We start from the raw sequence: 288,358 nt of genomic DNA, 5'->3' as shown, positions 1-288,358 counted from the left end.
TGGTGTAAGCCACCAACATATGCTCGTGATCCTTCACACTAATGCATTTACACTGAATACCCACAATTCCATGCGATCCCATCAGCTTGTCTATAAATTAGCCACGGATGGAGAACATAGCTTAATGTCTATCCGACATCAAAAGACAGAGCTAAATGAGATGTATTCTCCAATACATTTCATTATTCCATCTCTTTCTCGCTGGCTGAAATGAAATTGTCCTCGTCTAAATCAGATTGGGAGATTTGGATAAAGGTTGCTCAATTGCAGCAACAACCAAAGCCGTCAGAGAGAAGTAATATATCCTGATTGAAGAGCATTGTTGCGTCGGCCGCGGCGGTTTGTGACGGAAATGACATTATTCGGCTGCTCATCGTGTTTGGGATCTATGAAAGCTTATCAGCCGGCAAATATGCAAATGGGCGTCTCCAGTGAAATGGCATTGGAGCTGATTAAAATAATTCAAACAAGTACTCTTGGGAGCTGTGCCAGACAGACATTGTGAGTGACAGGGCCTGTTGCGTTCACAAAGGACAGTTCCTGAGTTCTGGTTCTTACACAGAGGTCTCACACAAAACATGAATGCGTCTGCACTTGGGATTAAAATACGGTTATTTGGGGAGCACACAAACAAAGTCTCGGTAAGTAAGTAGAATTTATTCAAGAGTAGTAGCATTGTGTAAACTCGCAAACGTGGGCAATTATGTTCATCAAAATGTTCAACAAGATGTGTTCATCTTTATTTATGAATGCAAACAGGTGAATTCGGTTGGCTTCTTTTGGGAGTAGAAGTGGTAAATGTTAATACTATCTCCCTCCAAACAAATTCCTTTTGAAAGCTCTTATCCGTGTAGTAATCACACTAAATCCAGTCATGTTTTGATGCTAAATACAGACACTAACTATGTTCTCACACAGAGTCTGTCTTGTTATGCTTTGGTTTTGATCGTTTAGTTTTCATATGCATGATTTATGGTTGGGGCGTGTGCTGAATGGATCACGAGAGGCGTGGTCAGAAGTATAAATGTGGATCTGTGTCCTTTCTGCCTGGTGACACTGTGTCCAAAATCCCACCCACGGGCACAGAGATAGAGTGATTACTTCCTCTGGGACTCAGGCTTTCTGCATGTTGCTCACTTTTACGTCACTGCTGCTTTGCAGAAAAGAAAGATAAGGATTTATAGACAGAACAAGAGAGAGAGGAGGTGGACAAATGGATGGCAAAAAAAAAAACAGATGGAAGGTCAGAAAGACATAGACAGGCAGATACATAAATGTACAGACGGATAAATGAGCACAAAGACGTTCATAGATGATGGATGAATGGAGGGACAGAAAGACATAGATGGATAGACTGACGCATAAATGGATGGATGGAGGATTGCAGACAGAAAAGCAATCAGACAGACAGACAGGGGGGATGGACAGAACGATAGATACATAATGGGTGGGTGGATGGATGCAGACAGACAGATCCAAAGATAGATAGGCAGACAGATAGATAGACAGACAGACAAGCAATCAGACAGACAGGGGGAACGGACAGAAAGACAGATACATAATGCACGGATGGGCGGGTGGATGGATGCAGACAGACAGATACAAAGAAAGACAGACACACAGACGGATGGACAGAAAGGCATGCAGGCAGACAGATACGTAATGAACAGACAGACGGATAGATTATGGAAGGATGGATGGAGGGCGGGACAGAAAGACATAGACGGACGGACAGTCAGACAGACAGACAGATAGACAGGAGGATTGAAAGAAAGACAGATAGATGCAAAATACATGGATGGATGGATGGATGGATGCAGACAGACAGGAGGGATGGACAGAAAGAAAGATAGCTACATAATGCACAGATGGATGGATAGATGGATGCAGGCAGACAGACAGACAGATAGACAGGAGGATTGACAGATACATAATGCCCGGATGGGTTAGTGGATGGATGCAGAAAGACAGATACAAAGATAGATAGGCAGACAGATAGACAGACAGACAAGCAATCAGACAGACAGGGGGAACGGACAGAAAGACAGATACATAATGCATGGATGGGCGGGTGGACGGATGCAGACAGACGGATGGATGGATGGATGGACAGAAAGATACGCAACGAACAGACAGACGGATAGATGATGGATGGATGGAGGGACAGAAAGACATAGACGGACGGACAGTCAGACAGACAGACAGATAGACAGGAGGATTGAAAGAAAGACAGATAGATACATAATGCACGGATGGATGGATGGATGGATGCAGACAGACAGGAGGGATGGACAGAAATATACATAATTCATGGATGGGTGGATGGATGGCAGATCAATACATAGATAGCCAACCAGACAGGAGGGATGGACAGATAGAAAGATAGCTACATAATGCACGGATGAGTGGATGGATGGATGGATGCAGGCAGACAAATACAAAGGCAGTAGACAAACAGACAGACAGAAAGATAGATAGATACATAATGCACGGATGGATGGATGCATGCAAACAGATACACAGATAGACAGACAGACAGACAGACAGACGGATTAAATTTATTTTTATTTATATAGCAGTTTTTTGAGACATTTGCATTGTAGACGGATAGAAAGACAGACAGACAGACAGATAGGCGGATGGACAGAATGGATGGATGGACGGACAGAAAGACATATGCAGGCAGACATACAGATAAAGAGACGACTGGACAGATTTGTAGTGCGATCGGGGGTCGCAGTGAACACTTCCTTTCTTTCTTTCTAACTGTGCTGTGTGCTATATAAGCACGCTGACTGCATGCAGTGTATTGTAGTAACTTCAATGGTTCACATGCGGTACTGAGAGCGTCAGGGAGTGACAGCAGGGACGCGGTGTGGAACGGATCATCTGCTCTGAGCAGTGCTGTGCACTCTTTGATAGTGACTGCGCCCGCGCTGTTTTCCCTCTTACTGAAGACATGGTGGAGAAAAAATAGAAAGCAAACTGTCCACTGTATCTCTTTGTTATCGAGCCACGAGTGTTTACCCTGAACATGTCACATGCACACACCGAACCTCAGGTAACCCAACACACAGCAACAGCCCTCGAGTGAGCAAATCCAAAGCTTATCTTAGTTTATTTTTTTTAGTTAAGACACAAAGACTTAATATAGTTTTAAACCAACAGACAATGGGTCCAAAAACATTTGTACTTCCGCTTCTATGTTTTTAAGGACACATGTGGCTTGAATTGGTTTAGAATTTAAGGACAATTTTGGGTGCAAACGCATTTGTCATGATTCCTGCAAGAAAATCTTCGCGAAAAGGTTGTATGCACAAATACATGCGTGCGCTCCATTAATGATGGAGATTCAGTGGCTTGAAACACTTACTGTCCTGGAATGACGGGAATGTACATGGAGAAATTTTTCCTCATTAGCTTTGCTCCAGTGCATCACAATGGATGTCATTCCACCTGGTTCAAACCACGCTTTTGATGGATGGGCTTGTGAGATAAAGAATTAGTTTTAGGGGACCTCAGAGCATTTAGGGAAAGCAAGGATAAGAAAATATCATTTATATTTTCTTGCACGGTGAGACGAGCCTGTAAATTTGACAGGCGAAGCGTGTCAACTCACCTATAATAAACGCCCACTTCAATTCACAGGTCAACTTGAAATTTGGTGGATCGAGTGAGGAAAGAGAAATTGTTGGGCTATATGAAAATTGTCGGAATATATGCTTTCGTGGGGTTGTGACACTAAAATGTTAAAAAAAGCAATTCTATCGTCAAGAGGTAGGATGTGTCAGCTAGCCGCTAATACGTTTACCTGAAATTAAATTATTCAGGAAGTGTTGTGAGCAAGAGACAGCTTTTCTAACCCGCTCTTCACCGAATATCCACAGATGCATGCTGGGAAGTTAATAGAACCTCCTTATCCTGTTTTGGATGCCTTGTCCCTTGATAAAGGGCTTTTGTAGAGGAAGCCTTGAATTCTCTGGCTGACTCTCCCACACGACAGATTAGTATGTTGATAACATGACGTCTTTCTTGCATCATATGAAAGAAACTTAAACTGTGGTGAAGTAAACGAATGCTAAAGAAATGCTGAGGTTTCATATGTGAAACCTTTTTATACCGCCTGTATTTACCACATGCTGTAGACAGATGGCCATTTTGAATTAACTAGTTGTTTTATTATAGTAAAAGTCAACTTCAAACTTTACCGTGCCAAGGTATGTGATAACCTCGGTTTTTATTAGAGTTTTCATGTGTCTTGTCATGCTGACAGTCTTTCACATTGCTGTTGGATGACTTTGTCACTCCTGAGGTTTGATATTATTGAAATTCAACAGACACTGGATTGGAATGACCACAATACTAAATATCTATATCTCAATACTACTGTATATCTAAATGCTGAAATTGTGAAATGGTCTCTTAGTTTTCCTGTGGCTGTATATTTAGATGTATTTAGTTTTTTTTTTAATAAATTATAACTATAAATATGGACATGTAAACCTGAAGAGAAACATTTTCAGTTCAAATGTATTTGTCTTGTAGCAGTTTACACAATACATTTGTTTTAACGTTTCAAAGCAAGAATACTGCCTTACACATCAGTAAGTGGTATAAATGGGACTGTTGTGAGAAAAACTTTTGAAAAAAATACAAACATTTAGAAATAAAACAGTAATAATGTTTATATGTTTTTTTGGGGGGGGACTTAACACTCTGGAGGCCCCCTCGTAAAACTCCTGATATAGGCTAACGCATTGATATTGATAGTATTATTTACCCACTAATAAGACATATATATATATTTTTAATGATGAAATGATAATGATTTTTATCTTCAATGGTAATGATAAAAATTATATTAGTAAATAATTAGATACATCATAAATATCCAAAATAAGGATATTTTGCCACCGTTGTCAGACTGTCAGTTTCTTGTATTTTCAATGCACTCTCAGTGAATGCTAGTTGAACCAACGTTCATAATGCATCAAAAGAGAACGCATTATTTTTGTGTTGACAGATATCGAGAAACAGTGAGGAAGAACATGGACGTTCTTTGTGAGATACCTCGCTAATGCAGTGCACTAGCTATAATTACAGTATGCAAGGTGGCCATTCGGGTAGCAGGCAGTGATATGGGCTGCTAATGGTAGCATGCATTCTAATGTAAAGCCCTGACTGAGTAATCAAACTCTCATTAACGCGGGAAGAAGAAAAGAAGAGGAACATTAGAGAAGATGAGCATCTGCTGAGGTGCTTTAAAGTGTCAACAACCGTGAGAGGTGGGCAAATCTATTATTTATGAAACGCCTTTGTGCTTATAAACCAGCACTAATGCTATAGAGAAATACAAGACCGGATCATGTCTACTAAACGTACGTGCTTGTACCTTTAAGGCCAAAGCGTCCCGTATGACACAGCATGTGTGTTGTATAACAGCTAAACCATTACTTTAAATTGCTTCTGAACCTGAGCTAAAAAAAAAAATCAATTATCTAGAGAACTAGGAAGTTACATTGATTCCTGTAAGGTTGACGTGAGGATGTGAGGTGCTCACACTTGTCTTCTGGAAGAGATGTTGAGCTGTGCATTAGGTGACTGCACTATCACCACCCTGCTAACCTCTAAGAGAATGACTTTCATATGGTTTTCTAATGATGCTCTGCATTGGCCATAAATCATATCTAGGTAATCATTTGAACTTCGTAATTACTGAGACACTGTGTCAGCTCCTCTGTGATTACTGCAACATTTCATAAGAGCGTCCAAGACTTCATCATTCAGAAGCATCCGATCTCATGACAAGGTCTCGGTTCAACTCTTCCAGTTAATGGCTCACACAGAGGAGACTTATATAAGACATAGTTATGACATGTCTTATATAAGATTAAATACTTAAATACTATTTAATTAACAAATATTTGTTATATACCCTTATTTATTTTCATTAAATAAACTTAAATAATAAATGTAAATATTAGGGAATTTTTTTCAATTTTTTATAAGTCCCACTGTATAGAATGTTCCATATTAAATTACAAAAAATAATTTAATTTAATTTAATTTTACCCAGATTGAAATCAAATCACATTTCATTAAAATAATGTTAAAATAATAAAAAATGTTAAAACATAAAATTAACTTCAAAGAAAAATAATACTGTTGTCTTAACTGTGTCCTAAACATCTTTTCAGCAGTTATGAATGTGTTTAAAAATCCGTGATGTAATATCAACATCAGCTGTTATTATAAATAATTGATGTCATTTTATGTATTTTTTATGTCAAGTTCAATAATTCTACTGGATTTAATACATGTACGAAATGTAAAATATGTGAGGATCTAAGATATCACTTCACATTAAACATGTCTAACAAAAGAATTCCTTGTTGGATAAACTTGTTGGTCCTGCACCAGGTTCATCCCAGCACTCAAGAATCGGCGTGTTTTCAGTGATACATTGCGGTTTGTAAACTGATCCGTGCAGGCGGCACTCTGGGAATCTCTCGGTAAAGCTCCAAACACAACACTTCATGAAAGCTCTCTTTCCCCACATACTGCTGTCAGAAGATATCACGTCAACAGCATTGTGACTGTGCTATCACTGATGGTTGAAGTAATTAACCCTGGAATTAAAACTGTCATATCAAACTGAACAACTGCCAGGCTGGGTTTGCATCACCCACCTTCCTTCTGTTTTCCTAAGTTAGTGTTGATTTAATAAAAAAACATCATTTTTTCTCATGGAAATTTGGTAAAAAATGTGGAAAATTAAACCGCCGTCAGCTCGTCAAAGAGTCTTCACGCATTGACAGAACATGTGATGGAGTATCATAAACTGTATCTTGGAAGATTATAATGGAACAATAAAATGAAACTGTAATCCTATTGTATTTTTAACAGAAATACAGATAATATTGATAAAACCTGCTGATAGTGGCAGGCTTTGATGGTATGCTTGTTGAAAACGAATACATTTTGTAGCACAAAATCTTTTTTTGTGTGTAAAATTGTGTTTATTTCCAACAGCTAATTTTGGGGTATAATCAAGTGATTTGTGTAGCTCTTTTAGGATTGCTGTAAGACACAAAGATAAATACAAAGATGTTATGTTTATTATAAGATAATTTTGAAAGGATTTTAATGGGCCTTCAAAAACAGCCATTTCTCTGTTATTTCAACAATTCAAACACGTTAATGAAATGGCTCAAGGTAGCAAAAGTTTTCACGACTTCTGAGAAGCAAATGTCCGAGTTCTACCTGATCTCACGGTCATCAGATGCGATTCAGTCTTTTTGGTGAACCAATTAGTGTCACTCAGTCAAAAAGCGCCTGCTTTTGTATGAATCCGTGGGCCTCGGTTCTTTCCCCCGCTCAGCCTCATAATGAAGCGTCTAGAAGAAGGGACCGGCTCTCTTAGCAACATCGTCTGTCATAACCACCATATGTGTGGTTTCAGCAGGGAGAAGCCAGTTATAGGTCAAGTGCTGCCGACCCGCACAAATGGCTCCCCTCCATATTGTATTATCATAGGAGCCGAAGAGGACGCGAGTTGTTTTAGCGAGACTGCTGTGCGGCCTAGTGCAATCCTGAGAGCGGGCAGAAAAGCAAATAAACAAGGTCAGGGAGTCGCAGACATTTTGCCAGATGAGATTTTTGGAAGCCAGATGTCATTTTTCGGTCTGTAACCACGGCAACTTTGAACTTTGACTAGTACGTGCTTTGACTTCACGAAATACAGAGTTTTCCTGAATAAAATTAGCTAAAGGCCGATGGAATGTGATTCATGCAACTTTTGATGTCACAGAATGAAGCCGTGAACTTATGGCAGTGGTAAGATCCCTGTGGTGACCTGGGTTGAAGTGACTTGCTCAATGGCATAATAGTGATGGCTCATGACTGCTTTTGGGTGTCAGCCCCGAGGCTTAACCTCTTAACCAAACCAGCCCAGCTTGGAGGTTTCACTGACTTCAAAAAACACTACACCATTATGGAATTAAAAACAATTTTCGATTTTTTACTAGTCATGTACTGGCAACTGTAAAGAGCAAATATTTCAACAGATAAAAGTTAAAGAATTATAGAACTCCCACGAATTGTGGAACCATGCAGAAGAATATACTTTTCAAGTGCATCATCTCAGACAAGGTCAGAACATTTCACACAAACTCAACAGCACGCTTTACTCAAACTGTTCAGACCAAGCAAGCAGAAAGTATTCAGGACGGCTGCGTCTCTCCCACAGCAGACACTCTGAAGCTCGAGCTTCATTTTCTCTCTTTCCAGCCCGAGGCCACAGCATCAAGATCGATATTGTCCATCGCACCGCGGTCCGGGCTAGGCTTCCCCTCCGCCCCCAGCGCCTGTGCCTCGCACGCTTCATCCGCCGCCTGTCACCAACTAATCTCCCGGTTTTGTTTTTCTTGGGTATGTCGAATCGCCGCGCCGTGATCTGCCAGCGTATCTCAGCCCTACGCTATTGAATCTATCAACCTTTAAAAGTTAACAAGTTGTCTAGGGAAATGCCATTTGTTACCGGTCCAATAGGAAATGTCAGTGTCTAATAAAACAGTGACGCTTGATACACACGTCAATAGTGGCAGAGCCTGTCCGATACGCGCGCTCTCCTGGGTGCCAACGCGGAGAGGAAACGAACTTAAAACGGCAAAACAGACGCTATCTGCAGGAAATGTACATTGTCAGGAAATAAATCATCCTATTAAGGAAACGCGCCGTTTCACGAACTAAGTGCGCGCGTTGGCGCGTCCCCCTACCGCGAATGGAGCCGGGTCTCTCTCGCGTGCGCGGATCTCTCACAAGTATCCATCAATGAGTGTTTCAATTTCCTGAGAAGCTCGATGGCCAATCGGCGGTCCACTGAGGCTGATGGTAATGAGCGCAATGTCTCTGTCTGTCCTGCGTATTCTCGACTCTCGCGCAACAACAATTACCACTTCAATCACATTCATTTGGGTCCCGTAATTGACTAGCATAATTTACAGCCGTGTGCTTCCCTGTTATGAGAACCTGATTGGTTTTAGCGCTATAATAGTCGCAGGGCTCGTCTGAGGATCCACGGGGACCACATATGTAGCATTACTACAGAATAAGGTGAAATAGACCAAATGTGTCACTGAGAGGAATTGTTCGAATCGATTACAGAATAAGTGTGTGGGGATCGATTTAATTCTATACCCAAGATGTTTTCTTGTGGTGTTGGGAAGCAATAAGAGTTCGCAGGGGTTAAAGAGCCCCTGAACTTTCATCTTTCATTATCGGTCAAAGTGACATGTTTCAATTGAATACAAAAGAAGATATTATTATTGTTGTAGATTTGTCGGTAACAATTACGTTACCAAGATCTTTAACTCAATGCCCACGCCTGCAATAAGTGCAGCACTCATGAAATTGGATATGAACTATCAAGCTATGCAATAACCAGAGAGATAGATTAATCTTTTTACATTTATACTTCCAAGTTAATTATTGCCGTTTTAAGAGCGTTGTTTTTATGAGAGGCATTAAAAAGTAATTACATGTTTAAAGTAGTGAGCGATAGACTATTATAAGGGTCAATGAGATTTATCTGAAGGTATTTCATCACGTTTGAGCCAATAACCATCTTCTCTCGACTGATAAACACAAGTGTTTGTGATCCCTTTGTGGTCATTTACAATATACGCAAACACCCTCCCTATGGTTGACAAAAATGTGTTTTGCTTCAACTCATTTTTGCGACATTGAAATTCACCACACACTTCAGCATGACATTGGCCATCCACCATTGAAAATCCCACATTTGTCATCGCTAGTTTGAACTACACAAAGACTGTTGGGTCTATACAGCATAAAACATACACTGTACTTTCTGTCTAGAAATGAAAAGTGTATATTTTTTGTCTTCTCCACACAACCGGCCCAATGTTACATTATAAAAAACCTGCAGAGTTTCAATTTTGTGTGCAGGACTGACCAAGTCACAACTCACTGCTGTCAGATGTAAGTGTCAGCAACCGCCACAGTCAAGACACGCTTGTCCTGGAAAGAACTGGAGAGAAAACCATAGGATGGAAAATCTGCCCTCTCACCCTGGAGAAGATTACAACAGCGTCTTATGCAAGCAGTGCGAGAACTGTTCATTGGCAGGGATTTTCCTAAAGGTGTTGAAAGTTTGATATTATCAAAGGGCTAAAAAATGCGCCTAATCTTCTTACTTATTTATTTTGAGATTTAAAGATGTTACCAAATTACCAGTGCTTATCAAAGAGGGCCTTGATTTCCCCTGAACTTTCAGTGCAATCTGAAGTCGAGGGAAAATAAATAAATAAAAGAAGTTCATCCGTGGGAATTAGTGTTCAGCTCAAGTAGTTAATTGCTTTGATTGATTTTTTTCTCCCTCTCTCTCCTCTGTTCTCCTCGTAGCCTTTCAAGGCCATTTGGGGTAGAGGTTATTTTCAAGGAAACGGGCGGGTGAAGCTCCTCTGTTTTCCCCCGTCGTAAGATCGCTGTCTTTCTGCCGAGACTTCGTCTGAAACAGATATGCTCTCCCAGCACCATTGTTCTCTTTCCAGATAACTCAGAGGTAAAACACACACACATACCGAGTTCTTTCTGTTGGCCCTTACCGTGGCTCGAGCTCAACTCTCCTTGTTACTGTTTTTGGAAGATGAATATTGATTGGGCCGCTGTTACGGCACAGTTCACTGTCTTCCTTCTCTTCGCCTTTGTGTCAAGGGGGACATGAGACTTTGGCCCCTAATAATAGCCCAGTAAGAACACCTCTCTCCTCTGGAGACACGGAGCAAGTTTTATTCGGTTCCCTCCTTCACTGGAAGAGGATCCTGGACCATTAAAGGCTTCTTTCAGCAGCTATCTTGGGATAGACGCGAGATTCAGCGTGACAAGGAAGTTCTCAAGTCATCACTTTTGGTTTATAGCTCAGCTCCTGCATATTTTTAATTTTCCGTTTTTACACTTAAAAGGACAGTTCACCCAAATATAAAAACTCGGTCATCATTTACTCACTCTGTATACATTTATTTGTTCTGCTGGAAGAATGCTTGTAACCAAACAGTTCTTGGCCACCATTGACTAGGACAAATTACAAAGTCAAAAGTGCCCCAAAATGGTTTGCTTTCCTATTTTTCAAAATATATATTTTTTGTGTTCAACAAAGAAATTTATAAAGCTATTTTTCCTACTAGTCAATGGTGGCCAACAATTGTTTGGTTACAAGCATTCTTCCAAATATACTTCTCTGTGTTTATCAGAACAAAGAAATGTATACAGATTTGGAACAACTTGAGGGTGAGCAAATGAAGACCAAAAAAAAAGAGTGACCAAATTTTTATTTTGGGTGAACTGTTCCTTTAAGAAGCCAATTAGTGTCATTGCAATAGATATCAAACCAAGTTACATACGCATGCAAACAAATTCTTTAGCATTTTTGCCAGTACTTTTTACCAATTGGTCCCCACAAGAATCTCAAGGTCACACAAGTGTAAAATAGTTCATTACTTTAGTAATGGCTATGTTGTATTAACAACCTGTTTTTCAGAAAGATTTGAAATAAATCAGAATCAGTCTTAATTTAAAACCTAACCAACTTCATTTTGGGAAATATTTTGACAATAAGGTTTACTTTACTGCCACTTAGATATTTTGAGACAGTATGAAAGTGATTGCTTAGGTTTATATATTATCTTATCTTTGTAGCAATAATCTAAGTGGCACAAAATAACAATAGTTTGACATGCCGTCATTTAACGTGCAGCAGGTTTCCTGAAGGCTATATGAAAATAATTACATAAATCATTAATAAAACAATTCAGTCTTGCCATAGTTACTGTGCATAAATTATACAGTCTTACAGCACCGGCTCTGACATTTTTCTGCTTTTTAATTTCTCTTTTTTGTGTCATTTCCTCAACCCTCTATCTCAATACCAGGTTGAATTACCAGAGACCATCAAAACTGTTCTATCACACATTCTCCATTAAAGGATTTCTCAAGACCCCCTAGATAAGCCATTCAATTTCCGTCTGTGCCTGCGAACACACAGAGAATACAATTATTTTATCTCAGTTGTCGTCTTATGACCGGATTCGTATTTCTACAGTATGAGCCCCAAACGGCCATTTACATAAGCATATAAGGAGCTTATGTGTTTGGCCACTAAAATGCAAAAATTATTTCCTTGTTATTTGCATTTTAATTGCAATACGTTAATTTTCTTATGCACCGAGTTCTAATGGTTGTTTAGTTCATGGTATACTTTTCAATTCTTATTCTGAATAAAACCTTTTACATTCATAGTGAAAACTCGCTCTTTGAAGCATATTTTACATTTTCAGCATCTTTAACGCGTCCCATCTCTCAACTCGAGTTAATGTAATTGGTGAGTTTTGCAAACGCTTTGAAGATGCTTTGTTAAAATGCCACATTAATAAAATCTCAAGCGCGCAAGTGACACATTCTAAAAAACTTTGCCAAAATTGTATGCTCAGTCTTTCTTGGAAGTGTCACTTAAGAGAAAAGCTGTTTTCTTCTAATAAAAGCCACATATGAAGCCAACCGCGTTTACACGTCAGTCAAAGTGTAAAGGGACATTAACACGCCTTTTTACTTTTCATTACGGCCGTATCTTTCTCACTGTGAGGCAAACTCAATTATCCGGCCGCATTTGGGCTCTCTGATGAATCTTCAAATTATGCTTCTTTTGCCTCTTTAATTTTTCATGCGAGCATTATATCTGGAGTTTAACCGCAAAGTACCATTTTATTGAATATATCATACAGAACTATATTTAAATCTGAAGTGGACGCTCATGAAATGGATAGTAGATCATATTTAATTGACAAATTACCTCGCTATGATTAGTTTCACCCCAGATTTGTCTTTGTAATGTGATTCCACATGCAAATGTACTGTCGACCGGCTATTTTCAGCTGGTATTATAGTTATGAGCGTTTAATTATTCACGATTTATAAAGTTAAAAGTCCAAGCCTGGGGCAAACGCGTAGTCGTTTTGCCTGAGCACTGTGAACGGTTCGGAAGTTTCGCACACGGATCTCTTCTGTTAATAGGTAAACATGCGATATGCGCAATTTATCAGCAACCACGCAGAAGTGTTTCTGACTTAAAAGCGGTCGAACTTATTACTTAGTTTGGCTTCATGTTACATTAGGCGCTTCACGACTGGATAAGTTCAGGAATGGAGTTCCGGAACGAGTAAGGAGGGAAAAGTTTTTCCTCAGGCCATTTCCTCGCACCAGCAAAATGAACTATTTAGTGACGTAAGCCGGCCTACAGTGATGTCATTTAAGCGCGTCCGTCTAACAACAACAAACAACCAAACAACAGAAGTTCGGCCAATCAGCGGTTGCTTACGTCACGGTTCATTCGTATCCTGCTGGTTAAGACCCTGCCTCGGAGAAGGAGCTAAAGTGTTCCTCCAAAAAGGTTGTCCCGAACTAAAATTCCAGCCGGTTCCTGCGGTGCGAACACAACAAAAAGCGAGTACCTCCGGCAAATATTCCCGGAACTATGAAATCGTTCCTGCGGTGTGAAAGCCCCTATTGCCATTGACTTAGAAAGAATTACCTAGTACTTCTAAGTACATGCGCTACGAGCAAGATACATTCTTAAAATGTAATTGTATTGCTGCTTGTAATTAAATGTTGTTTATCAAGAACAGAGCAAAATCGTGTCTGCCGAAGCTCTGATTGTGTTCAGATCTCTTTAATATCTCAATAATTTCTCCTAGACATCAATGAGATTAAACGGAGAGCTAAAGGAACCTTTTGTTTACGTCGATGTGCGTCTCAGATGTTTGAGAAAGAGAACCAGAAATCTCACAAATGACGAGATCTTAACAATGTCTCAAACTGAGCTCACATTTTTCAAGTCTGCAAAAGTCAATAATATTGACGATCTTAATATGAACTCTAGCATTTCTCATCAAATGTACCCGAATCTAGATTATTTTACCTCTAATCTACATTACTTTTACACCTCCATTCTCTTTATGGATTTTAACACTTTTCTCAGTTTCTATTTTTGATTTCGTCTAAGCAATTTTAGGAGACTAACACCATCATTTGATATCTAAATGAAACACATCAAATCACATGAGCTGCGAAAGAGCAACATCTGAGCAATACAATTTTCCTCTGGGTGCACGGTCCTCGTGCTCTGATGTGGGCACCCAGGCAAGATTATCCGTTTCCTCTGTCCCAGAATATCTTGATGAGAAATAGAATAAATAAAAAGAAGGTAATATTGGCAGAGCGAGGAGCCCGACGCCCCATGCAGCTGCAGGCCAGCATATTTATGAAGCCATTCTGGTGACTACTCAGCCAACAGGAGGCCCCGATAGGGACACATGGAGCACAGCTGATCTGCCCTGTTTTTCTCTCTCACACACACACAAGATAATCCTCATCTTCACCAAAAACCCACTCAACTCTGAGCTCCAGTTGGAGGCAGGACGGCCACTCCTCAATCCAATTACCATCTGATTACCCGCATCTGCTAAAGCGAAACGCTTTTCCTCATTAACTGACAGACACCTAGGGCTTCTCAACCTGTGTAAGAAAGCAGATGAACACGCTGTAACAAGCAGATCTCAAACCACCCACAGCAGGTGCTGCCATCCTTCTGTGACAGAATCAAGAGGTTTGGAGTAAACCTGCACTCATGTTAAGAGCAATGAAGGACCACAGCTATCAATAGAAGAATTTAAAGGAATTTAACAAACTGAATGAATACATTTTGTTTGAAATTTTGTTTCTTGAAATAGTCCTGTTACTGTTCTATTCAGAAATTCCTCCTGGTATGTTTAGATGTGCACGATTTGCATTCACTACGTGATACTGTGTCAATCCAGATGATAATTGTATTGCACAATTTTGCTCTTCCTAACACTCTCAAAAAAAAAAAATGGTGCTATATAGCACTAAAAGCACTCGTAATCATAGGGGAACCACTTTTAGTGCTATATAGAACCATATCTTGGTGCTTCAGTGGTTCTTTAGAGGATCTTCAGAGGTTCTTTGGGGTAACCGAGGTGCAGCACCGTTTCCATATAAAGAACCTGTTAAGGTCCTGTATGGTTCTTCAGCGGTTCTATAGCACCTCAGTCATTCCAAAGAACCGCTGAAGAAACACTGAAGCACCAAAATATGGTTCTGCATAGCACTAAAAGTGGAGGTTGGTTGGTTGTGCATGGATAGGTCTGTCAACTGGGGGGGGGTGGTAGTGCATGGTTAAATCTGTCGACGGGCGTTGCGTGCATTCGCATTTATAATACATCCGTCTGAGCGGCCAAAGAGGCCAAAAGAGATGGCCAGTCCGCCCCTGTCTGTGATGTTTCCTTATTACGGGAAGGCACACATAATGTACTTAATTGTGATATGAATGCAAGTGTCTGATAATAATCCAATAGGCATTTTTATAGTTTGTATTGCTAAAGTACATTTCTTTTTTTTACTTATTTCTATAGTGTACTCTTTTTTAGATCTCTTCTGTCTGTTTTGCAATGTATTTTGCTGCTTTGGAAACAATTTTGCAATCAATATCAAATTTAATGATTTACAGAAGATTGTAACTAACTAACTTGATAAAAACAATGCAATGTTTACCCCTTTACCCTGCAGTCAATTTGTTTTCTCTATATGATTATTGGATTCTGTCACTAAAAATAGCTTGTTATGTAAATGTCAATGCATCAATTCATTCTTGTCGCTAAATGCAAATACACTGCAATCATTTCAATCAAATCCTGTACAAATCTCATAGCATCAAAATAAAATTACTTGCAAATGTTAAACATATATTTGCAGAAAACTTCAGTAAGATCATACTACAGACATACTGTTAGGTATAATATTTGTACAAGTAATGGCAGCACATGAACAGTTGAGTTTGGTTTTGTTTTGTTTAGTTTTCTCCTATATAATGGGATTTCAAACAGTAAAAAACTATGTATACTTGTATGATGCAATATAGTGTTCGTATTCTTTGTGGGTTCGATAACTCAGACTGTCAGGCATGAAGATGATGAAGGAGAAGGAACTCCAATCTATATCGAGTTGGCTTGCAAGACAGCTAACACGAAATCAATTGTTTTCACTTGATGCTGGTGCCAAACAACCCACTTGGACCACTTGCAGGTGGGCCAAACTGAAAGAAGAGTGACACATAGCTTATGGCGTTATGCAGGTGCAAACACACACAGCAGAATAAATTATTAAGACATCTCTTCATCTTTCAGGAAACACCTGGGCCCTGATCCAAAAACAGCCAAACTCCTTCGAAGACTTGCTGACGACAACAGCATCCCCACAAAGTGCACTACCGACTCTCTGCTCTCTAGTGAATGTGTACAGACCAACAACCCATTGATCTTGAAGGAACGTGTCACCCATTTCACGCTCATTTAATCATCATGTCATTTCAGCGTATTATTTCTTCTCTTCAACACAATTTTAGGCAAAGTGCAAAAAAAATGTTGGTGATTTATATTTTATATAGTGCCATTAAAGAAAAAACTTTTTTCCAAAGCCATACCTTACATTTTTTAAGCTTAGTGGTATAAATCACCATCCACTTAGATTATACACTATAGAAAAACACAAACGAGTTTCTGCCCAACATCTTCTGTTGTGTTGTTCCAGAAAGTAAATAATACACGACTGAACGTTACTTTTTACAGTGTTAATTATTAAATGCAATTTACTCTTTTTAAATCTCTTTCTCTCTAATGTCCAAAACGACTGACCTGCAGGTCAAATAAATTGTAAGTCATTTTAAATCACGACGTAAAGTTCCACGGGTGAGTGTCTTTGGGACTGAGCCGATTTTGTAATATTAAAAGATAACTATGCAAGATCACTTACAACATTTACATAGAATATTTCATTATTTGAGCACAAAGCTCATTTGGCCTTAATTTATTATTATGTTTCACATTTGAGCGGAATTGGACTCATTAGCCGACTTGTTTTATAATCTCCTGATAAAACCAGACCTCCGACACTATTAAATATTTCACCTGTTATATCCTCTATTACAAGTGGAGTAAAAATGAGGACAGTTCACTTTTTCTTATAAAATGACTGTTCTTTTAATACACGTTCTGAGGACCATCGGAAATGAATTAAAGAGCAAAGCTATTCTTGCACACCGTTGTGGTGCTAAAAGTCACTGTTAACCCTGTCAAAACGACATTCACAAAGTTTTTAATTCTGTTAATTTATGCTATGATTATCACTTACAGGTGTAAGTGTGTGATCTGAGTGAAAGTAGCAGGAGCGGAGATTGACACGCTATGTGTAAGTGCGTGTGCGTGCGTGTGCATGGCTTAAACTCTAAACTCAAATGTTTGTAATAGAACACTAGCTTGCTACTTTCTGAAGTGCACAACGCAACAGTATGTAAACAAGTATAGTCATTGTTTTAAACAGTATGGTAATCACACAAGCATGTCCTGTTGCATGTGAAATTTTATAAATAAAAATAATTATTAATGTATAAACAAGGTATTACTGATTAAAAATAAAATAAACAATTATGAATTGTTATATACTGTATATAATATTATAGTATCAATAAATATGTAAAGGGTATAAAATTATTATATACACAGCCTAAATTAAGAGACCATTTCAAAATGATTTTCAGTTTTTCTAAATGTAGCCTATTATTTAAAGGTATATATTTAGTTAAAATGACCATTTTTGTTTCATTCTGTAAACTTCTAAAAATATTGTTTTTTCATGGCTATACAGTAAAGTACAGTAAATAAATGAACAAAATATTCAAGGTTAGATCCAAACTGCATGCTTGCAATTCTTGCAGTGAAAGATGTTAAAGTTGTACTGACTGTGTTGGTTCATGATTGACTTATGGCTGAATACACTACAAGACTTAAAATCTGAACAGATTTCTTTTAAACTAGAGATCATACACTTGCAGACTTTTTGAAAGTTTCAGATAAAAGCACACTAACTGATCAAATCTGCAGACTGGCACAGACTTTCTGCAACAAGTTCAGACTGAAAATCTGGGCAAAATCTGAGCAAAAGTCTTGTAGTGTATTTTAGCCTTTACTAAAACTTTTGTTGTTGTCATCTGACATGATTCAGGCAAGGGTCCCTGCTGTGGTTTTGTGAGAAGGAGATTTTTGTTGTTTGCTGCCCAGTGGTGAACGCACACAGGTACCTGCCAGGCCGGCTGTCCGCACCCCAGCAGAAATATTTGAGTCTGCTATGTCTTTGGAGATTAACTGTGGAAGGTCACAGCTAGCCCATGCTGATGCCACCATTTACAACACCGCTCTGAACTCATTCGCATACTGATAAGACATTTACTGTGCTTTACACTGAGGAACATCCTTTCAAATGTGGAACTCTTTCTCTAAAGCCTGTTCTTTATTTTACCAATCGATTCCTCTGTGGGAAACACAAGTAAAGGGTCAAACAGCTTATGACACTCACCGAGAACTCTCTGCATCCCGTTCTCCTCTGTAGATATGTCAGGGTCACACAGGGTCACTTCTGAGTCTCGTGAGATTACCATGAGAACCTCTGAGCGTTAACAAGAGGACCAGCTTTGTTTGCAGAAGTCTTAATGAGCATAATGGAACATCAAGATCTCTCCGCTCCCCCTTAAGTCCCATTAGTGAAGAGATACATCTCGTCCCTATTATTTCACGATTTTAACAAATGTGTTTTGCCACGTAACCGCTTAATTATACCGTACACCCTTTAGTAATATGACAACTGCTTCGATGTATGTGTTCGGCTTGTTAAATCACATTTAACACAGTCTCACCGTAGTATAAAGATGAAACGTGGCTGCGAGCTTTACAGCGTTCTGACATAAACCCTGGCTCTGATTATGTTTGCTAACCAAGCAGAAAAATGAACAAGGCCCGAGACAGTAAAAGTGTTCAACAATAACCTTGGGAATCTGCGCAAGCGAACCAGACCAAAAAGGAAAAAAACGAAACATTAGCACGCTGATTAATTTAGCCTACATTTACATATAATACCTGACACAAGCTGTCTTGACAAACCTTTGCGGTCGCAAATGTTCAGGACCGTAGCTGTGCCTGGCAAGCTGCTTCATCTCCTCCACCATATGGCACTTTGACAGTGTTTTCTCGGCTAATTAGTACCTTACACATAAGCCAGGGCAACAGACCAAATGTCAAAGCGTTCCTCCCATTCTTCCATCAATAATGCTGCCTGGAAACTTGGACAAACTCACATTTGCTTTTTACAAAGAGAGTAAACACAGAGCCTTTATCAGACGTGTCAACTGCAGAACATCTAGAAATGCATTCGGGGAGATGAAACGTGGCAAGTTCACATTCCAAAAGCTCACAGAAAGAACAACAGCGGAGTAATCCAACCTCATCTAAACATAAAATAACTGAATTGCTTCATTAGTATAAAGACGGACGTGTTGAGATACAAGGTTTCTCCGCAATGTAAACAAACTATTTGCTGATGTTTCTTTTTAAGGGGATTGTCACTGTCAGACTGAAACCGTATGTTTTTTTTTCTCCAGAATTTTCCATGAATCATCGCTTTGAGTCACCCTTCATGTTTGTTTATGGGTTTTCAAAAATTTAACCAATAAAAATGATTAAAATGAGCTAGCCAACTTTGACAATACAGTTCAATTAATGAAAACACATTCTTTCCATTTCAGTTAGACAGTGACAAAATCTGAAAAAGTTTAACACTATACTTTAAAAGATTAGTTTTTAATCTCTAAAATGACACTCTTAAGAACAAAGGTGCGCCACGATGTCGTAGAAGAACCTTTTTTGGTCTAAATGGTTCCATAAAGAACCTTTAACATCCGAAGAACATTTCTGTCTCACAAAAAGCTCTTTGCGGCGGGAAAGGGTTCTTCACAAAGTAAGAAAGAAATGGTTCTTTAAAGAACTTTGACTGAATGATTCTGTGGAACCAAAATATGGTGTGGCATCGCTGTGAAGAACCTTTGAAGCACCTTTATTTTTTAAATGTATTACAAAATCACACTGAGAAATGCACATCAACACGAGAAATGTAGCCTGATCATGGTACCAAATTTATACCATCGTTCAAAAATGTATAAACTTAACTTACCCAGTTAGGAATCTTGTTTTTCTATATTTTAGAACATTAGTTAAGTCATCACAGCTACAGAAACAAGCAAATGTAACCATGGGAATTATGTTGTGACCAAAAGATCTAAAAAAATGAATCTAAACTATGTTATATTTTTGCACATTTTGTCTAAATAGTAGAAATGTTCTCTTAGCATTTTATCAAGCAGCTTCTTGACGTCTCACCTTGAGATGCTTTTTGAACAGTATTCAAGGAATTGTCATCTCTTCTGGGCTCTTATTAATCTTATTATTCATCCGTTAAAAATATGTTTTCATAAAATTTGTTTTGTTACGGGGAAAAAAACTATTATGTTTGCACAATTATACTTTGTCTACAAACATTTCAGACATTTAAGCATACGCTTTCAAGAGAAAGGTCAAGAGAAACATTTTACACAACTGGCAGTCTAGAAGTACAAAATTTACACAGTGTACACAGAATTGTATAGCAAGAAACCGTTAATGAAACGGTCAACAGTTGAATGTGGAATCATTTTTACTGCAGACAACCAAAGGATGATTGCCGATCGTCATGACAACACTTGATGCTTGTATTGCATTTCATATTATATTTGTGTCCCTGCAAGAATCCAGATATCCAGACACAAACAGCGTGAATAACAGAGCAGTAGTTTAGTTGAGTTGAGTTGAGTTTACAATCCATTTTTAGTAATAATAAAAACGAATAATAATGGGAAAAATATGTGTTCTTGTGTTCCTGTAGCTCAAGTGGTAGAGGATTGCATTAGCAGTATATAGACTGTGGGTTGGAATGATTACATGTACTTTAAGTCACTTTGGATAACAACATCTGCCAAATGCATAAATGTAAATAACAAACCCAACACCTCACATAACGCACAGACGTTGATCCATTTCGACGAAGCAAAGCCCTCGGGTTAACCATACTGTTATCATATGAGTGACTTTGTAATATGTCCCCTAACACTTTTGCAAGGTTGTATAGAAGCAGTCAGGTGCTTGGGGCCAGACCCAGGGATGTCTGAGTCCTTTTCCCCTGCTAAGGAGGCTGACACCGGGGTCAGTGATAATGGCCGTGGCCAGATGGTCCCTGTCCACTGGGGAGAAAGGACGCAGACAGCACGCTTACACTCTCGCCATAAAGGTTGCATATTTCGCTACTATTTAATACTTATTACATGCATCATTTATCTTAATTATTTCTCGATGAAAGTTTGATGTGCTACACAAAACAAGTGACACAGGAGTAAGTAAACTTTGCCCTTGGTTGCAGATGAGAAGGTGGGAGGTAAAAGGAGGTGATAGTTCAAGTAGTTTTGATACCACGGCCATTCGGAGCCAAACATTCTCTAGTGAAATAAAAGTTTGCAATGCTCCCTTGCCTACTGTAAATGAAACTGGTCTGTAAAGCGGGTTATTAAGAAATTGTCAGGTACTGACACCTGTCAAAACAGAGCTTATTTGTATTAAGTCATCATGCACTTTTTTTGTGTGGTATTTCAAAACTTGTTTTATTTGCAAGCCACTTGAAATGCTATGTAATATTACATTGGCATATTTACATGAATAACATTCTTGTCAAACATTTGAGCTCTTCTGATTTATAGGAAAGGCTTTTAAATGAAAATTGCATGACGCTATTAAAGTCAAATAAAAAAAGTGAAATGCATAAATAATACACTGTTAGTGAGGACATATGAAAGAACTCCGTATATATGAGAAGCATCACAACCCTGTCTTGAGATATCACTGCATTTCATTATGAACGTGTTACTTGAACCTGAAACCTAGTAGGTTGGGTTGACTTAGAAGAATCGCAACTCATAAGGAAGGTGTAGGTGTATTTTTAACATCCAATATTTAAAGCTCCAAGCCAAAAAGCTGCCTCTCTATCGCCATTTCTGTTCGAAACATAAAAATGCAGATTTCTTTACATGGGCTGTCAAATGATTTTTTAGTGGATAGGGTAAGAAAATAAATGGTCAATTGTCAATCAATAAATAGGAATACAAGTGAATACAATTCTGCTGTTCTAATACACATTTACGTCACGCACAGATGCTTTTCTTCTGAAACAAGCATCCTTTTAAGTCTTTTATTGTGACGTGGGGTTGCTAATGCAGAATTATGCTCTGTAATTGATAATAAGACCCTCTCAAAGCAGGAAGGGGGGATGGCGCCGCACATCATATGTCACAGCGAGTTGACTGTTTCGCCCTTCCGTGTGGCACTTCCTACAGTGGCTGAAGGATAATTGCCAAGTGCTGCTGCTCTATCCTGCCAAGTCTGTATGGAGAGAAAGCTCAGAGATCGAGGGATAAAGCCATTACACACCTGCAAAAGGAGAAGAAAATGTAAGAGCCCAAGGGTGACTTAAGGTCATTTGTCGCAATGTGCATGATTTATCATTATTCTTGCAAAGTAAATAATATGTTTAGAAAGTGGCTTCACATTTCTAATAAACTTTGCTACTTCCGTTTACTTCAATATGAACACTTAAAAACGTGTTTCTAATTCATCATAAATATTTGGTTATATTGTAATATTGTTACAATTTGTGATCAATTTATAGGCAGTCATGAATGTTCTCTATATTACTTAACATCCAATTGGGTGATTCTCAGGAAATCTTGGTTTCAAGATGTCAAACATGATTCTAGTAGAACATCCAATTTTACCCTGTTTAAATTACACTATATAATGCACTCAGACAAATCAGGACGCGTTACGGTTAGGATAATTTCAGCAGAAGAGGTAATAAATCTATGTAAAACATTATGTTTCGTCCAAGGTTGAGAACAAAATTATCTTTATTATGATCATTTTTGTGTTACCGAATTGTATGTTTTATAATTCAAATATTTACTGCCATGACGTTTCAGTGGTGAGAATCACCCAATTATGTAATGACACCATACTCCAGGAAGTGACATCTTCTGGAAAACAGCCACACAAAATCTGTATTAGATTTATATATGTGATGATTTCTGGTATTATCTCGCTCTAAAACGTTTCATTGCAGTTAATAAAACTACAGAAACCTTGTGCAAAGCATCTGTAAATATGCATGTTTGCAGAATATTATTTCTCTAAATTGTCTCCTTATATTTGTATTTTTTCTTTACATTTTGACTCTTAAAGTGATACTGTTCACTCAAAATCATTTACTCACCCTCTTGTCATTTCAAACCTGTGTGACTTTCTTCCGCGAACACAAAAGAAAATATTTTGAAGAAAGCTGCGCAGGCATTGCATGGACACAAAACCAATGGAAGTGAATGGGCTCCAGTTAACAACATTCTTTGAAATATCTTCTTTTGTGTTCTGCGGGAGAAAGAAATTCATACAAGTTTGAAATGACAAGAGGGTGAGTAAATGATAACAGAATTTTTATTTTATATATTTTTTTTATTTTTATAAATCTTTAAATTGTATTATTGCTATATTTTTCATGCTGCTGTATTTATAAGTACCAAAAAAATCATAATTTTGAGTAAGCAATAAACTCTTCTGATTAAAAAAACATAAGACCTTTAATATACGTATTCATTTTGTGTTGACACCATGATGTAAACATATTTATCTTTCTTTTGTTAGGTTAAAGAGTTCAATGGTACTGCATAATCCCAGTTCTTTCTGGAGAAACAAACCGATTTTTTAGATCAAAGGAACTCTAAAGAACCACAGGGAGCCTCTGAAACTCAACAATGCAACATCAAGATAATACTCACATGTTAAAACCAGCGTTGGTCTGTTTCAGGATTACTCACACATTTGACTCTGCTGTGGGTGGTCCTGAAGAGAGCCCTGCACGAGCTCCTGAAGTCCAGTACCACCATCACAGTGAGAACCTCGGCTCCAGCTGGATGTCGGGCGTGAGGGGGCCAGAAAGAGAAGTTGGAGTATAAATAGCCTTTCTGTTGAAAAGCTTGACAGGCAGTGTAACACAGCGGCACCAATTCCTTCTTAAGTATGTGTCTGTGTGTCACCTCACCATTGCAACGGTGTGAGAAACGTACTGTAGATTGCCGCAGCTGTTACATCAGGCATCGTCAAAATATAAAATGATTACTGTTATTTTAACATTGAAATAGTGTATGTTGCTGTCATTTGAACGTTGAATCAAAGTCAGATGATTTGTTTTGTATCATGTTTTATTCATTTATTTGTCATTAAATTAAAATTGTAATTACATTTTGTTTTTCGTTTCATTGTTAGAAAAATAAGGAAAATACATTTTAACGTATTACCGCATGACAAACGTTTAAAGCAACACAAACTCATCAGTCTGTTGCATTGTTTCCATTGATTTATTTCATTTTTCGTTCTCCGGACAAAGTCAATATTAAACGCTTTTTTACTTAAACTGAACCAGGCTAAAGTTATATGTGGCTCGGAGCCACAGGGCATCTCTGTCCTTTGAGGTTTCTTGGGTGGAAGTGAATAAATAAATCCAGTGATTGAATCTGAAGTTCATTTGGTTGTCCGTCCATTGAGACCATCATGAGAGGAACAAATCTTTCTGAATAATAATTAGCAATAATTTTACAATACCCCGGAGGGAAAGAAAACTGTACAGCTCACAATAACACGCATTTAAAAAGTCAATTTGAATTGCAGGGATATATGATTTTTTACAAACGCTCAGAATGATGGAAAGGCTACAGTCTCATGCACAAAATGTTTTTATAGGTCACAAAAAAGTCATATAGTTGACTTTCACAAGAAATTTAGGTTAGTAAGAACATCTGTTAAACACCCCTTTGGTCCATTTAAAGAAGTTTCTTCAAATAAATTGCGTTGAACAGGAAACATAAGTAGACGCTTTTACATTTTAGCCTGCAGATATTCTGCGTATAAAAAGTGTGCTAACCTACTTTATAAGAAGATTTTTGGTACAAATCTAATGGCGTTAACTTTGACAGCTATTTCGCACAGCATTGCACTTTTTTCCTCCATCACAAATGTTAAACATGACAGATGTGGTAAATTTCAAAGCTAAAGTTCTTTATTTGTTTGAGCGGACCAACATATCAACAATTGGCTCAACGAATGGTGTGAGGGACCACCTGTTTGACACACGTTTTTTCTTTCTGTGCTAAAAGATATTGATCTTTACATCTAAAAAAAAAATATTACCAAGACTCAAACACTGTTCACAAAATGTCTTGAGCATTTGTATAATATTAGGTTACGTGGGCCATATAATTCCCAACAAAATAGCTTAATGTAGCGTAATGTTCACGTTCATGTTGCATGAAATCTCACCTTATTCAATCAACAAACAAAAGATAAGTGAATTGTTCTCAAACGAGCAAGTAAACTTTGAAGAAATTAGCATAGGTCCAAACTTTTAGTATACATTTTAAACTGAAATAGTGAATGTTCTCAAAATTACACTTTAGTATACTTGACCTGTTCTAAGTATAGCTGGCTTGTAGTTGTGTTTACTCTTTTCCTTGAGGAGCCTATCAACAACTTTCACTAGTGATTTTGATTAAAGTACCTTTCTTAAACTAAAAACATGCACACAGTAATGTTTTTTTTTTTTTGTAAAGTATGTGTTTTGAAACGACTTATACTTTATATCCTATAGTTGAACTAAGGCTAGTCCTGGCTTAAGCTAATCGCTATACGGAAACCGCTCCTTAAACTACACTTATACATTTAAATGTAGGCCAATTTAGTACACTTACTTACAAGTCCCACAATGACATTAGTACACTTACTACATGAAGTATTCTGTCCCTAAAAATGTATTATAAAATATAATACACTTATCCCTTTACTTAAGTACTGTAAACTAATAAAATTCACTTTTATTAAGTATATAGGCTACTTATTTTTTTTTAATGGCACACACTTTCCAGTGTTGACTTACCATTATCTTTCTCAAGACGATGATGGTGAGATGTTTCTTGAAAATGTCCTGCCGATCAATCCTGCAAGCCGTTACTGTTTGAAGAAAATGACTGCATGGAGCAATCTTTCATATTCAGCGTGATGTTTGTCTGCGTGCTTCGTCTACAGTACACATCTAATGCCTGGCTCAATGCTCAATCTCCTTCATCGTTTTATCTAGTTTATGAGAGAGATATGTTTAGAAGCCTAAAGTGGCTTCTGTGTGAGAGAAACGCGCTGTGATTATTTCACGGCGTGCTCAACATAATGATGTGTTTGCATCATAACTCAGCATTCCCAGACATTTCCTCCCAGCTCGCGGTACATGTTAATTTCCTCTCTCTACGAGACCCAGAGCGACAGAAAAACAAATAAATTGAGGTTGTTTCGGAGTATAGCAGGGGGAGATCTGGGACGCTTTCATTTGTCTTGGTTATTACAATACGGCGACGGTTTCGCGCCGAGCGAAGTTGCGCTAATGAGCCCGCGAGGGCCGATCTCGTTCTCGGACTGGCTGCTGGTCAGTGAAGCAGTAGCAGACGGCTGCGCTGTCACGCTCCACGAGTCATACTTTTTACGGTAGATGAGAGGGAGGTTCAGCTCCAAGCCATTTCACACCCTTTTGAAATGCGATGCACTACCTCGCTTTCACGCACCGGCTCACCGGCCTATACAACCAGTCGCTCCAGAGAATCGTATTTCTGCCTCTGGGCCCAGAGAGGAAACCAAGAAGCATTTCTGACTCTCTCGAGAACACTAGAGAGGGTTTCTGACTGGCCAGTGAGGTTACCCGACAGTCATTCTTCATTACCGACATCTTAGTAAAGAGCTTGATTTTATCGGGCCTGTCTCGCCTCGTTCTCGGTCTGATTGTAAGCACCCAAATCATCGCCGTTGGCACTTTGCAGGAAACTATTTCTTGCGTCCCTCTTTGTTTGATTGAGTGCTTAACAAAGCAACAGAAAGGCATCCCGATTCGCAATGATCTGGCATGCTCGGTCCTGCCCAGGGGCGGATTGGCCATCTGGCGTACCGGGCGTTTTCTGGCGTATGGGGCCGTAATGTAGGCGTTTGCCGCTTAGACGGACGTATTATAAATGCGAATGCAAAAGACACATATGTATGCTCCCCCCCCCCCGGTCGACAGATTCGGTGGAGGGCCTATGCGGGCCTAAAAGTGCCAGGGCCGATTTTTCTTCCCAGTCCAGCCCTGCTCCTGCTTATGTCTTGCAGGCGCATATTCACATCCCATTGCTGTTGGGTATGATCTGGTGCTGATGCTGCACACTTCATGTGAAAACTAAATGACGTCACTCGCCGTCCCAGCAGAGGCCAGATTAGCAGTCATTATGCACTCACCAGACCCCACTGTTTTTTTGTCCCGCGACTGGAGGCATGCCTACGACTCGGTCATTGCTTATTAATTGTCAAATCATGAATACTAGGTGGTCATCCACGGCTAACCGAGTTCTGAGTACTCTAAAATGTGACCATCGCCGTTTTTCTTAATAACATCACTTCTGCCCGCTGCTTAATGGCTGTTAGATATGCTGCTATGTGTGGAATATTGCTTCCCATTGTGCGAGCCGTGAGGAGATAGTGGATGGGGCATGTCATTCTCCGTTTCCCGTAGAGGTGCGTGGTATCTTTCCTTCCCTGCGGGATTCTTACAATCTCATCACTATGAGACCCGCATGACCAGAGCATGGGCTTCAATCAATCCGGCTTCCCCGTTCCCGTCGCGGGAACCAATCGGTCTCGCTCCCCACACGGTGGCCGCTCTTTTCCGCCCTACCGCCGGGGCCCGGCCATTCAGTTATGCGCAGTGGGACGGCGAGTGGAGTTATTAAATGTCCCCCAAGGGAGGAGAGCCACACGGCCCCTCTGAGAAATCATTAGATGAACTCAGAGAGCCAGTTAAAAGCCCCGCTGCTGTGGAGTGAAAGAATCAGAACTGCTGGGTTCAAAGCCTGTGGCTCGCAGCTAACCGTTTGCTAACGTGACGCGGTTCAACTCTGTTTTGAAAACAGCGGGAAATAAAAGGGGTAAGACCGTGAGGAATCACATTTTCTTTCATCTTTTCAAATGAAAGAGTTCATTGTAGTATGAAAACATGCCGTAACTTTTAGAAATGTTGTAAGCAACCGTAATAATAATAAATGATCAATGATATAAAATAATTATATTCATATCAGCTATTATTAATTACTATTATTATTATTATTGTTGTTGTTAATAAAACAATAAATACACAAATAAATAAACATATTATTAATAACAATTGCAATTTTTAATAATAACAACAACAATAATAATAATACAATGCACATCAATTTTGACAAAAACATTTTTACATTATCAGTGGACCTTATTGGATTCTAAATTAGAATAATGAAAATGGTCCAATGATATTTCATTAAATGTGGCCGTTATGAAACTCCAGTTTAAAATCTTAGCACCCTGATGAGACTACATTTGTAAAAAACAAGATTTTCTCTCCATATGAGAACCAATCAAGTAAAACATATTAAACAGCACTAATATCCAATTAAACCTAATGATGAAAAGGGCGCTCATATATTTTCATGTCATGCTTGGATAGAGCTTCTCAAACACAACGCTCGGATCGCAGGTAAGCGTCATTGAATTAGCAGATTTTTGTGAAAAGAGAGTTTACTGTTTAAGAACGTTTCCAGGACATGCAAGTTTTACATCCAATTATCTACACGCGGCGGATCCATCTGTGGGACGAAGCGTTGTGGGGTGGGAGTGCACTTATGATTTCATTAGAGAAATCTATGTCAATATAAATGGAGCCCAACTCAGAATTAGTGTGCAGGTCTTTTGAGAATTTGGCCCTGCAGTAATTAGAACGGATTTCATCATCTGAATTCATGTCCCCCGCTTCTCACCTCTGCAAAAGTTTTGACCTTGGACTATTAAAAGCTTTGCATTTAAGATGTACTGTGAGGGAGAGTCTCCACACTTGCAAACTTGGGTAACTTTCTTATGGAAGCGCAGACAGTGCACCATTTTTCTCTATCGCTCTCCTTTTCCTCTTGCATTTCATTAAACGTGAAGGGAGTAAAAGACTTTAGTTACTGTTATTTGCCGGAATGATTAAAGGTTGGGATTCACAGGCAGAGCATCCAGGTGACAACTTGATTATCCCCTTTCCGGATGCTTTTCTCAGAGTCAGAAATAAGCCCAGGGCGGGGGGTACCAGGGGGCCCCTCCTTTCTCCATCTCTCTGCCCGCAGGAGGCCCACAGACGCGGGGGCTTCAATCCTGTCCTTGGTTGTCAGCGTGGATGGCTCGAGAGCAGATCCCTATTGAACTGATGTGCGGATGTGCGCGAAAACTCCACAATGTCACCCGGGAACGGGAAACTTTGCGCTGTCAGGGCTGTGTTTGTTTTGATTTACAGCATTAGAGGAGCGGGCCAAACTTCAGCGGCGTTATTGCCGCTGTCTGGAGAGAAGCAAATCACCATGGCGACTACATCGCTTACTCTGACAGTCGTACAGCAACCTGCTGCTTTTCTGTCGAGTTTCTATTAAATTACTAAGCACTTCTTTATTTTACTTAGCTAAACTCCTTAAAATCAGTTGTAACTCTGTAAGACTGTTTTTGCTTATTTATTAAATAAAATAGCCAATGATACACAATTATGACAATAAACAGTAAAATGTAACAAAAATAAGGAGAGATTGGTCTAAAATGACTGACTTTGAATATTGTAAATAACATTACATGCAGCCTTAACATTTGCTTAACTCACTTAAAAACCTGGTGATCGTTATAGTAACTGCATTAAAATTGCGCATACACATCTATGCTCTAAGCTAAGTGCATTTTGCATTATTATTCTATATTAATGGTTTAATAATACTTGTTTTAATGTTTTTTATTTTACATTTTTGTTCATAATTTTTTCATACACCATAGCCAAAAATAAGTCTTGAGCTATTCAGTCATAGAAATACTTTATCATTATCATTTGATGTAAAAGTAACCTAACTGAATTTAATTTGGTTAACACAACAATGTTTATATTTACTAACACTTTTAACTACTATTTAACAGCACAAATAAATGTACTAAACCTTTTAAGGATTTTTTAAAAACCTTTTTTAACTGATCATAGCATTAATATTAGGCCTAGTAATGTAATATCTTCTGACCAGAACAAGATTTAAAACCATTAACTTGTTCTCAACCTAACAAAATGACATCAGCACAATGGTAACCCTCTTAAATCCATAACATAAACACAAATAAAATACCAACAGAACACAATACTAAACATTAAGAAGTCTCCCCTCCCCGTTTTTCTACATTTACTCTCTGGTCCCATGCAAAGCATGCTGGGAACTGGAACTCTTCTGCCTAATTTCAACCACTCATTCACATAGCCCCAACTCTTTAAATAAACGTTTCATGGGTACACCCCATCATGCCCTATATTAATAAAAAATAAGCCATGGTTACATTAAAACCAAGGTTTTGCCAATAGTCATCAATACACCCCCCAAAAGAACACGGTCACTACACGTTTAGTATAAAAACAATCTCACACCACCCATTTGTACACCACTGACAAGAATGTGTATTTAATTTCAAACTTTTGTTAAAAGATCTAATCAGACAAATCTGAAATAGGTTTCCTTCTGTCTATTCCATTTCACAATGATCTCTCAACATATCTGTCGATATGAGCACCCCAAGATTAAAGCTTCTGAAAAGTTTTGTTGACATTTAAACAAGAGCTTTGACGAACATTTCAGACGGGTTGCACTTTTATAAACTTTATTATTTTAAAAACTGCCATTCACAAATCAGAAATTCTTCAGTGTGCTCTTGAAAATCTTTTTTTTTCACATGTTGTGGGAGGAGGTCAGCGTATATCAGTTAAAAAAGGCAATATTTCTCCATATTGCATCATAAATAGTCAAACAACGTTGGCATGCTCTGGATGAACATATTGATTTGTGTCAACACGACCGAACGCACGTCATCTTTATGTTGAAGAAAATTTGGAGGAACGGAAAGAAATCATCGTAGACTCAATTCACAGAAGTTCTGGAGTTGGCGAGATGTGGGCGTCTGAAGTGGGAATCGTTGAAGGATGCTTGTGATGACAGCGAAAAGTAATTTTGGTTGGAGACCGAAGTGACAGGAAGGGCAGCGTGACTTTGCTAGACTTCTACACCTGTGAGACCGAGCGCAGGTATTATCAACCCCCCCACACATTCCTCCGCCTCATCTTTTCGCCAAACCCCGCATCGCATCGCCTCGTCTCCGCAGGGGAGGGGGTCCGTCACGTCAAGGACACGCCGCGGATGACATGGCAGCGAGCAGCTAATTTATATCCTTCTCTTGGACAAACATGAACACAGCTGTAGTCGTGTCACCCAGGAGTCGTAATAAATATGCAAACGCAGATTTCGAAAAGCAAGGGGTCTGTCCGGTTGCCATCTTTTTTCATCTCGGTTTACCTCCTCTGTGGTTTGTCCTCTGCTGACTTTCCGGTTTGTGGGTGGCCGTTAAAACTAGCGGACCGACCGGGTCGCGGAGCCAAATGTAGCCTATACTAGAGAAAGCGTAGAAATAATGGCCTTCATTATGGCTTACGTTCATTAATATTTCAGGGCTGTGTTGCAGTACAGTTGCAGGTTTGTAAAAATCTAAATAACAAGAGAAAACAAGCATTTTAATGGACAACAACAAACAAAACACTGTCTCTGTAAGACTCCTTACAAATTATATTTGGAAGATTTTCTCCAACAATGAAGAGAGTGCTCTTTAGAAGGCAAAAATATCAATACCGTTACCACAAATGGCCAACTAAAGACACGCATGCTGGGAGACCTTGAATGGTTTATGCGAATCCCCGTGGCCATTATCCATCTCCACTATTACGCCCCATGGTTGATGCCCTGGACCCTTTTGATGTCATGAGGCAAAAGCCAATTTAACACGCTTGGGAAGCTAATGAATTTGTTTGCAGCGTAAAACTGAATGGCGAAGGCCCGTGGACGCTAATCGGGGCAGCAGGTACGTTCGGTGGATAGCAGGGCGAACTGTAATGACTGAACTCTTCTGAGAATGCATCTTTAGAGAAGTCCTGAAAATTATTGTGGTGAGATGTATAATTATATGGCGTAAATTAGATCTGGGAGCGGCGAAATGGACTTTTTCAATTCAAATCCCCTCGTGCTCATGAGTTTGTGTATTTACAGAGACTGTGAGCGCATTAATGTGAGTTCCTGTGTAGATGGTTTTGATGTTTGACTTGCAACATCATTTTTACCAAATTTTGAAAAGGAAGTTTAAAATGAACCCTCGTGTTATTTCAAACTTGTTTGACTTTCTTTCTTTCTTCTGCAGAACGATGTTTTGAAGAATGCCGGTAACCAAATGACCTTGGCCCCCATCGACTTCCATTGTATACAAAAACAAAATTTCACAGATAAAAGAGTCATACAGGTCTGAAATAACAAGAGGGCGAGTAAATGACAGAATTTGTATATTAGGGTGAACTATCCCTTTAAATGACACAGTTAGATCTTTGGCTTGCTCCTGACACCCGAAAGAAAAGTTCCGATCTAAAGTGACTGGTGATATTCAGCGGTTTACACCAGTGAATCTGTCTTTCATAAGGACACCCTGCTGCTTGTAAACTCAGAGTTTGAGAGCTCAGCGTGAGATGGGACTGTGAAGACAGGAAAGTGATGGAAAAAATGAACTTGATTAAACGAAAATGGGGGACGCATTAAGAGCGAAGAAAGCGTAAGCTCTTTAACTCCTCTGCTTTGCATATAAATGAGAGATTACAGAGCGACTATATCTTATCAGCCGGTTGGAATACATATGCCTAATTACAATATATTCAGCAAAAGTATGCAAGTGTAATTTGCACAAAGAAGATTAGGTGCACAGAGAAAGGTCAGACCACACATCTTATATCGCTTCTGTACTGTGACTCTATGGAGAAACGCCTGTCCGCGGTGGCGTCGGGAGAATGGAGAACTTGTACTTTTGGAAATGTGTATTTTGGCCGTCACTTCTATTGGAAGTGCCTTACGGTAACCATGAGTATGAAATAATCCACATGAAACCCCTTCACCCACACATGCGATGATGGTTTTTAAAGGGATGGAGGGCACTCCAGCGCTGGAGCCTGTCACTCAATGTACGTGTCATAAAGGCTGCTGAGCTTTCAGCTTTGCCTTTATTTTGTCCCATGAGGCCCAAAGCTGAAGGACAGACCTGGGTGAGTGTACAGTACAGTTTATTACGAATGCAAAAGGTGCACAAACACATGGCTGCTTGCCCGGGCAAAGGGTCTTTACTTTGGAAGATACATATGTGCCATTCAGTGTTGGGTGTAACTAGTTACTAAGTAATTAGTTACTGTAATTTAATTACTTTCCCCTTGAAAAAGTAAAGTAAGGGATTACTCTTGTTTTTTCTGTAATTTAATTACAGTTACTTCTGATGTAATTAAACTAAATACTTTGTGTAATATGTCTGTGCAATAGTGGAATTGACATCAAAATTCCGAGTCTAACTTTAAAATCTGTGCTTTAATGTATAATTCTCACATTTGTAATACTTTGGTCAGTTAATAAGAGTACTTTATGTAGTTTAATATTATTTGATTGAATGAATTAAATAAGCCCTTTCATGTCTATCCTTAAATCACTTAACTAATCAAGGTTGATGTAGGATATAGAAAGTAATTAGTAATAAGTAACTAAATACTTTTTGGAGAGAGTAATTTGTACAGTAATCTAATTACACTATTGAAATATGTAATTAGTAACTAGTAATTAATTACTTTTTCAGAGTAACTTACCCAACACTGGTGCCATTATAGACACCTGCAAAGTAACCATAATTTGATTCATTGTAATTGAACTTTGCTGTTTTTAACGAAAACAGCTACTTCATTTATCTCTGTACTTTTAGTGTTATTCAAATGTTTACAAATCCGTTAAGGTTCATAAAAAACACTTCCGTAGGAATTAAAGGTTGTTTTGTTGAATTTTTCAATGAACGAGAAAAATGAAATGTTTCATTTTCTTTGCATTTCATTTATTTAACACGGTTAACACATTTACCTGTTAGACACTAATGTTGTGTTCTTTTCTGCATGATTTCTCAAGATTGTTATGACAACGCACACAAATCAGTAAAGAAGTGAAATATGGTGTATATCTTATATTTTCTACTTACTGCGTTTTAATGATAACAAAATGAAACAAAGAATGCACGACTACTATTATTGGTGCTAAATTTAGTTGCAATAAACAAAGGTTCCCCTGCAACGAGTTAACATTTACATTTAGTCATTTAGCAGACGCTTTTCTCCAAAGTGACTTACAGAGAGTTCAGGGAGCAAGTTGCGGTTGCATTACAGTTACAGTTGAGTTACCGTTGCATTAAGAGGCGCAGGGCTCAGTCATCATGTGTGTTGATGTGGATCAAACCCCTAACCTTCACAAAACAGGAACAATCTTTAAACAATTTAGCAGTTTTGAACATCATTTAAAGGAGAAATGTGGAAATTTTAGCGGCATCTAGTGGCGAGGTTGAAAACTGCAACCAACAGCTCACTCCACCTTTCCCCCTGCCTTTTGAAGCACCAAGGTGGCTGACACAGAACTAAGATGTCGTTACGTTTTCGCTTCTTTGCCGAAGGAGATAACGTATTTACCTGCGGTGTAGCGCATTCTAAGGTAGTAAAAACATAACGCTTCATTATGTAAGGTCTTTATACACCTCTGATGACATAGTTATGTATATTATATTGCATTTCTCTCAATAGATATTATAATACATATTACGAACACACAAAAATAAAAACGTTTAGATGCTGTGAGTGTTTCAGTGTAACCAAACATTCAAAAACGCACGCGTACACATGGGATTACAAATGAGACCACCCTTGTTAAATGTGACCCTTCACAATGTGTCTGAGAGTGAAAGAGAGATTATAATTCAATTTTACACTTGATCTCACACCAAAAATCTCTCTCGCAGAACTACGCTGGAATACAACGACATTAGCTCCTTTTCTCAAAAACTAATGTGCTGAGAAATACGACTGCCCGTGTTACACATATTAGACTTTATTGCAATCAAATGCGATAGTTATAATGAGTAATTCAGGCTGACTCACAACAATTACATCTTGACTACATGTTGTTCATCACAGTAACCAACTACTTACACATGCAATTACACTGGAATCTAATGGGTGACTGTGTAACTACTTTGTCAGTAGCTTATTGTACAAGCTTCTTTTTATAAATCCACTTGATTTTGTGGACAGTTTAATGGTAACCGTGGGGTCAGCGAGTCTGCAATTTCGCCTCTGCTGTCTTTTTTTAAAGCAAGGTTAATTTGAAACACTTTGACTTTGTTGATGCTGCACAATTTTAGTTTTTTGCAAGTGACTAAATCGGAACCCTTTATTTAAGCTGTACAGCTCTCAAATTGGGGGTCAGCAACATATAAGCTCAGAGGAGCAAACATTACATACGGATAAATGAATTTGAAACCGAAATATTTCCATGTTCTGCGTGAATATAACGGTTACATACTATTGTGTAGACACAAACAGCATAATTGCTTAAGTACCACAATACAATAAGGCAAAGCGTACACAATATTAAAAGTTACCATAAAGATCTGTCATTTTGAGTCCATTTTTCCTTTCCAGGCTGTACACTCTATTACTGTAGGTCTGTATCAAATACCAGAACTGCTTTACAGTACACATGACACAGTTTGCAGAAAGCAGATCACTAGGCACTGTGTGCGCTTTGATAATGAGAGACGGGAAAGGTGCCCGTGAGATGCGTGTCAGGATAGAGATGTATGTGCGTGACACAAACAGGCTTGTTGTGAGTAATGAGAGTGGAAGTAAACACAAATAAACGTATTAAAGGCCGGACGAGGTTTGTGCTCTTCAGTCGCACGTCTCTGACTGAGAGCCAGCGTGAATAGGAGTGAATTGTAGGTCATTTGGCCTCACTTAACTCCACAGAATTATTCACATTCTCAGAGTGTTTCCCAACAAATGGACACCTTGACTTTCAGAGTCTGTGTCGATCATCTGCAGGTCTTCACCGCGGACAGATGAGAGCTGAATTTGTAAAAAGAACGTTATGCTACTCAAAAACTGTGTTTCTGATATTTTGATATAAATACAGGATTCCATTTTCACTTATTCAGAATAAAATTTGTAATTGCATATCTGTACACTGTACAAAAATGTGAAGTCATGGCAACATATGATTTTATGTAATTATGTAATTTAAAATCAACTTGTTAAAAATTATGATTTCAATATTTTGTGTTGATGTGATATGTGATACAATACGATACGCTATATATGTGTGTATGTGTATGTGTATACGGTACGGTATATGATATGATATGATATGATATGATATATGACATGACGTGACATATGACATGATGATATACTGTATCTCGTGCACGACATATGATGCGATACATGATACGATGCAATGCGATATATGATACGATACGGCACAACATGTGATACGGTATGATGATGTATGTGATACGAAATAAGTATATGTATATGATATTATATATAATGATATTATATTATGCGATATAATACAATGAGATGATATTATTATAGGATATTATGCGATACGATATATATTTTTGAAAAGCTTTTATTCAAAGTGACGTTCACCTCATTCAAAGTACACATATGACATGACATGATATGATGCGGTGAATGTATAATATCATGTGATACGATATATGATCTATATGCTTTTATTCAAAGTGACGTTCACCTCATTCAAAGTACACATATGACATGACATGATATGATGCGGTGAATGTATAATATCATGTGATACGATATATGATCTATATGCTTTTATTCAAAGTGACCTTCACCTCATTCAAAGTATATATCTTATCAGTATGTGCTCCGACAGTTATGCTACAGGAACACTAAATTCATCTTTTATGGGTTGGGAAAACAGATAGCCCCGCCCTAAACCCATGCCATTGTTTTAGCCAGTGGCGTGGTTAAACCGTATGTCAAACTGTCTGGGAAACTCAAACCGACTCCACAAAGTTCACACATTGTTTGTTGAAATAACCTACAAATGTCTCACAACACTACAGTTATAAATCATGTTCCTGCTTTCAAAAGTCCTGGAAAGAAATCAACAGTTTTTCCCGCTCTAGCAAGTACAGTACAGTTCTCCCGCTATAAAACATTTCTCTGGCAGTGAGCAAGATATTATGTTCACCCCCCATCCAGCTTATCAACAGCAGCTGTTTATCATTAATACGGCAAAACATTTTGTTGAAAGTTAGTTAAAGTGTCAGCAAGCTCATTTTCAGAGCATTTTTCTTTGAGCGCTGAACCATGGTAGATCGGGTATTACACCTTAGACATGAGTAAACAATCTCCTGAAATCTAAAGGACACAGAAATGCATGATGTAAGTCTTATACGTTTCTGTGTACAAACACGGCACCAATGCTGCTGTATTGTGTATTTAAAAAATATATGTTTTATCAACAAACCTCAATCCTGAAAATGCATTGTTGACAGGTTGAGGTGTTACGGTTATATTTGGCACTCTACTACAACAACACTTGAAGTTTCTTGGTTTCTCTAAAGCCACATTTGGGATTACACATTGGAGATCGATTTAACAGAGATCTCATTTTGTACCAACAACCCTGTTGGAAAAACCAGCATATGCTGGTTTGGTATGTTTTGATGCTGGTTTTTTCAACAGGGAAAGAACAGCACATACTTAACAATGGTTATTTGTTTAGTTTTTGAGCAGCCATACAAGTTATTATTATTAAAGTTCTTGCGATGAATTCTTAGCAGATGACATATTTGTATCTGACCTCTATTATTAAAAGTCTTAATTCACTTTTTTTTAAGTTGCAATCAAAATCCATTTATATCGGCTTAGAAATGTGAGGACGGCACGTGTCCGGTTTCAACATACAGTACGTGACTGTATTACAGTGTGTTCTGTTGTCTTCTCTCTATGCTTTTCTTGCAAGCCGCCTCTATCGGAGACTAGCAATCAATCAAAGACATAAGAAAACCCTTATTCAAAGTGAAGTCTTTATCCGTGTTCCACAGCAAACCGGCATGCTCTGATTTTATTTTATACAAATCCACCTGTGCAATTGAATTTGTTATGTAGAAGACCTTGTTCATGTCCTTTATATAAATGGGGTTTATCAGCGTGATGCTATTAGCGCCTCTATATAATGTAGGATATCATACATATCCGCACTGATCCGCACATCAGCATGCGCTCTCATCTTTCTAACGCGACAGGAAGAATGCATTTACCTGCTAATCATGCGCAATTCATTTAGCAAACTTCTGTCCTGTAAAAGCGCTCCTTAGGAAAGGCAAATGTCACAGTTTTTACATGAATCACAGTATTTTTAAGCAAATCAGTCAGTAGACATATACGATATTTCACTTTGCGTTTGGATTGCAAATGCACAGATACTTTTTTTCTTCAAATGACAGTTTGAATAAAGGAGTTTATTCACTCTCTTTAGATGTATTATGTCCTAGCTCAAGGAAATGAAAGATTGATTAATAAAGAATGGATATTCTGATTTTATGCCACTTTGATTATGTAAACTTGAGTTGAAGAAAAACACACCAGGTTAAATTTAGACTTTCAAAACTTTTGTATTTTTTTTTAACTGTAGGGACCCTTTGTATCTACATCGTCATGGCAACTCTAAAGTTAGAAATTTAACTTTTTCCTAAATTGAACTTTAAGGTTGATTCTAAAAAAAAAGTGACATGATGCTATCAAATGTCAATCACGTTAAAAAAATGCAATCTGTTACATTTTCGGTTAAAATGAAATAAATTCTGTTATTGAGCAATTAAATCTAAAAACGATACGCTTCTTAACAGTACGCATATAACATTGAAGTTAAGATGTCAGGTACAAATGTCAGTTTGACGTTATCAACTCAGGTAAACGTTAACTAACCTGCAATTTTATGCTTTAAAGAGAGATGGCGGTAGAGAGTCAATAGTTACGGATTGCAGTTTTAGGCAAAATTATAAACAATTTCAAAACCAGAGAATAATAATATGAGACACACGCACACACACGCACACACACACACACGCACACTACATGCCCGAGGCACTTACGCAGGGAAAATAATTCGGCTCAACTTCGTTCCTCTAAAGGCATTTAACTCGTTCCTAAATCCATCTTTAAATTATCTCAAATTAGCAGAGTTTAGTCATTTCCATTTATGTTATTAAAAGAAACCAGTTTCATACTGAAAATAAGCCGATTCATTACGGCGGCTGAGACATGATTTCAATGCTAATGCCTAATATGAAGACTCGGAGGGATGCTGGGTAAACAATAAGGCTGTCTGATTATACATTGTCATCTAAGGTATCACCGCCAATCGTTGTCTATAGACTGTGACAGAATTCCAATATAATGGCAATTAAACACTGATGATGCTTGCAGTATTTACAATATTTTATTACAAAGTTGGAATAACATTCCGTGGTATTCACGAATGTAAACGTAACATGAGTCAATTGTTTGCAGCAATATACCGTAAGTAATGCCCTCGAGATTGAAAGAGAGAGAGCGGGGGGTGTTGAATCTGATCTCATTGAAAGTGAATTAATCGCACGTCATTTTGTTCACACTAAGATTCCCTGCTGGATAGCAAAAGTGAACATCAAGTAAAAGTAACAAAGACACGCGACTCTGGCCAACGACGGGTTTAAAATTAGCTCAATCAAACCAGACATCACATTACCCATCATTTTCTCTTTCATAATATACCTTACACAGCAAATAGTGTCACAAGACTCCTTTAAAACGTTTCACGCTTCCCTTGGCTAATCCATGACCATTACGTGTTCCAACATCTTCAAAAGATATTGTGCTTTAATAGATCAATCGTCAATCGATCGTCTCACAGGAAGCTTTGAAAGTCCCCGTCTAATTATTAGCGTATGAAGGCGCAAAAAGGGGTCTTTATTTCCCAGCGTCCCTTTGGTGTCTTGTCTAGAGGGATTTTAATGGAAATCTCTTATCTGCAGCGAATCTTTCAGGTGTTCAAAGGGGCCTTCCTGTTAAATAATATAATCCCTAAAGCCGCGGCAATTACCACTAATTCCATTTTAATTCAGTGGAAAGGTGAAGTGACAGGGAACATTTTATAGCTGAAAATGTAATTTTGATTTCAATTATTCCTCCGATATCTCGATGAGACGGTAAAGGTGTCTTCGCCGGAAGAAACAGTTTTAGCAACCGAAATAGGTGTTTTCACCAATACAACTGTACTCAAACTAAAAATCTCCCAAAAAGAGAAAACGTCATAGATAGCTTTCTGAAGTCGTGCTTATCTTCCTCTTGTGGCTCTTAAACGCCATATGTTTGAATTGTTTTAAACTTGACTGTGTCAGTCATGTGACATGATAGAACCAATGATGTTGGGCAGCAATGATGTCACACTTTGCACACAATATCAAATCAATTGTGCTGTCGAGTTGAAAAATGCATGCTGCTCTTATGGTGCGTTTTTGTCATTTTTAGCTCTTAAAGAAGAGATGCCGTTAGCAAGTTCTCTTCAGATCAATGAGAGACGATTCAGGAAACTAGACGTGCGCTGATGTGTAACTCAAGACTCCATTGATTTAAAAGTTAAAATATCTCTTGTATTTCTCCAATTGAATAAAAACATCACATTTTTGTTGTTCGATTTTTAAAGAATACCTTCGGTTCAATACAAATTACGCTCCATGGAAAGCATCTGTAACAATTTACAGTAATACACTTTCAATAGAAGTGGGGCAAGACATTCTGAATGGTTTGAAAGCAGAAATAGGAAGCTTATATTTTTGTCAAAGAAATTATATGAATTCTGCAAATGTGTGTTATTTGAGCTACTGGAACTGTCTAAATAATCCTTTTAGCGACTGAGCTACTGTCTGTGTGAACGGACTTCTAATACTTTTTGGGAGTTTATTCAATTTAAAAAGTTCTTTGTAATGTAATTTGTAAAAGTTGTAATACATTGTGTTCGGGTATCCTCCAGCAGATAAACTTTCAGGAAAGTGTGTAGTTTTACATTTATATCGTCGCTGTCCTTCTAAAACCTCATATGTCCAAATTCATGTATTTCAGGATTTTTTTTTTTACTTTTTAAATGATTAAATACTGTGTCGTCAAGGTTGACAGGCACTTTTTATTGGTTAGATATTTGCAAAACCCAGTGACAAACATAAAAGGTTACTAATAATAATGATTTATGGCAAAAATATGGAGATACAAGGTTTTAGAAGGACAGTAGCGATATGCATGCTTTTACTTGTATTCTTACATTGTAAGTATAGATATGGACCTTTACACTTTAGCAAATTCAGCAACGTGTTAAAAAAAAACGTTCCAATGAAACAATATTTACTCTAAATGCTCCTTTGAGAACAGAAGCCATTGAGATTTCCCTGTTCTTTGCAAAAGAAAATCTTTGAGGTGTTAAAATACACAATAGTCTTAAAGGGACAGTGACAAAAACAAACATCTGAAAAGGAAACACGGGACTTCTGTCTCTTATGTGTGAAATCAAAAAGGAAAAGAGATAAAGTAAACACAAAAGGAGAAAATAAATCTGTGATTGTAATTTGAAGGTGTTTCAGGCCATCATGGACATCACTGATCAGCTGACCTCCAGAGGTCAGAGGGGTTAACCTCTACCAGCTGCTTCCATCTTACAAATAATGGGAAGTCACTCCAAACGAATACAAGATCCATCGCATCGACCTCACATTTGCGTGATAGAGTGTCTGTCTCAAAATATCCTGTACGGTTGCTCAGCAGCATTCTGGATGTACCTGCAGAAGGTGCCCAAGCCTTCTGTCGTGACAGGCGGCCCACTTGAGTTTGAAAAGCAGACGGAGAAAAGTTTCTTTCACATGAATTCCACTTTGAACTGAAAATGGAGATGACATTTTGCACTGCATTTTGGTTTTAACACATTTGTATAACGACCCACTGTGGACTCTAACAGAGACTGTGAACAAGAGGAAAAGGTGGAAAAGAGCTAATGAGAGCAGCCATTTTAACACAAGAGCTGTTGCATGGAGCTCCGGGGCTTCGGGGATAAACCGATGCTGCTAGACTACATCAAACATTCTTTCCTGTGGAAACAAAAGAAATGTTTTACCATTTCACCTCATGCGTAAATTCTTCTCGTCACAGATTAGGCTTATATCAGTGTTCCGAATGGATTTGTGAATGACAGAGATGCTATTAGTGTAAAGATAAACCACATGGGGAAAATAATTAAACTAATCATCTCAATATATTTTCTTAGGTGTTTATTTTACTCATAATGATCAAACATTTTTGGTACGTTGACTTTTATTAAAAATCAATAGTTCACTATATTATGTGTTCCTTAATCAAGATCAAAAAAACATTTTATGGTCTATTTTTGAAGGGATAGTTCACATTTAAGTAATTTTCATGTGATTCTTTCCACACAACAATTCAGAAGAGCTGAAAGCACCAATTCTCACTCACTTTTCCTCTCTTTATCATAAACTTAGACACGATCATATTTCCCATCTATCGCAATGTGAATGTCTCGAGGTTCATCTCAGGTCCGATTGTACGTGTTGCCTGATGAACCCCGTGTGTCCTAAAAAGACAGCAAACACTGCAGGTGTTTTTACCTGGTGCGGTTAATTACCTCCCTTGACAAGATCAGACTGTTTCGCTTGTGTCTTTTCACATTCTTACACACGCTCATGCATAAAACACCATACAAGAGTCGCTTCGGCACGGTGCGAAGAAAACTAAATAAGGCTTGACATCTCTACTGAGGATTAACTGAAATATTCATAGCAGTATACACTGATCTATGGCCAGACCTTGTATTCACAAAACATTTGATCTTAACACTAAGAGCTCTCCAAAACAGCAGTAAAAGTTTTTAGTTAAGAGTTTCCACTTAAAAGCTATTCACAATGCTGCTGAGAGCAACTTTTACTAAGGAACAGAAATAAATGTTAAGCTAAGAAAAAGGGCGGGGTTGACCTCGTTGCTATGGATGATGTCAGCAAGTTTACTGACTATGACCACAGTGATTGGCTGATAGAGGATGGGTCTCTGTCAGTCATTTAATCATAGAAATATTATAGTATAGGGGTCTCAAGCTGACATATTTAAATTAAGATCTTAAAACAAAAATGTAGTCATATTCAAATAAAATGTTTTACTATTTAGTGCCGTATTCAAATTAAGATTATAAAATATACACTAAATTACTAATTCATCAAGCGAAGAGTTCATTTAGAAGAACAGATAACTCTTTTTTTTTCAAAATTCAAATTTTTATTGTGCATTCCAATTAATATTAATCAAATTGTTGTTGTTTTTTATTAAGTAACAATAACTTTAAAAAATACAGCCAACAAATACAACAAAACACAATAAACAACATGTTTTTAAAATTACTTTAAAGGAGTTATCTTGTGCAAATAAACTATATGTTCATATAAAGTAAATGTTCAGCTAAATTGTAAGCATTTTACCTGTCTTCTCATTAACAGTTAGCAGATATTAATATTCTTTATGGTTGAGCTCATTGTCAGGAAATCTTTCTAAAATGTTTAAGTTTCAAGGTAGACTGCCGGTGTTAGAGCCATTTTAGGATTGTTGTGAGTTGGTCTTAGTGACTTAGGAGTCCTCTTCACTACTCCTAACGTCTCACAGTTTTAGGAGCTAGTTTTAGCGCTAAACTGCTTTGTGAAATACTTTTAGCACAAAAAATTAGGAGTCCTAAAATTAGGACAGACACGCCCATTATTTTTAAGAGTTTCTCCTAAATCAGCAAGTTAGGAGCTACTTTTAGCCTTAAGATGTTTTGTGAATACGGGCCCAGATCATTTTCGAAGGTTTTCTCACCATGTTTTAAGGTTTTCCTCAAATGTCCTGCTTGAAAATGGAAGAGCAGTACCAACAACTTCAAAAGTGACCAGGGCCTGTATTCATGAAAAATCCTAGCGCAAAGAATTGCTCCTAGTGACAAAATTCTTAGAAATGTGGGCGTTTCCCCTTAAATTACAGAAAAGATCCTAGTAAAGAAAAAATAAATCCATAAAGCAACCCTTAAAAGAGCTCTTCAAGTAAAATGGAAATAGTCATGCATTGCAACACATTTCTTATCACCTTTCGTGTTTCGTCCATTTTCTCTGCTGCTAAAGAAACTCTTAAGTCTCTTAAAAGTCCTCCTCGCTACTCCTAAAATTTTGGACCTTAAAGGTTTATCAGATTTGTTTTATTGTTTTTGTGTGTGTTAAACTTAGATTTTCTTGTATAGCTGCTTTGATGCAATTCAAATTGTAAACGCGCTATAACATTAAATGACATTGAATTGAATGACAGTGAGTTAATAAGACACAACACATTAGATGTTTGTGACCGATCCTATTAGAGACACGCTAACATCTCCCAGACAGCGCAGAAATGCCATAGCTCCAGAAATAGAAGAAATTAACATACATTAACATATTTAGCAACTGGAGAAATGCAGCTATGCAGCAGAGATGATTTGGTTCCGTCACAACCTTCTATAGTGATCACACAAACAATTACAGCACTTACAGAAACTTATTGTGTCACTGTTCATTTTCTATCAAATACGTTGACATTAACAGCATGGTAAATAATAAAATAAAGAATATATGTGTGTGCGTGAGTATGGTAAAACAGAAAAAAATTACATGTGCAATTTCAAACTAATGACCCTATACTTAAAAGCGCTCCTTTTCCTACTTGGCCAACCAACCAATCACAGTCTTCAAAAGACATAGCAAAGGGGTCAGCCCCGCCTCCTCACTAAGATAAAAGTTTTTGTCTTTTCCTTGCTCAGAGTAACTCTCAGATTGGTCCTGAATCACTTTTAAGATAAGACTCCTACGTAGAAGTTTTTAAGCTAAATTAAGAACTTTCTTAGAGGATTCTTAGAAGCTTTAAGAATACGGGCCCAGGTGTTTAAACTAAGGCTATCACGATTTCATATTTTCACTGCGTGGTTATTGTGGCTAAATAATTTGCGAAAACGATATTAGAGTTGTATTTATCAAAACTTTTTTAAGAAATAAATGATGGCATCAGTGTTCAATTCATTTTGTTTATTTTATGTTTTGACTGTTAGTTGGTCAACACATCACACTCAAAATACAAGTGTATGAAGGCAGAGTGTTTGTATCCATTGTGACTCTAAAAATAAAATAAAATAAAAATGTTGTCATTATTTACTCACCCTCTTGTCGTTTCAAACCTGCATGACTTTATTTTTTCTGCAGAACACACACTAATATCTTTTGAAGAATGTTTTATGTTTTGTATCGCTTTAAGGCAATATTTTGAATAGGTACTGAAAAGTTTACGATATTAAGACACATGCAGTGTTGACACGTCAATGCCAGTGTATTGTAGAACCCCTACTTCAAACATGTAAACATCAACTGGATTTTATGTTAGGCCCTGATAAAATAGACAAAATTAATATAACTCGATCGTCAAATAATGCCTGTTTTTGAGCCAACATTTTGAACTCTAAGTAGGTACTCTATTTATTACCCCTGACATATTATTTAGATTAATTATTATTTGTATTGTTCATTAACATAGTAACACTTTACAATATAGTTGTATTTGTTAACATTCGTAAATGCATTAACTAACAATGAGCAATATCGTTGTTCTATTATGTTTTTTTGTACATTTTCTAGAAATGCCTTAGACTTTCAATAACTGCACAGACTTTCTAATGGCATAATTTAGCCACACATTTCTCCGTCTCTAAATCCATCTCAAGGCAAATTAATCAATTATTAAACATAGTTTCTGTCCGTGGTGCCACTGCGTCTGTAAACATGTCTTTTTTCCTCCTATTGTAAGTGTGGTTATCAGTTCTGTAAACATACGCATCCCTTACGGGCATTTGAGTAGAAATCCTGGGTTCAGGCTTGATACCATGTTAATTACGTCCATTAGTTACACTCAGATATGAATTGGTGCACTACAGTAGTGTAGATTACACAAGGTTAAGGATTTAATTTATGCCCACCATAAGGCTGGATAATCATTTCATTAAAAACGTAAAGGGATAAGTGGCTAGCTGTAAACAGGTAAAGAGGCAATTGAAAAAACGCGAATGGGAGTAAATATAGTAAATATAGGCCTAAGACACAAAAACCACTGGAATGCAGGTGTAGAGATCACAGCGCAGATAAATTTATTGTAAACGATAGCTAATTGTGAGTAAATGCACGTCGTTGATATAAATGTGTTTTTTAAGCAGGAAAACCTGGCAGCTCGCTGTAAAAGCCAGTCATTCTGCAGCACAGTCCAAACGGGTCTCCGTGCCTGATTTATCGACTCATTTACATCTGCCCGTATCATTCACAGAGGATGTTATTTAACACCAACGTCCAAAAGATGGGTGTGTTAAAAACAACACTGCGGGGCAAGGCCAAATTGATCAGCTCATTAGAGTTCTTTTGGCAGGGTCCACCCAGAGCCCGGGGCTCTTTCACAGAATTTGAATCAAACACTAGGAGTCGAATCAATGGGATGTGGATCACATCACAAATTTCTCCTTTCCTGCAATCCTTCGCCATGTTGCCCGGAGGTTTATCAGCGCTGAGATTCGGCCGAGAGGTTGGACCTTCTGAATGTGTGTAATGCATAATACAGATCGTCATCACTCAAGTGGTGATTGCATTCAACAAATAAAAATTGCAGGCGAGATTTAACATTGTCAGGTAGTTGTTAAATAGTTCAAAAAACAAAAACAATCCTTGATTGAACACATATTAAAATTTCACATTTAAATGTCAACGAAACATTTATTGTGATGTGCGTAACCAATTGTGATGCAAAATGTTTAAATATGCGAAAGGTGTTCTGGTACCTCAACTCCCTTGTGAGACAAAATATATTGGAAAATATAATGCAATATAGTAAATAATACATTTCCATATGGGAACCAAGTGCTTATATTTTGCAAAATATGAAAAACTGCAATTACTTTTATGTATTATTCTATATATTATAATATATATAAAAAAAATCTATATTTCTTTAAATATATAATGATTTAATATATTCAGAGTTAATACATACACTGTAAACCTGGATAAGTTGGCAATACTCAAAAAAAGTAAGTCAACAAAATTTGATTACTGTTAAATTAAAGTTTTTAATAAGTCTTAGTAAGTGTGACTTAAATATTTCTTTCATCCTTCTCGTGAAGTTATGTAGACAGAACTTATTTTTTAAGTACAACAAAGATGTATTTTTAAGTTAACTAAACTCAATTCTTTCAGATTCTTTTTTTTACATATTTCTAAGTCTTAATATGCATAAATCAAACACATTGACTTATGCAACTCAAAATGAGCAAGAATATACAGATCTCAGATCTGGCATTAGCACAGTCATTGCTCACTGGTGTTACAGTAACACATGTTACAGGTTACAGCCTAAGCACATGCAGCACTCTTCTGAACAATGATAACCACAAAATTGAAAAAATATGTAAAGCTTTTCTAAATAGCCAAGATAAGTGAACATTAAGTCTGTAACTGTACTTAAAAGCACATAAAATAATCCAATTTTAAAATGTACTCTCCTAATGCAGTCTGACGCAAAGCGTGCTGGGAATGGAAATCCTTCTCAACCAGTTGTGTTGAATTAACATGTTTCAATAAGTAAATTAAACAAGGAGCAACTTACTTTTTTTTAGTTTTAGTCACTTTAGTTTCAAGAACTTAAAATATTTAAGTAAGTAGAACTTTTTTATAAAATTAAGTTCACACTACTTAATCTGTTTGATTATTTTGAGCATTTGGGTTTAAAAAAGGGTTGGTAAAGCGTTGCAAAAAGGTTATGGGTTTGATACCCAAGGAACACACATACTGATAAACTTTGAATGCCAAATATATTTACTTTAAAACAATCTTCTAAAGATGACTTCATTCAAGTCAATGATTGAAACCTCATATGAAGTGAAACCTTCACTTCATACAGCGAATGGCCTTATCACAAATCTATCACATGACTTCCTATGATTTTTGGTTGTGCACTTTGGCTACCTATTATTCACTATTCTGGAGCGTGTCATCTCTTGTACGCCATGCACGTCTGTCTAGAGCAGAACTTTCTTTAAAATCTGACCGCGGGTGCAGAGCGACACGAGGGTAAGAGTAAATGATGACAGAGCTTTCATTTTTAGCTGAACCATTCCTCTGTGTTATGCCAGGCCATGGTGTGACTGCCATACAAACCAGAGAACATGTCTCCTTTTCTTGTTCCACACCCGTACCTGCTCATTATTTTCAGCCCGATTGATATAATGCACAATTTCGAGACAGGACTGCACAGCCTGGCACTTCTGTGCAGTGAGAATTTGGGAAAATTTGTCAACTTTCATTCGACCGAATCTCTGCCGGCCCCACTTTTTGCCGTTCGCCGGCCCGGCAGAGGCCTGGTGTGCATCAGAAACGCTTCTCACAAAGCCATATGAATAGCAAACGGGAACGTTTCTTTCACTTCTTGCGGTGTGACACTAATTTGCTTCCCCTTGCACTTCCAAGGCAATTAGCTTTGAAGCTTTTCAGAAGCTATTCCAGCCCAAGTCGATAGCTAGCGTGGCGAATGAGAATTTAAGCAGGTCCACTGGGGGAGGCTAGATAAACATATCAACAGACGGAAGAAAAGGCAGCGAGAGAAAGGAGTGGAGAAAAGGAGAAAATAAAGAGCAAAAGAAATATAATTACTCCAACTGCTCGCCTGTATGCTTGGCCTTCATTACCGGGCATCAGTTTCATGCTAAATTCACTTCCTAGCAATTTGCCGCCGAGCCAAAGCACAGGCACCAGACAGTGTAAACAAAAACTCTATTGACGGATTGGGCAAAGCGCCATGGCGAGAAACGTGGCGAACGAGCAGAGGGAGCCGAACGAGACTTCAGTGATGTGTTCGGTCGGCGCTAACTTGAATAGTTTTGGTCGGGCTGTGATCTGACTTCTGATTAGCGACAATGCAAACACATGTTGCAGTGGAAACTTGTCAGTTTGACATTGTTATTCGGTATGTAATGACGTTCTGTGCAGCTTGTTAAAGGCGTTACATTCGTTTGAGATTGCTGAAAAGACGTAATTATGTGTTTGTTGTTTTGAATAAAACTAAATCTTCTTTGACTACACACACCAACTTAATATGACAGCGGGGCATTAGGTTTTACTACAGACTCGAGAAAGTGAACTGTGAAAAATGGCTTTGGGATTTGACATTGCAGTCAGGAATCTTTGTTATTGCAAGGTGGATTTGAGATTGTAGTTTTTCCATAATATCATAATATAATATATACACATTAAAAATACATTCACACAAATGCGTGTTTCTCTAGCGGTGCTCTTGCATTTTGGTTTGAAACACCATGGTAAAAGTAAGCACAATAAAGCACACTAACATTTATTCATGATGAAAGCAAATTTGAACTTAAAAGTAAATTTTCGTACATTTCAGGTCACATGCGTTGTGAAAATTGGAACAATTTATTCTTTAACAATTTTTTTGTGATTTGATTTTGTATTTCAACATTTTATTTGTGAAACATCGGAAAAAAAAAACAATAATAGGCTGTCTGGCCTGACCTGGATCTAGTGTGACAACATGCCCCGGCATTGGTTAACATGTGTTTAATGATGTATGACCGAGCAACCACAGCGTAAATATTTAATAGTTTGATTGTGCCTATGAAAAAATGTACTTTCAGCACTAAACATTTTTACTGAAGTTAAGTGCAACCTTGGTCTCCACTATTACTTTGCGATTCAATTTGATATTTGGGCGTACTGGGCCAACTGTAGTTACATGTAGGGAAAAATAAATCATCAATGAAATCCCCAGTGAAATCATTTACTCAAGAAGAAAACTTAAATGACTCAATCAGTGCTCAGATTTATAAGACATTATGTAAATGCCAGCAATGAACATTCACATTTGTCAATGTTAAGCAATATACATTGCTCATCAAATGTCTTACCATAGACTGCATGTCAACAAGTGTCTCATTTATAGTAGACTTCTTTTAAAAGAAATAAAAAAAAACGACTTGACACTTTAATTAAGTTTAGAACCCAACCGAGTCTCCTGAACTATAAAAGAGCAACCGCTGAGCAATAAAAAAACGTCCTCTGGGATACTTTGATGACGAAACAACACATTAAAGATGTATTAAATGGTTAAATATTCTCACAAAAAATCAACGTTGCGTGTCAGAACAAGAAACTCCAACGAGGTAGAAAACAAGCCACAGAAATGCACATATTGAAAACATTTATTGCAGTAGCTGGATATACCTGTAGAGCAGTAACAAGGAGTAACTGTTTAAATATCTATGATGGCAAACATCCCCACAACCCACGAACATACTGCTAAAAGCAACTGACATCACTCTTGTCTTTTCATATTGTTTTTTAGAACCTTTTTTGTACTTTAAATACTGTGTGAAAAGAAAGGTGCTATACAAAATGAATGGCCTCACGTGTTACAAATCAACAGTTTGAAACGCAACGAAAGAAAGTTAAAGTAAGTCGTCGTAAAGCTATTTCGTCTCTTTAAACATGCGCTTTTGTTGTTTGAACTGGCGGCCATACCACTTTAACAAGAAGGGTTAAAAAACGGCCCAAACATTTAAAAGAACAGAACGAAAGGAAAACCTCAGTCTTTAAATTGCGCACATGCTCTTTTAGACCAAGTTCCGTGTTTTTCTTTTATCCGAGTCCGGACAGTATTTTTTTTTTTTACCTGGAATGACTGAGTACATTGGCCTGACAAACATGTATTGTGATTGGTATCCAGTAACTAGGGACTGCTGTATTTTTGTCAGCGTACAACCTCTAGATCGGTACAATACATAGTATACTGTATGTCATGAAGGCACAGACATAAAATTACACTCACTTCTCATTGCATGTTGAAAAACCGTGGGCATACAGGATATTTTATGAATAAAATAATAAAAAAAACAAAAATCAAAGTTTGCAAATACTACTCTCAATTAAAGCACATTTTCAATTAAACGTGTACAATAATGCCATATTTAAATTAGATGATGAGAATTTACAAATATATTGCTGTTGAATTGTTTCCTTTTTTTTGTTGTTGAAGGAAAAGACATCAAGCTTTCCATTTCATGTAAGTAGAAATTGAGCATTTACATCGATAATACAAAATATCTTTGAAAAAATAAGTTTGCCAGGTTCGTCGATTTCGTAAATGCAAAAAACTGGGCAATTGTGCAATGTCGTAACTGACTGACATTACCGTCCACGATTCGCTGATTCGTGATTTCTCCGTCAGAGGGGGTGTGGCTGCGTGTTTGCGTGTATCGTGTGTTTTCGTTCGTTTTTGCTTTTCAGATCCAGGCGGCAGTCCTCTGTTCCAGCAGACAAATGTAAATGACAAAAGCCCGATAAAAACAACGTCTCCTGTACGATGAATGATAAAAGACAACTGTCGTGATCACTGATCTATTCCATGTGATTATTACAAGTACATAAAATCGGTTAGTATTAAGTCCTATTTACAAACACTTCAACGATGACAGACTAAACAAATTTCCACTAACAGAGTTATTAGCACAATGCTTTCTCAAGTGTAAATTCCATTTTTCTTGGATGGTGTAGATTAATATAGTCCCAAAACAGCTCAAAAAACAACCACGTCACAATATTTGTATATATTGGTCAGCCGTAATATTGTTTTTTCAACAACTGTGATACATAGAGCACAGTTCAGTTAATCTCGAACATTTTTTGGCAGTCTCTATCCAAGACGAACTATACAGTGTTTCCTCTGAATGTAAATTTGCAGCAAACCACGGGAGTTTTAGGGCAGCTATGAACTTGCGCAAGAGCACCTCTGCGGAAGGGCCGTCGGCAAGCCGGATTGGCATAGTATACTGTCCTGCATAAGCAATAAAGTCTACGATCTACTCCATACACGAAACTATCACACCGCATTAGCATTGACCTAAGAAAAGGAGGAAAAACAAGAGAAAGGATGGAACCCAATGGACTAAAGCTCTCAAAAGTTGTTCGGGTGATCAGAAAGAGGTGAAGAACGAAAACAAACCCCATTAAAAAGCTTTTAAAGCTGCTGTTCTTTCGGACTGTCGGGGCCGGAGGCGGGCTGGTAGGATTTCAGACTGGCCAATGGGATGTCGGCCATGTGACCGCCGCTGCCAAAATGTCCCTCCGAGCTCCCGAAGGTCTTCCTGTCCCCAAACTGCTCTTGGCTTCCACGCTCGCCCTTCCAGCTGCGGGTAAGGGTGTGGCCGTTGAGCAATCTCTCTTTAGCCCATTCTTTTTGGTTGTTGAAGGAGGAAACGGGCGACTTGGGCGAAGGGTAGGAACTCAGGCTGGGTGGCATCCAGCAGTTGTCGGAGTGGCCCAGCACCAGGCACTCTTGGGTGCACATCTCCGTGGCCTCCACTAGGCCTCTTGGTCCTAGAGGTCCATCTGTGGACACAAAGAGAGACGAATTACTATGAATACAGTGTACAGAGACATAAATAACAAAAAGAAGCACGGATAGTTATGCAGATCTCGAGCCATGCAATCTCAAGCACGCCAAACTTTCGGTTGCATAAGACCCTGAGAGAAAGATAACCGTACAGAATACATTGACTTTGAATCCAATGGAATACATCACTTCCATTCCGCCCACTCCAGGACAAAAAAGAGCACTGTGGGAATCAGTGTGGTATCATCAGCTCAACAGCACTGTCAAATATAATCAAGAAGATAATGAAGACAATCCTCATGGGGTCATTTAGTATTTATAACATGCTGCTCTGTGTATTTATTTAATCGTACTTGGACAAAATAAAGACGGAATGGGAAGAATAGAACTATTCTAGTCTTGGATTTTAAAAAAACAAGCAATTGGGGCTTCATTAAAGTTTCATGCAAGGTTAAGTGTTATTCACTGCGAGCCCTCGGAAGCAAGTCGCCAGAAAACAACAGACAAAAACGGGAGAAAGAAAAATAATAAAAGTTTAGATAAACGTCAACATTTTATTACAGTGGTGTAGGACTGGGTTCTGCATGTAATTTCCATCAGTATTTATAGTGAATGCTTTAGTGACAGTGAAAGTAATATGAACTGAAAGTAATAAGCATTTGATGTGTTACTATGGACACAAAGCAGCATTGTTTTGGTAAACAACGACTAGTGTAGGATCTAGAGTGGCTGTGCCCTGTAAAACAGTACCTATATTTATTTGTATTTCTATTTTCTTTTCTTTAATAAATATAATAAAAAAGAGTAAAATTAGAAAAACTGACTTGAAATCAAAATGACGCCGATTTTTTTTTTGGACATATTTTACATGACATATATATACATATTTGACATATATAACAAAAGTTTTTTGACACATGGTATAGACCGCTTTGTAAACGTAAGCAATGTTGATCCAACGCACCAGAAGAACTTCCTGTTTCAGTTTTTCAACATTACACAAACGTTTGAACAAAATACAACCAACACAACATTTATAACAGAATCAAAATGTTAAATTAATATCTTTAAGATTTCATTATATATCTTATGAAGACCATTTAAAATAGATAAAAATGAAACCGGAATTGCTTCAGGACCATTGTTTACATCTTGGAACGTGGTCTATAAAGGTAACAGAATTTAGATTTACATTATATTAAATATAAAACGATATTTGCAAGTGGTTTCAGAACAACACAAAAATCACATTAAGCGCCTTTAAAATTGCAATCATTTTTTCATTAAAAATAAACAAACACTGGGCCATTGTTTGGATTTCCACCTGAATTTGGCATACCCAATTTCAAATGCACACCATATCCACATACAGTGGTGTAAAACACAAAATGTTGGTGTCATATTCCAGGAAACCCCTCCAAATTTCATAAAACACTGCTGAAAATGATAAACATTATTGTATGTGTTGTCCGTCCTATGAAAAAGACACAAAAATAAAGGCGCTTTTTTTTCTCGAAAGTCTGTTTTTGAAAGTGAATTACTATGAGCCTGAGGGGCCCAGGAACCTGCAGACAATTGTTCTGGATTCCAACAGGGCTCAACAAATAGAGGAAAAGAGATTTTTTTCTCTATCATGTGGTATTCAATTATTATTCTAAACCAACTCAAGTGTCCTTTTTTCGTAATTTCCGCCTGAATTTGGCATACCCAATTTTAAACAGACCCATAACCACATACAGTGGTATAAATGGAATATTTTTTGTGTAATTTCACAGTAAACCTCTCAAAATTGCATGTAACAAGCGAAACTTGGTGTTGAGTTTGCTCGTGGTGAACACAAACATGCTACTTGTGTTTTGGTCCACCTCCCCTGTTGCGCATTGCCATATCTCAGCCTCTGATTCGCCTATTTGGACAAATGAGGGGTCTACATAGAGGTCAGAGTCTTTCGTGTAATATGCATCTCATATGGATAGACAGAGGTTCAGATAGTTTACTGAATTTTTAACTGTCCAAGCTTTAATGTCACGCTGCTGACGCAGCACGTTGATGGGAGACATTGGAAGCGGATATTTAACTTTTAAAACCACGAAAAGAGGTAGGAATGGACTTATTTTGTAGAAAACAACCTAGCGAAAAATGTTATGTAGCATTTGTGGCTAAGTGTAATGGTGGGATGCAGTTATTAGCTTAGATATTCGATGGATGGGTTGTTTGTTTACAAATATCAATTTCATACATAACATAAATCGAACTGGAGATCTATATTCTGTAGAATAAGAGCTTTCATTTGATAAATAACTTGAACATGTTGGACATATTTGAGCGTTATGAAAAATGCTCATGATCATAAACATACATGATTTTATGAAATGGGGATATGATGAATTTCAGCCTAAATAAGGTTTTTTATGTACGATAAATGCCAAAATGGTGCACTTCTCCAGAAACTACAGACTCTAAGCTTTCAAATGATGATTAACAGGTTTGTAAAACAGTTGACCTGTTGGGTTTGATATAGTTTTACTTCAGTCCACGTAAAGATAAATAACAAACAGAGATGGCGATATAGATGCAAAAATTGTCAAATGTCATGTCTGGTGCAGACACGGTGTTACAGTTTGGACTTTTTCTAAACAAAAGCAACTAGTCACTGTGTAGATAAAAAAAACATGATGCATCTTTCTACTCTGATTAAAGTGTAAAAAGCAAACCCGATTCACGCCCTTGCTTTTATACCATTTCACTCGACTATGTCTTGAATTGTTATCACAGACGACTGGCTGCACGGTTCCAACTTCCCAGTACGGCTCTTTAAAGGCTTCTCACTTCCACCAGCTGTTGAGTGATAAAAAATTGGGCCTACAGTTGATTTGAAGTGAGCTTGAATTGCTAAATATAAAGTGTAATGAGATTAACTCGGCCACCTCGTCTCTTCAGAGAAGAGCGCTGCTTCAGACAGCGGTGTTCAGCGAGAGACTGAATATCCGTATGTCATTCACATCTGTAACCAAAACAATCAAATCAGACGCCTTACGAACAAAAACCCGCATTAAACGCGCCGTTGTGATCTGCGCTCGAGCGAAACGCTTTGATACCGTAACATAATAATGTTCTGGTGAAAACACTTTTTTTAACAGCGCACTGTGAATCTCGGACACACTGCATCTATTATTCATCCGTTTGGTGTAATGCAATACTGTTCGGAACAGGGGCGTTTCAATTCCAATTTAGCATCTAATTTCCACCTTAACGACTAAGATGTCTAACGTTTCCTGTGTTGAACAAAAGCTTTGAAATGGGAGGGCAGGAATCTATTGTTTTTTAAACTGTGTGAATTGTTGATATGAAAGACAGCCACATGCTGTAGCCGAACGAAGCCGATGAATAAATAAAACCGGGCGTTTGATGAAGGAACGAAAGCCAGAGCGCCATGTCGCTGCATAATTGGTGTGATGAGCCATAAACGGGCTGCCAGATCTACCGCGGGAAATGAAAGAGTCGCCAAAGCGAGCGATATTTATGGCATAGAACATTTGAGTATTATCAGCTAACATCAGCATAATCCGAACACAGCAAGATGAAACACAAATAAGACACTTTGTCCTTGTCTTGAATTTGGTTCTCTTTGCAAATTCACTCAAAGAATCCGATTCCCCAAAAATGTATATGATGTATACATGCTCTAATATACTTTGCAATAAAAACAACATGGCACTATCAAAACATTCCTCTGTATATATGTAATACACATTTTCAAAGGCTTGCTGTTTGGTGAGTCATTAATCCTTCCAAACGATTCAGTGAATCTTTCAGTGATTCATTTCAAAATAAGCGGCTCATGAGATTCATTCATTCGTGAATCAGTCCAACCCTCAAACTAATCTATTCTCAACATGGCGGCTCCATTTGTCTCTTGTCCTGAGACTAATAACATGGGCCATTTGGTGCTCCAATGTCCCATAAGCCGGCGTTACATTGGCCCTCATCCCTCATCGAGACTAAAGTTCCATCTGAGCTCCTGAACGAAAGGCCGTAATCAATATTTCCATCACTTTCGCGTGTTTGTGTGTGTGTGTGTGAACGTAATATAAATAATGCCAGGAAGTCAGATTTACCTTCATAATGCGTGAGAGGAATATGAATCAATCCTCCGACAACCAGCAAACAATAATGAATCATATACCTGCTGATATTAAGAGAATGTTGTCGCATTTCTCTCGAGACGCACATTATACTGCTGCCATTTATAGAACCCAGCCCTCTTTTAACATGAATTTAAATATTTATCCCCAGAGGGAGCGCTGTCAATGCTGTGTGTTATCATGGGAAAATAAACAGTTTGAATTAAAGAGCAGAAGCCATGTACATGTTTTTTCCCCCTGCACTTACGCTCTTATTTCACCGTGTTACCGGTCCTGAAGAGCGGTTTGATATTTTGGTGGGTTGTTGCTGTAATTTTCAGGCTCCCGCAGGTGTTCACCGTTTTTTTAATCTTCCAGATGGATTCAAAAAGCTCGAGTTGCTCCGTCTTACAGTCCTTTAATAAGAACACGTTGCCACCACTTCAGAAAGCTTGAGGAGCAGCACTCGTACCATGTGTCTCGCTACGGATGGCTGTTCTTACAACACCACCAGAGCCTCAGTCTTGTGAACCAATACACAGACCATTGGCATAAAGTTGGATCAACATTGCCGCTTTTTCTTTTTTTCTAAGCCTCAAGACATACGCATATGATGTAATCAGGATTGTATTTCATTGACCAGGTCACTATGGATTAATAAGAACATTTTCTAATCCGTTCTATCGGTTTACATTTCCAAACATTCCTGTTGCCATTGTTTGTAATAATCCAGTGAGATTTTTGTATGCACAGGGACAACAGCCGGTACTTCACATGGAGATCTGGGCTCGCCGACATCAAAAAACTGGAACATGCTGAATGCAGAAGACATGTGAGAATGTTCCCAAGACACTTGAAGAACTCTACTGTACACAGTAGAAGTACACACAACATACAGAAATGCACTTTAAGTATATCATGTTCTTCTTGAAAAACTTGAAAACACGACCGCTAAAACCTGAGCACCCTGACTCCTTGAAATTATACAAAGCCAGTGATATAAATTTCAGGTTACCCATTGGAGAAAGATGTTAATAGTTCTGTGGACAATATGCATCAGATGGTCCATGAATGATGGTGGGCTATCTAACACTGTGGCTCAGATCCTGTCTACTGCCTAGGAAGATGCCTTTGAAGTCCTTCTCAATCACTCCTCACAAGAGCACGGCATTAAGGGACTGACATGAGGAAGCATCAGGGATGATTAGAGACTGAATCACGGTGACATGAAAATGAATTTCACAAATGAGATGGGAAAGAGAGAGGGTCGAGCGAGAGGGCGTGGCCGTATGAACCTGTGGCGCATTTTCTCCAGTGTATTATGTGTGTGAAAGGTTTCAAACTGCAGTAACTTTATGGTAAATTTGAAAGGGTATCCTGATTTCTGACAGCGGACCCTTGCGCACCACAGGAAAAGGAGAACAGGATAAAAAGGAGCCAAAACATTCTTCACAGACGAAAACAATTTCACCCTCAAACTCTACAGAGGAAATTCATTTCCTGCACTTAAAAGAGCTCCTCTTTCAAGTGCTTCCTGTTCAAAAGAGCGCACGCCTGAGGTTTCTGAACGAGTCTTTCGAAAAAAGCGCAGTGTTGGATAACTGTGATAATAGTTAAACCATATTTAAGATATTTTCAAATATAAACATTCCCATATGAAAGGAAAATCACAGATGGGATCCCTTTAATATCGCAATATTTTCTCCTAGACATCAATGAGGTTAAAGGGAGAGCAAATGGAAACTTTTGCTTAAATTTTTACAAATATCGAGGTCTCAACAATTTCAGAAAATGAGCTCAGATTTGGCAAATCTGTAATCAAAAGTCAATATTATTGAAGATCTCAATATGGACTCGAACATTTCTCGTCACATTTAAACAATCCAGGTTATTTACCGCTATGTTCATTTTGCATTTTCATCAAAACAGCTCACTCCAAGACTGTAAAGAAAAAGTGCCATCGCTTCTAATAAAAGCACACCTCTTCTCGCCAGCTAGCGCAGTTTGAGGTATCATTCACGTCCGTGGCACAGAGCGTTAATGGTTTGCGTAAATCCCCAGCTCAGAGTAATATTAATAGCATCAAAATGACTGAATTTGAGTCCGCTTCAAAATAGCATAAAAGTCATTTTACATTGACCATCGCATGTGCGGTTCAGGCCGGGAAATGTTAGGTCATGGCGGTAATATCAATTCTCAGGCAGCCCCTTCAATCAATGCATTTCAAAGCTATTTTCCAGTTTCCTTTGTCTTAATGATATCATTTCAATCGCAGAGTGAGATTGATCGCGCTGAACGACCCTCTGCTCCAGCCATGTTAACTAAATTACTCTTGCTCTGTTCTCTTTCCATTTGGTTCCTTCATTTGTGATTTTCCATTCCGTTGACGGGGTTGCAACTTCCATTAACATGCAAATTGGCGCTCCATGAGACCCGTCTCAACCGGATGCCCGTATTGGCACCAGTGTCCATTGTGCATCAAACTGTGATGAGAACTTGCTGTCTTGGGTCGTGCGAAACAAAGACTAGCAAAAACTAACTTAAAGCGGTCCACCTGAGAAAGTTCATCTGGATTGTTTGGGGATAATTGTATTTTTAATGGGTTAAGGATATGGAAATCTAAATCCACCAATTCACTTTTTTCAAAAAAATATTCAAAAGTGCATTCTACAAATAAAAAATAAAAAACGTTTTGGAAATTACTTTTTTGCTGCCTTTCTTATAGCTGAATGTTCTGGCAAGGGCTCACGAGACTGTATATTTGTCATGCATACATACAGTATGCATGCAAATATTGCCGAAAATGCAAACACAAAACACAAAACACAAGCATGTTTTGACAATTTAATCATAGCAGATTCTGAAGACAGACTCAGCTTTAATAAAAATATTACAAACCTTTAAGCTGTTTGTTTTGTAACGTTAAATAACACTGGATATTTAATTAAACCATATATGTTATTATTATTATTTTTTTAATAATTTACTATATGTTAAATTCAGAAGCCTTAATATATGACATTATATCCTCCTGAGGTAAACTTAAAGCAAAGCTAATTCTGGAAAAAAGTGTCACATTTTAAAGATAATAAACACAAAATTCCATTTTTAAAAAGAAATTATAGCCATTACACCTATTTATACTCTACACAATAATTCTGACAGCAATAAGGCAGACCACAGTACAAAACAGCTTTATTGTATGATGAATAAAATCTGACTCACTGTACGGCCTAAAATTCGCTCTTTTAATGCCATTTGAAAAAAGCAATTGTTAAAAAAATCTTTCCTCTCAGCTCCATGCACGGACAAAGACTTCAAAGACTTGCACAATCAAAGATTCCTGCTTTCCTTCCATAGTTTTCCCAGTGCCGTTACTTTGACGTCAAGGTTACGGCATTCCAAGGTGAACCCAATCAGAAATGAAAGGACAGCGAACGCTCCAGCCACACTTAGATTAAAAAGGGAACGCTAAAGCGGAGCTGGATCATTAGGAAACATATTCTTTCCCGTGACCGCCCTTTCTTTTTTCTCTAAACATCATGTTTACAAATAAGCGGAGTGACTGATGCGTTCTTTCGTGAATAACGAACGGCCTCCTGCTGTAAGTCGACTCTGTCGCCCTTGTGAAAAAGTTATTGCTGTTTAGCATCTCTGGTCATTATTTCTATACACTTTCATTTACTGTCCACTAGTGGTCAGGCAATCGCATGTGTTGACTGCGGCAGAAAGCTTGCGCTGCCACTCATGGGCACACACAGGAGCCATGAGAATATCATCTCACCTGTTTATCGTTGAGTTGGACATCTCAGCAAGCAGTTTCTTTTTGTCAGAGTTGTTATAGATGAATGATAAAGAGTTAAATTTCACATTAACAAAGACACATTTTGAGAAATGTGTCAGTGGTTTTGTTTGTACAATGTAAGTCAACGGGGGCAATGATACCAACGTTCTTCGTCTTTTGTGTTCTTCAGAAGAATGTTAGGTTTGGAATGATGTGAAGGTACGAATTAACATTTCGGGTGAACTGTCAATTTAAAGAGATAAGTGTTATCACTATTCTAAGTGAATGGACTAATATCCTATATGCCGAGCCATATCTTCAGACTAAAATTTCACAGAAATCCACCAAGAAAACATCTTAAACCCGCTAATTTAAACCTAGCAACCACCCAGAAGACCTGTTGCAACATGCAAAAATACACCCTAGCAACGCTTTGTGCTAAAATCTAGTTCCACAGTACATTGTTTACAATCGTTGTGTTTGTTTTTGTGTAAACTGCTCGTTCTCTTTATCCATGATTGGCTCCGTCACAGTCCTCAGCCTCCATCGCCGTGACACCCTGTCGTCTAGGTGCTGGGTTGCGGTGATGCCTTGCCCTAGTTTGGGTAGCTTTGGTTTGCTGTATGGCCTTTCGGCTTGACCTGGAGTCGCTCTGACGACTGCACCTGTCACACCAGCATCACCATGGCACCCATCAACACGGCACATGTCACCTTGCGCGATAATCAAAGGCTGGGCTGCAGGATGCTGGAAAGAAATCAAAGTAGGTTTGTGTCTGTGTGTGTGCAGCCGGCTATATAACAGGAGCGAGAAAATGCTGTCCTATCTTTGAGAAAAAACAAGGCTTTTTATAAGACCATGTAGCTAACCAGTCTATATTTTACATACTCGTGGGTCACTGGCGTAACTCTTTATTTCGGTCGAGTCTAAAATACATGAAAAATCTTCTAAATCAAGGTCACTGTGATAAAACCAAAATGCAAAATACATTTTGACAATTGTGACAAAAATGTGCATACAGAGACCCTATGTGTGTCTCATCAAAACATTCAACATTTCGATTTTTTAAAACAGTTTTTCTTACTAGTTCACGAGTCAATTAAATATCTGCCCAGAAGTCTAAAGGTGTGGAAATGCATTTTGACTTTTATAGGATCATTTTGAAAACGTCAGTGACATTGTTGCTGCAATTGCTCGTGTTTGAAATAATTATTGCATTCTAGTAAAAGTTGGCTTAGATATCTCATCGCAGCTCCAGATGAATTATTGCATGACTAACTAACAAAAATATTTAACGCGAAAAGAATATATTATTGTGAGAATCTATTATGACATCTTTTCTTCCCTAGTTTGCATGACCTTTCTCTATTTCTGTTGTGTGAAAAAGAAAAATGAAATAGTCAAGTACAACATGAAAAAGTGTTAGAACATGAATTATGTTTTATGCTTACTTGGCAAAATCAAAAGAACACACAAAAAACACTAAACTTAAATATAACAACACATTTATAACTTCCATTTTTTTGGTTCTTGCATGTCTTGTGACTATTTATCATATTTTTTATGGCATCTGAAAACCAATTTAAAGATTTAAATATAATAGAATTTAGCTCTCTTATGGGTTTATTTTGGCCTTTGCGTGCTCAAAATATGAATAAAGAAACCTAATAAAAACATCCTGGTTGTCGCCAAAAAGTCTAATACTGTAGAGCTGTTAGCATCCATTACCATGTCCATCTCAATGGAATAGAGAAAAATAAAATAATTTTCTCCATTTAAGAGCCCTTATTTGGTCATAATACACTTCCGAATGTCTGTTGATTGGAAAATATGCTTCTTACCCTCGTAATACTATTGTTGTGAAATCTACCAATAGGGAATAAAAGCCAAAGCTAACCATCCAAATTCCATCACCCTGGTTACCACACAATGGGCCTCATTATCGAATCACAAGCAGATCGAAAATCTCTATTAAACATTTGTAAAACTAATTGTAAACTGTCACAATCCATCCAATGAAACGATTTAATAGTGTTTATGCTTTAACAAACTATTTACAAAAAAATCCCTTTGCTTGTGCGGTAATGAATTAAAAAACAGAAGTAAACACTAGAACTCGAATCACACAAGCCCAACAGATGTAACAGTTGACAGAAACTATACAGACTGTATTGAAGTGAACAGACAGCGCTCACTCTTTCGCTCAAAATAAAAATGTTCCTGCAGATCCATTGGTAGATCATTGTGAGTGATCTGAAGTGGGTTTGGTCCCTTTAAGGAAAACCTTTGAATGCACTCAAAGTTGTTTTAGATAAACGTATCTGCCAAATGCATTAATGTATGTAACACAGACACACTTTAAATCGAGCCATGCAGTGTTCAGATTGGGGTAACACACATACATACATACAAGAAAATGCATATAAGCGATATTCTGATTACCTTTTGATTACCGTTAATTGACTCTTATTGTACAGTAGTAATGGACCATCATGCATTTTCAGTTTGATTTACTGTGCTGTGGGAATGCTCTTACAGAATGCACTAATAATCAACTTGATTGAAATAAGCTACTTCATGAGGTTCAGAGGCCAGTGTTGAGACAGCTAATCGAAACTCTGGTTTGCCAAGTCACAAGAAACTCATAATTTAAAACTACAGTCAACCCACGCATCTAAAAGACAAGCTACACATAGTAAACTACTTTGATGCACAAAGTAAGACGTCAGTATGTTTTGATTTATCAAATGAAGTTATGATATAATCATATATAAATTCTAACTTCTGAATTCAATAAAATTGAGTTTTATAATTATACGTAGCATGAGTGAAAGGAGACTTTTTTCTAGATCTATACAAATACTTTACATTCAGAACGAGTGAATTGTCCCTTTAGGGAAAGACTAAATGAAAACAGCGGGTTTATTTCCCAAATCCTTCTGAACACACAAGGGCAAACCAGTGTCACCCAGCTTCCTAAAACAGCGATATAAAAAATAATTTCATTATTCTAAATGAACTAAAAGCAGAGCTTTATGTCGGGGCAGCAGGTCCACCCCCAGCTTTTGTCCGAAGACACAATCGTTGCTTCTGTCAGGACGGAAGAAACCTCGAGTGCTCACGTACCCTCTGCCTCCGTCTGCCAACCCAGCCCATTAGCAGAGCACCGGCTGGCACACGCCCATCCAGCAAGAACAAATGGTCCCTGCGATTGTGCCAACATTACGTCAGGCTCTATAAAAGTGATTCTCAGGGTGACCCCGCGAGCTTTCTCAAGGCCATTGCTATCGGAGATTGAGAGCAGTCGATAGACGTGCCTTTGAGGCAATGACAACCAGATGACACTGCTCAGAATGCAAAGGGGAGGTTGAGCTAATGCTACACGCTTACAGACACTACAGCACACACATCAAGAGGACAATGTGCCCTTATACCACTGTACTTTAATGTACAGAATAATGTAACGGCTGCGTGGTTATCACTTAACAGATTAGTTCACTAGAAAAATGTTATCTCGCTGGTTCTCGTGACGAAATAACTTGAGAACACATGGGAATCATTGGGATTTGAGGTTACCGACATGTCACCCCATTTAAATGTAAGGCATGTTTTGGTATCAATTTCATTAAATGACTCAACATATTAATTGTTTTCTTAGACAAACCAAAATAATTTGTTCATTTTTTTAAGTCAATGCATTTGTTTGGGTTACTTTTCTGATGGATATAATGTCTGCTTGAATTGAATTTAATACAATTAATATACAATAAGATATTATTATTAATTAACATTCATATAAATTAAATATGAAAAAATTGTTATAGCGTATTACTAGCCACTAGCTAGAACGATAAACAAAAACACAGACCGAAAGTCATCTTCGGGCCAGGCGCGTGCGATTCATAAAACCGTCTATAAAGTAATGGATATTTTTATTAAAAATCAGTTGACGAAAGTAAGTCATATATACAGTATCTGGGATGGCATGAGGTATAATTAACTGTATAAAATTAAGTAAATATTGTCTAAAATTAGTGATATATGCAAAGCTGAAGCAATCTGTTCTTCTGTTCGGGCACAAACCTCTCTGTGACAGCTTTATCTATCTGGAAAAAGCGGTTTGGGTGATGACGTGATGTAAGAGTTCTGCCAGAGCGCCTGTTATCAGAGTCCTGAGCACAGCATCTCTGTACGTTATACTGTACGCCAGCAGAAAGACATTACAGAGAAAAGGAGAAGCTAAAGTGTTCTGGGTTAAGCAAGGACACAAAAGAGCGTAAGGAGAAGCAAGAGGAGATGCAAAATTATAAATGTAAAATTAAGATTTACATACTATTCACATACTGTAAATGTATTGTAGTATTCAATATTTACACGTAAAAAATAATGCTGCCCTAAATTTTTTGTTCATTTTCCTAGTAATGATTTGCTTTAAAGAAGTTCACCTAAAAATGAAAATTCTGACATGTACTCACCCTCTTGTCATTTCAGACCTTAATGACTTTCTTTCTTCTGCAGAACACAAAAGAAGATATTTTGAAGAATGTTGGTAACCGATGAACAGCGGCAGCACCCATTCACCTCAATGGGTGCCACTTATCAACATTCTTCAAAATATCTTCTTTTGTGTTCTGTAGAAGTTTGAAATGACAAGAGGGTGGGTAAATGATGACGGAATTTTTATTTTTGGGTGAACTATCACTTTAACTTCAGCAGATCTGTATCTGTAAAGGGTTTATGGCTAATACATACCACAATTTTACATTAATACAACAAGAAGCTTGTATTCCCAAACACTCAAAAGTCACCTGGGAAGTATGTACTGTGAAAAAACAACAATAATACAATGTGACACACATGGATCAAATAAAGTCACTGCAGAGTGCTTATTTATAGAGAGAGAGAGAGAGAGAGAGAGAGAGAGAGAGAGAGAGAGAGAGTAAAGACTTCAAATGCTCAAGCCCAGGTAATCATTTCGAATGCATTAGTCCCTCCATCTCTACAGAAACACCATGCACCTTACAAGAAATATTTCCCTCTAAATTAAATCAAATCACTCTGGATTTTCATTTTTTTATCGTTCCAACTCAAAGACAAGCAAAGTGCTGTGAAGTCAACGCCGAAGCCCAAATGAAAGGCTCTGGATCATTTCGCAGTCGGCAAAGGTAATTATCCATCTGGCCGAGCAGGCCATTCTCATGCATGAATTGCGTATAAATAACACGCGCGTTGCATTATCGTGAAATACGTACGCCAAAGTTCGATTTCGCGTGCATAAATACGCCTATTTTTGCCTGCATATGATACGGCAATTTAGCGCGCGTGCATATTAACCAGCAATTTGTCTTATTAATCTGTCCCCTAACTCAAACCCTAAACCTAACAGTATTATTTTAATTATTACAGTGTTTCCTCTTCATGTAGGCCTACGTTTCAAAATGGCTGCTCTCCAGCGAGGTGCACGCATACATTGGCATATTTATGCACGCAAAATCGAACTTTGGCGTACGTATTTCATGATAATGCAACAGCGTGTTATTTATACACAATTCATGTGACCGGGTTGGGCCGAGACGTCCAGAGAGAAACTCTTCCTGATACGAATGATCGAAATAAACTCGCGTGAAATTTTAATACGGAGAATCTCACACGAGATGTCTAATACGCAAAGATTAGTTTACACTATTTATACTTGTAGCCATCATACATGCAAAACGAAACCAGACGGAGTCAACACAGCAGCGTGGGATCCTTTCCCTTAGAAATCAATTAAACCTTTGCTCTGCTCCGAACGGAGAGCAAACTATTTCCTCACGAGTTCATAAATCCAGGATGGTAAACATGAACCTCTGTGTTTTTGCCCTCGTGAAAGCGTATTGATGTTGTTTTTCACGCCTGTGTGAACGTCCGACTGCGTGCTGCTGCTTCATAAAAATCTGATCACGGGAGATTAGCTTAGCCGGGAAAACAAAAACAGAGCGCGACTTTTGCGTCCGATTGCGCGAGCGCGCCAACAAATGCGCCTGATAAAACAAGCTTTCTCATAAAACTCTAGGTATTGATATTTCCATAAGTAGCTCTAAAGCCCAGCGCCATTAAAAGTGATTAAGCAAGGCTTTCTCGCGCGGTGGAGGCACATACTCCCAAGACGCAGATGAAAGAAAGCCACCATAAAATGGCTTTTATGTCAAGCAATAGAGGTCTGGAGAAGGCTGCATTTCCCCCGTATGTGACCATTAGTCAAAAGCGAGAATATTACCCTTAGTACATTTCAACAAGAAATGTTCCTCCTCTTTCTCTCGGTCTCTCCGCCTCACGTATTTTGGAGTGTGACACTCCATCCTTCAGAGGAACACCTGCTGGCTGTTTCTTGTTATCAGTAGCAAATCATGATTCCTCTTCTGGCAAAAATATAAATGGGAGGGGATCTTCAGATGTTGCGAGAATAAAACAAGCCGTGTCCTGATGGAACAAGGCATCATGGCCAAAGTCAGGTTTGCGAATATTCAATTTAGCACCTTAAAGGTTTGTCTGAAGGACAGAATAGGACCATCATGAGGTCTTTGAGATCATCTAAGAATTTCCTACTCATGACATGCTTACTAGGTTTTTTTGGTCAAATTCAATATAATTAGCTGAATGTTTACTTTTTTTGCTCGAACAAGTATAAAACGTCTGTTATCACCTTTGAAAAAACACATAAAAATACTATATACTATTTAGTATAGTAAACTGCAATAAAATTCCTGGATACTGTAGTGTTTTTGAACCTCGCTATAGAGGGTTTCATCGGACACACACGCCTAGCCCTAAGTTAACTTCCGTTGTTTGTTGATCGGTCTGGCTAGTTGCTAATAATATAGCTATTTATATTTAATTCATTTTTAATATTATTGTATAATAATTGTATTAAATAAACGATTTGTGGAATTTGATTGTATATACATTTTATCCAATAAACTATTTGTTGAATGGTTCGTGTAACTTTGTTTCATTTAAGTTTAACCAAGTTACGGTTGTTTGTTGATCAGTCTGGCTAGTTGCTAATAATATCACTATTTATATTTCATTCATTTTTTATTTGATTGTATATAATTGTATTAAATAAACAATTTGTGAAATTTTATTGTGTATAAATTGAATTAAATAAACAATTTGTTGAACGGGTCGTGTCACTTCGTTTCATTTAAGTTTAGCCAAGTAACGGCTCTTCTACTGGTAACCCAAAATGTATACAATACCGTTTACTGCACTTTATCAATTTACTACAAGAATACTTCAAGAATACTATAGTAAATATGGGTTGCACTGTACAGCCCAGATAATGTTCTATTTCTTCCTCTCTTTCTGCACTCTTTTCAACTCGAAAAGTCTATATTTCCATAACGTATTTGGAAAAATGCACCAGACAATCATTTTGAAGTCTGAGATGGAAAACTGGAAAATAAGATCATCGTCTCATATCGTTGTACCTGCATGTTTCACCAGGACAACTGATTCGTATCACCCTCGTCCATCAACGCCCATATAAACGCAATTAGGCTTCTAATGCAATAATTACCCAAATGGATTATGCAAACAAGTTAGAAGCCGTGATTTTTTACGGATATCACTCATGAAGAGCTCTGCGTGACAGATGACAAGCTCAAGCCAAATGACAATGTGTATTCATCACAACGCATCAATGAGAATGATAATGGAACACTTTTAAGCGATTTTACATTTCGTCCTTTAAAATGTAAGAAAAAGGCTGATTTGAAAGATTATTCATTATTGAAAATTATTTCACATGTGGACTACGACCTTGCAACCAACACACAAAAACGGCAAAAAAAATGCTGCAGGAAGATGCTGTTTGGATGATTATATTTCGTTTCTAATCCAAATGAAATGTATACACTTGAGTGTGACTTAAATGTCTTTTAAGAACCGTATTAATAAAGAGCTATAAGCTCCCGTGACATCAGACTGTAAAAGAAAGACGTACAAAACATACATTTAGTTCATAATGTACTGAAGCCTCGTAGTCTTTGAATGCAGGTGGCCGTGCGACAGTGCGATAGTGTTGTCTCTCTAACACAGGCTGGTATCATCTGTTCGTTCTCAAGGATAAACTAATTTCAGCCGTCTCTCTGTCCTCATGTGTAATCTGCGCTCCTGGCTGGGGAGAGGACTACATTACCCCGAATACAGCTGCGCCTCGCACCGCTGACACACATATTGATGAAGTGAACAACAGGCCAACACCTGGTGCTTTATGCAGACGCCTCACTTTATAAAGCAACTTTACCTCCTGCCTTCTATGAATTAGCAAATGATCCTTTACATCTGTTTGTGCATATGCTATATCATACACGGACGTGTTCTTGAGAGGCTCCGCATGCATTTCCATATACGGACACGTTACATAAATGCGTATCGAAGCGTAGCTTGTGCGAGGTCACAGGAAAGCCATGTTGGAATGTTGGTGCAAGCAGGGACGGAGCTTCCTCCCAGACCGTCCGGACTATTTATTAAAACTGTACTGCAGTAGTACCAGTGCACCAGAACCCTGTAGTGACCGCTTGCACCTGCATATTTCTGTCCGTTTCATACACTGAAAATATTCTCAAGGAACCATTACTTACACTTTATTCTGAAACAAACTCAATTATTGGTCGTGTGCAATTCCGCAGCCTTGTACTGGCAGCAGATCTGTGCATCCGGCAGAATAACAGGAGGCTGTAACAGAGATGACTGCCTGTCCCCCTTTTGTCATTTAATTAGCCTGATTTCAGTTGCAGCTGACTGACGGATTACACTTCAAACATATGCACGCATCCAAACATACGCGTGCACGCCCACGCGTCCACGTTTGCATATTTGCCCATAAGAGATGAGACTACAAGAATGCCTGGATGTTATTATGCAAAAAAAAGAATGCATGATAGTAAATGTGCACACATCTGTGTGTGTGGAGGGGGGGCAGTCTTATCATTTCCAATTTTAATGGCCCCTAGCAACCCTCTGGCTGCTGTCAGATGCCTCCAGGGAACAGGGAACTGCATGCGTGTGTGTGTGTGTGTGTGTGCGTGTGTGTGCGTGTGTGTGCGTGTGTGTGTGTGTGTGTCAGTGGGTGCTGGAGGATAGGATTTGTGCTACAGTTGTAAGCAGCAAGTGTACTATGCACCAGAACAACTAGGCCTAAGTGTCGATGACAGTGTGTGGTTGAGTTACAGGTGAGGTTAGTATACTACATGCTGCATACTCGACAAACGCTTAATCCCAAACATTAACTCGGTCTGTACAGCATTTAATGAGATCCAATTAGTGTGTTGTGTTGAGGAGACGAGTGCTATTACTTGATAACTATGATCCAGAATAAGGACTATGGCTGCACGAATAGAAGAAAAACGCAATATACGATAATTTGCTAAATAATATGATATACAGTATGAGATGCGGTTTAAGCATGTAAAATAAATTGAAACTATATTTAAATCTGAAATTGATATAACCAATTCACATTATGTTTTACGTTGTTTCTGATTACTGATCCTTACAGAAAAGACACACGAAATTCACATGTGCAAAAAAACACGTGTGATCACATGTGAAATGTGTGTTTTTGGAACATTTTGGTGTGAATTCCATGTGAATTCCCACGTGAAACCCATGGGATAACATGTAAAAACCCATGGGATAACATATGCGACATGTCTCCACATGTGATCACATGTTCTTCACGTCACCACATGTTGCACATGTCATCCCATGGGTTTTTACATGTTATCCCATGGGTTTCACGTGGGAATTCACATGGAATTCACACCAAAATGTTCCAAAAACACACATTTCACATGTGATCACACGTGTTTTTTTGCACATGTTAAACACATGTTGTATACATGTGATCACATGCTAAAAACATGTAAAAAACATGTGAAATTCATGTGTCTTTTCTGTAAGGGATACACATCAGGCACAGTCTGTCTGTTGTCTGCATCAACCTTAAACTTAGACTATAACTTTAGATGTATTTTTATTATTCAGTTATAGCAAAGCATTGCCATAGCATGATCTTTGGCACGCAAACCTCTTTCCTCTGTTTATAAGCAATTTTGATTATTCTGGTTAGAATTTACAAGAATTGTGGTTATTATTTTTACTGCCATTATTCAGACACACCAATACACAACACAACACATACGGTGAACGGAGATACAGTAGTTGCGTTACTGGGTACTGTTTTAATTAGAGATGCACTATTTTTGATGTCCGATTGAACCGATTATTGATATCTGCCGATACCATTTCTGAAGATTAAATGAATATTTCCTAGCGTTGATGTTAATGTTAATTTTATCAATTCATATAATGACTATTAATATAAAGCATCAAACTAGTGATGTTTCTTTACTTTTTATATATACATATACACAGCACAAAATCATTGCATTTTTCATTTACTGTCCTCTTTTGATATATCAATTGATCTTTTTTTAAACTATTGGCCGATAGTGTGAAAAATAGCTTTAATCAACCGATTCCGATTTTTTGGCCGATATATCGGTGCAGCTCTAGTTGAAATATATTTGTGCCAAATGCAAAACACCTTTTTTTGGACATATTTCATGGTTATTCAGTGCCGTGATGATGTCATGCCTCTGCAGCTGGATGTGCGTGTACGACACAAGCACATGCACACTTTGGTTGGAGCTGAACAGATGTAATTCAAGTATTTACATGCTTATTTATTATGATTGAAATAAGCACACAAAACATATCTTATGCTACAATTTTGATTGGAATCACACATCAATCTATTGTGTTTGCATGAGGTAACCGCAATTATAGCTTACATCTAATTATAATCACAACAATCACATCTGCCTGTAAACAGTCGCATTGTCAAAAAAGTCCTACTTACAGGGACCCAGCAAGATATTACCAAATGTAACAAAACAAACTACCCAACCGACTAAACTAAAAAACAGGGTAAAGCTTAGGAAATCGCATTGCTTTACAGTATCAGTGAGGTAAAAAATAGCCTGACCATCCTCTGTTTCCACTTGCTTATCACTAACACTTAGCACTGTTGCCCGAGAAAGCTTTAAAAACCCAGAAACCTGCTATTTAACCACAGTCCATTCGTTTCAGCAGACAGGTTACATTCAGAGAATGAGATAGCGAGGAAAGAAGCTGAGAGGAAAAGAGAGAGATGCGTTTTTTCTCCGGGTTGATCATTAACCGCAGCCTGGAGAAATTTGGTAATAAAACCCTATCTGGTTATTTCAGCGGTGTAATTACCGAGAGCGCTCAATCTTACCTTACACCCCCATACACTCCATAACGTTTGCAATTTCAGCCTGCAATGTACCTGCACACAGTACATCATTTAATCCACATTACCTGCGGGAAGCAATATTTAACAGTCTTTAATAACCGCTATGAAGGATACAGCAGAGTTGATACTTCACCTCAATCTACTGATCGCGGTAACAAGGCAGGACAGAGGCAGTTTAAGGAAAGACGTTTGTTTAAAGTACTGTATAAAAGAGTGAGAAAGTCTTCCCTCTCATGTCGCTCTAACCCTGTATGTCGTAATCTGTCTTCAAGCTCTGACATCCTCCACGCATTTTCAGTCAAAAATGGCACGTCGATGCCTGGTCTGTTTGACGCGAACACCGCTGGTTCTCAGATGTGAAAACTGGAGGTATTCATATTTTTGTGAACTATTTTTGATAACACAGATGGATTATCGTTACCAACTTCCTTCCTACACCATGGCGTTACGGCTGACGTTGCGTGCGCACACACGTAAGCAAATTGCATCTACTTTAGATACTATGCAGATCTGCATTACCTTGAAATTTACAATTCAGATGCATTGAAAGGTCAGGGATTAACATGTCTTCTTTGTCCAAGGCTATTTCTTGCTCGTTCTGACTGACTTTAAGAGTATTCTGTCTTATTACATCACAAATTATTGCTACCATGTGTGGAAAAGAGTGATTTTGGGTTGATTAAATGTTCAACAGTTTTATAGACTGTCAGCTAATTCATGTCTTTACAATAAGTGTAGAAGTGGTAAAAAAAATACATTCAGACTAGAATCGCTGTCGTGGGCGCATTACTGCTTTCTACGTTGATTCTTGAGCACAAGTCACATTACGCAATAGCTTGAAACCTGCATTATTTTGTGAGAAGCCTGTTCAGAAGTTTTCCATGCCCAAACTACAATTAATGGACATCGCAAAACACCACTGAATTGTGTAACATCTACTTGTGACAAAGTACAAAGTTTTGTTAAGATGGCTGCCAGCGGTGAGCTTGTCTTTCTGTAGATGTTCAATACACCAACCGAGTGAATTCTTTCCCACAACCATATTCGCTGCACAGAAAGCCTAATTTTGAATGAAACTTACAGAAAAGCATTTTGTTCTGTTCAAGGACAAAATAACAATGTGCAATTTTTCTCATTGCAGAAACTCTGAAGCAGAAAACTGTTTGTATGAAACATTGCCCTCCATCTCCAGGCAATAGACGCTATGAATTTATGCATCACAACCCACAAATTATGCACCAGTATGGTAATATCACAGACCTTTTTATTTGAGTAAAAACAAGACTTGTTTCTATAACAGGATTATGCAGAAGGACCTATTTGACTATTTTTCAATTTACTGTTCTTTATTTTCTTCATTATAAATCATGTTAAGATTAACTTTTTAAATACTGTCTTCATGGTGGAGAGTTGGCACTCTATAATTGTTGTAAATACAAGAATTCCAAAATTAGCCCCTTTCCAGAAATGAAAATTCTTTCATTGTTTACTCTCTCATTCCAATGCCACCAGAACACAAAAGAAGATATTCTGAAGAATGTTGGTAACCAAACAACACTGGACCTCCATTTTATGGACCCAAAACCACTCAAAATATCATCTTTTGTACTCCACAGGTTTTAAACTACATGCATGTCAATATATGTCGACAGAACATAAACTTTCCTTTTTTTGAGTCATTACTGTAAATGGGCCATTACGTCGAAACAAAACGCAAGTTAAATATTGTTTCAAGTATCTGAAATGGAAAATGACACCACAAAGATGGTGCCGCATATACTGTACATTATTTGCTGAATGCTGGGAATGTTGTCAATCTTTGAACTGGACAAAAGATCGCTGCATGGTCATTGTGGGTGTCATGTTCTTTGCCACAGAGATGTCGGCTTGTTGGGGAGACCAATGTGTCTTAGCTTAGAGACAAGTCGAGCGTTTAATCGCCTGTGATGGATCTGGCTGATGATCTGTATGCTGCACAAGCATCTTTTGGAATGGCGCTGCAGGGAGATGGTTTAGCTGTACCCAAAATACGCTTTTATTGTTATTTAACCTTTTTATCTTAAGAAACAATTCTCGTGTCAAGGTTTGATGATTCCTGCGTAGTCGCAAATAACCCGGCTCTCATTTGGACGTGATGGAATTACGCGTTAAGAACTAATGTGTTGTTTTGAAGAAAGCAAAATCAATCTTCTCCAGGGGCGAGTCTTCCACGAAATGAGATGAACGGGGGGTGCAAATGTGAGCATTCCTTAATCTCAGGCTGATAAGAGTTTATGAGATGACCTCACAGCTATGATTTATAGATTATCAGGAACTGCAATTACAGCAGGAGCCCGGCTTTTAAATTCCCAGCCCAGGGAATTAACGCTCGTCTAATATGTAGGTGAGCAAAACTTGGCAAGGACAGAGCGTTTGGAATGTGGTGTCGGCTCAAGGAGCCGAGATACTTTTAATGAAACAGCATTGAAACTAATGTAGAAAACAGTCCCCGATAGGATGCTAAGGGAGCGTCTCATATTCATGGAAATTTCAAGTTTCAATCGGATTGGACTTTGACAAGCACAGTGGCACCTTTGTGCGAATGACCCGAATTAAGAAACGGCATTACAATCAAGTCTGAAGTGTCCTATTAAGAGTTTATTCATGTTATTCAGACAACAGTTTTTGTCCTAATGGGTGCATGTTTTTTGAAAAAAAGAATACAGTGTGGACCAGGCCTTTCAGCAATGATCAAATATGAAACACAATGTGAAGCAAAACCAATCTCTTGTGGACATCGACCCCTAAAGGCCCATCATTGAAGCTCATATAACCCCAACACCAAAGCAAAAATGTGTTTTTATTAACTGTAATAATATTACACTGGATCTCAGCATTTTGCATAATCATTATTTTAAGACAGATTTATTACTTTTAAAGGTCCAGTGTATGTAATTTAGCGGCATCTAGCGGTGAGGTTGCGAATTGCAACCGACAGCTCAATCCACCCACTTTTTTTCCGAAGGAGATAACGTATTTACGAAGCGTGTTCTGTAGAGCAGTTTGCCCGTACTCTAGAACCAACATGGAGAATTCCATGCAAGGCGACCCGCGGTGTATGTAGATAGAAATAGCTCATTCTAAAGTAATTAAAACGTAACGCTTCATTATGTAAGGTCTGTATACACCTCTGAAGAAATAGCTATGTATATTATATTGCATTTCTGTCAATAGATCCTGAAAAAATTGTACGCACAGCACCTTTAAATGAGAGACCAAACAATAATGCAGGGGAAACAGATTCACCAAATAGCATTTCTCTTTAATGACATATCATAGCATGTTTATAGATTATAACCTTAAATCTTAAGAAAGACCAATGAGAGAATTTACATATGAAATTCATAAGTCATAATTACCTTCCCGTAGGTTTAACGAAGAAACTACATTTTACACAGTAGCCTGTAGACTTGGCCCACACATACTGATCATGTTAACATACTGCGCACACTATGCGTGTTAAAAGAGCCCTTCTCTGGTCACGCAGATACATAATCTGCTCAGCTAAACCCTATTATTCCACAGCGTTAATCTATTGTGCACCGGCACACCTGACAGCACAGGCGAATGCGAGAGGAAAACAAGAGAAACAAGTGATGGAATATTATCGCTGTGTTGTTTATTTGGTTAAATATTATTAGGCTCAGCTTGTCTTTGCAGCGTTGATTTCCATTGCGAGCGGCAACCGTGTATGGAGACACGGCGAACGTTCGCCGCAGAACGCGCTTTTCAGCATCTGCTCGATTCACCCGGCAACACTCGCTCGTAGCTCAGATCTTTTAATTAAGACGTTCTCTCGAACTAATGCTGTTAGAAACTTCAACATGCAGGTACCTGACAAATTGAGAGAGCTGAGATCTTTTAATGATGGAGGACAAGCTCAACCAAACACAATCTTACTGAATTTCCCCTATTTATTAGTATCATAAATGTACATATTGTTATATTTTAAACTACATAGAGACAGGGAGTGAAATACTGGTTGACGGGCTACAGAAAAGCATGTGTCATGCACATGCTCTCCAAAAATATGCCAATGGCCAAAACATAAAAAACGAAATAACCGGCAAAAGGTGGTGTTTTATCCAATCTGACCTTCGACCCCCTGTTCTAGACTGAACTGTAATCATTTTCGTTTATTCACAAGAACCATTAGAAAGTGTGATACAAATCTATGTCACGCTATTAGTGCCCAGGGACAGCGGGTCATTGGAATATTCAAAACCGATGCCAGGAGAATGCTCTCGGTGAATGCGCTCAAAGGGCTTGAGGTTCTTTCAGACACACGGTGTTGGGTTTTTATTTGATGGCCGGGTAAAAGCATGGCCCGGTCTGTAAGCGTTCTTGTCAGATGCCCACCCATGAGTGCGAGTCCACGGATCCAAAGCGCCGCAGTCTATTTCGGTGTCAGCACGATGCCGAGGATATGGCGGAGAGAAGCAAACGCGGTACAGCGAGTTGAATTGCAAGAACAGCTCTTTGAAATCGTCCTCGATAATCCCTGTCAGCGCAGCGTTGAACGTGCAAACAACCTGCTATCCTCCATCTCAGCACGCCGAGAGCAAAGAGAGAAGTCTGCTTCCATCATTGTCACACTTTGTCAAACCGTTTCCCAACACGCCATTCTTCTCACCTCCTTTCATTTGGCTCTTCGTGGGAAATTATACATGTTGTCAGCATGGCTTGATACATCCACAATTATCCTAAGTGAACTTACAGTTGTCATGTTCCTGTCATAAGTTAGAGATGTCATTGCTTTAGTGGGACCCTGGTGCGATTAAAGATCTGCAGCGAGCGCAAACATGAAACATTCCTTCGGATCTAAATGTAAATGAACTGTTTTGCTTCACGACTAAAATGGTTGCGCACCGAGCTGCAAAAACTAGCTTAAATCGGTGTAAAGGGGGTTTTAACATGTCAGACTGGTCCAGTTTAATGGTTTAAAGAACTAAATCGGCAAAAACCGGTTAGAAAAATCTATGGAGTCTATGCTGGTCTTGTTATGGGGGTCCCTTTCCTATTTATCAAAAATGGTTATAAAGAAAAATATATTATGCCTTCAAATCAATACAACTCCTGTTCAAAATAAGATTCTTATCACATACCAAATCACAGACACGAAATCACAAATATATCCAATGCTAACAGGTCATCTTATTGGCTGAGCTTGTACTTTTGCTTTGGGATTTAAAGCTTTGTCCTGTATTTTGAGCGGGTCCACATAAAAACATACTTCAAGTACCTTCAGTCTCCTTAAAGAAAGGATCTCGACAGCATACAAAACTGACCCAAGGCTGCTCGGGGACTGCTAATAAGAGCTGAAATGCTCACGGGGCATTTGTTGTTTTTTTCTTACGAACGATATCAGTGAAAACACAAGACCAGCTGTCGTAAGTAGATAAACAACCAATCAACACCAGCAACTCCGGCCTGATTCCCCCCATATTATTTCTTAATCAATGTCGATCTGGAGGGAAATAATGGAGAGGAAAAAGCGAGCGGGGGAGGAAACCTGTGATTAGCGATTGTTAACCTTCAGGTGACTTTAATGTCAACATGAAACCGCATCCGGTTATGTGGCGTGTAGTTGAATAAAAAAGGTTATATAATAAAATAATTATTGAATTAATATATAGTAAAGTTATAGTTCTTTTTACAATAACAAAATATTTTAGCTATTGGAATGAATTTTGTTTAGAAAAAATAGGCATGTTATACCAAAATAATCGGGTGGTTAGAGGGGAGTGGTTAACAATAAGAGGCATTGGTGACATCATCATCTCAAAATGTGTTTGAGACACAGGTATAACAATAATCATTAATAGAAATGAAATAGAAACAAAACATTACTAAAATAATAAGAAATATAAAAAATGCTGTCCGAGTCGACAGCCATGTGGGCAAGTGCTCCGACACGTCGGTTGCGCTCCGGGCGACCCATTTTCATATCCTGGCTGGTGGTACTTCCGCGATCCCGCCCCCTTCTTTCTACCACTTAGCTTCCTGTCCTCTCTCATACTGTACTTTCTAAATAAAGGCAAAAAACGCCAAAAATAAGTCTTAAAAAATGAAATATAAAAAATGCTAGTTACAAAGTCTATACTTCACGATGAGTTATAGCAGAATGATTACTATTGCTAAAGCCATAGTTTTACAACAAAGTTACTTTAGGAAAACTATGGTTAATTTGTGGTAATCATAGTTTTACTACAGTAACCATGTTTCTTTTTTGTATGGTTATTTTTTGTAAGAGATAAAATGAGAAACTGGAATTACAGTGTGCCATAAAATAAACTTGTACTGCATAATTAAATAAATAAATAAATGATTTCTTTTAACTATTTATTTGCATATCAATATGCAGCATATGGCACTTTTAGCATTAGCTAAGTAGAATCTACCTTGCTGTCCATCTATACACACAAAACAAATAAGTGCAACACACAAACAAACCCATTTAAGCACATTTAATTCCATTATCTATTTTGCCAGACCCTCTAACAGTTGAGACTCTTCGCGAAGTTGCCCGTTTCTTTCTTGTCTCCGGCATACCTGCTCCTGTTGATAGTGGCTGAAGTAGTGACAGAGAGAGATTATAAAATAAGAGAACCAACATTCTTGCTCTTCAGTATGAGCTCCTAGTTTGAGCCAAAATGGCTGTTGTGCGCCATATCAAACTTTGCAAACTTGGACGAAAGTCTCAAACCGATAAGAACTTAAACTGGTGTCACTAATGTGAGAACAAACTCCTCAGTAAAGTATTTCTTATGTAAACATTTCTCAGAGCTAGCTTTTTTTATAGGTAAGGGGACGCATACAAAGCGACAATTATAGCTTGGTTAATTTGATTCTGGACAAATTTTCTGAGAAATGTTCCAGTTTATATTGATTTAATTGACCTTGGAATGCAAATTTGAGCATCTTGGCCAAGATTAGTGCAGTTTGATGTGAGCGCTCTTGTGAAAATCTATTAATGGGATCTAAGGTGTAAGACTTTAGTAGTTGCTTTTAATCCCATTACTGTATGGGAGAAACAATAGAGAATATCCAGACATCTCAGTTGAGTTTGCTTCCCAATTGAATGCGACAAAGCAAATATGTAAAAATGATTTTATGAACGATTTACGGGGAAATTGTCTCTGCTCTTCTTTCATGAATAAGGCCCATTGAGAATTAAATATTCAGAGCATCGTTTTTAAAAAGTCATTAGGCATTAGAAGACTTCAACAATTCATCAGATAGAGACACAGAGAGAGAGAGAGATTTACACAACAACAAGGCAGAGCAAAAAAAAGAGGAGGGGTGTGAAAGAGGCTTGATACTGTTGTTTAACTCAAGGTTACACAATGTTAACAAGTTTCGTCAGAGTAGCAACATGGTCTCCCGTGGCAACCAAAGAACAGTGATAACAGGGCCAATGGTTTTACAGATGACAGCAGCATAAGAGCAACTGGACCAGCCGGCTCCTGAGGGGCTGAATCTCTCTCTCTCCCTCTCTCTCTCTCTGTTTCTTCTGTCTCTTTCTTGCTCACTCATTCACTCCATCTCTGTCTGTCTCTCTCTTACAGTCGTCTTACTCTCTCACACTATAACTCCACACAAAAACACTGATTCTTTGTTAATGAAATGAATACACTTTTACCTTGCTTATAGTAGCTACAGTATATCGGCTAAACAGACATAAAGGCATTTCCATAGGGAAGAAAATATTCACAAATTAGATTTATTTTATATCACAGTTGTTTCTCCCAGACAGGAACGAGATTGCATAGGAAAAAAAATAAAGTCTCCAGGTTCTTATATTGTTTTCCTCATATCTCACAAGCAGTTTCTTCAACAACATTCTTTTAAATAAAGTGCTAAAAGGGGTTTTCACAACCATGCCATAAGAATAAGCATTTTTGGTTTTCAAAAGAACCAAAAATAATTTCTCTAACTTTTTATAATCTGTAGAACTCTTTTACTACAAAAGGAACCTTCTGTGCAAGAATACCATACTGTGGAGGTTCTTTATGGAACTTCACAGCCATTATGTTTTACAAGTTAATATCTGAAACATTGTTATACGCAGCAGAGTTTAAATAAGGCTAAGAAAATAAAACGGTTACTGCAGATGAATGTCCCAAATCTCAAGATGAACCCAAACATTTCTCAATAAACTTTCCCCAAACCAAATGATCTGCTATTCACCTTCACTGCATAGTTCTACAGTTTATACTCTGTACATCAACAATTGCCCAATTCGTGTCTACTGTTATTTCTCCTAAGAAATATTTTATATGTAGCTTTGTCAACCTATCTACCATAGTCTAACCCTGTCACAGTCTTCAGAATATCTAAATACACACCGGAGCAACAAACAGAATCGACAGATCCACTGAAGAAAAAACATGAACAAAACCTGAAACTGTAAGACAAAAGTGCATGACACATACCTGCCATATATTTCTGGGGCATGTTTCATGCCTGAATAAAGAAACTTCACATCTAACCGTTAAGGGATGCAGACCTGCACACACATCTCCCTTCACCCTCCAATCAGCTCTCAGAATGGCCGTACGCTCCTGCACAGGGGCGCCTGTCCATGGGGACGTCTCCTGACGTGGTTTGATTGGTAGGTACAACCTGTCTTTGCGTCTACATCAGCCCATCTCTCATCAGATTGTCAGGTGTGCTGACGTTGCTACCGTAAGCACAAAGCACAGATGATCTCTAGTCCAACAACCACCACCTCAACCGTATCAAATCCACACGTTTCTGTAGCTCAGTTGGAGCATTGCGTTAGTAGCATAATGCTCATGGGACTGAAGGAAACACAAATGCTGATAAAATGTGTACATTGTAATGCACTGTAAGTTGTTTTGGATAAAGTTGTTGTCAACAACCAATGAAATGTATAATCTATAAAAAAAATAATAAATGCATCACACATCACACTGAAATTTAAAAAACAAATTATTTAAAGTTGCAAAAAAAGATCATTATTAAATTTCACAATCAAAGTAATTTCAGAGGACTCAGGTACCACCACCCAAAATGCAATGCCGAAAAAAAACGGGTCAGAGTAGAAAAAGAAACTGATCTGGACTGCATAAAACAGTCTGAGAATCTAGAATATGAAGAACAAATTAAGAAAAATGAGTCCACCGCAAGTGCTATATTGTGTCTCAACACAGCCAGTCCGTAAAAGAAAAAAAACACAATTGTTCTCTGATGGAGAGAAACAAAGACAAATACCCCATAGCAAATCCTCAGAGACAAGAACATCAAAACATATCCCACCTCCCCTCTTCTGCCTGCCAGCTGTACAATAAATCAGTCTATTCTGTTTCTCCTTTGTGTTTCAGAGCACTGCCGGAAAACCATGACACATGGATGAAGCTGAGCCCTTCGACTCGAAGGGAGCAGGGCTAAAAACAATGAGTTTTACACACAAACGCGTGCACACGCTCGCTCAGAAAACATCAAGCTCACCCGACCTTTCATCCGGCGGGAAATAGCCACGGGAGAACAAGCCGCAATGTTCATTTTAGACATATGTTATAGGACGGGGGGCTGTGTACGTGGGTGTTGAGGTTATCTGGACCTCCTTGGAGAAAATAAAGCAGATCCAGTCAGAGGCAGCCGCAAATGACTGACATCCCACTCATCTGGACGGGGAGAAATGTGTGCGTTACCTGTGCCGCCCGCTGGCTTCGGCTGTGCTGTGAATGCGTATACTGCAGAATGAATGTGTATGTGGTTTGGTTTGTAGATCTACGGGTATCAGGGCAGGGTGATATATACTGTAGTATGTTGAATATTCACAATATAGCCAGTTTTGCTGGTGGATGATAATAAATCAAGTTCCATTGTGAATTTCCAATGCACTTTTTATTTGGCCAATAAGATTCCTTAAAGTGATAGGTCACGCGAAAATGAAAATTCTGTCATTATTTACTCGCCCTCTTGTCATTACAAACCTTTACGACTTACATTCTTCCTCAGAACACAAAAGAAGATATTCTGAAGAAAGTTAGTAACCGAACAGCATTGGACCCCATTCACTTCTATAGTATTTCATGGAAACAAAACCAATGCAAGTGAAGGGGGCCAGTTAATACCAATTAAATTTTTTGGGTGAACTAGCCCTTTAAGTTTCCTAAAGGGTCCAGTTGACTTCATCTTGAATTTAAGCATCTCAAAGTTTGTTTTTCTTTTGAAAAAAAAAACACCCCATTAAGTCATTTAAAGCAAATACTCCCATAAATATTAAGACATATTTATAAATGTGAGAAATTTCCAGAAAAATACTGGGACATGTTTGGTTATATTATATCGTCCAGGCCTTGGTACCCAGATTGTGGTCGCCCTCTCTATAAAGTCTAACAAGCACTTTGATTTGATTTGTATGTTGTTTCCTCCCCATTTCGTCCAAGCAGTGTCAAAACAAATGAGAAATCCACCTCAACACTGAGAATTTTAGAGAATCAGAGATCCTCCAGAAACTAGATTTCCTCCTTTCTTTAACCCGACTATAAACGGCTTGCATTTTAATCCTTTTAATTACGGATTCCTGCTACAATTACCTCAAATTGAATTACTGCACAAACCTCAGAAGAATACATTACGGAAATCAAGAGAATGAATCTTCAGTTAAACGGGGAACAACTCGGCTAAAGCCTCCCTGTTTCGATCTGTCCGCCTGCATGTAGCGGTCCAGTCGCAATTGGAGCTGAAATATTTAGACGGCCTAAGAGCTTGTACTTTGGAGTCTCTGTAGCCAAAGAGGACCACACACACTTCCACTTATCCTCTAAAATCCCACTCTTCCACAGGGGGTGACAGATTCGACTTGCCCAGCAGGCATGTGACACGTTAAATAATGGGGGGTAAAATCACAAAGGGGCCCAAGGAGGTACCGAGAGGCACTCCCCTCGCAAAAGGCCACGATTGAGTATGGGGAGCGAAGGGAAACTCTCCAGTGCGCGTCAGCAGCTGGCTGCCAAGGTCAAAATGGCAGCCCACTTCCTCTGCCGCATTTCCCATGTTCTCTGGAGACAATCCATCGAGCCGTGGAGACAGTGAGAGTCTTGTGTTAATCTCCTCAAACCGCCACTGACCTATCTCTCTCCCTCCCCATCTTAGCTGCTCCACGCCTCACTAAATGATGTGCATTTTAACATGAAAAATGAAGTAATTACTTGACGTATCAAAGTGGTTAATTGCTTTGCTGGATATGGGTCAGTCGCCTAAAGGGATGAGGTTGGGGGTAAATTTAAAGGGAAGACAGACAGAAAGAGACAGATTTCTATGAGAGAGAGAGAGCAGAGTGCAGATGTCAGGGGACAAAGTGGCATTATGACAGGATTAGACTGGGTCTCTAAATTGCCCGCGCCTCTGGATGTGACACGCACACTCTTTACGAGAACATCCTTAAAACTCACAAACATCATTTCACAGTTTTTGCTAAGATGGCCCAAATAAAATATGTGCCTGTAACTCAAAGTCAAAACTGACAAATGCTCTACAAGGAATATTGATGCGCAGAATTATAAACTCTCCCATTTATACAATTCTGTATTAACAATTTGTAGGTTTGGGTATTTTGAATGTCAAAAAAAACCCGATTTGCCATTTATCTTGGCTTCACAAAATCAAAAGAAAATCTCCTGACGGGCACTGTATCATGGCAACGGCATCGCTGGTAGAGAAAAAGCAGTACAGTAACAGGACAAAACAGAGGCCATGATCTGGCTGTTCACGGTACATATGAAATATCGGTTCAAAACACGCTTGTAATTAGCAGTGAATGGTGGAGCATTAACTAGAGCTGGTGCTTTGACACCACTAATTGTGTTTGTTTAAAGACCTGCTCTCTCAAGGTCCCTGGGAAATTCATTAGAAGAAGAAGACAACCTCTGTATCCTCAACGAGTGTCAAGGGTTTGTAAAAAGAACTCAAAAGTCTAAAGAAAATAAAGCTGGACTAGTTAATTAGAAAAGCCCGGTGCGATTCTCCATTTCATCTAATGTTCAGCATCACAACAGCTTGGAGGTTAAATTGCAATTGTAATCATCGTATACACCTTCTTGAGTCACAGCGCCAGCTCTCATATTCGCACATGATTTCACAAAACCTGAAGCCTTGCGTGCGATGACTGACAGGTCATTGATCTCTCCTCTCGTCAAGCGTTCCCGGAGACAAAAAGGCACGGAAAAGCTTTTCTTTGGCGATGACAGATATTCTCTCCGATGGAGTCGCTAAATACCCAGTGGAGGTGATGTCGGGGAAAATATCAAGTGGCTTTTTAATTCAGTGAGAGAAATGTTAAACAGGACGTGTCGCGGATGGACAATCAAATCTGACACGTCTAAGGCCCTGGACGTAAACAACGGCAAGCACAAATTCCAACCTGACAGATGATGCGAGACGCCTTCCATCACAGGAAACACGAATATACGTATTCTGTTAAAATGTCTACAAAGCAAATGAAAGCATTTTGATGTCCAGAAAGGACAACTATTTAAAACAGTTTGAGAGAGAAAGAGCAAAAACGTGCCAAACACAGATGACTCAGTCTTTCAGTCAGAGATTATGTCCAACTTGAAATAAAGCAAGACCATAACTATTTTTTTAAGTAATGTTTAAATAAAGAAAGAACCAATTTAAATTGGTCAGTACTGACTGGCTGTTAATATTGTGACGTGCATATGCACAGCGGAATGTGAATTCATTTCAATAAATTGTATTTAAATAAAAATCATAAATTATATTTCGCAAATAGTTAGGCCCAACAATGTCAGGGTTTGCTCTGGATCTCCTGTTGCAAAAACAAAATTCTGTACGAAACACACAATATACTATACACAAGTCATAATAATACATTACATAGCTAGAACATTTTCATTCAATATGTGATTTTCACTTTGAAAGAGATTAAATGAATGTAGAAAAAAGTCTTCTTACCTGTTCACGGTGTCATACAGGATAACGGCACATGTAAAAGAAGATAAGAGACGTATTAATCTCACCGTGTTTTACCTCAGGCACAATATCACAACACCTTGTTCTTTTTAACCTCAATCAGAAACAGCTCAGGCATATCATTCCTGTCACTTTCTACTGTCCGTGATATTAAGAACAGGTATTAGTTGACGTGTATTCAACGGATTCAGCGACACCCATCAAACGTTTCGTATGAGCTTCCACCTCAACCCCTGACATTAGCACGTGCTAAACATATTCCCGGAGCCTGCTGCTAGGCTAGAGCAATAATTAGGTGTGGCGCTCATCCGTAGCTGAAGGGCGTAAATTAATTTGTCTGTTTGTGTCGGGTAAACACGGCTACATCTGCATGCTGAGTGTTATGACAGACACTGCATACACGCCTTTGAGAACTAGCACCAACACATATCAAGCATGCTAGTTCATGAACTAGAAAACTAATCAGGGTTTTAGTCAAAGTTAAGTAAGCTTTTGTGGCAGATTGATTGTCATTTGTAGTCTAACCTATGATGGTTTGGGTACTGTGGTTGCTATTGTGAGACCACGGTAAATTTGTGGTTTACCTTGTTTTTACTACAAATTAAACCAAAAAACTATAGTTACCACAGTTAACCTATGATTCATTTTTATTAGGGTGTAACACAACTGACTAGTTTAACTTATGCTGTTGTCAGAATAAGAAATGCATTATAAATGTCACCAGGAACATGCAAAGATGTAAAGATGTACAGTTCTGGCATCTCAGATAAGATGATAAAATGATGGCATTTTAACATGAATTCATTTTTTGTGTTCAGCCAATAGAGGAAAGTCATACTGTACATATAATTTATTTACATTTTCACATTCAAACGGATGTGAATAATAGTACGAGTTATTTCATGCATGATTTATAGACCACGTCACAACATGTAAACACTGGTCCAAAAGCACTTTCTTTTCATTTTCATTAATTTTATTTTAAAATATCACAAATAATTCAATTCTAAATATATTTGTTTAACATTTTGATTCGGTTGTAAATGTGCTGTTAGTTGTATTTCGTTCAAATGTTTGTTTAGTGTTAAAAAAACTGAAACAGGAAGTTCTTACTGTTTTAATTAGATTGATGAAAAAGTATAGTCTCAAGGTATTTTGGGATGTCTTGGAGAAAGTTGGTTGGTCTCATGTATTAAGTTGTTAAGATGTTGACAAAGCTTGGGGGTGTTCCATGGACTCATTCGGTAAGGTTTTAGACAAGGTAGCACCTATTAAGAAACTAAGTAAGAGTTAAGAAAAGATCTGAACCGTGGATCACAGATGAAATGCTCCAGCTGCTTAAATTAAGGGACGATAGCTTTAAGAAGTTTAAGAATGATATGGATCCTATTACTGTAGTTTTGAGCATTGTAAACAAAGGAGAAATAAGGTTAGGGATAGGTCATTGAAGCAAGGAGGATTTTTTTTAAAGATAAGATAAGAGAAAATGGACAGGAGCCTTAAAAACTTTGGGGAGTGTTAAAGAATTTGGGTTATACGGATGTGGTAAATGGGAATTCTTCAAAAATCTACCTGAAGTTGGAAGGAAGCTTAATTTCTCATCCAAAGGAGGTCGCTGATAGTTTTAATAGTTATTTTATATCTTTGGCTGATAACTTACGTAAGCAAATCCCAGGAAGCCCTAATATTTATAAAGAGAAGGTGATTCAGTCATTTTATGGACAAATTGCTGTAGTTCATGAATCTTTCAAATTGAGCCCAGTTACTGAAATTGAGGTCTACAATTGTCTTACTGAATTGAAAATAAATAAGGCTCCCGGGATTGATAATATTCCAGCTAAATTCTTTAAGGATTAAGCGATGGTGATAGCCCCTTATGTATCACATATATTAAATCTATCCATTGAACAAGGGAAATTACCAATTCATTTTAAAAGTGCTTGAGTTATCCCATTACATAAAAAGGGTTGCAAATCAGATAAGGTTAATTATAGGCCTGTTTCTATGTTATGTGGGTTGTCCAAGATCAAGGAAAAGTTGTATATAACCAGATTGAAAATTATATTTCTAAAAACAGTATTTTGTATGATTTGCAGTCAGGTTTTAGGACTTCACACTCCACCGAGACCTGTATATTACATTTGACTGATAGTATAAGGAAAGCTGTTGATAGTGGGAAATTTTGTGGTATGGTTATGTTGGATCTCCAGAAAGCATTGTATACTATAGATCACAAAATTGTATTCTACAAACTAAAGGCAATAGGGTTTGATGAGAAATCTCTTAAGTGGGTTCAGTCTTATCTTGTAGATAGAAAGCAGTTAGTGGATATTAAAGGTGAAATGTCTGATTCTCTACCAATTACTCGCGGTGTTCCTCAAGGGAGCATTTTAGGCCCCTTGTTTTTTTCTTTTATACATTAATGATTTAAAGGTTGCATGCTCAGAGGAACTTTTTCTCTACACCGATGATGCAGCAATTTTGGTAGCTCATCGGGATAAAGTGGTAGTAGAGAAGATAATTTCCTTGCAGTTAAAAGGGATTTCAAATTGGTTTTTAGAATAGAAGTTATTTTACATTTAGGTAAAACTGAAGCTGTTCTTTTTGCTTCAAGAATGAAATTAACCAAGCAGGATTCTAGTTTTTCAGTCAAAATTAATGATGTGGTTATAGAGTCAAAAAGCGTAGTAAATCATTTGGGTTGCCTAATAGATAGTAAATTAACTGGTGACTATATGGCTAGCAAAATGCTTGCAAAAATATGTGGTGGGATAAAGTTTTTAGCAAGGCAAGCTGAATTATTAGATGTTTATTCTTTAAAATTGCTGGCAAATGCCTTGATTCAACCTCATTTTGATCATGCAACAGTTTTTTTGGTACAGTAGCTGTTCCTGGAGTATAAAGAATAAATTACAAACTGCGCAAAACAAATGTTAAAACCGCATCCTCATGTACATTTGCATTGTGACTGTTTTAAGGAGCTGGGTTGGTTGCCTGTGGAAAAAAAATAATGCTTTTTAAAAAATTGGGTATGACTCGTAAAATGTTTAATAATGTTGTTCCAAGATATTAAGTGAATTACTATCATATGGTGAGAAATCAACATTTTTATGATACTAGGTGTAGGGATTTTAACATTTGTCCTTGTGAGTTCAGAAGCTTGGTGGGTAAAACTATGTTTTTATATACTAGTGCAATAGCATGGAATAAGTTGCCGACATCTATCAATGGGTAGAACAGAATTGAGGAGTTTTAAAAGGGTATTGAAAAACGGTTGTTAGGAGATGCTAGTTAGGTAGTTGTCATTGTGGTTGGATTTGTGTTTATATTGTATATTTGTTTCTATTGTGTAGTTTTAATATGTGATTAGGAGGTATGTTTGTGTTTTCTGTCACTTCTGTACGTAGCCTTTATTCTTTTTATCAACATCGAGGGGCGCAATGGAATAAGCCTTTGGCTTTGTTGTGTTTTTATTCTCGACAGTTTTTTTAAAGTGTATGGGACACTTGTTATTTTGTACAGTTTTATAAATTCTGTTAAAAAAATTTCAATTCAATTCCTCTGGACCATCAATTTTCCGAAGTGGTCTATAACTGTAAGCACTGACTGATAACAAAATAAGTAATACAGAACAGTTTTTGAGCCTTTATTCAGGCTAAGGGCAGACTTTGTTAAATTATATTTATACATGTTTTATCTTAATATCACTGGCAGACGGCAGGCATTTGTTTGAGCTCAAAGGTTCTGATTCATGCTATTCCCTCGCCGGCGGTTTGGTGCGTTTTAGCACGCCACGCGTTTGTGAGAGGTTAGAGTGTTTGTGCGAAAGAGTCATCAGAACTCGCGGGTGTTCGCACCATGCGGCGCACTGTGGGGTGAACGAGTTTAATAAAGATCAAACTCATTTACATCATCACAAGAAACCTGGGAGATCACAGCAAACACAACAGCTCTGAACCCGACCGAGAGAACTCACCGCTAATTACACCAATTTTCTATCGCTATAGTCCAATGTCCATTTCACAACTTAACTGTACGCAGACTGTATCACAGACACAAGGCATGGGGGTGGTGTGGTCAAGTAGAGTAAGATGTTTGTTTAAAGATGGTCAGATTTGCAGGGAATAAGCCACGTGTCACCACAATTGCCTGCTAGTCTCCATAAATCCATCGATCGAACAAACATTACAAATCTTTCCTGCAAGTGGCCCTCTCGGTTTCTCTTGATCTGTAAATATATCTTTGAAAGCCCAGCTCTTTTTAAACAAACAGAACCAAACCGAGAAACGTGTCGTGCTTGATGTGGTCGATCTTTGAAGGTGTGAGAGCCAAGCTACTGGTTGGGGGTCTCTGTAGAGAGACTCTATGATTTAGTCGATAACACGCCTGTTGCGACACACAATGAACTAAAAAATCCAGCCGAACGCCAGAAGGCCGAGCTTGTGCAGATGCCAACAACTTAACATCACGCTATGCGATCTCTCATGTCTCTTTTTAAAAAACGGTACTCATGTACTTTGTTTAGGGGAACTGCAGTATTTTAGAGATTCTCATATAAAAAGGATGTACAGATCTAGGGAGCTAGGGACACATCCTTCGCTGCAATTTATCAATATAATAACAGGATCTGTCGAGCAAAAAATCTCTTTTTATTTTTCTGGAATTTTTCTGGAAGGAGAATATTTTATCTGGATTTTCTGGAATTTTTCTGGAAGGATATTATTTTTCTGGAATTTCTGGAATTTTTCTGGAAGGAGAATGTTTTTCTGGAATATCTGGAATTTTTCTGGAAGGAGAATATTTTCAGGAATTTCTGGAATTTTTCTGGAAGGAGAATATTTGAAAAGACTTTGTGGTGCTGTTTTGCACACACTGACAGTGTATACCACTGTAAGGCTGTGTTTACATTTGAAGCTGTTAGTGTCTGTTTTACATTATAATCCCAAAGAGTAAACTGCGTTTTCAAAAGTCCTGAGCGTGTTTTTAAAAACCAGCGCCGGCGTCTTTTTCTGCAGCTCAGAGTGTCTTTTGAAGTTGAAAAAAGTTCGCTTTTCTGAAAAAAAAAACGTCCTACCTAAAGCACATTTTTCACAGCTAACCAATGACAAGCGAGTAGCAAGACCTGTCGTTTCCATAACAACATGCAAGGAAGGTGATTGGTCGAGCAGGATCAAGCTCGAAAAAATAAAATGGCGGCCGAAACGCCGGTTGGAGCATAGTTTTGTATAAATGTAAGTTTCATTTTCACTTTAAATAACTTTTGATTGCATTTCTAATGAGAAAGTAGCATTGTAGTTTTAAAATATGTGATGCAAAGACACTCTCGGTTTAAAATTCAAATATAATTCAGTTACGCTGCCTATGAGGCCTGACTCTCGACCCTTCGTGCACAAATGCTGCCCCTGAACATTGCCGGCTGCTATTTGTAACCACTAAAAAAGCACCATTGTCAACTTGTTCTTGTCAAAAAGGAAGTCAAATGTGAACAAAGCCTACCACTTCAAACACGGTAAAAAAAACCTGTGAGAAACATAAGAGCAGTAAATCTAAATTATGTTCTAAGTATTTTGAAGCCATACAGTGTGACAGCTTTGTGTTAGGAAATATTGTTTATTCTGCATTTATGAAGCTGGATATCTGTTCTCAATACAACTTGTCCTTCAATACAAAAAGCTGTTTTTTAAATATGACATAAAAATAACAGAACACAGGTTAACAACAACAGAAGGGTGAAAAAATGATGGAAGAATCATCATTATAAGCAAACCAACCAACCCTTTAAACTCAGTACAGGTTTTGTTCATTATACAATATGCCCTTATGGATAAAATGGACGAATTACATGTAAAATTGTACAGCATTATTTTTAGATTACTCTATTATATGAGACACGCATTCAGCTCGCAATAGCGCAGAATGAGAATCTATCTTAAATTGGATTTTAAACCAGCCTACCATCATTTTTCCTCTTTACTCTTATCGTTCGCATTTGCCAATGAACTCTCTTGCAGTGTGGATTCATTAAATTCAGTTAGGAATCCAGAGCGATTCCGTCCCTGAATATAAATGTTATTTTCAATTAACGTCCTCCCCCCAAAAAATACAAGGCAACTAGCCAGAGCTTATTATCGGAGACCCTGGGCGCAGACTGAAACATTACCATGCTGGGTGTGTGCGCAGGTAACCTTAGATGCAGGTACACTGTATATTATTCCAAAACGAGGGGAAAAGTAATAAATTAGCCTGTTGAATGAATGATCTGTTCGCCCGAGTCAGATATTTGGACAGAAGCCAGTAAGCAAGTGAAATAAAACACATCGGGCTATGATTATCCAAACAACAAAGCACGGCGGAAATTTACGTTAAGACTTTCATAGGGGACGGGAAGGTTGCGGCGTGACGGTGAGGAGTTTTGCCAGACAGTGAATTCTCAATGCCAAATCTAATGGCACGGGCAATAAAAGTATAAATGTCACATCTTGCCATTTAGCTACTGGCCTCTTTAATTCTTAACAGTCTACGCTGAAGGTTTTCTCGGCAAGAATATATAACTGGAGCTCAGCAGTCTGAAAAATAATAATCATTGCACTAAAAGGCTTCAGACGGTTGCTGAATCCATCAGAAATATCATTGAATACACCAAAAGATGTTTGGTAAAAATATTTTTTTTCATCATTCACTCACCCTCATGACATTCCAAACCTGTATGACTTTCTTTCTTCTGCAGAACACAAAAGAAGATATTTTAAAGAACGTTGGTAACCAAAAGAAGAACGCTGGCCCCCATTGGACCTCCATTGTATGCACAAAACCACTTAGACATCTTCTTTTGTGTTCCACAGGTTTTGAACGACATGAAGGTGAATAAATAATGGTATATACTATACATTTTTATTTCGGGTGAACTTTAAGTATTTTTGAATTTACACAGGACACACAACTATATTCTTGCCCATGCTATACCAGCCTTGATGTTTTTATGTGGTATCATTCGATCTGGGAACATTAATAAACTTTAACTGCATGAATAAAAGTAACTCTATATCTGTGGCTTATTCATTTCTATGACAAATTCGTACCGCATCAGAGAAATGATTGTAAAAGAAGTCGTACACACCCCAGTCGTAAGCCCACCCACGGCTTTAAGTAATCCATCCTTGAAAATATCTCATGCACACAAATGGCTCCATTCTTTCTTTTATCTTCCACCAAGATTAAGCGGTTCCTATTACTTCCACATTAGGAAAGAACAGTTTTGCTAAATGGACTACTATTTAAAACACAGCTCCCAGTCCATCCCTCACCCCTCCCTTCATCACCGACGGCCGCTGCTCAAGATTAAAGAAAATAAAAATTCATAGCCTTTGATTAATCCCTATCTTTATTCACAAAGGAACACGAGTCCCGGGGGCTGTAGTTTTATGTATATGTACATTCTTAGAGCCAAATATCAATATTACTTCCAAACTTGGCCTAACAAGTGAAGCAGAGGTTCCTAAGCGCATAATCCTGCCCTTCCGATCTTTAAAAATGTTAATACAACAAATGCGTATTGAGTCGTAAGCATGTGATTAATTAGTCGCCGCTTTGTTTGTGCACCTCAGAATGTCACGGTAATAATATCACAATCAATATTACAGTAAATAAGAGTAAAGCGGCGATTTAATAATGCACAGAGTTTGGTGTGCTCACTCGCTCGCTACGTGGGATTTATTCACATGAGAACTCATTTAATTAAGACGCCTCGCTATAGCAACCGATGATGGTTTGGAGTAATGAATCTCAGTTCAAGGTTTCCATGTGAGACACTGTAAACAAAACAACATCTTCGTACATACTTGGATTGTCTTTAACGAGACCTTTTCATCTTATAAAACAACTTGACAACTCTCTTTCTTTTCTTTCATATCCTATGATCACAAGCTCAACCCATAGGAAACTGTACCTGTTCTCTTCTTCTTCTCAGAATGACAAAAAAAATTTTCATGGACAACAATAAATGGAATTAAGTCTCCTGAGAAAAAAAAAAAACATTAGCTCAATTGGTAGAGCATTGCATTAGCACCTCAAAGGTCATGGTACAGGTCAAAAGGTCAAATGTACATACTGTATACCTTAATGCACTGTATGGATAAAAGCGTATGCCCAATGCGTAAATGTAAAATGAAAATGAACAAGAGATGTCAACAAAGTCACAAAATGTGGAAGATGTAGAAAGATACCAAAGGCTCCAATAAAAAAAGAGATTTCGATATAATCTTAATTGTTTCAGCTAAGAAAATCATCAGAGCTATGCCATCCACAATACATATGGCGTTAAACAAAGCATGCGTTCAAACTAGACAATTAAAGTAAGACCGTTGAGACTCTTGAGACAATAAAATAAAACATAACTAAGTAGAGTTCTCATGAGTGATTACAAAGCAAAATCTCTGTGGCTGGCCTTGTTAACATGACAATGGTTAACATGAGAAAGAAAGAACTATGACATGAGAAAACTGCTCCTAGATCATTTGTGTTGTGAAGCATTTAACAGAAATAGCCAAACGGCCTCTGTTTAATTTGACAGAAAGGATCAAGTGAACGCTGACTCACACGCTGACGGGCCTTTAGCAACAGAACCCTGTTCCCTGACACCGCTGATGATGACGCTTACAGTTCTAACTCATAAAGTGATGATGGCTACTCCGGCTCAAGGGCAAAACCAAAGCACCAGCTAAAAGAGCACTACAGCTTTCAATCTTCCAACACCAGCCCCGCTGAAGTGAAAGGTCAAACCCTCCACGAGCGTCAACGGTTCTGTAGCCACGTCTAACACCGTTCCTCACCGATCACATGACCCCGGGAGGTCGGTGGATCTTGTCAGTGTTGATGGGCTTCTGTCACTCGGTGTGACATGTTAGCTCCACAGAGACATCACAGCAGCAATGTGCCACAGGCATTAGATTCTCTGCTCCGACCGGCCATACAGGCATATACCCCGCTGGAAAAGCAGAATGTGTTTTTGGAGCATGGTTTCTGACTGGTCTATGGTGGTTTTTGCTGGTTATCCAGTACATCTTGGTCCAGAACAGCTATGCCATTGAATTGCTTGAACTCATTTAAGCAAAAGTAGTCTGAACATTTCATTCATGATTCAACAACTCACAGACTCACAATAAGCCATAACAACTCGGGTCAGTGAACTGAGATCTAATGGATTCTTACAGCTGCAGTGAAAGGTAAGTCAACATCAAATCAGAAATAACAAATAAAACATACTGTGAATAAGTCAACACACATATAAAGCGTATAAAGAGTAATAGCATTTAGAAAATAGGGCTGTCACAATATCATATTTTTAATACTCAATTATTGATACTATCACAATATCTATTCAAATAAAAATGAAGTTATCTATTTATCTTGGATGTTGTTCATTTTGAGTTTTCTTTTGATAGTTGAATCACACCCAAATTATGAGTGCAGAGAGGCTGAAAGAGAGTTTGTGACCATTGTGACTCTGAAAATGTAAAGCAGATACAAAACCAGCACCTACTACATTATTTTTAAGTTTCACCCAGATACTGGCGCTGAATTATTCACAGTGTTATTGTATATGAAGTATGAAAATAATTATCAATTGTTCATAGTATTAACAATCTCGGTCACTAATTGATTATTGTCAATACAGAACTGTGACAATCTATGAAAACTTAACCGCAAGAGATGTAAATAAATTATTGTTTATAGCAAATGCAAATTACCTTACGTTCTACAGTAAATGAGTCAGTTGCCACAGAGAATTGGGACACATGCAATTGATAATAAAACATACTAACCTTGTTCAAGAACAAGAACCGATTTGCAGGATTAAAAAAACTAGCTAATGACCAGAACAACCGTGTTTAAAGAGCAAGATTTTTTTCAACAGGGCAAAGCCCAAACCACCTGTAAGAAATGATGTTTGCTCCTTTATACAGTTTGACAGATTAGCATTAGTCGTGCATAATCCACAGAGTCACAGACTCGGTGCAAAGATCTAACAGGGAAGGCGTATGAAAAAGAGACAAAAATGAAGTGCAGAGGAAGGCAAGAGTGATTAAGAACGACGGAACAAAGAGCAAAACAAAAGGGACTGAGTGTACTCATCAAGAAATAGTGCACATGTCAATAGCAGATGGCTGTATGTGCAATGGGCGACGGTCTTGACACAGATTCTTTTCGGAGTAAACAGCTGGGCTATTTCTGCGTCAGGAGTCATGATAGTCTCCGCGTTGTATTTACACAACTACAGAAGGCCCCTAAGGATTGTGGGTTTTGTACCGAACCCCAGCTGTTGCTCTCCTGCGTCTCTTTACAGCGTATGTGTTTGTGTACACATTTTAGGATGGTGCCAAGTATGTTGTCTTTATCATTGGTTTGTACAGACGGTGATAAGCTATATTTCAGCAGTGCAGCTTATCGTGGCACATCTTAAATTTCTCCCAGCGTGGTATATCTTCAAGAACAAGCAAACAGAAACCTGGGCGAGTGTTTGTGTTATTTGTAGTATGACAATGTGCTTGTTGGCTTAATGGGCTAGTCAAAGGTTTTTAGAATCAAAGAAATGTTAATTTTGCTTTCCTTCATTCTTTCTGACCCTTACAACTGAAAATTTTGCTATGGTTTGGGATCTTTAAGACTTTTAATTTTAAAAGTCCTTTAAGACTTTAAATCTTTTACACTTAGCTAACTTGTTTTACTCCCGTTTTCCTTCATTTTTAACTGTTGCGATTATTTTCAGCTTATACCAACTCAGATAGCAGACATAATTGTAAAATTTACAATGTAATAATAATTACATTCTAGGGTTGTCACAATATCGCATTTTATTCAGACACGGTTATTGCGGCCAAAATAATGCTCAATAACGTATTACCGTGATATCTACGCTATAGGCTTTTTTGATAAATAAATGAAGCTATAAGTCAAATTCATCTTTGTTTGGCTTGTTTTGTGTTTTGACTTTTATTTGGTCAATGAATCACAATTAAAATACAAATGTAAGCAGGCAGAGAAAAAGTTTGTAAGCATTGTGACTCTTACCATATCTACCATAGGAAAACATTTTGTATAGTTTTTTTTGTTTGTGTTTTCTGTTGAACACAAAATTGAATATTTTGAAGAATTTAGGAAAGCAAACAGATCTAGGGCACATTTTAATTTTCCTACTATGGTAGTCAATGGTGTCCCAGAAATGTCAGTTGCTAACAATTTTTCAAATATCTTTGTGTTCAACAGAACAAAGAAATGAATACAGGATTGGAATAACTTGGGGGGAGTAATTCATGACAAAATGTTAATTTTTGGGAGGAGTATCCCTTTAAAGCAAAATATTAAAAGGTTGCTTACGATGTATGCTCATGATAATGCGATACGTGTAGAGTCAACATGCTTTTTGATCACGGTTATTGTCAATATCGGTATATTGTGAAACCCCTATTACGTTAATACTTAACGTAACTGCACAATAATATATCTGTCTATTATATGTCTTTATTTGATCTATAGTTGCCTTTACATATACTGCACAGTTAAGGCCCGTTCACACCAAGAACTATATCATATTACCGTCCACATTACGATTATTGTAAGCTTTAGCATTGAAGTGGATGTTTTATCGTTCATTTGCCAGACAAAAAAAATACTCTGAAAAAAATCTCAATAATTTTGTATTACTATAGTTCTGGTGTGGATTCCACAATTATACTCATTTTGGAATGATAAAAATGTAGTTACAGTTGTGTGAATGGCCTTTTGTGTTAATTCTTGAGTGCAGTCATCAGAAAGAATCTGTTTAGCTTTATACAATTCTGTTAAGCAAAGACCGCAACGTTTGTCAGGTTTAACCATACTTTCTGCTTTTTTTATAATGTGCCTGCTCTTGGCATACACCAGGTTGTCGGTTTTGACAAGCAGGGGTGGTGCCTGGAAATCCAGCGGGGTGATGTTCTGTTCTATCACGCGCCCCCATAATATAGCTGTTCTGAAAAGAAGACCTTTTGTTGTAATACTAGATACACTCAAGGAAATCTACAGACTAATAATGTTGTCACAGCATCGCTTGCACCAGTGACTACTGTTGAATATTTCTGCATATTTCAGTTCCTGTATTTGGAGATCTCACTTCACATCCACGCATGTCTTTCACATGGCGGCATTCAACTCCCTCTCTGGATGAGAGTCAGGGCCAATGGAGAGCTTTGCAGCACAAATCATCATCATTTTATAAATGCCTGAAGGCAGGGTTTGAGGCACTGGACAAACATGAATATTAATTATCACTCCAGGGACCAAAAGTGATGTGCTGGAAAACACTGTAGCCCTCTCGTATTAGACAGGGAGAGAAAACTCTAGTCAAAACCCATAATGTGGTTAATGATACGTTGAAGTTAGATCAAACAGCAGACTGCTGAAGCTGTGGACGGGGCTGGTAGATGCGTTGTACGTTCTGACATGTTCTGGCCGGCAAAACATCGCAGTGATGGTGTCAAGCCATATACTTTAAAATGGAGGCTTTTTTGTTGGCAGATCTGGGTCTTTAAAGTCAACATGAAATGAAAATTAACCTGGAGTTGATCCAACGGTGCACAATGACCAAATATTCCTAAACTTGCTAAACAGCCCAATTACATTTTGATGACATATCAAACTTAAGGAAAGTTAAGCCCATTGCACATTGAGTCCGAAATTTCCGCACGTTAAAAAACAAATAGGACCTCACGTTGTGTCAATCACATTTACACACTGCCTCCGATATTTTCGTCCGTCATAAAAAAATTCGGACTGGGTTCGATTTTATGCGTTTTTCGCATACGTCAAGCATTTTGAGTGGCCTTTTTAAACAATTCAGAGACACCGTACAAACAATGCCAAATACGAAAAACGCATACGAAAATTTCGGACTGTATGTGCAAAGACCTTTAATGGGGTCAATTTTGATTTGTGACAAGCAGCAAACAAAACACCTCAACATGTGAAATTCCCTAAAATGCTTCTACTTTATTTATTGTGGGCTGCAAATGTAATATGACATATTTGAGCAAAACAGCCCCGAGCATTTCATCTTCTCCCCAAGCGTCCACTCCTTTCTGAACCTGGACCATGAACTTCACGACTGATCGAGCAACTCTGCTGAGAGCAGTAGGTGGTCTGGCATAAGTGTTTTGCCATGTTCTCGTGTTTGTTGCGTAAGAAACTTGGAAAAGTCAGAGAGAGGAAAAACGAGGCGGGACAAGAAATGTACCTTGCGCCTGTAAAGCCAAGGTAGGAGATAGAAGAATGAATCATGGAGTTGCTGCTTTCTTTTTCGGTTTCTTATAGTGTCTTTTTAGAAAGATAGATTTGCAAGTGCTCGCGTACATTAGCGTCAAATTCTGTTTTCAGGCCGGCGGCGCTCAAAGACACAAACAAAAGCAGCACACCGGAGGAAAAGCTCTAACACGGCCCACCTGACGTTCATGACCTCATTGAATTCTCATTAGAAGCAGGTGGTTTATTGAGCATTTTGACTGCCAACAGCAAAAGACAGGCGAGCAAAATCTCTAATCCTTGAGCCATCTCCAGAGGTGCTGAATAGGCTGGTTATTGGATAAACTGTTAAACAGGATTTGGTTTAAGGGCAGTGATGTTTACCAAGACAAGAAAACATGTTTCTAATCTCAGATGCTCTGAATCATTACTTTTATTTCTCCGAACAACAAATCTCAAGTTTTTACAGGATGTAGAGAGATTCAGTTTTATTGTTCAAACTGATGTAAATAGTATATTGGTATAACTATTAATGTACATTATGTCAAATAATTCACCAATTATGTTTTGATATTGCTGTTTTATAATAAAATCTTATAAGAAAAAGGTTCTACATTTCTAATTTTTAATTAACACTGTTAATCAATGACTTTTAATTTGCTGCTTCTTTATTTTTATTGTACCTAGAAACAGATCCAAGAGAGGACGAGTCGAGGAAAACAAGAGGAACTACACAAAAACGTATGGCTTACCTCTGGTACAAACTCTAAAATGTCTTTGTCTGCTGCATTAATATACAGTAATTAATGTATGATCACATGTGCATATATCTATTTACTGTCTCTGAATTTTCTGAATATTGAAAAAACCGACACTGACATTTCTTGTCTAACCTGAACTAAAGCCAGTCTAATCATTTATTTGTTAGGAATAATCTATTGATTTTCTCTTTAACCGTCACGTTACAAGGTCCTGTTTTTGAGTCAAAACATATTGCCTTGCCAGTTAAAACCAAAGAACGTCCTCATTACACTCCAGGACAAGAGATACAGCGTTCAACAAAGCAATTACAGATAAGCTTTTACTGCACCGTGTCAGGTGTTTGATTGTTTTTAGCGCAATGATAAGCTATCCTTTGATACACGGCAGTCATTTATCACCTGTGCCGTTCTTCTCCGTGACCTCCGCGTGCAGGTGGTCCGCGCCACACGGCCAGCAAAAGCTATTTATTTCAGACAAATGAAATTAAACCGGCTCGCTAGCAAAAGCAATCAGCCCGCACGCGGGGAGGAACGCGACATGTTTAATTTTGACGCGTTCGTGGAATCACTTTACAAGTCAGCGCGTGTCACTAGGAACAGAACAGCGTGATTCATAGGGGAGACTTCCTTCGTATAACAAGATACCAGGATCAACTCCGTCAAAACTTGAAAGCGGTAAAGTGCCTCTAGTGGGAAGCGCTCGCACAGGTACATATGCCAAGCTGCTAGCATGAAAGAATTCAACGTTACTGCGTCCTGTACGCTCCGTGCTTAAACGCCCAAGCCTCGGGTTCTGAGAGGATACTGAGTCTTCTTCCTCTCAGAAGTGACTTTTCCCATTGTGCGAATATTCCATTCTGAGGTGCGAATAAAATACCATGTACCTTATTGGCCCAGCGGAGCTCCTGGCTGCTGCAAACTGTAGCGAGATGACATTGTGCATTTTGGTGACGTAGCACACGTCTTTAAAGCATTTACAATGTACTTTTTATTTTGTTGCCTGTTTGCCTTTTATGGTTAAATCTGTAACCTTTTTAAAGGGTTTTGATCACTTCAAATGTTACCTAGCTGGTGAAATAAAAGTTAATGAAAAATCCGTGCTGAAAGAAACAGTTCACCCAGGGGCGGACTGGCCATCTGGCGTACCAGGCGTTTTCCCGGTGGGCCGCTAACGTATCGGGCCGGAACGGACGCGTTTGCCGCTAACGCATGGGGCCGTAACGGTGGAGGGCGGATGCATCAGCCCTCCAGATTCGGTGGAGGGCCGATGCGGACATAAAAATGCCAGGGCCGATTTTTCTTCTCAGTCCAGCCCTGAGTTCACCCAAAATGTAAAAGTCTTCATTTACTCACCCTTGTGTTCTGCAAATCTCTATAAATGTCTTTGTCCTGATGAACACAGAGAAAGATATTTGGAAAAATGCTCGTAACTAAACTTCTTGGCCACCATTGACTACCATAGTAGGAAAAAACTGCTTAATAAATTTCTTTATGTTGAACACAAAATATATTTTGAAGAATGTAGGAAAGCAAACAGTTCTGTGGCACTTTTGACTACCATTTTCCTATACTATGGTAGAATTATCATGAGAAAATTTCTCAGTCGAGTAAAACTAATTCTGTAATGAATTTCTATTCTGTATACATTTCTTATTAAAATATACTGCATATAATCTCCATTAAGAAGCTTTAACTATGTGATAAAGTTCGACAGCTGAAGGCCATATGATTAAATGATTTTGTTGCTTTTTCATGATATCAATATAAATTATGCTCAAGCACCCACACATACTAAAACGAGTAAAATAACAACAACTGAACAACATTAGCATACTGCAGAAAAACATTCATGTTTATTTCACAACACAAACAAGCATATTCACTTTTCAGTGTCTGTTCAGGGAAAATTCAAGTTTCCGAAGGGGCCTTGATGCAACCTGTTTATTCACGACTATAGTGAAACGCCGTCCAAACATTTAATACCTCTGGGCGCTGCACTAAAGAAAAAAATATTCCCCTGTGTCACAAATGTGTGAAATAAGTTGATCATTTATTGGGCTTGAGGGTTGCGTGCGAGTCACAAACGTTAAAGTGAGGCATGACACAAAATAAACAACTTGAGCCAACAAGAACGCGCATTACGATGTGCGTTTAATGACACAAAACTTCCGTGTCAGGGAAAATTTGGTGTTAGTCCTTTTAACAGAAATCAAGGCAGAATTTTATCCATTATTTATTAGATCTGAGGGGAAGCAACCTTGCTATTTGTCAGATTAGCAAAAGCATGTCTTCAGAGAACAGCTCTGGAAAAGGAGTTAAACGCATCATTTAAACAGCCTCTTTGCTTTTTGTCAACAGAAATATCATTTTGGCTGCTTTTAAGCATACACGCTGGCTTTAAACGTTATTCCCGTGCAAAATCGCGGGCAGATTAAATTGAATTTTCATCTCGAGCCGCTAGAAGTAGCTGCGCAAGGCATCTCACGCGTTTGTTTGGTGGGTGGGTGGCGTCCAGACTAAAGCCGGTAAAGACGTGACTCAGATGTTTTTGCACTGAAGTCTCTGTTCTTTGATGGTGTCCTCAGGGCTGGTGAGGAGGGTGGTTGAGAATTCAAACAGAGACTTTAAAGAGCACTGTGGGTTATCTAACGTCAGCCCAGGCAATCTTTAATAAATCACAGATGTGCATGTTAACGCCTGTCAAAAGGTCTAATAACACTTCTACACACAAACCCCGGTGCTTCGAATAAAAGTGCCAAATGCATTCAAAAGAGCCTTGAAAGCAACACTGTATGAATGAAGTGCGTGTCTTTGTTACACTATAAATATCACCGTGACAGTTTTTAAAATGCATCAAAATGTGGCAGCTTGTATAGCTAGACGCATTCATTATGTGCTTAAGTTAGTTTTGGACCACACAGTTAAATAAAATTAATTTGCTACTGTGCCTTTAAGATGTAAATGACATTGTTGTTTATATTGCTAGGCTGAATAAGTTAACGGTTTTGATGGCATGACCACGTGGCAATTTCTGAATGGCCTGTTTTGGCAGCCCAGTTTCAACAAGCTCTTATTTCAAAAGAGCAATAAAATCATGCTTTCCGTGATATGACCCCTTTAATAATCACAGATGTGCACGTTAACACCTCGCCTGTCAAGAGGTGCAATATTACCCCTTCGCAAATGCTTCTGTACAGTCAGTTCTTCAACACTATTTAAATTTAAAACAGTTTTTTTAATAAATCCCTTTGTAGTCTAGATAGTTTTCTGAACCGCGACCTCTGTACTGCATCGGAAGAATATTAAACCTTACAGTCATTCAGAAGAAGAACTGCTAAACGAAAAAAGAAAGACAAATAATATTTTCCAAATACAAACTATCGCTGGGTTCGAAAAACAGCAAATGACATTTAAAGTAGAGGCTGCTGAATTAAATTTCCTGCAGACGCTCGAGGCTGTGCAGGCAGAACCTGCGGCTGTCGCTCTTACAGCAGGATTGGCACACCGTCTCAACGCCAGCGCTGCCGTCAGCCGCGCGCGAGATGCTGCTTTCAATTCAACACCCCGGCTGGATGGAAGGGAACCAGAAGGTGTTTGAATTGCAATCGCTCTCGTGCAGCGAGGGCTTCACGTACGTGTCTCTGTAAGTGTGCGAGATTGTAGTTGACGTTTATCTGAGACCTGTTCGATTCAGAAGTTTCTTATTAGGCTACTGGTGAAAAGCCCAGGCTTGCTGTAGTTATCGTTCATAAACGCGCGGCGTTTCCGCCCACTGTTCACCGTTTCTGCTCTGCAGTCTCTCTCCCGTGACTCACTCTGCTCGCAAATACTCTGTTATTCTCTCTCTTTCTTCACGAAGGAAAAATGCTTTCCTTAATCAGTACTTTTGTCTGGTTTTGCACTAAAAATATCAAAACATTCCTAAAAGATCAATTTACCTGTGACGTAAAAAGACATTATCAGAAAATCTAAATGAGTTTTTTCTTGTTTTAAAGTCCCCGTGAATCGGAAGTTGCGATCGTTTTTACTTACGGATTTTGACGCCTTTCCAAATGAAATGGAATTTCTAATGACAAAAATAGTGGGCGTGGCTTTCGTCTTTCTCTGCTATTTGATTGGATGTATAAAAAGAGCCGTTGCTTTTTGAAATGGAACTGGCAGCAGACTGACAGTTGAAGGGGAGGAGTTAACGGATGCTCCGCCCAAGCCGTCTAACATACGTCATTTAAGATGGATTGTCATTACAGGAATGAAGTGCATTTTCAGATTTTAACTAAAGATTATGTGGGCACACGAATTTTAAAAAGAGAATGACCCACATTGACAAACTATTTACAATAAGTACTGCAATAATTCATGACAAAATAGGCATTGTCATTTTTTATTTCACTGGGACTTTAAGCATCGTCCTCCTTACATTTATTTCATTTATGTCAGGCTAAAAACAAGACAAAAACACCTTCCTAATTAGAATTCTTTGACAACTTTAAAAAGGTTAAAATATCATATCCATGTGCCTTCTCAAGCAAATGTACCATATCACTTTACCATGGTAATACAATCTGACAATCTTTGTCTAACTCTTCTTGGAGATGGTAAGACTGTGGTTTAAAAAACACAACAGGAGGGGTAATCCAACGCCTGTTCTTTCTTTCAAAATGACCATTTAACCACAGTAATACCATGTTTCTTTTTTTATGGACACCATCATGATGGTATTTTTTCTCATGTTTCACTGCCGGTCGCGTCAGCTGTGAGTTTTGAGCTCGCTGTGTGATTACTTCTCACCTCTATCTCCCTCTTTCTCCACCTGTCACGCCTCCATCTGTTCTCACTACACCCCTCCTCACCTCCAGTTAATAGTTCTTCCAGGTGTACCCGACCCCCCCGCTGCGCTTCGCGAGTGGACCGAGCCATCCCTACCACTAGACTTCACGATTACTGTCCTCCTCACACGCCATGATGGATTACCCTTATAAAGTGATACCTGGACATTTTTAGCCGTACATCTATCTTTCGAGAGTCACGTCCCAAATGTATCTGCCTTCCTTGCCATCAAAACGTCTCCTGTTTAATGCTACCTTCTGTCAAGAAATATTATTACCGTACAATCAAACTGACTGTATCGCTACAAAACCTGTATGGTACACAAGTACTGTACGGCTTTACGGCCAGAGAGCATGTAAACATACAAAGGAAAAAAAACAGTAATCGGCAGAGCGAAGCCTTCTAAAGCTGAATACACACTCACAAAGACATAGACACAGATGCTGGACAAGCTCCAAGCGCACAAGAGGATGCAATTACCACGGTGACAGGAGCTATGAGCTGTGGTGTAAAAGTGAAGCACAAAGCATATGGTGGTGGACGCATATGCACACACACACACACGGATAGACGACTATCCAAATATAGCAGCCCCAGGAAGTACCGGGCAACTTAAACCAGTTAAAAATAAAACTGAATGAATGCTATTTTTGCTTGATCTTTTGACCAAATGTCATTTTTAGAGCTGAAAACAGGTTATAACACATTCTTCTATGAATGAAAAGTTTTCAAATATTTCATTTTACTCTATTGCTTCATACTTAATAAGATACCTGACTGCTTCTGTTAAATCAGTTCTATACAGTATGTGTGGGCGCAGTATGCATACATTTCAAACATACAGTGCCAGTTAAAAGTTAGGAAACGCTTGACTGAAATGTTTTTACAATCTTTTAATCTAAAAGTGTAAGATCAAATGTTTTAAATGACTTAAACAAAATTATAATTGTGTCCACATATCAATGTCTTCATTAGAAAGCAAAAAAAAAATAAAAATATTTTTGAAATGGGTCAAAGGGTGGCAGTTTGAAGATGCTAAACTATAACTGTTCTTATTTATTTTAGATGCTTTTATTATAACGGCCACAGTTACAATTGTGCTACAGAGATCTTTGATGAGATTAGTATTATTCGAAAAAGTGGAAACAATATAAACAATGAATGAGTAAGTATTTCCAAACTTTTGACTGGTGCTGTTTTCATTGTCAAGTGACCAGGGGCGGACTGGCAAGCCAAATGGCCCTGGAGTTTTCTGCCCCACATCGGCCCTCCATCATTTCTGTCGAGGGGGGGGGGAGGGGGAGAGGGGGGGTGGTGTTAGGGGAGTTTTTGGACAACATCGGCACTCCACAAATTGTGTCGATGGGGGGAGGGGTGGTGTATGTAACGTGTTATTGCGTTACATGTACACGTGTCCGTCTCGCTAATGATTCGCTTTGCGTGCATTCGCATTAATAGCGTCCGTCTGTCCGGCCAAAGCGTCAATTCTGGCCCCATATATTAGCGGCCCACCAGGAAAAGTTACGATACTCCAGATGGCCGGACCGCTCCTGGTCACGGCCTTCACGGCCGTTCTGGACTTTGACAGAATGTCCTACTGGTCAGTCCTCCCCTGCAAGTGACCCGTATGTTTGTTCACCTATGATGTACTAACAACAGCCATAAAACAATGTGTAGTGAACAATTGTTTGTGCAACACTTCTGTATTACTTACACTTGAAAAATATCCAGTTTTCCATCATTTTCAATTTATGAACTTCTTTCGAAATTAGCTGCTCTTCAGCTCCCGAGGTCTCATGGGATAAAATATTGTCCATCCGATGACTGAGAAATTTCATTAGAAGCAGTAGACCATCCGGGTATTTCTTTGCCTACTTTTTTGCGTATTAAGGCTACTAAAATACGAAGTAGCTGATTTCAGATGCAGTGAACGTTTGGAATGCTTACATTTTTAGCTCATAATATTTTTTTAGATTACAATAAATGTCACAGTATTATTTATTTTGATATTTAGTTATATAATCCAGTGATGTTGCATTTTTATTTCAATTCATTTCCTCTTTGAGCCACTGGTGGTGCAAAAATGACCATTACACTATTAGATCTTTGTTTCCCTACCTCCGTGTTTAAGTCTGACAGATCTGCAGTGTGTATATGTGGATTAAGCCCCATCACAGACTTGTGAAGTTGAGATCAACTCACTGTGGTTAAGGTGAGCCCCTCCTCCTGAAGAGTGCTAAACGCCCAACACACACACATTCTCTCTCTCTCTCTCTCTCTCTCTCTCTCTCTCTCTCTCTCTCGCAAAGCTAATACTAAAATAACCGTTTTAAGTTGCTGCCATGACTCATGAGTCGCCACAGAATAGTTTGCTGAGTCAGACCGCTTCGGACAAACGGCATTAAAAATCACCTGTTTTAAAAACAGAGAACCGGCTCCTGTTACATTTTCAATAGACAATTTACACACAAGCTGACAGACCAAAGCTTGTTTTGGCGCTTGCACAACCTGCCTGGCCTCTGCCCAATCCACCTGTCATCATTTTGTCATGTGCTTATTACGGTTGATACTATTTAGGAAAGACAGTAAATGAGTGCCAGTGGGGAAATTAAGAGACTGCCGTGAAAACAAGCGAAATATTCCTGTTCAAATCACCATGTCACAGCAGAAATGAGACTTAAAGGATACAAGATGACATCAGGAGTACAGGAATGGTATCTGCCCTCCAGTAGTGGTTCTCATCAAGATTGTGGTTCCAAACGCTCTTTATTGCACTCTGTTGGCTAATAAAAACCTGGATGCGTTCAGCAATCTTACAAATAAAAGTTTCAATTACAAACAAAGTTTTGCAGCCTGATCATGACCTTCCGCAAAGAAACCTTTTCTTCTTTTGTTCCTTAAAAAACATTGATGTGCCAGTGCTTTCATTTTTTTAAGTAGTTAAACCTTTACTTTTATTAACCTTCAAAATATGTTAACTAACTCAAGAAATCTAAGATTAAACCAGTGACTAAAATTGTATCACATGATTCCCAATATAAGAATGTTTATGCGCAATTTCATTTTCACATGCATGCATTGTATTTATTTTTTCTCTTCCATAAACTGTGAGGAGACATGTTTCCATGTTCTTTTCGCTATCTATAAAATGTTTTTACATTCTGAATTTATACATTTCGTTATTTGTTTTGCATTCAATGTGCACTACATCACAACACAATGCTGGCATGGAACAAAACTCTCTTTCTCTCCCTTTACCGCACTGTACATCTGTTCATTACGTGTTTTATGTTCACTGTTACCATGGTTTCAACACACTACCTCTGATTCATCATTAGGGCAAACTTGGAAAATAATCTCAATTCTGATTCTGAAAAGAAAAGCTTACAGAGAGAAAAATAACCGGTTTGAATATATTTTGTGTGAGGAAGAACGCAAGGGATCTTGAGAATTCGCCCGGAAGAGCGTCCTAAGATACTGGAGGAGAGTGATATAAACACTTCCCTGTCTCTGTTGCCATCCTGCTTTCTCTCCGCTCGATGGAGTGTGTATTTTCCACCCCTCTTCCTCTGTATCTCATTTTCCTTATTCTCTATCTGTGACAGCGTTTGCTCGCTTTAAAGCGGTTCGGCGCGGGAGCAACATCCTTTACAGAGCACACTATGCCAGCGTTTTACCTCTTAGCCAGAGTAAAGAAAACTCTGCTCAAATGATTTCTGTGATCATGATTTTGCGATGAGATGTGTAGGCTTTTATATTAACACATTTCAAGTTTTCCGTCATGTGAAGGACATATTATGTAAGTATTAGTTTTGTTTAAGCTCAAGTAGAGAGTTGCATTAGCAGCGCAAAGGTTGTGGGTTCGAGCCCCAGGGAACACAACATAGGCCTACTGAATTGTTTTTATATATAAAATATTCAAGGGATAGTTTCACCCAAAGATGAAAATGCTGTCATCCTTTACTTGACTCAAAAGAAGATATTTTGAAGAATGTTGGACTTGCATTGGTTTTGTGTCTATATGGGTACAGCCATTGTTCGGTTACCAACATTCTTCAGAAGATCTTCTTTTGAGTTCAGTTGAAGACAGTCCTTCAGGTTTGAAAAGACAAGAGGGTGAGTGTAACGGTGAGTAATCCAGGCAGAGAAGCGGCTCCAAGTGCAGTGTAGAATTTTATGAAATAAACAAAGACAAACGAAACCCAAAGTAATCCACAGACCGAAGGGACCACAAAAACAAAGCATGAAACAAAGACCGACACCACACAAAGGAAACACTAGGGCTTAAATACATAGAAACTAACAAGAGAACAAGACACACCTGGAGGAACTAATTTACACTAAAAACTACAAAGGACTACAAAACATGGCACAGAACAGGAAGTGACAGAAACGTTCACAAACACAGGGGAAACGCGGACTGGAATCGTGGCAGTGAGTGACATAATTTTCATTTTTGCGTGATTTTCCAGTTTAATACATTTTGAATAGATAGTAAAATGTTAAATATTCTTACTAATAATTCCCAAAATATTAACATTATGAATATAATATTTCATCAGGTTTTACACAAATCGCAACTGTCCCTCAGATGTGGTATCATTTCCACCACGACCAACATCTCACTAGTAACAAAACTTGCATTGTTAAAAATGAAAAATGGAACGTGACTCCTTCAGAAAACAGTTAAAAATCAAAGTTAGTATCACTTTGATGACACAGAACATCTCAAGTGCAAAGGATTTATGTCCACTTGGCCAACATGACATGTTTGTTTTGGGCACTCACTAAATCCTTGGTTTTTCGAGTCAGACGTGATCACCCAAACGTGTTTTTTCGTCAATTTTAACAATCATAGTTAGTTTAGATGGTTAGAGTAAGGTTAGGGTTAGGGTGTGGGTTAGGGTAAAGGTTTCATAAGACTTGAAACACCAAAGATTTAGTCAAAACCAACAAGCCACGCCCACGGATCTGACTTGAAACACTAAGGATTAAGTGAGTGCCGTTTGTTTTGTTTGAAAGCCAAAACGTCGAACAAAACATGTTATAAAAGTTCAAACTCGTACATTACCTAAATGGGTTTAAAATTATGAGGCGGATAATGCCTACATCTTATTAACTTTAACCTTGACCTTGTTATGTTAAGAAATCATTACACCTACTTAATGCATCGAAATTAATTTTCCAACTCCAATCACTGACTATTTGTCTTTCTAATTTGGAAGGGACCGGGAGCTAATATCCTTAAAATGAGATATTCAAGCACAACATCAGTGCTTCTTTTTTTAGCCCTGATTGAAGCAAACAGGGATCTATGGACAGTTTTAATCAGCTTAATTTCATACACACCGAACGGAGAGCTCTACCTTCAGCTTTGATTCCCATTATTTCTAATCAAGATATTTGTAATCAATTGATGTTCGAGAGCTGCAGTTATTATAGATAATGGGTGAGCTCTTAATGATGTCCATCAAATAAACTGTGATTATTCAAGTGCCGCAGGTCGACAAAGGACGCGTGTTCGGTTCAGGGTAAGAATGACACAGGTTGTGGAAGGTCGCAGGTTCAAAATAACTAGTATAAAATAAAGCACTTGCTTTATAAGATTTTAGATCGAAAAGCTTGGTCTAAAAAAGCTAAAAAAATAAACATTCTGTGTCATTCAAAACCTCTTATGACTTCTTTATCTGCATAAAAGACGATATTTTGAGAAATGTCTCTGGTTTTGTACAATGGAAGTCAATGGCTGCCAATGTTGTTTGGTCACCAGCGTTTTCACTTTCGATCTCTGTACTTTGCTAAAAAATACAATTAGCTTAGAATAAAACACATTGGCTGCGTTTGCCTTATGCCTATTTCGTGAATACCGTCTAAGACCTGGTCTTTTTATTCTAGCTTATAAATCATAATGAACCGCTAAGTAATGGCAGCAATATCACTTAGATTTCAAGTGGTGCATTCACATCGCTCACTCAAAGCACAATGAGCGTGCTAATAATTTCATTTTAATATCCTTCTCAGACGGAGCACTTGGCTGTGCTCGGTAAGTTTGAGTTAGTTAGCCGCAGCGAGAGCGGATTAGTGATCTTTTCCAGAGAAACCTGGGCTAACATCTGCCACTCTGCCCTCCTGCCAGCTTCTTTCTTATCACACCTCTCAACCCGGCACCATGTGCTAACCAACAGGGGGTATGAAATTTACAGGACTCTTTCATACTGCATAGCAATGAGCCATTTTTGACTATATTTAAAACGGCACGCTGAAGTAAGTAAAACTTCCAACAATACCGGCAGCTGCTCTATTTCCAAAGTCTAGCTAAAGAGAGACCCGGGTGATGAGTTAGCTCATAAAAAAAGATACCAGAGATATATAAAGTCGTAACGTCCATCATGGTGCACAGCCCGTTTATGTGGATGAACACGACTCTTTACATATAATAATGTGCACTCCCTATGTTTGTAATTCAAGGCTTGAATGCTCACACATATGTTCGTTTTTAGGGTATTTTTTAAGGAGATGATGTCTGTCTAATGCTACTGGTTGAGCTGACAATATGTGACCTCTATCAACGTGCTTTCGTTTGTAGTTTAGCTTTCTTAAATTCTTTCGGAATTTTTATTTTATTTTTCTTATTTTATATTTCTAATTTGTATTAGATACATACAGAACGTTAAATTAAACCTTGAACGTTTTCAATTCTATTTGCATGTATGTATGTGCAACCAAAATATGACTACAGTATGAATTGTTAATGTTTCAAAAACAAATCTTTTATTTGAATTTCAGTTTTTTCAAAAATATTCTGATATTATACTGTGAAGTGCCGTGCATTGCATCACATTGTGAGCGACATTTATCATAACATAACGTTTTTACTACTGCACCTTTAAGACTTCTAAAGAAAAACGAATACAGCATTTTTCATAGATCAGAGTGGGAAGTTAGATTATGTCTTCCAGTACATTGATTTAAAGGAAAAAACGTTTTATAGCTATAAGGCCTTTAATACATACAGTACACACAACCCTTTAAGATCCATCCATCACTTTAAATAGACAGACGGTGCATTAGCACATACATAATATAATGTGTGGGGTTAACTGAAGATTACTAAAATGCATTGAAGCAACTGCTAGAAGATATATAGGTCTATCATATGTTTACCACTCTGTCCACACACACTTTACGGCTTCCAGTCTTGTCTTATGGTTCTCTGGAGATGCAATTCTATTAAAAGCCTTTGTGTACATGTTACTCCTCAAACATGGTTAAAGTATACAGTATATTCAATGAATATTAACAGTGTCTGTATGACATTTGTTATGATTCAATAACCTCTCTTCACCACAAACCACAAATGAACGGCTGCTCAATGTGAAGTGTGAGGATCATATTACTAAATGGATCTGAATGCCGCTGGCAGGACGTCCCTCTGCTAATGAAATAAACAATGGGCATTGTTGAGATGGATTGTCAACATAATGTCTTCAAACGGCCCTTTTGTGTTGCTGGTGTTTGGTGGCAGATGGGCAGAATACGATGGCAGAGTGTGTCCTGTCGAGCGGGCAGCACTGTCAGGCAGTGTGCCTGAGGGGCCAGTCAGATGGTGAGAGGGGGCCAACATCCTACAGGAGCCCTTGAACACCAGAGCCAAATGCTTCACTCTTACTGGAAGGACGTACTACTTACCTGATGCATTTGTCAAGCCAGCTGTGTGTGCAGGTTGAGAAAGCTATATGAAGTCAATACTTTACTACATAAATGCTGGGTTATTTCAACTCATGCTTGGGTGAAGTATGGACAAACACAACTTTAAATGAATCTAGAAAATGTCCATATTTGACCCAAACATGGATTGAAACAACTCCGCATTTTGTGTTGAAACAACCCAGCACAGGTTAATGTTAATCCAACAGTTGGCTTGAGATCATGAGATCATGCACTACGGTGGCTGCACAGAACTAAGGTGTTTTGCAGAAGGAGATAACTTATTTACGAAACGCGCTCTGTAGAGCAGTTTGTCCGTTTAGGGCTACTGTAGAAACAAAATGGCGAATTCCATGTAAGGGGACCCGCTGTGTATGTAGATAGAAATAGCTCATTCTGAGTTAATAAAAACATAACACTTCATTGTGTAAGGTCTTTATACACCTCTGAAGAAATCATTATGTGTATTATATTGCATTTCTGTCAATAGATCCCCCCCCCAAAAAAACACACCGGAGCTTTAAGTTACATTAGATCTAAATTTCTTGTTTTTTTGGAGTGACTGTTGTATTAATACACAAAGAATGCTACGATTTCAAATAAATAAATACCTCCGAAATTCCACACTTAAAAATTAAGGTTCCTAAAAGGTTCTTTGTCCGGCAGACCTGTTCCAAAAAAATATATATATATTTAAAAAAGAAGTAAAATAAAATAAAATAAAATAAACACCATGGTTACTGAAAATTCATATGGCTCATGGTTCATATGGCATCGCTACTACAATCTAAAAATCTATTTTAGAATCTTCATTTTTAAGAGTGTATGCCCATATGTTAGTACTAATAACTCATTTTAGATAAATAGTCTTGCCCCAAAGTTGAACAGATGTTTAATCCTACTTTGGGTTGCTCTGAGAAACAAGCATAGTTTTCATTTGGTGCTGCTATTGTGCAGAGAAGACACACTACACTTTTAAATGTTGTTTACTGTAGCTGAAGAGATCATGAACCGATGAATGGTTTGTGTCAGTTGAGGGAGCCCATAGGACACCCAGTAATAAATCACTAACACCCTGCACATCCAGACGAATATTATGTGTGTATCCAGTAAGCCGGGTTTAGAAGCACGACAAGGGATTCGGCCATCATCTCAAGCTCATCAATGATGTATGCTAAAAGCGTTTCCGTTTTCATGCTAGAAAACATAACAATCACTCCTCTCCGCATTTACTGTAGCATCATCACTCTTGACTCGTGAGTGCTGGGGTCCTCCACCGTCTCAGCCCAACAGACCCGGGTGTAAACACACACACACACATTCTCTGACACTTCAACGGTTTTTCACCTGCATGCTTTCTGTCCTTGCATAAATAAACATGTTTTCTAGTTACTGTTTGGAATCAAGTGCTAAAAGCATAGAAAACGTTTCACCGCCGCTATATTCACCACAGAGACAACAGATTTAAATATAAATGAACGCTCAGCCTTTCAAAGCGGCAGCAGACTCCTAACACGTCGCTTTGGTGGGTATCAGAGCAAACGCACTCTGAACTGTGACTTTCACTTTGAGAGACTCTTTGAGATTTTACACCACAACAGCTCGATTCCCATAACAGCTTAAAATCATCTCACGCTTTCCTGCACACGCCCACAGTCACACAATCACGCTTTTGCTTTTGTTTGGTTTCTTTGTGATGACCCCTTTCAGCCCGTATTAAATGTTGACATGAAGCAAAAGTGATCATTTGCGTTTTGTTTTACGGATGCCATTACACATCAGGACTGACGACCAATGGCAGTTAGCGCATGCAGACCAAACAAACACAGGTTACCAGTGTCTGTGTGTAGACAGGGGCGTTTACCATTTTGGGGGCACTAAGCAAAGTCAAGACCTGACCTTTGTTTTATTCAGAATAATACAGAATGCTTTTAGCTACAGTATAAGAAATTAAAAGGTGCAAGATTCTTCTTTTCATAGCATTGTTTTGCTATATTCGTAAAATTAGTATTAGATTTCTTTTCTTTTGCTTTCTTTCGTTTTTGAGCACTGCTTTGATACGTGCGCTTCTTTGTGTATATCTGAGCGTCTAAATCAAGCGTCAAATGATTTTACTGCTTGTAACCACTAGGGGGCCCCCAAGCTTGCGGGGCCCTATGCAATTGCGTGGTGGTTGACAACGCTACTGTGTGTACAGTCTAACTTCTGCCCCACTCAATGGGAGCAAGGTAAAATATTTCTTGGGAAATAGTTTATTGTCCAGCAATACAATTCATTTATATTTTAATCATTAATGTGTGCCTTTAAATGTGTTGTGTGTAATAAACAGTAGGATCTACTGACAGAAATGCCTTGCATTTATGTATAAATATAAAGCTTGAATTGAATGTTGACGTATATTTTGAACATGGTCTGGATGAAAGTATCTGCCAAACGCATAAATGTACTGTAAATGAATCGGCAAGTGTTTTGGAAAGCTTGTTTGCTAAGTGCAATTACAATTTTTTTCTCTAAACGTGATTAACGAATCAAAGGGAAATAAATATATTCTCAAAGAAAAATTACTTGATTAAATCTTATTTCTCATGTGTAATCAAACCATGTCAACAGGGTGAATAAAACCTTCGGTTGAGGTTTCTCATTGTTTGCACTGCATGGGCACTTTCACGCTGTTGGTGGAATCTCATTGAAATCTTTTTTTTAATTACACAAATAATTACGAACTTGCTAATTAAATGAATTAGTTAATTGTATACAGGGTTGTACATCCCTTGCCATGGTACTGTGCAAAATTAAAGTTAAGCCGCCAGCGATTCTGGTGAAAAAACGGAAGGCATGATGAAAATCACTGTGTGGGTAAACACATAATACATATATATAATGTAAACAAATACGGCTGTTGTGCAGCATGTTGAGAATGCAATGTTTGCATTAAGAAATAATGCATAATGCCTTGGTCAGTAGCCAAATGGCTGCACATTGACAAATTATGCAAAAACGCTTCGGCAACACGAGTTTAAGTCCTGGCTTGTGTTCCTTTCCCGATTCCTGTTCCCTCTTTCTCACCCAAAATGATCTTCTGTCCTCTCTTCACTGTACTATCCAATAAAACTGTAAAGGTCAAAAATACAACAACAAAATAGAAATGGGTAAACAGTAAACACAGACATGTTGAATGGTAAAGTTAGATAGAAAATCGAATGTCTGGAACAACGTTCAGTTATAAAGACGGTTTCAACGGCAACAACATAAACAAACGTCATGTGCCCCAAACTTCATTTCCAGTAGACCTGTTCTAGTGCAAGTAGTTTTAGTGCAATTTAATACAAATAATATACAACAAAATATAAAGTTAATTGTTATATTATAACCAATGCGTGCGATGAAATTAAGTGGTCATTTTCCATATATTTCTGAATAGAGAATTTTGCTGTTGACCAACCAGAATCAAATTCAATGACTTTCAGAATGAGTAATACGCATGTTTAACACTTGTTACTTAACAAGGACCATACTTTACGAAACTTAAACACCCCCTTCCTTCTCAGTTTGCCCCATTACACCAAAATTCATCTGTCAAACACTCTCCTTCCTGCGATCCATCATTCGTCTCTTTCCTGGCCTGCTGTCTGTGCCGGCAGTCATGCATAGCAAACATGGCACCCTGCCAACGTGGAGTAATTAATTTCAGTTATTCCACAAAAGCAAATGATTGACAGAGTTGCGTTTGCCTTGAATCCTCATTATTCCGTGAATGCGCCCTCTATTTTTCCAGCACCTCCCTCTTTGTGCCCTGCTTGATTTCATGATGTTCTTCATCTTTTGCTCCTCTTTGAGCGCTGCATTTCAGGTGTGAGCTGCCTGCCGCTGTGTGAACATCTTGTGAATAACGCTTGGCCTATAGGACTCAGTAGTTTGGTCATTACTGAATTTTTGAGGTACGACTATCGACTCTATCGACATAGCATCTGGAAACTGTACATTGTAAGAAACAATAGGTTAAACCTGTAAATAACACATCTGTACACAAATTATATGTTGTTTTTTGTCTATATTTTTTCACTTTTTGTATATAGTGCATTATTGTTTTTCTTTAATTTTTCATTTTTTCTATCTTCATGTATATTTGCACTATGTTTGCACCATGTGTACACTTTCTTCTGCACTAAGCTCCTGTCGCCAAGTCAAATTGCTTTTGTGTGTTGTGTGTGTAAACATACTTGGCAATAAAGCTCCGTCTGATTCTGATTCTCTGTATACAAACACAAGAGGGAGAACCTGAATATTTGCTGTGTGTTTCTATTGAACTGGTTTTGTCCTGGATTCACATGGCAGTCCATAACAGTACCAACACTGTTTATAGTAAAAAATATATGAATAATATAAAAAAAATAAAAGAAATAATAAAATGCACTTAAAGGTCCAGTGTATGAAATTTAGCCGCATGTAGTGGTGAGGTTGAGAATTGCAACCAGGCTCACTCCACCGCTCCCCCCTCCCTTTCACGGCACTACGGTGGCTGACACAGAACTAAGATGTCGTCACATTTTCACTTCTTTGCCGAAGGAGATAACGTATTTATGAAACGTGAACTACTGCTTTCTAAGTTGAGTTCCGGTTTGATTTTGTGGGAAATGTCAATTTGACGTCATTCGACTTTGTCTCACATAAGTTTCTAAAGTTACATGCAATTTTAGGTTTCATGGATGATGACCATAGAGGATAAGGTTAAGGATTGCAGAATAAAAAACAAGCATGAAATGTTTTAACATTATCTTGAACTAAATCCGGCATGACAAAAAAGAAAAAACTTTTTTTCTATTATCCATATTACTAGATGAAAGAGGAATTACTGCACAACGGGTAGTGGTTCATTTTAGAAACAAATCTTTTGATGTCAAGTAACATAAAAATATTTCGCTCGGTGATGTCGCTGTCAGACTGAAACCCTCAATCTCCATTTTTCATGATTTAGATTTTTTTCATAAATCTTTCAATTTGGTCACCCCTCGTGTTTATCTCTGGGTTTTGCAAATATGAATCAATTAATTAAGAGCTTGTCAACTCTCAACAGTGTTTCATTATTGAAAAAAATGCAGTGTTTTGTTCATTGCTCCATTTGTTTTGGAGATACAAGATTTCAGTCAGTGAGGAAGACATTCAAATGACACAATATTCAGTACACAATAGTTCCACTATAACAATAATACCTTCTTTAATCTACAGCTGTATTCTTTGATTAGCATTGTGTTTTATTACGCATCTCTGTGTTTCCACAAGCACTCAACTTTATACAACTTGCTGTCGTAAACCACAAACAGACTTCAACATGCAATCCCACACTGTATTCAAAAAACATGCCCATGAAACGCATTCACCGCATATTTCTACCAAACTCAACCGATTAGAAGCTCTACTTCTGGTGGATTTTGTGTCTCAAGTGTCTTGTAGCATGCCAACGGTACATGTTTTATTTAAAGGCTCTTTATAAAATGAAACTTTCTAAAACAGAAGCAAAACTAAAAACAAACAGTGCCGAGGTACAATTTGTAGTCTGTGTATTAAGCGTGTTGCACTGACTGAATGCCTACTGTAGTTATGTTAGCCTTTGGTGTGTTTTTAAATGTTTTAATGAAGCAAACAGCACAACTCATAACATTCCACAGGTGTTCTTGTCATGCACAACACGAAGTCCGTTGGCTATACTTGGTGTAAAATAATGCTCATAAAGTTTAATTACTGGTTCTTTAAGGTTGCCTGCTGTGTGTGCATCACTACAATCAGTTACTCAGAATCCCCTCAAAGAGAGTTCATCTTCAGGCATTTTAATCTTTAATGATCAGAACTGAACTATAAACCCAAGGCATTGAAACGTCCATTAATAAATAAATAGCTATAGGTTATTGTATATTCTCCTGGTGTATTTAAATAGTGACAACCATCAACCCCTTCCAACCATGACCACCAGCACCACCTCACCCACCCATTATATCTCAGACTTATTACATTAAAAAATTAAATAGTTGTTCATTTGCCGCGTAGCAACCTGGGAATTTATGTTGTGAATTAGGATGTTAGAAATGCAAAGTATTTAGGAAAAAGTCTTGCAAATCATTTAAAGGAATAGTTACCGAAATAAAAAAAAATCTGATTATATTACCCACCCTAATGCTATCCCAGATGTGAATGACTTCAGTTATTAATGTAAATACAAAAAATCATTTTCATCCATACATGGATATAGGACTAGGTCCAAAAATATTGAAGCTCCACAAAGCACATACATCCAACATAAATCCAACAAGCAGGTTAATAAATGTCTTTAAAAGCAAAATGATAGGTGTGTTTTAAATATATGTTAAATACTTTGAATGAGTTTTTAGTGAAACTGAAACAAAAACAAGCACAAACTTCAAAAAGGGTGAGACATTAATAACTTCAGATCTCACATGACATGACAAAATAGCATATATTAAATGACACTTTTACATAATACTCTCAGAAAATCTGAAATTGGTAAAAACGTCAAAAACACCAGAATAAGGAAGTGACGCATGAACTGACCTACAATTAGCACCCACTATAGCTTAATATCCTTCGACTGAAAGCATGAAAATAACTAGTCTGTATAATTGCTAATTAAAAGCTAATGCATACATATTCACAATTAACAACATGCTGTATGAAATAAGCATAGTTTTAGCTCCAGTTGCCAGAGGAAATATAAGAGTATTTTGCGCATAAACATCAGCACTGTATTTTAGCTCTTAGCTGCTATTTTCTTACAAAAAAATAAAGATTTTTGTCAAACCCTCGAATGGTAGTGCTTAACAGTATCCTGTAATTATCATCTCAGAGGGTTGCCTTTGTTCGAATGTTTTACGAGAAAAAGTCGATCGGCTTTTGAATCCTACACACGCCGAGCAGAAACTGGCGAATCCTGGGATCTCCCGCCGAGTTCAAATGGAGCCCACTCAGATACATGTTTCCCTGTGTTCTTGAGTTGTTGCGCACAATTGCCATTGGCAGTCCTGTCAACCGTATTTAAATTAAGTACACTTTTGAATCGCAAAAGGTAATAAACATCTTTAATGCCTGAACAGGAGTAAACACAGAGGGATGTTATAATACTCCAGACTTTGAAGATTAATACAATCGACAAAACACAACCTCAGACACTCTTCCTCTGTGGTTGGTACAGATCGTATGAAGTTGACAAATTAATCCTCGCAGTCAGTTTTTACAGAAGAGAGCTTTCTGAACTCTCAGAGCGTATGGGCAAGGAGAGATTTGTGCACGATGCACAATGGCTCCACACAGTAAAAACCATCGTTGCGGGGCATCTCGGAACAGGCGGCTTGCTGTGAAAAGGCAACGGTTTTAACTGCTATTGTACGGTACGGTTCAAATAGAGTGGGTTTTCTGGATTTAGTCTGACATTACTCAGATTCTGTGACCTTGAAAATGAGTTATAAATTGTCAATATTAGTTAATAATCTGCAATTAAATAAATGCACATGAAACCAGTTTGACGATACTGACATCCAGTCCATCACTGCTAAATAAATTCCTTTACCGTAAAAATTGGGAGTCGTGGTTTATTATTTGAAAGTCTGCTAAACGAATGAATGTAAATGTAGTTTTGCTTCAAGACGCAAATTTTACAACTGATGTATTCTTCCAGATTTTGTAATACTTCTTCAAAGACATGGGAATTTCACGGTATCTGTGCATGTTAGCGTAGCTTCTTAGTTATTTTGGTTCGATACATTTCATTATTTGCATTTAGCATTTTTTTTCAGCACAAACAACATAGGGCATAAACGTAACTATTTTATGAGGTGGCAAGTTGTGGCTAATTTGTATGGTCTCAATCGTACATTTTAGCACAATTTTCTTTTGCGCCATTAACGTTAGGTTTAGGGGCAGGGTTAGTGGTGCGGATTCATTAATGCTTTCTTTATAGTAATTATAAATTTTTATATACGATTCACAGCGTACAAATTTATACAAATTAGTCACCTTTTTTAGAACAAACCAGTGAGGCATTTTTGGTCTACGACCCAACAGAACCCTATTGTACATTATTGTATGTTTACATGAACCTTTATAAAACTTTAAAGCCAATAACTAACTTAAGAGTTCAAAGAGTTTTCAAGTTCTTAACATCAGAGAAAAAACTTTCTACGCTGTACTACTTTCACACTCTGTCCTGCATGAGATCAGATGGACTTTATAAAATGGTAAATTGGTTTCCAAAGAGGAGGACTTACATGTATTAACTTCACATGTTTGATCATCTTCATCAGACTTCATTAGTGTGCACCAAATCTACAAGCCAATGGACCAAGATTGATTTTACACTGACTTCATTAAGACCTGTCCAACTGGTCCATATCTGCTCACGGTTCAATCTGTGATCCACAAACTAGTAATGAAACCATCTGACCAACAGCTTCTACATCTTTCAGTCACGTTTTAACCTGTAAATTGCTAAAGTCTTTACAACAGCTTTTAAAGTTGCTAAGTAAAAAAAATGTCAGAACTTTGAATTTCGGCCATCAAAATTCCATGATGGGAATTGAGATGCTGTTGTTTATTTTCAACACAAGACACTTAACAATTTAATTAGAAATTGAACAAAATAATTCATAATACGTGCTGTTGTTTAGACCCAAACATTATACTTGTTAAACTAACAAAATCGCTAAACTGGCATCCAGAAAAACACAGACAACAGCAACTTAAATGTTGACTGTTCCAAGATGGCGGACGCATCAACGTGTCTGGAGCTGTCCAATGTGACATCTACTATACATTTCTAGGTTAAGAGCTACCCAAAGCTTTTAAACTGCCGTTTAATAAAATAAGAGTACATAAGGATGAAATTCCCACTTTTCCCACTAGAGTTATAAATATAGCATGTTTCTTACGGCTTGTGGCGAACGCTCGCAACGAAACAAGGAAACGCAGTCGATCTTTTCTCCGACTGACCTCTAATTGAAGTTGCCATGTGAGTGTGGCGATGCTCTCAATATAGCCCCTGTGTGTGTCCAATATTTGATTATGCAGTGGTCTCCATGGCACCACGGCCATTTGTGTGCTAATTAATTACAAGGCTTAAGAGCTTGTAGATAATTGGTGTGTACACCACCATCAATTCCATTAAAAAGAGCAATTATCACCTACCTTATGCAAATGATTGTTTCAGACCCCCTCCCACCCCCGATCAAATTAAAAGGAGATACTTGTGCGGCTCGGTGTTGCTCTAGAATCTAGATCACACTTTCAATATCATATTAATAGCGGGAAAAGATGTGGATCCATTTATATCTATTCTTAAGAGACCAATAAAAGGTGCGTGTAAAACCAAAGGATATGCTACTTCAAGAGCTGTCTACGTTCAACACTCGTAGTGGAAAAACGCTAGGATGTAGACTTGGTTAAACGATCGCATTAATTCAAATACGCAAACAAACACGTGTTAACTAGCTTTGACCTTGGTAGACACAGGTGCTTCTGCGGATCTAGAGTTCTGCGGTGGGAAAAGTAGGTCATTGTCGCTGGAAATATACAAAACATTAATGTCTGTGTCGCGCGAGACGCCAACAGGGAAATCATTGCTAAATAAATCAAGACTGGTACTGCTACGCTCTCTGAACCCACAGAGACATGACTGACCATTAGCGTATAAATACATAAATGTCAATCAAGGCCGTCTTTACGCAAGAAGTATACTGGAGTGAGATTTTAAGGACCAAGTCGTATAAATCCAATGTTTTCTTTTGACTGACCTTTCGTTGGCGCAAGGTGAGGATGAAAGTTTTTCTTATGCATGCTGTTTAGATGAGCAAGGTTAACTTTCTTATATACTGTATATATATATATATATATACACACTCCTGCTTTTGTTTCTTTTTTTACTGGATTATTACACACGTCACGTATCTTGACGTAACCAGGCAGTATCACCATATCTGTTGATCTAAAATCAGTCTGGACAAATAACAAAACATATTGTTAGTCGTTTGGATTTTGTCATGTTGTGCTGGGTAGCAAAGGGAATTCCTATTGGCTGAACATTCATCATCACATAACTGTATATCAAACACTAAAAAGATACCTGCTTATGGAAATTTGTCACGTATTTCTTGGTTAAAGGAGTAGTTCACTTCAAAATTTGCCCCCATTGACTTGCCGTTATACATTTTTATTCCAACTATGGAAAGTCAATGGGGGCAAATTGTGAATTGAACTATAATACAATGTAAAGCAAAACAGTGAAAGAAACTTCACTTACAAGAAAATCCTTATTTACAGTATTACAATTGGATTATTTAGAATAGATCTTCTAAATATGCTGTCAAACTGTCGACTGCATTTCAGCGCAAATGTGCATAATTATGCTATCGAAATTTAACATGCCTCTGCTTTATTCTTTACATTACATTTCTTTTATATTGTTAAATGCAACATTTGCCATTTTTGTAGACATTGAGTGGGATGACGCACAGTGTAACTGTCAGTAATATTCATCTTGTTTTCTGGTGAAGCAGTTCTTTAAGACGACCACTGAAACAGAGATTAGGACTTTTGCGTGGCTAAAGAGAGGTTTTAAAGGGCTAATTCACCCCAAATTAAAACTTGTCATCATTTACTCATCTTCATGTAATTACAAACCTGTATGACCTTTCTTCTGCAGGACACAAAATAAGATATTTTGAAGAATGTTGGTAACTGAACAACATTGGACCCCATTGACTTCCATTCTATGAACACAAAACCACTGAGACATTTCTCAAAACATCTTTTGTGATCCACAGAAGAAAGAGTCATATACAGGTTCAGAATGACATGAGGTTGAATAACTGATGACAGTATTTGGGTGAACCGTTTCTTTAAGGATAGGCCATTGCAAGTGAGCTTACTCACCAGAGTTGGGGTCCGAATTGCCATCCGCTTCGGTCCTCTTGTCCGGCGAGGCCTGCTCGTAGAACTCATCCTGCGCCTGCACCAGAGGAAGAGGATGTGAGAGGAGCGGCCCGCTTCCCACGGGCTCATGGTCCCCCAGTCCACTGTCACTGCAGCTTTCCTGAGACCCATCCGGCAGGTGAAACGTGACGCGCCGTTGCGACTACAATCAGAGAGCAGAGAGACGGAGCCCAGGGTTAATGCTTGTCTCTTTGTTTCCCAATCAGAATTTTACATAATTACAAATTTGACTTTTCCTCTTAAATAAAACAGAAAAATGGTGGGTTTCATTTCGGAGGATTAGTTTGAAACCGTTTGGATTTATTTGGCCAAAATTGTCTCTCAGCACCGCAGACCCAAGTCACGTTTCACAGTACAAAGCTCAGGACTCGCTAGAACATCATATAGCACAGCTTTGGATGCTAATGCGCTAATAATATGATGTGTTAACAATTCATGTAAATGACAGCGTTATGACAGATCGTAGACAAACTCTGTCATGTGAAAAGATGAGAAGGTATATATATCTATGCAGTGCATACATACCAATCATAACACATACTGTATTATCACACGAAAATGATTTCTAAAACATTAAAGTAACGTATGTAACGGGCTTTGCTTACATTAACACAAACAGGTTGCCAAATCTTATCAATTTATTCATTAAACTGTGTCTTTTATTCAAAGTTTGCTACAATCAACAAGAACTTCCAAAACAGCAACTATATTTATATCTGTAATTAAAGGGACAGTTCACCCAAAAATGAAAATTCTGTCATCATCACACCCCCAGATTGTTCCAAACCTGTATAAGTTTCTTTGTTCTGCTAAACACAAAGGAAGACATTTGGAAGAATGTCAGTAACCAAACAGATCTCATCCCCCATTTACTGCCATAGTATTTAGTTTCCCTACTATGCAGTTTGGTTACTGACATTCTTCCAAATATCTTCCTTTGTGTTTAGCAGAACAAAGACATTTATACAGGTTTGGATGTGAATTATGACAGAACTTTCATGTTTGGGTGAACTATCCCTTTAAGATCAAATTAAGATCAAAGGAGATAAAAATAAAAAACCCTTATGATCTCCAGGGCGAATCATTAGATGCTACGAGGTAGTGGATATGTTCTGTACACACGCTGACGGCTGGTCACCGCACGCTTGGCCCGCAGTGCCGATAGGCGTAGGAATAGCACTGCTGGGTTGGCACGGCCCGGCCAGAGCATTCAATTTCACATGCCATGTGCTCACGTTGGGCACAGAGGCTAAAAACCGCATGAGAGTTCTGGCCGTGACTATCTAGGTTTCACAATACATTGTGTGTGTACGGTCCACCCTACATCTGTTAACGCCTCTGTTGCTTTAAAACCAACAACAATTTACACATATCCAACATGTTCACACACAAATTAGGCAATTACTGTGCAACGATTCCACGCACGCCATGTTAATCAAGCCCGTTCTCGCTGATTCGAAATAAAGCAGTTCTGCATTGTTGATCTCTGTCACTTGGTAATTTCGACCACACTCCCAGAAACTCAAATGACATTTGGCCAAGTCCAGCACCGAGCTCTCCGCTAACCTTTCTGAGTCTTTTTCTGCACCATCTCTGTCGACTGTCTTACACAATTCTGTCCTAATTATTGACAAAAGCAAAGGTCAGCCAATCTCAGCACCATGCAAATGACCTCATTATATAATTTGGAGCATTTCAGAAAGCAAGTGACATTCAATTAGACGTAAAAAAAGGGAGAAACAGCAACTTCTGTGCCGTTTCGGTCGTGACGGTCTTAGAAACGGGACATTGTCAGATCTCTGGTTTCAGAAGAAACCTTACTTTTTATCCAATCACACCTTACAATTTTTGGGGGAAAAAACGTTCTAGCACCACAACTGCCTTTACGTTTCATTATGAAATGAAAGGTTGCCATCAGGAACTTTGCAACAAGTTGAAGCATTTCTTGTGTAGCTTGAATGATCAAGCAGAGAAAGAGAGAAAAGAAACTGAAGGATTTCTATCATAAATACTCTAATAGTTTTAATCGACGTAGGTCTTCTTATAGACCGTTTCATTGGACGCATACACGCATGACCCCCAGTTAACTTCCGGTCCGTGTTTGGCTTGTGTCTAATAATATAACTATTTATATTTGATTTAATGTATGTTAATATTAGTTTGTATTATTATTTTAATGTATAATAATTGTATTAAATAAACAATTTGTTGATGGGTCCTAGTTCAGTCGCATTTAAACAAACCGTATGGTACATTGACATCTAGCGGTTGAGCTTGGTATCGGAGTCTAAAGTCAAAATATTGGAGAGACAAGTTTAGCCAAGTAACGGTTCTTCTCGGTTTCTTTTGCTTGTTATCAGAAATCATCTACAGGCACTCTATTGTTTGTGAATGTGTACCAGAAGTTCAGCAGTAACGTTTGTTTATGTTGTTAAGATGAAACCGTCTATAAGGGTGATTCCACAATAATTGTTTGTTGGTTTCGTCCAGACAACATGAGCTAGTTAACATCTCTTTCCATGTCTGCGGAATCAAAGTTCTCCCTTTGTTTGTCAATGTGTTAAAATAAGAGTTAGCGTGTGAAAAGACACAAAAGGTGTGAAATTTGGTGTGAAATAAAACAAATAAAAAACATTGAGTCAGTGAATAGCATGTCTAATCTGGTAAAAGTGTATCTTTGACATTGATATTACTTTTAAATAAAGATTGCCTACAATTCATTCTGTGTGTGTGTTTGCGCACTTAATGTCATTTTTGATGCAAAAAACATGCATGCACACGATAAATAAGTAACGTGCCATCTATTGTTTTTTCTACACAGCATATAAAAACTTTAACCTAACACACACTTTAACTCTAACTCTGGAAGAATTTTTTTCGAATTTTTACAATTTTGGAAAAAAACGATTTACTATATTTTTTAAGTGTTTTCAAAAATGAGGACATAAAATGAGTGCAAAGATAGGTTATGCTCGGATTGGTCCTAATTATAGTTAAAGTTACAAGGGATAGTTCACCCAAAATGAAATTCTGTCATCATTTACTCACCCTCAAGTTGTTCCAAACCTATATTTCTTTGTTATGTTGAACACAAATAAAGATATTTGAAGGAATGTGAGAAACTGACAGTTCCTGACATCATTCAGTACCATAGTAGGAAAAAATATTGTATATATTTATTGTCCTTTTGAACACAGAGTAAGATCTTTTGAAGAATTTAGAAAAGCAAATCGTTCTGAGACACCTTTGACTACCATTTTTTTTCTATTATGGTAGTCAATGATGTCCTAGAACTGAAAATTGCTAACATTCTTCCAAATATCTTTCCAAAGAAATTAATATAACTCATTTTTGGGTGAACTGTTCCTTAAAGTGAGTACACAGACATGTTGGGTTTCCATGTTTATGGGGACCTTCCATACATCAAATACACTGTAGTTTGATTATCAGCCGTTTTTCTCCCGCGAACCAAAAAATGTCCCACAAAGTAAAACATTAATAGTATTACTATATTTGTGAGTAGTGGTATTACTATTTCTGTAGGGTTTACCCGGACCACACACACAGTTTAGTAATAGATTTGTGGGATACTATGTGCTGAGTGACTTCTGTAGTGTAATATTCACATGATATGCTTTGGGTTCTTCTGAAACCACTGCAAATATTGGAGTCTCATATTGTGAAATACAATATCATACAGCTATCAAAGCAATATCGCGAGTGGAATAACTCACAGAGTGTAATTCTACCCTTCTGAAGCAAGAACAGTCAAATACCATGAACACTACACGGGTATGTGATGACACTTCAGTTCTTTTGTCAAATACTGAAGAGCAGGTGCTGGGTTTAACAAACAAAATATATGCGGTGATAATGAAGCATGTCTGTCCACAGTGACTGCAATGTTAAGAACTGCAGATACAGATTTGCAGAGTAAATTAAGTGTTGTGAATTTCGCTGGCATGCCATATATACTGCCAAACTATACCAGGGGAGATTTCAGAGCGTGAAACGCTAAAATATGCATGTTTAGGAATAAAGCTATTTAAATAACGGATATCTAACATTCTGGACTTTTCCAAATTAAATGTAGCAACACATATGTGGAATATTCACAGCATTATGGGACCCAAAAATTAGATCAACAAATCCACAGATTGCACAGAAATATTATTTGTCTGTTAGAAAAAATAATAATAAATAAAGAAGAGAAAAAGATAGCAATCAGTATATTCACATTTTCATATTCACAAGGTACAAAAATATCTTCTATAAAAATAATGCTGTTTGTATGCGCATCACATTTAAAGTCTATGTAAGCATGTGCGTGTGTGTTTGTTTGTGTGTTTGCACAGCAGTCACTCGCCGCTGTATTAGCATAAGACCAGCTTAAACCTTTGCCACTGCCAATTTACACGCAATCATGGCTTATCATGCTTGTCAGCCCATATTAGCCGCGTGTTTTTATATCGTAACAGGCCAAACACGCTGGCGATGGCACTGATGCTGGGCAAACACGGACGCTTTCGGCTAAGATGTTTGTCCTCGTCAAAGTACACAGAATCAGTGTCAGAGAAGTTTGCTACTCGATGGAGGCACATACTCGATTCTCTCACTCAGGGCAAGGCAAGAAAATAAAAGAAATAGACGGCTCTAAACCGCTTTTCAGAAAATGGAGACATCTTTGGCTGCGAGTAAATATAGGCAATTACACCATGCATAAACAAATCTGCGAACATGCAGATCTTTAATGAATTGCATTTCCAACGTTAAAGGCTTATGTCAGTTTTTCTAAGCAGGAATTTTAGAGGATGCTTCATATCCGACAGAGTAACGCTTAATGGATTTGCGTTAAGTCTCGCTTTAACCTAACCTCCTGCTCGGCAAAAGTCAGCGCTGTCTGTGGACCGCTATCACGGTTTAGCTGGAGATCAGGGCTCTGTGTAGAGATTAGCTCCAGAGTTCGCTAGAAAGTTCCATCAAGTGTTGGAAAACCTCAGAACACCTACTTTAAATCTCGCAGAGGCACAACAAATCTGATTCGAGTTCATTCATTGTGATATTTTTTCTCATGACGATTTTTGGGTTTGCATAGAATTCAAAAGCAATTCTCAGTAACCAAGATGGCAAAAGTCTCACTTTCTGTAAGAGGGATACACATTCAGAATTACGAGGAACTTTTAGTGATGCAGAATAGAAATCGCCTGACATTTTCAAAAATGTTAGACACAGACCTCGTCTTATTCAGAGTTGAGTTAAATCAACTTAAATACATTAGTGAACTCAATAAATTCGATGCATTCTCGTTGTGTTAACTAATATTTTTAAGTTTTTTTGTACGGTGCATATTTAATTTTTATTTAATGAAAAATATTAAGTATTTAGACATCCTACAATTTTTGTAACAGAGCAGTAAAAAATGAAAGCCCCATTTAAACATGAATACAAATGACAACAGCTTTATTTAATATTTACGTTGACTTCCCAAGGTTGACAAATCAAGTTCTAAAAGTAAAAAATACATATATTTTGCAGGCCCTATTCTGACCTATATTCATGAAAAAGGCAAAGAATAGGTCTTCATGCAGTCGTTTTTCACAGAAGTGTGTATTTGCTTCTGCATGGCTTGCTCGTGTTGGATGCCCCATGTGTGAGAAATAATAGACTGCTGTTTCTGTCTCGATCCCGTGGGATCATTCATTGGCAAGCACGCCCTCTCTCCCCCATGGGGTGGATACACTAACAACCCCCTCGATTCCCACCCTTCAGTTAGAAAACTGCATACTGAAAACACAGAGCGCTTTTCAACACCTGAAACCAGACATACAGTGTTTCCCAACCAGGCACAAAGTTTCGAGTGATAAGTGAGTCCATGCTGGCATACATCAATAATGTTGTGCAAAACAAAACAAACACAGCCAATCAGAACATAGCGATATACATTTATATGGAGAGGAATTAAGGACCAATGAGATTTCACAGTGGGCGGTGCTACCAAGCTGATGGAAACCAAACATGTACAAACCTCTTGTGTGAAATATCTACTTCAGTATACGTTCAAATATTGTCGAACATATCGTAATAATCACACTTCAAATCGTCTCTGTCCTTCTGAAACCTTGACACTTTTTAAATGATTAAATACTGTATTGTCAACGTTGACAAGCACGTTTTAATACTTTTTATTGGTTAGATATTTGCACAACCCAGTGACAAACATAAAGGGTGACTAGTAATAATGATTCATGGAAACAAATAAAAACCACGAAATATGGATGTACAATGTTTTAGAAGGACAGCAGCGATATGTTTCTTGCAAAATCTATAGCTAAACCTACACACTAGCTAATAAAACTACATGTTTAGAAAATCTGTCACACACCGTTTTGAAATACAACTGCACAATGCCTCACAAACGCAGGTAGACGTGCACACATGTGCATGCACGCAAGGGAAAGGCCAAGATTCTGATAGGAAATTGAGATTCTGGTCTCCATTATGGCACCGGTGTGCTTTTCATTAGCAGGCTGTTGCTTAGATTGCTCAGACAGACAGAAATGAAAGATTGAGAGAGAAAGAGAGAACGTCTACCACCTCATTGCAGCTTCCAACCTCGAACACTTGAGAAAATAATCCAATCCAGCAACACCTGCTGAAGGAATCATCAGTAATCTTGTTTTGCAGCATCTGATGCAGATTCATCATCCTCAACACGACAACGCGAGAGCGTGAAAACACAAAGACACAACTCTTCATCGCAGCACCACACACGTTTCACTGCCTCACAACTGGAATGTGAAAAACATGTGAAGAACATACATACACATATGCTATTTACACTAAATTTGAATAGCATAGGTTCTGTTTACACTAACCGAAAACAGTTGTATTTTCTTTGGATTAAGTAGAAATAGTAGTTAGGTGCTAATAGTGGCAGATAGCGTTACTATTTGCACCTCAGTATTGTTGTGCATTACACATTATGCAATAACAAATCATTATCTATATAAAAATTATTAAAAGGATGGCAACTTATTGAGACATTAAAGCCACCTACCCCTAACCTTACCCTAAACCTATTTTTAATTTTAAAATTTAATTCTTAAATCAGCAATCAACACTAGTCAATGTGATTTGAGAAAGACTGTATGCTCATAATAATAAAATAAACAAACAAAAATACATTTTCTTTAAATCTGTACTGACCGACGGTTCAACGCACTCACAGAACTATTATTTTATCATTGCTTAAAAAATATTCAGTGAAATCAGAACCATAATTGTCATTCCTACTCAAAACACACACGAATAAGCATGAAGAATACTGAGACATCTTCACACAAATGCATCACAAGTTTACTGAGACATTTATACAATTATCAGCATGAACACGTCAAGGATTTCTAGACAGTCATATGCTGAGTCTGACAGGACCAATCACAGAGCAGCAACAGTGTCACATGACTGCACATCCTGTCCTTTGTAGAATCTCCATTTGAAACACATTTCGTTTAAATATAACTCTGTATCTGTGAAAGCCAAAAGGTTTTCTGGTTTAAAGGTGATAACATGAGATAATGAGCACATTATGAACATATTTTTTGAATAAGAAGTTGTTTATTTGCTCATTCAGTACATGCATGCTTTCCTTTGTTTAGTGTGTGTGCGTGTGTGTGTGTGTGTGTGTGTGTGTGTGTGTGTGTGTGAGTGTGTGTTGAGGTTTGTAGGCTTTCTGTTGGAAAAAATAATAAGTTACCTGACTTCTAGAACGACTGTTGACAAAGACTGCCAACAGTGCTTAAGAAAAAAGAGATATATGAATACATAGAGTACTATAAACACAAACACCCACTCAAGTTGCCTTTTATTTATTTGTTTTCACTTTTGAAACCATCATTGCTGCCGAATCGCTGCCCTCACGAGTGCTATATATCTTACTGTACTGAGGCGTTTTTACAGAAAGAAACAGCACTAAAAGGGATGGAGAGTTCGTCTGTCATTGTAAAAGGCTGTCTGCCCTCTATTGGTGAAAATGTGTTACTGCAGCTCTGCCACAGCACAGCTGAGCACAGACCTAACACGGTTCGTCTTTCGTGCCCTCCTTTCAGCTGTCCCTTCTTTTCATCTACGCATCCTTCTCCCTTCCCCCTCCTCCATTATCGCAGTCTCTGCCTTTATCTCATTTTGGTCTCCGTTTCGTCTCACATCAGAGGAGAAGCGTTGCGTGCGTAGCGTCAAAGGCCTCGTTCAGCTGGACTCTGCGTAGCGTGGCTCTCGGGCGCATGTGTTCTGTTGCAACAATCCCCTCTCTCCTCATTACAGGCAGAACGCCGTGACCTCACTCCCATCGTACGGGCCCTTTCATTAGTCTCCGCCGCTCAGATGCCCGCCCAGGCCGGTCGGCCGTCATTCACAGTCACGGAAAACATCTTTCGCGTTTCGGCCTCTGTCATAAGTCACAGGCGAGGGGGGGCGAGCCTAAGAAACATTAAAGTCCCTCTGAATAACAAAGGACACACATACACACACGCTGGGCACATTCACTCTTTGAAGTATTCTTTAAAAAGGGGTCTCTGTCCCAGTGTCCCAGAAACACACCACCCAAGCCTCAAATCTGCTCTAACAGGTGGAGAAAAGGTGAATAAAACATGCACTAAGTGTGCTGCTCAGGGCTTCCGGATCTTGATCATATTAAGTATATATTAAGTGGCCCCCTACTCATTTTAAAATAGCCAATAGCGTTTAGTTTACCTCCTAGCATCTCAATTTGATGAGATGCTAAGGTGCAGCATGATGTCATAAAATGGCTATTCAGTGGAAGACATTTTAACATCTTCTAAATGTAAACTTTATTGATTTCCTAACATGTTCAAAAGCCAAAATCTTCAATTTTGATTTCATGGAAACTTTAACAACGCCACAATCAACTTCAACCGTAGTAGCGCAACTAATTCACCGGGAAGTTGTGTTCCCTATGCGCTAATTGTACTTCGCTACATTCTTGAACCTTCATTTCTCTGCTTCTCTTTGCCAACAACCTCTTTGTTCTCGCTATAGTCACTTTCCTTCTTCCTGGCGCCGAGCCCGACTGCGTGCATCCGGCTGAGAGAGTCAGCGAGTTGGCCAGGCTGTCCTCCACACTGGTGTAAAGGGTTCCTCTGGAACCCTCCTCTGTTCTGCCTCAAAGCATTAGCTTCACGCTAACAGCTCCTCGCCCGGGCAGAGAGACTCTGCTTCACTGAGTGAGTCAGTCAGTTTGTGTGTGTGTGTGTGCTTTCTGTATGGAGTGACTAACAATCTGATTCTACTTCTAGCCACGGAGCTAAGAAAAATAAAGAGTTTGAAGCTGGTAGAGCATCATCCCAATGTTGTTCAACTATATTATACTGTATATGTATGCATGCATATCTCTGTTTCTTTAATGTTTAGCCTCACGCTGGATTCTGATACAGCATTATGGCTTTGCTAAGATGCACAAAATACAGTTATGATGACGAAAACCTGCATATCCCTGTTGAAAAAAACTGCATATGCTGGGTTGGGTATGTTTTGATGCTGATTTGACCAGCTTAAACCAGCTATGGACCAGCACATGACCAGCTTAAACCAGCACAAACAGCAACCATAGAGGTACTGTATCTTAGCTTACATGCCTGGGAGTATATCTTCTATCTACGTATATCTTCTTTCTTTCTTTCTTAGCTGTTTTTTCATTCATTCATGCACGTGTGAAAGTGTTTAACTAGACATTTATAAAGGAGAAGAAGACCAAATGTAGAAAAATGCTAAGCCCAAAACAGGAAAACAAAACACATCTTTCAGTTAAAAATGTCTTCTGCATTGTAAGTAACAATCCCTTATTTAAAATAAAGTCGTTTTTTATCTGAAAGTAGTTATTTTCCATAAGTGTCTTGTTCAAAACAGCAATGTGCAATGCTAATGTAAACTTGACAGAGGTAAAAACAGCCTGAGCATGAGCATACTTCATACGGTGTGGTTTGAGTGCAAAAAACTCTAGACCCGTTGAAATAACGCTTATTTGCTCAATGAGAATGTGTTTTAGAGATGAGATGTAAATCGATGCAGTGCCACTTGACTCATTTTCATCAGCAGGCACATAGGCCAGACAACACTTCCAAATCTCTCTCTCTCTCTCTCTCTCTCTCTCTCACACACACACACACACTCACTACTGTGGTCGTTGTGAGTGGTTTTTCAATGCCTCTTTACCTTAATCTATTATGCCTGCGTGATTTTACCTATAATGCTTCAGGATTCAATTGAATTATATATACTGTAGTACTGTAGATGCACTAAAGATGGCCGCCACGCTCCTGACTACTTCTGTCTTGGCACAACCATCCTCTGCTTTAGTGATCTGGATCACTTTATCATAACCCCTTGTACACACTGGACATAACAAATCTTTCTTATTATAGTTAGTGGAGATATCTACGCTGAAAGTCTTTAATATTTCACTTTATCAAAAATTGAAATACTTTTTCAGTAAAATACTAACAATATTTTAAATACAATACAACCCTGATACACCCAATACAATACTATACTACAATACTACTACCCAATACTTTTTATAAAATAAAAATAAATCAAATGGGCTGTTAAGAGCTAGTTTTTTTTCCCATTAGAAACATTCTGAGGTGAGCACGTCTTGCATCAGAGACCTTCCGATTTGACAAAAATCAACAATCTCCTTCAAAATCGATCAACAATACTCCGGCACAAACAACTTTTCCCAGCCTTCCTCTGACTTATTAAAGGTAAACAAACGGTGGGTGCAGGTGTTGTGAAAAATCAAGCTATCATGGCAAAATAACCCCCTCATAGGACAACAACAAACACCTCCCCCCTATTCCACACCTCAGCAATGAAAAGGGCAGACTGGTGGAAAAAGGTCTGTTGTGTTGTCTATCTCTCCTTGTTTTTTCTTCGAGCAGGGAATTTCATATTAGACTGAAATAACGCAAAGGCCTCTTTACCGAGGTTAAACGCCTTACAATGCCGAGGTTCTCTCTCTCTCTCTCCCGTCTGAAGTGTATGCCTCCGCTCTCAAAGCAGATTCAGATAGGATGTGTCAGGAGTTCTTTTGAATGACACGCCATCATTTGAAAGCAGGGTTGGCATGCGCTTATCCAGCCTTGCTCTGGAACAGAACGGTGACCTCCACGCCGCTGTGCTCTTAACAGGACTACAAGGAGAGGTGGTCTGAGAGAGAATACATCGTAATGATCGAGATCCGTGAAATTTTTACATTGGGTCCCTGAGGGGCTTCAAGGTTCTGTCTTCGTTCCAGACCACCACATAATACATGTCTGAGTTTTGTCAGGACTTCCTCATGCCTTGTCTTGAATGCAGAGGACTTTTCTTACACGACTCTTTGGTCTTGTAAGATTCGACTTCTCACAGAATCGTCTGCCCCTTGCAAGTGTTTCGACCGGACGAGTCAACGTTTTTTGGATGCTATATTTGGTGCCTGCTTGGAAAGAAAACAAAATCACAATCAATTTGGTCTTAATTTTGGGTATATTTAGTAAGTCTTTGCTTAGCAATCCAACTGACTGGCCTGTTTGCTTTGTATAGAAATGAACTGAGATAGTTTTTATGTGATGCAAAAATCATAACCGAATAAAGACCGTGTACTTAAATTCATTGAGAATGACATCACTGAATTAACATCTTATATAAGTAAAACTACTCATAGGATTGCATACTATATTTTAGCTGTATGCATGTCGATTGACTTACTAAACAATAAGGCTACACAATAATCGCAATGCGCAAACATGATCGAAATATTGCAAATGTGCTCATCACAAAGGATTTCAAAAACTGATTGAAATGAATACTTCAAGAAAAAGTTATGTATAAGTTTCAGGTCGGTGAAGAAAATAGTAAAGAGACTGGCAAATGTTCTTCCTACAGTATGTGGACATCTGAGTGATCTGACGTGTAGAAGACGATGAAAGATAAAGAGAATGTGAAACATGTTTGTTCGTTATATCATTTTCACTTTTCCGTTCAGTTCAAACTGATTTGCAAAGTTGAAGTTTTATCATCACATGATTTAGCAAGATACATGTATCGCATTTTTCTTCAATATCGTGCAGCCCTACTAAATAATACAATTTTAATTGTCATTATTTATTTATTACATGACAATGATTTGTGGCTTCTACAAGAAGCATACAGTAAATCATCACTTAAGTCATACCACAGATCTGTCTTGAAAGGTTTAAACATTATTTCAGCAATTCAATTTCTCTGTAGAGAAGGATTTTTTACTTGTAGAACTCCACTGCTGGCCGTGCTCTGTTGGCTGAACAGTGATGTGCCCCGCGCTTAGTTCGAGAGCAGACCCTCCGTTAGGAACTTTATGAGAACATGCCCTGACCTGGCCAGCTCCACCCTTCTAAATCATCAGCACCTGAAAAGGGCAGGCAGATGGCTGTCTAATGGAAATGGATTGAATTCGCGAAGAGGTTGAGAGAGCGAGGGAGAGGTGGAGAGACAGCCACGAAAAGAAATGCAACATGATGAAAATGGATCTTGACACTGGGGATGACACGTCCACCAAATGTCATCGCTCCGCTCCGGCCGGTGTTTCCAAGTCAGAAGTGCAGACCGACCGAGCCATACAGAGTCTACAAGAGTGGAAAAAAACTTGCCAGCAAAGCGTATAGTGACAAAAATACGTGCAAAAGAAAATGCGTTGAGCGGCACGTTTTCACCGCGAAGCGCCTGTCTCCGTTAACGATGAGAGGATAATATAGTGTTCAGCGACTGTTGCCAGGTGCTAAACCTATTTGCTTACAGGATCGCATCGCCTACCCTAATTCCCTGGCTCGCGCGCAGGCCCGCCGGCGACGCGGGGAACCCGAACAACCGCGGCAACCTGACGAGGCCGAGATTGAAAGAAAGCTCAATTATATTGCTATTGGCAGTCGAACATTTGCAACACGTCACGCAGACCATCGTATAGGATTAGCATTGACAAACTGCTGCTTTTCTTGGCCGTCCACCCAGTTTCCTCCTCGCTTCCAGCATCACGGAGCGGGGGCGGGGGAGGCGGCCGGCACATCTGCCTACCTATTAGGGAGGCAAACCGGAATTGAGTCATTTGTATGGATAGATCGTGTACACGCAGCTCCCGGCAAATCGGCACACGCGAGCGCGTTGGACACCTCTGCTCACGTATAACAAGTGTAATCTGCATCCCGCCACCCTTTCCACGGCGGACGCCGAGAAGCGCAGCTCACCACAACTCTAATCACGGGGATCGAACGCTAATCCCGTTTGGATAGACTGTCAGACGCGGACAGGTGTTGCTTACTCTCCCGGGCCCCTAATGTCTGCAATCCTGAGACCGCATAAAACATCCCGCTAAACCAATTACACCGGCGACACCCGCCGCGTGCACGGCTCCCACTTTTCGATCCAACGTTGCGTTTACCAGGTAAATCTCTGAATTATTCAGAAACCTCAATCCGACTGCAGTTTTCAATCATAACAGCATCCCCTCATCATCGTGGTGGCGTGAGGGCTTTACGGCAGCAGGTGGGGAAAAATAACATTATATTTCTCAGCCGGAGCTTAGGTCACGCAGCCAGCGCAGTTCATGCGCAGGCAGGCGACTCTGCCGTGATGAAGTGGAAATTCGTCACAGGGCCGACCAACCGGCACGTGCCGTGAAGGGGCCCGGCGTGCAGGCAACGGCACATGCATATGGATGGGAATGACCCATAGAGAGAGAATGCGCTGACAGAAAATAAGCAAACCACTGAGATGAGGCGGTGGGGATTGTGTCATGCTTTAAAAGCACGGAAAAACTTTCGCTCAGGCTGTTATTGTGTAGGTTCACAAATATCCACTATGCTAAAGCAACACATGCAATTTTCTTATGCATTGCGGATAACACTGGTGCGTTGGGCTTTTATTTACATTTTAGCAGTGGGATTTGAACCCTGACCTTGGTCATGCTCAACCAGTTAAGCTACAACAGTACAGTTTTTTCTGCTAAAGACTGAATAAAACATGGATCCAGAAAGGATGAAACGCATCTCAGACTTTTTTCGTGTCATGGCAAAATTTTCACATTCTACTGGGTACTTAGACTTTCTTTAGACATTACAGAATGTTTACATTAATGTCAGAAAGTTGATCGGCGCAATTCAATTACGTTGCCCGTCTGTGTGAAAAGTTAATGGGTAGGCTATTTTCATTTCTAAATGAGAAACGTGATATGAATAGCTCTCGCTCACTTTCCAATGTTCTTCTTACAAGAGTCACATGAATTCAGTACCTCTGAACAATGATGAAAATCATAATCTAATCTATGAATCAAATACAAGCGTCCATATGACCAGCTGACTGATATGCAAAAAAAAAAAATTGAAACCAAGTGACACACATTGAAAGCCAAATCTGATCTCATTAGTGTTTGTAATGAGATCCAATCTCTGCAAGTCTGCGGGATAAAAAACGAGAAGGCTGACATCGTAAAACGTGCACGATCCACAGCCCTCACCACGTCACCATCCGCAAGCCGCGGTGTTCAAGGTAAATACCCACATTACTGTCAGATCTGAAATGGTGCATGTTATTACTCTGGCTGGAGCTAAGGGACATGCTTTTCACTAATATCCTCCATGACATAAATCAACTCCCGACCAAAAATAAACAGCATATTATAGATAACCAAAGGTAAGGAGTAGAGAAAACTTAAAGAAGAAAAATCTGTTTATCAGCATTAGAAATGCAATTGATTCCCGGCTTAATAATTAATTTTATGGTCAATGATCTTAGCAACCATAATTTCTGTTGAACCTAATCATTTGGAAAATAAAAATTGCCCAGACCGTTTTCTCCATTTGTGTGGTTGCCAAGCAGCCAGCAAATATCCCTCAAACCCGCCACGTGTGACACGATACCGCGGTTGCCATGCGTGTTTGTGTGTGAGGGAGAGAGAGAGCATGCTTCTACATATTGGTCTATGCGTCGCAATTATATTCATTTGCAAGCACTGGAGGGCAAGAAAATAAACAGGAAATGGATGATGTAGGAACACCATCAGTGTGTTGTCTTCGCAGCACACAGACCCCTTGTTCTCTATGAATTAATGGAGGACATTAAATCCGTGCTTCCTAAATTTTTCAGCAGGGGGCACCAACACCCCCAGCCCTGCAACTGGCCCTAAAACATATTTCTACCAACAAAAATTAAATACCACTTATTACAACAAAACTCATGATATGTTTGGCTCCATTTTTGCATGCACTAATAGAAATGCACCAAAAATAAAAACATTTCATTCACTAATGACCTGCAATACAGTCTGTCCTCATATTAAAACAAAGAAATGCAGGAGTTAAAAAAAAACTTGTCAGTTGGCCCGATTCATTCTGTCTTCCCTTCTTAAAATCTGTTGTGTCCCATAAACAACCAATCAGAAATTAGACTGCTTTAACTTTCTCATAACCTTCCATTTTTACATTTCAATTTCTGAAATGTGGAAATCGCTTAAAAAAACACAGAACACATTGATCGTTTCTAATCTGAACTGATAACCGTTGAAACAGGAAGTGATTCATCAGAGCGATTCAGGTTATGATTCAGCCTGATGACTCATTTGATTCGGCCCGCTGTGCCCGTCGATTGATTCATAGCAAAGAGCTGCACCAATCAACAATATTTATTATATTTATCTTTCTCATCAAAAACAATTCACAAGCAAACAAATATTTATTTATTCAGCATGACACTGGAGATTCATCAAAGGCATTAAAACGGAGTAATAAACAACTCGCAACACACGTGACTGCACATGCATCAAATTGCATCTTAAGACATGAGCATTTAACACACAAAATATAATGCATTCAAACTCCTTTCCTGATTCAAAGATCAACAATAATATCTCTAATGGACTCCTTCTTGAAATTAGAGGCTGTCAGGCATTTAATAGCCACCGTTTCTCTTGCATCAGTGACTTTAAAAGCCAATAACGATTGCAAAAAACAAACGTAAAGCAGTCTGAAAACACGAACGACCATTTATGTGCAAAAATGGCCAAGTGCTAATTACAGAGACTAAATGGACTGCGCTGAATTCGACGGCCCTGCGTGGACTCCGCTGCTGGGTTTTCTAACATGTCATTAGGTATGTTTCAAATGTTAATGGTGCTAAAAGATTTTTCAGAGGTCGGATGACTCGTTTGGGTGCAGGACCCAAGTCTATTTCCGATTTCTGAGTATGAAAACATCTCAGCTTTATGCTTGCTTGAGATCAGCTGAAGATTTCTTATTCACACACACACACAGTACTCAGGCACAGATGTACTCTAATCTAATATAGTCTGTTATATAGTGTAATCATAGTCACTTTTGTTGTTGGAGGCGGTAAAGTCTAAAAATGACTCTGAATAAAGTATTAAAAAACAAGGGACCATTAAAAGTTCTCAAAAAAAAAAAACAGATGAGTTTTAAAAGGGGTCATTTCATTATACTGTATACTACTATATATTTTTTGTTTTTTAATGTTTCCCTAGGGTCCCCTTAATGTGGGTTAGTAAAGTGTTCTGATCCGAAAACAATCATAATGTAATTTTCACTTCCATTTTTGAACCTTTCTCTAATTTTTACAATTCAGTGGGCTGTTTGTTTGCCGCTCTGCATTTGTGAGCGCCCTGATCACAAAACAAGTGTTAATAAATAAGAACATTTAGGCAGTGTTCACCGCACCTCACCTTGGCCAAGATACAGGATGTTTTCATAGTGCAAAGAATTCATTTTTCGAAAGACAAGAAAAGTATTTCTTTTCAACATTTTAATCTTAACGCTCTTGAAAGAGCCAAAGAAGAATCATTTTTGGCTGAATGTTTCTATAAAGAACATCTTTCACAGAAAGTTCTTTGTATTGGAAAAAAGTTCTTTAGACAATGATAAAGAAAGAAAGAAAGAAAGAAAGAAAAAGAAAGAAAGAAAGAAAGAAAGAAAGAAAGAAAGAAAGAAAGAAAGAAAGAAAGAACCTTTGAGTAAACTGTTCTTTGGGGAACCAAAACTGGTTCTTCTACTGTATATCATCGCTGTATAGCGTCTTCTGTAGTTTTTTTTAAGAGTTTATTCTGGACAGAAATTCACATCTCCATCCTGTGATACAACAATCTTTGACTGATTCAGATCAGTTCAATATGCATACCTGATGCAATGAAGGAAAGGTCAGTTTCAAGCTTTAACACGCTGCATTCACATCACTCTTTTCAGAACCTATTCCCATTTCATCGTCTCGGATTCAGATGCTCCTGCTAAAACATTTAATAGTAGTTTATAAATGTTCATAATTACATTCAGTGTGCCTGTGTTCTTGGTAATTGTCTCTTATTCTCATCAACCCAGGTTACACGAGCCCTAATTAAAATCATTAAGCTTCACAGCTCATTATGGCTCCAATTTTAAGAGACCTCATTAAAGGCCCGACGCCTTAACGCACGAGCCCATGTCACTACGGAAAAAGACCCATAAACAATTAAGACATCATGCTAAGAAACATAAAACACAAAATCTTAAAATCACACGCTATATCATGCGGTTAATACCCTTCGCAAACATCTTAGCACCTAATGCTGCTGCGTATCGGTATATAAAATTGTGCCTGGGGCCTCTGCAACCAAGCCAAAACAACTTAATGGATTAATTGGGGAACCAACAGAGTTAATAAGGCCTTGGGGGGTTATGATTCCACCCAACGTCAACCTTGCCTCAGTCTCAACAGCCCTGCTGAGCAACCGGCGCAATTAGTCGAGATGTTGTGTCAGTGTCCAAGAACTAGCGGGAGGAGAGAACTTGGCGACGGAAGCGAAACGGAGGTGGTGCAGGAATAAGGGGGAAAACAGGAATTGATTGTAAAAAGTGTTAACTGTCTAATTCTTGACCTGTGGTAGCAAACGGGGCGATGAACATTTAAAATAGAGTGAAATTACAAAATGTGTTGTTCTTTATGAATGTATTAGATTTTTTTTTTAACACCGCAAAGGTCGCGGGTTCGATAACAAGGAAACACGCATATAAATGTACATCAGTTTCGCTTTGGATAAAAGTGTCCGCCAAATGCATAAATGTAAGTGTGATTACATTTTGAATACATTTTGTTATCATACATGTCAAACTTTAAATTCAAAGAATTGTTTCCAGTTCCAACATTCAGATTTTCGCCCAACCCGTTTGCAAGACCAGATCTTCACTGGATAAGCGGAAAAGAGAGTTTGTTGCACACCTCCTCTCCGTGTGCAAAAGAAAAGCGTTGATCTTAACGAATGTTTGTGACGCTCAAACGCTGACTCTGCACTTTCTCTCAATCTTTTTTGGAGGACGCATCCGTGTTTTTTGCCACCTACGCAGACGCTACGCTGAATTCCAATGCTGGAAACGCCAACGGAGTCTTTTTCTGGCGGTGTTTATATGTACGTGCATGTTTTGTGAGAAACCGCTAGCATCTCTTCCGCCCGCTATCTGATGTTTTCCATTCCCACACCTTCCCCCCCTTCTCCATCCACCCTAGTTAACGGATGCTCCGCTACCCCCCAACCGCCCCCACCACCACGCAACCGTCTCCCAGCGCCTGGCAGCGGCCAAATTGATTGGTGTGCTCTCTCCCTTCAAAAGGACTTGAACTCAATTTGCTTGCAATGGCTTCAATTTCCTGGCCAGCCCAAATCTGCCCTCTTTTTTTCTGCGTCTTTTTATTTTTTTGGTCTACTCTTTCTGGAGGGCCGTCATTTCATTTCATTACTTTGTGTGAATCCACCTGGCCTCTCCACCCACTATTCATACTGTGACGGGGATCAGACAAACGTTAGCGTGTACACGTGTGTGCCGCATGTAGGCCTATGTGTGTGTGGCATGAGAGGGCAGGAATCTGTTTGCTTTGAAGCTGTGATGTCATCAAGGGTCCTTCTACGGCCCTCTATGAGACAGTAAACACGGATGAGTCCAGATGAGCCTTACGGCTCTCCTTCCGTACATGTTTGGGCAAAGACCTTTAATCATTATTTCAGGAGACTGTATGTGGAAAACAACAGTTTGAGACTGCATTAAAAATCTGTATTTTTCCCCCATTTAAACCTGTACATGATTTGGTACATATACAGGATTTTGGCTAATAACCCATGTTCTAACTCACAAATTAAGTGCAAGCAAATTTGTGACATTGACCAATTCAACGTCTCAGTACAAAAGGTCAGATTTCTCTTCATCCACTGAAGCACACAAGAAAAAAATAAAGTGGTATAGTCAAAAATGCCCCAGAAGTGTTTGCTTTCCTTAATTTTTCAAAATATCTTCTTTTGTATTCAGTAGAACAAAATGAATGATACAATCCTTTTTCCTACTATAGTAGTCAATGATGTCCCAGAACTGTCAGTTGCTAACATTCTTCCAAATATCTTTGTGTTTAACCAAACAAAGAAATGTATACAGGTTTGGAACGGGGATTTAGTAATCCATGACAGAATTTTCATATTTGGGTGGAGTATCTCTGTAATGCAGAAAAAGCCTCATAGGTCAGTCAGTTCTATAGTAAATGCTGGGTTGCGATATATAGATATTGCATGGCATGTGGCTATACATCAGCTAAAAATAATACATTTCATTCCATTCAATTTAGAACCAGAATGGATTTCACTGCCTAATATCCTTACAGTGGAAACATCTGTGTTACTTGAAAACACAGGAGCCTTACTTTTTAACCTTTAACTAAGTCCATAGGCTTAATTCTTTAGCACACCCTTCTTCAATGGCCTTATTAAAAGAGATTCATTTCCATGCCATTATTTTGCTGTTGAGAAACGCGTGTAAAAATGAAAGGATGCCACACTAGTCGACACCCACATCCAGCAACATACAATCAGTTAATTGTATACTATTAAATCTCAATTAATAGCTCCGGCGCTGCATGGATGATTAGTGCTTTAGTAGACAAAACAGTCTCTCTGCATATCTCACACAAAACAGCTGAATGCATCAAACTAAAGGATAAAATAGACCACTCATCATCCGAGACATCACGCTCACGCATTTATGGCGGCTGTAGTGTCACCTTACAGGTGTAAGAGCCAATCATGTTATTTCACAGAGGAATTTATGGAAATGCCTTACAAGACTAGAATTCAAAAGCCACGCCTTTACAGCCAATCACCTGTTTGTTTACTCTATAATGTGCATTAGCTGGACTAACCTGACAAATTTGTTTTGCTTACGTGATTTGAGCTAGAGAAGCGCAAGTTTTCATACAGATTTTATTGCTGATGTGGTTCATTGGAACATTATCTCGACCGAGATTCAAATAAATGTGAGGCGTACTCGCGGGACCAGAAATAGCTGCCCGACGTCTTACGTCAATACGGCTGCTTACTTGCTTTACAAGAATCGGCTGCTCAATAAATTCATTGTGTTCTTCAAAAGGAGTACAGGTGCATTTTTCATAACGCCACTGTACTTTCAAACAGCTACATCGATAAACAAAACAAATGATACGGGAAACACATCGGTCACGGTGCGTTGTACAGAGACGTCGCTGATAAATCGCTCCTGCGTTTTAATACGTGACCTTGTACTCGTGTCGCAGGTAATTGAGACATCAGTGTCCCGGTGATTAGTAGATTCCAGCTATCGCCCAAATTTGTGTTTATGATATACTGGAACGTGTCAGAGGGAACTAGACAAAGCCTGGAACAGCATATGTTACTTGATATAATGCGTTTGAATACATCTTTCTCTGCGTGTGTACCTGTGCTTTTTTCGAATGATACATAATGACGCAGTTCTATAAAAGAATATGAAGATCTATAACGGACACCTTGTCATTTACACTTCTGTCTTTTATCACAGAAACTGTGTGATTTACACGCCTCAGTGGTTATGTGTTAAAATGTTTCGATTTTTATTTGACGTTCTGGACTGCTTTAAATAGCACAGCATTAATGAAACTGCACTGCGAATTTTTCATCGTGTGACAGTAGCCATTTGTCATTCTGAGATTTGTAATTAATGCCGTTTATCTAAATTAACTCTTTTGATCCATCACGGTCCTGTCTGTAGCATATTCTCTCGCTCGAACATCACAAATAACATGAAAGCAAACAGCTGGAAATGTGTGCTTTAATCAGAGTGATGGCGCGGGTTACAACCTCACGCAGAAGCTCTCGAAGATCAGCCAGATTTCTGCCAAACGCACGTGCAACTAATTGACTTGAATGTTGACGTGATGTTGGCCGTTTTGGTGCATCCAAGGCGTTCATTTGCAACCTCTGGTTTGAATCTGATGCTCTCTCATACCCGGATCATCAATACAGCAAACAAAATTAGGCTGTGACAAAACATATTAAAGTCAGGCAACTTTCCAGACACCTAAGTAGCGCACAGGTCCCAATCCCTCCATCACCGTGTCTGTGCCCGCCCGACTGTAACGGAATTGCCCTGGCCAGAGCTGATGAGCGGCAGAGAGCGTGTCTGCGGTGGCCCGGGGAAGTCATCCCATTGCTGGGGATGAGATTGGAAAAGCCAGCCCCTGGTTCTCTGGTGCTCCGGGGAAATTAAGTCGGCATGTATTGAGGTATTGAAATGAAGTATTGAACACGCCTCCCTTGACTCAGTCACTGGTCCAAACAGATCGAGGTAGAGACGTCCAATTCCCTTTATGAAAGGAACAAGAATCAAGCCCGTCCTCGGAGACCTCTGGGCTATCTATAATCCTATACTTCCAACCACATCACGACCATAACATGTACTTAAAAATCTAGCTGGTGTCACGATATGTATATGTACAGCATGGCTCGAAATTGGAATCATTTGAATTCGTGCGCACACCTGCAGCCTTTTGGAACCTGTTGGAAAACAATCGTATGCCGAGGATGCAAATATACCCAAGTTGGCCGTAAAAGTACAAAGCGAGATCAAACAAACAGGATGGAACCAAACCGGAAAGCAAGCGATAAAACCGAGCAAGCACACAGTACAAGCTAGTTAGAAGGATAGCTGAATGAGAGCCGAGGTGACGTTAGGCGTTTGTGTAGTGCTCAGCCCACACATAAAGGCAGCGTTTGATATCATTTTGCACAGCTGGTGAGTTTGCCAACAAGGTGATGACAAGATACATAAACTGCTGTCATTCTCTCCCACCAAAATCTCTTTAGCGTTCCGCTTGATCTTGTACTCCTCTTGTTCGCGTGGGTTAAAAAGTCTTGACTGACAGTTGCCTTATATATCATCAACATTAGAAAAAACATACGCCGAGAAGAGAATGTCTGGTTGCTGCCAGTGCTTTGTCCAATGCAAAACATGATGGTTGCCAGCCCAGATTTCAGCTCGGGCTGAGCGTCTTTGATTGACAGCTTCAGGCAAGTGACTGAATGACAAGAAGTGGATTTATTAACCCAAAAGTGACCCGAAAGCCACCGGGGAGGATTTACGCAGAACACAGCATTCCACGGATAAAAGAGAAGGTGACAGACAGAAAAGAAAAGAAAAGAAAAGAAAAGAAAAGAAAAGAGCCAGCGCCAACACTTCTTTCAACTGAATTGCAAAAGTGAATTTCCCATAAAAGATTCTATTGTTGCATCTTGCCCCGGCATTCAAAAGGCTGTTCGGCACAGTTTCGAGCTCGCCGTGTGCGTAAAGTGCCCGTTCTCCACCTGACATCCAGCCATAAGTGAGGTAATAGGCATCTGTGCACGCAGCAGGACAGCGAGGGACTTCCTCCCTGACAGGAAGCTGATGATATACCTGTCGCGCTGAAGAGCGCGCTACCTTCCCCTGTCAATCACCGGGTCGTGTTTAGCATCTCATTGAAAAACAAGGCCTGGCACCTCTCGCCAAATACCATAGCTGACTGACACAGATTTGATAAAATATACATTATGCAAGGAATGGATAAATATGAGAATTGACTCGCTTGTTTATTTTCGAAAGAAAGTATGAGTGCTGCTTATCCATAATGAAAAGGTGGCACCATGATGCCAAGCCGTTGCTACGAGGTCACTGGCTCGTTACTTAATGGCTTAAATCAAATGTCTAAACAGTCTCCATGATATTCAGTTCTCTATGACATTTCGTTCCCATTCCCACATTTGTGAGTAGTGTGGCTGGACATTTTTGTCCATTTCCATTATATTTTCGCTCATTTTTTGACCCTTGTGCTTGAAAATCAGCACAAATTTCACAATTCCCTTCTCAATGCAGTATTGTTCAAAACCACTAAATCAGAAAGATGCATGCATGCTTTGTTTCCTGCAAACAGACTTGTTTTCAAACACCGCCCTCATGGTGTAGTTCTGTCTCCTTCCGATGCGAAATCTCTTATCTAATATCTCTTTCACTCAGTCTCTCTTTCTCAGCTTTCTCTGGCTCTGTAATTCCTCTGGGCTTAAATGAAGAGATAAGGCATCCAGTGTAAGTAATGGAGCGCACCCACGCAGTCCTAACAAACTGTGCTGCAGTCCACACGGACCACTGCCAGTCCATGGGTAACCCCACTTCACACTGTGTGTGTGAGTATGTGTGTGTGTCAAAATTTCATAGCTGCCAAAGCTGCAAGTTAATGCCTTGCTTTACAGCCAGTGGAGTATGTGCAATTTGAAAAACGCCATAAATCGTTTTGCACAAAAACTCAGATTGTTAAGTGTTCTCTTTATTTATATTCAGCCTGGTCTCACTAGAATTCATAGCAAAAAATTTTACGGTGGCTAATTTGTATGAATTCATTCAATGTGAATCTTAACAAACGGAATGCCGTGGTCAGACTTGACTTTGAGCATGCGAAATTCGTTCGGACGGTGGTACAAAAATGGGCGGGAGCGATTCCTCCATTTTTTACATTTCACGCTGTGACGTTTTGATCTTCTATTGACTCACGTGACGCAAATTTGCAGGTCAGAGATGACCAAATTTGAACTTTGCTATGCAGCAAAATGCAAAATATCTTCAGACGGGCTTGCGCTTCTGGTCTGACGCATTCGCATGCGTATGAATGGAAGTCAATGGAACGAAAAGTCCGCGGTTTAACTCAGTTCGAGGTCATTTGACCTACGTAGAAAGATAAACACTTGAAGTAACCTGCAATTGTATGTTTCAAACAGAGATGGCGATAGAGAGGCAAAAGTAACAGATTGTAGACTTAAAGGTGCTGTGTGTAATTTTTGGAGGATCTATTGACAGAAATGCTATATAATATACATAACTATGTGTTCAGAGGTGTACAAAGACCTTACATAGTGAAGCGTTAGGTTTTTATTACCTTAGAATGAGCTATTTCTATCTACATACACCACGGGTCTCCTTGCATGGAATTCGCCATGTTGTTTCTACAGTAGCCCTAAACGGACAAACTGCTCTACAGAGCGCGTTTCGTGAATACGCTATTTCTCTTCGCAAAGAAAAGCAAACGCGACGACATCTTAGTCCTGTGTCAGCCACCGTACTGCTTCGAAAGGAAGGGGTGGAGTGAGCCGTTGGTTGCAATTCACAACCTCACCAGTAGATGATGCTACATTTCATGCACTTGACCTTTAACAATCATATATGCAAATGCTTATGGTAAAATAAAAAATGAATGAGTACAAAAACATGAGTACAAATCCTTCACATACTAGCATGCAGTCACTGCGTTATACAATAAACAAACACTTACTGCAAATGCCAACATTAATGTCCCCCATTACTTACTCAACAGCTCTAAATGAAATCTGTTTCAGTCTGTAAAGTTCAATCCAGCATTACCATTATCTAACTAAAGTCAACGGGTACTTCTAAGCTTGATTTCGTTCATTCGAAGAAGGACAGGTGGAAAATATATAAATATATTTATAACAAATAACAATCGATTTTCTTTGACGGTACGAGGTGATGCAGTGAGCAAAGTTGCAGTCCAAAGCAAGACGAATAGAGCTGACTGGGTGTATGTGCACTGTAAATAAATCAATTGATCAGGCCTATCAATATTTCCTTGGTGTAATATTGTAATTTAATGTTTTCTATATGTGTCTAATGTTGATGTGACCTAGGAAAATGAACAATGATGTACCCCTCTTGCCAAACCTTCTGTGTCTTGAGCAAGTGTCTACTGCCATCATTGCTTTTCTAAATAAAAACATGTGTTAAATTGGACCTTGAGCTGTGTCACTACCTTTATTTATTTGTAATTGTAAATGTTATTAATGGAACCTTTGATTTATAATGGATGTTTGAAACACTTGAGTTACTGGAGTCACGTTTACTTAGTTTTTTTAAGGCAATCGGTTTGCATGCTTTTACCAAGTAAATCAGATTGTGGTTGAAGTAAATACAATTGAGAAATTCCAAGTTGCAGAAAATGTCACCTGTTTGAAACACACACACAGTATAATTCAATTGAAATGATCAAGTACTTAATACAAATTTTTAGTTATCTGAACTCAAGTGTAAGTTCATTACACTAAATAAGCATTTGTCAGCAGAACTTTTATTTATTATTTAGCACAACAACTATTGCTATTTTACCTTACCTTTTTTTAAGGCAATCGGTTTGCATGCCTTTTTTAAGTAAAGTTAACTCATTAGATTTTACAGTAGAAACTTGTCTAGTTTCTACAGCGTGTAATTTTTTGGAGGATCTATTGACAGAAATGTAATATAATGTGCATATGTGTCTTCAGAGGTGTATAAAGACCTTACATAATGAAGCGTTAAGTTTTTATTACCTTAGAATGAGCTATTTCTATCTATATACACCGAGGGTCCCATTGGGATGGAATTCACCATGTTGTTTCTACAGTAGCCCAAAACGGACAAACTGCTCTACAGAGCGCGTTTCGTAAATACGTTATCTCCTTCGGCAAAGATCTTAGTCCTGTGTCAGCCACCAAAGTGCCCGGAAAGGACGGGGTGGAGTAAGCTGTTGGTTGCAATTCGCAACCTCACCGCTTGATGTCGCTAAATTTTATACACTGGACCTTTAATGGAGCTTCAAAAAAATGAGCTTATAACAACAGAGTTAACATCATAACAAAAAATAAATGTCTTGAAACAAACATTTGAGGGTCAAAAATGCTTCAAGTGTCCTTGACCTTGACTTACACCCCCCAAAAAATCTATATAAATATATGATAAATAATTCAAAAGTACTGCACCTTACGTTACCACAACAGATTTGTCTGGCATGTTAATACCTTATTTTGTTACATTTCAGAGAGAAATGTACGGATGACCTTACGAATTTGGAACACACAGCTCATACATCCTTGTACTGTTTTAGTCTACCCTCTGAATTTGTTGAAACACAATCATCGAAAATCAGATGCATTAGAATCATTCCAGCAAACTCCAGCAAAAAAAAGGTATGAAATATTCCCCTACATACAGACTGAATTGAATGGTAAGCTATGAGCCATTCAAGCCTCTATTGAAATACGACAGCTGTTTGCAATTCATCTACTCCTGTTGTTCTGTATATATTTTTTTGCTCATGCCTCAATGGACTGTGTCTACGTGTGTGCTTGTGCGTATCAATGCAATGTCCTCCATTACTTGCGGGACACTGAGGTCATCCACCTCAAACATCAAAAGAATGATAAGCAGCTGTGATTCTGAAAGATGCATGTGCAGGACGGCCCCTCCATCCAACACAGCTTTTTTCTGTGCATCACAATAACTCAGGGTCATTACACTGGGCAAGGATCAATGCGGCGAAGAGAAAAAAAATCAAGTGATTGGTCTGCCACTCCAGACGAAACGCAGACCCGATGCTCTCTTGTACCATGTGCCGAGAGCACACTCATCAATCTTCCGTTAATGCGCTTAAGCGCTGTTTCGAATGAGCGGGGGAGACTGTTTTGTTGCAAAGTTATTCAGGCCAAATCTTCTCTTTGTGATAGATCCTGATGACTCAGACAGATTATGCTTCCTTTTTATATCGCTGCCTCTCTAAAGGTAGACAAGAGTCTAAAAAGGCAAGTACTGAGGTGACATGTTAATATAGGCTCTGTTCCAAAGATTTGCCTTCTGCGGGGTCAAAAGATGCCCCCGTTTTTAGTGGTGTGTTCCCTTTAATGTCCCTATTTCTACCAAATGACAGAGAAAGTTCTGGCATGATGGCGCAGTCCTATAGTCTGAGACTAAAACCAATCTGACATAATAACTTTACTACATGGTAAAGGATGGGTTCCTTCCGTATCAGCAGCCAATGAGCCAGCCTATGCGCAGACGCAGCATTTTTTTGCGCAATTTAAGCTTAGAAACCAAACTTATTATACAGTTCATGTCATGTTTAGTTATTGATCGGAAATATGATGTTTAATTGTGATTTTTGCCAGCGATTTTAGAAATATCTGCATTTACCCATTCAAGTATAGGACTGTGGACCTGCTATGACGTAAATAGCTGCCCAGAGGCGTTACAAACATGGCCGCCGAGTGGCACGACTTCTGTGAACGGATTCTGGCCATACTCAGCGAATAATCTCATGTTTATCTACGCTGGATGGTTTTTTGTTTTTTTATCAGGTGTGGTGAGCATGTGCAATGGCTCGGCGATAAGTATCAATGATATTTATCTTATGACTTAATTCATGATCATTTGCTCGGGTGGATGCTGGGGTCTCATCTTTTGGACTGCAACGTATCATTGTTATTTAACGTTGCACTTAGTGTACGTCTATTGGAATTAAGCCGGCCGGCATGGTAGGTGGTTTTGTGTTCATACAATGGAAATCAGTGGGGGTCAATGTTGTTTGATTACAAACATTCTTCCAAAAAATTATTTTGCGTTCAGGAATGTCAATGATGAAAAAGAACATTTTTGGGTGAACTGTCCCTTTAAGTTTAAATGTATCTGATAATGAATTAGATCATACACATTATTCCCCATTTGATTTAGTTGCATTGCACACTGAAGCACTTGGGTACAACACTGAATAAAACAATTTTCAATTAGTTGCAACTGATTTTTGACACATTTGGTATTGAATGAATTTTATGTAAATTTATAATTAACAATTCACTCACTTTTCTTCTTTCTTGTATTTTTGTCTCTGAGCTTGACACCTGTCATCATGGGACTGTCTAATTTCTGAGGCATACACGTTCGGCCAAAAGCAGGTATCGTCGTTGGCAGCGTAATTAAAAGACTTCGCGTTGGGGCGTGCGTGATGTGTTAGTATGTTGTGTTGAGGTTGGGTTGGGTTGGGTTGGGTTGTTCACTAGGGTTTGAAACGGAGCCATGGTCTCCCTGGAGGTCTTGTTGAGACATTAAAGGAGACAAAAGAAGACTCTGGTGGTCCGGGTACAGCCTGTGTAAATGTCACCTCTGGATCACTTTCTCTACGGTCTACGTCCACAATGTCAATTCTTTAAAACCCTAACGACTTGGTTTCACTGTCTGTCAAAAATAATAATTACTAAACTTAGTAAAATTCCCCTTAGGCTTATTTTAGATTGAATACAAGACATGTCATATTCTAGTTAGAATCATTTGATTAAAAAAAATCTTCAAAGCCTATTATCTGGAAGGCAACTTTTGGAAACCTACAATTTCCAACTGTCAGCAGAATATTCCTGCGTGCTTATTAGGTGTGGGACATCATGACGAGTTTTACAAAGCCCATCAGGAATAAAATAAATTATATGTTTATACCTACCGCATTATTTTTATTAAAATAAAGTATACGCATACATGCTTCCACCATGTGTAATAAGAATAGTATGTATTATTTTTCATTATTACATTATTTAATTATGATATTTTCAGTATATTTAATAATATTAATAATTATTGTTATTATTGTTGTTGTTGTTATTTTAAATGATTATTGTATATTATTTTTTAATAAAAATAATAAATACATTTAAAAGTATATATTTTATTAATAAATAAATAACTCTCTCATAGATAAAGAAGTCGCATAGTTGTTATGTATTTAAGACACATGGTAACTTAATTTAAACAGATTTCCCCCCTTCATAATAAATTTGGTTTAGTCTGCAATTTGTCTTCTCCACTATCATAACAAACATAAATTGGTTTTCATTTCCAATAAAAATAGATGCAATACAATCAAATTGCCATTAAACGAGTAACACGTCAGCAACATGTTAACAGTCTAGCAGTGAAAGACATGTACAAGCTTCTGCTGGTGTATTTGGGAGAATCTTATGTACATAATTCAAGAAGCATAACTTAATTAGCATACACATCCATGAATGCACTTTCATCTCACCACCTTGACTTTCATTAAAGGCCCAGAGTGAAACGCGAGGAGCTTAAGGACTGTTTGCCTTCGCAGTTTTGAAAAGAAACGAAGCCTAACCAGTCACCCGATCCTCCACCGTGAGCCCGATTCGTAACACTTTCTCTCGGGAAGAAAATCATAAAGCAGGAACTGCTCTGATGGAGGAGAAACAGATGTGCAATAATAAAAAAGTGCGAGGGAAAGAATGCAGAAGTTTGCTTCTGATGAGGGACAACAAAAAATACAAAAGTGCAGAGGAGAGAAGAAGAATCTGTTTACAGCCTTCAAACCCAAACAGAACCTCATAAATTACATTTATGAAACACTTCTCATGCATACATAACAGATTTTGAAGTGTTTCGCTATACCAGGGTTTCCCAAACTGGGGTTCGCGCACCCCTGGTGGTCCGTGAAGGAATTGCAGGGGGTTGATACAGTGCACTGTACCTCTACCAGTGTTGTTTCCATTTTTTTTAAAAAAAAGTTAAATTACAATAGTTATGTAAAATACTACTGTAAAATATAACTTTAAAACAGATAAAAATAAAAGGTTTTTTTCACTTTTGAAAATGTGTTCTTAAAATATATATTTTCTAAACTCAGGGGGTGCTTCAAGTAAATAATTTAGGTCAAAGGGGTTCAGCTGACAAAAAAGTTTGAAAACCCCTGCGCTAAATTAACAGCTTTTGAATAAATGGAAGAAAAAACTATAAGCAACAAGGGTGATGACATCACAGGTAAGGGGCGTGACTTTTATAAAAACGTGCAATTATTAAAAGAAAAGAAAAGAATATTTCCACAAAAGGTAGGCCTATATGTATTATTTAAAAAAAATGAAATGATATAATAACAGTATTTAATCTGTATTTGTTGACAAGAACCAATTAGAATTTTGATGTGCCTTTTGTTTTCTAAGATACTTCAAACGTATACAGCAAATAGGAAAATAATGTAAAAAGAAATTAATTTCTACTGATACTTCAAAAATAAAATCAATAACAAACACTTTCCTCAACATTCATTTTCCTCACAGCCTTCACAGTTTTATAAGGTCCGCACGACTAAAAACTGTCATCTATCTAAACTCCTCTCCGCCGCCCCTCGTGTCACTACCACAACCTGACCTTCTCAAAATCTGCGAGAACTGATTATTTTCACTGTCTGATAGTGTTATGAAAGTGCAGAGAGGAAATGCTGCTTTTTAAGATGCTTAAAGAGGACAGGACAAAGCCAGAGGACGCTTGAGTCGGGGTCAGAATCTCATCATGGGCTGGATTTGTGATTCTGAAAAGGTGCTCTGTAATGAGGTGGCCATTGCTGCAGGCACACACTCTCTCTCACTAATGCTCTAATTGGATTATTATGGTCATAATTAAGGACAGAACACACAGTGAAGAGGCACAAAGTCTACAGCTCATTACTGTTGTTCAAATGCAAACAAACAGGGGCGGCAAACAAGATTTATAAGGCACAAAGGGAAGCGTCTCTCCTGAAATATCAGCCACTCTCTCTGTGTGTGTACGTGTGACAGATGGCTGAGGGGCAGAGTTTGTGTTTTTATGACTCACTGCGTGTGTGTCTGACCCAGAATATGATGTTAATCTTCATTTCTGCAATGCAATGATAACACACACAATGCGGTCATCAGTTTCTTCAAAGCGTTCCTGTCATGACGAATAAAGTTTCCCTTGATATTTTCAATAAAGAGCGTACAGTACTTTAAAAACATAGTCTTTGTGTTCATGTACCTTAAATGCACCTGATGAAGTAATGATAAGAGTAAAATGTAGTCTGTCGAACAGCTGTGTGGGTAACACCTGCGCTCTGTACACAAGCAGTTGTAGTTTATTTTTAACAAGGCCCTTGATTATTTCGGTCTGATCTTAATAGTCTAAGCGACACATTTTAGTCCAGATGGTCATGTGAATCAGTCACAATGTAATACAGCTTTTGTAGTAGGCATGTTATTAAAACATGGGGTGGCTATATTAGACCATATTGGTGGTTAGATCACGCTCCCTTTCTCTCTTTATGTCTCATGGTGCTTGTAGATCAAAGACCTGTCAATGTCAATCTGGCCGTTACGCGAATAAGAAGGCATCTTTCGTAAAAGGGCCACAAACTGATCCAATTTACATTTGGCACAGCCTCTCTCTCTCTCTCTCTCAGCCAGTTAATGACTGTACATTCATCTGAGAAAAAAATATGCTTCATAGAAAACGGAAAAGCAGAACCCTATTACTCCAATGCCCGAAAAAATGGCGTTTGGAGTAGCCGAATCTTCGTTTCATCCGCTCTCTCCTGAGTGGAAAGATCTCAAGCAGACTTTGATGTCAGCCCACAGAGGATAGTGAGAATACAGAAGTGTCTGTCACTTTAGTTAAAAACATGGATTTGTAACATTTTTTGATTATTTATGGCCATTATGGTAGAACACACAGAGCAGGACAATCGTTTATTTGCTTATTAAAGGGACAGTTCACCCAAAAATGCAAATCCTGTTATCATTTACTCACCCTCAGGTTGTTCCAAACCTGTATAAATGTCTTTGTTCTGCTAAACACAAAGGAAGATAATTGGAAAAATGTCAGTAACCAAACAGATCTCATCCTCCATTTACTGCCATAGTAGGGAAAATGAATACTATGGGAGTCAATGGGGTATGAGATGTGTTTGGATACTGACATTCTTCCAAATATCTTCTTTTGTGTTTAACAAAACAAAGTGTTTTTTAAACGTTTGGAACAATCTGAGGGTGAGTAAATGATGACAGAACTTGCATTTTTGGGCGAATCCCTTTAAACGCTTTCCCCACTATATATTTCATAATTGTATTATTGTTAAAACGAATACAAACATCAGGATCTGCCTTAAAATTCTCAAACAAATATATGAACAACTTTTTCTTGTCAGGCAAAGGAAAACTTTAGCTGCGGTAAACAGCAAACAGGAATGAAAATAGGAACACATTAATATTAATAGGTTTATTTCTCAGTTGGAATGCCTACGGTTCATTGTGCCTTCTACCTGTCACGAGGTACCGTCATAACAAAAAGGGCGATTTATCCGCCATCCACAGAACACTTGAGTTCAGTCCCACGCAGGGTAAGAGGATAATAAAGAGTCATTTGTCATTAAAATAAAAGACTACACAATCTTTGCTTTCACTCTGTTCCTGAACTCAAAGCATATCACAAATAATGGGCTACACATTCTCAAGTCTCACTTTTGAAGTGTCATTTGAAGGGAACAGTTCACTCAAATTGAAAATACTGTCATCGCCTAGCCTTATAACTCCCATGAGTTTCATAAAATGTGGATTATTAAAGAACAGATTACACATTCTTTTCCATACAATGAAAGGGAAATTTGGACCAATGTCATTGGAATCAACCGTCATTGTTTTTTGTGACTACATGTCATTGATGAACGAGCGACAAGGACATTCTTCAAAAGTTCTCCTTTTAAATTCCACAGAAGGAGACCCATATACGTTCGCAATAATACGAGACAAGAATTTTGAAATGGTGAGTGAACTACTTCTCAAACATGGAGGAATAATAGAGCGTGAGTGGGTGAGGAAACAAAGAGAAACTATCTTTGCCACGGTTAAGTGAGATCAGATGGAGGTTCTACAGATCAAAGGTTTCACTGTTACCAAAGCAACGGCTGATGCGTGACAGAGCAAGTGTGACAATCACCCTCGATGGGTCACGGTGACAGCAGACCCGAGTGGAGACAAGATGGCTACCAGCTGAAAAAGAAACAGTTCGTCTCTCTTTGACACATCGAGTGAAGGAGTGTGTCTGTGACCCCGAGTCATGGAGCCCTCTATAAAGAGCCGATCATTACTGTTAAACAGGAGGGAGCCGCTTGTAATATTCCTCTTGGCACCGTGAGGTTTCTTTACACATTTTCTCCTTTACAACGCTTGTAAGCCAATGGCTAATGTGAATTTTAAAGCGTTAATGCCATGTAAACTTATTGAATGGTGTCTGAAACCCAATATTGTTCCTAACATCAAACTGATTATTCACAAAGTCTTAATCGTCACTTGATAGAATCTTCAAAATGTGCATTACATACGAGAATGAAGTCTGATGGCTGGCAAAATAAGACTAGAAAATAAACAAGGTTTATTTAATTTCATTCAGACTTCAAATTTGAAATGGCCGATGTACGTCAATAGCTTTGGCCTCTGCTTGCTTTTAGCGTCCAAATCATGTTTCATTGTACCGCTCACAGTCTTTTCAAGATTTCAATCTCCAAATCAGTTTTACTACCCATCTCACAGTAAAACATTCAAGCGTAAAGGCAAACAACAAAGTAATCTTCAATAGTCATTAGCTTCTTTGAAAGAGTTGCCAGTCTGTTCAACGTCTGCACCCTGCACGAAGAATCGGTTCAGCGCCACCGTTCTCCTGAGCTGGCATGAAATAACTACATTCGTCACCTTCTAGCAATTAAGCTATTCACACCGCCTTGTGACACCAGCCGGCATGTTGGAAGACGGAAAAATAGCTGTGGGATCTGGTTCATCTTCTATTTACGGCCAGCCGATGACCTAGCATGCTACTTGAAGACTCCGCATTGGGTGACCTCCAAAACTTCAAGCCCTAATGAGGTTTGCTTAGCTGTTCCTAAGCGCCAACAAGAAATGTGTCACTCTTTTCATGTTTTCCAGTTTTTACCTTTCTCTCTTCTTCCTCATATCTCAAAAGCTATTTATCCAGCTGAATTGATGCTAAAGGTCTAGTTCGCCTCTCGTCCCCAGAGCGTCTGCTAATTATTCTCTCAAGTGCTTCTGGAATTCGAGCCCATTCTTGAGGAGGTCTCCCTCTCCTCCTAACGGCTGAGCGGTGTTCTCCAAGGCATTTTCGAGAGGTCTCGACAAGTGTCCGCGACTTCTCAAATCGCCCTGGTTTTCTGCTGCATTACAAGCTTCCGTCCGGCACGACGGAGACCTCGTATTGAAATCAACCGGCCAGTAAATAAACTTTTGAATCGTTAGGTCGAACTTGACTCTCGTTCTTTGAGAGCGTGTCAATATTTGATAGATCTCTCTGAGCGTGTTGGGGCAGAAGATACAGATGGTCTCAAAGAAGTTAAGTTATAGAGTTGTTTCATCAATATTTTAGCAAACCAACATCATGTTCCATTCATGAGTGCCCATGGCCTTGTGGGCAACCCCAATCACCTCTCTCACTCATCTTCTTTCCGTGCAAAGTAATGTCTTCTGTGCTGCTTTCTAAGTGCTCAACTCCAGGTGCCCTCTACTCTAGTTTGGATACGGGGAGCAGTTGATCTATTGGCAGGGGGAAACAGTTCCTTAGCGTTGGATTACAACATTCTGTATTCTCGATTGTCTTACGCAAGCAATTTCTTTTTCCTTCCTGTTCCGCCCAAACTCAGCGTCTCTGGTCTGAATTATGATGTGCGAGGTCAAGTGTCAGGCTGTGCTTTTAACACCGCCATTAAAGGAAGAAGTGGGTGGGGGACAAAAGAACTGCTGAGATTATAACTGGATGCTGATTGGTCAATAGCCATGGTTTATTGACACACATCGATCACTTCTATACATAGCAACATTTTGTTCCTGTTTACTATACATCGAGAGGTTAAATGTCTAAAATGTGCAAAAATGTGCAAACATGATGGTACTGTATATGGTTTGTAGTGTAAATTAAAATGTGATATACTGTATATCAAACAGTCCTTTCAAGTGCTCATGTAGTCAATGTTTAAACTTTTTCTGTTCTCTATACTAATGCGGGCTTAGTTGCACTCAAGTGAATCCTGGTTTTATCAAAATACCAGCACTGTAATATATATATATATAATGTTTGAATATTGCAGAGTCTTTTAAATATTTTAATCTAATTACAAAATGAAATCCAAAATATCACTATGATCTTTGTTTTTTCATTATTAAAGATGCAATCTATAGCTTTTGCCTCTCTGCCGCCCTCTCTGTTTGAAACATAAAATTCCAAGTTACTTTAAATACAATCTAAAAAATGCTGGATTATTTTCAACCCAGAATCGGGTTAAAACCAAATCGTTGGGTTGAGATTTAACCTATGCTTGGTTTCAACCCTAAATGTGACCCAACAATGGATTAAAACAACCCAGCATAGGTTAATTTACAAACCAGTGGTTGGATTCATCCTTTTTGATCTATCGCTGTTTGAAACAGATTTTTTTATATTTTCTCAACAATTACCTTTAGTTTGGTTTTCATCAAAAGGATGTGGATTGCAGCTTCAAAAAAAAAAAATCTCAAAATATGCACATTTCCAGCCAAAATAACAGAAATAAAAAGAAATAAAGCCAGGCATAATTGGTTAAAAACAAAAATACTCACGCTTATACGACAGTAATGCCAAACATACAGCTATGTCAACTCAACCCAACAAACAGGCCTTATTACACCCAACGGCACAGAGCCGGATTAGGTACTTAAGACAGACAATTTGAATTAAATGAGACTTTAGCGCTGTCAAACCTTCCAATAGAAACTCCGTCCCCAATCTCCCCAGTTACTCAACTGTAATTATAGTTTGAAGACAGCTTGCTGTAGTTTTAGGAAGATGCCTGAAACCTTCTCACTTTAAAAGTGAAATGTCATCTGAGGTCATCAAGGTTATGCTTTTCGCCTTACAAGGTCTGTTCTTGCACAAAAGGAGGTCGATTGTTCATTATCAAATATCAGATCAGATTGTTGAAACAGACTACAGCAGCGCTGAGGTAAATTTTATATGTATATAAATCGAACAAAAAATTATGATTATTTGAAAAATACTGAATCATTATTTCATAAATTTCGAAAAATCAAACTACTATGTAAAAATAAGACCGTACAAATTAGCCACCTTATAAAAAAGTTATTATTAAATATTCATGACATTGTATTGGTGCACCTCACACACAGCAGTCTTTAAAAATAAATGTATGACCACATTTAAGTTTCCCCTGGAGGAAAAACTCGATATACAGTTGGGGACAAAATATTAGCCCCCTTGGTAAATATGAGCAAAGAATGCTGTGAAAATAAATCTGCATTGTTTCTCCTTTTGATCTTTTATTAAAAAAATCACAAAAATCCAGTGTTTCCTTGAAATAAAACAATTGAAAGTGGGGGAAAATTACATTATAAAATAAATGTTTTTCTGTAATACACACAGGCCACAATTATTTCTTGCAAATGAAGGTAGCAAAACGAATTAAATGAAGGGGGGGGTAATAATTGTGGCCAGTGTGTATTAGAGAAAAACATTTATTTCATAATGTGATTTCCCCCTACATTAAATTGTTTTACTTCACTGAAACTTCATTGTATTTTTGTGATTTTTTTAAATAAAAGATTTAGGAGAAACAATGCAGATTTGTTTTCACAGCATTCTCTCATATTTACAAAGGGGGCTAATATTTTTGTCCCCAACTGTATGCTTCTCTCTGAAAGAAAGCCAATATCTGTGATTTTTACCAGTAACTCAGGAACTGGGCAACCATAACTTAGGACTTAAAACTTTAACACTAACTCACTTTAATACCTTTCTGTTTGTGCCTTAAAGCAACCGGTGGTCAAACGATTTTCTCACCGACAACTTTGAAATGACTACTGAAATAACAGTGTCTGTAATAAATAATAACCATTGCAAAGCCGAACTGAAACGGGCTATAAAATATCTCACTATCTGCCACCAGACAGAAAGACAGTTTGCCTTGATTTAAACTTTGCCTCTACTTTTGTCTGGCTGGTGTGTGGTCTGAACGGAAATCTCTCCTATCTCACTCTCTTAATTCAATTCAACTTGGTGTGGTTTTAGGCAGGCTGTTTTGGCTGAATTGTTCAAAAGCAGCTTTACAGTAAATACATTTTAAAAGAAACATTAGAGAAAAGTGAAATAATCAAGTAAAAATAAAACTGTATATTTATTAGGGCTGTCAACCGATTAATCGTGATTAATCGCATCCAGAATAAAAGTTTGTGTTTACATAATATATGCAATTTTGCATTTCTAAACACATACGCTAACATGTTTATATGTAAGAAAAATATAAGATTAAGAAACATTTCTATATCATTTAAATAATTAGTAAATATAAATAAATACATGTAAATCTCTCCTAAATATGTATACATGTATGTGTATGTGTTAATAAATACAAAATTAATATGCACAGTACACAAACATATATTTTTATTCTGGATGCGATTAATCATGATTAATTGTTTGACAGCCCTAATATTTATATAAACATAAATATATTATATATTTCGTAATATATATATTCATTTCATTAGTCCAAAGATTACTAAATATGCCAATAACACTATAAATAAACATAAATGTCATTATAGACGCCTTTACTGTTAGTAAACATTGTGATGCATTTTTGTGGGCGGAGCTTAGATGGAGGCAGAAAGCTCCCACTGACCGCATTTCTAATGCCCAGGCAGCACGTTTTTGTTTGTTTGCTTTTTGACAATGACTAGAAAAAATCTGATTAAGTGTTAACATTTAAGGTCACTCACTGTCTAGGACCGCGATTGTTTTTGAAAAAGTTAACTTTAAAGCCATAAACCTGGCCGACCTGTACGCGCTCACTCAATGGATCCAGGGACGAACTGAAAGGATTACCTCCAGTTAAGTGGCCTGACATCTACACCTATTACACCTACCAGACAGAGAAACCAAGCGTGTATAGTAAAGATAACCTGAGAGCGTATAAATCTAAAGATGCCTGCGTGTACTAACAGTGGCAAATGTTAGCAAATGCATTTACTTGAACACAATCCTGATACATAACATGAGCCTTCTCACTGTTCCCTCTCCCTTTATACTAATGCACTTGTGACAACTAAAGGAAAAGAGATGACAAACAGTTTCCTTTATGTCTAGTTTCAGGCCGATAGTTGCTAGTTGTATAACAACTTCAAAAGCTAACGCTAACTTACGTGAAAAATAACATTGTTCCCCAGTTTCTGATTTGGGCATACGTGAGATATTTTTAAACACATACCCAATTCATAATCCACACCATCAAAAGACAGTAGCTTTTTAATCTTAAGTGTTATGAAGTCAAACGCGATCATTTAAGATGATCGTTTTGGTTCAATCCGCTAGTTTTATTGTGTTTAACTACAGCTGTCGTCCGTGTTTTTGTTTGGCAATGGCAGCAGGTATGTGTTAAAATATCAAATTGGAGACTGTATTCTGTCGATTGTGGCACTAAACAACACAACAAGATGATACTTTAAACTCCTTATGTAGCCCAATCTGTGCTGGTTTGTATTGGCCACCTCCAGTTTTGCCTCCAGCTTGAGCGCTTGAGCGCTCCCCATCCCTACGCTTATCATACCATAAGCGTAGGGATGGGGAGTCGACTCCAAAAGAGTCGATTCCTCGACTCTTAATGTCCCTAAAATCGGAATCGACTCCAAGACAGGAATCGACTGTCGTCGACTCCTTTTCGACTCCGTAATCTTTAATGTTGTCATTGACTCAAATTGGTTAAATTGTCTTTGTGATTGGCGCTTCTTAAAAAACAATCGTGTTTAAGGTAAAAGTCATACCTCCACTCTCTCTCTCTCTGACTGCACACGTTTACATCCGACCCAAAACACTGCGGTAATCAGAGCATGAGCGACGCCTACTGGTACTCTCAAAAAGAGCTCACGCACTATTTCCCGTTCATTCTTCACCGTCAATCCGATCACATTAAATTCTTATTAAAAATTCTCCTATATTTCGTCTGTCCCTCTTCAAGCTTTTATTTCTCGAAACAACTGTTAATCAACTTTGTAAATTGCTTTGAATGAAAGCGTCATGCTATGCTTAAATGTGAGTCTGTGCGCATAACTGGACACAAATCACAATCAAGTTTGTGGAAACAAATTACAAAAATTCGTTTCATCCTTCTTAAAAATGTAAAAAATCAGCAACAGCCAGGAAGTCACAAATCATATATTAAGTTCTTCTTGCTGGGTTATTATTATAGCATATTTGTTGGTTTTAAAATGACATGTTGATATTTTTAAATACTTTTTATTGTTAAATGGCCAACACAGAAAGGCAATGAGTTACATTAAGAAAAGAACACAAGGTAGGCTCAACGTCTTTTCTCCTTTTTAAAAAATGTTTTGAACTTAGCCTAGGATGAATATATAAATTCTTAATAGAAAATAAATAAAAAATGTTTTAGGCTTGTTTAGCGCACATTTACGGAGCCTCAGTTCTAAACAATGAAACGCGGTGTCTTTAAGTACAAAACATTTTCATTTGTGTAACTGTAACTCTCCAAAATCGATGCAATATCAAAATAATAAAAGAAAACGAAATGTCTTAGCTTTACCATAAGTCTATAGCTACGGTTATACCTGGGCCGTGCTGTCCTTGCGCTGCGTGCGCTTGGAAAACCCACATCAGTTTAGGACCAGAAAGGAGTAACTGACAGCACAAAAAACTCTGTGATGGTGTTCGTTGCACAAATGCTTGTGTGTTGCTAATGACTTTGAAATTTGGTTGCCAGCCCAAACTTCCCAAACTTGTGAAGTTACATTCATTTATTTTATATTCATATTCCTGAGCCTGTTTTGAATGACAGTAAATGTAGTCGAAGTGTCGATTCCGCATCGACTCCAAAAGTGGGAGTCGAGAATCGGAGTCGACTCCAAAAAACCCGGAACCGAACACCCCTACGTAAGCGAGAAAGGGGTCTATAGAGACAATCACTATCTTCTCTCTCTCTCTCTCTCTTTCACACACACACACAGCTGGGAATCATTCATACGTGACCTCTGTAAATCTAAACAAATGCTCAGCGATGAGTATTATCATTTCATATGCCAGGCTCGTGTTTTATTATATTGCAATGGTGTTATTTTAAGAGCACTCAATAATAATAATAATATGCAGCTTGAGACTGTATGCCGAGAGACGCCTGTGACCGGTTCAGTGCATTTAGAGTGTAACAGTGGTGTTTTGTGTCAGTACGGGGCAGTAGATATAATCTGATCCATGAGGTAATGTCTTATTTTACCATTGAGAGAGCATAGCACAGACGGGCAGCTCTAATGACCGCTGCGAGTTCTCTCAGAGGAGAGGCTCATAGCACAGAACGCTCGATACGACAAACACGCGTCTTTTCTATTGACAAAGATAAAGCGATATGCTGCAGTTCAGGTTATGACAAACTTTAACACCAGCAGTCCTATTTATAGATCGCTTTTTTCTATTTATGTCTATTGTCGCTGGACATTTTTGGTGGGGACTCACACAATCTATGCCCATGCTGCCTGTCGGTCTGGTTGTATGTCTGTCTCTTTTTTTGTTTCCTCTTACAATGTTTGTAACCACATCTCTGTCTCTCCCTGTTGCTCTCAGTGCCAAAAGAAAAGGAAATTGTCTCCCCGAGCTCTCTTGCCATCTGACCTCCATTACCATGTCGGCAAACAAAATCCGAAATGAGAATCTGGCGTGGGGTGATGAGGCCACGGGCGAGCTGCATCCACGCGCTGACTCTCTCACCCCGATCATGCCGCATGGAGAGATAGGCCGCTCGCTGTTCCATGGCCTGCATCACCACCTCACCTCACCACAGCACCCTTCACACGGTTCTGTCTGGTTCACGAAAGAGCTGCCGGAAGGTTCCGCGGTACAGACACTGAAAATGTGTTTTATTGTGCAGATCGGACAGGCTGCTTTTAAAATCGGTTGTGTGTATTCTGTGATTTTACTTTTATTTACATTCACGCATTGGCAGATGCTTTTATCCAAAGCGACTTACAGTGCATTCAGCTATACATTTTTTATCGGTATGTGTGCTCCTTGGAGATCGAACCCATGACCTTCCCACTGCTTACACTCAATGCACTACCAATTGAGCTACAGGAAGTGTTAGATTGGAGATGAAAAGAAGAGGATGATGGAATGATGGTGAGGAAGATGAAGGTAGGGGAAAGTGGAGAGGGTCCCCAGAGGTTGCGGTGGCGGGTTTAGAAAGAAAGATGTTGACAAGGACTAAGGAAACTAGATTTGCACTTACTGGAGAAAATAGCAGTGTTGCAAGGCTGCATAAGAAAGGTGTTTAAATCAAAGGTAAATTGAGGTTTTATTCTTTGGTTTTGTATAAATGCTACATCAAAGACCCTAAGCATGTGTCGTGTTTTTCAATGCATGTTGTAAACTCAGCTATGTTTATAATCTAAGGGGCGGTTTCCCGGACAGGGTTTAAACCTAGTCCCAGACTAATTTAAATGTTAGAGGTGTCTTGATTGACAACAATTTACACTAACATATCTTGAAATATATCAGTGCAATTGTTTTGTCTTAAGATGCACACCAGTAAGGATTTCTTGTAAAGTTTGTTTTTAAAAACGACTTAAATATCCTAATTGAACTAATGCCTAGTCCTGTTTTAAAATAATCCCTGTCCGGGAAACCACCACTATATGTACTAATTCTCCCGTACGCATTCTATGTACAGGCAGTTGCATGCACAGAATACCGGTATAAATAAATAATAGTGTAGAAATGCGCCACTCACATATGCAATGTCCAGTGTAAAAAGGCGCTTGCAGTGTTATGAATGTTTATATGCAAGGAAAACATGACCAATTCAGTATGTAAACATCAAATGAAGACCAATCACAAATCATTTAAGACTGGGGTCTCTACAGAACAAAAGGGGGCATTTCTCAATTATTGGCCATTTTCAAACCTGGATAAGTGTTTTTATTTACTCTCTTTAATTGATCAAGTTAAAAAAATCAAGTTGGTGATTTCCAATTTCTTTCTCCCGCTGGATGGTTGAAAAACACCTATCCTTTTGGAAACGCCAAGTAATTCAAAAACGCCCCTTTTGTGTTCTTCAGCGACCTGTAATTTAGTCCTTAAACTAATATTATTTATGTTATATAATGAAACTTATGTAAGTCATATATATCGTATATACGTCAATGGGACATTTTCCAAGTAATCTTAAAGTTCTTCAAATAAAGTAGAAAATAGTTCAAAATAGATCACACACCTCACGGCTGAAATAATCTATAAAAGTTTGAAAGTGTTAAGTTGTTGAGCTGAATTAATTGCTGAAGTTTAATACTCGGGGTTAGGGGTTTAGAACAAACCTGTTTGAAGAATATCAATACACCGCCGCACTACAAGCGCTGTAATTATTCACGGTGAGTCATAACACAGCACTTCAGAGGAACAGGAGAAGAGAGGAGAGAGGGTACGCTGTAGCCTAATATGATGAATAGTTTTAGTCCCACCTCTCAAAATCCCTCTCTACACACGTTACACATCACGAAGCAAGGCAGTGAAAAGAACCCTTACAACATACACGTGTGCGATGCACTAACAAAAGCTTAACACACACAACAAAGTAACCCTCATGTTCTGCTGAAACTGACTTTCACATCTTTATGTTTGGGTTCCCAAACACCCAAATGTTGTAAAAACATTATTTTCAAAATGATTATTCATTTTATCGTAATACTTTCAAAGTTTCAAAACTAATCAAAACCCAGTAGGCAGACACAACGGAAGGTTTAACTAATCGGTTTTACCCCAAATTGTACTACTGTTCGAAAAATATAAACTTTTAATCAAAAACAAAATAAATAAATGCCTGAGGTGTACTCCTAAAAGATGTGCATCTCTGAAATTTAATTGCATTTATTCATGTTTTATATCTTAGGGTCTCTACACCCCCAATCATAAATAATGTAACATCATTTGTGGAGAACACTTGGAGCATGTTTACAGTTTTGTTTACAAGTAATAATTTTCCCAGCAGGAACTTCCATATTATGAAGTGAAGCATGTATGTATTGTTTACAGGACAGAAACGCATCAAAAGTCAACATGATTTGCCTCCCACAAGCATCCCATCCTGCACTTCATGACACCCATTCGGGACAACGAGTTAATTGGCCGGGTAAATTTAGTATGATGAGATTAAAACTGACGACTCTAAAACGATTATGAAAATCTGAGGAGCGCAAGGCAAACGGCACACATCTGCCAGGCAGGACGAACCGTATCAAGCAATGTGGAGCTCTGATCCCCGAAAACAACTAAAGTCAAGTTGAGCTCGTTACGGACCAAAAGGCGTCAACGTCCTCGGAGAGCCTGAGCCCGTAATAACGCTGTGAGCATCCAGTAAAAACACCTGGAAACAAAACGAAAAGAAAGCAGCGAATGCCAAAACACATTTCACCTGACCTCGAGAGAGGAACGGATCAATATCCAGAAGTCATCCTCTCTCTTTACAGAGGCCTGCACTTTGATGTAGCACAGAACCCTTTCTCTCGCTTTCAATCCTTTCTTTCTCCGTCAGCCTCGCTCTGTGCTTCCCCCCGCCTGGCCGTGCTCCCACCAGGGGCTTGCGATCTCTCATACTGTATTTATTTCATTATTTTTAATATTACAAAACAGCGCTTTCGCCAAAATGATAGATTGGACACCTGATACGGTGCATGTACTGTATGCGTGCATGCCTTTAAAATGTCAGAAAGTAGTGCGCTGTGCCGTGAAACTCCACCGACACTGATATATTAGTTCCCGTACACCCCATGCCGCTCGCCGGCCTGCCCTCCCTGCTCAACCTTTTTCCATTAAATTGTCAAACATGTCACACATTGCAGACATTATTCCAATAAAAGATAGAGTGCTAAAATCAATAGCACCCCTGCGACCTGTTTGCCTAGGAGGCTTTGGCGACTGTGGATACACGCTGCAGGTTACATTTGGCCCATGGAGCTGATTACCTTCAGACCCTCAGGTCAACGTATCAAGATGCCTCCCTATCGAAGGGCGAGCTGCTTGGATAATGGATGGGGAGTGTTTGGAAGGTCATTTCAAGGACAAAGCTGTCTTTGACAGATGTAGAATTATAGGCGATTGGGAGTTGAACGAGTCTTTTAGTACATTTGTGAGAAGCTAACTACCATGTTGAGTGTGCACACAAACCTCACCAAAAACACAACATATGCTTTTAATAGGATAATAGGACTGAGGAGCTAAACAGAGTACATTTCTGGCTGTTAAATCTTGGCTCATGTTGTAAATTCTTTCATTCCTTGGATGAAATTCTGAAATGAATATTGGATAATTCCAATTTCGCCGATGCTGTTTGGCTGCCGTTCCTTTTGGAAATGAACCTGCTATTTATTTAATGAATTGAGAAACAGCTGCCTCGGTTGTTTACAAACCGTTCACACTTTTGCCTCAAAGATACACAGTGAATAAGAAACAAGGTCTGTATGCCAATCAACAAGAAGACCATCAATCCAATGAGGCTGTGACAATTCAGGTAACGCAATCCTAAGCAATGAGCACACGCTCCATTTACCACAACAGTCAAGGGAACGCATGACGCATATTAAAGGTAGAACATTCTCATGCACCTTTCTTTCCGGGCACGTGGGCAGGCAAATGTGCATGGTCAAGTCCAAGGAGAGACACCTTTTCTGGGGTAATGGATTTCCCAACGCTAGGCTTACTCCACTTTTTTGGGTTACTGGGATGAGGGATTGGTTTCTGGTGGCGGAGAGGTCTGCCAGGTGTTTCGTGGCCCTGGGATAAAAAGAGATATATGGATCTATCCCAAGCTCAAGAGAGGAGAGCAGAGGAGAAATGAGGTTGGAATTACAGTACACAACATGGGACGATTTCAATTCACTAACCCACAGACGATGAAACCAGGCAAATATTGTGCCTGCTTCAATGCTATTCTGAAAGGAGTTGAACAGGGATGTTTGCTGAAGGCATATACATATACACTGGTTCATACATAAACACGTTTCCTCGCAGGAAGAAATGGGGCTCAACAGCAGGTGGTCAAGATGTTTTGGAACATTGTGCATGGTTTATTGATTGGACCGGCTAAACCAGCTAACGACGGATTGGTCGAGCCGGAAAACATGTTAACCAATGACCACCTTAAAGCTGCAAAGCATAAGTTTTGACTCTAGATTGCGATCTCTGTTTGAAACAAAATTATAGGTTATTTTACATATACGTGCATTGAGGTGAAATAACGTCAAACTGATATTTCCTGCAAAACTGGACCTGGTCGCTCAAATAACAAACCAATATTATAGTAGTACACAATATACAATATAATTACCATTGTGAATTGGGGTAAGATAAAGAAATAAAGAGTTTTGAGTGATTTTTACGTACTTGCTCAGTACTGATCTTAAGTCAAAAAAAGGTAAAGATTGCAGCTTTAAGATGGGTCTATAAGCAAATGCGCACACAAATGAATATTTCATGTTCTTTATTTATTTATTGGCAAGCAGCCTTGTTTTAAAGCTGATAATGTACACTTATCATTATCTAAAAATAAATCAGTTTGGGGTGATACAAAATCCCAATTACCCTGTTGGGTTTTTTGCGATAATGACCGTCTGACTGTATCTCCTACATAACTGTGCATAATTACACACAAGGACTTTAATAATTTAACGTCTATGGTGTAGTTATTTGAAATGCTTAAGCGTGCGAGCCAACTGCATTCCTCTTCTCTTTCCGCGCACGCTAACCAGCCGAACCCAGTGTTGTGGCCTAGACAGAGAGAGAGAAAGATGGATGGTTCTGCCAGCATCAGAAGGTAAGAGATGTCTGTCAAAGGTCAGTCCCGACTGACTTTCCATTTTTCATGACTCAGCGCCTTTGACTTAAGGAGGGAATTCACACGGGTTTTTAGACATGATGCGGGTCTACCTAATAGCGATACGCATCGGTTCTTTAAGGTGCACCAGACAGGCACGGATCAGGTGAGAGACAGACACGGCCTATATATAATCCAATGTTCTCGCAGCCACGGGCGTCGGCGAGCGTGGAGGGTGATTGATTCAGAGAGAGAGACAGAACGCCATGCTTGCCTACCGGCACAGGAAATTATATAAATAAACGAAAAGACAGAACAGCGAGAGAAGTGTACCTGTTATTTCTGGTGTTACCTGTGTCGCTTAAATTTGCTCCAAATCTGTGTGTCACACACACCTCTCTTTCCTCGTCTGGCTGGTGTTATAAAATATGCTCAACCGCAGGCTTCACGTGGCTGCAGACGGCCGCATTGCTGAATCAAGCTTTCAACAGAGCCGAGCAGAGGGGCGTAGGGTTCGTTCTCCACGCATCTCTCCTTCTTTTTGTCTCTCCTCTCTTCCGTCTGATCTTTCTGCTGTTCTGGCTCCTCTTTTATGCTGCTCCCTTTTCATTTGATTATTTTGCTCTGTTCTTTCAGTATTAATCAAAGGCTAGCAGAATGCTCGCCACAGCCCTTTAATTATTCATGCTAATTCCTTGCTTGTAAACCCTGTACACATTTATCCAGCTATCTAAATCAAAACATGCCATAGACTTAAACCCAAACCCCAAGCTTTGTCCATAAAATACAACTTTTTGCATTTGTAGAATTAAAACAACAACAACATTAAGAGATCCTATTATGCCCCATACAAAGTCTTGTATATTGGGTCTACCAGAATAAGTTATGCTTGATTGTTCCAAAAGCCCAAAATGTGAAAAAGCATAATAGGACCCCTTGTATGAATAATGCATGACTGTTTTTTTCAGTTGAGGACATTACTGGAAAAAGGCAATAGAGATGTTTTGCCGATTTATGGAAATATTGCAGACCATTATAACCAGTTTACCCAGATAAACACATATGCACACACACCAAGCTCTTACTGTACCTACAAATGATAGCTTTAGGACCTCAACATTAAATTATACACCAAGTGAACCAGTATGTGATGTGCCAAATTATATAGGATGCTTTTTATTTTACCTCCCATAGTGTTGAATGTGTTGTCCGATTTGCGTCCACCAATTAAAGCAACAGATAAACTGGAGTGAAATTATTATACAATTTGACCTACACTAGTAAAAGTAAAGGTGCTTAAAAGGTTCTTCACAGCGATGCCATAGAAGAACCATTTTTGGTTCCACAAAGAACCATTCAGTCAAATGTTCTTTAAAGAACCATCTCTTTCTTACTTTTTATAATCTGAAGAACCTTTTTTTCGTCACAAAGAACCTGTTGTGAAACAGAGACGTTCAGATGTTAAAGGTTCTTTATGGAACCAAAAGGATCTTCTATGGCATCGAAGAACCTTTCGAAGCACCTTTTTTAAAGAGTGTATAGTAAACAACAAAAGACAGCAGTTACTTAGCCAACATATTTAGCTTTCCTTACTCCAGTATGCATAATTATATGGTTGGTTGCATTTTATTTGCATCTATGACACATTCTTGGGTCGTGACGCACCAGTTGAGAACCACAGCAATAGACGTCTTACTGTTTTATGTTTACAGCTCATTTTATCAAACTAACCTTAACGAAAGCCTTCACACTAAAAAATAATTGCTGTATCACTTTACCTCAAAACAAGGGTTTGTCAGATTTGGGCTAATTCTGTCTCTTTAGTACAGATAAGTACATCCACACAAACTTAGCTCTTTTATGTTGCGTCTTATGTCTCTTGCTTGCAAAAAAATGTGTTTAACGTTTGATAGACACCGTAAAACGAACAAGATTTACGCTTACTTTTTCACGGTTACCTTGTACTCTAGCTTGAAAGGGGTGCTATGATTCCACCCAACGCTAAATCTAATGAAATGCCCCCCTCCACCAATTCTCTGTCCTTCCACAATATTACTGCTACTTTCATCTCTCCTCCGAGCTGATTATCGCAGCGCACAAGCTCTTTCAGGCACAGATAACAGGCCTGTCTATTGTACCGGGTTTGAAGGCTGCGGGTGCCCTCCGTTACGCCACCGCCTCGGAAAAGGAAAGGTGGGCTCTCTCGATAAGGCCCCAGCCTAAATCAACCCGCACTTCCTCCATAACAGCTAATTAGCCGGCGCTGAGCGCCCGGGCGTGCATTCGGCCACGCTGTCCGTCAAGCTCCCGGCAGCCATTGACATCCAACAGCAAATGTCAAGTCCGCCTTTGTGATGGAGACAAGCCTATTACAGAGAAGCATGCTGACGGGTGGGGGAGGAGGGGGACAGGCTGGCATTCAGAATAATAAAAAAGGTGAGAATAGAGGGGCGAGGGAGAGACAGAGAGACTTTCCGTTAAAGGCCCAGACATGTAGCGATTGCAGTATTTCTAACTGGTCAGCTGTCAGAGAGAGATGGCTGCTAAAGGCCGGTTAGAATCTTGGAGGGAAAAATGTGCACACAGACACTGGAGAGAGGGGGGAAATTGAGGGTACATGGAGAGGGGCATGGGAAAATATTCGCTTTTATGTGATCATCCAACAAGCAAACAATGGTGAATGAGAGAAAAATAACCAAAAAGCCTTAACAAGGCAGTGCCAAAGTTCAGCGATGACATATGGTATTACCATGGGTGTGTGTATGTGCCAACAATAAAACAACATACTGTATAAAAAAACATATTTAAGCAATAAACAATGACATAGTAGCGTCAATTCTTATCAAATTCTTCTAAAACACTACGGTGGTTAGAAATGAGCAGATAACTAAGATAAATGGTTCCAATTATTAACCTTAACCCATCAACATATTTCCCATATGCTGTCAATTACTGTGGAAAGAAAACATCTGCTAAACTACAAATTAGAATTGGACGAAACAACAACAACAAAAAAATGAAAATTCGCATGACATAGTCATCTATGTATACGATTTGGTTGACGCCTGGAAATCTATCAGAAAGAGAATGAGACGGAGATTTTGGTTTCTAGCTTTTTGGAATGCACTCCTTTGTGTGCCACCTCACAGAAACCAGAAGCGGTGTCATGTTTTTAAAACTGACGAAAGTTTTGGGGGGAATGTGACAGTGAACGAAACTCTACGAGAGTGGCACTCCAGAGAACGGAGGGAGACATGGGTGCCAGCGCTCTGTTGTATGCTAGTGACAGAAGAGCTTTTAGAAGGAGATAGCCATCCACGTTTAGTCTCGAGTTGAAAGATAATGTTATATTGCCTGACACATTGTTTTGCTTGCCGAGTTCCAGTATGTAGTGAAACTATGGCAGTTATGAGAGTTGAAGACTTGACATCATGGACATCATTTTCTTTCATTCATATATGCACTTGACGCGCAAACCTGCAGTATACAATGCTGTCATAACAATGCTTTTCAATATGTATCTCAAAGGAGGCACGTCGACAGATTTTTATACAATTTTCTCTTTCAAATTTACTTGACAGGACTTAAGATCATTTTCCACTCTTTTTCTTAGACAATGCGTCATGGCCACCCCCCGTCCACTGACTGACTGCCTGGTGCCCTAGGCAGGGTCCCTAAAATTGCTGTAACCCCCTAAGTCTCAAGTTTATACTAGTGAAGGGTATCAACTATTCTGTTTTCATAATACGTCCATTTTAACATAAAAAACACGTCAGCGCTAAAACAGATGATCTTTATATTGTGTATCCTGCTTGAAACAAACACACGAGTAATATATCCTTGAGATAAACAAATAAAACAAATGGCGAACGGGTAAAAAAAACACCAGACCCACACGACAGCCGCAAGAAAGCAATACACTTTGAGGGGCTACTGTTTGCCCATCTCCGAGCCATAAAAGCTGGAGAAACAGCAGCCTTTGGGATAACAGAATGGATAATGGTGTTTTCTCAGACCACTGCGGTAGACTGGTTCGCATTCAATTACTGCCTGCCCTTTCTATCTTCATGCCCCCCCCCTTCACAGATGCTGTTTCAAATCATTACCTGCAAGGAAGAAACAGAGTGTGGGCTGCCATCTTTACTGCCTCCGAGCCATAGCGAAGTCTCATATACACACACATATGCACGGGCACACGTAAACGCACAGATGGACTGCTCTGCTAGTTGCCCACCAGCTAGTCTGAACAATCAGAGACAGACCGCACACGCCGGTGGCTATATCAACAGCGGATGATTGTTTGTATATATTTTTGCCTGTACTCTGTCTGTCAGCAGAAAATGAGACCTCCACTACGGCTAAGCTGAACCAATGAGACGTTAAGAAGCACATTAGCGCTGGCGCTAGCCAGAGAAGATTATCACGTTTGAAACGTGCGCAGCATGTTTCCAGATCGGTTGACGAGCCAGGCTAAAAAAGTTAAGAAGTAACCAATTTGCTCAAAACTATCATTCAGGCTAATCAACATTAGCGCCCTGGGCTAATTACCTTAATACTGAGGTACAGATGCATTGAAGCGTATGTAGCAAGTCACCAAGACATGTGTGTTTACATGTGAACACCATTATCTGTAAGCTACATAGTGGAAATGCTGACAACACACGTGCTGGGAAATGGGAAAGCTGTTACTTTCATGTTGTATGTTACATAAATGTTTATACAACGTGAATCTGCGCTTCAGAACTTAATATGAGACATTAATCAAGCTAATCAGCGTTGAAACATAAAACCGCCTTCTAACCAAATGATTGCCGATAAAATTTCACTCATTTCATTGTGGCTATTAAAGTTCATCACTTTACAGTGACGTATCACGGCACGTTTAAGACCTAGCATCTTAAATTAAAGATCAACAATAGCACCGCTTGCTCATCTACAAGGCTTCGCTAAAGCATTTGCTCACTAATGTTTTAATAACAGCGTATAATCCTTTAGCTGAGACCAAAAATCTTCAGTCAAGCTAATCAACGTTGATGCTCAAGGACAGTGACTCAGCGTCTCCAGGTTCGACCCGGCTCATGGGGATAAGAAAATATAACCAAACCCCACAGTCCACTTCTCACCGCCGCTCCCTTTTACCACAGTCTGAAACTCAGAAGCATCGATCACCGGCGGATGAATTATGAGTGTGTCTGGAGAAGCTGGAGGCTGCGGCTGGTAAGGGGCAGCCTCCAGAAGAATGCCCCCGCTCAAAGGCACCTGCAGGTGGAGAGAGGGTGATGGATTGGGGATCTGGGAGAGAGATGGTGAAAATCTCTCACTTCCATTGAGAGGCAGTCAGTGTTCAGCATCAAGCCGTCCTCATTTGGGAGAAGAGACAGAATGAGAGAGAGAGTTCGGTTACCATCCCTAAAATAAAAAACGTAGATGTGTAGAACTCTCTCGTGTTATGAATTCTCCCATTCACATTTCTACAGTAATACCGTCTCATGTAACACTCAAATAATCATCAGTGCAGAAACTAATACGGTGAGAGAGAAATAATAAATAAACAGCCACAAAAAAGAAAACAGTTGTCGCAGCATTGGCGAATAAGGAGTAAATCTATAGCTAATTAGGGCTGCTGGTACGGCAGCAAAGCTATCAGTCATTCTGTGGAGCGGTACTGACACGAGCAGACAGAGCGCTGTGGGGATGAATTGAAGCTCACACTGGGCTTTAATGGAGGTCAGGAGACCCCAGTCCACGTCGGACCCAGAGACATAGAGCTCGGAGCATCATTAGCAGAGGCTTACCGTCGCCCAGATGTGCAATTTCCATCTCTGTGATCGCCCCATGATGTGCATTTAATGGTGAATAGTCACCTGCACAGTGTTAGAGGTCCACAGACAGGGGACGGATGTACGCAAGAAAGAAGAATGTTCCAAAGATCTTATGAAGCAATTTCCGCTTAATGCTACATAACTGTGAATGTATCAAATGTAGCTGCTTTAACAACTAAAGTACCCTAACGTGGTCCTGTTTAGTATATAAAGATTATATAAATATTATATGATATATTAAGATATCATATTAACTGTAGTCCTGTTTACTAAAACGTGGCTGTTCTACGGTACAGTGATTTTATTGGAGGGTAACACTATAGTACTCGATGGTTCATTTATATTAATACAGTATTTATACTGAACTACAAGGAATTTTAAAGAATCAAAGAGCATTGCCATAGTAAACTAAAAAAATGTTGAGATGAAAATGGACAAACCCAACTGGTGGGGTTACAAATTAACCTACTGTATTGCTGGTCGTTTCAACCCAAAATGTTGGGTTGTTTAGTTCACCTAAAAATAAAAGTCCTGTCATCATTTACTCACCCTCTTGTCATTTCAAACCTTTATGACTTTCTTCCGCAGAACACAAAAGAACATATTTTGAAAAACGTTGGTAACCGAACAGCACTGGACCCCATTCACTTCTATTGTATGGACACAAAACCAATGCAAGTGAATGGGGGCCAGTTGACAACATCCTTAAAAATATCTTTATTTGCATTCTGCGGAAGAAAGAAAGTCATGCAGGTTTGAAATGATAAGAGGGTGAGCAAATGATGAGTTTTATTTTTGGGTGAACTACCACTTTAACCCATTCTTGACTCAAATATAAACAGTTGTGTTTCTCCGTTTTTGACCCGATGATGGGTTGAGTGTACCAGAAATCATAGTATTACCATGTTACAGCAAAAAAACAAACAAACATGGTATTATATCACACAATGGAGCGAAAGAATGATATGTAGCGACTATATTTCATTGCGGGCAAAGTGCATATCGACGTATATGGACTTCTCATATGACCACTCCGCATGTCATTACAGTGTAGTGCGTATGTGCGGATCTATATGATGTAATCTGGTTATTGCACGTGTGTTGTACTGTATTGACGGTAGAAACCACAGATATCTTAGATAGAAGCTACTGTATCTCTGGCAGCATGCCTAATGTTTACCACACACATACGCGCTGTCTCTCTCGCTTGCTTTCTTGCTCAACCACCCACACGTACACACACTCAGACACAACGCTGTATTCACATCACCGCTCTGCATTCCTGTCACACTTGCGGTTGCCGTTGCCTCGGAGATGAATGGGGAGGCGGGATGCTACATTACATGAGCCTGGGAGCACATCGTGTGAGCTGCAAATGAAAAGGTGCCTTTTAAGCAAATTTCGTGATCAGTGTTACCGTGTTCCATTTTACCACGCCGCCATCGGCCATCGCCGTGGTAGAGGAAATGATGGCACACCAAGGACATGAGGCGGCACGCATCGCTCAAGTGGCGTGGACGGGGAGGGGCGGCGCTTCATATCGCTGCTAGGAACGGAAAGGGTTTGTTTATGTGCACTTGTGTGTGCGTTTGCGTGTTAATGTGGTCGGGAGAAGCTCTGACGAGAAGAGAGAACCGGGCTCTTGCCAGGAAGAGAGAGAGAAATAGAGAAGTGCAGAGGGAATAGAAGTGCTTAGACATTACAGAATGTCTTTTATTACCTTGCCGTCGTTCTGTTAAGAAACACAAGATCATTAACACACGTATACAGTCTACAGAGTCATGCTAATGCAAACATCATGTGAACACCCAGAGTCGAGTCCTGCACTATATTTGGCGTAAAAACCAACATGCTGGTTACAATCCATGTCGTTGTAAAAGGATATTTAATGAGAAAGAAAAAGAGAAAATCTGATTTATCATTTGAAAACATGGTGTTAAATGCCAGAATGGAGTCAACTGGACGGGGCGAACACGTTTAAAGAATAGTAAACAAAGGACAGATATGTCATAGCAATTTATTACATTCTGGGGCCAGTTGCATAAACATAGCCGCTAAAGTTAAGACTGTGTCTCAACAACGAGTCTAACGGACTAGCAGTTAGTTAGGACTAATCAGTCTTAGTTTTCAGAATTAAATCAGACCAATCTACCAAGAAGTTATGTCCAGTCTTGAAGAAAAAAATTAAATGACTAACTTGTTAGATTATAGTCTATGCAGTTTATGCAACCGGCCCCTGATGAAATATTACAAAGACAAATGAAAAAACAATAACTGGAATTACAATGAACTATTCAGAAACTTTCCAGAGTACATTTTGTTCTCATGTTTACCTTTCAAAAAGTAGACAGGCTCTACTTCCAGGTGCAATGTTTTCATGACTTTGGACTTCCTATTGCCGCAGAGCCTCACAGAAGGAGAGATGAGATCAGAAGAAAAGTGAAAAGAGTACTGTAGGTAAGAAGAAAAAGAGAAGAACAGGAAGAGAAGAAAATAAAATCGAGAAGAAGAGACAGCGAGGAGGGCCGGTAGAAAGAGAGGGGAAGAGAAGAGGATGATGAGAAGAGAGAAAAAGGAAAGGAGAGTGAGAGGAGATGAAATCAAGGTGGATGGATAGACATAGAGAAGTAGAGGGGAAGAGAAGGTGGAGAAGACGAGGAGGATAAACAGTAGATATAGAGAAGAAGAGAGTAGAAGAGAAGAAAAAGAGTGAAAGGCAGAGAGAAGAAGAGAGGAAGAGGAGAGGATATTTTCATGATTTGGTCTTGCGGAGATGTTTCTGTCACACTTTCAAAAGGAAGGCAGGCAAAGCAGGGAGGAGCCGAACATGTACGCTTGTGTCCTTTGCAGGAATTTTCTCAGATCCATGAAAAGACTGTGCGCTCCTGTCGGAACGTCGATCCGGCTGAGAGGAGATCTGTGAGGTTTAGCATGCTCTGTGAGCTGTCAATCACCTAGCGAGAAAGCTGCTCTCTGCGCTCGAATCACAGACTTCCTTTTATTGTGCATGATATGTACCCCTGTAGCTTAAAATGATGCCCTTCAAGATTTGATCGGATGGGAGAAAAGTATTGTGAGGGGGAACGGCTTGCGTAATGTAAATTTACAAGGAGAAACGGGGAGACATCTTTAATATCTACAGGTAAATTGTCCCTATAGACAACAATGAGAAAAATAGTAATCCCTCAAGTCTATTCTAGAATTTCAGAGGAGAGCTCAACAATTTCTTACACTGTGTACAGATTATATATTATCATATACGATCATAAAGGTTTATACAAAACATTAATATACAAAACTTTTCCCCTTAAGGATAAAGTTGAATACACAATAAAGATGAATGAAACATAAACAAAACCCTTCAGTTATGAAGCGAGCAAAATTTTGAGCGGTACAATTTTATCCATAATCAATTAGAGGCCGTGAAATATAATTAATTTTTCCAAATGCATTGAAAAAGTGACAAACATTGACACTGCGTTGTACGACCCAACACAGAGATCATTTCGTGAAGCTATCTACAGCTATTTTAAATGTGCAACTCAACTTTTATGGTTAAAAATGAACAAAAATGAGTTGTTGACTGTTTAAAACTGTCTCCTTACTCCTTACGCAGTCATAAGCAAACGGGCAAACGTTTCAGATTTAAGCTTTAACGCGTGACTCAAATATTGAGGATTGTATCGAGAGAGATGTGTAAATCACTGACACAAGTCACATGAAACATCAGGAGTATCTTTAGCCAAAAAAACCCTCAAAAATCAACATGGATTCAAAGAAGGCTTTAAAAGAAAGCTTTCACCAAAGAGCCTTTCAATTTTGCCACTTTCCCTAAGGACACCGCAAAACTGTTCTGAAGATGCACCTCTGATGCCCTAATTTTAACAAGATCCCATCTCAGTGTCTCTGACAAGCACAGACGGACGCAGAACATGACTCCTTGATGTGTCTACAACTTATCAACGCTAACCAACAAAAAAAACCCAGGTGTCAGGCTGTGCTTCACAAACCCCTCATCCTGACGGAAGGTGTGTCAGAAGCTATCTTAAAAACTGCTTTTATTGTTTATTTGATCGGCAGTGTTGAAACGGGAAGAAACAGAGCGCTGACCTTACATTCTTTAAGAGTTTCTTTTTGACATATTGTTGACATACAAAGTCTTCCAAAACCTCCTTTACTGGAAGGTTGAGGGCTTCTGTTCATTAGACAACCATTTCATCTTCCCTTGTCTTGCATTCTTTTAATTCGTCATTTCTCTTTTCTACACTTTATGTTTAACTAGCAAATTAAATAATTCCTCAGAGTCTGTGACTCCTTATTTCCTATCGTTAATCTCTGATAATTAGAAAATAGAGCAATGGAGCATTGTAATGCCTTTAAATCCAGACTTTCCCACAGCGGCACGCTGTTGCTGCCACAGCTGACTACGCCATATTCAAGTTCCCAGAAACATGCTCCTTTGACTATAATGGAAATCTATTATTTAGAGTCGCCGTTGAATTTTATCTGAGCAATTTGGTAGAGAGAGCCAGAGTTTCTCAAGAACACCACCTGCAGAACTCCAGCCCTGTTTCGCACAGCACGGCCAGAGAAATGGACCGAGATGTGAATGGCACACCTCAATTGGTTCTGATTGATTTGTGCTATGTGCTTCATTGTTGTTGAATAGTAAATTACTTTCGATTGTTTTGTCACATTTACACCGACAGACTTCGTTAAATTACCAGTGCTAATTTGTAATATTTTAGTCCTGGTTTACTCAAGCCCAACAGAGAGGGTTGCCAGACTTGCCTAACAAGACCAGCCCAATGGTCAATTAAAACTATCCCTACGACCCCAGCACAAATACCCAAATTCCAAATATTTCACTCAAATGCCTCAAATACATTTATAGTCAGTGTTATGCATAACGCACTTTTTTGACGTTTTAAAAATTACCGTATAATAGTAATAATAAATAACTTCATTTTACCTTAAGAATGACGAATGCAATATGCCCACTTATAACTCACAGAATAAAAAACAAACAACAACAACAGTTTAGAGGAAGCTGAATTCCGTGTGAAAACTGCAGACCTGGCAACCATGCCAGCAGGATTTGTGTATTTCCTCAGGAACAAAAAGGTGACTATTTTCTCAGGTGTTTAGATAACTACGCAGGCAAAAAAAATCAGAACTGGGCAGGGTTCGGCAGCTGACCTCTGTTGGTGGATTCTGTAACTACACTTTTAAAAACCTTTTTCTCCATTGAAGGCCATTATAAAGTAGCTATGTTTACCTGCAGTTTCCCAGTAATTACTCACATGATTTACAACTCGGGCAACTGGTTTAAAGTTTTACACCCATGAGCACCCAAGATGGCAGGTCGTGTACTTTTGGCACCTGCCTTGCAACAGCCGTTGAGATGAATGGGATTGTTAAAGGACAGCTCTCTGCAGGTATATTAGACTTCTCCGAGTCTGTGCAGCACTAATGCATTTCCATCGCATGAAATGCAATCAGACGCAGTATTCAGAGGCAATAAACTGTCAGGAAAAGGTTGCACAGAGCCCATTAGAATTGAACACTCTGTTAATACACTTGAAGTCGACTTGCATTTACTCCAACGTTAACTTGCAAACCTGATTGTAGGGCGATCGATAAATGTATGTGCTTGCACGGGAGCAAAAGTGCTTTTTAAACACATAACACCTATTCTTTGACTGGGAGGCACACAAACGCACACAATGCAAGCGCGTGAAACCATTTTAGGAGCAAGTAAAACGATATAATGAGACAGCGAGAGAGAGGAAGGCAGAGAAAACGTTATCATCATTTGCATTGTTATATCATGTTTATGTAGAGTAATGGCTCCATTTCAGCATGGCAGGAAAACAATAATGTTTATTTTATTCGTCTGAAGATAAAACTGAGCAGAATGAGAAATGAGATAATGGCGAATGAGCAACGTGCTTGGATATCAGCGCGAGTCACTTTGAATTTCGGTAAAACATCTCAGCTATCTCTGTGTGTATTTCTTTTGAAAGCTGAAACTTAAAGCTGCAATCTGTAACTTTTCTGGCTTAAAAATATTGTGAAGTCCGGAAGTAATACTTACTGATGTTTTCATTTGCAGAGTTTAGTTCCAAAATGAAATAACTCTATTTTTTTTTAATCGTGTTTTTTTATTGTGCATTCCAATTAATATCAATCAAACTGCAGTTGGTTTGTTTAGATTTAAGCCATATAACACAAAAAAATACAGCTAACTAATTCAATAAAACACAATAAAAACACTGTAACATAATAAAAAACATAAAAATGTTATCTCATTTTGGAACCAAACTCTTCATTTGTTACGTTCACATCAAAAATAACATCATCAGCTCATCTAAAATGAGTTGTGCTGTTGTGGCAATATCAAACTTACTAATATGACTTCTGTCTTTAAATATTCCGTATTAAATATGAAATATTTTTTCTATACATTAAGCATATATGACAGGGACGTGATGTACTGCACAGCGAGTATGCTCATCCAGACCTGCCTGAAACGCCTCGTGTAACCACACCCCCACAAATCTACATCAGTTCGTGGTATGATTTGACTAAGACCGCCCAAATGTATACGCAAGTAAGGTGGACGTACCTGTCAGTTCAATTGCGTTGGAACCTGATGTTCCAAATATGGTAAGAGGCGTTACATTTCCTTCACACATTTGCAGTATTCGACCAATCACTACGCACTGGTTAACTGGCCAATCATAGCACACCTCGCTTTTCAGAGCCATGAGCTTTGTAAAAAAATCACGTGTTTCAGAGAGGCGGGGCAAAGAGGAGATACAAACATGCACGGTATGTGGAAAATACAGCATTTTTGAACCTTAAATCGTGTATACACAATGCATTACATCTAAAACAAACCATAATATTCGTTTTAGCCATGTCATATGACCCCTTTAAAGTCAGAATTCTCTAAACTAAGTTGAACTAAACACTCTCTTTTCCCTTATGAAAATGAACAGTGGTTTACCAATAGTAAACATGGTGTTTTTTTTATTTAGTAAAACTAAAGTAATTGAAACAATGGTAGTGTAATGCAAACGGTATTCAATCCGCCAAAAAACATTGTTACACTTCTTAAAAACAGGTGCTACAAAATGTTCTTTACAGTAATACCATAGAAGAACCACAATCGTTACTTACATTTTTCTTACTTTTGTATAATGTAAATAATATTTTTTCACTACAAAGAACCTTTCATGAAACAGTAAGATTAGTTGCCTTAGCCAACATTAACTACAAATAAACAAAATCATTTTAAATCTTAGTTTATGTTCATTTCTGCACTCATTTTTAAAACCAAAAGTTGTATCTTTTAACATTAGTTAATGCACCACATGAACAACTGTATTGGCATTAACTAATGTGAACAAAGATGATTAAATGCTGAAAAATACATTTGTTAATTGCTAGTTCATGTTAGCTACTGCATTTACCAATGTTGAGAAAATACCCTTCGGCTTAAAAAAATGGCATTGTGAAGAGTTCACTTCACTTTTATTATAATAAACCCATGGTTCATTTTTTTAAGGGTCATTCAAACAAAATGTATTGGTAAGTCAAAATTCAAATAATAAATCATTATTTATTCTACATCAAATAATACCAAAACCTTTCATCCAACACCGGAAAGAAGGCAGGCATGTAAAATGCAGCACGTTCAGAATTGCACACCTCAACAACAAATGCTGGCAAGGCATAATACCATTTATGCTCCACAAGATGCCAGGAGACGCCTTGTTGACAGTCAGCTCCATTGCTGACAATTGCCATTTTGGGTCGGCCAATGCAATGCCTGAAAGTCAAAAATATAAAATTTGGGAATTTTAATCCCACATCTGACTTTGAATGAAAGCAGTGCAACACACACAGACACACGCACGCACGCACACACACACCTCTTTCTGTATATAATTACTAGGCATTCAACGATTCAAATCCATAAGCTGTGGGGTAATAGAGTTGGTTTTAGCTGTATTCAGCGCAAAGGACTTTTCATCACTGCAGAGCGCTGAAGTTTTCGAGCAAGGAGACAGAACTGGTCTCCAACAAAACAGAAACACAATAGTCTCCTCGGTGCATTACTTCCAGGCCGGTTGGAGCAGATAAAGCGCAGCAAAACAAAGAACTCTGCAGCTCCCTGAAACTTACAGATCACGTATGTTCGGGAGTCTCTGAGTAATTCAACGGCCTGGAAATCCAGGAGAGAATTTATGAGTCCGTCTACGCTTACAGAGTGACTGTACGGCAGGGTGAGAGGTGGGAGGCGTGAGGTTGTATCTGTGAAGGCTGTCAATACAAACAGCATGAGGTAATATTGACTGGGCTCATTTATCACGGCAAAACATTCAAATTGACCTTTTCATTAATGGGTCTTTTCGAGTAACATGCAGAAGAAAGCCCTTTTATTTACAATTAAAGCCGGATCTATTTTTAGTCAGAAATGGGGAAAACGACAAAGATAAATACACGGGTGCTAAATTCTTGTCGAAAACGCAGTCCAAGCACAAAGTACAAAAGCGGTGGGTGTTAGCTGGGCGGCACTAAACGCTTTATGTTTTTCAGTGTTTTGCCATGTAAGCTCTCGCTAGTCATTTCGGTTGCATTTATAGCCTTTGTTATGAAAATTCCGCTTTATTCAGCATATATTAAAATGCAACCAAAAATTTGCATATGAATTTCTCATGTTAACGCATGCAGTTTAATTATAATAGTATGACGTAAAGTTGAGAAACTGTATGAACAGTTTTTTTTTCCCTCACAAAACAGGTTAGCTGAAATTCAAACACTAAGCCCCGCCCCTAACCCGCATCATTGGTCGAGTCAATGTTGCAATGCAAATAAACCTACAAATAGCTCACTTATGGTTGTTTATACATATTAAGTTGAATATCTAAGGTCATCTTCTGTATGGCACACCAGTAGGCCGTCGGGAACGAGTTAACTTGTGCTTATACAGTACAAGATTGTTAAATCACCAGCCCGTAATAATTTGAGTGGCGCGCAGCTATTCCAAGCCAATTTTCACTCTCTCTCTTCCTCACGCCACGCTCGCAAGATCTCACTTAAGAACGAAACAAAAAAGCTGTATTATCACATGCTGAAGACATGCTAATTTCTACAGCTAGGGGAGTAAGTAAAACGCCAATGATTCACTGCGGCAACAGTTTCGAGGACGGTTTTTGAGGATACAATAACCACAATTACGCAAACTGTCTACATAACAACCTCAATGATTTTGTGTCTCAGTCGCATTGCCGACTGCTGATTTAAGGTGGATTATTCTTTTAATCTTACTTAATTCGCAGTGGCATCAAAAGGGACAAACAAAAAACGACATTTGAAGGCTTTTGCAAACATCCTCCTTGGGGAACACACGTCCACACAGAGCGACCTCAGAGATCAGCACAAATAAATCTGAACTGATAGTAATGCATTTCCCATCAGTTTAAAAGTTCAATTATGATAGACGTGACAGTACATTTCATGGCTCAGGTCTATACATTATTGATCACTTCCCTAAGGGTTAAAACGCGCTACTTCTGTGGAAGACGAAGATGTGCCTGACCATCATGTCATTTCATTCAGAGATGATCACCGGATCGCAAAATAATCCACAAGTCCTCGGGGTGAATTTACTTAACAGTTTCACGTGGCACCTAATTCACGAACTCATTGTGTATATTCTCAGCGACTCATTCTCATTCAAACAACTTGCTCGTTTATTTTAATATACCGCATTATAATTGCATTTTGAAAGAGTTCTAAATAAATTATGTGTAAATGAAAGATAAATAGTGAATATTGACGCATCTCTTCTCGGGTGCAATTCTCACAGCATCTTTCAACACATTCGTATATTTCAGTTTGAGGAATAAACCTCTCATTCTTCATGTTGGAATTCTGAGAGGAAACGATTGAAGAGAGGCGAAATTTCCTTCGGGACAGTAGCTCTAATTAATTTTCAAGCTGCTATAACAAAGTCCATTAAAATGCTCAGTGTTTTGAAGCAGATTTGGCATTATTAACTACAATGGATCGTGAAACTCGGCAATCTCAAGGCCGTGCTTTATGATGAAAGATGCATGTTTCATAGAGCTGCATTGTTTTTATGCAAACACGCTCTAGCATAGCAGATACATTATAGCAACAGCGGTTGCAGTTCATTGCGCGGTTGTTAGAAATGAAATGAAAACTAAGATGAAACCAGAAAGAAAGCACATGGTATTGTACTCGATTTGTAACGTATAACAGTATGGATTATTTTTTGCTATTCCATTTGGTGTGGCCAATGACACGGGAATGGCACACATCAAGTTTATGCATATGTCAATAACATATTTGACTGTCACTTATCCAAATTTTGGATTTCATAACTATGCTCCCTAGGAATGAAACCTTCAGCAAAGGTTACTCAATTTTCAGACAGAGGAAAAACCCCTGCACTCATCTGCATGAGAGCACTATATGATTGGAAATGAAGCACATTAATTCCAACGCATGTCCTTAGATGTTTAAACAAAAGCAGTTTCAGCAAAATCTGGCGGAAATCCTCGCCCAAATGATTTCAGCTACAACACAAATAACATTAGCAAGCTGAAAGTCAAGAGGCATCGGAGGATAATGAATCAAATCTTCACCCGAAATGAGGCAAGCCTTCGACAGAAGCACTCCAGAGAGAGAGCGAGAATCGGATGAAGAATCTAACACTCATTATCAGAAAGTGGAAAAGCCCAAGGTAATTAATGGCTGGTGTAAACTATTTGCGAAACGGAGCTCAGATCATTAATGAATCATCTTAGATATATAATCAAGTAATTGGAAAATGAAGCGGCGAGAAAAACACAGGAAGTCGCCGTAATGCGGAATGGTGATTATCAATTTGAAGGATCTCCCGATGATCCGCGGGGACCAGCATCACATCCTCGGCTTACAAAAGCCCATTTACCCTCATCTCTCCACCCGACCCATAGCAGGGTAATGATCAAAGAGCTCATATAACAATACAGCCAATTTTACATCTCTTTATACTTGTTTATAAGATGATAAAGGGGTCGGGGTTTGGCAGTTAACTCTTGCTGATACTGCCCATGCCATGACCAAACCATTATCCTTTTTATGACTAACAATTCAATTGAGAGAGCTCTGCAATAAAAAAAATATTCATAAAAAAGGAGAAGGCATATATACACACACTACCATTCAAAGGTTTAGGGCCCATTAATCTTTATTTCTTTTTTATCCACTATTATAAATATATAAACTATTATATTTCTTGCTATATTTAAGCATCTTATGTACTAAAATGTTCTCTTCTCATTTTGAGGTCTTTTTAAAAAGGCTGCTTTTTCTTCCTTATTTAGTCCAAGTCATGTAAAACATCAACATTCTTTCACAGGTTTCCAAAAGGTACAATTGTATTTTTGTCTACAAAATTGAAACATTTAACTTAAGTGTATGCATGTTTTTGTTGTATTGTTGTGTGTGTAGGTTTGTCACGATACCATAAATGAACTTGAACTTGAAACTGGATCAACTGAACTGTAGCAAATACTGTAGTATACTTTGATATTTACTACGGTAAGACTCAAAAACACTAGCATGTACATTTTAGTAAAGTTTACTATAGTAAATACTAAAGTACACCACTACTTAAAATATGCACTCTGCATCCCTAATACGCACGCATAATTTATGTCACAGAACTAAAGTTTATTACAGCAACTGCAAAAACTGTATTTCAGTAAAAACTACAGTGACTAATTGTAAAAGTGTGAGTGTGAATTGCTTGTGTAGAAATAGGATGTTGATGTTATGGCTTTGTTATTATTTCGCTTTAGCACCCCGTAAGCTGTTTCATATGCCGCAATTATACCAACAGCCAAATATAGCACCTTAAAACTTCATCACACATTCTCCATTCAGCCCGTTTCATTCTCTCTCACTCCGTCGCTCCTGTTTTTAGTACTTGAGGCTACCCACACAAACATTTACATCAGGACTGAAGTATTTAATGAAATTGGTGCGAGAAGTAATTAAATCCCCTTTTCTCTGCACAAAAGGGGCTGATGAGGAAGCCCCCCTCCACATTTTCGTCTCTCATGTGCTCTCTGATTTAAATCAGTACCCTCGCGCGCCCGTCTCACTAATCAAATGCTCAAGAGCTTCTGTTAGTCTTACAAAGACTGTAAAGACTGCGCAGATAGATTAAAAACAAGAAACTCGGGATGGGAGACGAGTGAAGTACCGCAAAATAACATCCAAGAGAACAGGAATCACTTTCGTAATGTACATTCCAACTCTTTCTATAAAAAAAATAAAAACAGTGGCAAAGAAACTATTATTATCTCAAAGGGCCGTCGGAAAACCGGAGATGTCTGTCTCTAGGGTCTTCCTTCTACGGGGAGTGCAGTAGTTCCATCACTCCTGTACATCAGTTCAGAAACACCATTTTGCTGTATGATGACAGCTCTACTGTGCCGATGTAATACGTTTGATGTGTGTTGTACAGGGGCTTCGAAAAAGAAAGGTGGGGTGTGTTTTAGGGGAACCAGCGCGGGTAAAATCCGTTTCCGCTGGATTCAGAGTAGAAGGATGAAAGAAAAGTTCACTAGAAAAATTACACTGTGATTAAAAACGAACAGATTTCAAATCTATATGCTGTTGTGCGCTTCAGGAAAACGGCATGATGTTTTAAAGAAAATGCCGACGTAGCCTATCTGTACAACAGCTGTTAATAGTGAAGATGGCTGCCAAGCTCCGAAGAGATAAAAAAAATAAAAGTGGGTTACATTTAATCTTCTAAGGCCAAAATATATTCATGTCAGAAACAGAGATTTGATTTTATATTGACTTTTAAGGTCTGCGCCTTTTTTTCATTAGAACGACTTGCTTGTATTGACTATTATCAACAGGAGATATTGTTATAAGGAAAGCTGTGGGGAATATAAATCAGACAGCATTTGTAAACAGGTCGTGACATAAACGTTTTTTTATTCAATAAATGTAATTTAGTGTAGTTTATAATGGCAGGCTGTTGATTTCATCTGTATGTCACCATCTTAACCACTGAGCTTCTGTATATTGTTTCTTAACCCGATGGCTGATACAGCATTCACTTCTGAATTTGTATAAGTTGTTACATAAGATGAAAGTATGACGCATTCTTTGTTGGTTCAAGACAACAAAGAAAAGGATCAGAGACTTGACCACAGAACGAGTCTTTGAACGCAAAGGAAAAGCTTTTGCACCGGCATGACAACTGCCGCTGTGTCCTCGGGGTCACCTCTGGAATTAAATAACGATAATCAAAAGCCAACCTCCACAAAAACACCACGGTAAACAAAAGCAAATGCACGTTGGATCCTTTGGCAAGACTCTTGGACAAATAACCGTGTTTACAAAGCGGCGCTAGAAGAGATTCAGGGTTCAAGTCTTGGTCAGATTAACGCCCGATGGGCGTCGAGTAGACAGAAGTGGCGTTCAAGAGGATCGTAAGGGAGCAACAAACAGGGGCGGCGGTGTCAATGACTGGCATCTTCAAAAATGTGCAACAGAGAGGCCCAACAGTCACTCGAAATGCACAGTGTTTTGTCACTTTTAATCAGTCAGGGGCCGCGCTCTCATCAGAAAAGGGGGCGGACGAGAAACCAGAAACGTGAGAGGAAAGCGAACACGCACCAACGCTAATTCAATGTTTCAGCAGTAGTAACAATGTGGGGTAAGCCAAAATATTATTAAGCTTGTGTAATTATGTTTCATTTTCATTTTGGCGACATTGCACAAATTTTAAGTCAGTGGGGGGAAGTGATGCAATCGGCCGCATGCAAATGAATGCACAGTTGCAAGCGGGTGGGTTCTACAAGTTCGTTCCTCTCTATGAAGTTATCGGTAAAGACTGCCAGCACATACGGCGTCCCGTTTATCCACTCGGATTGCTCATCAGGACTCCTGTAGATTTGATCAATACTGGCACTCCGAGCAACTGCGCAGGCAATGCGAGAAATAAAATTAATGCTCTCGAATCACGCTATCAAAATAATAACCGGCTAAACGACTGCACGATCCGTGCCGTATAATCGTGATTAAACAATATGGGAATGAGCGGAGGAATATTGGAAAACCTCTGAGGGAAAAATTCATTGGGATTTAAAAGCGGGAGATTATCCGAGAGCGTTTAACCTCCTGTCGTCGTAAACCCGCAACATCTGTGCAGGAGATCTTATTATTATGAATTACATATTATTACGTTTCAGCCAAAGATAGTGTAGGAAAATAAGCCCGTGGCCCAGATTCTTGAAAACGTTCTGAAACAAAAGCGCCACGGATTGTCAGTGTCAAGATATTCAGTGCCAAGACTCTAAATAACATATCTCGGAGGCATAAACATGTATGATGGAGTTTTGTTTTTCACTTTTGTTTCTCACACTCTCGCCTCCTCGTTTTTTTAGCTCTGTAAATGACTAAAAAACATTCAAGATGCTTACATCAATCCTCCAATCAATCCTCGAGTTTCATGACTGTATTGTCACCGGTTTCACACCTCCTCCCAGTAACACCGTGAAGTACAACCTGCTCATTTGTTTACCTGCCAAAATAGAATCAATTCAGTTTGAAGACACAAACATGTCGTCCCAAACCTACACGGTGTTATCATCGACCCTTTTTACAGCTTCACAGATGTGATCACCGCTAACCACAAATCGGTGTAGAAACACTCAAAATATTCTACCTTTGTGCTCCGCTGAAAAAATAATACATACAGCTTTGAAACAAAATGTGGCGACTGTATCTATTTAAAGCCACACACATAGTGCATCACCTCCGATTTATTCCCTTCCACAACAGGTAATGTGTTTTTGAAGCAAACTCATCAAGCGTGAGGATCGTTCCAGTGCACAGACTTGAAAATGCGAGAAAGAAGTGGGCCAGAGCAGATATAATTGCCGTCTAGACTCGTGGTGAGCGTGCGGTCAATGGGCGACATTTTAAGGCTATCAGCGAATGACGCAACCAGGTGCAACCCAGAGAGAAACAGCTTCAGGTATGCGGCGACCCTCGTGTCAGCAGAATCTGTTTTTAACACTACATTAGTCAGCAGTATGTGGGTCTGTGCCAGACATATTAGAATTTTGCATTTGCGCACATACAAATCTAACAGACTGAATCTCTTAAAAACATGTCAAAAAAAGGCACATTTCACCCAAAAATCAAAGGAAAGTTACATTTTGCGTTACAAAAAAAGTCTGTTTTAAGACCATTTTTGTATTTGAACATTATCTTTGACCTTTCTCTGTAAATAACGTATGCATACACACAATTTAAATTTAAATATTAATTTAATATTTATTATTTTTTTTAAATGATAAGACAAAATATATACAGTATAGTGTATATACTAATTTTTATCATTTCAAATGCATTTTAATGTTATCACATTTATTGAAATTAATATTTGTTTTAAATTTATTTTATTTAGCAAAATCTGAATTTTCTTCATTTTTTATCAAGCAAACCATAATTTCTTATTTATGATTCGGAGGTGAAATATAACCTGAACATTTTCCAAACCGGTTTCGTGACTTTCCCCGCAATCATTCTTTGGTTGCGTTTAATAAAAACCTCATAACGGAAACACATAAATCCACATTTAGCATTAAAACCAATCATGTGGTGCTTGGACCGGGTCATATAAACATAATGAGATCTGTGTCCTCAAATGGATTGACTGTGATTTTTTTGCGAAGCACATGATCAATGCACCATCACTCTCCGTGCAGTCACCTTTTTTACATTCCACAACTCCAACACCTTCGACACGCCGCTCGGCGCTCGCGAGCAATTGATTTATCTATTTCGTGTGTGACCAAAGAGTTATGGCCTATCGAAGTCAAACTGTGCCAAATCTTGATCTTTTCTCCTCTGATATCCTTTTGTATTTTGTTCCCCCTGTGTATGATATCGATCACCTCGACAAGGCCACATTCACACACAATTAGCATGTAATAAGGCTTGATTGGTGCCTGGATTTGTTAAAAACAAACACCCGAATGCGTTCTGTCATCTGTTACCTCTGAAATTACACATTCAATGGGTATTCATTTCTAATATTGCTCCAAGAGTTCACTTCCTTTGGTTTCACTTCTTCCACAAAACTAAGAGCAGCTATAATATAGGTTAGAATTTCACTTCATCCATCAGGACTGGATCGACAAAATTGTATAAAATGATTTGCTTTTTTATGTGCACAACACATCTTAATAAGTCAATTAAAAGCTTAAATCAAATTAATATCAAACCCACCATTCTTGCAAGCGTTCCAAAACTGAGCCGTACCGAACACGCTCTCTGTTTTGCAGGAGAGAGGCAGCGAAGGAAATGCCGGCGAGTTCCGGGACGTTCCCTAATGCAATTCCTTCTACCGTTGTTGACAAGCTAGAGTTCATATCTCAGTCATTACCAGCTTGTATCTGCTCACACGTGTGATTAACGTACTAGCGTAATTGCAGCCAATTGCCAAAATATTTCAACGGCTCCTGGCCATCGATCATACGCAGCGCACAAAGTAATCAATACAACACGCTGCCAAGCGGACTGAAGCCAGAGAGGCCTGCGAGATGTACAGTGCTGACACACAGAGCACACATTTAAATGGTAAACTTAGACTTTTTACGGACCTTATCGCATATTTGCAGAAATAAACGCATGCCGCAACAAACGCAAGCGATCTGTTTATCAGCACAACTGGATGTTGAGAATAACTGAATGCTTGAGCTGAATTCTGATAGTAAGGGTTTGACCCAAAATGTTCATTCTGTCATTCATTTATCCTTGTGTTGTTCCACACCCATCCATTACAAAAGATTCACCATGGTTTAACTATAGTAACCATCGTTTTTTGGTTTTATTTTTACTAAAAGAACCACAATAAGGTGATTATTAGTTTACCCATGGTACTTAACAAGTCAATTTGACAAAAAAAACATGGTTCATTCACTTTTACTATAATAAAGCCTTATTTCCGAAGGGATATTATGTAATGTGCTTTTCCATTCAGTCAAACTAATCACACTCGGTAGAGACACACACTAAAGATGTGTTTATTCTGATACGACTCAGATTTCAGAGCTTTGGAACAGAAAATGATGACTTAAATTTAGATCTATTTCTTTAAGCCATGCAAATATCCAAAAGCCTCACTTCTCACTTCTAGCCTTTAATATCATGTGTAATAGCCGCAACCTTGAATTGTCTACAGTACAACAACTCCATTATTTTTTCTTTTCATTCATTGGTGTTTTGGTAGTCAAGCGCTAAAAGGCTAACTGAAGTGACCGTAAATGAGCAGATACACCCCAAAAACACTGTGGCGACCAGTTTCCAAGGCGACCACACAAACAGTTCCTGCCACCTCCTCTGGCTCTGCGTAAAACTCCATTCCAGTGCAAAGCTTTGAGAAATTACAGCCAACCCCGTGAGCATCAGCGTTTTTCTGAAATCTGTTTATTCTTCAGGACAGATTCATTGTCCTATTGATGACATGGGAGGTTTACAACCTGTGTGACACAGCTTGCGGGGCTGTCAAGAGCTAATATTTTTAAGATTTATATCATCATTTCACAATAGTTCATCTGAAAATGAAAAATCTTTATAATTTATTATATTATAACTAACCCTCATGCCATCCCAAATGTGTGACTTCCTTTCTTCAATTTCTTCAGAACACAATAACAAACGCCGTCATGATAGCTTGTACAGGACTTGAAGCTCCAGAAAGCACATATAATCCAAATCATATCAGTGCTGATAAATGGTGTGAGAAAACAATTAATATTTGAACATATTTAGCAATAATGAAACCAAAACAAGCAGATCCATGTGCTACAAATAGAGCAACACCTCAGTAACTGGAAATCTAAATAGAATTTTGGGTGAACCAAAACATCATCTGGTACTATAAACCTGAGAAAATCGTACAGCGACTCTGTTAGCATTCTAGCATGACAGACTCGGTTTACATTAAAGAAGTTTTCAGTCAAAAGAGAACAAGGAAATGTTGGCGACGACATTGTGCTTCGTTTCCTTCTGACAGATATGCCATGTAAAAAAAACTGAATTATTTACTGTGCATCTGCTTACAAACACACAAAAGCTTTTAGAAAACTTCAATCCCGCTGAGTGACACCGCAGACAAGCGACAGATTTCGGTAAAAAAAAATTGTCATAATTGTATAATAGACGTGCATCCAAAAAACGGGAAATGAAATATAAATGGGAAAAACAGCATCAGGTCCAGAACATTAGTGTACTTTAATAGCCATATTTATTACACTTCGGTAAGCACTGTTTGGATCTGTTCTTACAGAAACTTCTGAACACACACACACACACACATAGACCCAAAGAGAGAGCTGCTATCAAAATAAAACCAGAACATTTTTAATGAATAGTGTATGTGCTTACCGATAACATCATACTGTATGAGAGGCAATTAGTTTTGAAACGCTATCCCACTGGAAACACAAGCTGTGTTTTGATTCACAGGGACCCTAGTGTTCCCTGCTCCCTACGCACTCAGCAGGGGGTATCGGAGAAAGTTCACTAAATCTGACAAACTTTATTCATTGAATGATCATTTCTACAATATCGTTAAACACAAAGAACAACTGGCACAACAGAGATCAGGAATTTAAAATATGACGACATTCATTATATGATTCATACGATAAACACACACACAAATGAGTGTGCGTGCGTGTGTGTGTATGTGTGTTATATCTATAATATATATATATTATATATGTGTTTGTAAATGAATATAGCATAGCATACAATTAAATGTAATTTGGTTAGTTGTATAAATTATTTTGTAACACATACTTTTGTAAACTGTAAATATATCCATGCACACTTATACTCTTTAAACACTCGAGATGGCCCGACAATCCTTGAAGTCCACTTCTGGACACTATCTGTCGACTTGAATCTACCCATTGAGTTTTTACCACCAAATGCCTCTTCTGCTCAGTGTGGGTGCATCTCACCGATTACCCCCGTGAAGGGTATGCTAGATACAGTATGACCTTTGACCTCGAGATGACTACAGGTAGAGCTTGAAAGCAGTTCCGCTCAGTACCACCTCACCAGCTTGACATTTTGAGTTTAATCCACTCAAAGTGCCTCAAAATATCAAACCGCCTTCAAACGGAATTCATTGGACCCCCTTAAACCTTCCGCCGGACATACCCCTTCACAATCCGGTCGTCAAGGCGATAAAGTAGCAACTGGATGCCAGGGAAGCACTCGGTGCTAAAGCCAAGAGCATCGCAAGAGTCACTTTGTTTGTACGGTTTGTTTCATAAATACTTTAAGAGGCTGCACATCAAAAGTGCCAACACACGCAGCACATAAACATGTGCTCTGGCACCCATTTACGCTTCTAATTAGGGAAGCCTGAGTTTGAGCTTGGCAATATGCACCTATGAACGCTTCTAAAAGCATCCTTTATAATTCATGATGGAATACTTGACGAGGGATTCTGAATTAACCCCTCAAATGCTGGAGCCCAGATGTAGGACCTGCATGGGTCTCTAAAATCTAAAGAAGAAATAATATGGGAAATAAACGACAGCCTATTTCTAAGGCTGCTATGATTGTTTTCATTGTTTTTATGACAATTAAACTTACGGTTTCTCTCAAAATCTCATTACAGCCATGCGTTCAGACATGCGAGCTGGTTTGAAATTCTCACTGGTGATCCTCATTAGATTCTCAAATTAAAGCAAAACATAACATTTTTCTTTATTTAAATCCGACAGGGCAGTACAACAAACACTGTTACGATTCAAATACATTACATGTGACACATTCACATCTTTTTTCTGTGCATTGCAGGAATGAGAATTGGGGGACTTTAAGCTTAATTGTCAAAGAAAATATATCACGTCGCATGTAACGAATGTAATGAAGCCCACGCGTTCCTGACAGGTTGCGTGCTATTCCCCACACCATCATTTATTCACGTCACCAGTGATGCATCTTCCGACACGTTTTTCTTTCGGGCTTCATCAAGTGCCTTTGTTCTGGCTTCACGACCCACCCACCAAGACGCAATAAAGGACTTCCTGTTTACATCAAGGTTATGGATGTGTTGGGCGCAAGAGAAACGAGCCCCTGCTGAGCACGCTGAAGTGCCGTTCAGGGGCGTTAGTAATCAGTCTCACTCCAGTATGAAACCTTGCTCCACTCCCACTCCAACGCTACTAATGGATCTTCACACCCATGATGCAACGTTTCAGCTTCACAAACAAACAAATAAACGTAAACTAAACAAGTCCAGGATTTCTTCATTCTGGCCTCGTGGCAGATGATGCTTAGAAAGCCGACCTCCATCTGCACGATGTCATCGGAGAGCAATTCGCCAGCCAAAGAACATTCAGATGAAAGGAAACGAGCGAGATGCTCGTAGAGTCGCTTAAGGGCAGGATATAAATGCTTCTCCAAATGAATTTATCCAATATGACCTACATAATTTCACCACAGCTGTCTAACTGGCATCTTTCCTGGTGTTACGGCTTATCCAAATGGTTTTTTCCTCCGCTGTATATCAAATGCATCCATCTCGCCGTCTCCCCCGCACCATCATATGCCGGACCGTACGTGCACACGAAAGCAGTCCGTGCCAAATTCGCCTCAATGGCTTTGACGCGCGACTACCCCTTGCTCTCTTATTTCATACTTCTTGACGTGTGAAGGCGCGAAATTGCCGAAGTGTTTAAGAACACGCTGAGGTGGAGAGTGTAAACTTTGAGGAGGCTGTAAGTAGCCTGACAGCTGGATGTGTGGAGCAGAGATGCTGAATGACAGCGGTTTTCCGTATGCCTGACCCGTTCCCCGACCTGCCTTGAAGAATATTGAGGAATGGCAGGTATACTTTTTTTTGAACACCCACTAAAGCAAGAACAAACAGAAGAAACAAGAAAGGAAGCAGGCAAATGAGCTTGACAAAATAATGTCAACAAATAACATGTCTTAAACTAAGCTCAAATTCTCCTCCTAAAATCCCTTTTTTCGCAACCGAGGATGCTGATATCTGGAGTCTTTGTAAGGAGAAACATTTTAAAAGCAAGAAAACCAAGCGAGTGTCTCAATTTGTTCTTCGTTTTACCTCTTACGTGATATTGAGAATATCTCATTTGTCATTTTTCTTTCCTAAAATGGAGCAAAAAAAAAAGAGATTATAAAATGGCGATGTGAAGTGAAATTGTGAGCGTGAGACAAATGCATAAATTAATTGACTCGCATACAAATGAATAAACAAGAAACACTGACAGAGTGACAACACGCAGATACCGTGTGATGGATAGACCGGTAAAAAAAGCACCTCGTTTCAAATCACTCAATTTCACTAAATACAGCGAGGGAATGAACAGTGGAAGCAAATGAAAACCGCTCATTTAAAAGATATCTTCACATCACGGAAGGTCACAAAAGGTCGGAATTGCAACATACAGTAATATTTCTTCCAGTAGATAAAGGAGAGGAACGACCCATCTTAACTTCATTAGGCCTAGAGCTCGATGCATGATCTGTGACACCGTCACTATCTCTGTTCTTACCCAGAGTTCTTTGCTTTAGGCTGAAGAATGGATCGTCAACTTGGGAATGATGATGTCTGTAGATAAATTCTAGTTTTCTTTGATGCAGTGTGGGCAGTTTGATTTACGGTCTGCCTTCTTTCAGCGGGGCTCTGCGACGGGCCACAAAATCGTGACATTTATTCCGAAAGCGTGCCGATGAAATGGATATCGGAGGCGAGGCGACGACACGGTTTCTTGTTTGTTTCAATTTGTGTTATTTTCAAAAACAAAATGAAGGGTTTATGTCATGATGTTTTGACACCTGTGTGAGCAGGTGCAGATAAGCACGTTGCACGGAGCGAGCCGGAATATTTAGAAATCTGAGGATGGAAGTTTCCTCGCTCAAGATGGCACCCTGTAGTTCACAGTAAGGGGTGACAACAAACACATGTGGCACACACACACACACACACACCGTAAGGGTTCCTGCTGGAAGGCAAACTATGACACATCGTCTCTCACACGTTCTGCATTCACCTCCATCACAAATGACTTTGAAAAGTTAGACAACAACCTGCCCTCTACGAAGAAATAATATAAGACCGAGATCGACCAATCAAAGGTCACGGATCAATTCCATGACACAGCTGATGCTCCAATGATCTTTGTAGGTTCAAACCCACAGAGGATTAACCCTTGTGCCTTTAGTCAGTTTACTACAAAGCATTTAAAGTTTCTACTGTACAAAAGTGTATTGTAGGCCAAATAATAGAGTATGTACAGGATATATCAACTGTCAATAAACTGTTTTCCCCACAGCCTTCTCTTGTGACAATAAAGAGTTTTATCTAAATTACCACAATTATTAGTACAGTATTATAGCTGTCCAACATGACAACACAATGTATTCTTCATATTTTATATTATTGAATTGTGTTGGTGGAGATAGAACAACTCGGTATTGGGAAGAAATAGGAAACATAAACAAATTCATTGATTTTTTTCTGCAACATATTTCTCCACTAGCAGAAAATGAAATTGGCATTTCTGTTTAAGCTTCAGCAATTGATTTTTCGCCTGCTGGGTGGTTTGTAATAAGACATGAAAGAGAAAATCTTTCGGCTTTTAAGAGAAAAACACAGTTGAGTGAAGTAACCAATTTATTTATTTATATATTTATTAGTTCCTTGCGCTATAACGGAATCAAGTTAAAGGTTTAAGAGAACTCTGTCGATACTTTCAGGAGTGCTAAGTCCATATCAGCATGAAACTGTTTTACTTCCATACTGTGGCATATTTCCCAAATAACCTGAATAGCTATTGGTGGGACTTATTTTTAGCTGGAATAATTAGGAACAAAAGAGATTCTACACCACAATAGCTCCAGATCTGAATGCGAGTTGTGGGTATTAGGCCCGATTCACATTTCGCGTCTTTTCTGCGCGCATATTCGTTATTTTAAATGCAGGTGCGCGCAAATAGGGGGCAACGCGGTGGCGCGCAAATTTTTCTAAGCGCGTCGGCGCCGCATCGAGATAGAAATAGTTCAACTTTTCGGAGTGCCGCGCATGCACCATGGGTCATTTGAAGAGAAAAAGCACCGCAGCTCGCGGTTTTAGACGTGAAATGTGAATCGGGCCTTAGAGGGCTCTCTCGTTGACACTCGCTCATGTGACATTTCTTTAAACTGCAATCTTTAACTTTTGCCTTTCTATCACCATCTCTGTTTGAAACATAAAACTGCAGTTTACTCTACGTACTTATTCATGTGTAAGTAGTCAAATTATTGACATTGACAACTGACATTTCTCAAGATATCGAACCCAAAAGCTCAACTTAAATCATTACTGTAAGCTGACCGTCGTGTCGATAAGGTAAGAAGACAATTTTGTTTATTTGTTACTGGGGATGAAACAATATACTGGTATTGACAATAATCGTTACATTAAAAACCATGATTATTAATACTGCGTCATTTTATTTAATTATTGTAGATAATTCAGCACTTGCTTAAACTTCGCCTCTCTCTCTTACTCACTACACTTGTATTTTTAGTGAAATTCATTGACTAAAAAAGAAAACACAAAATAAGCACAAAAACAAATCAAAAGATATCGTAATGATGCCGTATAGTAACCGTATAGTGATAAAATGTAATATTATTAAATAATATTAAAAAAGATAAAAAATTAATAAAAAATTAAACAAAGTCAAATTCAAGCTTTAATCTGGCTAAAGAGCGATCAGCAGCTTGGGCAAGTTTTTTATTCAGGATGACCAGACAACACAATAAAACTGTATTAAAGGTTCCACAACAAAGAGTCATTCAATTTAGCCATCGTCTCAGACAAAACAAACTCCTACAGCAAGAAAAATGAGCATCACCGTTTCAAACAAAATCCGGTACAATAAATGTGTTCCTAATGCAACAATTTATATCCCCCTTCGACATGTCATGTGTTGCGTAGCCAATCATTGAATCATTACGCCCAGAGATTGTTGCTGTGGGCCAGTTGGTACTGTGAAACAACAACCCCAATGCAAAGACCTCATCCAATTGTCTAGATCAGTGGTTCTCAAACTTGTTTGTTGTAAGGCCCCCTTTGTGTAGAGTGCATTGCTTTGCGGCCCCCCCAAATAAAGGCTTATAATCTTAAACTTAAAATTTTAATTAAACCAAGAAAATATTCAGTTAAACAATGCAAAAACATCAATTCTTTTGGTTGGTGGTGTTGTTTTTCTGATGTTTGATTGCACAAAATGTATGATAAATATCTATATTTCTAAAATGCCACAAAATCTGTGACCCTCCTGGAACCATCTTGGGGCCCCCCAGGAGGCCACGGCCCCCAGTTTGAGAACCACTGGTCTAGATACCCTCACCACACCTCTCTTTCACCTTGACTTCAGCTAAATGAAAGGGCATAAAACTACCAACAAAAGCTGAGATACAAGCATGAAATTGTGCGTTTAAAGAAAAGCCGTCGCCCGTGAGTTAATGTGATGTATTTACACACGGTCAGCAAGTGAGACAAAACCAACACGCTCGATACGTGTTTCGAGGCATATCCAGGACAAAGCAACATTATCTGCAACAATAGTGTTTGTGGATGAAAGTATTTGGACTATTACATGCTTGATCTACACTGAAATGAATGAATATGCGGTAGATAATCATCGACAAAAGCCAATTAATTGTCTTAGAGGTGGTTACGATCCACGCGCAGACATGGACGCGGAATACAAATGAACTGCAGATGCATGCCCAAGAACGAATGTAAGAGAATCAAAGCAAAGCTGGTGTTCTGTACTTTCATCTGAACTACAGATCGCAACACTAGGATGGTTTTCTGAAGGTGTTGCATTTAACCTGTGTTCATTATAGATGCTGATGAAAAAGGATGAAAAAGACACATTTGTGAGTTTTGGTCAACTATACGTTTAGCTGAAGGAATTTGTGAATTACGGAACCGTCATTGTTTTCTAATTGCCAAGAGTCAAGCCTATAGTTTTTAACACAAAGATGAGCAAACAAACCTACAACACATTGTAATCCCCTCCAACTTTCTCCTAAAGTTTAGCGAAAACCCGTCTGTCCTTGCTTTACCAAACAAGCCCCTCATTACTGCTGGGTCAAGAGCTTTCTTACGTCCTTTCAACAACACGAAGACGGACAGATACTGCTTGCGGGAGAGGTGGGCTGTCTCTCGTACCTCCATAAATCTCATTATGAGGTCTCTGACCTCTAGTGTTAACATTGCCTCCCTTAACAGGAAGAATCTGTGAAGAGAAATCACCTAAGTACATCAACTTCCTGTCAGCATTCTTTTCCATTAGCTTAAGCACTCATTTGACTTCAGCCCCCATGCGCGGGGCAGGAATAATTCAGCAGGTAAAGGACGAGCTGTCGGAAGGTCAGGAGTGGACGTTCTGCTAACGCTACGCTGACGGCAATCACTCACGCTGATAAAAGGTCAAAGAACATGCCAACGCAAACACGCTTTTAATAAGCGAGATGGATGCCACACTGGTCACGTCAAAGCACTGTTCTCCATCAAAATCGATATCCAGATTTAAGCCGCCCAGGCGGTGTACGAATTATTCAATGACTTTTAAAGGGATCCACTTTAAATGCGAATTTCTCTCAGTGAACTTTGGTTGAGGTTCGTCTTGCGCAACCCAACTATCTTACGGTCACATTCACACATTGCTGAAAAGCTGCATTTTGAGACATGGTAACTGGTCTTACACTTACACTAAGCCTTAAACATATTGGTCAACCCTACCATGATTCACACGTGCCCCCGGGAACCGAATGGATCAGTGTTTGGATCAACATCTCTGCAACGTCAATAAAACATCTATATATATTGAGCAGTTCGGTGCTCTTGTGACCACTCATCTCTAAATATATTTTTTTCCTCCAAGTGCTCTTTTGGAGATGTTTGGAGCATTTTCTGGGAAGGATTGAGGTCATCAGTGTCCCCATCAACTAACTGCTATTCGTGAGGCCACGGCATCCTAAAACGTCCCTTTTTGTGTGTCATAAAAGCGAGGGACTTTTAACATGTTGTTGTTATTCGCTCAGGATCAAACGTCCACTGTCGGAAAGCTAGAGATCCGCTTCCCTTCTAATCTAAAGACATCAACTTAAGTACCACTAATGAGGGCGCAACAGATGAAATATTTAGAAACCTCCTAACAATGCGTCCCAGATTGTCCTAGAAGCCTTTGATATTATCCCCACTCAGAGCCTTTAAACATCTCCCCTGATCATATGGCTGAAAGCTGGAGGTCATTCACAAAGAAACCTTAATCTCCATGATCTTCCCATTTACCTGATTGAAATCTGATGGACCTGTGATAGATCATGACAATACAAAGAAAAAATAACCAGACATCCTTCTTTAAGTATTTACGGTGGCCATTTCATGATGGCTACCACGTAATTATTTTGGGGAGTCACTGAGAAGGGGGATTTGTTCAATTGTCTGATTGAATCACGGGTAGAATAGGACTGTCGGTTAGAAAGGGTACCTGGTTTTGAAGTCGTTCAAGGTCGAATGGATCACAGCTCATTACTCAAAATGAAATATTTAATCTGGTAAAATGAAATCATAACTATGTTTAGGGCTCAAAGACATCAGAAATATAAAATGTAATGTGATTTGTTGTTTCTATTGCTTATAGGAATAATACAATGAAACTAAACAGGATGAAAATAAATCCAATGCACATCCATCAAGATAGTCAAAATAACTCACATGCACTATGCAAGATTATAAAACCACAATACAGATGAAATGTTACAGTTTACAACATATGGTAAAGAATTTGAAGACACCGGGGCTAGTTGTCATATAGCATAGACACTATTTGTACACTGTAAAAAAAAATTGTATGTCATTTTAAAAATACAATCAAAAAACGTAAAATTACAGAAAAAGATTGCAAATTTACAAGAAAACAGGAGAAATGTTATTTTACAGGGGGAAAACTTTTACAGTTTATTTTTTAAATACAGTCAAAAACTATAAAATTACAGAAAAAGACAACAAATTTACAAGAAAAATATAATATAATTTTTTTTTTTTCATTTTACAGAAAAGTTCTTTTTTTACAGTGCATGAACCTTGTGCACGAATGCAAGTTTCTTTTTTCTAACCATTTTTTTTTAAGCGATTTCAATCATTATTTTATGATTATTTGCCTATAAAAGTTTGTTTAAAGGCAGGCTAATATTTTAACAACCTACGCCATTTTGTGCACATGTAAACTAGATCCTGGTTAAACATGTTTAATATTCAAAACTCAAGTTCAATCTTACTCTTCCAAAAAGTTAAACATTTCCATACCATTCTTCATGTCTAAGCCTCTGTGTTATGCATCCATGAACTCATAGGAACTTTACTGATATAAGCCTAACTCGAGAAATATTTACTGGACAGAAAGTGTGTCAACTAGCCCCCAGTCTAGGAAAATTGAACCCCAGCAGAGGAACCACAAGCAGATAGTTAAAAAAATAATGCCATATTTTTTGTAAGACTTCATAGGCTCCTTTATTGATTATAACCGTGTAGGGTTATTTATTTATTGCACTGTGCAACTTGATTCGGTTTTGGAGGTTTGGAAGTGTGTTAAGCTGGAAAACCTTGTCTAATTACCTCAGTGGAGAGCAGTACACATCCTCCAAAATCATCTGAGACATCCACAAGCTTTCTGTTCCCATGAAATACATTAATCTTACAGCCTCAGAACCACAAAGCATGTCTGTCCAACATGAGCAACAGCGATAGCTTTGCTAAAGTTTTGTGACTAATTATTTTTCATTGTCTACAAAATTAGGCTAGTGGATACAATGGAGGAAAGTGTCATGAGGAGATAATTTTAACGAATACTATTCTACATCAGTTCTCCACACAAGCTAAGACATGCGTTACATTTGGACACTATCTATACAGCAGATGTCAAAAATAGTCCTCAGAATGAAACCAAAGAAAAACCAATTCCACTTATGTTTTCAAGCATTTAACACTATTTCAAGTGTAGATGAGTTCTAAGCTCATAGGCCTATTATGAGCAATGTGGCACTTTTGGTCTTGAAGTTTTCCTCTGAAAATAAGCAGCGAGAACAAATTCCAAGCATTCAAAGTATAGATCTTGAGAAACTGTGGAAAGTCTAAATCGAATGTGAATCAATAAACACATACGCTGGATGAGGAGATTCACAAAAACCGTCGACAAGCGTAGCATTTCCTAAATCGCTAATCAGGTTTTCTCAGCATGTGTTTTTGTGTTAAAGGTTCTGCTTAGCAGAGTTAGAGAAGATTTCTGCAGAACAAAGTTTTTCTTTCTCGAGACATTTGTGAGGGTGTTTTTGAACACTGAGGATTAGCCGAGCTTGATCGGTAAGACAGTCGTTCGTGGCCAAACTCCAAATGATTGGGGTCGTAAAAGCGAAGGACTAATGTGTGTATCTCAAAACAGTCTTTCGTGAATGTTTCCCGATCACGTCAAAATGAAAAGAGAGAAATTATATTGTGCTTAAAGTAAAAAAAAAACAGTTACTGTAATAAAGTATTATGTTGTGTTACAGTAATGAGAATCTAATGAGTATCACTACTGAGAATAGTGGGAATTAAAAAGTCAAAATTAAAACATCTGGACGCATTACGGTAATGAGAATTTGGGAAGAAAATGTGCTTAATTGTCATGAAAATAATGTCACATTGCAAAATATCTTAATGATTCTAAAATAGGTTTAATTTTCTTTATGGAAAAAGATTTATTTCCTTTTACTGTTTTGTTTTGGGGTGAAACACGATCTGCAAGTGTTTTCGTGAGATCCGTTTGTCTATGTGCGAGAGTGTGCATGTTTAAGTGCACTAGATGGATTATATTCTTCAATCCATTTCCTCTCCTGCTGGCTCTAGAGTGTTTCTGCTGCTTTCTGCCTCTCACATGGTTGTTATTGTATTTCTAGGATGTCTGAAGCAAAAGTGAAGAGGAGAGAAATGAGAGAATATGGGGTATTGCAGTGGGCCGGAGCGAGCGAAAGAGAGAGAGTTCAGAACGAGAGCAGGACAGATGTGCGAGTTTGTGAGAAAGCTTTGATTGTTTGGTGTCGCATGCATATGCGTGGCAGATTAAATCCTTATCTAAGCAGGATACAATCAGGTCAGGATGATCCGCGCTGAAGGCTTAAGGTTAGCTGAGCATCATTCTAACGCCCAGCAGAGGAAACTCCATTAAAAGGGTCTGTTTCCTCATTGGATTACAGCAGGCATAGATGACTTGAAAGAGGGCATTCTCAAAAGCAGGAAAAGAAAAAACGCATATTGTAACAATAACCTGTTGTTTTCGGTAAACCAAAACGTCTTTCCGCACAGCAGTCACATTGTCGTGGAAATTGGCGACAGTAAAAACACTCTCAATGCATGTTTTCTTTCAGAGCCAATTTCTGGAATGATTGTTTTCCGACTTAATTTAGAATGTGATTTCGCACTGTATGGAGACAAAACAATGCGAGGTGTGTTGAAAAAAATGTTTCAAGTTTAATACCTTGTAGAATCCAAACTGGAATTTAAAAAGAAAATTGTATATCCGCGGAAAAAAATTAATTTCACTATTATTTGTGAAATCCGTTTTTCTTTATTTACTATTTATAAGTAGGTGTTTGGATAAAATTATCATTTTTGTTTCATTCTGTGAACTACTAACAATATTTCCCCCAAATTTCAAACAAAAATATTGTTTCTATTTGCAGTTATTTGCAGAAAATGAAAACTGGACAAACGGGTGAAAATAACAGAAAAGATGCTCTGTTTTTTTCAGACCTCAAATACTGCACAGAAAACAAGTTCATATTCACTTTTAAGCAACACAACAGTAATATTTGTTCATGTTTTTAGGAAAAGTTCAAAATGTTTTTTTTTTATGTGACAACGTGTATTTTTATCAGTCTTGTCATGTTTTCAGTCTTTCACATTGCTGTTGGACGACTTTATGTCACTCCTGAGGTTTGATTTAGTTGAAATTCAACAGACACTGGACTGGAATGGCCACAACACATCTAGAAATGGTGATCAAATGAACATTTGGAATGGTCATCATCATTTTTTTCAGCGGCTGTACACTACATTTCTGAAGCATAAACACATCCATTCAAAGTAAACTATAAATCCTGTACACGTTGCCTCCAAATAGCTATAGCAAGTACCAAACCACAGTCTGTGTCACGGTGTCACACCAACACTTTATTTCTTTCCAAACCATCAATGGGTTTTATTTGTCTTTGTACAACCTGTCAAACGTGGTTGTGCCCTGCCGTGAAATGAACTAAAGGCTACTGGTTATTTGAAAAAGTTCCCAATTCAACAGAAAACCACACTGCACTCATCCAATCATAGATATTGAAGTTCAAGTGCAAGCTAACATTACAATCTAAAACAAGTTCAAACTCTCGAAAAAAGCTTGAGTTTCATACCTTTCGCTTGTCCCTATGTTTGGAGAGAGACGACGATTCAATTGTATACATTGCATTGTTTCGTTCTTCCTGCGCACACACTTCTGCGCTTCTCGTTAATTACGCCTCATGTGAAGTCAGATGTTGCGAGAAAACGCTATAATTGAAAAAGACGGCTTCAAAAGGCTCGGAGGCGAAAAGAAGATGAAAAAGTAAACATGTAAGTGGGCGTTTATTGAGCTTGAAAATGATAATAAAACATAGATACGCTATAGACTTGCCACTGCCACTGGTCCCATAAAGCCACCAGGAGCTTTAAGATTCTAACTGCAATGGTAGAAAAGTCCCCAAAAGGTCCTAAATTGAACTTTCAGCACACAAACAAATTAAAGTTGGATTTTGGACCATACCGCTGCACATGAAGCCATTAGTGATGCAAGAACAAGGGCACGCTGTCTTTTAATTGGAAGGCTGACTCAACCGTGGAGGCAAAGCACTCGAAACCGTTCGGGTGAGCTGGGAGCAGCCGACGACCTTTGAGACTTCCTTAACACGCGCTCCATCCCTTCTCATCTCCTTCTCTCTGGCTGGCAGTTCTTGACATTGATTTAGACGCTTTAATTATTAACTAAACACACAGCAGATGTGATTGTTTCAGCAGGAGATCATATCAAAATAAACAGAAACCAAAGGGTGATCTTCTTCACCACCTACATAGAAACGCGTAGCCTTGAGGAGGGGGAAAAAAGAGAAGAGATTGGAAATAAATAAAATCCCAGATGGATAGTTCTTCAAATGGAAAATCAACTTCAAAGTCTTATTTCATCGGCGGAGTCTTGTATGCCTTGGCCAAGACGCGAGCCGCACACAGTAGCCCCTCAGGTACGTGGGGTAGTGTCAATACACGGATAACACCAGCTAATGAGACCTTCAAAGAGTACAGGGTCTTCAGAGGTTGACCACCCGAGACCCGCTCGCTCCTTTCTCGTTTTCTCTCTCTCTCTCTCTCTCTCTCTCTCTCTCTCTCTCTCTCTCTCTCTCTCTCTCTCTCGCTCGTACACATTGTCCTCTTTCTTTTCTCTAGCCGCTATTTATTTATTAAAAAAGCTCCAAGCACCTTGATTAATCTCCTCACCCTACATATACGCCTCTGATTAGCACAGGAACGCGCTTGCCCATGGATCTACGCTGAAGCGGGCCCTACTGTGAGTGTTTATGGACACGCCAGACAGGATTATAGCTCATTACGCGCAGGGAAGCATTCAGACGCGCCGTACCGCTGACCACAATACACTTAATGGACAATAATGACAGCTGGCCAGCTAGCAATTATTCTTTTTGACTCACTTATTAGGTGCAAACAGATCCCATGATGCCCTGGATTGTAAACAGCATCTAATTTTCTCAGTTCTACTTGGCCATTGCCAGTTTATGTAAAAAAAAGGAACAACGACAAATAAAAGGCTATTTGTGACCTTGTTAGACTTGCTAATGTGGACCCGGCCGGCGTTCTGCCCGGCCTCTTAAAGGGGACACATCACAGTTAACAGGGTTTTACTTGATCATGTAGACTAGCTTTTGTTTGGTTCACCCAGATGGCTTATGATGAAACTGCTTTGCAAAAGCGGGCCAGAAATGGCTATGGTTATGACATCACAGACCAGCACATGCTGCGATGAATAAGGGCAATACACATGTACATGTAGAAGCCCTCGCAACCAAGCCAGTTTATGCCCAGTTTGTTCCTGGAAACCTGGAGGTACAATCTTCGTGCGTATCTGGATTTGCCAAAGGTTGATGTTAGGTTGATTAATAGATGCTAAAGCTACATAGTAGCATTGCTTAAAGTGATAGTTCATCCAAAAATGAAAATTATGTCATCGTTTACTTTCCCTCTTGAATTTCAAACCTGCATGACCTGTATGAACACAAAAGATATTTTAAAGAATGTTGGTAACAATGGTGATACCATTTATTTCTATTGTACGGACACAAAACCAATGCAAGTCAATGGGTTCCACCGTTGTTCGATTACCAACATTGCTAAAATCATCTAAGTTTGAGTTATGCAGAAAAAACTAAGTCATAAAGGTTTGAAATGACAAGAGGTTGAGTAAACGATGACCGAATTTTCTTTTTTTGAGTGAACTATCCCTTTAATACCGTTGTATGGACAAAAACTCATATTCCTTCCCATTTTTTCTGTTATTTCTTAATTTCGTTAGGAGAACTTCGCTAGACAATGACAGTAAATGCTTTGAATTTTAATTCAATTTCTGTACATCCGTTTGCTACATTTTTCCTTCACTGGTCATATATATAGTTATATAGTTATATGTCATTAAAAAACTTCACATGCCCCTTAAATAGCCTATTTTCGTCTCTGTGGGCAATTCCTCGCAAGAATAAGCAAGAACGTGCACATTAAGTTTAAGTTTAATTAAGTTTCTAATTGGCTGCGGAAGGTTCTTTTCATTCATTTGCAGATTTTAGTCAAGCATGGCATAAAATGTATAGAACAAGAACCTAAAGAAAACTCTGTATTTTGTGAAACAGACAGAAAGAGAGCAGATAGTATATAACCTCTTGATTCCATACTGTGTGCGCATCCTTAGATCTGTCATCCACTGTTTGAAGAGCTCTGTGTGGTCATGCTTTGCTATGCTAGTACGACACAGATGGAGGTGTTTGTGCGAACTGGCTTCTGACGCCACATTACATGTAGATGAAATACAATCACAAACACAAGACTCAAGTTGTCACAGAAACCCAAACAGTGTGTTTAAACCCACCCAATGAGGGCAAACGCAAAGACAGCCGTGCCGATTCAGAACGGAAGTAAATTCCTCCATCTTTAGATGGAAGGCTAAAGGCCTGTTCACACCAAAAACAATATGTTTGTAAAAAATCTTAATTTAAGCATTCATAGCCAAGAATTTGAGCATGGATCATTCACACATGCACAGTGTTCTTAAAGAAAAGCCTCGTGAATTTCATGAAAAGTCAGTTATTTGTGTCCAACAACTCTAGACGGTTCATATAGGCAAATACCTACTATAGAAACCGGAGTAGATAACCTATGCAGACTAATTGCTAAGTTCACTCAATAGGTAGATCGTATCCCGCAGCTCTCCAGGATCTTTGCTGCCAGGGTGTCAAGACCAAATGTCCAAATCTCCTCAGTATGAAAGAAACAAGTGAACCTTTACTGTCAGACTCGCTCTGCATATCTGCCTCCAACCCAATTAGTCCAGTGCAGTACTTCCAGATCTCAATCCCTGTGGATGTACATTAAAGAGAGGTGAACACACTATACCTGCAGACATGATGGTATCACAGAACAGAACCTGTGCCTCTGGATGACGCCTGGGGTTGATCTCAGGACAGCCTGTTTCTTTTGCAGGAAATCATAAGGGGATTAGCATTAGAAAGAAACGTTATCTTGGACGTTAGGTCAACAGTCATGCCATTTGCAATAGCTGTTTAAAATAAAGTAACAGTATTTGATCAGACAAATTACTTGATAATGACCATAATATGTGCTCTTTAAAAACTAACTTGTGCCCGTGCTATCATTTACAGAGCAAAGATCCTACAAAACAGGAATGAATACATCTTGTGTAATCGGGACCATCCGGGGTAGACCAGGACGTCTGGTCATCCTTCTCTTCATCCTGGGCTACAGTAATATTCCCCAAAAAAATCTGTTTACCGTGTGGTCTCGGTACAGCTTATGATATTAGTGAGAACGGTTTCTTATACAGGGAACAAGTGATTAAAAACGGCAGATTCATAATACTGAGATGAACACGCAAGAGGTTTAAAGTAGCGCAGTACGTTTTTCAATGATTCATCTCGTCTTAAAACCCTCTCAGTGTAATGAAAGGGTCAAGACCTCTAATCTCCAATATCTAATTCTGCACAAAACAATCTGATTTAAAACAATATCACATATCTGAATGTGTATGCCTGTGTGGATAGATATCACAAATACATGCCAGTTGCAATTTCAGCTCAAACCCAAATAAAGGAATAAAAATGAAATTGTTTTGCATTAAGAAAAATAAAGCCTTTTAGAAAATTGATAAAAATACAAATTATAGTAATAATAATAATAATAATAATACAAGTAATAAGTAATATTGAAATATAATAAAATGTTAGTTTAATTATATTTAATGTAAAATATATATATATATTAAAATAATGTCACAAAATAATAATAATATTAAAAAAGAATTATGATTATTATTATTTGTATTATTGTTGTTGTTGTTGTGTTTGTTTGTTTGTTTATTTAGCATTGTGACATTATTTTACCAATACACACAATTCTTTATAAAGTCTCTATACCGTAATATGCCCAAACTGATTTTTTTACTGTGATATAGTAATAAGTAATGCATATATGTCTATTTAAATATACATTATATTAAAATATTATAAGTACACATACAAATAAATATTTAATCAGCATAAATAAAACATATTTATTTAAGAATTAGGGTTCAGCTGGAAGATTTGTGTGTGTGGCGAGGTGAAGGAAACAATCTTTCCCTTAAATTGGCATTAAGACGCTAGCAGAAAATATACAGAACAGCTCTTACTTTCCTACAAGCAGGGAAACAATGAAGTGGCACCCACCCACAAAGTCAACTCCCTGAGACTCCCAGTTTGATAAAAGTCCATTTTGAAAGCAGTGCCCCAAATCTCCAAAGGCCAACATGCTGTGTGTGTGCGCATGCAAAAAGATACAGCAAAGTGAGCGAAAAATGGGCCATGTTGAAGGACTATCTCCCTAAACCACTTTATATATGGGCCAACTTGGCATGAAAGCAGAATATCTTTGAGGTTAAGGACCATTGACAGACAGGCCTGTAAAGACCAGATCTGGTTCTCTTGCACTCGTGGCCTCTGTTAAACCCTGTAATCCCCCATCAGTACTTCTGAGATGTTGTCTTTATTTAAAATAGCGGCAATGTGTCAGAGAGCTCTGGTGAAAACCACAAAGTGATAAGTCACTGTTGAATCTCATATTGATAAAAGATCATTAATATGGACTGGAGATATGGGGGATGGCCAAAGCCCACCATCTCTGATCGATTTGATTTGTTAATGTACTGTATCAACTTGGACGGACGCCATCTCTGATAGTTATCAGTCATAGCAAAGATTAGTGTCCTGTGTCTGTTTCTCATTTGTATTATAGTTTTTCCCTGTAAACAGACGACGAAACATCTATTTTCTAACAAAAACTGACCATTTTGCTTTTCATCAGTGCATATTGTTCCAAAGATTTTTTTAAATCGCTTCACGGTTGACATCACCAACCCCTTTTCCTCTAGCCACCTGTTACACACAGTTCACATTCATTTCAAACGCATACTTGAAAATATGTCACATTATGGAGGTAATGCTTTGTGACTTTTCATTCGGACTTTATGAACTCCTTCGCAGGAGATACGGAGAGTCTTTGCCAGCATACCTGTTTCAGCGTCTTCTACCCATTTGCAAGATTAAAAATCTGGCAAGGCAACAAACGACGGCTCTTTTTTAAGAAATGGAACTGTGCCATTAGGACAGATGCCTCGCAGACAGCAGAGACCAAAAGAGACAGAAATCGCCTGAAGTAGAACAAACTTAGTTTCCTACGGGACAAGCTAATTATTTAGATAATTACTATCTGAACTCTTCATCTGAACGACGGTGACAGCCAGACAGCGCAGCTGGTACGTCAGGCCATGAACACACAATCATTTAGAACACGATCTCATGAATACACAATAAATACACAAGGTAGCCATCTATAAACATATTGACGTTAACCAAGACTCCATTCGAATGCTGTCCTGAAATAGAAAACGGCTATTGAAAACTGCATATGCTAATGTCTGCCAATGGTAGCACACCTTGCTGCGATGCTAATAATACAATGTACTACAGTTCGTTAGGTTAGAAAACATGCAATCAACCCAAATGCTGGAAGCGTTTATGTTCACGTGCTAACGTACAATACGATCTCATTAATTCAATGAAGCTGAAAATATCACTGAAGCGATAAGCAGCGTGAAACTGCGCCTGCCATACGTGGAGATACAGTAAACGTTTATGAGCTGCGAAGTCTTCTCAAGTCATCCTGCCAACCCTCGTTCGACTCCATCCAAGAGACTGTTCATGCAGTTCTCCCTGCATACACCTTTCTTTCGTGTCTTTAAAAATAGAATACAGTTGATGTCTCGTAAAGTCTATCCAAGGATCGAGATGCGTCAAATGTGAACGACTGACAGGTTTCAGAGACGAGATGCATAATGACATCATCAAAGACCAGGAAGCATGCATTGCATGACAACAGAATGTAAAATTCAGAGTAAACTCTTCTGATGGGAGTGAGACTGTCACGATCTGGCAACCCTTGTCCTTCATAGCCACCAAACTGGGGCACAATGTGACATTTTCTTTCTCACACACACATTTCATCTGGAGCAAAATACCATCATGCTGTTATCGATTTGACATTGATTCTTAAAGTATACGGCCCTTGTGCATTCGTAGAGACGAAAAATGCAAGTTTTAGTATCTGATAATAAAATATAACCACGCCAAATAGGTTGTCGTTGGACCATGAAGCTAAAAGTCGAAATGACCCTATTCGAGTAGCGAGATATTCTGAAGCACCGCCGGGGCCCTGCTTTCTACACTAATGCAACAGCTCTTATCAAACAAAAGCATTTTAAAGCGTGGAAGGTCTGGCGGCTGCAATGCAGACTGCCGCTTTCAGGGAAATGTTTCAAACCATCCATCTTGACCAAATAAAAGAGTACCCTTCACCTGTAGACGCCTCCAGGAGTGACCACTTATCTCAAGTCACCAGCTCTGCGGTTAATAACAGGGAGAGAGAGAGAGAGAGAGAGAGAGAGAGAGAGAGAGAGAGAGAGAGGGGTAAGAGAATAGAGAATAAAAAAAGTAAGAGAGAAAGAGGCAATGACAAAATGGCAAAAAACAAGGTTGGGGGCTGTAAAAACAGTGTCTGCAACTTAATAATGACAAAACTTGATTTAAAAAGAGTCTTGCCAACACAAAAGCATTTTAGTTCCAACAGAAACCTCTCCAGGGTTTTAAAGTATGACACTAAAAGCCAACAATGTGACTTATTTTCTTGAGCTATATACTGTAATTTATGCATAGAGTCGTGTTTATAAGTTCACATTTCCCTTGCTCTAAGGGGCATCATAAAAATTGATTTTTTTATACCGCCATAAATAAGACATTTCAAACAGTAGACAAAAAAGTGAATTTACACAAATTAGCTGCATCGAAAGTTTGTGGTGTTTAACCTGCATACAATCCATGAAACAATGGTTTGCATGTTTTGTGTAAGTTGTAAATGAGTCTGAGTTGGAGACTTCGACACAACTGTCACAAAAGCCAAACGTTTTTGATGCTCAAGAAGGCAATTCGTTAAATTAAAAGACAAGACAATGTAAACGTCATTTTACCTTCTGGGACGTATACTGTATGCAACTTCTGAAGGGCAGTAAGTATGTAACATTTACATTTATAAAATAAAAATATTCCTATAAAAGAAAGTAATTGACAGACAGTAAATTATGACAATTTTCATTTTGGGCGATTTAATATTGAAGCATGTTTTACCCTGACTGTTGCCTAAAGAGTTTTCAGCACTCACTCAATGCATACGGCGTGCCGTAATGTAATCGCTGAGATCCATCCCCAGGAGTCTCCCTAGTCTTTACTTAAGAAAAGGATCCATTTCCTATCCAATATCTCAGAACAGAAACGGTAGCTCTTCACACATGCATAATTCAAGAAGACTCTTTTACCTCACGAAAGCCTTACAGTAAATACACCTTACTCTATAAAGAGGGTATTGACCAACTTTCTAAAACGCTTAGATGCAATCTTTCTTCGACACAAAGTAGGCTACGGGCACAATCCACGACTTCCAAGAGGCACTACAGACAGAAGTGCATTTTTTCAATGAACCAAATGCTGTACGTTATGTTGTTATCAAAGATCAAACTTCCCGGTTTCTCAGTGCTGCAGAACTTAAAGAGTTAACGTTCCTCAAATCCGCTAATGAGCGAGCGCCCATCAAGGTGTTGAGAGAGCTCGCACTTAACTACCGTAAGCCAGGCCATCGCTCAATTCGGTCAGCGTCACAGAGCTTAGCAGATTTCCCTCTCACCGGTATAAATAAATTGGGCCTGGGCTGTCTTCAAACCACCTTGCCCCGACAGAAGGTCAATAAATCAATAATGCGTGCACATACATGAAAAAGCAATTCAAAGTTGCCGTTTTCCTCCCTAAGCATGTTCCTACAAGCTCAGGAACGTTTCTCTTCCTCAGCTGACAGGTCTCGACAGACTGCTTCATGAATATTCCGTGACATGTTGAGGGGAAAGCAGACGAAAATCTGAAGGCTGGAGCTTCAGTGTCAGTCACACGACTCTGGTATGACTTCACAATCAATCCCATGATTCCTGAGTTCCCTTACACCCCAATGACAAATCCAGCAACACCCACTTGTGGAACAACAATGCAATGATTTGAATCTGTCCAAAATGTCCAACATACATGCAGTGCCCATGTTTCAGGTTATGATAGACTAGTTCATTTTGGATCGAACTACTTTTATTGACCCACTCGCTATATAACATATGCTTAACTTCCCTTTCTCTGCAGTCCAAATAAAGCCAGGCACGATTATTGTGATTAAAACGAGCCGATTCTACTGCAATTATGCTCGACGATAAACTCGATTGGTTTTGCTTTCATTACGATTCACTTTAACAACAAATATTGGTTGTAATATTGGTCCAAATGCTCAAGGGAGCTATAACTGACAGTGTGAAGGATACGCAACATAACAGCATAAGAGCTATACAAAGCGTAACTGAAAGATCACCTTTGGATATAAGAAACAGGTACCTTGTGCACTTCTTTCCAAAGTAATGCATTCTAATGGATTGTGCGCGGCGTCTTGGGTGCAATTGACCCGAGGTTAATCATGACTCTGACCTTTGAAAAGGGACAGAAGAGGAAACAAGATATATTGCACATTCCCTCTGACCTCCGGACAACAAGCAATATGTTCTCTAAAAACAACCTTTTTCATAATATGCCTGTAATCCTATTAGCAATTCAACAGAATTAGATTCAGGGCAGTTTTCGAAGCCATTTATCAAATGGAGGTTTTACAGCAGAGACATACGTTGCGAACGTGAACAAAATTAACAAATTGTCTCTGTGCACGTATCCAAGAATTAAAGAATGAAAGGGAAGTCGTCTGATCCCAACACTCTTGAGATGAGAGAATGACACGTACACTCTAGAGTTTTAGTCACTTTCAGCAAGTTTCAATATGCTTTGAAAGATCAGCTATTCTAGTCTACTGTTACAATAACACCAACTCGTGACCCTTCGTGGTCATATTGACAATTAAGTGACTTACGGTGACCCACCTTGAAACAAACCCTGAGCCCCGACCGGACCTCATGTAGTTCTTCGACAGGGCTAACTGGTAAGTTGACAACCGGGGTCAAAATAGGGCTTTACCTCATGTCACAACAACCCAACCATCTGGAAGCCTACTACATCACGATTCTTAAGACATATGGCCTTGAATGGGAGCTAAAAAATTGTGCAAAATTTAAATTACCCCCATGCCACTTTATAATCTGTACGATTTACCCTGCCTCCAGAGAAAACAAGAGGAACATTTTTGAAAAATGTTTTAGTCGTTACTTCTAAGATGTTATTGTCACTTTTGGAATGTGAAACTTTTATATCCCATTGACGTTTATTAACTGAATAAAAACAGCTAAAATATTGTTTAAATAACTGATTTGTGTTATGATGAAAACAGACGTTTGTAAAAGTTTTACCCACATAAATGTATTACATAGTTCTGTTATATATATATGCTGTAGACATTTCATTTGTTTAATTATACGCATAATACTTAAAATATATAAATATAAGGGCAGTCAAAAGAATAATCACGATTAACCGCATCCAGAATAAAAGTGTCGGGGAACGTCCAAGGGAACAAAGACGAGGTAATGCTGAACAATGTACCTTTAATGTAGCACACACGAGAGAACCTCGATTACAAAAACAAGGTTACAATGACGGACAGGACAATGCACAAAGGACCACAGTGGGAATATATACAGTCTGGTGATGAGGCTGATGACAGTCAGGTGTGGGTGATGCCAAATATGGGACGGGTGAGGGAGCGTGGAGAATGCTGGGAGGTGTAGTCCGGGGGGAAACTCGGGGCAACAAGCATGGGGACAGATGTGACAAAAAGTTTGTGTTTACATAATATACTATATGTGTGTGTACTGTGCATATTAATTTTGTATTTATAAACACGTACACATACATGCATATATTTAAAAAATATAAACGATTATATTTCATTTCAATTATTGCTAAATATAAATAAATACATCTAAATATTACCTAAACATACATGTACATACATACATGTTTATAAATACAAAATGAATATGCACAGTACATTGACAATATTATGTAAACACAATAATGTTTCTGGATGCGATTAATCGTGATTAATCGTTTGAAAGCCCTAATTAATACACAAACTATACTGTTTGTATAATAATTAAATTCTACACCACAATCACCAAATTAACCCTCACTTCATCCATAACAATCTGGTACAGGTTGCTCACCGCCAGAAACCAAACGCATTATCTGATCAGCACACCCAGCAGACACGGTCAGCCCTTCCTCTCAACCAACTGAGATCCAGAAAGCGGGCAGAACAGATAGTTAGCCATTCCTCACTCCCTTATCTTCGCCTCTTTGAAGCATTAACCTCACAGAAGAGATTCAGCACAAAAACAAGGAGGCTCAAGAACAGCCTCTTCTTCCCTTGAGCGCTCGTTCTCATTATCAGCCGCACAACTTTCCAGCTAAACGGTCAATACTGCACTTTGGACACAAAAATAGTACTGCTGGCATTTAGCATGTTTCATTTACTGCACCGAAGACCAATCCCTTACACCTACACACTGTACAGTCTAAATCCCAATTTGTAGTATGAAATGTAGAGCACTGGCATGGTGTAGCACATGCTTTTATATAAAGGTTATTCCATTATATTGCATTACATTGTTTCTTCAAATGTCTAACATATAGGGGTGGTTTCCCGGACAGGGATCAGACTCGTCCTAGATTAAGATAAATGTATAGAGCTGTCCAAACTGAAAACAACTTGTACTGACATATCTTGAAAATACATTAGTGCCTTTGGGTTGTCTCTAAAAGCACACAAGAAAGGCATTTTTGTAAGGCACTTTTGTTAAAACTACTTTTAATTTTCTAATTAAACTAAGGTCTAGTCCTGGTTTAAAATAATCCCTGTCCGGGAAACCGCCCAATAGGGTTCTATGAAATATCTGTGAACTATATTGACACATGGTACCTAAGATTAAGCCCAGTTTCACTTGTTAGTTTAAATCTAATGCTGTTTACCCTTGAATTAGAATAGCATGGGCAAGTGTCCATCCATGCTACAGTAATGAGGGTACAGTGCTGGGATTGGCTGCACTGTCAGGTTCTCTTATGCATTGTGACATTCGGCAGTATGCGGGTCGACTGTCCCAGGAGAATCCATATTCCCTCTGGCAGTGGGAAGCAGTGACACAGAAAAGAAAAGAAGATGCAGGGCACAGACAGCAAGTGTTGATTAGCAATGTAACCCATATATTTTTTCAAAATGAAGCTGAAGGGGCACAGAGGGAGTGTGGCAACACAGTGTACCCTACGACGTCTCGGGGTCAAAAAAAGAGGTGGAAATTACAATAAATCTTTAACAGCTGCTTACGTTTCCTTCCTCACTACAAATTTTCAACATTTTTTCTTGTTTCTTTACAAACAGCCCACCATAAACAAACAGAATACACACAGTCCTCATCACTCTGTAAAAGCAAATGAAACGTGTAATTGGTGATTTATGTGTCTAGTATGAACTGGATTTCATCACACTTTTTGATGAGAGTGTTATACAAAGAGGAGTGGTTGAAGAGTGGCAACCAAAAGCATTCAGAAACTAAGCCATATTAAAAAAAGTATCAAAACAATTGTAAATCATTTCTACACAAATTACTTATTTTGTGGTGAGAAAGGTTATTTAAATAATTGTTATTTTAATAATTTTAATGTAATTATACTTGCACATTAAAATAAAAAAAGTGCCCTACTACTTTTTGGTGCCACTGTATAGCACATCTTCTGAATACCCCTTAACTAAAGCCCCAGAGGTCCAAGAGCGCAGAACATGCGCTGAGAGTGCCGTGTTGACCGTACACCAACCAACCAGCCAATAATTAGCGTTTCTATTTCCAGATAAATAGCCCTTTACAAAACAGAACATTGTGCAGCGATAAACACTTGCAAATGACAAGTATCGAATGACGTAATCGGTCAAGTGCTTTTCTTCAGATTAACGGTTGGACTCAGAATCTGGTAGCCTGGTAATACCAAACTGGAAGGGCATAATTGACAAGCGTTTACTTTCTCATGGGGGGGGGGGGGGGGGCTTGTCTTAAGTTTAAAATCATTGGTGTACCTGTAAGCCAATCACATAACGTTTGCTTATGACGTATGTTATGCGCCGGCTCAGCCGCCTCGAACTTCCGCTGTAAACACAGGTATGCGGCAAAAACAAAACCATCGAACGAAATTTCGGAGTGACGATGGCTGTGAACGACTTTTGCAGATTATGTGAAAAAAAAGTTAGGATTAGTTCTGTTAAACACAGCTCTTTGTTCATTTCGAGTCTGTTGGAAATGCTGCAACTTAATTGCAAGATTACAGCATGACATGGCAATATTCAAGGACTGGAAAAGAAAGGAGACACTGACCTGTCAAAAGGGTGCCAGTTCGAGCTCGACAGATAAAAGAGACCGAGATACACCCTCTAAAACTCCAAGGACCATAAAAAAGCAGAGGAAGGCCATGGACTTGCCATCATGGAGCAGTGTCACAGAGGTGGGTTAAATCACAATTATCACCTTGCCGGCCTTTGGCCTCCCCAGTTTCTCACTGACGATCATTAACAGTTGATAAATTAAACTTTTCCCAAAACCTGTCGGGAGTAGGGCCACAACATCACCTCCATTCAAAATGGGAACCAAACACTCTTCTTGTTCGGGCTTCAATTGGCAAATGCCGGTGTTACATCAAATTCTGTGACCCTAGTAGGCGCTGTTGTCACTGTGCAAATACGGCTCTCACTAAATCCTTGGTGTTTCGAGTCTGACGTCATCACGCAGCCGTGTATTTTAGGCAAGTTTAAGAATCATATGTAGTTTAGATACTTTAGGGTTAGGGTAAGAGTTTTGTAAGACTCTAAACAGCAAGGATTTAGTCAAAAACAACAAGCCACACACCAAGGATTTAGTGAGAGCCGTATTTGCACAGTGACAACAGCGCCTACTAGGGTCACAGAATACGACGGTGACAGGATTTGTTGCAACACCCGGAATATTCTCCACAACATAGCGAATAGCATCCCGTGTCTCCATGTCCGCTGTCGTTTTAGATTTCCCTAACCCAAACTACAATCTTAAATTCGGCGCTTAGCATCTACGTCACGGCTCTCAGCCCACCCTCTGTTTGTTGGTGGACGGCTGGTGCGGAGCCGGAGATAATCTGGGAGCTGGTTTGCTATATCAGACTGAGTACAGAAGCGAACTGAACTGAAATTGAGCGGAAGTACGAAGTCTGACGTAGTCAGGCTAAGAATCTGGAGCCATAAATGCTTTTCTCATAACCATCACAACATTAAGATTTCGAGCTTGGGCGCTCTCTTTCTAAACAATGTTTTAATGACAGCAGAGAGCTAAAGAAAACCAGAAAAACAAGCATCATTAAGTCTAGTGGCAACCAACGCTTAATGCAAACCATCCCAATTCCCAAAAGACCAGAATCCCAAACTCCTGTACATACTCAGGTAATGGGAGCAATGGGAGCTATGTGTGTTTATGTCAAATTAGCTCGGTTCTAATGATGTGGCGGTGAAGAGACGGTTGTTAGAGAGGTCACTGAAGAAACCCGTAAGCAGAGAAGCAATACAAAAAGCAGGTGAAAGGTGTGTTTGTGGAGATCTCTAATGATGCTAAAACAGCGGCCATCTAATCAATCTAAACAATTCACACGCATTACTCACCAGAGGTGTACAGGGCGTCCAGTACTCTGGGTTCAGCTCGGCTCTAGAACGAAGGTCCAGATAGTCGGGGTTCAGTTCAGTCCGGGCACGGGTAAGAGTTCCCTTAAAAATAATTTAAAAAAAGAGTTAGAAGTCCAATTGGAACACTGGGAATCGGATTGTAAATGAGTGATGTAGCTAAAATGATACTGTTAACAAAAGTAAGTCCAAAGACAGTTTAGGATGAGGGAGAATTTGTAAAAAAAAAAAAGTATGGAAAAATTATTAAGGTAAATGACAACACTCCTTAAGGTGGCTATAGAAATGGAAGCTCCGCCTTTTAGTTAAAAGGCTTTGTTATTTGAGCAAACGAATCAGTTGCTATATAAAATGGCTGCCTTAGAGTGTTGCCAAGATGGCTGCTTAAAGGTGTTGCCAAAATGGCAAACCCAAAAGAAGTAGAAGTTGCCAAGATGGCCGCCTGAAGGTGTTGCTAAGATGGCTGCCGAGGAGACAAAAGTGAGGTAAAGCAACCCCATAAAATGTACAAATGTGTTGCTTTTTATTTGGTTTTTAGGTCTACTTGATGCCACTTTACTTATGAATATTTACTGTTTTTCTTTTGGTAAGAACCCAAAATATTGATTAGGGTGAATTTTTGTCCAGAAAAACCTTTAAAAGACAGATGTGATGTAAAGTATTGCAAACTATTGGCAATACAAAAATGGACAAACTCTTTTCAACTTCCTGTTTCCACAGAAAAACATGTCAAGACAGGAAAGAAACTGCACTTGTTACGCTCAAATTCTCAAACGTCTTTGAAAGAACTGAAAGAAACTTCAAATAACAATCATTATGAGGAGAATGAAAAGCAGAGAACGACCAAACGTTCTTCTATAAACTCAACTCCAAAAAACATTTTTGACCCTCTGTTGTGTGCCTGATATTTTACAAGCGAGCGTAAAATTACAGGCCTCTCAATTTCCAAACACTTGGTCAACTCCAAAGGCGCCTAATTACCCAGAGCTTTTATAGGTGAGGCGGAACCGAAGATGTTTTCTTCTCCACGCTTTGTGTCCGGAATGATACAGACTGATTATATCTCCTTTGAAAATGAAATTGGCTTTATGGACACACGCTGTTTGTGTTTGACAAACCTTTGCCGTGAATCTGAGTAAAATATCCTGCCTTCAAATCAGTCTGCCCTTTGTTAGGTAATCTGCTTCTCTCTCTCTCTCTCTCTCTCTCTCTCTCTCTCTCTCTTCTCACTCTCGCTTTCATGATTTTTTACATGCAATAGAGGGAGAGACGCATATGAAACAAACACATATGAGTGGTGACATTTCAGCTGATATTAATGTGATACTCAAGCAGGAAAAGCAATCAAAAAGGCTTTGGTCGGAGGCCTGGCAAGCTCATTGAGATTCAGGAACAAAGCAAGAGAAGTCGAAACATATTGCCCAGCCATGAATTAAAACCTAAATGCTGGTTTCAATCCTGATTGTAAGAAAACAAAACAAATAAAGGGTTTCATATAGCCTATTCATTTGTATCTCTGCGCACGACATACGAGACTGAAGTAAAATAATAGAAGGCTGGCTAAGCGTCGCATAAATTTCAAGGTCATGCAAAAGGCAAAGATGACCCGAATATAACAGTTCGCCACTCTATGAGTGTCCTCGATGAATTACGAACTCCTAGGAAATTGTTTATTTGCTTTAGAAAGAACCGTTTTTCATTTTCCACCTCTGTCCGTCCCTCAGCGAAGGACCTAGCCGAATCTGTGAAACGGCAGTGATGCGAACAGCGTATGATGTATACCGTAATTATCTGTTGATTTACAAAATGGCCGCCCAGTAATGAGCCAGGGCCGAAGAGAGCCTTGGGCATATATCACTGTCTCTAACCCCAGAATGCCTCAGAGAGCTCTCTCTCCCACTTACACGTTGTATTTATCGGTTTCTTTCTCTCATCATCTCTCGACACTTTGCATCGCGAAATCTGAAGTTATACTTGTTGTGCCAAGGCTTCAAAAAGTTTTTTTTTTCTCAGCCACCATGTCTATTTATTTACTGTATTTGTCTAGGAGCTATAGTGCTGCCCACGCTTTGTGTTTTAATTAATGTCACGTTGACCTGGACAACACACTTTGGCAGTTGGCGAAGTCGCTTAATGCCAGCGTGATTCTCTCCTCTACCCATTAGTGAGCGAGCAGGCAGGAGAAACAAAGAGAGATGAGAAGTCCTATTCTTATAGTTTTTTATTTTCATTTATATATATTTTTACAGTAATCTAAGTCTGGCTCTTACAGGGAGCGCGTGTAGTGTTAGGAACAAGCTTTCTGCGTTTGAGAGCTTTCTAGAGAGCAAGATGTGTGATCAAAGCCAGATAGAAGCTGCTTCCATCCTTTAAAACTAAGAGCTGTCTGTCTTTCATTCTCTCAAAGCATGTTCTACTGAACTCAACATGTTCGTGGCTGTGAGGAAGTACAAAAAAGAGCCCTTGTGTTTTCAGTGTAGTTTAAAGAAAGGCTCCAATAACACAAGAAAGCACTGTAAATTGTAAGTGTAGAAGCCTTGGTGCTCCAGATTTTCTCTCAGACACACTGTTGCTATTGTTGGAATGTACATTATAAAAAGTAAATACGTCATTGGTGACTGTTTTTTTATATTTCCACCATGGAGGCTATAATACAATATTGTAAATTTAATCCATTTAAACTGAAAAAAATAATAACTCATTATTTGATGTCTTAAATAAGTTATTCATTTGATATTTGGTTGGATGTCATTAAACACAAGTTTTGCTCGGTCTCCAGATTTTTAGCTGCTGCTTGTCCGATATTTTACCGGTATTTGGATGGAAGGTACTTTATTTGAATAAAAGTATTTAAAGGTGCTTTGTGTAATGTTAAAATAATGCAATATAATATGCACAACTATTTCTTCAGAGATGTATAAAGACCTTACATAATGAAGCGTTATGTTTTTATTAATTTAGAATGAGCTATTTCTATCTACATGCACCGCAGGCCACGTTGCATGGAAATCGCCATGTTGTTTCTACAGTAGCCCGAAACGGACAAACTGCTCTACAGAGCAAGTTTCATAAATACGTTATCTCCTTCTGCAAAGAAGTGAAAACGTGATGACATCTTTGTGCAGTGAGAGCCGCCGTAGTGCTTCGAAAGCGAGGGGGAAGCGGTGGAATGAGCCGTTGGTTGCAGTCCGCTAAAAACCACACATGGACCTTTAATAAAGAAACATGACCGTGTGTTTCTGTAGTTTAATAATTGATTGATGCTTATTTGACCACATATTTATTCAGGTGTTGTCTAACCTTTTTCGCTCTAAGCTGTCAACGATTTTCATTTCCTACGATACTATGATTTCCTTGTGTGGATATGATGGCATGTTTCTTTCGGGGGGTTTTTTGTTGGTTGCTTTAGGATGTCCAGATAGATGATCTGAGTGACCTGGAGCAGTTCACCAAAGCAGCGTTCTTTATTCATGAAGAGGAAGAGGAAACACCTGCTGACATTGGCATTGTTATAGAAGTAATGAAGGTTCTGAATGAACAGACTTCAGATGGTTTGATGTATGTATTCAACCTGGCTGGTACAAAACCTCTTCCATTGACCTTTAAAGTGTTCCAGAAACTACTTCTGCAGCTTGGAGAGCAAAAGATGTGTGCCAAAGTTCAGTCTATACAGTAGATCTGAGACCTTCCGTGCACAGAAAATGTCAATTGCAAAAAAGGCCAATTGTATGTGTGTTACCAATTGAAGTTTGGAATACCGTTAAAGGTATAGTTCACACAATTGAAAATTCTTTCATTTACTGATCCACATTTCATTACAAACCTTTACAGAACAAGAAGATATTTTGAAGAACGTTGGTAACCAATCAACACTGGACTCTATTAACTTTCATTGCATGGACACAAAAACATGAGACATTTCTTGAAATATTTTTTTTTGTGTGTTTTGTAGAAGATTTGTTTAATAACTATGATGGGCTTGATATGATCATATTAGTCATGTTATGATGATTAACAACAAGATGCATATGAGCACCGAATGCATTTTTTTATCACAGTTCTTCATTATCATTCAATCTGACGACTGTCGCATCCCACCCACCGTGATTTATTAAAGCAATAGAGCCTGGGCTCAAATGACAGCGGCAAGCTAAGACACGCTGACATTATAATTTGCCATACATCCCACAAGTGCAGGAATATCATTACCAATTTATGAACGTGCTTAAGGGGAAATATTACTCTGGATCAAGTAGCCTTGCGCTTTGGAGGGTAAATAAGTCGGTATGTGTGCGTGCATGAATGACAGACAGGTAATGGTGACAGCTTGATTATATGTGTGTGTTCTCATTTACTTTGTATAGCTTGATTATTAGACCTCATAATTTATTCAGCGACCTTATACACAGAGGGCTTTGTTCACAAGAAGTTAAGCACTAATACAAACAAACGTGTGCACAAAAATATCAAAGACACGTATTTGTGACCAGATCAGATGATGTAATATAGATCAAGTGCTTTTTAGTGTATAATGTGTCAACAAGGCTATTACGGGATACGAGAGTGTACAATAGTTAGTTATAGGAAGATATTTTGACAAATGTTGGTAACCGAACAACAGCGATACCCATTGACTTCTATTGTATAGACACAAAACCTAGTCGAGGCAATAGGTACAGTCATTGTTCGGTTATCAATATTTTTCAAAATACCTTCTTTTGTGTTCTGCAGAAGATAGAAAGTCATACAGGTTAGAAATGACAGGAGGGTGAGTAAATGATGACCGAATTTTATGTTTTGGGTGAACTATCACTTTAACACCCAGCAAAGGATCTCTATCTTTGTGATTTTAAACTGTGTTTTTTATGTTAATACGGTATGTTAAGAAAGTGATATCACTGATTGAGCAAATAATCAGTTTCACTTCCATAAAATACAGAATTATTCATCAATTAATTTTGGTTGTCAAACTTCAAATCATACCCGACAACTTATAAAATTAATGTACATGTCAGCTTACCGTAATAAACCATTGTATAATGTAAAGACAATGTTGCACATAGATTTTTGTGTAGTTACTCAATTACTGGTTTTTGTTTTTTAGGCCCTCCCTAAAAAGTATTGCTTTAATTAAATTATGAAGGTAAATTTGTGCCTAAAAGTTTTGCATGTGCAGGATAACATTTGTAAAAGCGTACGCGACATTGCAAGCATAAAATAAATTTGCATTCGCAAAAAAGTTTTGAAAAGGTGTAAATCAAGCTGCAAGCGAAAGAAAAGAAGTTTTGCAGCATTGTATCATTTTTCGTAAGCGTAATTCATGTGTTGTGAAATGGCACATTACGTCAAATAATTATGATCTGTATTCTTCTGACGCCCGTTTTTTTCCACGCTTACACTTTTGACACGTTTTTTGCGCTGAAATACGGCCAAAAGCATTGCGAGTCTGTAAACAGAAGTGTGCAAACACAATGGTGTTATGAACTGCAAAACGGATTCATCGCGCAGAACCTGTCTTTGTGTATGTAAAATAAATCTGTTGCAAACGTCTTGCCTACGTAGGCGAAAACTGTTTCTTGCAATAACCCGATGTGTACGGTTGCATCTCGCTTGCGCTTACACTTTTTAGCACGATTCTCGCACTAATTTGAGTTTGCAAGCATGAAGGGGGAGGCGGGGCTACCTTCTTGTGACCAATTAAATGACATTCCCGATGACTCATCATTTTCTCTTATCTCATTGGTTCAATAACGCGCGAGTCAAGCAGACATCAGTCACTTTAATTGCATGCACCCAGACGATCATAGATATCTCATTTGTACACGATTCTTTAAACATTAACCTGACTGACATGTGTTGAAGAATACAGATCATAATTATTTGACGTAATATGAAGTTGCCGTTTCACAACACATGAATTACGCTTACGAAAAATGATACAATGCTGCAAAACTTCTTTTCTTTCGCTTGCAGCTTGATTTACACTTTTACAAAACATTTTTGCGAATGCAAATTTATTTTATGCTTGCAATGTCACGTACGCTTTTACAAATGTTATCCTGCGCATGCAAATCTTTTAGGCACGAATTTACCTTCATAGTAAATGCACTGAAATAAATATTCTCTCCTCGGTTAGCACTGCGCTATTCTACTGAATTGAAATGTTGTATGGTGTCACCACTTGTATTGTTTTCTCCCTGAATTAATAGTTTCTGCTTGCATTATTCTCATTTGTAAGCCTCGTCGGATAAACGCATCTGCTACGAATAAATATGAAATGTGGCCTCCTTAATTTTAAATGAGTTCTTGAAGCACAACTGAACTTCAACAACTTAGCTAAAACTGATAATGAAAATGCAAAGCTGCACCCAAAAACTAAAAAGTCTCGTTTTTAAATATTGTAACAACAAAATTCAGCTATTATCCTTGCTAATTACGTCTGTTCTTGCTGCAGTAAAGCCTTCTCGCAATCCTGCATGGCCAAGAGAAAATAACCCAATGGGGAGAAAGTGGCCACTGTTAGCATTGTTATTGCAACTTGCGAGCCGGTTTCGAGCGCCAGGCAGTGAAGGACGCAGCAGATCCAAGCAACCAGATCTGGCTTTTCAAAACAGCCAAAGATCGCTCCGAATAATGATGCTAAAGGGGCTAAGGGACGCTGTGAAAAGTCACACAACTGTTTAATAAATTCACCCTGATGTCTCAAGAACGACGGTGGGCCGGAACAAAAGGTGTTACAGGGTAACAGTGGCATCATTTAAAATGCTTCCTCCGTATGCGACCCTGCTGCGATCCGCACCTGTGCGAAAGAGCAAATGAGCTTTTCCGTCGAAATCGCACCGCCGCCTCGACTCGAGGCCTCTTCATTAAAGCGCCCAAACCATTCAGCCTAATTAATTTTTTGAGCACACTTCACTTCTCTCCAGATAAGCCCGTTCTGTTTGTTTCCCCGTGTGATAATCAGGCAAATTTCCAGTAACGGTGGCACACGTGCCTCTCGCCGAGCCCCCACGGGTCATTTTAGCGAAACTGCGGATGCCGGCAGAAAAAATAGATAACTAAATGCATTTTATTAAGGTTGAAGCTGGGGACAAAGAGCTCCTGGAGGACACAAAACAAATAAATACGCATTGCTGTCTTCCTCGCCGAGTGTTTACCGACCGCATTACCTGCAGTGAGAGCTCATCACGGGCGCGTCGCGGGGGGCCGTTTGATAATTAATAAATGGATGCTTTGCAGCCATCTCCAGCCACCGAGCGCAAGGCATTACGGCTCTGATAAATACCCGCAGGTTACTTCGGTTACAGCTGCATTAATAGTTAACAGCTCAGTAAAAATCAATCAGTGCATTATCTGGCCTGCCTCCTGAGATCGGCCCGGTACGTTTAATATATTTGCCACCGTGTTTTATATATCGGCTTCATAATCAGCCCTTTACTTATAGTCTCCTCACTGTGCTTGAGTTACTGGTCCACCAGCGCTGCACAAATGAGCTCGTAAAAGAGGAGAGAGAGACCCAGAGACATCTTCTCTATCTTGCCTTCTTTATCTATATTCATTTCTAATACAAATCTGCACACACAATAGATAAAGGTGAATGACTAGCAAAACTCCAGAGACGGACAAATTGGACAACTTGTACAGTAAATGTTTGTACACACGTATGATAAATATGTTGAATATAATAAATACGTAGCCTACGCTTATATATTTACACCCACAGCCCTAAATCTGATAACTGATTTTAATCATTTGTAAAGTGCGGACAAATACAAACGTCACAAATGTGTACAATTACAACAAACACAAATTTGCGGTACATATTATTTTTGTACTTGTATTCATTTGGTTAATGCTTTGATCTAAAGCAACTTACAAATAAGGAAGCATTTATTCATTTCTATTCTATTTTATAGCATTAACCAGAAGTCAGCACTCACAATCTTTTAAAAGTGATGCTACGTTAAAAAAAAATATTGCGAAGATGTAAACTTGGGTTTGGGAGAAGAGGATGTAAAGTTGTTTAATTGGTCAATGCCTATCCGATAAAATAAAACAATTGAAGAGTTAACAGTATTTGCAAAAATAGAACTCTGTTTTTTTTTTAAATATTTTTAGAAAAAATGATGTTTTTATTGCGTAAGTTAGCTAGCTGTATTTTTATGTTTTTATTACTTGATCAAAATGACCCAACTGCAGTTTGATGGAGCTGGAATGAACAATAAAAAAAACATGTTTTTTGAAACTTTTTAAAAACTGAGTTTCTGTTTTGCAAATGAACTCTCCAGTTATTTAGGTCATGACTTCAAACAACAGTGGCCAAACATATCGCTAGAGAACAATACGGTACCTTTTGTGCCATGCTGCCCCTATATTGCATGTTTTTTAAATTCAATATTTGACTATCCGTTTAACATCATTTTTGTCTTTCCATCAGTATTTAATACAAAGATATACATATGTGGGTAATAATATATCGTTGGACCGAACAAAAATCCAATTTTTCTATATTTTTTCTCTATATATGAAAGGAGACAAAGAAATGGAGATTGGGAGAGCGCATTAGCGTTTGATTGCTCAATGCTGGCAGCGATCAGTCTCTTCAGTGACTTTCACATTTGTGTTTACGGTCCCGCTGCTAAACCCATTTTCACGGTGGGCTCAAAACGACAATGTATCGACGTTCCATTTAAGTTGACAATGGCCTGGAAGAGTCTCTAGCTAAGAAGATGTGAGCAAGGCGGCAAATAAAAAAACAGCTGCGACACCAGGGCCACCACTAAAAATATCCACCCAATTATCCTCAGCGCTTTAATATCATTCAGGAACTAAAGAGGTTAGCTTTTTTGCTGGGGCCTTTTACTTTGTACTTGAAGAACAAAAGCTAACACGCTATTTAACTCGCCAAACCCTCAAATAACCGTATGTACCCAGCTCCCATTCAAAGCCGCTGCTCTTTCTTATGCAAAACACTCCGTCCGAGCTGATACAAATATATTTCGGAAGACTGTTTGTTATGATAATTAATTAGAACCTTATAGAAAACCAAAGTCTACGCTCTTTTGAGAAAACACACACACACACACACATACACACATGTGAACTAGTTTGCATGAAAACTAAAAACAGGGGTGTGATTGAGGTTACGAGAGGTCACGAGCGACTCCAGACAGCCCTGGTCTGTAATGGCTTCTGATGACAGAGAATATTCCGAATCGATCTCTCTGTCCTTCGTCCAACCGTCCACTCGCCCCTTTGGCTAGATGACACGTAAAAACCGCTTTGAGAAATTCAAGACCTGAGCACAAAGCAGAGGAATGCTCGATCAATTAAGCAGTCGAGACAGGGGGACGGTGGATGACAGAGGTCTGCTCTTGTGCTGTTCATTCACAAGAGACGAAGCCTTTATCGATTTCTACCGCAGGCCATGTTCTCATCATTAGAGAACATTAGTGATCTGAAGAGGACCCCTGACCGTGCTATTGCTTAATGACTGCCTAAAATACAGTGGATGGGCCAATCCAAGAGGGTTGTTAATAGGGTGAATCTCACCAAACGTTGCAAGAGCATGTCTGGGTCATATTTTAAGCTAAAATGACGACAAAGAAATAAGACATTAGATTTTGGTTAGCGAAAATGAAGCCTGTTTGTAGATTTTTAGGCAACACTTTACAATATGTTTGTTTTTTGTTAACATTAGTTAATGTCTTCGCTAATATAAACTAACAATGAACAATGCCTCTACAGCATTTATTAACTTTAGATCTTGATAAAGAAGCAATGTAGAGATTTTAGCAGCATCTAGAGGTGAGGTTGCGAATTGCAATCAATGGCTCAGTCCACCCCTCCCTTTCCAAGCACTACAACGTCTCCCACAGGATTAAGATGTCGTCGCGTTTTCACTTCTTTGCCAAAGGAGATAACGTATTTACGAAATGCGCTCAATATAGCAGTTTGTCCGTTTAGGGCTACTGTAGAAACAACAAGGCGAATTCCATGTAAGGGGACCCGTGGTGTATACATCTCATTCTAGGGTAATAAAAACATAACGCTTCATTATTTAAGGTCTTTACACAACTCTGAAGACATAGTTATGTATATTATTTTGCATTTCCTCCCAAAAAATTACACACTGGACCGTCAATACATGCTGAAAAACTATATTGTTAATTGTTAGTTCATGTGAGCTAATGCTAACAAATACAACCTTATTGTAAAATGTTAACGATTATTTGCATTTTGCTTATTGTAATGCAAAATGCACAATACCATTTTGTAAATAAGTAAATAAATAATAAACATAACATTATCGAAACTGTAATTTATGCATTAGGGTGGTATTCATTCATCTGCATTTACTGTATGTTCATTAAAATTGTATTTCTGCACATCTTTACATTTTTTTTCTGTAGCTTCTGCCTCTCTACTGCCATCTCTCTAAAAAAAAACAATTAAACTGCAGGTTACTTTATGTACTTATCTTACTTGTGATGATGTCAAAGGACCTGACGTTTCCTGCAAAATCTGAATAACTTAAAAATCATTATTATATTACTACTTTTTTGGACACGGATTGTATTTTACTTGCTTAATTACTGATTTTTATTAGTATTTAAAAAAAGTTATGGATTGCCGCTTTAAAGTAAAAGTAAACCACTTTAGGCAAAAAAGCAAAATAAGTATATAATGAAATTGAGCATTTAGTATAATGCAAAAATACTCAAAGTTGGAATGCATTATCGAAAATTGTGCTTAATTGTCTTGACAATGTTGTTACGATGCGAAAAAAAATAATTTCGCTTTTGATCATTTTACACAATGTGACCTAGAAACATTTTGTGAGATTCATTCAGTTTCTCCATTCAAGTCTCAGAGACAACACAAAAGACACATTTCTTCTGTTTGCACCCAAACATAATAACTTATCATCTTTATTTCTTGGGCAAAATTACATGTCAAACAGCAGCATTTATCGCGTCTGACAGTTTAGGAGTAATGCACAGCATAACTAAACAAATACAACTGGTTACTTGGAGTTATTTGTTTGAGCGAGACACTTATTCTTTCTGTTCATGAAGTGAAATAAGAGCTGAATCTCCACAGAAATGCCACCCTTTACAATGCTAAATATATCAAATCAATTCCAGCTTATCTTCTCTTTCACTACAGTATGTCTGTCTGCCTCCACACACACACACACAGTTGCTGAGATGTAAGGCGGTCTAAACGGCTTGTTTGGAATTACAGTATGTGAGGTAGACTCAGTGCACTGGCTTTGGAAACCCTGCTCTAAGGATCTGTCACAAAATCTTTGCTTTATGTTCATCCCTGGAGAGATGTGCGGTTTCCCGTGGCTCTCGCTGTTCCTCGCTGGTTTTAACCACCTGTAGTAACTCGTTCTCTTTGCTTAAAGCTCGGTATTGTTGTTCAGCACTGCCAGAACAAACTGTCTCTGTGAATGTTTATATCAACCTGCTATCCGCTCATTCATGCGTCAGTCACTAAACCACACAAAAACATTAGGTTCAGGTCACAGAGGTGCTGTGCTGTAGATCCTGAATGTTCTGCACTTTGTTTTAGTCAGGAAAGCCACTTGATAAAGAATTACACTTAGCATTTAGCTTTTACATTTAGCTTTTTTCATATGTCCAGATTTGGGACTGAATAGAATGCTAATTGGAATATATTGGAAAATAAAATAAGTTACTTTATTCCGTTAGACGGAAAATATAAATGATCGGCTAAATTTAACGAAAGACAACAAAATGCCTCAGCTAGCCTGAGGTGGCTAGCTGGTCTTCCAGCCTGGCCAAGCTGATCAAGCCGGTTTGTTTTGATGGTCCTACAGGGATCTTGGACACATGTCAACTGGTCAGACTGAGAGACCAGCTGGTCAACCAGCTAAACACCATCTTGTCCGGGCTGGGAGATCTGGTTAAATTAAGTTCCACCTGCCACTCCTCTCTAGCCCCAGTGGTTCCCAAACCGAGGCATGCAAACTTTTTCTTTTAATTAGAGACTTGATGTCCATTGTTTTTGTATAGTGTACACCCTCTAACAGTATAAACTAGTGCATTCATCGTTTGAATAACTGGATTCGCTTTCCATTCTCTTGGACACCTGCACCACACCTGTGATTTCTAAGTCTCACTGTGCATCTCCACTGTAGGTGAAGAAACCTAGCCAACGCGCTCGAAACACCAAAACGCCACCCTCAATCCCCAAACCCAAAAGTGTGTGACACTTGGCTTCCCAAAATAAATGTTTGTTTCTGTAATAGTGTGTGACATATATATTTATATTGAACTTGATATATACGTCACACACATGTATATTTTTATAATACATATATACATAAATTTATATACATATAAAAATACAGTACACACATACTTCTTAAATATATACATGTCAGTTTCTATATATACTGTACAGTATACAGTATATATATATATATATAATCGATTAATCACAGTTAATCAAAATGACAGCTCTGCTGTAAATACAAAGAGATAGATTGTGTGTAGAAAACAACCCATGGTCTCTCAAAATCAACCAAACATTGCTAGTCACCTGGCACGCACCCTTCCCATTAATAATAAAATATGATTTTTTTAAATAAAAAATGCAGAATGTATTCAGTGTTTTCTACAATAGCTTGTTTGGTAGGGTTTTATTTCTTAAAAAGTTAAATGTGTTTGTAGTTTAATATATATTAATATATCATGAAACTTCGTTTAGCACTAACTTGATCTCTAGCCAAGTGCCATATTTTATATTATCTAACAAAATCATTTATCTTTTACTGGTTACACTGTTCTGTTGCCATGCAGAAGATACTTTTTTTTTACTTGAATATGTGACCTTTAGGTAGTCAATTTACATACTTTATATAATATTGTTATAGAATACATTTTTAACGTGTTACGTAACCATTCCATCTCTGCGTATTTCAACCGTGGCATTCATTGAAAATAGACTGCAACTCTGTACGTGTATATAAATATTGGAGGTTTGTTCTGCTGTGCAGGGTCTATTGATTTCCAGTTGAGGAGTCCAGTTAGCCGCGGTGTAACTTACCACTCACACTTTCCCCAGATAGAGCAGGGCAAAAATAGCAAGAGGTTGTACCTCATTACCTCGGTATGCCGTGATTTACTGTTTAGAACGTGTGATGACATACTTCACAAGAGTGTGTAGAATCCTCAAAGGTTGTTATGGGGAAAACCGTGGTGAACTATTAATCCGGGCATGCATTTGATACTTCTAATTCACCATTTCTCTTATGTAGAAAAGTGTCTCTGAGAACCGGGCCCCGATTCAGTCCGTGGCCTCGGGGCCAGAATTAAAAAGGTCTTTAAAAGCAAATTCACTCCACAATTACAGCATGTTCTATATTTCCATTAGACTAATGTCACCCGAGCTCTCTCTTAAATAAATGAGTTATATAATTAACCATCAAATTAATTAACTTTACAAGTGGCACACTTCAGCAACTCTGGAGGGGAAAGAAGATTTCTTTCTCTGAAATCGCATCGAATGGCTGTACGCCGCTTCTGTCAGAAATGACACGTGTGGGCTGCGTTAGCGTCCCTTAGACTCGCCTCGCAACCGACACGCCACACTGAGGTGATCATTAAACACGTGAAAGACAGATTTGAGAAAGAGAGGCTTGCGGGGACAGCTCGCTTCTTTCTCAAGCACTTTGGTGATTCTTCAGAGGAACGGGAGAGCGAGCAGTTTGTCAAATGTAGCGAAGGTGGCAATTTAAGAAAGTGTCTGCGTTCTCCTGTGGCAGGAGCTGTCTTGTCTTGCTGCCTATTGATCGGCACTCTGTAATGAAGACTCGGACAGGAACCGAAACGCATGTTGAACTGACGCCGAACACACCCCTATAATTCCTGAAAACATGATGCTATTTGGCTCCTCGTCATGACGTGTGTCTGTGTCATCACGTCTGCAGGTCTGAAAACCTGGGGATTTTTAAAAATATTTTAAACAATGCCTGATTTCACAGACAAGGCTCAAGACTAGTCCCAGACTAAAATGAAAGTTTGAGCTTTCTTAATTGAAACAAATTGCCCTGACATATCTTAAAATGTGTCATTGCCATTGTTTTGTCTCAAGATGCACACCAGTAATATTTTTATCTAAGGCAATTTAATAAAAGTGACTTAAGTATCTTAATTTAACTAAGGCATAGTCCTGGCTTAAGCTAAACCTTGTCTGTGAGACGGGGCCAGAATAAATATGATGTTTGTTGATGTTATTTTATTTCTTGTTATAATTATCTTTACAGTTATGTTTCTTGCCGTGAACCGGCGTTAACAAACTAAGCAACGTTTTTTATGATAAAGTGTAAAATTGCAACTTTTAAAGCAAATCCTCACTCCAAAAAGATATTTCATCATCATTTACTCAATCTCAATTCATGCCACACCTGTAACTATATTGAAAATGAGTGCATCAAGATGTCCCTTACAAAAAAGTTCATTCAGGTATGCTTAACTGTACTTACTTAAAAGTATAATTGACTTACAGAAAGTCTATTTAGCCTTTACTTGTACACAATTATACTTTCGACTATATCTCAATAAAAGTATTCTAGGTAGTGTACTTTCATGAACAAACAAAAAAAATGTACAGTACACTTGTAGTATAGTTGGAGTACAAACGTAAATTTGGTTGTGAACTAGTTGTGTATTCAGAGTTTACTTATGTTCCACATGAAAGTATACTTTATAAACTTAAACTTGGGCCAATTTAGTCCCCAGTGTAGAAATAGTACACTTGTAAACATGTATACTACTAGTACTGTATGCTGAGATTATATGCATACTTGAAAATGTGTGCACGATCCCAAGCTGTTTACTAGCGATTGTCCTGAGCTGTACTGTAAAAAAGCAACATGCGTTTTGAAGCCCTCCAAAATATCAAAAAAAAGTCTCTTTTAAATGGCCGTCAACTGAGAAACATGCTTTTTGGCAGCAGAGCAGTGTGTTTACAGCATCAGGATAACTCATGTTAAACCCTTTCAAATGCTTCCAAAATCTGCTTCAGACAAACATGTACTGTAGGCCAAACGTTTGCTACTGGTTGAGTCGATATTGTGCTTTGATTGACCACTCAGAATGCTAAAGCTATTGAATGGCTTTAAAAGATTCTTTCATGATACTCTTACGGTGATTTTACGTCATTCATTTTCAGAAAGGTTATATCGGTTTAGAACAACATTCTTGAAGTGAACCATCCCCAATCTGTTATACTTGAAATGACATTAAAGTGATTCCATGCATATAGTACAACTGGACAATTTATTAGCACAGTATAGATCCCAATATACATTAAGGGGTGGTTTCCCAGACAGGGAATAGCTTAAATCAGGACTAGGCCTTAGTTTAATCAGGAAATGTAAGATGTTTTACCAAACATGCCTTACTAAAAACATGACTTGTGTGCATTTTGAGACAACACAAAAGCAATGATGTATTTTAAGATATGGCAGTGCAAGTTGTTTTTGGTTTGGACAGCTCTAGCATTTATTTTATTCTAGGTCTAGTCCTGTCCGGGAAACCGCCCCTAAGTGTTTTATCTTTGAGTAACGTAACGACAAGATCTAGCACTAAATAAAGACTTTGTTAGTGAGTGAGGATGCTTAACAAATTCGATTAGATTTTTTTCCTTGTAGCATTAAACAAGTTATTTTACTGAATTTACTGACTGTGATATTCTTCGTTTTTTTAATGCAGAAATAAAAGCAGATCTAAAAGACACAGTAAATCCAATTAACTTTGATCATATAAAATCTGTATTTGTAGACTTACACAGCAATACTCCGCATCTAATAATCGCACCCCAGCGATGGTGTTTCTCGTTTTTTTTTTAAGACGACTTCAAGCTGAAGTTTAATAGTCGAAAATCACTTCAATTTTTCATCTCATTAAATGAGGAATAATATAATCAGCATGTATCTCGCACTTGACTGATAGAGGCAAGCAAGGAATCTGGCTGAGCTTCATTTGCATCACAGGTTGGTAAAATGAATTGTCGTTACATATTTGGACTCTCTTCTGCAAAATGAGGGTGTTGCGATTATTAAAAGCCTTGTTTAAATCATGACACACCATTTAGCTTGTCATCTTCAGAGTCTGAAAAATACCCATATCTGTCTTTCTAATTGGCCTTTGTGCGTTCGTGCGTGTGTGCGTATGCAGAGATTTGTGATGCAAGCGGCGCAGTCAAAAACATATATTTTAATACGTTCAATGTTTTTCCCTAATTAAAATAATACTGCTCTCATTTTCTATTCAACTTCAGCGTACAAACTCTTGCGTGCGTGAGTGTGTTTCTCTGTGGATCATAATTGGCTCTAGTCCAACGCCTCCATTGTCTCTACAGCCTTTGATAGACTGATGGTTCTCGTGAATGACTTTTACAGTTATTAATACTTTTTGTTCGAGTAGGTCAATGCGTGAGTGTGTTTGTCGACTGAGAGAAATCTATTGAACGAGAGTGAATGAGAGAGATCAATCTGATATTCAGAAGTCACTTAGGGGCAAACTCACTAAATAGTCCTGCCACTTCTCAAAACCGTCTTATTCGCTAACCGCCGGCAATCCAGTTGCACAGCGGCATCATTTCTATGTAAATTAGTCTTATTATGCGCTTTATTTATGAAAGTCACCGCTAGCTGCGTGGCGTAATTACGACAGTGCTGTTTCAGTGTTCATAGAAAGCAGGTAGTAAATAAAAGTTTAAAGTAAACGTGATCGTGGCAGCAGTAATTCATCAAATCATGATCGGATGATGTATTGCAGCGCTTAAATGATGCTGTACAGTCTCTGTCATCAATTTTCTGCATCATCAATATCTATAACTCAGTACTTTTAAAATGGAGAGCTATGCCATGCAAATTTCATTCGGCACTGATTTCTTGGCCATGTTTGAAACTTCCTTTATACTGTTATTCCTCTTGTCAACAGGGCGATAAAAACTCCCTAAGAACTCATTCTTATAGTGAATGTTCCCCCCAGTGTTGGGTGTAACTAGTTACTAAATAATGAGTTACTGTAATTTAATTACAGTTACTTCTGATGTAATTAAACTAAATACTTAGTGTAATATATGTGTGTGTGCAAGGAATGGACATCAAAATTCAAAGTCTAACTTTAAAATCCGTGCTTTAATGTATAATTCTCACATTTGTAATACTTTGGTCAGTTAATAAGAGTACTTTATGTAGTTTTATATTATTTATTTGAATGAATGAAAAGAGCCGTTTCATGTCTTTCTTTGAATCACTTAACTAATCAAGGCTAATATAGGATATAGAAAGTAATTAGTAATAAGTAATTAAATACTTGTTGGAGAGAGTAATTTGTAAAGTAATCTAATTACACTATTGAATATGTAATTAGTAACTAGTAATTAATTACTTTTTCAGAGTAACTTGCCCAACACTGGTTCCACCTAATGTTTAACTGAACAGCCATCAAAAAGTAGGGTTCCAAACGCTGTAGGCAACAGCTAACCAGTAAGCATCTTTATCTTATGCTCTCTCTGTCTGCTATCTACTTCTGCGTCTGTGGCAATAAAGACCTGTAAAGAAGAATGAGAGGAAATATCGAGATAGAAATCAGAAGATCCTATTATGTCTAACCCACTACAGATAGTGATGCATATAAACACAACACACCAAGAGCGAGAGGGCAACCAATAATTCAAAAAGTGACAGCAAATAACGGATATAATTCATCTTACAGCGGAGGGAGACCAAATACACGCTGGCAAGAAAGATTTTGGCTTTTCGAATACGATGAACAGAGAAATAGACAGAGTCTATATATAGAAGGCCTATTTGATAGCCAGCTTTTTGTAAATCTTGATTCTGATTGGTCAATCACATATTCGATGGGCAAATATTTATATCTATTGACCTCTAAACTGCATAATTGACTTTTGTCCCACATATCTGTGTTAGTTTCATGTCTCTCTTTCTTCTCCCGGGATATTATCATTCCCACCCAAATCAATATTTGCATTTATTTACTTACTGTATTGAGTACATAGCCTTGTACAGTCAGCTAGTCGTAATCAAAACAACCCCTTAAAAATCTGTAAAAATGTCCGTACGAGTGTATCATCCTGCACCTGTGCAAGCGTGTGTATGCGTGCTGCATGAATCTGTGAGTGACAGGTGCTAAATAAGGTGTAAGAATAAATGCGAGTCTGTGAGAGGCTGGAACGCAGCGAGACTTTGCTATCATATCTGTTTCTGACACCTGTCAATCTAAAATCATTTATGAGTCTCCTCAGAATCCTGTCAGAGTTGTGTTCATCTCTTTGGGATAAATGCTTTTAGATGGTTAGAGTTTACAGTATGCTCGTACCAGATGGAAAGTTCCGAAATATTCTTTAAAGTTCTTTAAAAAAGTTATTGATATGTTCTTCAAAAAAAAGCAAATGCCAGGTATACACTAAAAAATGTTGAGTTATTTTTAACCCGGTGTTGGGTCAAAAAGGAACGAACCCCACTGTTGGGTTAAATTAACCCAGAAAAGGGTTTATATTTGACCCAATAATAGGTTAAAACAAGCCAGCACTGATGGGGTAAAAACTCATCATAGGTTAATTTACAACCCAATGGTTTGGTTCGTCCCTTTTTAGCCCGGCATTTTTTAGATCTTCCAATAGGTTTGTGAGTTCTTAAAATAATCTTCAACCGAAATAATTTGGTGGAAATCGACATAAATGTATCACGTAATCTTTTGCTAAAAAGTATGAAGTAAACATGTGGTAATCCATCAGTATTTCTCTTAAAGTGTGTCTGATCCTGTTTAGATTTTGCATTATTTTGATGTGCGTTCCTGACACAACTTACAAATTGTAAGAAAAATGGTGAAAAATCATGAAAAATCAAAAATGTTTGTTGGGTTCATGCCTAAATTAAGCAAAAACTATTTGCCATAGGGATAAGAAAACTTAGTCCAAGGTATTAAAGGTTTACGGAAAAAAGACGTATGTCCTGCATTTTAGCTTTTGGGTTTTAAAGATGTTGTTATTTTTATTGGGAAAAATGACTTAAAAGTCCTACTGGAAAAACCGGGATTGATAATGAAATAAAACCTTTTCAGTGATACAGTATGTACTGTAGTTTGTCAAGATTACATCATTTAACCGTAATATTGTGAGGTACATGAATCTAAATAAAAACTATTTTTGCCTCTACTAGAGTCACATATCGAGTTTACAGGTAAAGCACCATTGCAGATGGTTTTCTGAAGTAGTTAAAAGGTTTCTCCAACTGCATCAGGCTGTAAAGCCTTTTAATTTGAACCTTTAGTTTTAGAGTAATCTCTCCAATTAAACCACAGGACAGTGCAGAATGCACACAGTAATCTGATAAAACTCAAGATTCATTACCATTAGAGATTCAAGAGGTTGCAGCCCTGCCACAGAACAGCACGATAATAGAGCGCATTTGCTCAGAAATGACCGCTCGCTGCGTTTCTCACTTTAGAAAGCACAGATTGCATGCTAACGTTCCATTCTGAATGTTATTATTCTACTACGAGTGCTTTGGGATCTAACCAAGTAACAACGCAATGACTCATCTGGTTTTATTAAGGTCAGTCGAAACATCCAAAAGAGATCAATTCCTCCGAATGGTCTCCAAACATCCGCTCGTGGCCTCGTTTCCAACCGGGCCCCCCGTTGAGACGCTGGAAAGTCGGGGGCACGAGAGATCATGAGACCCTACTGGCGAGCCGCCATCGGGCTCGTCACGGTCGATAGAGATGGCCGGAGCAGCTGTTTATTGTGTGAGGTTTGCTTGAAATGGCCAAAGCGGCGTCTCCTAGCGATGCCCCGCACATGCGGTTAATTCTCCCTGGTGGCTGCGCTCGACGAGAGCGAGAGAGACAGAGGAGGAACTCATCAGACACGTAGCCCGAAGCAAATGAAACGCTCCCGACTCGGCCACAATCGATGACACCATCATCTCCAACTCCAGATAATGATATCTGCGGTCGGGTGCATTAGAAAGAGAGAGCGTGTGGGCGTGAGCGTATGCGCGCGCGTGTGTGTAGTGACCTGGATATCTCTTTTACCTTCTCCATTGTCATGCTGTCTAATCCGGGATTCACTAATGAGAATATCTGTCTGTCTCTTATTCACCCCGCCAAGTCATCTTTCCATGCTTCCTTGTCTGATGGTCTGAGACGACGTCCCATGAGCAAAAAATCATTTTCTTAATCAGTATTTTTATCTTGTATTCCAGCAAAAATATCCTTAAAACAAGATTAATTTACTCGGGAAGCAAAATTGCATGAGACATTAAGCGTTGCTTACAGAGAATTAAAGAGAATTAAGTTGTTTTTTCTTACCCCATTGGCAATTTGTTCTTTTTTTAGGAAATAATTAGCGAGGCTCACGCTTAAAACAAAAACCTTGTGTTTCTTTTCTGTGAAAAAAATCTAGAAGGATTATTTGTGAACGTGACCGCATCCTCATTACACACATTTGTCCAACAGCGCTATTTCAGCCCCACCTTCATCTCTGCCCAGCATTCACCCGTTTCGTTTTCCAAGGGAAAAAAATGTCCAACATCCATGAACGTTGCCAAAATTCACATGTTAACTCTAACGTGGTGAACATGTGCAACAACGCACTACCCGTAACCCTGGCCCGCGTTTGTATTTGTGTTTCCTCTCACGTTTATCCCGTGCAACATTATGCTATCGCAGCTATCTTCAGGGTGTCAAAATCTCTGCAACAATTACAACAGCCCCTCTGAGCGGAAACATTTGCGTGAGCTCATTTCACACGGAGAGGTAAAAGTGCATAATTTATGAAGAAATGCTTAGCGATACATCAAAACTTCAGTGTCTAGTTTACACGTGGCAGCAATTAGCTACCTTGACGCGCAGCTAATAGAACATCTGTGCAGGCAGCGTCTGCATGCACGTGTCTAACATAAGGTGAGAAATGACTTGATGCCTTTCTGTATATCATTACATGCATGCTGAGGGAGAATTACACACGTTTTCCGCTAACAATAATGGCGATGCTACAAGCACCCATAGACTCATTAAGGAGAACAATGAGAGGCAGTTCTATGCAGTATTAAAGCAATACGCCACAAGATGCCATCCTTTACAGTCATTTCACCACGGTTGCAGAATGTTGTAAAGGCTCCCTTAACTGTGGTAAAATCATGTAATGAATGGCCTTGAGTGGATCTTTATTTGATTAGTGATAGCTGTCCTGGATGCTGATTGGTTAAAAGCTCTGGTTTATGATAATGCACAGCTATATAGTATATGACCCCTTCACTGAACACTTATAACTAATTATTCTTTTGGTTGCATAGCAAAATCAAGTTGCTGTTCACATGTCAGGGGTTATATATTTTAGATTTATTTTAAATATAGACCAGTTGATAAAAGATAAAGCATTGACAGCCATTCAAAATCTAGTTGAATTTCAAGGGCTCGTGCACTTAAAGGGGTAGTTCACCCCCCCGAAAAAAAATCTGTCATAATTTACTCTCCTTCTTGACATTTTAAATCTGAAATGACTTTCTTTCTGCTGCGAAACATAAAGGAAGAATGTTGGTAAACGAAAACGTTGGTTCCCATTTACTTCTGTTGTATGGACACAAAACCAATACAAGTCAATGGGGACGAATGGTTTTCACTTACCAACATTCTTCAAAATATCTTCTTCTGTTTGATGTAGGAGAAAGAAAGTCATACAGTTTTGAAATGACAAGAAGGTGAATAAATGGCGACAGAATTTTCTATTTGAAACTGCAGTTATAATCCATTGGAATGAATCTGTATAGTTATAATTTTTGTGTGTGTGAATGGGCTTTAATGAAGAATATTTTACCTTAACAAATCAATTTTTGTCAAACTAAATTTGGTGTCTATCATTTTTAAAAGCTGTTTGGCGTGATAATATAAAACTCAGTTTGGGTCACAGGTGTGCATGTATACTGTATGATTTTGAATGGGGAACAATATGATTTTATTTGTTTTGGATTTGAAATGTCTGTTTTATAATAACTTTTCACTCTGCATCTATGCCAGCGTTGCTTATGACTTGCAGGTTATAAAACTAACAACTCAGAAAGTGAAAATACAACCTGCACCTGTTCTTGCCACTCCTTTGGCTGTTTTCGTGCGCCTCTCGCTACAAAGGAACAACAGCATGCCACAAAGAACAGCTCCCACGGGCCCCGCTAATGCGCTAACACGCCAGGCGCTCTCGTTCGCCACCGCTGTTTACCGCGATGGGGACTGACAGCCACACACAGCACTTGAGTCAACCTGTGAGCCTAAATTAGCTCCCAGACCACTGCGCATTAATTATGAATTGAGAATAATTGCAATGGGACATGCCAGAGTCGATGCGTTTGGACCAGGCGCAAAATGTAAATATAACTGTACATGCTAGGAAGAAACATCATAAGTAAACTAAATCGCTAATAACAAACCTTCAAAAAACCTTGGCACATGCTCGTCGTCACATATTACGATGTGCTGGGGGTTGTGTTGATTAAACATGGTGTCGCAACGACATCATGAATATTCATGACTAGAGGTGTGTTAGCTAATGCCACTGCGGTTAAAGCAACCTGCAGGAGATGTTGCTTCACAACAGATGTGTGGAAGGTTACAGACATGCGTTAGACTACGTGAAATGATTCGTTTACACTTGGCTGTATAATGATGAGATCGAAACTGAAACGTGTCACAACTCATACAGTGCTAATAAAATTTCTTGTGAGGTTACGCCTCCGCATTGAGGTACGGTGCATTTTAATGCTATATTATTAAGGTTGCTTTATTATAAAAGAGAGAGCTGTTTGTTTTGCCTCTTAGCTTGGCACGGCTGCAACATTACCCAGTTTAGCAGCCTGAACTCCAAGATGTCCCCTGATATTTCAAAAAGTCCAGTCTGATGATTAAATAACACCAGGATGATGAATGGCTAGTCAAAAGTAGGTGGAATTAGGGGGAGGGACATCGTTCTAAACAGAATTTCATTGGACAAAACGAGCAAGTTGAGTCATCGATGTTTTCAGGTTATTAGTAGGCCTGGTATGTTAGCACACATAAAACCAAATTATTCATGTAGAAGCATCAAAGCAGTCACATCTGAAAAGTTGGCTTCTGAAAACATTGTATTTAGTCTTTGGCATGTCCTTAATCAGACTAGATAAAGTTATTTTTACAGATTTTTTAATGATTTTCAAAGGCTGGGTCAAACGTATTGGCAAACGCTTTTACCCAAAGTAACTTGCAGTATATTTAAGCTATGCATTTTATCAGTATGAAATGTCTGTAGAAAGGCTAAATAAATCTCATAATATCACAATCTCATTCTGAGATTAGAAGCATCAAAGTTTGATTTAAATCATTAATTTCATTATGAATTCAATCTTTGACATTGGCCTTACTCAGTGTAATATTAAAGATGTAAAGATTATATTTTCACAGAATGTTCTTTACATTATGTAGAAAAAGTAGCTAAATAAAAACAAGACTTTAACTGGATTTTTACAGGCAGGGTCACTAATGTGCTCCTTGGGATTTGAACCCATGACTTTGCACTGTCAACACAATGCTGTACCAGTTGATCTTTATTTTATAGTGCCCGTGTTGCAGTGTAATTATGCATTTAAGTACTGAGTAATAGAAATTAACTACATTGACTTATTATAGGGTTAGGATAAGTGTTGTTACATGTATTAATTATGCATAATTTATAGGAAATATATGTAACGTGTAACAAGGGAACCGTAAAATAAAGTGTCACCGAATATGTTTCAGCAGTTTGGGCTATTTCCTTATCTTGAATACTTAGGGTTACACATTAAAGGTGCTGTTCTTGAAGCTTTGATTATGGTTTTTGGGTGTTTAACAATGGATGTTCATGTTTCTAGTTTCAAAAAATGCTTTATATTTCACCGCTGTCCCTCTTCTAACAAAACGATTGGATTTTTCCCAGCTTCTATATAGTCCCTCCTTCCGAAACGCTCTGGGGTGTGTTTCCCAAAACCATCGTTAGCCAACTACGGTCGCAAGTTCCGTCGTTCCAGCATAGTTCAACGATTTAAGTGTTTCCCAAAACCATCGTTCCAACGATCAATCGCAAGCAGCATTGCAAAGTTGCGTGATTGGAACTACAGGTCTAGAGCTGTGGTTATAAGCATCGTTCCTTATTATTATGACATGTAGACTTACATGCATCAAGCTTTTGATCAAAGTAAGCAAGCAACTATATTTAGAATGATGGATATGCATTCCATATCCATCATTCTAAATATATACAAATTCAATTTGACATATTTTAGTTTGTCAAGAAAATAGAAGCGCTGTTGTTTGAAAAAAAAAAAAAGTTTGAAAACTCTCCGACAGAGTTACCACAGTTTCGGGAGACAGTCGTAACTACATCGTTAATTTCCCCAATGATGCATCGTACTATGGTGGTTAACCAGCGAGTTATGTCGTTGTTCGGGAAATGCGTCCCTGATTGGTAAGCTGACCCAGTCTGTCGTGATTGGTTCCCCGCTTAGAGCGTGTGTCTGAAAATTTCCCACCCGTACCATATCAGCGAGCTTTTGCTTCTCAGGCTGTTGTGATTGGTCGGTCCCCCTCTCAGTGCATGTGTATTCATAAGCTTTGGCTTTTAGCAATAAACAGTAACATTGGCGTCAACTTCACTTCATCAGTTAAAAACATGCGGATCGATCGAAGTGTAACGGAGGTCTGCTATTGCATGTGCAAACGTCAATCTTTGTTACAGATCGCAGTTTGTTTCCTCCTATGGTGAGGGAAATGACACCGGACCGATTGGCATCAGACCGGTTATATTAATTAACACTAATAACAGAAGCGTTAGTTTTGCCTTTTTATATTGGACCTAAGTTGGATACTAAAACATGCAGATTGACTAGCAGACATTTGCAAGCAGGACTTCAAAGCACGTTTCATAGAAGTGTTTTAGAGGTATGCGCACACACACACACAATATCAGTGTGTTACACTGAACAGCTTTCACAGCCGATGTTAAAGTCATGGAAGCTGTTATTTGACTGTTGGTTATCTTAGAATGTGTGTAGCTGAACTCTTATTACCAGCTGTAGGACTGTGATGAAAGTGAAAGTAGTTTAGTGCGTAGCTCAGTTAAATGTTTACTATCTCTGATAAACACTACTCCAGCGGCTCTTCCTCTTCTCTAAGGAAGGCTTCGCCCCTTTTTTGGTGTATTCCTTTGGGCTGAGTTTGTTCAAAAACTCGGGAATAGTGACATCATGTACCCGGGAAGTAAAGGGCTGTAGTCTGATTCCAGCCGTTCTCTGTAGTCCTTAAAAAGCGAATTCTGTTCTCGCTTGGCATTGGACTTTGTGCTTTATCATTTTGCAGATATTATTTATGCTCTAACAGCAATATTATACTCTAACTAAAGTTTGAAAATTGGCGTCACGGGGAACGGCACCTTTAACAAATGCTAACCAGACCGTTTCAGGAATGTCAGTGCAATGCTGTTTGGCAAGCACTGCCATGATAAGTTTCTCCCAGGCGCTCGGCTGAAATGCAGAATATTCGTGTGGCGTCTTCAGCTCGTCAATATCAAAACAGGCAGCGAGTGTGACTCTCTTAAGCTCACGTAAACCACAAACCCAACCCTCCCGAGAGGCATGATGAAAGACGCGACGAGAATGTTTTCCTTTTCTCTTTTTTTTTTGCTGTTTGGAATAGAGTCATTGAGTTGTAGAGTCCCAGCAGACATCAGGCTCTGATATCTATAAAATGTGCTTCGATAGGGATCAAACGCTTGGAACCCACGGGTCTGTTCCTCTAGCGCTCTGTACGTTCCACTCGTTTATTCATGCAATCGGCGGCGGAGTCCCAGAGAGGAGAGAAATTCGCACAGTGTGTTAGTGTACACGTCAGAGGTGCGGCTCTAATGCCTGACCCAAATATGCCGGCAAAGCTTGCCGTTTCATGTTAGGAGGAGTGGTACTGGTAAGATAATACGCTGCTAAACTGGGTAACACGGCCAGCCGTGCCAGGAGGAAACTAGAGGGTTCTGGCTAATGACAAACACAATCATCGTATTCACCCGCTGTTTTTATAGCTTTTACATAGGCTAATTCTAGTGTAAATACGGTTTACATTTATGCTTTTGGCATACGCTTAAATCCTAAGCAATTGACAGTGCATTCAAAAGTATACAGTACATTGTTTATCGGCATGTGTGTTTACTGGAATCAAACCCTTGACCTTTGGATTTCCAATACATCGCAACAGGAAAACTGTTTACTGTCTTTAACATCTTAAACATCTTCTGACTCTATTTTAGGTTAAGTAAATAAATAAATAAAAATGAAAAATAGGCAATTGTTTATGAAATGATGGAGCACCCATTCTGCATCAAAGACGCAGAGATCCTACTACAGCAATGTTGTGTTTTGCTTATAAGTTTGAAGCATCTTCTGTTCACACTAATATTGTTTAAACATGTTTTAAAGGATATTTCACCCAAAAAACGACCTGTATGACTTTCTTTCTTCTGCAGAACACAAAAGAAGATATTTTGAAGAATGTTGTTAGGTAGAACAACATTTGCTCCCATTGACTTCCATTGTATGGACACAAAACCACTGAGACATTTCTCAAAATATATGTTTTGTGTTTCACATAAAAAGAGTCATTTACAGGTTTTGAATGATATGATGGTGAATACATGATGACATAATTTGTATTGTTTTAGTGAACTATCCCTTTAAGCTTTGCCATAATTTCTTATACGGGTACTCTAGTACCTGTGTCAAAAAATGAGAAATTCTTCTTCAGCAATGTACTGCAGAAAACCAAATTTAAATATTTGTTACTATAAATATATATTTTTTAAAATGGTGGTATATAGCACTAAAAGTGGTTCTTGGCTCGTAATCATAGGGGAACCACTTTAAGTGCTATATAGAACCATATCTTGGTTCTTCAGCGGGGTGACTGAGGTGCTGTATAGAACCGCTGAAGAACCATACAGGTGTTAAACAGGTTCTTTATACGGATGCTGTGCTATATAGCACCTTAGTCATCCCAAAGAAATGCTGAAGAACCTAGATATAGTTCTTTATAGCACATAAAGTGGCTCCCTTATGATTACAAGCCAAGAACCACTTTAAGCGCTATATAGCACCATTTTTGTTTTTAGAGTTAGTACATGTTGTTTTACATACTATTTTATCAGTATTATAGGTAGTATACAGTATACAGGCTGTAGCATGCAGTACACTAGTATTCCAATCCAAACACAACTGACCTGATTTATTGACTTTGTCTGAAAACAGAAAAATCCTGCCTGCTCTGGCAGTGTGTAGAGGAAGTTAGGCATCGAGGCATGTCCGACTCCATTGTGTGTGTGACATTGTGTCTACCATTGGCATCATGGCAGCATATTTGCATCCTTCGCTGCCTTTGATATCCCACAATCCTATGCGTGCTGTTCGGTGTAATGGAGCGTGTTATAGTAGTAAATGCATTCATAAATGTCTTTTCTTTCTTCTTAACTTCCGATTCAATTTATAACAAGCTAGGATTGTAGTCATGAAATATTAGCATGGATTTTCTAAAGTTCACTTGAATTTGTTCCAGATCATTAGAAGCGATGTTATGGTGCTGTTATGCTGAATCGCTGCCAGTAAAGTCATTGACTGACATTTTTAGTTTTGCTGTGTAGTCTGGTATCACTGTGCTTATAAGCCGAAACGGCTTTTTTTTGTTATTTGTGCTATTATTGTGATCTTATGCTTTGGGGATTTGCTGAATTATGAATTCTCAACAGGATTTTCTATTTTGCCCGGATTTATTGACTTACAAACTTGCATGGATATGGGATTTAATATAAATTCAGTGTATTTTCCCACTATGTATTAAAATGGAATCTAGTTCATAGCACTTTCAAGCCTGTGCACCTATTGAATAGCTGGATTTTAAAAAGTCTTGTTTTGGTCTTTCAGCTTCGGAAGAGGAAAGAAAGACAATCGGCGAGGAATAAAAATGCACTTGAGCAATGACGGCTAAGACAGGTGCACGTGTGACCACAGTGCGTGGAATCTGATTGGCTCGTAATGCATGTGTGTGTGTGTTTAAAGGACAGAAATGTTAAAGTAGAAAGACGCCTGACTTTAAACAAGACTTTTCATGGCAAAATATGAAAAAATGACAGAGAGCTGTGTAACCAGCATCTCATTGCTCAGGCAGTTTAGGGCATTAGCAAGAACAGCAATTTCCCTCTGGGGAGACTTTGCCTCTTGAGAGTTTACAGAGAACTCTGGGACCTCGGCGAAGAGGCTCTGTGCCTTTATATTTTTCCCTTATATATTTAGTGTCTTTCACAAATCTACTCGATTCCCATTTTCTTTAGTTTTAGCCTTCTCTCACATCATTCTGCCCCTTCTCATGTCCCCTCCCCTTGCTGACCATCTGTGTTTCCTTGCCTCCTGAGGTTCAGAGTAAAAATGGTCTGTCGACCCAGCAGCCATTTAGTGAGCTCAGCCCAGGAGAAACCAATCGCATACGGAGTGAAATACAGAGGACGTGACTCAAGAACACGAGAGGTAAAACACGATAAGCTCTGAGAAATCGAAAAAATCTCTTCAGCCTCTCAGTTGTTTCTCAGCACTAATACGGGGCAAACAGAGAATTAGCGATGTCAGTTTCTCAAATTGTCCTCAGATTTTGCTGCATTCGCAATTCAGTGATTTCAGAATATCCAGATATGCTATCACATAAATTTGAATACATTAAAATTGTTAAATAATAATTAGCAACTTTTATTTGAACTTAAGTTCTCTTTAAAATGTTAACATTTCAGAAATGTTGGTTTGTTTGGTTACTCAAAATTATTGCTGAGGTTTTCTTCACTCTTGTTTCTCCAGCTATGAAGGAGCAACATCTGAGCAGTGAGGTTTTCTTCTGGGTACGGAGGTAAACGGAGAGATGAAGCCGAGAAGAAACGGAGAGAAAGTGTAAGTGAGACAGTGGGACTCCTGCTCTGCTGAAGAGCGCTGATAAGACAGCAAAGCCCAGCTGAGGTGCCATTTCAATCAAACCCAGCCGGAAAATGAGAGGAACCATGAGGGGAGAAGAAAAAACCTTCCGTTACATCAAACAAACGCAAACGGGCTGCGACATATTTAAGTAATGACAGAATTTATCTCTATACAAATCAATAGGACAGCTGCTGGCGCTGTAGTTTGTAGTCTAGGCCCATGCTGAGGGAATGCTCAAACACAAGTGTTCTCTATCTCTGTGTTGTGACAGACCTGGATATAACCAAAGTCTCTTTAAGGAAAGTCTCCCCACTTGGCTGCCATATTTGCAACGCTTCCAGACAGCTATTTCAGTCATACAAGTCCTATATTTTTGAATGGGGAAAGACAGATATCTTTAAAATTGCTCACTGGGGTCACAATAAAACAACCAGACATCAATTGTCTCATAAATTCTGCTTACATTGCGTTATTTTTTTTATGCCCAGGTTGCTCCTGCAGGTTGGCAAGTACCTTACTCAGTACAGAGCTCCACCCCCAGAGATCACCAGTCTTTAACAAATGTTGATTGGCCGTTTTTACAGGAAGGCGGGACTTCCTTCGATAGAGCAGTCATGTTAAGCGTTGCACTTTTCCAAATTTACATGAATACAACTGCCCTGTCTTGTCTTTGATACATCTCAGACCCAAAAAACACACAAACGTATCATTTTTAAAGCATTAAAGGCGGGGTGTCCGATTTCTCATAGCCGTTGTTGATGTTCAAATCACCAAAACAAACACACCCCTACCCCCATCTTTCGCTTTCGTCAGCGCTCGGCTCGGCTAATGTCCATCCTGTGCACTGTGCACCTCACTGCTGATTGGCTACAAGGTTGTTTTGGTACTCGGCCCGACTCAGTTGTCTAAAGCGTAATTCGGTAATAGGTTACCCCGCCTTTAAGCAGCTAACACACTGTTTTGTACAAGCTAGCTGTCCATCATCTGTCTAATTGCCTAGTAACCAGTCAAAACACCCTGGCAACCACCTAGCAACAGCCAGTGTTTTTATTATCAGAACTACGGGGTAGGTTTTATGCATTTTACTATCAGTGGATACATTTTCTTTTCATGTCAAGAGCTCACACACAGTAAATATCATAGCTAATATGCTAATGCATTCTCTATGAGTTATAGATGCTAATGCATATACATTACCCGCATGTGCGTACGTCAGGTTATTTGATTAACACTTGCGATTACGATTACGCATGCACGCACGAGCGTGATCGCGAGAGCTCCATTACTAGATTTCTAGGAGCTTCCTGGCACACAAACACACATAAATTAGCCGAGGTAGATCACTGTGGCAGTGTTTTTCCCTTTCCTTCCATCGCAGCATGTTAATATTCTGCTCTTCTCCATTAGGGCGGCTCAGGATTGCATGAGATTGATTGTTTGTGTATGACATTAGTGGCTCTTCAAGGCAAGCGCTCTGTGAAAATCAAAGCCAGCAGGCGCTAGGGCTGAAGAATTGGAAAATTAAATACAGACCTGCGTGGCATCATCACGCAAATAAGGAATGATGGTAAATTTATCTGCCCCGATTGCCAAAGGGCTTCTGTTTGTATTTGATTTTCTTCCATCTTAGGTGGAAGGGTCATTGTGTATTAGTCTTAAGGGATTAAATTCCATTTCATGCAAATTTACTTCAACAACAAGTACGACTTGGCTATTCGATGCAGGGGTGGGAAAATGCTAAGTGCTCACATTTCAAAGGGAAACAATATTAGCGGCGCTCTGGAAGCGTTTTCCGGTACGGCGTATAACTCATCCGCCGAGCCTTCAGTAGCCGTCCATTTGCTTTGTGTGAGAAACAGAGGGAAATTCGAGCCGTCATTCGCTTTAGCTCTCAAATCTCATTTGCGCTCGCATTTAAATCTGATTTTTTGATTTGTGGGGCTACAGTATGGCGGAGAGGAACATTTAAATTCATCATCCCAAATATCTTGCCAAAATCTAATACATAAATGCATGGGATATGCTTTTTGAAGCTCAGTGCCCTTTAGGTAAAACAGAACTCCCGACATGTACAACGCATTGAAAGAAGGCATATCATACACGAGTGACACGAGGTTGAATGAATGATGACAGAACTGTTAGTGAACTAGGCCCTCAGGTCTACCACTTTCATGAATAGTGCATTATATTGGAAAAGCGCAAATATGAATCAGCTCGGGCTCAAATTCTGACATTCTAAGCGAGATCTTCAAGCATTTATCAGGCCTAATGCAGTTTGCGAACCTCGATCGAGCCCTACAGAAACCAAAGAAGTCCTCTGACAGAACTTGAAGTGACACGACTCAGAGCGGCGAGTAATTTTGCCAGCTTCATTTTGATTCAGTCAGCAATGAGCGAAGGGAAGTCGCGAGATGGAAATAGAAAAGCGGGCGGGTGAGGGCTAGGCTTACCATACGGAGGAGTTTAATAAAAACCCAGAGACAGGTCGTTTACACACCATCAAGCCCACCGACGCTGCGGTAGCTGTGGGGCGGCATTCTGTACAAGAATTAATACCGGTTCAGTTCTGCATATACAGAGATGCATACAAATCATAGAGACGCAATCCAATCAATCGCAGACATGTTCCCAAACCAGCTGTGCCGAAATAAACAATCCTTTGGGACAACGGCTGACCTTTGAGGTGATTATTTTAAGCAGATCCGGAACAATTTTTCATTCAAATCTATGCATTACTGATTGAAGGTCGTAATTATTATTGACCATCGGGTCATTACGCGCATGGGTCAGAATTTTAATCGATCCGGAACTCCAGCTCGCGAGTCTACTGTAGCTATGTTTTTTGTCTGTTTTGAATGTCTCTGAATGAAGCCGTTTTTATTTCCAGCCATCATTCTGTAAGTACCCAAAGCACTTTTTGTTCTCCGCCGGTCTCGTTTAAAAATGAATGTTCTCAGTTTGAGGGCAGTCCAGTATAATGCTGTTGTTTGTCAGAGAGGAGAACTGTGACACAGGGTCACTTTCAGTACCGTGAGTGTGAGGCGAATGCGGGATGAAAGTGGCCCGGCTCTTTGATATTCGCAAGGGGCTGCCGTGGCCTCACGCATCACGTCACATCCACAGCCTCTCATGAAAGCTTCCTCTGCGGAGATATTTTTAAGTCCGGAGGGCCTTGACGGTTTATCACCTTGGATATTAGAACAAGGCAGACGTTGTTTGCGGTGGGGTGTTATGGGGTTTTGGGCTAGAGAAGAAGGGGTCGTTTGTTGGAGCAGGGGTTGGTCAGACGTTACCCCCAATGTGACCTTTTAACACTTCTGCAAGGAAGCCTGGGATACATGGAGCTTCGTTGGGATTCATCGGCGGCTGCGGTTAGAGACACTGGCTCGCCTCTTCAGAAGAGTCAGGAATGATGGGAAAACAGGGTCATGTATGATCTGTGCGTGCGTGCGTGCGTTAAGAGGGAATGTGTCAGGAGGCAGTTATCTCTATCTCATATTAAAAAAGAAGTCATTTATAAATAGCAATACATACCAGAGCAAAGGGTTCATGGACTATTAAACAATTAAACTTCTAAATTGTGTTAAACACAGCAAACAATGATTTATGTAGATAACCACCACAGCAAATTCATAATAAATGAAATTTGATTAGGTGTGAACTCTTGAATAGAAAAATGTTTTGTATTTAATAATGTATCGTGATTCTGCTTAATGTACTGTACTTAATATATAATGCATTATTTACTTGTTATTTGAGATCATGTAACTTATAGCTTATTATAGCAATCAGGAAACTCAGTAATGGAAAAATACAGAGAGACATGCCAAGATGAAGACAATGAATCTGTTATTTAGTGGTATTCTGAGACACAAGGCAAAGTAGTATTTCAATGCTTAGCAAAGTCACACGTACGCGTCTGCATGTATTGGCCAGATAAACCTACAGCTATACTTATAATATAATATTTTCCCTATACAATAGGCCATAACTTTCAGTTTAATAATTATTAAACATTAGAGTTGCTTGGGTCTTCATTAACCTTTTGTATTTTTAAATCAAGCATTAAAAAGCCAAAAAATTATATGAAGCTGTTTCTAAATCTTTGCCAAAAAGATTTTTTCATTTGAACGGCAAAAATGTCCAATTAAAAAGCAAATAATCAGATCAAATGCAATGCATTTAATTAGTGAAGCATTGAACTAGCTGAAATATCGAAAAAATTGGCAACACCACATGTTTACATAACATACATGAAAAATAAATAATATTAACAATAAATACATATCTGCTTTATTTAAAAACTATATTGTAATGCATAACCTCAATATAACATAACTGTATTGGTCATACAGTTAGTTTGGGATGTTCAGTCATCATTAGGCCTACTATAGCCAACCAACCCAATGCATGCAGAAATGTGAGTAGAAGCACAACCCTTATCTTTACTAAACACATGACTTAATGACTTAACCATAGCAAGAAGCCATCTGTCCAAAACATTACGGTGTTAAAAAGCCAAGGGGAAAAAATGAAATGAGAAACTACTGCATTACTGCTATTTTTGGCTTTGGAAGCGCCGAGCGCTACTGCGCAGATGGTGAGGTGAAATCGAAAAAGCGTGCAAGGCTTGTAAACGAAAGGACACGGAAATAAATTAATAAAACGAGTGATAGTGGAGGAAATAAATCCAGGTGTCCGTGTACTTTATCAGGTGCATTATCAGGGGGAGAGGACGGGGGCCCGGCGTCAATGTTTGGAGCGAGATAGCAGAAAAACAATTTGACCCTTCTTTGCTAATTCAGCTCTCCGCCCGAATGCAATCGCGTCATCTAAATAAGGCGCCCAAATGTTCGACACCTCTGCATATAACACAAGTCGAGATAACGTGTGACTCGTCACGGCCCCGGATGACATTTCCTCGCGTCGTGTTCATACTTTCTGCAACGCAAACAAACCTGCGCGTGACGGGGAGACAGTCGCGCGCACTGAACCTCGATGTGTTTTTTTTTTAACTGCCATTGCACAATGCCCTGACGATAAAACAGCAGACAGCTGTGTTTTATGTTTGCGTTAAATATCCCTCGGTGCAGCACCCCCGTGACAGCTTATTCGCTGACAGATTGATCGTGGCTCTTGTGTTCTCACATTGTTCAAGCAAACACTGAAAATCCCGTCAAGAGTGCCAAGGTTCCGTCGCTCCGCTCAGCCGGCTGGATAAAGCCCTGGATCAATACTCATCCACAATCCATAGATCGAACAGACTCGACAACATCTCATTAGTTGTCAAGCGCGCACGTGCTCTCTCCAGCTTCAATAACCGCCTCCTTGAGGAGCTGAATTTATGTGCTTTTGCTTTTCAAGCTCAATTTCAGATAGCTTTTAAAGCCAGTGTTGAGGAGGAACCAAATAAACATAGCGGGGCTAGTGACTTAACTGCGTTTTCAAGTAGGTTATGACGGTAACTTTTTCTTTTTCAGTAACAAGCTACATGTTGCAGCTGAACAATCCGAGTTAATGATCGAACATGCTCTCCTAAACTTTTCTCTCTTGTGTGCAGCATTTGAAAGTATGATTCATTCTAATAAATTGGCTGGTTCGAGTGGTTTACGTTTGTAACTGATTTAAAAAAGTTCCCGAGGCACGTAAACGCTTCTTCAATACTGCTTTGAAATCTGTTACTGTAGACATGATTGTTCATTCTTAGCCATATTCGGTGCAAAGGTATCTGTTCGGGTTAAATTCGGCCAGCTGTCAAACCAACTGAGTCCATTCACTCAAAAACCCGTTTGTTTCCGTGCCAGAAAAATATAACTTTGAAGAAATATCATTTTGAGAGTTATTCTTGGACGTCATTAAATCCGTTTAGTTAGCTTCTTCCTACCTGCAACTAACCTTTTCGAAAGAGTAGCTCGACTCCGAGCTGAACCGTTTTAATTTATGTGTAGCTTGTTGCTTGCCAACTTTATTCCTACATATTTAGGCAACGGCGACCCGCGTGCCTTCTTTAAAAACTTGGAACTGGTGCCTAATTATAAGATTCCTCATCAGCATGCCGAAATAAAAAAACGTCCAGCGCCAGGCGGTCAGTAAACAGCGGCTCAGACAATCAGCGAATGAGCACAAAATGAAGCAGCGTGGCTGGCCTGCAGCTTTTGGCACCCGCCGTGTCATTACAATCAAAAGGCCATCTACATGTATATTTACACTCCAGCACCTGTTCCACCATCGCGTCCCTTCAGGAAGTAAATCAGCATCGCGAGGCCTGCGGCTTTCGCCTATCGTCCAGAATCTCGCAATCAAGAGTGCCGGCAATCAGCCGGGTTATTTTCCCCGCGCTGGCAGCGTTAGCGGGCCACTTCAGCGCATTACCTCTCCCGGCCCGGTCGTGAGGCTTGTCAATGCGGCGCAATAAAAGGAGATTGAGACTGAAAGTTGAGATTGAGTTTTATTGTCATTTTACTGCGCTTTACGGACATCGATTTGCCTCGGCCGAGACAAAGCAAGAGATAGATATACAGATTGGAGCAACTAATACCCCGCCTGCCGTCGTAAAAATCACAGACTGCAAAGTCAGTCTGAAGAGGTGATTTTATGTCTTAAAAATGTAGTCTAGGAGTGCTGAGCACATTTTTTTCCTCCGGCACAGCTGCGTTTCTATTGTATTCTCTCGTTCTTGCTCTCTCGGGTTACAGTGTGAGTGTCTGAATACATATATATATATTAAACAGTGATCGCAAAATGTATTTGGACACTTGAAACTGTCTGAATTTATTTGTATTATATTACCATGGCTTTTTGTTTAAAGAAAAACATACATGCACTAAATATTGCGTTGGCAGCACTTCGTAAAGAGTAAAAAAGCAAGAAAAATTCAAGAAATGTGAAAACCTCAAGCATTGTTTTGTAATCGAATGAAATTAGATTATAATTATAAATGCACTTTTACGTGTGTTTTTTTGTAGTGCACATGTGGAAGTCATCTTTTGAATGTCTTGAGCACTGACACTGTTATATTACTATAGTAATACTTCACCGTCTGTCAGCCGCTTGTCAAAGCAACAGTAGGTTTACACAAGCCCTGCAGCACTTTACAGACCAATGAACTAACCCTGAACTATTTCGGCTGTAAATATTTACACCTCTCCACATTATATTTATACATTTCATGGTTAAACAGGACGGCGCCATTACGAGACTGGCTGGTCACCCGGACGTCCGGCGTAAAGGTCTTGGCTGAAGGGGTTACTCGAACCCTTCCCTCTAAAAGTATTTGTTTACGTATGTAGCCTATCTACTCCTCAGTATTCAACCGCAGCGCAAGCTCATCAAGCCATCAGCACGCCGGCGGAGGCCACGCTCCAAGAAGTGAAGGGATTAAAGAAGGAGTTTAAGCCTCGGATGTGTTTGCTCGGAACTTTGATATACACTCGTTTACTCGGCATGCGTTTGTGAACATCTAGAAGCCGACTCGCAACCGAACACCTGCTCTGTGAAGCGTCAGGACACGTTCAGTTCTAATCTGTTTTGCTTCTTATATTATTAAAGAGATTTTCCACCGTTGTGAACTATAAACCAATCAAAAATAAAAGAGGCCCGGTGAGGAAAAGCTTAGATGGAGGAGTGGAAATCTTTGTAGGTGAGTGTAGAATGTGTCAAGTGACTCTGGGGGAATTCAGTATCAACGATAATCACATTGGTTAGCATGTGAAAAGCTAAAGCACAGTCTCACGGGAATATGTGACATTCTGTAATCTATTGATTCATGGACACAAATTTCCCTCTTTTTTAATGTCAGCACAACTTTCAATCTAACATCTTTCATATGTATAAATATACATCAATGCAATCTGATGGGAATTCAAGGTGGCTCATTCGTGTGCATTTCCTACGATCTCATTCGTATGTTTTGTTATGATTTGACTGTGACGTTAGGTTTAGGGACGGGTTAGGGTGGCCTTTTATCGTTGCTTTGCCACCTCGTTAAACTTGCGTTTTTAGCCAAATTTGCCTTTGCGGCTATGATTTTAGGGTTTGGGATTGGGTAAGGTGTTGGTTAGCCACATCCTAATATGTACGACTTGATATCAGGATATATATAAATGTACACACACACACAGTCTGTGTATTAAAAGTCATGCTGAGTGACATGAAAAACGCGTGAAATTTGTGTGAATTAACACGAATCAATAGATTCCAAATTTCGTGCCTATATGCAGGAACTGCAGACTGGGTTTTACTATTTAGACATTGTCACTTTGTTTACTACTGTTCTTCATTATACTGTACATGGCCACAAGCATGTAAACAACAAAAAACATGTGCTGGACTTTACAGTAGTGATCTAGTCTTTTTGTACTAGATGTTGGAACAAGGCTTTTCAGACGGCGTTCCAATTCATCCAATAGGTCTTCAGTGGGGTTCACGTCTGATTCTTTTCCAGGTCAAGTTCTTCAATGGCAGATTTTGTAAACTAGTTCTTTACGGACCGTGTTTTGTGTATGGAGGCACTGTCGTGTTTGGTACAGAAAAGGGCTAGCTAAACAAGGATGGATAAACATAACTGTATGCCATACCAAAATATTTGTGTTCAGTGGAAAAGCCAGTGTTCCGGTTCTAAAAAAAAGGTGTTTTGGTGCTCTTCGCTTTATTTTAACAATTCATTTTGACTGCATCATGTTACACTTGAAATGATAACTATTTGGGTTAACTCTGTTTTCATTTTGAAATGTTTCGAGTAGCTCAGTTGGTAGATCATTGGATTAGCCTCGCAAAGATCGTCAGTTCAAATCCTACGGAACACGCATACTGATAAAAAGTTTATCTAATGCACTATACAGTACGTTGCTTTGGATGAAAGCATCTGCCGAATGTGTAAATGTACTAGAAAAGAGGGTAAACATACGCCATGTAGTGTATTATTAACCTTTAGCCCTCTTGAAATCTTAAGTTTGTATAAAAGTAGTATCCTTCGACATGAAGAGGCACAAAGCTATACCTGCGAAATACTAAATGTTACTTTTCTGCTAAACATATTCACAGTGCTTTTTCTTTCAGTTGATTTACTTCTTAAGCTCATTTTCTAGTATTTGTAAAACCTTGAAATGCCAGGTCTAGCGCAGAGCTGCACGCTTTATTCTCCTTTCATATCTTAAAGACAGATTTTAAACAGTTTATATTCCTATTGTTCTGACGCTCGAGGCAACAAGTTTGTAATATGAGCTTTTGTAAGCTAGTGCTTTTCACAGTCATATCTATACTTCAAAATATGTTCAGTTCGATAGAACCTGTTAGGAGTAAATGCACCATCTGAACTTCTATTATAAACAACCAGCTGTATCACATTTTCAAGACTCTTTCTGTTTGTAATATAGTTTTATATTAAAAACTTACAGTTAATTTGCAAAACTAAAAATGCAAATGTATGGCCTCTGTGTTTGTTCTTGTTCTCGTAAAATCCTTAACATTAATTATTATGTCTGTTTTGATAGAAATAGGCATACGTTAACTACATACCAACAAGTTTGAAAAATGTTTTAAATAATTAAAAAAATGTTAACTCACAGTGAAGATCAGATTTTGTTACATTCTGTAACGTGCACACTAGCGTTTAAGATACTCTCCTGCGTGAAGTGTTATAAGCACTAAAGCGTTTGACATTAAGTGAATAAGTGAATAATGGATACGCTTTTATCTCCATTAAAACCTTTTATCTGTAAAATGTTGATTCCTTGGGTTCGTCGTGTCAGCAGTGGATGTACAAAACAAGTAAAAAAATCACTTTTCAACATTTATTATGAAATTAAAAAGATATCACTGTTCAAACAAGGCTCAGCAGAAAAGAAAAGAAAACAAATAAATAAATAAAAAATAATAGTAATAATCATCAAAGATTACTTGAGCCGAGTACAGATTGCAGTTAGGAAATACATTATAACAAGCGGAGGAAAAATATACAGGAAAATATTCATAACAGTCCATTATAGAATAACACAGCACATTAAGCAAGATTACCAGGAGGTCAATTTACATAAAACATCTTTTATGTACATTATAAATTATGGTGAGTGCAGTGGAGGGGTGGAACAGGAGTTCACTACAGATTACGGTAATCAAAGTCATTAATCTGAAGAGAGGGGAGGTGCTGGGATCTGACAGGATGCCTTCTTCAGCCGTTCTAAAGGCCCTCAGGGGCCCGTCGTGTCAGGATGACATCACGTCAGAGAATCAGCACGGTGAGACGGGGCAGGGTAATACACTCAGAAAAAGCAAGGTTCTGCAAAGTTTCTATAAACATTTTTCTTAGTACATGTTTTTTTTATACAGAAGGTTCTTCAGAGAGTGTTTTGGTGTCTGGGTTCCTTAAACCACCCATACTGTACATTGGTGTTTTTTTTCCAAAGAATAAGATTATATAAAGTTTTTGAGGACTACTGGAACCTTTATTTTTAAGAGTGTAAGGTGATATTGACGTGAGGTATGTGTTTTTGTCCCCAAAATGCATGTCAGGATGAATTGATGCACATTAGATGATCCCCTGCTGCACCTCACGTGACATTACAACAGTGTAAAACATGCGGATTCAAATGAATAGTGTCCACAACATCACAAGTCAAGAAACATTTTCTTCCACCGTATCTACTTTAGCCATTTCATATTGTCAAATCTTTGTGCCTTCTTTTTTTTTTTTTACTGTTATTCAACATTGCATGTTCCTGTACCTCAATTGCATTAGCAGTGCAAAGGTCATTGGTTCGAATCTCAGGGAACACGCATGTATACCCTAAATGCACTGTATGTTGCTTTGCATAAAAGTGTTTGCCAAATGTACATGTATAAAGTTGATATAATGAAGGAAAGGGTTGTATATGTATTTTGGAATCATGCAGTGTTAATAATCAAAATAATAAGGCTTAACTGCATGAATCCTACAGTCGTCTTGCATCAGCCATTTTGCTTTATGCGATGAAGTTATGAGGAATGATTCTGACTTTAGCAAATGAGCTGCCGTCCAGAATTAAGAGGAGAAACAGCGTAACTAAACAAAATGAAAGTGCCCCAAAACCCCAAAACTTAAAATATCCAGACTGAAATTGTGGTCACTTAAAGGGATACTTCACCCAAAAAACATTCTGTCATCATTTACTCACCTTCGAGTTACAAATCTCTATACATTTCTTTGTTCTGATGAAGACAAAGAAAGATATTTGGAAGAATGCTCGTAACCAAACAGATCTTGCCCCCCATTGACTACCATGTAGGGAAAAACAATGGTAGTCAAAAGTGCCCCAGAACAGTTTGCTGTCCTACATTCTTCAAAATGTCTTCTTTTGTGTTCAACAGAACAATAAAAATGATAAAGTAATTTTTCCTACTATGGGAGTCAATGGGGAGCAATATCTGTTTGGTTATAGTCTTGAGCTTGCTAAAAAGTTATGCCGGTGTGCAGTGTTGTAATGTAACGAAGTACAAATACTTCGTTACTGTACTTGAGTAGAATTTTCACATATCTGTACTTTACTTCGTTATTTATATTTCTGACAACTTTCACTTTTACTCCACTACATTTCCTAAATAAAATGTGTACTTTTACTCTGATACATTTCTCCTAACCATCTTCGTTACTCGTTACTACAAATTAAAGAATTTTCAGAAGAATTTTGAGTTGGTGACGTAATGCCTGTTTGTTGTCATGTCAACCGCCAAGCACGAAGAAGAAGAAGTCCTGCTTGCCCGGGCATGTCACATTATCGATGCCATCATGGAAGCACCTGCTGCAGGCTCTGCTGCTAACGTTACCACTCCGGTAGCAGATGACGAGCGTCTCGACTTGGCGAACTTGGTGAACTCCGTGGTGGTGACGAAGATAACGTTACACACCCGTGGCCGTATTTGCAAGAAATATTTTCGTACATTGGAGTGAAAAATTCTTCCTATTGGATTAAGTGCGGGTTTCCATCACTCTGGTTTTATTCGCATTTTGAAGTTTCGCATCAGAAACGAGTGATGGAAACGCCAAATTTCGAATTAAAAACCCTCAATTCGCAAAAAGTTTTTACGCTCGCTTGAGGTGGTTTTTCATTTTTGCGAAAAAGGGTTAATGCGAATAATGGGAGATGGAAACGCATTTGCTGAATAAATTCCTCCAAAAAGTCACTTAACTGCACTATGAGACGGCCGGTGTAACCTGGCTTACCAGAGTACTGATTTTGTGACACAGCATCAGAAATGTTGTGATGGTCATTCTTAAACGCCTGAGCAAAGTCCTCAAGTATTTCTGTAATCGCCTCTTAGAACTAGCTGTCACGGCTGTGTTTCCCGAACAGCAGGCATCCACAAAAGCAGCGCATTTATTGAGTTTCCAAATCGTCTGCTTGTGCAAGTATTATTATATATGAAAACTATTATATTCAGTGGCTTCTCTTACTTTTCTTACTGATATTTAGTGCCAGTTTATTAGGTTGACTAGTTGGATGGAAACGGTGCTTATTCGCAAATGTTTTATGCGATATTCCAATTTTGCGCATAAGCTAAATTCGCAACTTGCCTACCGAGAGTCACTGAAATATTGGCATTAAAAAACTCCCCGTCCAACCTGAAGAATCACATCGAGGTAGGTTAAGTTAATTTTCATTCAATGAAGCCATAATGTCAACGTTATTGAACATGAATTAGTGATCATAAGCCTGTTCAGATATCTGGCTAACGTGATGGCCAGGCTAACGTGTGCTAGTTAACTTTTCTGATTAGCCAATGTGCAGATATTTAACAACACCAATGATTTTCCCTCCGAATTAATTCAACACATAATACTGAAATGGTTAATAACGGTTTCTGGTATAGCCTAAGTGGCGGCCAAATATTTCCTAGGTAAATTAGCGTTACACCGGTGGACGGATTTTTTTTTAGACCACATTAGGCTAATTAATGGCAGGTTACAGAGGAGCGTTCAGGATTACTCGCGTCTTCAAAAGCACCATGCATTTTGTTGAACTTGAGATTTGCTTTGATTTAATTACCTCAAAATTCTAACCGTTCACTTTTTTTAAAAATACCTTTACTTTTACTTTTAATACTTAAGTACATTTTATATCAGACAATTACTTTTGATACTTAAGTACACTAAATGTCAGGTACTTTAAGACTTTTACTCAAGTAATATTTTAAAGGGTGACTTTAACTTCTACCAAGATCATTTTCTGGTAAAATACTTGTACTTTTACTAAAGTATTGCTTTCAAGTAGTTTATACAAGACTGCCGGTGTGCCCATGTGGGGTGCATGCCCTTCTTCCTTGCAGCTTAACTTACAGTTTATTCTCTATATTGTAGAGTTTCACGCAAGCTTTGCGATGGACATCCCGAGGCAACGGTTCATTCTCTGCACAGCCTGCCTGACAAAATCGCCCGTCTTCCATCAGTGCCCTATGGTAAGGTTTGACAGTTTGGCCCCAACATGGGCTATAACTGTAAAGTACTTTAGACTGAGTAGGTTCTTCAGCTTCACAGATTGAGCCTTACGGGGCCAAAAGATGGAGGTTTTACCTCAGCAACGGGTCCACAGTTTGTGAAGTCAAAGGACTCCGTGTTCACACCAGGGATCTAACTGACCGTATTAGATGGTTGTGCAACACCATCTAATTCCACTACCATTCCAAATGTTTTTTCCTACTTTGAGAACTAGTAATTTTACCAAAGAAGAGTACTTTGGTTTTTAGCGTGTATTTTTGTCAGGTTGGTTTAGCAGATAGCCTAACTGCATGGCATTGTGTCCAATTGCCATCTTGAAGGTGAAAAACATTCCCTCACACCACCCGAATACAATTCCCATCAATTTAAATATTATTCACTCCAGTCTCTCAGTAAACCGCGTCCACAACGCGTAATGAATCGCAGAGGCTCTACAAGCCAGACAATGAGAGGCAGCCGTTGCTAAATGTCTTTCTCAGACCCAACGGAGCTCTTCCGTCAACTCAACGCGCCAGACATCGCAACAGACATCCCCCTCAGGTGCAATAATGTCACAGTCCATTAATCTTCTCAAACTTCAGGCCCTGATCCTGGGAGCCCCGTCCATGCTAATCCCTTATTAATGTGGTAAATGAACCTGTGGAGAAAGAACAACTCCCTCTCGGCCCTTTACCATCACAATGCCGAGTCTATTACCGCCTTCCCTTGTACCGTCTCGAGCCGCTACTGTTTGCATAAGGATGTCCATTCATTGAGGCATAACACCACTCGAGAGAGGTCTGAACACACACACACACACCTCTTCATCCCTCATATTATTCGCTCCATGCCCTCGCTGGTAACCTTTGTCTAGCACACATATGCCAGAGTTTTTTGCGGCAGCGAGCCTGACGCGTACGTAATCTCTTTAAATACAATGTTGCGATTCAAGTCAGCAGCTAGACACTTTTGTTCCATCCTGGTGTTTGTCTTAAGCCGTTGTTGGCACTGCTGGGAAGGACTACGCGTACGGATTCCTTCTATTATGCGAGAGTGGGAAAGACCTAACTGCGCGCTTCTTTGCCAGATTAGAGAAAGCACTGCATGCAACACAATCGTCGGGTCTGTAAAAACAGTCCCACGAAATTGCTTCCTAATCCAAACAGCGTGTTATAAAAACACATCGCTTCGAAATAATCCTGTTTCATTAATGCCCACTTTTGGAGCTCAGAGTCCGATATTCTGCTCCAGATCAGTGAACACATGCATATAAATGAGGCTATTTAAGAATATTTCTGAAAAAGATCTGAATCAGGTGTGCGGCTCAAATACGGCACACTCGCCCAAAGAGTTTTACTGCTAGTCCATTTAATACTATACAATGGATGTAAAAAGTAGTTCATTTCAACGTGTTCAATCAACATTAAACCGTTTGAGTGAAGACTGTGACAGATTTTTGTGTTGTTAAAATGGGATCGCTGAAACTGGGCAGAAGATTTCAAGTTCCCAGCATGCTTTGCATGAGACTGGGTATGGAAGTGGACAAAGTGTGAAAAGCCTGTGAGAAAAAAACCGCTAGTCATTTTTATTTTTGTGATTTACTATTTTCTACATAAAATCATCCTATATAATGTAAAGAACATTGTGTCAAAAATCAAACTTGAAATCCAACTTTGATGCTTATTTTCTCTGAATTAGATTTTATGATTTTTTCAAGCAAGACGAGAAAAGACTTCATGATTTTTATGTATATAAAGTATATATATATTTAAAAATAGATTTTCCGTTACTTTGAAGCTTTTCGGAAGTTACCACAGTACAGAAGTGTAAAGCATTTGCTTAAGTTATGAACAAGCCCATTAAATGTTAAATGTTCCTTTGATCAAAAACATTGGAAATGCATGTGCCAACATTCCATAAAAAAAGCATATTGTTTGTTGTACTACAGCTAGTAGTTTTTCACAAGTGATTTAATAAACTTGTTTTGACAGATCGAAATTAGTTTTAGATAGATTCTGTTACATAGATATTTAAGTAGAGTTTACATATTATACTAAGAAAACTTGTTCGGAAAGTATGGAGCCATTGTTTATGAATGAATGAAGTTCAGGCCACGTTTTTTTATTTTTTTTAAGTGTACAAAATAAACTCTATTACTCTTAACTATGTTAACACTTTCTACCACGTTAAAAGGATTGTTCACCCAAAAACGTTCTTGACACAAACACAAAAGAAGATATTTTGAAGAACATTGGTGACCAAACAACACTGGACTTCCACAGCATGAATAAAACATTGTATGGAGGAATTCTTTTTCTAAATATCTTCTTTTGTGCTCCACAGACGAAAGATTCTCATATACGTTCTGACTGAGATAAGGGTGAATACGTGCTTTTTAAAGAAAGACTTGTAAAGAATTTCACAGAAAATGTCCCAGTATGCAACACAAATGCTTTTAGGAGCCTCAGAAATGTTTGTATAATTTTGGTCTCTGTATAACTTCTTCACTTGAGTTTATTAATCAGGCTTGTTGAAGAGTTTTCCTGCCGAGCGGAGAGACTCACACACTACGCCTGCACGCTTAATCAATAACCTAAATGTTTCATGCACCTCGTAATAGACTTTTTAATGTGCCTCCATCCTGAGAAGCTATCGAGCTGCGCGTGTGTGTTTGCCACATGCAATAAAATCCTATAAATGAGAAACAAATGGTCTACTTGGATTATTCTGCGATAAACGCTGTTCATCATGGGGTTCTTCGGATGCTGAGCAATTTGTGTTATACGGGCACGAAATCACGCAGAAAGCAGGCGATGACACACGTTGACGCTGATTGAAAATTACCCAGTGATACGTATTCCGTTCCACCAGAAAGTCCTGTAAAGTGGAGAATATTAATGAATATCCTTAGCGTCACGTTTTCACGGTAGTCGTAACTGGAAGGCAGATGACGGTGGGCGGACGGCGCTACTGTATGCTGACGCAATCGCAAGCTTCTTCCTAAAATTGTCATTTCACACAGCCGGCTGCATTTTTCACGACCAAGCGAAGTGCAACTGGTAATGGTCGCAACGCCTCTGACTCTCAGGCATCTTTGCATTTGTTCGTCGTTGTTTGCGCTGCTTCAGTTGGTCGGTTGAACAGAAAGGCCGAGCGTTAATTGCCCTACATCTGTCAGCGGAGCTTTTTGGTGCTATAATAACTTGGCCACTGATGTGCCTCTAGCCGCCCTAACTAACTCCGCATGGATGCTGCGCTGCCTTGAGAGCATGAGGAAATGCACAGTCGATGGCTTTTAAAGGCTGGAGAGACAGAGGTCAGCCCGCGCTCAAACAAAAATGGGTCTGGACTGCAAGAACACTTGCAGCTACAGAGTTGACGGGCATCTATTCCTGCGCCTACAGTGCTTACTATTGTTTTGGGTCACTGAGTCATCGTGAAGACACGTAGAGCGCGACAGCATGCTTTCCAAATAGGACAGAGGTCGCTTTTTAAGACTTGCAGTTTATTGCATAATCTGTTTTTTGCACGATAAGAACGTTAGCATGCTTCTTTTTCTCACAGACAGGGCAAGCGGATGTAATGAATCTCCTCGCATACCCCAAGGGTTCTTGCAAATAACATAACAGCCCCTTTAATCCAACACACTCTAAATCTTGTTTTTTTGTGTGTCTTTTTTGGCACGGGTCGTGCTGTAACTTATCTCCTCTGCTCAGATGCACGTCTGTGGCTGGAGTGTCATCCGTCCGGAAATTAATATTAGACGAGCTTTTGTTTGCATAAGGAAATTATAAACATTCCTTCGCGCACATAATCTAGAGACGCGCGAGCGTGTTTGCTTTGCTACTGTATACTTTAGGGACAAAACTGTCTGCAGAAAAGTATCCTGGATCTGACAAAAGCTCCCTTCGGGGACACTGGGGGATGTCTTTAATTGTACAAACGGTTTATAAAAGATAGAAATTATCCTCATTTAGATACAACAGCTAGGTGGACGTGTGGTTGTGTTGCTATATTTTGGGGACCAAAGCTGTTAGCTTGAAAAAATAAAACCTCCCTGTGGGTATATATCTTGAATGAGAAAAATGCAGTTTTAGCCGTTTCTTTGCAGGCGGAGCTTGAATTTAAATGAGACTTATAAGATTATATATACTGTATGGCCTCATTTAATAGGCCAAGTAAACATATGTTGCATGTGTATGTATGTTCTCTAACGTTCAGACCCTATCTTCCACATCTGTAACCGCCTGTATTCAGCCCATCATTAGACATGAGCTGTTCACTGAGAGAGACGAATACTCACACATCTGCAAGCACATAGACAAAAGGGCAAGGAAAGGCATGGAGACAGAGAGAGACCAAAAGTGAGCGAGTCAGAGAGAGAGAGAGAGAGAGAGAGAGAGAGAGAGAGAGAGAGAGAGAGAGAGAGAGAGAGAGAGAGAGAGAGAGATGAGAGAGACGAATACCGACGAATCGCAAGCACATAGACAAAGGAGCAGAGGAAAGGCATGGAGACAGAGAGAGACCAAAAGTGAGCGAGTCAGAGAGAGAGAGAAGCAGAGAGAGAGAGAGAGAGAGAGAGAGAGAGGAGAGAGAGAGAGAGAGAGACCAAAGAGTCGAGCGGTTCAGAGGAGAGAGAGAGAGAAGAGGATGAGAGAGCGACGGAGAGGGGGAAGGAGGAGAGAAAGAGAAGAAAGAGCGAGAGGAAACGAACCCAGAGAGAGAGAGAGAGAGAGCAGAGAGAGAGAGAGAGAGAGAGGTGGAGACGATGAGTAGACGAGAGAGAGAGAGAGAGAGAGAGAGAGAGAGAGAGAGAGAGAGAGAGAGAAACAGCCCCCGCACCCTCCCAATGCATTACAGACACACACTGCATTTTGGACCATAGCCAGATTATGCCATACAGCACAACAGTGCCACCTACAGGTAATATCCCCCTCCCTCCTGCCCACCCTGTATCGTATCCTTTTTTTCTCGGCTTGAGATGCTGTATTTGTTTACATGCTCTTGCTATTGTAATCCTTTATTCAGTGCATTTGTCTTTGAATAATATGCACGGCAAACTATTTTTATGACAATATATGACAATACTTTTTATAGTGTGGGACTGTAGTGCTAACTGTGTTTCTGCTAACTGTGCATCTACTTTTCCACTGTCAATAGATGCAGTCCAAGAGCAAATCTAAGAGAGAGATATCAGAGAACGCTAATAATGACTCCATAAAAATAAGAACAAGGTCAAATATTTTTGAGTGGTTACAAGTGTTTGAGAATGCCTACGGTCAGTCTTTTTCATTTCTCTTCTGTGCCTCAGAGGAGTTTTGCCAAAATGGGAAAATGGTGATCGAAGTAGACAGGCAAGAAAAAAATGTTTCTTTCACAACTTCTCAGAGCATTGCATCTTTGAACCATGACAGAGCACTGAAACTGAATCTAGCCTTGTAATTCCTAACAAAATGTTCTCACCCATTAAACCAACTGCTTGTGCAGCATTTGTTTCAAGTAGAGGTTTATAAATAAAACAAAAGAATGAAAAAAACTTTGTATAACAAACATAAGAGATACACATTGAAATGCACGTGATAAAACGATGACATTAGCAATTTGCTTGGCTCAGCTAGTTCCATATCAAACACATACACTTCTTTTTTGGTCTTTATGCGAGAACATCTATGAGAGGTGGAACGTGTTTCGGTTCTATTTCTACGTAGTGCATCACAAATATATCACTCGGGGCAGGTAAGCTATAACAGGCACTTCAGTATTGAGCAGGGCAGTTATAAGCAGTACTTATAGACCAGTAAAAGTGTTCTTTTACCTGTCTGGTGTGCAAAGGTGCCCCCTTTGACTTGAAGCCTCCTTGTGAACTGCATTCAGAGGCACTGAAGTGATCGGAGCTGGTGGACGAACGTTTGGAAAGTGTGTCACAGCCCCCAACAAAGGTGTTGTCCAATGGCAGCTCCTGTATGACATGGTGTTTCTTCACAGACACCGGCGTGTCGGCTTTTAGGTGGAAGGCCGACTGGGGCGAAGCCGATTTGTAATGCCGTGCCAAGTCAGGGCTGCTGGGTTTGAAAGTGGTAGTAGGGGTGGCATTCCAGTCAAAGCGTCCGATTCCGGGCTCCTCGAGCTCAGCGGGGAGGCTGATGGTTCCGTTTATGGGTTCGTGGGCCGGGTCGTCGGGTTTGTTCTCCTCGATGGTGACAAAGTTCAGGAGGGAGCTTTTTGGCGACTTCCTCTTCTTGCGCTTCTTCTTTTTGTTTTGTTTGTTCTCCTGGTTGGGGGACATCCACTCGGCGCCCTGCTTCTTCCTCTGGGCGGCCTTGAACTGCGAGGCGTGCCGGCAGCGGACCAGAACCGTGAAGAAGATGACCACGATGACCACCATGGCGCCCGTAACGATGGCGATGATGGTTTTTAGGTTGTCGACGTTCTGATAGGTCTCGCTGCTCTCGCCTATGTTTCTATCCAGAGGCGTTTCCATCGTCCGTCGAATGAGCTCGTGTACGTACGATTGATTTCCAACAGTGTCATTGACGAAAAGGAAAACGAGGACAAGGGTGTGCAGGGACTTCGGATAGCCGAGGTCGCTGATGTTGACCACTAGCCGATGTAGGCCGATGTCTGCGATGGTTGGTTTCTCCTCCAGCGTGATGTTTCCAGTTACAGGGTCAATTCTGAAAAGACCTCTGTTGTTGCCACTCACGATGGTGTACTTTAGCTCTGCGTTCATGCCCGTATCGCCATCTACTGCAAAAACCTCAGCCACGACCGACCCCGGGATCGCAGACAGGGGCACCAGTTTGAAAGACGTGTTTGATGGCGGGTAGATGACAATGGGGGTGTTATCGTTGACGTCAATGACATTGATGGTCACCTTGGCAGCCGATGAGCATGGGGGGCTGCCATTGTCCACGGCTCTGACGTCAAAGGTGTACGAGCTTTGCTGCTCGCGGTCGAAGGACACGTTGGACTTTATGACTCCAGAATCTGGGTCAAGGATGAAGTTCTCATTATCGTTGAGTATCGAGAGTTTCACCACAGCGTTCTCACCGGCATCAGCATCTGTGACAGTGATAACACCTACGGTACTATATTTAGGCAAATTCTCAGACACAAAGAACTGAAAGTGGTTGTGTGTGAACTTGGGGCTGTTGTCGTTCTCGTCCAGTATGGTAACTATGACTGCGGCCTGACTCTGCAGAGCCCTGGTGCCATTATCTCTAGCAGTCACCGTAAACAGGAACCGCTCTTGTTCCTCTCTATCGAACACCCTCGAGGCGGTCAGCACCCCGGTTTTGCGGTCCAGGTCGAAGAAAGAAGCGTTGGGTCCGAGCTGGTAGACGATTTCTGCGTTTCTCCCGCTGTCCTCGTCTGTGGCGCTGATGATTGTCAGGAACATGTCACGTTGGTTGTTTTCCATCACAGCCAGCTCGATGACAGGCTGGGTGAAAATGGGCGGATTATCGTTCTCATCCTCCAGCCTGACTCTGACTAGGGCAGTCTGGTTTAAACTGGGCTTTCCAGAGTCAGAGGCCACAATCTTGAAGATGTACTCCTTGGTTCCTTCATAATCGAGCAGGGCAGAGGTTTCCAACAAATATTGGTTGTCATAAACAGCTTTGAGGTGAAAAGGGACATCTTTTTCGATAAAGCAAATCACTTTGCCGTTGACATCCATGTCTTTGTCAGATACAGTTATGAGAGCAATTTTTGTGTTAATTGGATCTTTTTCAGAAAGCATTACAGTACCGTTAGTTGGACTGATGATGTATCTCAGGTCGATGTTCGGAGCGTTGTCATTAACGTCAGTCACATTGATAGTCACGGTGGCTCTAGCTGGACTTGAACTTCCATCACTGGCTAGCACTGTTAGTTTATGAATGGCAGTCTCCTCTCTATCCAACGGCCTTTGAACGGTTATGAGCCCTGTGGTGGAGTTCAAAGCAAAAAGCCTCCGTGTGGCCGGAGACACTTGGGCTCCAAACATGTATTTAATTTCTGCATTGGGTCCGACGTCTGCATCTGTGGCTTGCAGTTGAACAACTGACGTCCCAATGGGTGAATTTTCAGGTATGTGAACCTCAATTTGGCTCTCTTTGAATACGGGCCGGTTATCATTGACGTCCGTGACGGTCACCTGTAGAATGGCAGTGCTGGATTTCTGCGGACTCCCTCCATCCTCCACTTTAACTTTCATCACGTATGTATCTTTCTGCTCTCTGTCTAAATTCTGCTGAACTATGAGCTGAGGCCATTTCTCGCCCTCTTGTGTCTCCACGATGTCCAAGCCGAACGCGCTCTGCCCGTTCAACAGCTCGTACTTGTGGACGCTGTTGGGTCCTGTATCCGGGTCGGTGGCGGAGGGAATGGCAAAGCGGCTGTTGATAAGCGTGTTTTCAGGAATGGAGATGTTGATGACGGGGGATGGGAACATGGGAGCGTTGTCATTGGTGTCTTTGACGATGATCTTTATTTTGATTAGTCTGAAATAATCGTTGGGTAATATGACCACCTCGATTTCAAAAGAGCACTCGCTGTCCTCAAAGGACAGTCCTGGACAGAGTTTTTCCCTGTCTATGCGGTTAGAGGTGGTGAAGATTTCTCCCGTATTGCTCATCACTCTCAGCAGCGGGTTGTCGCCTGCTTTTGACACGAGCCGGTAAACTAGATTGCTGCTTGTCCCAGTAGCAGAGTTCATATGGGAGATATTCAAGTCCTTTGGTATGTTTCCAATAAGAACATTCTCCTGCAGCTCTTCACGAATAGGATAAATGAGCTCTTGGGCTATGGTCGGATCTAACCAGAAACATGCAACCAATGTTGCCAGCAAGAAAAAATCCCTTAAATCCATGACAGCAGTTCATGCGTGTTCCCCACTGCTTTAATTCAAACAGTTGTCTCCATATGGTGTTGTCAGAGCCGACACAGAGCCTTACATTTGTAGATCAACAGTAGCCAAACACGAACCTACAAACATAACATTATAATACGTTACAATGTATTTCAGTACACAACAACACTCAAAGTAAAAAATGCTACTAATAATCCATCATAATCAATAAAATTGTAAACAATGCTTGAGAAACTCATTGGAATTGATTCATCAATATGTTCACAAATAAAAAAGACATGCATTCTATATAGTTACTGTATACTTTAATGCGTTTCAACCATCACTATATTCTGATCTTCACTGTAATAATTTTACTGCGCACACACACGCGCGCGCTCGCGCACACTCATGGGCTCTGGGTAAGATAATGCGGCCAGTCAAGCACTCAGCATCATTCAATACATTTCGCATTAATGTGAATAACGAGTCGTGAAACGTCTCTCAAGTCTCCCTTCTTAAAGTTAAACATCATGCGTTTGGAAAGACATTATTCTTGCATTAGAAATCAGTGGATGCGCCGGGCATTGCGGTGTCATTTAAATAAGGCAGTGTTTAAATTCTGGATGCACACCCGTTTGGGTGTAAGCATGCATCAGTTCTCTTACCTCGCTTCTGAGCTCGCTCTTACGGGGAGAATCGGTTATCGTTTCCCATGCATAGTGACAAATCCGTGAAAGTACTGAAAGGAAAAGAAAAACTGATTCCAGAATAATGTGAAGATATCCGTATTGATGCTTTTAGGAGTAGGTCAGTAAAGACTATTTGAAGTCATTTGGTCGTGGGGAAAAATCCAATACAGCTGGGTTTTTGGGGGAATGTTGATTTCACAGCAATCGATCACGTATGCGTTGAACTTTCCCCGCAGATCGGGGCGCGCGGAATGCGGTGGTCGGTGATGAATCAGGTGATCCGCGGTAAGCGCGCGTTAACGGTCCCGTTCGGTCATTCCGCATTTAAGAGACGCACCTGTTCTGCTCAAAAATCAAACATCAACTATCCCATGAGCAAAACAAGAGACAAGTTCAGATGTGGTGAAACGCACTTCCCTCTCTGTCTTCAAACACAAATCCACGGCTTCTGTTTCAAGCGTGATTTGCCGCGCGCACCTGAACGAGAGAAAGTCCGCACGGCGGGATGCTGTGATGCGCTGGGATGCTTACTCTCGCGCTCTCTTCCCAAGACTGAATTTCAGGCACTAACTCAGAGTATGCCTATAGGGGAACGCCCCCTCTCTCGCTGGTTGGTCCGTCTCTTCATTAACGTCGCGGTTAGGGGAGGGGGAATAATGTGATTGGTTAGAATTAACGTCACTCGTGATGCCGAGACGGAGCGAAACGCTTCAGAAAGATGATGCGGGCGCCGGGATGCGGAGGCTCCGTTTACGGTCACATTTCACCTCATTAAGGGATAAGATCATTTATTTACAGTATTTATATGTTTGTTCTATTTTTAATCATCAAGGAAATGTCACTTGTGACTGACATTTTTGAGGATGTTAGACATATCAGCAATGTCAGATTTAAACTGTTTGTGAAGACTATACAAAAAGCAATTGCTCGTTTAAAAGAAAAGTGAGAAATGCGCACGCTTCTGTTAAGCTTATTGTTAAATTGGTTGGAAATATAAAACTACATTAGCAACTTTGCAGTCTTTACACTATTAGCCAATCCTATTAAACTTGCAGCATTTTATGACTTTATTACTGTTTGTGACAGATTCAAGATAGCTATGCTTTGAAGTGTCCCAATTTCACTAATTTACGCTTTAAAATATAAATAAAAGTAGTGGCTATCTGGCTAGAATAGTCAAATACAGTCCACTGAAGTTTTTTATAATCGTTTGTATTTCTCAAGGGTGTCATTCTATGTCATTAGTTGTTTATAATTTATTCTTTGTTAAAAGGGTGTTAGCGTTTGCCTGTTCAAAAGGCATACATATTAATTCGTTTCATCTGTTTTGGAATAAGGTTTATTAGACTGAATAAGCGAGAAGAGATGGAGTATATTTCAATCTGCTTCACAGAGAGACACCAGAGGGTAATGGGAGCAGATTGAGTTGAGTTGCGGTGAACAGCGCCATCTAGAGGACAACACGAGAAACGTGCGCTTTATCTCTAATCTGATCAAGTCGACTGTAGTGGGACATCACTCCTGTCGAGTGAGTGAGAGAGAGAAAGAGCAAAAGCTCTGTTTGGTCAAATAGGGAGAGACAGAAAATCCAGTGAAGGTCTTGGAAATTATTATTAGCTCTTTTTTTGCGACACATCAAGGGACGAATAGATTATAAAGAAAATAGGAAGACACAATGGGATAACGTTTTTGGCTGGCTGACAACCTGGGCCAATCCATCATCCACCTAACTCATTAACTGCAGTTAGTTGAAAGAAATCTCTCCTATCAGCATCCAAACTGTCAATCTATAAATCATCTATAGGCCTAAATAAAGGCCTCGGCTTCATTTCTGTACATTATTCTTTACAGAAATATTCACAAATCACAACACCAGCGCATTAACATTTCAAAAAGCGATGATCGAGATATCTTATCACGTGTTGTTAAGGGTGCTGGTGCATTGTGGGTATTTCCATATAGATCCAGTGGCTACATGGTCAGGTCAGAGAGCACCGGAGAGGCACTGGGTGATTTCCATGGATATTAGATTAGCTATTAAGTTTTGCTTTTCCACTGCAATAAATTAAGAGTCCCATAAGAGCTGAGCTTTGATTTTCAGATCAAATTTATTCATTTCATGTTCTGCATTGCAGATGTACATCTTGTTTTTTGCATAAATAATGCACACAAACTCACGTTTATGTCTTATAGTCTATACTGTCGGCTATGTGAAGAAATTACAGAGCTGATAACCTTTCAATTGTGTTTTTTACGGTTTAAGGCAGACTGTGGAATTATAAGACAAAACATTATTGATATTAATGAACTGGTATTGATAAAGCACGTTGCCCGGTGAACCAATATAACTATAGATATATTCTCAACCGTCCATAATGGTAATTGCTTTATATAAATCCTTTATGATTAAAAATAAGGCCCAAGGTCAACTAAAGAAATCAAGCATTGGAAGATTTTGACATATTTGAGAGGTTCCTTTGTGAGTCAGGAATTGAGTTTTCTCCTTCCAAGAAGTATCACAATACAGCACATTTAGCTCGAGTGTTTTTCAGAGATCAAATAAAAAAGGACCAAGTTGCTTTTGTATTGTACAAACTAATAGATGCATCTTGTTGACCCTCTAGATGTCAGATGGATCGTGGTGAGTTTTTTAAATTGCGTAGTACCTTCACCTTTGATGAAAAAGTAAGGATTCGTGTTTGGGATTGTCAATGAGTGGGTGAAGGTTTTACAAACGCTTCAATATGTCAATTTGTTTTTGTCGACACAGTTAGAGGTTTGAGAGTGTCTTGTAAAAAAAGTACTAATCAGCGTGTTTGTCTTGTTCTAGCATGACTAAAGCACCGCTGCAAGAGCAAAGGTGCTGCCAAGGTCACAGGTTATGTTAATGAGAAGCAAAATTGCATGACATTTAGACTTGTTTTGAAACATGACGAAATTCTGAAAAGCAATTCTTAAGAAGAAAGTCTTAATGACTCATTTATATTTTAAGGATATTTTAACAAAACAAAAAGACAAAACTGTTTTTCACTCGTTTGGCTGAAGAACACGACTCCATTCGCAGCTATCTGAACTCTTTAAAAATGAGCAAATGAAACCTAAAGTGTCACCACTCTTAAAGTGACACTTCACCCAAAAATGAAAATTCTGTCATCATTTACTCACCTTCGAGTTGTTCCAAATCTGTATACATTTCTTTGTTCTGATGAACACAGAGAAAGATATTTGGAAGAATGCTCATAACCAAACAGATCTCGACACCCATTGACTCCCATAGTAGGAAAAAAACAATGGTAGTCAAAAGTGCCCCAGAACTGTTTGCTGTCCTACATTCTTCAAAATGTCTTATTTTGTGTTCAACAGAACAATAAAAACGATAAAGTAATTTTTCCAGCTATGGGAGTCAATGGGGTGTTGAGATCTGTTTGGTTATAAGCATTCTTCCAAATATCTTTCTCTGTGTTCATTTGGAACAACTCGAAGGCGAGTAAATGATGACATCATTTTCATTTTTGGGTGAAGTATCACTTTAAGATATCACGTCTCTTAAGCAAGAACACGCACAGAAAGAGTTCAGAAAGTCATTAAAACATGAAACTTATTAAGAAATTAACCAGCAACATTCCAGACTTTAAGCATCTAAGTGGAACTTTAACGTATCCGGATGCTTCACAAAGTGAATTTCCTATTTTCGGTTTCGAGAGAACGCTGGGGCATCTGAGAAAACGTGTCTAGCGCATGCAGAAATAAACATTCACATTCGCACATGTGCACTGATGACTAAAGCCGGCCGGATGATGGTTTGAACGCGCTCGTCCCGTACTGACTGCCAGCCTGATCTATCTAACTCTCACTGTGTGTACGTGTGAAAGAGAGAGAGAGAGAGGGGGGGGGGGCAATCTCTAGGGTTCTGAACATTCCTGCTATCTTTAGGCACAATCTGGGCCGGCGCGGGATTGGACAGAGCGGGCCAGAGAGTGATAAATGTTCACCAATGGCCTGTGTGGCACTGCCAAGAGATTGGTTTACATCACAGTCTCATTACAACTCAGATGCAAGGTTACTGGGACAACAAAGCGGCGTCCAAAACAGAATGATGCCATCCCGGTTTAAATGAAGCGAGCGTGATTGAATATCAAGGAAGAAACGGCCAGGGCCTTAACTACCGCAGATATTCAGATTATGGGTTTTTTAATAGCTGAATTTAAAATCATTACATTTGGTCCCTTCAATTTTGAATACGTTACAGAAGGCATTAGCAAAATCCTGTCATGAGGGCTGGCGTACGGCATGCTTTTTTATTTTGTGAGGAACAGACTGAAAACCAATGGTGCTCAATTATAGCTCCAAACCTCCTCGTAGAGAGATTTTGTGTAGTTTTTCAGTCATATGGCATCACTATTGACACCCTGTTGATGTATGACTTTTGTATTCCACTGAAATAATAACAGCGGATTAAGAGGCGACATGGAGGCGAGTAAATAATGACTATTCCTACTATTCATGTGAAGTGAGTATGAGTCAATGGAAAGGAAGTCAGATGTGTATATTACAGGAACATATCAGCAGAAGCGTGATGTCAAGAACGCCGGGTGTCTGCTGTGTGTTTAAAATAAAGTGAGAAATTTACCAAATCAAGCCCATGGGGTACTGGCAAATCTGGTTACGGAATCTTCATGTCATTGAGCGTCATCATGCATGTATTTGTGCGTAAAAACATTTTTTCCTACTATGGTGGTCAGTGGGGTGTAAAAACTATTTGGTTACAAGCATTCTTCCAAATATCTTTCTCTGTGTTCAACCAACCAAAGAAATTTATATCGGTTTGGAACAACTAGAGAGTGAGTCATTCATAACAGAATTTTCGTTTTTGGGTGAACTGTCCCTTTAAGGCATATCATACTTTTTACTCCACTACATTTCATAAATCAAAGTATCGTTGTTTTACTTTTTAGTCCTTGAGCACATTTACGTTTTTTATATACTTAAGTACTGTATTAAAAGTAACAAACATGTGAAAAGTATAAAATAGGCTTTACAATGTTAAACACTCATATAAAATGCATATACTTGTACTTAAATGTGATGCGTGTCATTTTTTGGAGGATCTGGTGACAGAAATGCTATATAATATAACTTTGTCTTCAGTGGTGTATAAAGACCTTACATATAATGAAGCGTTATGTTTTTATTACTTTAGAATGAGCTATTTTTATCTACATACACCGCGGGTCCCCTTGCATGGAATTCACCATGTTGTTTCTACAGTAGCCCTAAACGGACAAACTGCTCTACGGAGCGTGTTTCGTAAATATGTTATCTCCTTCGGCAAAGAAGTGAAAACGTGACGACATCTTTGTCCTGTGAGAGCCGCCGTAGTGCTTAGAAAGGGAGAGTAGAGGGGTGGAGTGAGCCGTTGGTTGCAATTTGCAAACTCACCACTAGATGCCGCTAACGTCTCCACATTGCTCTTTTAAGTAAAAGTACTATCCATCTTTGCTTCAACCAACTCAACCCAAGGCGGACAACCAAAACATTTGCAAACCTGTGGAGTGCATCCGGGTTGACAAATATATTGTGTCATATGATGTGAAATAAGAAAACAAACTGTTAATAATATATTATATATATTATTAATAATATTTATATTAAGCCTAAAATAGCATAAGAGAGATTATCTTCATTGTTAGTTTTTTCTCAGTTTTTGCTGTCACACCAAAGGACACATTTATTTATTTATCAGTATAATCAGGTGTTTTCTTATGCTACTCATAGATTTATACATTTGGGCCATAGGGCCACAATCATCTTTCTGGGCCACCGTCTGCACATTTGCATTTTCCTGCATATTCCTCACCTTTTTCCAACCAAGGAAAACTACCGTACAGTGTTTGGACTGTTCTGTTTATCTGCCGCACTGTTTAGGTCACAGGTCGTCTGCAGAGATGCAAAGTGTTTCTGTACAAACCCGGAGGGAAATGAAAGAAAATGACGAGGAGAGAAGAAACGAAGGGGAAATGTTGAAAAAGTGGGAGAGGAGATTGAAATAAAGGTGTGTTGGACTTTCATAACAATAATCTTTACACTTCCAAATGGAATTTCATCGCCTGCTTGCTTAGCCGCTGTCAGCACCGCAGCCCTGCGGGACACAGCAGTGTGTATTAATTACAATTCTGACGCACGCTTATTGAAATCACACAAAATTAAAATTCTTCCATTTCAATTTGCTTCCTGAGAAGGAAATGTCATCAGACAAAGGGTTTTCTCCGACTTCGGGGAAACGCGCCTTATTTAATTATTTCTCGCCTCTTTCCGAGCTCCTCGTGACATTTGTTAAATGCGGGTGTATGTTTCACGTTTTTACCATTTTATAATCGGCAGACTGCAGACCAGATTGGCGCAGCTGGCGTTGGGAGACAGATAAAACTCTGATTAGCCCACAGTGACACGCACACAAATACATATATAGACACACACACACACACACACACACACAGCGACAGGTGTCAGATGCAACAGCAGTCTCTGTTGACTATGCATCAGATGGGCGTCACAGGCCGATATTCAAAATTCAATGTTAACAATATTAAAGAAAGTCAAGACTTTCTGTCTTTTGTACACAGACCCGCACAGTACCCACTCGACCCCGGTGATGTACAAACATGCTACTTTGACCATCATTTATTTCTCTCGTGCCTAGATTTCCTGTCCACTGTAGACAAAAGACATTTTCATTCCTTTCAAACGCCTTCAATTCTATGCGTGCCATTTGGTAAACGGCTGCGCTTGATGAATAGAAATCAAACCATTTGTAGCCTGACAGGTCGAGCATCTCACTTCAGAAAAATCTGAGCGAACAGTCCGGTCATTACGGTGCCAATGGTGCGCTTGGAGAAAGAATAAATCAGTAAAAACAAAAAAGCAATTTCGGTGACAATTCTTTGTTCTTTACTTTCCATAGGGAGACTTTGAAAAGAGATTTTGTGTTTCAGTGGTCATCTAATAGTTTAGAATTGCTTTCCTGGGCATCCACAACAAAGCCACTTTACAATTTACGTTCAATCAAGTACACAGCAGTACTTCTGCGTTCGCAGTTGAAACCATGCAAATGTGAAACAAGAGCGTATATGTTGGGCTGTGGGGTTTTAGTAAGAAACGTATAATCTGCTCATCTTTCTCTTCCTGTCCGTCGCTATCAAGCCGTCTATCTATCAACTCTCCTCTGCCTCAGACAGATACCAGGAAGTGACATCATCGACAGAAGACAGATGGTCCCATTAGATAAGAGGGGTTGGGGTGGCATCGCAGCTGGGTGGGAACTATCAACAAGGCATTTGTCAACAGAACAACTGAATGACCTATTTACTTTCACCAAGAGCTGGAGATTTGTGATGGGCTGGAGACAACACGATTACACAGCGATACTTAACTTTTGATAACGATTCATTTTCATTCGTATGTTTTAGTCTGATCAGTTACATTTAGGGGAGGAGCTTATTTAGTTTCTTTTCTTAGAAATATGCGTTTTTGTACATTTTGCATCATACAAATTGATATGAAATTGCAAAGTTCTAAATTAGTTTTCGATGAGATTAGGTTGGCTGGATGCTTTAAGACATATTGTAAGGCTTAAAGGGCCGGTCTTTGAAATTTAGCGGCATCTAGCGGTGAGGTCGCGAATTGCAACTAACGGCTCACCCCACCCCTCCCTTTCGAAGCACTATGGTGGATGCACAGAACAAAGATGTCGTCACGTTTTCACTTCTTTGCCGAAGGAGATAATATATTTACAAAACGCGCTCTGTGGAGCAGTTTGTCCATTTAGAGCTACCGTAGAAACAACATGGTGATTTCCATGCAAGGGGACGTCGCGGTGTATGTAGAAAGAAATAGCTCATTCTAAGGTAATAAAACATAACGCTTCATTATCTTTATACACCTCTGAAGACATGTAGTTATGTATATTATGTTGCATTTCTGTCAAGAGATCCTCCAAAAAATGTTACACTGCACCTTTAAAATAAATTCAAATACATTTGCTATTAAAGTGATAGAAACTAAAAATTCTGTCATTCTTTACTCACTTGTCATTTTAAACTAGTATGACTTTCTTTCTTCTGCAAAACACAAAAGAAGATATTTTGAAGAATGTTGGTAAGCAAACAATGATGGTACCCTTTCACTTTTATTGTATAGACACAAAACCAATGCAAGTCAAAGGGTATCGCCATTGTTCGGTTACCCGCATTCTTCAAAATATCTTCTTTTGTGTTCTGTAGAAGAAAGAAAGTCATACAGGTTCAGCAAATAAGGACAGAATTTTCAGTTTTGAGTGAACTATCCCTTTAAATTGAGGCCACTCAACACATCTAAAATGTTCAAGGAAAACTATACTCAATTATAAACATTCTTGCAGCTCTCAAATCTGGTTCTTGTGTGTGTCTTGCGTCTTGTAAGGGATCATTTTATTTTTTGATGACGTAAACATTTACCCACGTTTCTTGCTCCAAAACTAATTTAGTTTTTCAATTTCCATCTTCTTTAATCTGACAGGTCTTTTAGTGTACTTATAGACTTCTGTTATCATGGGCTAGCCGCTGTGCTCAATGCAGTTCAGGGAATGGAGATGTGGCGGACTTATGTTATTGTGCTCAAAGTTGTAATTTCTGAACGATTCATTTGTACAGCCTAATTCAATTAGTGTTTCTTTAACTGGTAAACATACCAATGAAACAAAGCTTTAATGCACTGTAAGTTGCTTTGAATAAAAGTATCTGCCAAATGCATCCATGTAAAAAATGTAGTTTGTTTGGACACCCAACAGAGTGACACTGGCTCAACCGATTGTGTTAAGTCGTCTGTTTGTCTGACCAATGGAAGACAGGACTGTTCGAAAACAATAACTGTTGCGAATAGTTCACATTCAACATGAAAATTCGGTCATCATTTACTCACCCTAACACAAAAGAAAATATTTAGAAAAATGTTGGCAACCAAAAACCGTTGGTCCGCATTGACTTCCACTGTATGGACACAACACCAATGCAAGTCAATGGGGACCAACAGTTTTTCTGTTACCAACATCTTTCAAAATATCTTCTTTTGTGTTCTGCAGAAGAAAGAAAGTCATACAGGTTTGAAATGACAAGAGGGCATGTAAATAATGACGGAATTTTCATTTTGAAGGTCAACTATCCCTTTAAGGTGGGAACAGTAAGAGATATACTTGTATGTTTGATTTAGTACGGCACGTTTGTGGGTTGTTGTGGAAACACTTGACCGACGGCCTAGAAGCTGCTGTTTGCTCTGAAGGGCGGTCAGAGAAAGCCGGCAAGGTCACGCGCTAACTTTTAAAGACGTTATTTTATGCAGCGAGGTTATCTATTCACCCTCATCGTCTTAGATCGACTGTTATTTCAAAGTAAAGGTCTTTGTACATAAATAGTCTATTGAGTGCCGTGATTGACACCCTGCTGGATCAATACAGATATCCTTGGCACACCAGACAAACAAGGGCTCGAGATATCCCCTCTCTCTCTCTATCTCCGCTCATTTCCTTTCCGCTGACTTTCTCTCTCCCCTGTATCTCTTTCTCAATTTCTTTCTCTCGCACCTCACTCATTTCTACCGCTGTCTGACGCTCACACATCACATATCATGTTCAGGATGTGCACTGGGAAAGGTCAAGCATTCTCAGCTCGTTTGTTTTGCCACAGCTTCCAAAATAAGATGTCTTCTGTCTTCGAGATGAGGAGGGGAGCGTGGACGCCGAGCAAGGGCGCGAGATTGATACCACTACTGAGATGATGGAGAAACTGACAAGGGAGGAGGAGAGGAATGAGGAAGCTATTACCCGAGACGGAGATTAGGGGAGAAATTCGGAAGCTAAAATGAAGGAGGGTAAAAAGAAGGGTTTAAAGACCACCTGAAATTAGTGCCTTTTTACTGTATTTACTTAAAACATATACTTGGACTTATTGTGCATGATTTATAAGTGTACATTGTTTAAAAATGATTTCATCATGAACTCTCTCTTAGTGTTCTCAATTGGTTGGGCATTTCATCAGTAGCACAAAGTCAAATAACACACATACTGAATAAAAAATACTGTTTAGCTTTAGTCAGGTGCACGCTTTGACCATCCGAAACATTTCAAATATGATGTCAGACTAAAATCTGCAGTCACTCAACAGTTGCCAGCAGCCGATAAATGACCATTGTGAACAAATATTTTTACTCTGAAAAAATTCTACCTGTCAGAAATTTTGAGACAGCGTGGCTTCCTCTGTAACCTACAACATGAAATTCCAGATGAGAATTTTAGCGTGACATGGGGGGTTTATAGCAGTGATCTTATTTGTGTAGTGTGACAACAATCGTAAAAAAAATGCACTATAACCAAATCAAAACGACTTTTGACATATCAAATAAGATGTAATTATATATGTGCCATTAGAAAAACAAAAAAAACTGGACCAGTGTTTTCATCTTGTGACGTGGTCTAAAGTCCCGATGTTTTAAGCATCTCCATAATGCAACAGTACTTTTGAAAACGGCTTTTCGTTTCTGCTGATGTCATCAAGACCATTTTTTGGGTGGGAAAAATGGTTTTAACCCAAAATAATATTGACAACCTATATATATATTTTAGGATTAGGGCTAATTAATCGCGATTAATCACATCCAGAATAAAATTTGTGTTTACATAATATATATTTATGTGTACTGTGCATATTATTTTAGTATTTATAAACACATACACACACATGTATATACTGTATATTTAGAAATATGTACATGTATTTATTTATATTTACCAATCATTGAAATTATATATAAATGTTTGGTCATTTTTCAATTTTTCTTTAAAATATGCATGTACGTATGTGTATGTGTTTATAAATACTAAATTATTATGAACAGCACACAGACATATACAATATAATGTAAACACAAACTTTAATTCTGGATGCGATTAATCACGATTAATCGTTGGACAGCCCCAGTATTTATGTTTTTTAAAATATGCATTTTTCTTCATTGTATATTTCATTCATATATTGTCCAGCAGTTATCCAGTTGGTTCTATTTACTCACCCTCGTGTCATTCCAAACCTGCATGAATTTCTTTCTTCTGCAGAACACAAAAGAAGATATTTCTCAAAATATTTTGTGTTCCACAGAAGAAAGAGTCATAAACAGGCTTTAAATGGCATGAGGTTAGATTTGGTGAACTAAGGGCCTGACAATCTAAACATGTAGTACATACTGTATTGTATAGTTTATAAGATGTTGTCAAATGTTCTCATAACTGGTACACCAAACCTTACACTCACACACTTACATTGTACAAATCACACTCACACACAAGCAATAACTTCTACTGTCCCAATAGGGTCACCATTATGCATGAAGGACAAATCTGAATAATAAATGGGACACTTCTTCTTATGAGAACAGTTCTTCCAATCGTGTTGTCCGTCATATCTCTCTCGCTCTCTTTCTCTGACAGACTCTCTCAGGGCTTTGATTCAATTTTTCTGTTCTTTGCGATGTGATGTTATAAGAGAGAGCGAGAGTTACAGGCAGTGATGTGGCGAGATGCAGTTCAATAAACCTTTTAAAGCGCAGCTTGAATCTAAGAGGGTCACAGGTCCGCCATTGCAACCATAATCTCACATTAAGCTTTTCTACACTGGTTAAAAGTTTGAGCTGTCCGCTTAAAGCCTTTTCAGAGAGGGTGCGAAACTCGTGCTGAATAATTGCAAATAATCTGGAAGAGAAAAGCCTGCTGCATGATCCAGGCGCATGTATAATTCTATTTGTTTAGCGTTTCGGAAAGACAGGAAATATTAACAAAAGACTAAGTGCTTCGCAGATGTAAATTTGAGAAAATGAGAACTTAACAGAGGAGGATGAAGAGCAGAAGAAAAAATACCCCAATCTGGATTCACTCGACGCATTGGAAACGTTCATAATGACCCATTTTCACACACACGCATGCAATTATCCCCACTGAGGTGCTACACGCCCTTCGATGGTTATCTTGACAGTTAAATGGCTCAAGTGTTATTGTAATGATTTAGGGTTGGTGCCGGGGTCGGCTCTGAAACGTCTTCAGCTGGATGTATATAAACTCTTGTTTCCTCTCTGGATGCCGTGGGCCTCCGCACCTCTGGATCGGGTTTCTGCTAACCAGAGGTAAAGTAAACGGTGATGATGGTGTGTAAGCCCACGGTGTTGATGCAGAAATGTGAGTGCTCTGTATGGGGGCATAATGAAAGAAATGAATATATGAAACAGCCGTTGAGAGTTTTTACACAGCCGTTTGTAGAAGAATTGGTGTGGAATGCAAACCGCTTGGGTGAGAGCGCGTGGGTCAGGTTATATAGTACCCTTGTGCACCAAATGGATATTAAACCTGATATCACACCACGGCACCTGGAGGTTTATCAACTGGAATTACGTATGAATCGTTTCATAAAATTCAATTATAAATAGTGTATTGATAATGTCTTAATATAGTCAAAGGTTTGGGGCCAATTGAGAGAAATAATTCTACTGACCTTTTGATCTGTGGGCATATGTTTAAATATCTTTAACTAGTTTTGTTGTGTTTGTGCCAACATACTGTATACGTTTCTTTTATTATAAAACTAAAATTGCACAAACGCTAGTGATGGAAACTCCTTCAAAACCATTTAAAATGCACTCTAAATTGAGACCTCAATTTTAATATTTTTTAAATCAGTAATTGTTTACTATACAAGTTATTGATTTAAATAAGTTACAGGTTGATTACACGGATGGTTTGATCTGTTTATTTTGATCACAACATAATTCCCATAATTACATTTGTGCTATTCCACAGTTTTGATACATTTTATTTTACAAAAATATTGTTTATATATTTATTTATTTATTTAGGTCATTGCATTATTTCCATAATTACATTTGTGGTATTCCATAGTTTTAATGAGTTTTATTTTACTAAAAATATTTTTGTCTGTTTGTTTGTTTGGGTCACAACATAATTCAAATAGTTACATTTGTGTTATTCCATAGTTTTGAATAGTTTCTTTTACTAAATTTTTTTTATTTTATTATTTATTTTAATGTATTATTTATTTAATCATTTGTTTATTTATTTATTTATTTTAGTAACATCATCATTCCCTTAGTTACATTTGTGTTATTCCATAGTTTTTATCAGTTTTCTTTTTACAAAAAAATATTCTAAAAAATATTTTTCTTTTTATTTATTTTATAAATAAGGAAGGATTTATAAATAAGGAATCATAAACATATGAAACGTACATCTATAAAGCTTTTTATGGTATATCCCTACACAAAAACCAATGAACCAAGTACTACCAAAACCCAAGAAGTCAATGGAGAGTCCTGATCATGAGGTGTATTACTTTAGCTAGACTCCGTTTTCTTGGCTCTTTCATAATGACATTGACCATATTTTGTGACCTAAATAGCTAATGTAGCATCTCCTCTCAGATGTTGTGATTGATGTAAACATAATTAAACCTAAACTGGATTTAGATTAATTCTGACAAACATACAGAGCAGCGCGACCAGGTGCAAGTTTTATGGCGTCTGCTGTTCCACGGGCCCAATGTAAACAGCGATAAATCTACAGTGGATAAAAAGAATCAGTTAATCATTAGCGCCAAGTTTGTTTTCCAGCGTTGTGTGCCTGACAGGTTCATAATCTCCCAATACAAGTTTATTACACAGACAGGTAATGACAGGTCTGGAAAATGTCAACTGTTGTTTTCTCCTTGCTCTTTTTTATAGGGAACCAAGGACACCATCTGTTTGGCCCGGAGAGCACACGATTACAGGTGTGCGCTGAGGAAAGCGAGACATGCAAAGTTTGGGAAAAGTTTGACCCTTTTTCTCTCTCTTATCGCTGTGGTTGTATACGTCTCCCAATGACTCGCCTCTCTCTGTCACTTTCAAAGCTGACCGATCTCCATCACACCTCATTGCGTTTAAGCTCCGATAACCTGAGTGCCAAGCAAACGTCCAGAATGTTTTATTGCCACTGTCATTGTGTTCCTCGCGACGTCGACCTATATTACACATCACGCTTAAATCAATTGCAATCTTTAGAGAGGCAGAAGAGAAAAACATCAGGTAAAGAGTTGTTATGCTCTGTGCAGCCGTAAGGCGTAAACCTGGAGCCAATCTCCATTACAGACCCAGCCGAAGCAAGTAGAGCAGAACGGCAAAAGTGAGAGATGGTGGAGAGAGACAGTCACAATTTTTGATAATATATGGACAGATAGTTACAGTAGCGTCTACGCTTTCTGAATAAAAAAACTGGAAGGTCGAAAAATGTGTTTAAATGTGTGTGGTTGTGGCCTTGTTTTTTTTATCCCAGCGGGGACCTAAACCTGAATGCACACCAACTCATGGGGACTCGTGTCACTGTGGGGACCAAAATTGAGGTCCCCATGGGCAAAAAAGCTTCGTATAGAACGATATTTTTTGAAAATCTAAAATGCAATTTTTTTTCTATGATCTTTAGGTTTAGGGGTTGGGTTAGGGGTAGGGGATAACCCTGTTGAAAAAACCAGCATATGCTGGTTTGATGCTGGTTTGTGCTGGTTTAAGATGGTCATGTGCTGGTCCTTAGCTGGTTTAAGCTGGTCAAACCAGCATCAAAACATACCTAACCCAGCATATGCTGTTTGTAGAGTATAAAAACCATTATGCCTATGGACTGTCCCCACGGAGATAATAAACCAGACGTGTGTGTGTTCATGTTTGTATATCCCGGTGGGGACCTAAACCTGAATGCACACCAACACATGGGGACTCGTGTCATGGGCAAAAAAGCTTATAAATTGTACAGAACAATATTTTTAAAAAATCTAAAAATGCAAAAAGTTTTCTATGATCTTTAGGTTTAGGGGTTGGGTTAGGGATGGGGATAAAATATACAGTTTGTACAGTATAAAAAACATTACGCCTATGGACTGTCCCCACGGAGATAATAAACCAGACATGCGTGTGCGTGTGTAGTAGATTCTTATAAAGTCCATTGACACTAAAGCCATTTTTTCACATTAGGTGCTTGGAGGATGTTAGTTTGGATCCTGCTTGTGTTGAGAGAGAGAGAGCGCGAGAGAGAGAGAGAGAGAGAGAGAGAGAGAGAGAGAGAGACAGATGCAGTATTAAAGTGGGCAGGTGTACGGGACACCCTGCAGCCCTTGTGGATTTGCCTGTCTTGGATTATCTGGAAGTTGCCTTTTCCAGGTCAACTGTTTCCTGTGATGCAAAGCATTTCAGAACAGAGCTACAGTCTAGAAACTCTGCTGCATAGTCACTTCTTTGTGATTTATTCTGCTGTCAACTGTTTACTGATCAGCGTGCCGCCGCCAAATCTGCAGTCTCAAATCTCCACAGATTTCTGCAGGTTACTCACAATCCTGTTCACAATCCGCAATGTATTCTTAGCTGTTTAAAACATTTACGTTCCTAACATCATCAGAGCCTTGCCTATCGTTGTACCCGGCACTGGCTACAGCAAAAAGATGTGGGTACCTGCATCCTTCCCTAAAACACTAGAACTGTCTTATTTCACATGTTGTAGTCCGAATTCAGTCGGATTGGTTAGTGCTTTTCAAATGTCCAACACTGCAATTCAGTCTCAATTTCATATTCGCTTCCGTCTAGATCTACATTAGTATCTAAGCTCCAGCACATTCATGTTTAATCACACAAAATACTAAACAGAAATGTTTCCCAGAAACATGCAATAATTGTGCGTGACATCATATTTTAAACGTTTGTTTCCTACGTTGTGAATCAGTATAGAAAGGCGCTAGAAAGGGTCTTAGGGCCAGATTTACGAACAGCTTGCGGCAGCGCAAAGGCTTTTGGCATAAAACACTACAGTCACGCAGTAAGAATTAGCGCTGATGAAGCTGGTTTTGCGACTGACCTTATTGCATATGCATTTGTAGGAGTTTCCTCTTCAGAAGCGAACTTTGTGGAAGGAGATTATTTAAATGAATCACACAATGTGATTTACTAAGGTTTGGTCGTCATTGTACTGGTGTTTGCCGCTTTATTTAATGCCCCAAAACAAAGCATGTCTTAATGAGATGTTACGCCTGTGTTTTTTAAAGGAGTTGTTCACTTCAAAATAAGCCCCCACTGACTTTCCATAGTATTTTTTATTATTTTAAGACAATGGGGGCTTATTTTGAAGTTAACTCATTTAATGTGGGCCTTGTTAGTAAATCACCCGCAGAAATTTCCACTCCCATTTGAAATTGCGCTCTCATGCTGTTTAGTAAATCTGGCCCATAGTATCTAAGCTCCAGCACATTCATGTTTAATAATACAAGTCTATCTGTGTTCACTATGTAAAATACTTAACAGAAATGTTTCATTTTGATAAGAAACAGTCGTAGAAATATGCGGTAATTGACGGCAGCATTACATTTGAATCGTTAGTTTCCAATGTTGTGAATTGGTATAGAAAGAGCACTTGAAAGGGTCTTAATCTACTTGACATTAGGACACTGATGACTCCGTTGTTTTCAAATGTATCTTAACACATTATAGGACTCTGCAGAGTAAAACTGCAGAACATGCACAAATTAAAATTAATAATATATAGGCCAGGCTTCACAGACACGTCTTATATTAAACCAGGACTATGCCTTAGTTGAATTAAGATATTTATGTCGCTTTTATAAAAATGCTTTAGAAGAAGACATTACTGGTGTGCATCTTGAGACAAAACAATGGCACTGATATATTTTAAGATATTTCTGGGCAAGTTATATTCAGTTAAAACAGCTCACACATTCATTTTAATCTGGGACTAACCTTAAACCTTGTCTGTGAAACTGGGCCATAGACGCTTTCATCAGATGCACGTGCCTGGCCTTCCGGTCTCTGTTTGTTTATTGGTCTGGCTATATCAATTTACTTTATATTTAATGTATCTTAATTGTATGAAATTAAATTAAGTTTGGGCCATTTAGGGGGCGGTTTCCCGGACAGGAATTAGGTTAATCCAGGACTAAGTGGTTGTTAAATTAGGAAATGTATGTAGTTTTTACAAACATGCTTTACAAATAAACATTACTTCTGAGCATTTTGAGACAAAACAATTGCACTGATGTATTTTAGGATATGTTAAAGCAAGATGTTTTCAGTTTGGACAGCTCTAACATTTGTTTTAGTCTAGGACTAGTCTTAAGCCCTGTACGAGAAACCAGCTCATAACGTTTCTT

The 288,358-nt window shown here is 38.9% G+C and overlaps 1 protein-coding gene and 1 long non-coding RNA gene across 5 annotated transcripts in view; one reads left to right on the top strand and one right to left on the bottom strand.

Annotated features, from left to right (window-relative positions):
- LOC130556271 (uncharacterized) overlaps window positions 1-17,487 on the top strand; it is a 22,416-nt gene extending 4,929 nt beyond the window's left edge. The window contains exons 2-3 of the long non-coding RNA XR_008963205.1: window positions 10,426-10,585; window positions 16,278-17,487. This is a non-coding gene — a long non-coding RNA (uncharacterized LOC130556271). The remainder of the gene's footprint in view (window positions 1-10,425; window positions 10,586-16,277) is intronic.
- Window positions 17,488-50,449: 32,962 nt separating this feature from the next.
- LOC130556482 (protocadherin-9) lies at window positions 50,450-271,630 on the bottom strand. Of its 4 annotated transcripts, XM_057337532.1 has the most exons (6): window positions 271,065-271,630; window positions 267,382-270,533; window positions 219,031-219,132; window positions 122,446-122,647; window positions 52,318-52,703; window positions 50,450-52,215 (listed from the first exon to the last, which is right to left on the bottom strand). In XM_057337532.1, the coding sequence occupies exons 2-5, from the start codon at window positions 270,415-270,417 to the stop codon at window positions 52,333-52,335; spliced, it is 3,711 nt and encodes a 1,236-aa protein (XP_057193515.1). In that variant the 5' UTR covers window positions 270,418-270,533; window positions 271,065-271,630; the 3' UTR covers window positions 50,450-52,215; window positions 52,318-52,332. The 4 variants fall into 4 exon arrangements, with proteins under 4 accessions (XP_057193515.1, XP_057193514.1, XP_057193517.1 ...); XM_057337531.1 differs by having other exon boundaries at window positions 50,450-52,703; XM_057337534.1 differs by having other exon boundaries at window positions 50,450-52,703; window positions 122,446-122,521.
- Window positions 271,631-288,358: the final 16,728 nt, after the last annotated feature.

This window comes from Triplophysa rosa, linkage group LG7, assembly GCF_024868665.1.
Source record: "Triplophysa rosa linkage group LG7, Trosa_1v2, whole genome shotgun sequence".
NCBI lineage: Eukaryota > Metazoa > Chordata > Actinopteri > Cypriniformes > Nemacheilidae > Triplophysa > Triplophysa rosa.
This window is presented reverse-complemented; position numbering and strand designations above follow the sequence as displayed.

Excerpts from the sequence above, each read along its gene's own strand:
- LOC130556482 (XM_057337531.1), bottom strand. The coding sequence starts at position 270,417 with ATGGATTTAAGGGATTTTTTCTTGCTGGCAACATTGGTTGCATGTTTC. Across the intron at positions 219,133-267,381 it reads CACCTTTGCACACCAGACAG|GGAACTCTTACCCGTGCCCG; the intron begins GTAAAAGAACAC and ends ATTATTTTTAAG. Across the intron at positions 52,704-122,445 it reads CAATTCGGACCCCAACTCTG|ATGGACCTCTAGGACCAAGA; the intron begins GTGAGTAAGCTC and ends TTGTGTCCACAG.